The 288,358-nt window shown below is 44.8% G+C and overlaps 2 protein-coding genes across 3 annotated transcripts in view; one reads left to right on the top strand and one right to left on the bottom strand.

The window, feature by feature from the left end:
- PLEK (pleckstrin) overlaps positions 1-94,615 on the top strand; it is a 113,352-nt gene extending 18,737 nt beyond the window's left edge. The window contains exons 2-9 of one of the 2 annotated variants that reach the window (XM_033939287.1): positions 54,400-54,555; positions 60,027-60,208; positions 66,532-66,623; positions 69,000-69,184; positions 76,862-76,966; positions 81,916-81,999; positions 88,573-88,642; positions 92,364-94,615. In XM_033939287.1, the coding sequence (XP_033795178.1) occupies positions 54,400-54,555; positions 60,027-60,208; positions 66,532-66,623; positions 69,000-69,184; positions 76,862-76,966; positions 81,916-81,999; positions 88,573-88,642; positions 92,364-92,503 (1,014 nt within the window). In that variant the 3' untranslated portion in view covers positions 92,504-94,615. The remainder of the gene's footprint in view (positions 1-54,399; positions 54,556-60,026; positions 60,209-66,531; positions 66,624-68,999; positions 69,185-76,861; positions 76,967-81,915; positions 82,000-88,572; positions 88,643-92,363) is intronic. The other variant, XM_033939288.1, reaches the window with a different exon arrangement.
- A 23,583-nt stretch (positions 94,616-118,198) lies between these two features.
- On the bottom strand, positions 118,199-286,593 carry LOC117356964 (serine/threonine-protein phosphatase PP1-beta catalytic subunit-like). The gene is given in 9 exon segments (XM_033936984.1): positions 118,199-120,141; positions 129,206-129,340; positions 133,919-134,070; positions 161,106-161,177; positions 206,241-206,345; positions 225,924-226,154; positions 239,546-239,615; positions 239,617-239,678; positions 286,286-286,593. Coding segments are annotated over 9 exon segments (984 nt in total). The 5' UTR covers positions 286,338-286,593; the 3' UTR covers positions 118,199-120,036.
- Positions 286,594-288,358: the final 1,765 nt, after the last annotated feature.

Raw genomic sequence — 288,358 nt, 5'->3', positions numbered from 1 at the left:
GTGATTAATTCTCTGGCCTGGAGTGTTGATGTGGCATCCCTTTTTTTAAATGGTTGGTAGGCATCTCTAAATAGGAATGTCTTTAATTTGCTTCTGAATTTGTCAAGGGATTCTTCAAGGGGCTGTGACAGAGAAAATAGTGTCACAGGCTACAATTTGTCAGTTACAGTGCAACATTTTTCAATACAAGTTTTTATCCTAACGTGACATATACCAAGAGTTTAGTACCAATATACATTTCTTTGTGATCCATCAGTTGTGGGCAGGGGAGTTAGGTAAAGAAATGTGTGTTTTTTATTATTGCTATTTAACCTCCCTTCTAAGGCAGTGAATTCTGTTTTGATTCATTCATATATTGCTGATCTCCCCTTTCCGGCTTCCAGAAGTGTAAATTGAATCTAGCACTAGAGCTAGAGAAGTTAACACTACTTTTTTACAATGAACTTTTATGCCACCCGTGAACTAGTGTATCACTATAACTGCGCTTTCGTAATAAACGTTTAAGGTGTAAACTTTTCAGTTATAGCATAAAGAGGACATAAAATTCAAATATCCCCCAACAGTATCACCTTTCCAAATGGGCCACATTGCCTTGTCACCTATTCTGAAAAAAGCCAATCTCGACCCCTCCCTACCATCAAACTACCGTCCCATAGCAAATATCCCTCTACTTACCAAACTTCTAGAAACCATAGTTGCTACCCAGCTCTCCTCCTATCTCGAGAGATTCTCCATTCTTCACCCCTACCAACATGGCTTCAGACCCTGCTTTAGCACTGAATCCCTCCTAGTTTCCCTAATTTCAAAGGTACAACAACTACACTCACGTAACAAATTCGCTGTCCTACTACAATTCGATCTTTCCGCTGCTTTTGATGTCGTCCATCACGACATACTACTTTACCAACTTTCCGAGATTGGAATCGACTCCACCGTCCTAATGTGGTTCTCAAACTTCTTACGCTCCCGTTCCTACACCATCAACACAAATGGCACCATGTCCACTCCTTGGACTTCATCTTGCGGTGTCCCTCAAGGATCACCCTTTCCCCTATTCTCTTTAACATCTACATGTCCTCCCTGAAACTCTTTCAACTATCCCCCCTGGAAACAATCTACACTTATGCAGATGACATCCTTGTCCTCCTTGAGACTGACCAGAACCTCACCAACCTCCACGAAAACATTACAGCTTGCATAATGAGACTCCGTGCCTGGTCCCTCTTGGTACAGATGAAACTAAATGAATCTAAAACAAAACTACTCTGGCTCGGCCCAAAATTCGAACACCTGCCCACACTTTTCACACTACCCACAGGCGATACACTACAGCTCAAGTTCTCATGCAAGGTCCTTGGTATCACTATCGATTCCTCTCTCTCCCTCAATGACCACCTCAACTCCTTGGCAAAATCATGCTTTTTCAGCTTTCACATGCTGAGGAAAGCTAGATCCTACTTCAGCCAACAACACTTTGCCATCCTTGTCCAATCCATCATCCTCTCCAAACTAGATTACTGCAACGCCATCTACTTAAATCTATCAAAAAAAGTATTCTAAGACTCCAGCTAATCCAGAATACTGCAGCCAAACTGATCTTCTCAAAACGCACGTCTGACCATGCCTCCCCACTCCTTGCCAAACTTCATTGGCTCCCAATAATCTCCAGAATCCATTTCAAATGTTCCTGCCTGGCTTTCAAGATCATTCACGGAATCCTGCCTTCTCTTATCCCACTGTCTTTCAACTCCTCCAGTCCCGACTCCTCCAGAACTGCCCAAAGGCTTAAACTAGCCTTCCCCTCTCCACGCGGCATCCACTATTCAGGCAAACTGGGAAAATCCCTTCTCTTCAAAATCACAGGTCTTTGGAACGACCTCACCATCCCGCTGCGGAACCTGAGCTCCCTTCAGTTATTCCGCAAAAAACTGAAAACCTGGCTTTTCAGCAAATTGTAGCTCTATCCTTCCCCCCTTTCTCTCCCCCCTTCTACACATAAGTTCATGTAATCCTTTTTCTTCTTCTCTACCCACTATTTTAAGTTCTTGTAAACCGTGTCGAGCTCCATTCTCATGGAGATGATGCGGTATATAAACTTAAGGTTTAGATTAGATTAGATTAGATTTTGATCCTCAGAAACACCACTCTGTGTTCAATAGATTTTCACTACACAGAGCTTTATGTGTTCTGTCATAGGATCTTCATGTATTTATTTTTGTTCAATATTTCATTAACCTCCCTCTTCTACAAAACTGCGCTAGCAATTTCTAGCATGGGGAGCCGCGCTGAATGGCCTGCACTGCTCCCAATGCTCATAGAGTTCTTTTGAGCATTGGGAGCAGCGTGAGCCATTAAGCGCAGCTCCCCGCACTAGAAACTGCTGGCGCAGTTTCGTAGGAGAGGGGGGTAAGTTAAGATTACCTTTTATATATATTTAACCATACTAGTAAATTTAATGAATATTAATAAGTTATTGCTAGTACTTAGCTTTTTTTAATTGTAGTGAGAATCAGGGACAAATTATCACCACCATGTTTCGCATAACCATGCTTATTCAAGGTGAAGTCCCTAACAATAAACAATATATATTAATGACAACCAGTTAGTACTAAAATAATATAGTAAAACTACATCATTCCCATAAAAGCCACTCAGTGTCATGTTCTGTGTGCAGTGGTGTAGTATGGTTTATGGTTTATTAATCTTGATATACCGCTCGTTCATTTTACTGGTCCAAGCGGTTTACAGAATACAATAAAAATAAAATAAAAGAAATATATTTAAAAGAAAAAAAGAACTCCATTATTAGATAGGATAGACCTGGCCCATACAAATAACAAACATACTAAGAAAACTCCATTATTTGAGCAGGATAAATCTAATCTTACAAACAACAACCGTACCAAAAAAATTCCCTCCTAAATAAAATCATAAAAATACCATTAACCTTTAAAATTTCACCAGACTGCTGACCGAAGATCTAGAACATTTAGAATATGTGCGTAATATGGAGGGGGGAGGGGCACTTAACAAAATAAGATAACACTCTTTTCAGCTACAGTGGCAAATTAATGCACAGAATTTAGGAAGTTGGTTGGTTGTTTGGGCTGAGAACTTTCCAGCACCCCCTTTTAAGCTGCTTTGTGCCATTCAATCCCTATGGGCATCGGAACATTTACCTCATCAGCCTGCGCTATCAGGCTTCGTAAAAGAGGCCCTAAACAGGGCAGGATTAATTCTGCAAGGGCCCCTAGGCACACAAGTACACTGGGCCCCCTGGCCTGCCTCTCCCCTACCCTGCCCATGCCTTGCCCCCATTTATCTGTTTTCTTCTTTACTTCTTTATTTCCACTTGTATTTCTTTTTATTTTTTTTTAATTTGAAACAAAGAGTAGTATACCAGTGCACAGTTTTTCTTCTATGCAACCCCCAAACATCTCTGAACAAATCCCCCTTCCTTCCTTTCTTTCCCACCTACTTACCCAGGAATTTAACTCTGAACCCTTTCCATGCATATATGAAAGTGTTCAAATATTTGTAAAGCAGTAATACTATCCGAAATATAAGTCTATATTAATAACCAAGTTTACAATGCCTCTCAACTGCCTCACTCTACATCAACCAAATGTAACCCATATGTATGTATAAACAACCAAATCTGTAACTCCTCAAGTGCGTTCCACTACAGGGGGGAGAGGCCAGCACTGCCGATCTTTCCCGGGGGGGCCTGCGTTGCCAAAGGAAAAAAAACCCAAAAACGAGTCCTCTATTTCATCGGGCCCCCATGACAACTTCGGGCCCTAGGCACGTGCCTACTTGGCCTATTGGTTAATCCGGCTCTGGCCCTAAATGTGTGGAGTAGAGAATGACACGGGGACAAATTTTTCCCCGTCCCTGCAGGAACTCATTTTCTCGTCCCGTCCCGTCCCCATGAGTTCTTTTCCTGCCCATACCCTGTTCCTGCAAGCTCTGTCCTCATCTGCACAAGCCTCAAATACTTTAAAATCATAAGCGTTTGAGGCTTGTGCGGTTAAGACAGAGCATACAGAAATGGGGCAGGGACAGTGACAGCGACAAAATTTGTGGGGACAGGACATGGAAATTGGGGATGGGGAAAAATTTGAGTGGAGTTCTGTAAATTTCAAATAACTCAAGGATATTTTCTATTAAGCACCGAGCAGCCTTCACTTGACATTATATTTCCTGACAAGGCCATTCTTCCACCATTTGTACTGTATTTAAACTTCAGATACAGGCAGGGTGGAAGAGCAATGTTTCAACACTGCATGACTGCTTTCGAAAGGAAAAAGGAACAATGTCTCATACATATCAGGAGGTCTGTGAATGAACTTCTTGTGCTTCTCAGCTGTGTAATGAGAAGTAAAATTGAACATCACGTATATGGCACATTTTAGAGTACTAAAGACAGGGAACAGGTGAAAAAGAACAGAGAAGGCAAACTGGGGAGTATGCAGAGTTGTTCAAAGTACTTGGTAGATGTACTTAAGTAAAGTAAAAATACACATACTTAATTAAAAGTAAAAGTACAGCGAAGATCTCATTAAGAAATTTACTTAAGTAAAAATAACAAAAAGTTATTGCTTAATATATAGCTTTTTGAGTAAAAAGTAAAAGCATTGTAACTACTGTATTTTCCTGAAAATAAGACACTGTCATATTAATTTTGGGCCCAAAAAAACGCACTAGCTCTTATTTTCGAGGTAGGTCTTATTTTTTTCCATGTACAATGATCATCTCTCCCTTCTCCTCCACCCCAATTCGTCCTCTTTCCTTTATCTCCCCTACATGTGCAGCATCTTTCCTCCCGTCTCACCCATCCCCTTGTGCCTTCCCTTTGCAGTATCTTTCTATCCTTTCCTCCCTCCCTCCCATCCCTCCTCCCCCGGTACAGCAGAACCCTTGCACAGCTTCTATCCCTCCCTTCTTCCCATGCAGCATCTTTTTATCCCTCTCTCCCATCCCCCCGCTGTGCAGCCGCATCCCTGCTGACCCTTCTATTTCTCCCTCCCATCTGAACCCCACTGATTGCAAACCGACATACCTTCTTCCAAACTGCAGTGTCGGCAGCAACCTAAACAGACTGCTTCGCGGCCTTCTCCCGCCGGGGCGTTCTATGTGCCATGTTGCTGATGACATCATCAGTGATGCAGCAGAGTAATGCCCCGGCGGGAGAAGGCCGTGAAGCAGTCTGTTTAGATTGCTGCTGATGCTGCTGTTTGGAAGAAGGTATGTCGGTCTCACTGTCGGCGGGGTTCGGATGAGAGGGAGAGATAGACGGATCAGCAGGTGGGGGAAGCGCTGCTGTCGGCGAATCCAGCGCCTCAACTAGGTCCTATTTTCGGGGAAACACAGTACAATGAATGTAACTATTGTTAATGTTTTTATCCCAACAATTTTATTGCTCAATAATTCAATCCACTTTGCTTTTAGTAAAACTAAATTTTGATAATGACTGTCACCTATGTGAGTCATTCCACTGCACTAGCTGAAAGTGCAATGCTCAGTCTGACTAAAAAGTTCCTTCAAATCAACCAGGCTGCAATATTACTGATGTCTTTTGAAATTAGAAGTAGTGTGGTCTAATTCATCACTTGTATCTTTATCTTCATTATTATCATCATGTTGGCCAATTAGAGAGAAGGCTTTCACATCCGGTGGCGTACCTAGCATATGTGACACCCATGGCCCATCATTTTTTGGCACCCCCCCAATCTGTACGAAAAACATGATTTTTAGTAACAAGCCACATGTCATACATGAGTACCTAGGAAAAGGCAGCATCTTATTTATGCAGTGAGCAGTACAACATCAATACACCCATTGTAAAACTAAACAAGCCAGACTAGTACAGATCAATCCTACACCATCAATCCTAACAGAAAACCATGTCTTTCGAACACACAGAACACAGAAAACACCTTCGCCTAGTATGGAATATGTAATCACAAACTAACCCCTCCCCCTTTTACAAAGCTGTAGTATGGATTTTAGCCATGGTGATAACAGCTCTGATGCTCATAGAATTCTGAGCATCAGAGCTGCTACCACCACGGCTGGTGCTGAAAAACGCTCCACAGTTTTGTAAAAGGGGGGATAAAATAGAAATACATAGACAAAGGTTAAATTGATCCAGCAAGAAGCTGGACTCTGCATAAAATGCAACACCACAGAAACAGTGACACATGTCTCCTAAAGCAATAAATAAATAGAAAATTTTTGTTCTACCTTTGTCTTCTCTGGTTTCTGCTTTCCTCATCTTCTTGTTACTCTCTTCCTTCCGTCCACTGTCTGCCGTCTCTCTGCCCCTCCCTATATGGCATCTTCTCTCCTTCTATGCCCCTTCCAGAAACTGTATGTCTCCCCCTTCCATCTCTCCTTTCACCACCATTGGTCTGGCATCTCTCTCCTCTCCTTCCCTCTCCCACACCTCTCTTCTACAATCCCTTTCTTCCCTCATTTTCCTTTATAATTTATTTTCTGCATCCATCTAGATTACGTTCTTACTGCCCTCTCATCAATTTCCTTTTTTACTGTCTACCTACAGCTCGCCACCTCTTTCCCTCACCCCTTCCAGTATTTCCCTAACTCAATCCTTTTCCCCATCATGCGCCCTCTTTTTATTTATCCCCTCCTTCCATCCTCTGTCCTCTTCTCTCTCTCCCTTCTCTCTACTTCCATCATCTGCTCCTTATCTCTTTCCCCCACTTCCATCATCTGCCCTCTTCTTTCTCCCCCTTCTCTCCACTTCCATCATCTGCCCCTTCTCTCTCTTTCCCCCCTCCTTTCATCATCTGCCCTCTTCTGTCCCCCCACTTCCATCATCTGCCCCTTCTCCCCACTTCCATCATCTGCCCTTTCTCTCTCTTTCCCCCCACTTCCATCATCTGCCCTCTTCTCTCTCCCCCTTCTCTCCACTTCCATCATCTGCCCCTTCTCTCTCTTTCCCCCACTTCCATCATCTGTCTCCTCTCAATCTCTCCATCCACCACAGGCCCATCTTTCTTCCTCACCTTTCCGATTTTGGCAACAAGATCGGCAAGCCCCCCTCCCCCTCTCCCCGTGATGGCACTGAGCGGCATCGGCGCCCCCCCCCTCCGCAACAGCACTCAGCAGCATCGGCGCCCCCCCTGCCCCGCGACAGCACTCAAGTTCGGCCTCCTTTTCCCGGCATCAGCAGAACTTCAGATCGGCAACAGGTGTTCAATCAAAAGCTTCCCCTGACTGAACTGCCTGGGCGGAAACAGGAAGCTGAGTCAGGGGAAGCTTTTGACTGAGCACCTGTTGCCGATCTGAAGTTCTGCTGATGCCGGGAGAAGGAGGCCGAACTTGAGTGCTGTTGCGGGGCAGGGTGGGGGGCGCCAATGCCGCTGAGTGCTGTCGTGGAGAGGGGGCACCGATGCCGCTCAGTACCGTCGCAGCCCAGTAATTTTCAGGACCTGTCCGGCTGTGCACCCCCTAAGGCTGCACCCGGGGCGGAAAGCCCCCCTCCCCACCCCCCTTGGTACGCCACTGTTCACATCATTGTCTGTTGCTGTTCTAACAATTTTTCATTTGATGGCAAACTAAATATCTTTGAGAACTGATGCAAGAACATCAAATGTGTGGGAACCCTTCAGTCTTGGGACCAGACAAGCAGGCATCCTCTCTAAAGGCTATCAATCCAGTAAAATGTAAAATTGTCCTCAAGATGACCAGCTGCGGTAGACATATGTTGTTCATCATGAATTGCTACCAGCTACAATTGTATCTCCACTTCAACATGACCCAACTCATCTCTGTTCTGTTTGGCTGGAGACCAGTAACCAGTTCAACAGACATAGGCAACTCTATTGTTCTTATACTATACATATTCACTGAACAGCAAAATTTAAGTTGAAATGATACATTGTTTGCATGATGAGGTTTGGAATAGCAAAATCCTGCTCCAGATTTTTACTATTTCATTTGGTTTTCTGAGGAATCGTCACTTACATCTTGCTTCTGCTTCTACTTTTTATTTTGAACTGCAATCATCAGACGTAACTAGGTAAAGTTGTGAAAATTGGTGAAATTATTACTTCAGTAAAAGTAACAAAATTTGTATTATCCTGTACTTATTTACAAAAATTTACTTAAGTACAATAACTAGCTATGTCGACTTAGTTACTATCCAACTCTAGGAGTATGGAGAGTAGAGGGTTATATTCTACAAAGAAAGTGGCCAGAATTAAGGTCTATTGAAGAAGCAGATATAGAGACCTGTGTATGCATCAAGAAATAAGAGGCCTATAGCAAATGAAAACAGTGCAAGCAGGGTAAAGCAAAGTGGAGGCACAGCAGTTAGAGATACAGCCTTAGCACCCTGAGGTTGTGGGTTCAAATCCCATGCTGATCTGTGTGACCCTGGGCAAGTCACTTAATTGCTCATTGCCCCAGGTACATTAGATAGAGTGTGAGCCTGCTAGGACAGAGAAAAATGCTTGAATACCTGAATGTAAACCACTTAGGCTAGGGCTGCCCAAGTCCGGTCCTCGGGATCTACTGGCAGGCCAGGTTTTCAGGATATTACATTACATTACATTAGGGATTTCTATTCCGCCATTACCTTGCGGTTCAAGGCGGATTACAAAAGGTTAATTTAAAAAAACAGAGTTACAATGATTAGCTAGAGAGGTAAGTTGTAGATCTTATAAACATTTAACTGGTTGTTGAGGGTGAGGTGGTTTGTAAAAGAATTAATAGGTGGTCATAGTGGAGGTTCTTTTGTTATTATTAGTGCAGTAATGGGTAGATCAAATGTCAGTTTTAGAGTTACTAAGAGGTCGTGATGTTATTGCTGCTTCAGGAATTTCTTGAAAAGTGTGGTTTTTATTTCTTTTCTGAACGTCCTATAGTCTGGGGTGGTCATCAGAAGGTTGGAGATCTGGTTGTCCAGCCTTGCGGCTTGAGTGGCTAGGAGGCCATCGTGTAGTTTTGTTCTTTTTACTTCCTTGATTGGGGGGGGTATGAATGGGGAGTGCGTTTTTCTGTGTCTGGTAGTGGGTGCTTGGATGAGGCGATTGTTCAAGTATGATGGGCTGTCTCCGTGTAGGGTTTTAAATAATATGCAGTAGAATTTGAATTGGATTCTTTCTTGGATTGGAAGCCAATGTGAGTTGATGAAGGCTTCAGTGATGTGGTCATGTTTTCTCAATGAGTAGATGAGTCTCAAAGCTGTATTTTGGATTGTTTGGAGTTGTCTAATCGTAGTTACAGGGCAAGGAAGGAAGAGGATGTTGCAGTAGTCCAATATACCTAGTATTAGGGATTGTACTATAAGTTGGAATTGTGTTCTTTCAAAGAATTTTCGGACTTCTCTCAGATTTCTCATGACTGCGAATGATTTCTGAATTGTTTTATTTATTTGCGGTTGCATAGTGCAGCATCTGTCTATGGTCATGCCAAGTAGTTTTATGGTGGTTTGGATGGGATATTTGATTGTGTTTATTTCTAAGTTGGTTGTGGTTTGGACCTTGTCATTTTCGAGAAGGATGAATTTGGTTTTGTCTTGGTTGAGTTTAAGTTTGTGATTTTTCATCCAGGTTGTGACTGTTTCAAGTGTTTGTTGAAGTTTGTCTGTCATGGTAGGTTTAGAATGATCGTATGGGATGAGGATGGTGATGTCATCAGCATAACTATAGGTGGTTATGCCCAGATTGTCCAGATGCGTTCCTAGAGAAGCAGTGTAGAGATTGAAGAGGGTAGGGGATAGTGGAGATCCTTGTGGTACGCCGCAGGGGTTTGACCAGGATTCTGACTTTTCTTTGTTTGATTTTACACTGTAGGTTCTGAGTTTTAGGAATCCTTCAAACCAAGAGTATACTTTATCTGAGATGCCTATTGCGTCTAAGATCTGTAGAAGGATGTTGTGATCCACTAAGTCGAATGCCGCAGTTAGGTCCAGTTGTATGAGAAGCATTTTTTTCCCTGTACTAAGGTGTTGTCTGACGGTATCCATAAGGGAGCCTAGTAGTGTCTCTGTACTGAAGTTTGTTCTGAAGCCTGATTGCATGGGGTGGAGTAGGTTGTGGTCATCTATGTAATTGGTGAGGAGTTTGGCTACTAGGCCTTCTATAATTTTGACATATAGCGGAATTGAGGCTATAGGTCTAAAGTTAGATGGGTGGTTTTGTGGTGCTTTTGGGTCTTTTTGGATTGGGGTGATGACGATTTCGCTGAGGTCAGCAGGGAATGTGCCTTTTGTGAGCGTGAATTGAATCCATTGTAGAATTATGGTGCGGAATTTTACACTAGAGGTGGTAAGGAGATATGAGGGGCAATGGTTGAGGTCACAGGAGGCATGACTGTATTTTTTGTAGAATTTGTTGAGTTCTGACCATTGTATGTTGGGGAATTGAGTCCAAATTCTGTCTGCTGCAGTTGCCTCTTTTCCTGAAGGGTGGATTGTGATTGTGTTTTGATGGGATGGGTTAAGGATGAGAGTGGCTCTGGTGTTGGTAATTTTGTTCTTGAAGTGTTCTGCTAAGAGGGTGGGTGATGGTGGAGGGGTGTTCGTGAATATGCATGAGAGAGATTTGCATACCAAGAAGGCAGTGCAGGCAAATCTTTCTCATGCATATTCATTGTGGATATGCCGAAAACCTGGCCTGCCAGTAGATCTCGAGGACTTGGGCAGCCCTGGCTAAAAGTGGTATATAAATACTAACAAAAAAAACAACAAAACAACAAAAACTTGGTGGTGGTGGAGATGAGGGACAGTGGTGGTAAAATATTAAGAACAATATTAAAAGGCAGCAAGAAGAAGTCAGAACAGTAATATTATTGTAATACACCCTGGTCCAAGACTGACATGGTACAATGTCAGTCGCTAGTACAGTTGGTACCTGGTGCCTCCATCTGGAAAAGAAAGGTGTTAGTGAGTAGGATTTCCCTCTTTTCCCACTAACAAACCCAAAAGACTGCTATGAACAAAGATGGCTGAACTGAGGAAACAGTTGAATTATTTACAACTTACTTCATATGAAACCAATAAAACATGTACTTTGTGAGAAATAACTTGATAAAGCAACTAATTAAGCATTCTTGATGAAAGGTATTTGATGAGAAACATATTAAGCAACTTTTAAACAGTCTCTTTACCAATGTTACAGCTTCAAGTGTAGTAAGCCCCCGTGAATTCACGGACTCAATAATTTGCGGTATTTTCCAACCACCTGTTCCTTGTACTAAAGTCATGGTTACACTAATCAGGAGCTGCTTTGATGCACTATCTGGTGTATCAAAGCAGTTCCTGATTGGTGTAACCATGACTTTAGAGCCAGGAAGAGGCGGTCAGAAAATGTGCCTGGCTTCATAAGTACAATTTATGCACCCGCCGGCACCCCAGCTACCCTCTGCTGCCTTTGATCTGCTGAGAAACTGTATTTGTGGTTTTTCAAAATATGCAGGTGTTCCTGGAACACAACCCTCATGAATTTCAGGGGAGTACTTTATTTTTATTATTATTATTAGTTATTTATATACTGCCTATCAATGAAGGCTGACTAAGCGGTTTATATTCAGATGCTTTAGCAGTATGACCGTCCTTTTAAGGATGTTTTAATCGAATACTAGTCTAGCCCTCTGGCTAGTCCAGCCGTTCAGGCTGAACCCCCTGTCCTTTCGTTTTTTCCCTTTTTTTGTTCTTTCCTTTCAAAGAATTGTAGTTCTTCCCCTCCCTCTTGTGCCAGTCTATTTAGGTCTGTCATGTTAGTCCTGGTATTTCGTCTTTTGATGTTAAGTTCTAAGTGTATTGTAGTACCCTGTTTTCGCTTATTTTTTATGTAAAGCCGCCTTGATATTTGATAACTCGGAAACTTGGTAAACTTGGTACTCAGTCCGTCCTGGTGGGCTCACAAACTATCTAGTGTACCTGGGTAATGGAGAATTGGGTGACTTGCCCAAGATCATGGGGATCAGTGTACGGGTGCTGATTCTGAAGCTCCAACCACTAGGCCACTCCTACCTCCTACCTCCTTGTTCCTTTATTAGGCTTTTCTATCAAAGTGGCAGTGTCAACATAACCCCCTATCCTTTCACTGAGTCTGTGTCCCTATCCATCCACACTATGTCCCCAGTTCTCACCTTCTGGCTGGTGCACTCTAGAACAGTGGTTGCTGGATCTCGACTGAGGGTCTAAGACCAACTGGCTTGGCCATTTCTGGTGCTTCACTGGGCCCCGAGGACTGATTGCATTTCCAGAGGCTTATTGCCTCTGCTAGGTCCCAAACACCAATTATATTCCCAGAGACCTAAACCTCTGCTGAGCCCTGAGCACCAGTTGTGCTCCCAGGCACTGATTGTGCCCTCAAAGCCTTCAGCATTGCCCGAGGACCGCTTGTTCCTGAGCATGCTCTCAAGGGTAATGGTATATCAAATATGCAATAAACTTGGAAACTTGGCCAAGGGCCCCCTTGCCTCAAGTGTATACCCAAGGGCTAATCTGCTACTTCACCACCACCCCACCCTCTTCCTGGTGGGCCAATCTGCTTCTGTTTTTTTCAGAAAGAGACTCCATGGATCACTTCTCTGCCAGTTCTTTTGTGAATCTTGCTCTTTCTGATTCCAGCCCTCTAGAGCAGGGGTAGGGAACTCCAGTCCTCGAGAGCCGTATTCCAGTTGGGTTTTCCGGATTTCTACAATGAATATGCATTGAAAGCAGTGCATGCAAATAGATCTCATGCATATTGATTGGGGAAATCCTGAAAACCCGACTGGAATATGGCTCTTGAGGACCGGAGTTCCCTACCCCTGCTCTAGAGAGTCTGAGGCCTGCAGTATAGGTTTTTCCCTATGGAGGGAAACCTTCCCCTTTTAGCCAAAAGGCACGAGGCAGAGATCTTGTAGAGTCTCTATTAGTTCGTCTCCTGTATCAGAACCCCAGGGAGGTCCCAAATAGTGTATACTAATTGGGTTTAGATCAGGGATCTCAAAGTCCCTCCTTGAGGGCCGCAATCCAGTCGGGTTTTCAGGATTTCCCCAATCAATATGCATTGAAAGCAGTGCAGGCACATAGATCTCATGCATGTTCATTGGGGAAAACCAGAAAACCCGACTGGATTGCGGCCCTCAAGGAGGGACTTTGAGACCCCTGGTTTAGATGAAGAGTTTTCACTAACCTCCTAACTAAACGATTAACTCCATGCTGATAACTTGAGAAATACGTGTACTGTACTAATTGTAATCTGTAATTCACTGACTGTACTGTATCATCTTCTCCATTTGTATTCTATAATTCGCTGACTGTCCAGCTCTCTTCACTGTGAACCGCCTAGAAGTCGTAAGATTATGGCGGTATAGAAGAAATAAAGTTATTATTATTATTAACACTAGTCGTTAAGCCCGTTACATTAACGGGTGCTAGAATTTATGTCTGTCTGTATTTTTCTTTCTTTCTCTTTCCTCCCTCCATTTCCCTGTGTAGCGCTGTCTCTGCTTTCTTCCTCAGTCTGCACTCTCAAGCTGTAACATTACTGCTTAGCTTTTTCTCCCTGCAAACATCTATGCTCTCTTTCTCATCCCCAGTCTCTTTGCTATTTTTCTCTTCTTGCAGGGGACTCTGCTCTCCTTTCTCTATATGTTCCTGATTCCTGCAAACTTCTGTTTTCTCTGTATGCTCTTGATCCTGTGTTTCCCTGTAGGTGTCTCTTCCTTTTTTTTTTTATTCCTTCTTCACGTATGGTTGATTTATTAAAAGTTTTTATATTTTTCCTATTTGTGGCATGCCTGTCTCCTTGGCCGCTGTATGTTTCTCTTTTTTTGCTTTCTGTGTTTGTTTGTGTTTTTTTGCTGATTGTCTACTTGGTCGCTGTCAGTCTGTCTGTCTCATTGTCTGCTGTATATCTGTATGTCTTTTTTGCAGTCTAACTCCTTGGCCACTGTATGTCTGTATGTCTTTTTTTCCTGAATTTATCCTTGGGCATTGTATTTTTTATTTTTTTCTGTTTGTCTCCTTGGCTGTTTGTATTTTTTTTTTTTTTTTGCTGTCTCCTTGCCCACTGTCTCTCTGTCTGTCTACTTGGAAGCTCTATATAAGTATGTCTGTATTTTTTTTTGTTGTCTGTCTCCTTGGCTGCTGTATGTCTGTTTGTCATTTTTTTTCCTGTGTCTCTCTCTCTCCTTGTCCTCTGTATTTTATTATTTTTTCAGTCTGTCTGTTTACCCCCCTGTCCTTCTGTGAGTGTCTGTGTGTCTCTCTCTCCTTGTCCTCTGTGTTTTGTTATTTTTTTTCAATCTGTCTCTTTAGCCCCCTGTCCTTCTGTGACTGTCTGTGTGTCTCTCTCTCCTTGTCCACTGTTGTTTGTTTTTTTCAATCTCTCTTTAGCTCCTGAACCCCTCTCACTGACCCTTGCGACTGCATGTTATTCCGGCTGGATTTCCATGGCAACCCTGCTCGCGGGTCTGTGAGTGTAGGGCCGTTTTGTTATTTCCTCGTGGGAAGCTGTCCGGGTCTGGCGGCGCCGTGTAGGGCGGAAGCGGGGAAGCGGGGCCTCAGCACCGGCCGGGCGGCTCGTGCCGCCGGCCCCCAGGAGCCCAAGGCCGGCGGCGGGGGAGGCAGGGACATGCCTGGCGTGCCATGGTGCAGGAGGAACGGAGATCGGTGGCTGGCTGTGGGCGGCTTGTGGAGGCGATCGGCTGGTGACGTATAAGCGCGCATGCGCACTCCTTCGGCCACAGACCTACAGCGCACGGAACACGCAAATAGGAGTGCGCATGCGCGGCTAGCTTTTTATTATATAGGATGTTTTAGTTACCTTCATTTAAGTATGTGCTTTATTACCCCCAAAAGGGTAAATGTCTTTTTTTTATAATTTATATTCCGCATATCTTACAATTCTATGTGGATTACAAATTATTCAGGTACTCAAGCATTATTTCCTAACTGTCCTAGCAGGCTCTCACCTGGGGCAATGAGGATTAAGTGACTTGCCCAAGGTCACAAAGAGCAGTGCAGGATTTGAACCCACAACCTCAGGATGCTGAAGCTGTAGCTCTAACCACAGCACCACACACACCCAATGTTAACCATTAGTTTGCCTTTTTCAACAGTGGATTTGTAATTTACATATCTGCTATTCACCTTTCACCTAGCTCAGTGTTTCTCAACCTACGATACACGTACCCTAGGGGGTATGCGGACTGCCTGTTGGGGGTACGCAGGCTGACCACCACCCACCCCTTGCCTATCCCCTGCCGCCGCAACTCCAGGAAGGGAAGGGAAGGGCCAGGCACGTGCAGTGATTGCACGCCGCCAGCCCACAAGCCTTCCCCCGACGTACATTCTGATGTCAGAGAGAAGGTCCAGGCCAGCCAATCGCTGTGTGGCTGGCCCGGACCTTTTCTCTGACATCAGAATTGGCATCAGGGGAAGGCTTGTGGGCCAGCGGTGTGCAATCGCTGCACGCGCCTGGCCCTTCCCGGAGTTGTGGCGAGCAGAGGCGGCGGACCGGGGAGGAGGAATCGGCGGGAGGTAGGCAGGCTTTGGCGCTGCAGGGAAGGAGGGAGGCAGGCAGGCTTTGGCACAGCGGGGAGGGAGGGAGGAAGGACAAAGGCTGGAAGGCAGTGAGGGGGAGGGGGCACAAACTTGGGACATAGGAAGGAGGGAGGGAGGGAATAGAAAAGGACAATTGGGCCTGTGTGTGTGAGTGAGAGGGAAAGGAAGAGGAATGTTGGGCATAGTGATGGAGGGAGAGATGTGGCATGGTGTTGGAGAGGGGTGATAGAAGGAGAAATGGGCAGTGGTGAAAATTGATCTGGGGGATGAGAGCAAAAAAAAAGTTAGACATGGAGGGACAGAGAGATGTTGATTGGGGAATGGAATGAGGTCTGGAGGAAAGAAAGAAAGAAAGAATGGATGCACAGTCAGAAGGAAGTGCAACCAGAGACTCATGAAATCACCAGACAACAAAGATAGGAAAAATGATTTTATTTTCAATTTAGTGATCAAAATGTGTCCATTTTGAGAATTTATATCTAATCTAATCTTCCATTTGTCAGTTGCACAAACCTGTTCAAGCTCTAGGCGACTGATTGGAGATCACAAGAGGAAGGGGGAAGAGGGGAAAGGGAGGGGCAATGAAGGGAAGAGGAGGGGCAAGAGTCTATATTTTGCACTATATTTGTCTATTTCTCTATAGTTGCTACTGAGGTGACATTGCATATTTTAAAGTCATCTGCCTTGACATCTTTGAAACCTCCCCGAATATAAATGATAATTAACATTTTCTCTGCGTACAGTGTGCTTTGTGTTTTTTTAATTTTGTGGTTACCATTATGTATTAATAATATTATATTGTGTGTATATGAAAAATGGATGGAGGAAATTGCATTACAATTAGTATTATTATTATGGGGTGGAGTCAGGGGCGAAGTTTGGGCGGGTTTGGGGCAGAGTTTGGGCAGGGGGGTACTCAGTTGATATTTGTTAGGCTTAGGGGGTACTTGTTTTGAAAAGGTTGAGAAACACTGACCTAGCTTACTGATGTATCAGTCTTCAAATGGCTAGTTTACACGGGGCTGCTGTGAGCAACACAGTTATAATGGTCCCTTTTTCAATCAACAATTTACCTCAGCCAGAGAATAATGCTGCTTTCCAAAATTACTTTAGTCAGAGAATTCTTCTTTCTCCTGTTTCAAAACCTCTCCTGAGGGAGGGGGGGGGTGTTCATTATGATGCAATTGCACTATTAGAAATATATGAAGGTTTCTTACATTCTTTGAGAACAGGACAAGCAAAGTTAAAATCATTGTTCCTCATTTTAAAAGAATGTGGCACACTGTTTTAACAGGTGAACAAGTTCAACAAATGAAAGCTGTCAATTTATTTATTCATAATGTTAGATATTCTGCTCTTTTAATGAATAAAATCAGAGCAGTTTACATGAGTGTTCAGAAAAACAACAAAAACCATAATTCATAAAAATAAATTTATTCTGAGGTTAGCTATACTGTTTTGACTAAATAATAAATAAGAGAAAAATACACACAACCAATAAAACTCCATAGTTACATACAGAGCAGCCAAGAATACATAATCATCATTAGGACATCAATTGACCAATCCAAAACCAGTAAATATATTCCAACATACATTTATGCATGACACTCAATGCACCACATATCTGGAAAAGCCAAAGTTTAAAAAAAAAGACATTAAGTTCATTTTTAAAGTGGCTAAGATTCAACTTACATAAGAATAGCCTTACTGGGTCAGACCAATGGTCTATCAAGCCCAGAGGGAGACCACTTGCTGCCTCTAGGGCAGGGATCTCAAAGTCCCTCCTTGAGGGCTGCAATCCAGTCGGGTTTTCAGGATTTCCCCAATGAATATGCATTGAAAGCAGTGCATGCACATAGATCTCATGCATATTCATTGAGGAAATCCTTTAAACCCGATTGGATTGCGGCCCTCAAGGAGGGACTTTGAGACTCCTGCTCTAGGGATAGCCTTCAGTGCGGGGAGAGTTTACTTAGGAAATTGTGGAAGGAGCTTGGTTTCGAGGAAGGGGTGGGGGGATCAGATTAAGGTGAGGAATCAGATTTGGGCATTAAAAGGATTGGATTAGAGAATGACACGTTGACAAAATTCATCACTGTTCCCGTCCCCGCGGATAACCGCGGGAAATAATCCCATGTCATTTTTTACTGTCTATTTCAGCCTCGGTCCTTCTACACCAGCATTCTTCAAAGCAAAGCTTGCGGGTCAGTGGTTGTGCCCAATTATACTCTGATTCTTTCCTCTTTCCTTAAAGAATGACATGAAGATGGTTTCCCGCGGTTATCCGCGGGGACGGGAACGGTGATGAATTTTGTCACCGTGTCATTCTTTAGATTGGATCAGGGGACTTTCAGGAGGTTCAGACTTAGGGGAATCAGATCAGTGAGAGGGGGTGGGGATTCATCACTATGGAAGTGCTTTGGTTTATTTTTGAGTGGGCCTGCACAGTGCAATATGCAGGGGCAGATGGCTTGGGTGCTCCTACGCTATCTGCCACTGTATGTAATGCGCTGCTTGGGTGGTACATGTCTTCCCTGTGCAGTAAATGCAGAGCAGATCCTGGGCATGCCCTCCTCCATTTACCACGCAGTCTATATACTTAATGCATGCTAGTTTTTGCACCTAATGTAGGGTAAGCGTAAACTTTATTGCACTTTAGTAAAAAGGCTCCGTAGGCTGGTATTCAAAAGCATTTATGTGGTTGGATATGTTACCAGCCAAACAAAAGTTTTTTTAAACAGTGTATCAGACTATGACATTATTAACAGTAAGCTGGGTGTTGTTTGTTTGTTTTTTTAAATGGTAGTTTTACAGTACAAACATTTTTTAACCCTGGAGTTGGTCCCTGTCCCAGGTCCTCCTCCAGAGCTGCAATTTTAAAACTTCACGCAGCATTAGTGACGTGATCTTTCTGTTATTGGCCTGCCCCAGAAGCCTTCATTCTGCAACACTTCCTGTTCCTGCATAGGCCGGATGCTGCTGAGTAAAGGCTTTCAGGATGATGGCAGAAGGATCACTTTGCTAACGCTGCTGGCTGCCTGAAGTTTTGAAATTGCAGCACCGGAGGAGGACCTGGGACAGGGGAGACTCACAAAAGCCATACCCAACTCTGGGATGGGGAATGGACTGAAGAGAGTGAGTCCAAAACCTGGACAAATTCCCTCAAGTCCAGGAAACCGTCCAGACACCTAGACAGTCATATAAAAAGAGAACATGTCTGGGTAGATCTGGATGTCTGGTAACCCTACCCCAAAGCCTTCAGTTCTGGCTGGCTCAGGGCCTCTTTTGGCCCTGCCTCATTGTCATAATGGATAATATATATTAACATGGTACTTTCATCTCATTTGCACTAGATTTTTTTTTTTTTTTTTTTTAAATTCTGTGGAATTATTTTTAGCAAGCATGTTCATTTTAATTTGCAGTATCATAGCCAATCATTGTTGCTTTAAATAACATTGAATCCCACAGTGTCATAAAGGCTAATATGAAATGTAATGGCACAGGAAACCAAGAGGATCTGTTTCCGTGGAGATATGCTGAGCACCAAGAATAACTGGGGAGGAAAAGCTGTGCAATAATGTTCCCCTAATTTTATTCATGCTTATAAAGATACAGTAAAAGGACGACACTCTGTTCAGTTCTGTGCTTAAGATATGTTCTATAACACGGTACCCAGATAATTTCCGGAGGCTGCATTATACACTGCTATAGTATTTAGTGCTGTTATCTGGGTGTGGCCCAGTACTGAATAGCCAGATAGAGAATGACAGGAGATCAATTCTTGCCACGTCCCCAGAGGCTCTGTACCCTTCCTTGCCCTGTCCCTGCAGGCTCCGTCTTCAACCCCGCCCTGTCCCTGAAGGCTCTTTCGCTGTCCCCACCCCATCTCTGCGGACTCTATCCTCATCTGCACAAGCCTAGAACACTTGTTTTATGTTTAAATCTTTTTATTAAAGAATAAAAAGGAGCAATATTCTGTTCAACTGTTGTGTGTAAATCACAAATAGAGCCTTCCATTTTAATCTGGTTTTGATACAACTTTTCCAAAGATTCAGTTGCCTGTTGTTTTGCATCATAAGGGAAGAAAATTGGATTGTCTTTCAGACATGGGTGTAGAAGAAAATCAACATAATGTAGTGGATTAACAGTAAAATAAGTGCCTTTTAAAAGTAGTTGGTTAGTCGGCCGTGTTGGTCTCTCCCCATGAAGTTGAAGCTGCAAGATGTTTCCACTCCCGAGGAAGCATTCAGTCGCGAAACTCAAGTCGGGGGGGGGGGGGGGGGGAGACTTGTGTTTCACAGCTTCAGGAGTTTTAAGTTATTTGCACTGGCCCGGCCCATCTTCCGTGACCTGCACAAACTTGCAGATAAGTTGTTTTATGTGTCTGCTTTTCGTTTATGTGATCTATAGTGGCGGTTAGACAATGTATGTGCTGTGATGGTCTGATTGGACAGCCTATGCTTGGTTCATTTAATAGGTTGTGGGTCTGAGCACTGCATAATTATTTATATATATTATTTGGATAGTGATTTATTTTTGATTGTCCTATTAAATGTTGGACCTGCTCCTTGATGCCAACAATGATGGATGAACCTGTTACAGTAACAGTAAGATGCTTGAGCAACTGGGCATGTGACGGAAGGATGCTGCCAGTGGTAGGAATCTGATCAGTAGACAAGACGCTTGTTGCTACATCAAAGGCAGACAAGACACAAATGATGTCCTTTAACAGTAGTTCATTTAAATCCAAAAGCAGTTTCTGCATTTTTTAAATCATCGAATTCAGTTGCCAGTTGTCTAAGATGTGTTAAGTTTTTATATATCGATACTAGCATTGTATAGATGCTGTTCCATCTTGTTGGAGCAATCTGTTTAAGGCTAGTTTAGAGAATGAAACAGGGACACGGTTTGTATCCGTGACCATGGGCTCTGTCCCTGTCCATACCCCATCCCCTTGGGCTCTGTCCCCATCCCTGCCCTCTGGTTAATAGTGGGTACCCATTCCTATGACATTCTCTGTCCAGGTATAAAAAGCCTGCAATGACCAGCATTCATAAAAATGACTGCTACAAGCTGGCTTTCAACTGATATGTTTTATTGCTGTGTTTTATAATATAGGAACAGTAGTTCAGTTCAAATCTGTGCTAACCCCCTCTTTTGCCTTGCCGGCCCATCGACTCCCTGACTCTACGGCGTTTTTTGCTCTTTATGGTTTTCTTGTCTGGTCCCTGATGAAGGGGCTGCTTGCCTTGAAACCAAGCTAGGTTGGACCGAGATTGAACACTGGAAATGAATATGTCACTAATCCATTAACACGGGAATGGACTTTACATTGATAAGGAATAATTTGCTTTCTTTGGTGTTGACCTGGTTGAAGAATAAGCCAGTTAGTTAAAGATTCAAGCCTTTGGCATTCCTAGCTCTTCCTAGGTTTCTATTCCATAAATGATCTTTTTCCCACAGGCTTAAAACACTGATGGCCCTTTCTTGCAGTTGTTACGTGACTTGGCTTGTTCATTCATATTGATTCACTCAATCCACTATAATGGACTAAGCCCTCTTGATTTGCAAAACAAACTGAAATTAGGACTTATGTGAATGATAGTTGTGCAAATCCTTCTTAAAGTGCACTACTAAGCTCTTAGAGACCTGTACTGTTCAACCACATTAGTATTTGAAACAGTATATACAGGTAAATGGTTTCTTTCATCGAGCTGTAGTTAATATAAGTGCAAAAAGGCAATAGTGCAACAAGTTCTCTTAAAGTGCTGAATGCAATAAATATTGAGTAAAATAAAACTTCCACACTTATCTTTTTAGAGGTGGCTTGTGACCAGAAATTTGTAGCTGAATGGCTAAACGCCCTACGGGACCCGTTTCGCCGCAGTACAGGCTTCTTCAGGGGTCATAAAACTTTTAGCTACAAATAATCAACATATAAAAACAGTGTTACTAAATAAATATTTCTGTGTTTGTCCAAACAATCATTCTAAACGCTATAAGAAGGTACTCACCGTGTAACCTTGCTTCCGTTAACACTCAAAAAAATGGTGCTGGCAAATTTCAGACGCCACGCATGCGCGCTTTATTCTATAATCTATGATGTCATACTATCTAATGCGCATGCGTGAAACTATTAGCATTGTGTTTATAAAAATAACATAAACTTAATTCACAACAAAAATTTCAAAAGAATGAGCACCAGTCGATATTGGAATTTAAGCCCTTTGGTTTTAACGTGTCTAATCTGAAAATCCACCGCGATTCTCTTTGATGTAGTCTGCATTGTTTATCTCCCCCTCTCATGTTTTGCACCTCTTTATCAATGCAGAAGTATTTCAAATTCCAAAAAGTATGTTTCATCTGAGTAAAATGTTCTACTAAGGGAGCATTATGTTTTCCACATTTTAAACTGGACTTATGTTCACCTATCCTTGTCTTAAACGATCTGGTGTACATGCCCACATACCATTTATTACAAGGACAAAGGAACACATAAATAATGTGGTCAGTTGTGCATGTCAGAAAATGTTTGAAATGTTTGTTGTGAATTAAGTTTATGTTATTTTTATAAACACGATGCTAATAGTTTCACGCATGCGCATTAGATAGTATGACATCATAGATTATAGAATAAAACGCGCATGCATGGCGTCTGAAATTTGCCAGCGCCATTTTTTTGAGTGTTAACGGAAGCAAAGTTACACAGTGAGTACCTTCTTATAGCGTTTAGAATGATTGTTTGGACAAACACAGAAATATTTATTTAGTAACACTGTTTTTATATGTTGATTATTTGTAGCTAAAAGTTTTATGACCCCTGAATTCCTTAGTCATAAGGATAGAGTAATATACAATTCAGATCTTTCAAAGGACCTCTTTTTCCATTTCAATATACCTCTCACAAATATCTTTAAACTTCACTCATTGATTTGTTAAGAGGGCCGATAGTCTATATTTTTCATAAACTATTCCTAAACGATCTCTCATATCTCTAATTGTGGGTATATTTGGGGTACGCCATTGCTGAGCCAATGTCAGTCAGGCAGCTATAAATACCAAATCCTTAAGTTTAGATTGAGAAGATGTTAAACCCTCTATTCCTACTCCCAACAGTGCCCTTTCAGCATTCACTTTAACTGGAGTCTGGATTAACTTACTCACATAATGAAATACTTGCTCCCAATATTTCTGGACCTTTTGGCAATTCCACCACATATGATAGAATGTGCCTCTTTCACCACATCCTTTCCAACAGACAGCACTATCCTCTTTAGTATATTTGTTGATTAGAACTGGAGTAATATACCATCGTACTAAAGTTTAATAGCATTTTCCACCAATGTGGATGCTCTAACTATATGGAAAAGATGTACTACAATTGCCTCCCACTCATCTATTGACCATTCCTTCACCAGATCTTTTCCCATGCTTTCATATATGAAGTTTTCATTTCCTTATCGTAATGTATAATTTTATATGACCAAGAAACACACCCCTTTGCGACTGGGTTCTCTAACCCCTTTTCAAATTCAGATTTCTTTAAGGCTTCTTTACCCATCCCCTTCCATGTCAAAATATAATTTTTCACCTATAAATAAGGAAAGAGATCTCTCGCTTCCAATTGATATCGATCCTGAAGGTCTGCAAAGGCTTTAACCTCCCCTTCATTGATAAATTGTCCAAAACACTTCAAACCTTTTGCCTCCCACTTCTTAAAAATTCCCCCCTCTCTTCCTGGTATAAAATCTCGCACATATAACAAGGGAGAAAAAATAAATACTCCTTTCTCTCCCTAAAAGTTTTTTCCCTGTACTTTTCCAAATTCTCATAGAGCATCTACTAAAAGGATTACTTATATTTGTTAATTATTTTTCTCCCACCCATGGTAAGTATTTCAATTCTCTAATACCTTCTATCCCTTCTAGCATTTCTTGTTCTACCCTTACCCAAAATTTAAGTGGATATGAATGCCATTCAACTATTGCTCTCATCTGTGTAGCTTTATAATAATTTTCCAAAGAAGGTAAGCCTAGTCTTCCTTCCGCCTTAGACTGGTAAATAAGATGATATCTGCTAATTTTGATGACTTTCATGCTGATCTAGTGGGTAGATAGCTCTGCATTAATATGACTTCAGGAAATGATTCCCTGATGCTTTTCAATACTTATGCACCTAATACATATCAGGCAGAATTCTTTTAAAAAAAAACCTCCAAGTAATTCTTTCACTTGCTATGCCTAATTTAATTTTCTAAATTTTACTTTTTAGTGGGAAATGCTCTGTTTATATTATCGATATGAAAGAATGTTAGCAGAGCAATCAGGAATGATCAAAATTTTTAAAGAAATTTGGAGTCCATTGGATACATTTGTTAAATACCTTAAAGATTAATAATTTACCTGCCAGATTTAAATTATTTTTATTCTTATGCACACACATCTAGGATGGAGAAGGAAGGAGGGTATGGTTAATTGATCATGTTTAATGCAAGAATATAAGTGCTGTTTATTGAAATTTTGAATGTTTAAATTTTGCACTTTTTATATGCTTTATAAAATCAATAAAGAATTTAAAATAAAAAATTAAAGTTCAGGTGTCTAGGAGAACGCATATCTAAATAAAAAGTCTTAAGGTCTTTCTTAAAATTATTGAGTGAGGTTTGAAGTCTTAGATTGCTAAGAAGCAGATTCCATAATTAGGAATCCTGAATCAAAAAAATTGAATTTCGAATAGAGTCTAGAAATATTTCTCTAAGGGGTCCTTTTACGAAGGTGCGCTAAGCATTTTAGCGCACTGTCACACCCATGCTCCTGTAGACACAGTGAGCACCCGGGAACGTGACTAAAACTCAGATCTAGCGTGTCCCTTACTACCAAGGGATCCTCCAGGTCTTACTTCAGGCACGTTATCTGCCTCATAAGCATGCAAGGTAAAAGAGTTCCAGTCAGAAGTGGCAAAACAAAAATAGCTTTATTCCAGCACTGATTAAATAACTCAAAAATACAGGCTTCCACCGTGCAGTTCAGTCTAAGCTCATATGGCACGAACTTATAACAAAAGGTTTAAATAATGCATTCAAGAAGATAAAGCTTGACCAGCACTGCATTAAGTACAGTCCCCTGCTTCTGGACTTATAATCAGGTGATTAACACAGTCCTCTTCACCAGAGCAGTAATGAATTAAACAAATAATGTTTTATCAAATAGTTCCTTTCAAACCAAAAATCATTGATTCTGCTATCTCAGGAGCATGCCTACGTTTCTCCCTCTCTCTGAAACGTGGCTACAGTGATTAGGCACAGCTGTCAGAGGAGGCAACGTTCGGACTCAGCTTGGCAACAATCCAGGTAAAGCATGCACTCATACGTTTGTTCAAACTTCAATGCTTTAAAGAAAGCCGTTAAGTTTGGCTTTCAAGGAGAGCCTCTAAATTCAGGTCACACAAACTACAGTATCACTAGCAGTTCAGAGGTAAAAGCAACAGCAAAATCCAATCCTCAGACTTAATGAATTTTCATGGGCAATTGCTGGGTCTCAGTGCCTGCATGGCTTGCCTGTACCTCCATCGCTTCTTCCTCTGGCTGCTCCCAAGGTTTCCTGGTAGGAGACAACTTCTCTGCCTCTGTCATCGGCCAGTTTCCCACTCTCCTGAATGCCTCTCTCCTGTGTGCCCCTTTTCTGTTCTCAGGAGCCACGCTATATCCTGTGGGAGACCACTCCCCCTCTGAGAAGGTGGGGGAAGGGTTTTCCACACACTAGCCTGTTTCCTGCTATTACAGGCAGGTTTCTCCCTAGTCCTGGTTTTAACCGGCTGTTCAAATTGCCTCAGATTTCTGACAGTGGCAGGGGCAGGTCTACATGGAGTGTAGCTTTTTCTCCTGATCTTATCCTGCCTTGTTTCTTCTACCTCCATCTTATTATCAGAGCAGAAGTCAGCTTGCTCAATTAATTGGTTAGTCACCTGATCAGCTCTCCTGCATCTAGGTGCACTGTGCTTTCTCCAGGTCACTGGGGCAAAATCCGGGACGGATTCGTGTTTGTTATGAGAAAGACCCGAAATGGACCTGGGTTTGTCACAGCACGTACCGGATTAACGTGCACTATAGCGCGCACTAGCTGAAAATCTACTGCCTGCTCAAAAGGAGGCGGTAGCGGCTAGTGCGCGGGGCAATTTAGCGTGCGCTATTCCACATGTTAAGGCCCTAACATGCCTTTGTAAAAGGAGCCCTAAATGTTGGAACTACTAATCGATTTTGATTGAGAGATTTCAGTGTCCGGGGAGGAGTGTAAGATGTTAAAAACTTACTGAGAAATAAAGGTGTATCCGTAGAGCAGATTTTAAATACTAGTAAAAGAATTTTGCAAGTGATACAATGTGATACAGGTAACTAGTGGGCTGATTTAAGTAGCGTAGTAAAATGATCGTATTTTTAATGTCCTGTTATATGTTTTATTGCAGTGTTTTGGATCAGTTGTAGTCTTTTAAAATCCTTTATCTGTATACCTTTATATAATGAGTTTCAGTAATCTAGGCAACTAATGACAAAAGCATGGACTAGGACATTTATTGCTGAAGGATAAAGTAGAGATTTAATTGAGCGAATACATCGTAAATTATAACAGCAGTTTCAAACAACTGAGGATATCTGTATTTTAAATGATAATGCAGAGTCTACCTAATACTCATGTTACATAGAAACATAGAAACATAAAGATGATGGCAGAAAAGGGCTGGCGGCCCAACAAGTCTGCCCACTCAAGAACCCTCCCTCTCTTGAGAAACCATCTTTTAAGCATAACTCTGTAGCAACCCCACCTGCCTGTCCCATCAACTCTTGAAGTCGAGCACGCTACTGGCCTTGATCACCTGTCGTGGAAGACCATTCCATAATTCAAAATGCAGCAGCTAAATTACTTTTAGAAGGTACTCTGCTTCTGGTGAAGCTACATTGGCTGCCAGTGGAAGCAAGAGTTCACTTTAAGGTTGTGATGTTTGTATATGGCCTGGCACCAGACTACCTTCAAAGTCATATTTCACCTTACTATCCCACCAGACAGCTATGTTTCTTTTCAGTTGTGTTAATTTGAGGAACTGGAATGTCATTTAGTAGAATTGGGTGAGATAATCTAGAATTTATAGATTTCCTGAAAAAGAGAATTTTTTTATTTTGATGGGTTGATAATTAGTTTATTTTGGACAAGCCAATTTGTTAGATGTTTTAGTTTACTATTGATTTTATTAATATTGGGATTATCATTAGGATCTATAATTGATAAGATTTGGATGTCATCTGTAGATAAAAGTGGTGAAGTCTGGAGTTTGAAGAAGGGTTAATATTTTATTTATTTTATTTTATTTTAATTTATTTATTTCAGTTTTATATCCTGTCCTTCTAGGAGTCAGAACGGGTCACAGTATTACATTCACAATGTTTGGGGTACAGGAGTTGTGGTACATTTTATATTGTAGGGTAGCAACAATACAATCATAAATAGTGGAGAGAGTAATATATTTTCAAACTTCTTTATGGATTATTCGACCCATGGATTCCTTTATGTTGGAATGCATATAGATCTTGCCACGTGAGGAACACACAGAAGTATAAGTTATCATTTCCCAATGTTTTGTAGTCTAGATATTAGGATGGAATGGTCTACTAGACTGAATGCTGCAGAAAGATCTAAAGATAAAAGAAGTACTGACTTCAATTTGGCAACAGCCTATGAGTATTGGGAGTGATTGTGTGGCACACTAAATGATAATGTACATATGTTGTAATACCTGTTAGTGTAATTTTTCCTAAAACTGGATTGATTGGGATGTAAAACATTGGTTTTGTCCAAAAAATCTTGCAATTGTGCATGAACAATATTTTCAGTAATTTTTGCAATAAATGAAATGTTTGCTATTGGCTGGTAATTTGAGCATAAATTTAATGAATTTGAAGTATGCTTGAATTTAGGATGAATGGTGGCTGAATCAGGGTGAGAGAAAGTCAAAACTTCCCAGGAAAATTGAGGAAAAGTTCTCTCAGGAATGCAACCCTTTTCTAGTACTATTATATCCAAGCAACTAGTTGGCTAATTATGAAAATTAGCCTCTTATGCAAATTTAGTTTTTTATGTAGATTTAGTTCATAAGTTCACCCCGAGGCAAACAGAGTTTGACCAGAAAAAGGCTAGACACCTTTACTCAGATAAAAAAGCTGTTACTCAGGTTATAAGGATACACTGATTATCCAAACATGAAGTCTAAAGGGAAAAATTTAGTACTCTCACAGAATAGATGAAAGGTCCTCCTTCCTGCACTCCTTTTTCTCTTTGAGTTATGAGTCCTAGATTATAGAACAATTTCCATGTCCCATGATTCTCTGTTTCATTTTTTTACATGAGTACCTTATTTTCCTCACTGGGGTACTCTCATATCATTTTATCCTCATGAGAGGCTCCTGAGAAAATTAGAGTCTTGGGATAGGAAGCAATGTTTAATTGTGGATTAAGAATTGGTTATTGGACAAAAAATAAATGGCCATTTTTCTTAATGGAGGAGGGTAAATAGTAGTGTGCTGCAGGGATCTGTACTGGAACCGGTGCTATTTAACATATTTTAAAATGATCTAGAAATTGGAACTACGAATGAGGTGATTAAATTTGCAGATGACACTAAACTGTTCAAAGTTGTTAAAATGCATCTGGACTGGGAGTCACGTGATGCTGGGATAGTGAATGGACGTGTGCCTCCACAGCTCCGGGCCGCGCCACTGTAAAACCTTACACAGACCTTGTATATTTGCGTCTGCGGCCGTACTTTTGGCTTTTTCCTGCTCTTTATTACAGTGATGAGCGGCGCCTCTCCTCCTTTGAGTGTTCTCCGAGGTATGTCGGCTAAACTGCAGTGCGGGGTGAAGGACAAGCAGAGAGCCCTGGAGCCCAAGATGATGGAATCCCATGAGCCGCCGATGTTTACTTTAGAGACCGCCGCGGTGCAGGAGTTGACGCACTCTCTTACCCTGGTCATGGAGGACAAACTCGCTAAAATACATACCTTCATGGAGGATATTAAGGAGAGTTTGGACTCGCAGGCTGAAAGACTGCAATGCGCTGAAGATCATATAGCGCAACAGGAGGAGAGCGTGGCTCATTATGAAGAGTGGCTCCGCGCTTTGGAATCGACAAATCGTACCTTCTCAGAGCGCCTTGAAGATCAGGAGAACAGGGGGCGTCACAATAATCTTCGCTTCATCGGCATCCCTGCCTCCATTCGCGACGTTAACTTTCGCAGTTGGCTGGAGGGATGGTTATCCAAGGCCTTGGATCTGCAGGATCTCCTGATGCCATACTCTATCAACCGGGCCCATTGTGTAGGGCAACGGCAAGAGGAAGATCTGAGGCCTCGTCCAGTGATAGCCCGCTTTCTCAGCTATGTGGCTAAAGAAAAAATTCTCACCCAGTACCGCAAAGGCCGAGCCTTGGTCTATGAGGGCACTAAGATCCTCATTTTTCAGGACTTTTTACCCCAGGTCTCAGCGCGCCGCAGAGCCATGGCTCCTTACTGTAACGCCCTGTTCACCAGAAATATCCGCTTCTCTCTACTGTATCCAGCGAGGGCCCGTGTGGTTTTCAATAATAAAACCATCTTTTTGAACACGCCTGAGGAAATGGATCACTTCATTAAAAAATTGCCTGCAGCGCTGCCTGGGGAATCCCCTGTACAGTGATTGCGTCTGCTTCTTGAGCCCGCCAGTTTGCACGTGGAGAGGACCTCAACCCACATCTGGGGGCCCTTTGACACCTGTTCACAGTGCTTGAGCACGTAAAGGCTGTGATTTTGACTGTCTATGGCAGTGATTCCCAACCCTGTCCTGGAGGAACACCAGGCCAATCAGGTTTTCAGGCTAGCCCTAATGAATATGCATGAGAGAGATTTGCATATGATGGAAGTGATAGGCATGCAAATTTGCTTCATGCATATTCATTAGGGCTAGCCTGAAAACCCAATTGGCCTGGTGTTCCTCCAGGACAGGGTTGGGAACCACTGGTCTATGGGCATCTCAGGGTGATATTGTTGGGTTCTTGTTCTGATGGGGCTTCCCCTACCCTGCCTCATTGGGGCAGTTTCACTACTGCTTTTCCCTGCAGGTCTCCTGCCATCTGGTCCTGTGGAGGGGCAGGAGGGGTTCCCTTTGTGCTCTCCTATGGACTTTGTTATATTGTTGGGGTGCACTTTGTTCAATTGGTTGTTCTGTTTCTCTGCTGGCCTTCCCTGGGTCTCTGTTTGGGCGTGGCTTGGAGCTGCCCATTATTTTTTCTTATGACTGCTGTGTTTTTTATGTGACGATTGGGGTGTCGCATGGGGGGGAGTTGGTGTGCATGGGGGTGGGGAGTGAATGGCGGATATATGTGGATGTCTGGATCTGGATGGTGCGATGTATGCAGTGTTTTTCTTTACTGTTTCCTTTGGGTGCTTGTGAATCAAGGGGGGGATTTTGCTGGGATGTCCCACCCTCTTACCAGTGTTCTCTGCTTTTTTTGCTGTAGTTGTATCCTCTTTCTTGGTTATGGCACAATTGAATATCAGGTCACTTAATGTAGATGGGATCCATTCCCCTATAAAACGTACTAAATTACTAGCTTATCTTAGGAAAGAACATACTGACATAGCTTTCCTTCAGGAGACTCACTTGACCCATGTAGAGCATGCTAAACTTCGCAGGGAATGGGTGAGACAGGTGGGTTCTGCTTCTTTCACTGCCCGGAAATGCGGGGTAGCCATCCTCATCCACAAAAATATTCCTTTCCATTTGCATACTCAAATAGCAGACCCCAATGGGTGATATGTTATCCTGGTGAGGGAACTGTGGGGGCAATCCCTTATCCTTTGCAATATTTATGCACAAAAAGGGTTGCAGGGCAGAGGCTGTGAATTACAGACCGGTGAGTCTCACATCAATAGTGTGTAAACTCATGGAAACTTTAATTAAATGCAAATTAGACACGATCCTGTATGAGGGGAATCTACAGGATCCCAATCAACATGGATTCACCAAGGGTAGGTCCTGCCAATCCAATCTCATCAGCTTCTTTGACTGGGTGACAAGGAAGCTAGACTTGGGAGAGTCTATGGACATTGTGTACCTGGATTTCAGTAAAGCATTTGATAGCGTCCCACACCGCAGGCTGTTGAGCAAAATGAAATCGATGGGGTTAGGAGAAACACTAACTACTTGGGTCAATAATTGGCTAAGTGGAAGTCTTGTACCTGATTGTAAAACCGCTTAGATAACCTTGATAGGTGGTATATAAAATCCTAATAAAAAAACTTAAACTTCAAAGGGTAATGGTTAACGGTACCCTCTCTAAAACATCGGAGGTGACCAGTGAAGTACCGCAGGGTTCAGTCCTGGGCCCACTCCTTTTCAACATATTCATAGGGGATCTGACTCAGGGGCTTCAGGGTAAAATAACATTATTTGCCGATGACGCTAAACTATGCAATACAGTAAGTGAATGTAATTTACAGGATAGTATGGCACAGGACCTGCTTACATTGGAAAGATGGTCCTCGACCTGGCAGCTGGGCTTCAACGCTGGGAAATGTAAGGTTATGCACCTTGGTAGCGGTAATCCATGCAGAAACTACACCTTGAATGGAGAAGCTTTAACTAGTACTTCGGTGGAACGAGACCTAGGAGTAATCATCAGTGCAGACATGAAAACTGCCAATCAAGTGGAGAAGGCTTCATCTAAAGCAAGGCAGATGATGGGATGTATCAGTAGAAGCTTTGTCAGCAAGAAGCCTGAAGTCATAATGCCATTGTACAGAACCATGGTGAGACCTCATCTGGAATACTGTGTACAATTCTGGAGGCCACATTACCGTAAAGATGGGCTTAGAATCGAGTCGGTTCAACGGATGGCCACCAGGAGGATCTCGGGTCTCAAAGGTCTCTCGTACGAGGAGAGACTAAACAAACTACAGCTCTACACTCTAGAAGAACGTAGGGAGAGGGGAGACATGATTGAGACATTTAAATACATCACAGGACTTATCGAGGTGGAAGATGATATCTTCTTTCTCAGGGGACCCTCTGCCACCAGAGGGCATCCGCTCAAACTCAGGGGCGGGAAATTTCATGGCGACATCAGGAAATATTTCTTCACAGAAAGAGTGGTTGACCGTTGGAATGAGCTTCCAGCGCAGGTGATCGAGGCCAGCAGCGTGCTGGACTTTAAGAATAAATGGGATACCTATGTGGGATCCCTACGAGGGTCGAACTGGAATATCAGTCGCTAGGTATAGACTTAAGAGGATGGGTCAGCAGACTTGATGGGATGATCGAGACCTGCATCGTGTTGGACTTTAAGAATAAATGGGACTTTAAAAATAAATGGGATGCCTATAGGGGATCCCTAAGAGAGTCAATCTGAATAAATAGTCACTAGGTATAGACTTAAGAGGAAGGGACAGTAGGGTGGGCAGACTTGATGGGCTATAGCCCTTTTCTGCCGTCATCTTCTATGTTTCTATGTAACGTGTACTCTCATAGGTTTTTCTCCTCTTTGGTGGGCCTCCTCGTTCCCCTCAGCCCAGCTCCCCTTATTTTGGGCGGGGATCTTAACGTAGTAGCAGACCCAGGGATAGACTGCAAACCGGCTAAGCGTACCCCTAAGGGACACTTTTCCAGAGGGGTGCATTTTCTTGTGAGAGAACTGGGCTTAGTTGATTCTTGGCGCACCCTTCACCTGGATGAGATTGACTTCTCTTTCTATTCGTCTCCCCATGCGGTCTACTCCCATATTGATTATCTCCTTCTCTCTGCCTCGCTCTTTCCAAAGCTCCACGATGCCTCTCTGACAGCCACATGGTTATCTGATCATGCCCTGTTGGGCCTCACTTTGCAGTTCAATTCTCCCTCTAATGATCGTATCTGGAGAATGTCTCCCCATCTCTATCTCGATCCTCATTTACAGAATTACCTACAGAGCAATTGGGAAGATTACCTTTCCACGAATCCTGAGGGGGACATTAGCCCGGTCTTATACTGGGAAGCAGCTAAAACAGTTTTACGTGGGCACATCTTGGCTTACTCCGCGGCCATAAACAAGAAGCGCAATGGGGATCTACTCTTCTTGTCCAGGAACTACAGCGTTTACGTAAGACCCATATTTCGCGTTTGGATGATGATTCCTTGGCCGCCTTGGGAAAGGTGAAGCGTCAACTTCATGACCTGCTTCATCAACGGGCAACGCGAAGTATCTATTGTTATAAATACAAACTTCACCGCTGGGGAAATAAAACGGGCAAATTGTTAGCTAACTTGGTACGTACCCGAAAGCCAAACACGTCATCACAACTATTAAGGATCGACACGGCGTAGTTCACACTACTCACAAGGTCATTCTACAACAGCTTGTGAATTTCTACTCGGACCTGTACGCTGCCCCCCAGACAACGCTTTGGCGCGGGATTCGTTCTTTGCCAACCTCTTTTTGCCCCAGCTCTCTGATGATCAAAAAATTGCTTTTGAACTCTCCCATTACGGGAGAAGAGCTACAGTGGACCATACGCAGGCTTAACTTGGCCAAGACACCCGGCCCCGACGGTTTCGGTCCTGAGTTTTATAAGCTTCTACATCCGAAGGACCTTCCTCTCCTTCAGACTTACTTTATGGGACTTCATCATGAGACACCCCTAGGGGATTACCATAATCGGGCTCATGTTATTATTCTGCCTAAACCTGGTCGCCCCTTGGATGCTTTGCGATCGTATCGACCAATTTCCCTCCTTAATCAAGATATTAAGATTCTGACCAGTGTGATGGCAGCGCGTCTTAATAACTTTCTCCCCTTCCTCGTTCATGACGATCAAGTGGGTTTTGTACCAGGTAGGTATGCCTCAATGAATCTTCTCAAGGTCCTAGCTGTTTTACAATCTCACCGTTGCACCTCTGATCGTGCTCTCATCATGAGCTTGGACGTCGAAAAAGCTTTTGACATGGTATCCTGGACCCATCTCTTTTGGGTTCTGGAGCGCTATGGTATCTGTGGGGATTTTCTCCACTGGTTAGCTGCTCTTTATCATAATCCCAGGTCCCAGCTGTTGATAAATGGAGGAGTGTCGGCTTCTTTTCCTTTGGGCTGTGGTACGCGGCAGGGCTACCCCTTATCCCCTCTTCTATTTCTTTTGTTCCTTGAACCTTTAGCTATTCGCATCTGTCAGGATGCTGCTTTGGAGGGTCTGCATGTTGGCACCAGGGAGTTCCGTATCAGCATGTTTGCGGATGACATGTTACTTTATGCCAATCATGCTGATCAAACGTTGCCTATTCTTATGACTATTCTTAACTCGTACGGGCGCTTTTCTGGGTTAAAAATCAATTTCGATAAAATGGAGGCCTTATTACTTGGTGCCCCCCTTGTGGACTCAGACCCCTTGTGGGAGCAGCTGGGCATAGGAATAGCAAAGGGCAAACTGAAATATTTGGGAATTATGCTCTATCGTGATCCTAAAAAACTATACGAGGCCAACATTACCGCCACCATTGGCAAAATAAAAACACTTTGCCATAAATGGAGATCACTCCCTCTGTCCTTGATGGGCCGTGTTCCACTTGTGAAAATGGTTCTCTTTCCGAAACTGCTATATCTTCCCCAAACTGAAGGTTTGGATCTCCCCTACTGATGAACGGCTTTTTCACTCTGTCATTCACTCCTTTGTCTGGAATAGCAAGGCGGTCCGTATTAGTCTCTTTAAACTGACACAGCCTAAATCCTGTGGTCTGGGTTTGCCTAATTTGCGTCTTTACAATGTGGCCGCTCTTCTTCGTTGGATTCATGAGTCTCTGGTGTCTTCCCGACACTACTCACCTCTGCATCTTTTTCAGGATTGTTGCTTGCCTCAATCCTTTTCTTCTTCTCTCCACCGGGCCGGACGGGGCGGGCCGGGCTCTGTTTCCTGGACCTTTCCGTTTCTCTTCCCTCTCGGTCGGGCATGGCGTTGGTGGAGGGTGCGTCAGGGTCGGCTGCCCACTGTTTCCCCGTTCCTGTCTCTCATACATAGCCCTGATTTTGTGCCGGGTGTGGATGGCTTGGCAGGTCTGCGGGGGTGAGAGGACAGAGACACTACCATGGGTACCCTCCTAGATTTGGGGGGTGGTCAGTTCCCCTCTCTCACCCAGCTTCAAGCTCATTGGGGGTCTCCCACCCACCCATTCTTATACGTATTACCAACTCCAACACTACTATCGATCTTTGGTCAGGAACCATGGAGACACATGGGAATATGGTAAACTAGATCTTGCTTTTCTAGCCGCCCCAGCGTCCTCTAATAAAATTTCTACTTGGTATCGGGAGGGTGGGGGCCACCTGGGGAGAGATTGCTTGTACTATTTGGCTAGGGAGTGGTCTGCCGAGTTGCCTATGGAAGTCTCCCTCCCTGACCTCCTTCAAATGTTTCACACTTTCTACATTTACATTAAAACGATGTCCCTTCAGGAGACACAGTTCCGGCTTCTGCACCGGGTATATCTCACCCATCTTAAGGGGTTTGTCATGGAATTGTGGCTTGACGATATATGTGTTAAATGTAAGACTCAGAGAGGTACCTTTCTTCATTCATTTTTTGACTGTCCCGAGCTGATTTTCTGGTCCTCAGTACACACTTGCCTTGAGCAGACACTATCCTGTTCTTTGATTTGGAACCCCCCTGTTCTATTGTTGGGGGATGTACAGGACTTTGCCCAGCAGGGCTTAGATGAGGCTTCGAAAAAAATTTGCGCTCCATGCTGTTCTTCTGGGAGAGAAGCTCATTCTACGCTACTGGGCCTCGGAGGAGGCCCCCAACTTACCAAATGTGGCTTCCCCTGATGAGAACTCAAGCCCGATATGAATTGGATACCTACTCTGCTCGTGCTCAAGACTTATGGAAAACCTACTGTTCTTTGTGGGACAAATTTTTGTCCATTCTATCTTCAGGACTGGAAAAAATTTAGAGGTGGCTTGTGTTTATGCTTCTCTCTTTGATTTCCTGTCCTTCATAAGAACATAAGAAGTTGCCTCCGCTGAGGCAGACCAGAGGTCCATCTCGCCCAGCGGTCCGCTCTCGCAGCGGCCCATCAGGCCTATTGCCTGAGCAGTGGTCCCTGACTATCCCTATGACCTACCTCTACTCCATTTTTATTTTTATTTTTACTGTTATTCCCCATGTGGAAGGTATGCTCTGCCTTTCTCCTGCAGCTGCCGGGGACTTCCGAGTAGAAGCCTGGTGCTCTTTTTCTTTTTTTCTCCTCTCCATACCCTCTTCTTTCTTTCTTCCTTTACTTACTCTTCTTTCTTCTTTCTTCCTGTGGGGACTGTGAGTGTTCCTTGCCTGTCGCTGCTCTTCCCATGATTTCTGTTTTGCTGTCTTCTTTTTCTCTTTTTCCTTTTGTTCTTAAGCACCCAATGCATTGCACTGTTTTTTGGAGAGAGTGTGTGTTTGTGTGTGTGTTTGTGAGTTTGCCTGCGACTGCTTGGATGTTGGTATGTCTGAGTGTGCCTGCTACGTGTTTCTGGAGTGTGCATGTGTTTAGAATCGTTTGGGGATTCCATATGATTTTTTTTTTTTTTAATCATTTTTAAAAATTGGCAGTGCCAGTCGGTGGTTCAGTTTCCTGTCCAGCATTTTAAGGTTTTGCTTCAGCGGGCACTCTGTCATCTGCATGTACTTGACACATATATATTTCATTTCTCTTTTATCTCCTTACCCAGCTTTTGTGTATGTATGCCAATGTTTTGCTTGCTACTGTGTTTCAACCTTTGGACGTGTTCTGTATTATCGATTGGTTTTTGCTCCAATAAATATGATATTACAAAAAAAAAAATATGCATCTGGACTATGAAAAACTGCAGTAAGACCTTAGGAAATTGGAAGACTGGGTGTCCAAATGGCAGATGAAATTTAATGTGGACAAATGCAAAGTGCTGCACATTGGGAAAAATAATCCAACAGAAAAAAGACTTGTGGAAAAAGATGTTTATAGTATACAGTAGAGAATGACACGGTGAAAAAATTGGTCCCCGTCACCGCCCCGTCCCCGTCTCACCATCCTCTGCACCGCCCCGTCACCGCCATTCCCTTCACCGCCCCGTCACCGCCACTGCCACCCCATTCACTGCCCCGTCACCGCCACTGCAACCCCATTCACCGCCCCGTCACCGTCACCGCTGCATACATAAAAGCCTCAAACGGGTACGATTTTATATACTTTTCTTTATTTACGTATAAAGGAAACATTCTTTAAAACTTTAAAACTCTTCCTCTAGTTCAGCAGCCAAAGCTCTAATTTATAAAATGACAATTGTATAGAATATTGTTTCTTTTTATACTTGAATAAAATAAGTTCAGTATAAAACTATTTGAGGCTTGTTGAAATGGGATGAGATGGTTTGTGGGGATGGGATGGGGATAGAGCCCGAGCTCACGGAGACAGAGCTCACAGGGATGGGGACCAAGTTCGCGGACAAATATTTTCCCCGTGTCACTCTAGTTTACAGCTCAATCAAGGCTGGCTCTGATGGGCTGCAAGTCTCCCCTCCCCCCCAGCGATCACGGCAGGAGGGCACCCAACCCCTCCTGTAGACCCCCCCCAACGGCCCTCCCGACAATCGCAGCAGAAGGGTACCCAACCCCTCCTGCCGGTCCTCCCAATGGCCTCCCCTAAGATCGCCGGCAGGAGGGTACCCAACCCCTCCTGCTGGACCCCCCCCCCCAGCGAACCCTCCCACTCCGGAACCCCCTTAGTCTTACTTTCCAAGTTGGACCGGACGGCTCCTCACACGTATGGCCAGCAGGCTTGCCTCCATCCAAATGAGGCGGGCCCGCCCCTACCCTGCCCAACCCACAGGATCCTAGGGCCTGATTGGTCTAGGCACCTAAAGCCACTCCCGCTATAGGAGGGGCCTTAGGTGCTTGGGCCAATCAGGCCCTAGGATCCTGTGGGTTGGGCAGGGTAGGGGCGGGCCCGCCTCATTTGGACGGAGGCAGGCCTGCTGGCCAGACGAGCGAGGAGCTGTCCGGTCCAACTTGGAAAGTAAGACTAAGGGTGGTGTTTCGGGATGGCGGGGTTTGTTGGGGGAGGGTCCGGCAGGAGGGGTTGGGCACCCTCCTATTGGCGATCTAGGGGGCCGTTGGGGGGGCCGGCAGGAGGGGTTGGGCACCCTCCTACCAGTGATCATAGGGGGGCTGTTGGGGAGCTGGCAGGAGGGGTTGGATATCCTCCTGCTGCGATCGTCGGGGGGGCTGTTGGGGTAGGCAGGAGGGGATGGGTACCCTCCTGCCACGATCGTTGGGGAGGGCTGGTTCTGTCGGCATGAAGGGCTGAGCACCTTCCTGCCGGCGATCGTCGGGGGGGGGTGGGGCGGGTTCTATTGGCAGGAAGGGTTGATCTGACAAATGAGGAGCACGGTGAAACACAGGTAAATAGCGGTTCCTAGAAGGGGGTACATTGGCCTGCGGGGACAAATCTTTTCACCGTTTTTGCGGGCGGTGAAAACTTTTGTCCCCGTGTCTGCGGCGATTTGGCTTTGGAGTCTCCATAACCCGCAGCCAAACCGCAGCCACGCCGCAGCTCCCTGCGGGGATCGCTCCCCGTGTCATTCTCTAGTATACAGCAGTGCCCTCAGATACCTGTGCTATTAATCATGAAAGATTTCTTTTGAACAGCTTGAACAGGTGAGAGATATCATTCATTGGGTTCTGCTATTTTATAAAGTGCAAATGCTTCGTGCACACAATCCGCAGTATAAATAATATAAAGTGATCTAGTGCAATTATATGCCAAATCAAATTATATAGTGTAAAACTTACAAATCTAAAACTTATATCACGGATCTAAAGGTGCTATCATGATAGAAACTCTTATTAAAACTCTATGGCAGACTTATTGGTGTATAATGCCTTGCATAAATTTATTTAAAAGAACGAACTCCATTCTATTGTGGTGTTTAGGCCCGCCGGTTTTAGGGAGCCCAGTTTAAAAATCCAGCGGGATTCTTTCTGCAATAATAGTCTCCTTCGGTTTCCCCCCCTCTTACTCGGTATAATCTTATCAAAACAAAAGCATTTTAAATCCAGAAATTTATTCTGCATTAAATTGCAGTGTTCAACCAGGGGAGCAGTTAATCTTCCACATTTTAAATTGGATTTATGTTCACTAATCCTTATCTTAAAGGGCCTAGTAGACATGCCCATGTACCACTTGCCACAAGGGCAAATGATAGCGTAAATGATGTGGTCTGAGGAACAAGTAAGGAAGTGATGGATTTTGTAAATCTTTCCATCTTTCGGACTAGTAAATTCTTTCAAAGGTAAAGTGATTTGACAGATATTACATTTGCCACACTTAAAAAACCCCTTCGGAAGTAAACTCTGCGATCTCTAGAGGACGTACAGCAGGGGATAAGATCTCTTTTAAATTTCTATCTCTTGAAAAGGCGATTTGTATATCTATATTTTGAAATAGAGGACTAGTTCTCATAATTTTCCAGTTCTCTTTAATATCAGCAATCTCACTACCTGCAGTGGAATACTTAAGTAAACATGTCACTTTATCTATGTTTGGATCATTCAGAACCTTAACTCGTTTATCCAATAGCCATTCATGATGATAGTATTTGGCTCTCTTATAAGCCCTTTTGAGAAGATTCCTTGGGTAACCCCTAAGTTCCAATTTCTGGATTAAAAGTTTTGAATGTTTATTATAGCTTTTGTTAGTATTACAGTTACGTTTTAATCTTAAGAATTGAGAGAAAGGGAGATTCTTTTTCAAACTCACAGGATGACAGCTGTGAAAGTCCAGGAACGTATTTCTATCTGTCGGTTTCGTGTATAAATCAAACTCAAAATGGTCTACAACTTGAATCACCAACACATCTAGATAGTTCAGTTTCTCTTGGGAATACTGTGCAGTGAATTGGATATTGTTATCACAACTATTGAGCCATTTGAGAAACAAATGTAAATCTTGTTCTGTGCCCCTCCAGAGAAGAAAAACGTCATCTATAAATCTGTACCATCTTATAATACAAGAACTAGGCTTCAATGCTAAGAAATATAAGGTCATGCACCTCGGAAGCGGAAATCCATGCAGGACGTACTTCTTGAACGGAGAAACTTTAACTAGGACTTCAGCAGAACGAGATTTAGGAGTAATCATCAGTGCAGACATGAAAACTGCCAATCAAGTGGAGAAGGCTTCATCTAAGGCAAGGCAGATATTGGGTTGTATCAATAGAAGTTTCGTCAGCCAAAAGCCTGAAGTCATAATGCCGTTGTACAGGGCCATGGTGAGACCTCATCTGGAGTACTGTGTGCAATTCTGGAGGCCACATTACAGTAAAGATGTGCACAGAATTGAATCGGTTCAGCGGATGGCCACCAGGATGATCTCGGGGCTCAAGGGTCTCTCGTACGAAGAGAGACTGAACAAATTGCAGCTCTATACTCTCGAGGAACGTAGGGAGAGGGGAGACATGATCGAAACATTTAAGTACCTCACGGGACGTGTCGAAGTGGAAGATGATATTTTCTTTCTCAAGGGACCCTCGGCCACAAGAGGGCACCCGCTGAAACTCAGGGGTGGAAAATTTCATGGCGACACCAGAAAGTATTTCTTCACAGAGAGAGTGGTTGATCATTGGAACAAGCTTCCAGTGCAGGTGATCGAGGCAGATAGCGTGCCAGACTTTAAGAATAAATGGGATACCCATGTGGGATCCCTACGAGGGTCAAGATAAGGAAATTGGGTCATTAGGTCATAGATAGAGGGTGGGTAAGCAGAGTGGGCAGACTTGATGGGCTGTAGCCCTTTTCTGCCATCATCTTCTATGTTTTTATGTTTCTATGAACTGAAAGGTGAATTCTCTAACCAAACAGATTCAAAATCAGCCATGTAGAGGTTGGCTACTGAGGGGGCAAAAGTAGCACCCATGGCCACACCTTTCTTTTGTTTAAAGATTTTTCCATTGTACATAAAAAAATTTTCTTTCATGGCTAATCTTGATAGATTTGAAAGAAATTCTGATGGTATAGATAACGGTCTATCTCTTTTCTCAAACGTTTTCTTTAAAATATCTAATACCTCATCTTGGGGTATAGAGGTATAGAGAGAAGTGACATCTAATGACATGATGATAAATGGAAATAGTTCCTCCGGGATATCTTCTAGTTTAACCATCAAATCTCTAGAGTCCTGAATAAAAGATTTAATATCTTGCACTTCATTTTTAAGGAATTCGTCCACAAACATGGAAAGTGGTTCTAATAAGAGCCACGAAATGACATTATGGGCTTTCCTGGTGGGTCGTCCAATCTCTTTTGTACTTTAGGGAGCGTGTAAAAAACTGGAATCATTAGAAATTTGTTGTTTAAAAATTTGTAATCTTTATGAGTTAAGAAACCTTCTCGTAGACCCTCATTGGTCAATTTATTAATTAATCTTTGCAGTTTTTTAGTTGGATCTAGAGGTAACTTTTCATAAACCTTCTCGTCCTGCAATTGCCTCATAATCTCTGCGTCATATTTATCATAATCCATTAGTACTACTGCTCCACCTTTGTCTGCTTTCTTTATAATTAATGATTTATCTGATTTAAGAGTTTTTACCGCCTGTATTTCTTCTTTTTTTAAATTATTGTGATACTGAACGGTATTATCATACCAGTGATTGACATCTTTTAAAACACATAGTTTAAATGCATTAACAAGCGGATCTATCGGTATAGGTGGAGACCACATGCTTTTCGGGACTAATATTGTCCGTTCCTGTACAGGGGAGAAAGCATTAAAATAGATCTTCAATTGCAGTTTTCTCACAAGCTTCTCTAAGTCTATGTTAAACTGAAAAATATCAAAATGAGTAGATGGTACAAATGAAAGTCCATAAGTCAATATTTGGGTCTCTGTGGGATTCAATATGTGTTGGGACAGATTGATTACCACTGCGTTTGGGATCGGGTATTGGGCCTCGATCGTGTTGAGCCTCTTCTGCCTCTTATTCGTCCGCGTCTTGTTGTCTGTCCTCTTCTTAAAAAATTGGATTGACTATCACCACTAGTGGACATTGATGATACTGAGGTGTCCGAGGCGGTTGGATCTCTATTGTCATTATTATTGTTAGTGTTATACATCCAGGAGTAAACTTTATTATTAACATAGTCCATTTTGTCTCGTTTAAACTTACGCAACTTATTTCTTTTCAGATTTTCTCTAAACTTATCCATGTTGTCGTTCAGATTTTTGAATTTGTCTTGGAATTCCGACTCTATTGAAGTGGATTTAAGCTGACATATATCTGCATCTAGTTTCTTCTTTTGCTCATTAACAACATTTTTACTATTTTCAATAATTAAAAGCATTAGATCTAGAGCACATTTATTCAAAATTTTATTCCATGTCTCTATGAATTGATGGTCTTCTTTGAAAATTTGAGGAGCCTTTTGGATCCTAAGACCTCTAGGGATCCGTTCTTTAGAGGCAGAAGAGGCTCAACACGATCGAGGCCCAATACCCGATCCCAAACACAGAAGAACCAGTGGTAATCAATCTGTCCCAACACATATTGAATCCCACAGAGACCCAAATATTGATTTATGAAGTCTCAGTCTTGTTAACCATCCCTTTTCTAATAATCCCTAGCATCCTGTTTTGCTACATATTGGGTGGAAGGCTTCATTCAGCGTATTGTTTACGATGACACCCAGATCCTTTTCTTGAGCGCTTTATACTTACTACACTGTAAGTTTTGTATTTTAGTATACATGTCCCATAGTATAACATTACCAGTCAATATCCATATAATGTAAATAATAATAATAATAATTTTATTTCTTATATACCGCTATACCAGAAGTTCAAAGAGGTTTACAGCAAAGAAACATACAGTCAGAGAATGAAATACAAATTAGAACAAAACATTCAGTCTGATACAGGATAGAAACAAGCAAATAGGTACAAGGTAAAAACGATCAGACTGGAATACAATTACAGTTGAAAGAGTACATCAATTAGATCTAAAGTCTAAAAGTTGGAACAGTGGCATAATTAAGATGTGGACAGCTGTTGGGAATTGATAATGAGGTTAGAGGAAAATGATTGAAGTTTTAAAAACTTGTCAAACAGATGTGTCTTCAGTATTTTTCTGAAGTCAACGTAAGAAGTGGCCTCTAGTATGGGTTTTACAAGCCATACGTTCGATTTAGCTGCCTGGAATGTTAGCATTCTATCAAAAACTTCTTGTATTGATATGATTTCGAAGGGGGGGTATAATTAAATAGGTTTTTCAATAGTAGCCCCCCAAGTCTGGAATTCTCTACCCCAATATATAAGAGACAAAAAATATATTAGCCGTTTTAAAATTAATCTAAAAACCTTCCTGTTTAAAGATGCTTTTACCCTCTGAATGGAACAGTCACAGTGCAGTAGACCCTTTATCAAAAATAAAAAATAAAAAAGATACCCTTCCCAATGTTTTTTTCCCTTATTGTTTCCCTCTTTTTAAAATTATTAATATTGTAACTTTATCCCTTCATTCCTCCACATCCAGTTTTGTCTGTTGGTCTGTTGGTCTAACCCCTTTTCTGAGTTGTTATTTTTTTTTTTTTAATTTATATGTTGTATGCATATCTTGTATTTTATTGTATGCATAGTTTGGATTTTAATGTAATTCGCTTAGTAATTAATGTATAAGCGATTCATCAAATTTCTAATAAACTTGAAACTTTCTGTGGGTGCTCTTATTAGAACAGTTTAGAGAGAATTGAGAGGCAAGGTAAGCTGGGAGCATCCCAAAAACAGCTTTGTAGCTAATGCAGGCAAATTTGAAGAGGACTCTAGATTCCACAGGCAACCAGTGAAGTTTCTGAAAATTAGGGGTAATGTGTTCCCATTTTTTCAAACCAAAGATTAGGTGGACCGCAGTGTTCTGAATTAATCTCAGCTTATTAAGTGTCTTTTTATAAGCTCCTAGGTATATAATATTACAGTAATCCAAGGTACTCAAGATGGATGATTGTACTAGTAAATGAAAAGACAATTCGCCAAAGAATTTTTTGATGGTGCGAAGCTTCCATAGGACCGATATGCACAATCAAGCTGGAATCACTTGTTCTGGCACACTGTGTTCACCAGAGACCAAAATGTGCACTGCTCACAGCAGTCAGATATGGCTACTAGGGAGACTAAGCTCGATTATCCAGTTTCATCTTTCAATCCAATAAAAGTAATATAACTGCTGAATGAATTCTGCCCAGATAAAGGGCTCCTTTTACTAAGCTGCCATAGCATTTTTAGCGCGCGATAAGCCCATGCTACGCGGCTAGAACTAACACCAGCTCAATGCTGCCGTTAGTGTCTAGCGTGCGGCAATTCTGCGCGCGCTAAGCGCGCACTAAAACCATTATCGCAGCTTAGTAAAAGGAGCCCAAAGTGTTTTGTCTTCCAATATAAAAACATGGGCAATAGTCAAAACCATCTGCTGAGATCAGCTGACACATCGAAATTTGCCCTTCTCAAACACTATTGAAAGTACATGCATAGTTCACTATGCACAAACTTAACCACACTGATAAGGGATATTCCTTTGGGCAACTCAACTTCAATGCCAAAAAATGCAAAGTTATGCACCTGGGCAGCCAGAATCCATGCAAGTCTTATACCCTTAATGGCGAGATCCTAGTAAAAACGGTAGCAGAACGAGACTTGGGGGTAATCATCAGTGAGGACATGAAGTCTGCCAATCAAGTGGAGCAGGCTTCGTCCAAGGCAAGACAAATCATGGGCTGCATACGAAGGGGTTTCGTCAGTCGTAAGGCGGAAGTCATTATGCCATTGTATAGATCCATGGTGAGGCCCCACCTGGAATACTGTGTGCAATTCTGGAGGCCGCATTATCGCAAGGATGTGCTGAGACTGGAGTCGGTGCAAAGAATGGTCACCCGGATGGTCTCTGGACTCAAGGATCTACCATACGAAAAACGGCTTGACAAATTACAGCTATACTCGCTCGAGGAGCGCAGAGAGAGGGGGGACATGATCGAGACGTTCAAGTATCTTACGGGACGCATCGAGGCGGAGGAAGATATCTTCGTTTTCAAGGGTCCCACGACAACAAGAGGGCATCCGTTGAAAATCAGGGGCGGGAAACTACGAGGTGACACCAGGAAATTCATTTTCACTGAAAGAGTGGTTGATCGCTGGAATAGTCTTCCACTACAGGTGATTGAGGCCAGCAGCGTGCCTGATTTTAAGGCCAAATGGGATCGGCACATGGGATCTCTTCACAGGGCAAAGGTAAGGGAGGGACATTAAGGTGGGCAGACTAGATGGGCCGTGGGCCCTTATCTGCCGTCTATTTCTATGTTTCTATGTTTCTATGTATCTAAGTCAGAGAAGGAAACCTTGACATTAAAAAAAATATGCATGCTTGTTTTCCCTTTCTTGGCTACCCACACAAAAGACTCGATGAAAACAGTGTGGGCAGTTTAATGCCCATGTTAAAAGGAAATTACTTGTATAGTTTAAATGTATGTGGGTTATATGAAAATTGTCCCCCACAGTGCGGTGCGGAAGAAAGGAGTACAAGACTTGATCATTGTATTCCAATGAGAAAAAATGGTAGTTGCCTTAAAGTAAGAATTTTATAACGCAGATTCGCATTAATGACTGTTTTTAAGACTATTGCCAATCTGGAAAGTACAGTATAACTGTAATTTGCATGCTTTACCTTATACTTTCATAAGCTGAGGTGGCTCACTGCAGGACATATTTGAGGTCTCCTTCGCTTACTGCATGCCACGGGTTCTACTGATCAAGAGGAAGGCTTTCTTTCATAGCCCTTCGGAATCTTGATCACTTTTGGTTTCCCAATAAATAAGTGATCAAACAATAGTGTTCCAACATAAAATAACCTTTACTGAAGAATTTCTTGAATAAATATGACTTGACATCTGGCATGTTTCTTTACCTGGCATCCAAATTAAACATCCAGCATGTAAATCTCTTCTTCCTTTGGCCACTCTGGAATTTTCTGTTTCCATCTTGGATTCGAGAGCTCTTCTCAGTATAGACAATAAAATTTCTCCTTTCTCTTTAGGATTCCACTCTCTACCTGGGATTCCCAGCTTAACTTCTGTTGATTTTCTTCCTCCCTCTTTTTCTCAGTCTACCAGACAGGTACTGACAACTGTTTTCTCTAGGAGAACACCAGAGTATTCTTTGTTCTCCTTAGTGATGCTGAGTAGGCATTCATAATCATACCTCCAAAATCTTTCTGTCTAGCTAGCACCAAATCCCTTAGTCTGACAGACACAGGGGTGAACTGTCAGGTTTCCAAGACCACTAGATAACCTCCCACCTTAACAAAACAAACAAACCACAACCCCCCCTCCCCTGACTCCTAATTTCCCAAAATTCAGCTGTCTGGCTCCCTCATGAATGGGAAAAGAACCTGAAGTAATTAAGGCTTTATCTTGTTCTTGGGCACTTTCTTTTCTCATTCATTAGGAAGAAAGTGAAAAATCTTACAACAACAAAAAACCAAAACAAAAGGAAGAATTAACTCACCTTCCCCTAGCAGTAAACAGAAGAGAAGATGATTATAAAATTCTTCTCTTGAACTGTCTTAGCATTCTTCTGACTTCTAAAAAAATAAAATAAAATGAATGCTAGAGATCCCCTGCTTAAATCAAAACTTGATAAACCATTGCAGTAATCTCCAATGGTAGTGTTGTGGATCAATGGTACCTTTCTCTGGCCTACTCTGTCTAGCATAGGGTTCCTTTTATGAAGCCGCTTTAGCGGCTGTATCGCATGTAAATTTCTATTACGTGCTAACCCCTGAGCTAGCCGAAAAACTACCGCCTGCTCAAGAGGAGGCGGTAGCGGCTAGAGCGGCCGGCAGTTTAGCGTGCGCTATTACGCGCATTAAACCGCTAACGTGGCTTCGTTAAAGGAGCCCATAGTGTTACCACATGGCTCCAGAAAAAGGAGGATGGATTGAGATATCCAGGTTTTACTTCCAACAATGGAAATAAAACCTGGATGTCTCTCAGTCTGGCCTCCTTTGTCTGGAGCTGTATGGTAACCTTAGTCTAGTCTATAAGGGCACACTGCTTATTAAAGTTCTCATAAGACTTTTACATTAAAAAAGGTTTAGGTTAGAGAAACAAGATCTGTATATTTTCTTCATGTGTAATTTCTAGGTTCTAAGTTACTTCAATCCATTCTTATAATAATTACTTATATAAAAAATGTAAACTGTAACATTGAAACGATGCTATTTATGTACTTTTATTAGGATAATAAGTTGGATTCACACAACATAAATTATTTACATACGAGGGTTTGCTGAAAAGTTCTCAGCCCAACCAAGAAGAGAATGATTTGGATATGGTTCATTCAGTGATGTGGTGATTGTGAGAGGTGCCCAGGTGGTAGTGCCCCTCCTCCACACACTCCTTCCCCGCCTTCTCCTGCCGTGCACACTCGCCACTTCCCTTCCCTTCCCTGTGCCTCTGTAACATTTGTGGCATGAGCAGTAACCCCCAACCTGCTGTCGCGCCGCAATCAGCTCTTCCTCTGATGTCACTTTCTAGGTGCGGGTTCAGGAAATGACATCAGAGAAAGAGCTGATGCTGGTGCAACAGCAGGTTGGTGGCTGCCGCTCGCGCCAGAAGTGATACAGAGGTACGGGGGAAGGAAAGTGGCACGCATGTACGGCAGTGGGGGGTTGGGGGGGGGCAGAGAGGAGGACAGGTGCCTGTGTCGTCACCAAGACAATGTCAAAACATAGAATTTTGTTTCTGCAAATTAGAACTTAACGAAATAAGATAACACTCTTTTCAACTACAGTGGCAAAATAATGCTCAGAATTTAGGAAGTTAGTTGGTTGGGTTGAGAACTTTTCAGCACCCCCTCATATGTAATAAAAGTGAGCCAAATATAGGATAATCAAGCCATTGTGACATCACTGATGAGGTTGGCTCTTATTGGTGTAATGAGGCATTATGACATCACAATCTAGTTCTGGTTACCAGACACAAACTCTTCACCTAACAAGGGGGTGCTGAAACACCTAACCAAGAAGAGAATGACGTGGAAATGGTTCAATCAATGATCTGAAACAATGTCAAAACACAGAATTTTGTGTCTGCAAATTAGCACTTAACGAAATAAGATAACACTCTTTTCAACTACAGTGGCAAAATAATGCTCAGAATTTAGGAAGTTAGTTGGTTGGGCTGAGAACTTTTCAGCTCCCCCTTGTAAATATAAAAGGACTGAAATGAAAGCAAGGTGAAAAAAGGAAGTTCCATTTTCAGGAAGTTGCTTTTTAAGTGTGCCCTTTTTTTGTGGTTCCTTTCATGTGAAAATACTTTGAAAGTTTGAAGTAAGAGCATTTGTGTTGTGCTGCACAGACCATCTTTTCTTTGCGTATGAATAAAATATTGACACTTCAAATTAAATCAATATTTAGAAGCCGATATTTAAAAGCAGATAAGTGGTTGCAGCAGGTGCTGACTGCCTAAAGAGATCATTTAAAAAAAAAAAAAAATTGGTCAAAAATTAGCATAAAGGAGCAGATGAATGTGCCAAACCTTCCAACTTTGCTATTTTCAAAATGGTTTTTGTAGATGAATTTCTATGGTGGTTGTCTGCAGTGCTTTTAAATCTGGAGGGGTGTGTTGGAGGTGTGGCTTTTGGCAGGACTAGGGAGGGATTATGATTTGGCCGTTTTTCTGCAATAATCAAATATTTTAGAAAATATCCAGGGCGGGGATAGGAGGAGCTGGGCAGACCTGGGACGGGTCTAGAGGTCCGGATTTTCTGATTGGAAAATCTGGCAACCCTACCCTATGGTGCTCCACTGTTCTGCTGGGATATCTATGTGGCCAGTCTACTAAAAATGCTGACCCTTCCAATCCAACGACTTGTTTTGTGCATTTTTCTTTTAGAAAAATAGAAACATGATGGCAGATAACGGGCAAATGGCCCATCCAGTATGCCCATCCGCAGCATCCACTATCTCCTTCTTTCTTTTGAACATGGGTTTGTATGGTTTTTTGAAAATGGTTCAAAAGCATAGACGCACCGAGGACAAGCAAATCTAAGAAATGGCCAGCTTTGAAACAAAAAGATAGATGTTTTTCTATTGCAAAAAAGGTCCTGTTTGCTACCGGACTTTTGTGCATACTTCTCAAAACGCCCGAACTCGAATTTGGACGTCATATCGAAAATGTCCCTCCATGTGTTTTGAATTGAATTTCCCAGGCCAGCTATTGCTTTATAGGGCATGCTAACTAAAGCGTATTAAGTTTTTGCACTTACTGCACATTAAGAAGTAGATTCAAGACAGGGAATCTAAAGTTAGGTAATAGGATACAGCATGCTTAATGCAGATTCTATAATAGCAATTACATGCACGAATACAGGATGTCCGGGGTGGTACTTGGAGAGACCTCCTAGGAAAGAGACTTGAGAGTTCTGATCGACAAGTCGATGAAGCCGTCTGCGCAATGTGCGGCGGTGGCGAAAAGGACGAACAGAATGCTAGGAATGATTAAGAAGGGGATCATAAACAGATCGGAGAAAGTTATCATGCCGCTGAACCGGGCCATGATGCGCCCTCACCTGGAGTACTGCGTCCAGCACTGGTCACCATACATGAAGAAGGACACAGTACTACTCGAAAGGGTCCAGAGAAGAGCGACTACAATGGTTAAGGGCTGGAGGAGCTGCCATACAATGAGAGATTGGAGAAACTGGGTTTCTTCTCCCTTGGAAAGAGGAGACTGAGAGGGGACATGATTGAAACATTCAAAATACTGAAGGGAATAGACTTAGCAGATAAAGACAGGTTGTTCACCCTCTCCAAAGTAGGGAGAACGAGAGGGCACTCTCTAAAGTTGAAAGGGGATAGATTCCTTACAAACGTAAGGAAGTTCTTCTTCACCCAGAGAGTGGTAGACAACTGGAACGCTCTTCCGGAGTCTGTTAAAGGGGAAAACACCCTCCAGGGATTCAAGACAAAGTTGGACAAGTTCCTGCTAAACTGGAAAGTACGCAGGTGAGGCTGGACTCATTTAGAACACTGGTCTTTGACCTGGGGGCTGTTGCGTGAGTGGACTGCTGGGCACGATGGACCTATGGTCTGCCCAGCAGTGGCAATTCTTATGTTCTTAACTGTTGTTACAGAATGTAAGCATAAGTCCGCATACACCTGCCTAACTTTAAGCGAGAACACTTATGCCATGTCAAAGGCAGGTGTAAATGCTGGTGCCCAGCTGCAGTGACCGCCCCCAGGTGCCAGGTTGGTGGGGGCAGACCATTCCACCCCCGCCTCGTCCCACTCCCCCCGTGCCATGCGCGCCCCCCCTTCTTTTCCCCGTACCTCTAGTTGAAGTTGTTGCTCGCTGGGTCAGCATCATGCTCCTTGCGACCCGTCGTCTCTTCCACTGATGTCACTTTCGGGTGCCGCACGTAGGAAGTGACATCGGAGGGAGAGCTGACAGAGTCGCGAGGAGCACGTTGTTGACCGCCGCGAGGAACAACTTCAACTAGAGGTACCAGGGAGGAAGGGAAGGGGGAGCACATGCGGCAGGGAGGATTGGAGATGAGGGTGGGGGAGGGGCACCGCTGCCCCGGGCGCCTCTCACTCTCGCTACGCCACCTCCCAGCTATAGGCAGATAGGCGTATAAATGCTAGTATTCTATATTTTGCACGCATAACTGATAGGCATGCCTCTGACCTACCCATGCCCCCTCCCGTTGCCACATCAGCAATATGAAAGGGAGCGTGCCCTTTTAAGGCTAAACTCACAGGGGTGAAAGAGAAGGATGTGAAGTCTACTATCCAGTTTGATGATGTTCTTTTTGACTGTGACCTCCCAGGCAGGGCATCAACTATGAACTACAGCGGCTCCAATAGCCAACTTGAAATTCGCCCCAATCTAGGTTATTTCCAAACCAGCAACCTAGTCTTCTGTACATACTTTTACAATGCCGTGCTGCTTGGACCACACTTTAGCTCCAGATATTCGCTTTTGCCAATCAGTTTTACGCAATCTCTTTGAAGTATGTTTTCCACCTCCCATATGCTTTTACAGCTTGGGACTCACCATCAAGTGGGGCTGCATATCCCCTGCCTGTCTCCGGAGAAAGCAAAGTTGTTTACCTGTAATAGGTGTTCTCCGTAGACAGCAACATAAGAACATAAGAATTGCCGCCCAGCAGTCCGCTCACGCGGCGGCCCTCTGGTCGAAGACCAGCGCCCTAACTGAGACCAGCCTTACCTAAGTACATTCCAGTTCAGCAGGAACTTGTCTAACTTGGTCTTGAATCCCTGGAGGGTGATTTCCCCTATGACAGACTCCGGAAGAGCGTTCCAGTTCTCTACCACTCTCTGGGTCAAGAAGAACTTCCTTATGTTCGTACGGAATCTATCCCCTTTTAACTTTAGAGAGTGCCCTCTCCTTACCTTGGAGAGGGTGAACAACCTGTCCTTATAACTGAGTCTATTCCCTTCAGTACCTTAAATGTTTCGATCATGTCCCCTCTCAATCTCCTCTGTTCGAGGGAGAAGAGGCCCAGTTTCTCTAATCTTTTGCTGTATGGTAAATCCTCCAGCCCTTTAACCATCTTAGTCACTCTTCTCTGGACCCTTTTGAGTAGTACCATGTCCTTCTTCATGTACGGCGACCAGTGCTGGACGCAGTACTCCAGGTGAGGGCGCACCATGGCCCGGTACAGCGACATGATAACTTTCTTCGATCTGTAGGGGAATGCAGCCACATTTGCCCATCCTCCATCGCTTATTGCTAGGAATAAAATTGACAGGCAGAGGGGAGGGGCTCAAATAGGAGGACAATCCTGCACATGCTCAGTAAGCTCAAAAGCTTACTATAGCTAGGGGAGAGTACCGATGTCATTAAGCTCAGTCAGAAAAAGAATCAAATTCCTTGGTGGACTTTTGGAGGATAATTTTATGGTGAGTTTCATCCACCACAGATTAAAGTACACTCAAAACCAGGATTACATGTATACAGTTTTGGTGTAGGCATCCTCTGGGGTGCAGAGGAACAATTTATGGATGCACTTTATAAAATACATGTGGTCATGTACAGTATATTGTACATGGGTAGATTTACACCTGTCTTGAGAAGGTGTATGTGGGTTAATTTTATTTACAGTTTTTATAGTATTTAAGCTATTATTAAAGAATTAATGAATTTGGCAACATACTTAGGGATTGGGACTTGTATAATACTGTCATTTTAAATAGTTTTACAACCACATTGAAAGTGGTTTATATTCAAGTACTTCAAGCATTTTCCCTATCTGTCCCAGTGGGCTCACAATCTATCTAATATACCTGGGGTAGTGGAGGATTAAGTGACTTGCCCAGGGTCATAAGAAGCAGCATGGGGTTTGAACCCACAACTTCAGGATGCTGAGGCTGTAGCTCTAATCACTATACCACACTCTCTACTAGTCATTGTAACTGGTGCACAGAACATGACAGATGATGTTTTGTTCTTACAAACGGTAAAAATGTACGATGAGACTTACAGGTGGGATTTATTTATTAAAACAGGAGAAAAGAAAGTTCTCTAAAAAGTATAGAACTTGTACATAGTGACCAATCAGATTCCTGGTTTAATTTTCCCAGAGAATAAAAGATGGAATTTGATCACTATATAGTCAAGTGACAACTTTTCATTTGTTTATGAATAAGCCCAATTGAACTGGAAGCCCTGTCGGACTTAACATATACAGGAATACTGGAGAAATAAAAATAGAATTGCATTTCTTTTTTTATGTTAAAATTAATACAAAGTCATTTGTCTTGCCCAGTTCCCAAAGCTAACATAGTCCAATTAATAAATCCAAGTTTACAAGTTTTATTTAGAATTTGATTAATCACTTAATACATTTTTTAAACACTTTACAATTTTCAGGGGGAACAAACGCACAAACAACACTCACCGAACATGACATACATTACAAAAAGGGTAAGAAATACAATAGTTAATAGAAAATAAACAAATAAGGGGTTAAACATCAGGAGGGGATAAATAAAAATAGCAGAGTATAAAATTCAAAGGAGAAGACCAAATCTAAAAAATGAATCAGCCAAAGGCATCTTTAAAAAGAAAGCACTTTAACTTGCTCATAAATCGGTTTATAAGACGCTCTTCTCTTAAATAAATGGACAAGGAATTCCAAGTTTGTGTTGCTGTGATGCAAAAAATATACTGTCGATGTGTACTAACGATTTTAAGAGAGGGAACTATCAATAAGTGTTGATCACTAGATCTGAGCGTTTTGGCAGAGGCATAGGGAACCAACCCCCTCTTTTACAAAGGTGCACTAAGCTTTTCAGCGCGCGGTAAACACGCACTAAATGCTAACGCGTGCGTGTTATCCTACGGACGCGTTAGGGGTTAGCAAACGTGTTGATCTAGCATGCGCTAAATCTGCGCTAAAACGCTTAGCGGGTCTTTGTAAAAGAGGCCCCAAGAGTTTATCGATATATGCTGGAGCTTTAAAAAGAAGAGATTTCAAAGTTAACAGACAAGTAAAACTCTTTTCTGCTAACTCTCTTTCCAGTTGCTGATGTTCTTTACTTCTCCCTCCTTCTGTCTTGTTCCATTGCCTTGCTACACCTGTCTTTGGCATAATCATTTTTTCATTTTAATTCTCTTCCCCTTTTCCCTCTTTTCTGCTGTTCTATCCACTCAAATTTCACCCTCTTTCTCACCCTTCTTTACTTTTCACCCACATAGCAATTTTACATCTCCTTCTCTCACCCCCCCTAACTCTCCCATTTCCCTTCTCTCAAATTACTCCAACTTTTCTAATCCTCTTCCGTTATTGTAAACTTACACTTGGTGCCCACTACTGCGATCACAACTTCCACTTCCTATTTCACAGCACTCACTTCCTGTTTCTGCATGAAATAAATTTAAAGAAATCTTATTCTGGATCACAATACTTTCTCCTTGGAAAGGCCACTTCCCCCCTCTTATCTGTTGAGGTCTAACATCCCTTCTCATTATCTCTGTGCTTCCCAGGCTTTCCTTCTCTTCCTGACACCCCTTTGTGCTCTTATCTAGATATTTCCCATGCTTTATTCATCTCTTCCTCAGGTCCATCTCTTCTGAATTCACTGCCTCTCTGTACTGCATATATTTCCCTCGTTTTTTTATTTTATTTTATTGATTTTAATTACTGCCCATTGTTTTTATGTATTGTAAATCGCTTTTATTTGACTCTTTTGTTAAAAATAGCGGTATATCAATTAAAATAACTGTAACCTTACCCCTCTTTTACAAAAGCTGGCAGCGTGGGCTGGCATGGTAAATGTTCCGACGACCATAGATGGATATTGGAGCATTTGCCGCATGGCACTCGGCTGCGCAGCTTTGTTAAAGGGGGCTTCTATTCATTATGAATCCTCTTTCTCAAAGTTTAAAAAAGCTATCAAAACCCAGCTGTTTTAACTCGGGTGCAGAGAAGTGATGCTGCCTGCTTAATATTTTCTTATCTCTTTTCTCCTTTTTTGACTTATCCTCTCAGCCTAATTTTTGTGTCTGGCAGCTAGCGGATTTTTCCTTATAAACTGCCTGGATGTGCTTTTAACCCAACGGACACTGTAACAAATGTTCACAATAAATAGATGAATAAATAAATCCAACAGGAATATAATTAATCGTTTAAATTAAGGGCTCATTTGTTCTGACGTCTGTCTGGCTTGATTGCTGCTTATTGGAAAATGTGGAGTTGGCAAACTGCCCTATACAACAATCTTGACATTTGGTCTATTGTAGGGTAGCATGTTCAATACATGGAAGCCAATGTGGGTGATCCTTCAGGAAGACGGGATAGAATTTTACAAGAAGAAAAATGATAACAGTCCAAAAGGAATGATCCCTTTGAAAGGAAGCATAATTCATAGTCCCTGTCAGGATTTTGCTAAAAGGATGGTAAGTACTTTGGAGGGAATTCTATATATAGCACTGAAAGGTAGGCACCAAAATGATCCACATTGAGTCCTTATTCTATAAAGAGTGCCTGACATTAGAATACTGGCTTAGCAAACAGGTCACACCTAACTTTAGGTTCTGGACTTATGCCTCTTCAGTTAAGCGGACTCCGGCAGTTAAGCGGCAGTTAAGCGGACTCTTTTTTCATTCCTCCTATGTACTCTGTCGGCCTCTTTTACAAAGCCGAGCTAGTGGCTGCTTCGTGGCAACTGGCAACAGCCCCAAAACCCTTTAAATCTCTATGGGCTTCGGGGCCGTTAGTTTCTGGGAGGATGGGATAGAAATCGAAATAAATAAATAGAGTAGTCCAGCACCTAAAATTAGGCACAGGTCGGTACTACTCTATAGCCTGATGCCTAATGTTTGGGAATTCCCATGACCCATCTATACCCCTCCCATGGCCATATCCTCTTTTGGGCTGTGTATGGAAAAGGTTAGGTGCCTACATAGGAATCAAGTCCATCCTAATGCACAAAATGTAGCTTATTCAAAACACTGCGATAAGACTCATTTTCAGCCTGAAAAAATACAACTCAATCTGAGCCTACCTTAAACAACTTCACTGGCTACCCATCTAATCCTGAATAAAATTCAAAACATCCTGAATAAAATTGAAAACATAATATATGGCAGGGGTGTCAAGGACCATCCTTGAGGGCCGCAATCCAGTTGGGTTTTCAAGATTTCCCCAATGAATATGCATGAGATCTATTAGCAAACAATGAAAGCAGTGCATGCAAATAGATTTCCTGCATATTCATTGGGGAAATCCTGAAAACCCAACTGGATTGTGGCCCTCGAGGAGGGACTTTGACATCCCTGATCTATGGTAACTCAACCGCCCCTCTTATCAAACATTTCTGATGCATGATCCACCTCTCACAGAATTGTTAACAGGATTCAACTAAACTTCCCTCGACAAAAAATCTCAAGTACAGACAAATATTCTAATCCAGGGGTGGGTGACTCCGGTCCTCAAGGGCTGGAATCCAGTCGGTACCCAGAATGGTAGACTCCGTCACCACCTCCTCCAGGAGAGCATTCCAAGTGTCCACCACTCGCTATGTGAAACAGAACTTCCTGACATTTGTCCTAAGCCTGCTGCCCCTCAGCTTTAGTCCATGACCCCTTGTCCGTATCACTTTTGACAATGTGAACAACGGTGTTTCTTGCTCTATTTTGTCGAATCCTTTCAGTATTTTAAAAGTCTCAATCATATCCCCTCGCAGTCTCCTTTTCTCGAGAGTGAACAGTCCCAGTCTTCCGAGGCGTTCTTTGTAGCTCAAATTTTTCATACCTTTTACTAGCTTCGTGGCTCGCCTCTGCACCCTTTCCAGCAGGGTTATATCCTTTTTTAGGTATGGAGACCAGTGTTGGACACAGTACTCTAAGTATGGTCTGAAAGTACCCAAGAAAGGGACTTGGGTGTAATTGTGGACAAAACAATGAAGCCGACGGCACAGTGCGCAGCGGCCGCTAAAAGAGCGAATAGAATGCTAGGTATAATCAAGAAGGGTATTACAAACAGAACGAAAGAAGTTATCCTGCCGTTGTATCAGGCGATGGTGCATCCGCATCTGGAGTACTGTGTCCAATACTGGTCGCTGTACCTTAAGAAGGATATGGCGATACTCGAGAGGGTTCAGAGGAGAGCGACACGTTTGATATAGGGTATGGAGAACCTTTCATACACTGAGAGACTGAAGAAACTGGGGCTCTTTTCCCTGGAGAAGAGGAGAATTAGAGGGGATATGATAGAGATTTACAAGATCATGAAGGGCATAGAGAAAGTAGAGAGGGACAGATTCTTCAAACTTTCGAAAACTACAAGAACGAGAGGGCATTCAGAAAAGTTGAAAGGGGACAGATTCAAAACCAATGCTAGGAAGTTTTTCTTCACCCAACGGGTGGTGGACACCTGGAATGCGCTTCCAGAGGACGTGATAGGACAGAGCATGGTATTATGGTTCAAGAAGGGATTGGACAATTTTCTGAAGGAAAAGGGGATAGAGGGGTATAGATAGAGGACTACTACACAGGTCCTGGACCTGTTGGGCCACCGCACGAGCGGACTGCTGGGCATGATGGACCTCTGGTCTGACCCAGCAGAGGCACTCCTTATGTTCTTATTTCCCCAATGAATATGCATGAGATTTATTTGCATGCACTACTTTCTATGCATATTCATTGGGGAAATCCTGAAAATCTGACTGGAATCCGGCCCTCGTAGACCGGAGTTGCCCACCCCTGTTCTAATCCATGCTCACTTTCCAGGGAGTCAAAATTTGGAATGACCTCGCAGAGACAATTAGAACAGAACCCAACTATACCTTATTCCCCCAAAAACTGAAAACCCTACTCTTTGATAACTGATATCTACATGTACACTACATGTACCTTTCAAGTTTTTATGCTTAGTATGATTAGGTCCTTCTTCTCCCTTTTCTCTTCCTTCCCCCTTCCCTCCCCTCTATGCCCCAAGATGCCCTTTTCCCACTGCAGTTCGCCTTGAGTCTGTTTAAGGTTTGTGTGATGCACAAATATTAGATTGGTTTATAGAATAACATGCAGGGGAGATCCACACGCAACATCAATCAAGCACCAGTTAGTACCAATTGAATGTCCATTTCCTCATAAGTGGTGCATGGATCTTGGATCCACCACCCAACTTTGGGCAACCAATACAGAATCCAGGGTTTTATGTATGGGCCTGTATCTAAAATCTTGCAGACAGTATGTTAAAAAAGCTTGTCCTCAAATGAGGTCCAAGTTATATGATGTGTCAGTAATTACAAATCAAAGAAGATATAGAAGAATTAGGAAAGGTGACCAAAATAATAATGAGGTGGAATGACTTTCCTGCAAAAAAAGGCTAAAGAGGTTAGGATTTTTCAGTTCAGAGAGCAGACAGCTAAGGGGTGATATGATAGAGTTATATACAATCACTAGTCTTTAAGCCTGTTATATTAACGGGTACTAGAATAGATGTGTCTGTCTGTCTGTGTTTCTTTATCTCTCTCTCCTTGGCCGCTGTCTGTGTCCTTCTGTCTCCTCCCCCCCCCCCCGAGCAAAGCTGTCTGCCCCCAGCACACACCTCCCCCCAAAGCAGCCCCCTTTCCCTCTCCCTAACTGTCTCTCCATGGCCCTCTTCTGTCTTCCCCCCCAGAGCAAAGCTGTTTGCCCTAAGCACACTCCTCCCCCCAAAGCAGCCCCCTTTCCCTCTCCCTGTCTGTCCATGGCCCCTTCTGTCTTCCCCCCAGAGCAAAGCTGTCTGTCTCCAACACACCTCCCAACCAAAGCAGCCCCTTTCCCCTCTCCCTATCTCTCCATGGCCCCTTCTGTCTCCCCCCAGCACACCCCTCCCCCAAAGCAGCCCCCTTTCCTTCTCCCTGTCTCTCCATGGCCCCTTCTGTCTTCCCCCCAGAGTAAATCTGTCTGTCCCCAGCATACCTCTCCCCCAAAGCAGCCCCCTTTCCCTCTCCCTATTTCTCCATGGCCCCTTCTGTCTCCCCCCAGCACATCCCTCCCCCAAAGCAGCCCCCTTTCCCTCTCCCTGTCTCTCCATAGCCCCTTGTCTTCCCCCCAGAGCAAAACTGTCTGTCCCCAGCACACCTCACCCCAAAGCAGCCCCCTTTCCTTCTCCCTATCTCTCCATGGCCCCTTCTGTCTCCCCTCAGCACACCCCTCCCCCCCAAAGCAGCCCCATTTCCCTCTGGTCCCCTGAATTAATCCCCCTGCTTACCCTCCCTCCATCCCGGTGTCTTCTGGCCTGCTCCTCTTCAAAGCAGGCCGCGATTGTGGTGGCCGGCCCCAGCAAACTTCGCAGGCCGCTCCCCAACCCAGAAGCACGCTCCCTCCCCCGACGCGATCCCATGCGTCAGAGGGAACGTGCCACCGAGGCCGGAAAGCAGCCCGCTAAGCCCGCCAAAACCGGCCACGATCGCAGGCTGCCCCAAAGAGGAGGATCAGCGGTAGCGGCAGCAGCAGTGAGCGAGGGCGGGAGGTATGTTCCAGCTTGCTTCGGGTTGGCGAGGTGAGGGCGGGAGGTGTGTTGAGCTTGCTTCGGGTTGGTGAAGGCGGGAGGAGGGGAATGGCCAGAGTGATCCCTGGCCGGGTTCTAAAATGGAACACGGCCACGGATCACACACCACAGCGGCAGGAATCATGCTTTTTTAAAAGCGCATGCGCCACTAACGTTTTATTATATAGGATAAGTGGAGTAGAGCAGGTATGAGGGGCCCGCTGAAAAGTTCTCAGCCCAATCAACAAAGTTGGGACAGTCTCCATCGAGGGCTACGCACTTAGTCTAGTGATTTTCCACTTTTTTCATTCCATTGGAAAAATACAGAACAAAAAAGTGGAAAATTGCTGGACTGAGGTCCTGATTCTGCACAGGACACAGGTTCTGCAGCTGCCTTATTAGCGGCTAAGAATCGCATATCGGCATCCTATACAGAATCATGTCTACCCTGAGGGACAGACACTCAACCCCACCTAACCAGCCCAATTTTCTAATCAGTGCCCATGTCACAGGTGTTTGTTAGAAAATTGTGCCCGATCCCTTGCCATCAGCTGATTGTGACAAGGGAATCCTTATGCCGCGATCAGCTGAGCACCTGCGGCAGGGAAGCCCCCCAACCCCCGCCCTCGAGAAGTTGGCCGGCAAAAGAGATGCCCATTCCCTCCTGCCAAAACCCCTGAACCCCCACCCATGAAGTAAGCTGGGCAAGGGGTTGCTTATTTCCTCCTGCCCCAGAATCCACTCCCCCCCTGAAGTAAACCAGGCAGGAGGGATGGCCACTCCCTCCTGCACTGGAGCCACCACCTCTCCCCTCAAGGTAAGCCAGACAGGAGGAATGCCCAGTCATTCCTACCACCACCCCGCTGAACCTTAACCCCCGACACGCCCACCACCAAGGCTCAGGCCCCCCACCCTGCACCCCCAATCCAGCTGAAAATGTACATGCATTTTGGACCAAAATCCAATCCCAAATTTCAGTCTGGTTTCGATACCAAATCCAATACCAAAATTTGGTTGACCTCTAGTTGACCTCTAATTACAGGGGTATTATAATACAGTGGTGGGTTTTTTAAAGTTTTTGTCAAATTCAAGCAATCATATGGCATCTAACCTGCTTAAACCTAAGTGGTTTACATAAAAACAAACATAATCAAACACAAACATAGATAAATAGGATAAACACATCTGAAGCATTTACAATCAAAATCATAATTCATTTACAAGAATGCCTCAGTTAAAGGTTATGCAGAATTTAATGTATTTGTTGTAATTTAATCTGGCATTTCAAAGAAATGTAAATAAGTAAAGCCATTTCCTCCATTGCTTCTGTGCATAGGTTCAGTTGCCAGTGATTTGCTTCCAGTGTCATGGTATATTCATTTTGTTTTAGCTTGTCTTCAAGCTCAGCACAGCAAAACAGCAAGATCATTATTTCCAAGCATCATACCTGGAGGAGAGAGATGCCTGGGTGCGAGATATCAAAAGAGCGATTAAATGCATTGAAGGAGGTCAAAAATTTGCTCGGAAATCTACCAGGAAATCCATCAGGCTACCTGGAACAATCAACCTGGGGTGTGTATGTTTGTTTTTATTTTGTCTTTCTTTAGAAACAGATGTGTGTCAGCTGCTTGGAAAAAGCAGCCTTTGGGGTAATGCACAAAACCACAAATGGCTGTGATAATGTGCACAAAATCAGTAAAATAGAGCTTATGAACCTTATTGCACACTTTGGGAGGATGTTATCAATGTAAGCTACTGTTAAGATGGATTATTTTATCTTAAGTTGTGCTATTTTAGCACAGGGTCATTGCATAAAATGGGACTGTGCTGAAACAACCCAACTTGTGGTAAAATAACTCATCTTAACAGTAGCCCATGTTCATGACTGTTCTCTGTTTACAAGTTTCAAGTTTCAGGTTTATTAAAAGATTTGTTTGAACCGCTTATTCAGGTTTCTAAGCGGTTTACAATATAAAATTACATAAAAACACGTTAAAACAAGGGATATTAAATAACATCAAAGTCTGACTTAAAACTCTGTTAAAATGTACGGACCTACATCCAGACAATAGGGTAGTGGGGAAGAACTACAATTATTATAGGAAAGGTGCAACATAGAAGGAAATAATAGGAATGGGGTAAAATAGCAGAATGCTTTAGATTTGTCCTTAAAAGGTCAGTTGTTTATCCAAAGGTATCTTGGAATAAAAATGTTTTAAACTTTGCTTTAAATTCTTTTAAATCGGACTCGCTACGTAGGTGGTTAGGTAGTGAATTCCATAAAGTAGGGGCGGTAACAGCAAAATTATTAAAGCACAACGTATTAATTGATTTCAGGGAGGGAATAATAAGGAGATTCTGAGATACAGACCGGAGAGATTTTGATGAATTATATGGAATTAAAAGTCTATTAATGAAATCTGGTTGGCTATTTGATTTTGTAGTGAATGTTAAAAGTAGGATTTTATAACTAATTCTATGTTCAATGGGAAGCCAATGTGCATTAAACAAAAGGGGTGTAATGTGATCGTATTTTTTTTGCTCCACAAATGATCTTAATTGCTGTATTCTGAACAATTTGAAGCCGTCTAATTTCCCCTTTTTGTAATGCCCTTATAAAGGGCATTGCAATAATCTATGTAGGAAATTACTAAAGTGTGAATTAGTGTGTTCAGAGAGGCTGGTTTAAGTAACCTAGCCAGGGAACGTATCATTCTGAGTCGATAGAAACATTTCTGAACGACTGGACTAATATGCGAATGATACGAGAATTTACTGTCAAGAGTGACACCTAACAGTTTTAAAGTGGGAACAACTTTGATGGGGAAAGATTTGAGCTTCAGAGGAACCTGAAGTGTGGCTCCATCTTTAAAGGGAAAAAACATAAGTTTAGATTTATTGATATTAAGAGAAAGTTTATTTGAGTCTAACCAAGCTTCGATTTTTCCTAATTTCTGGTTGATGATGGCTATTTCTTCTGTGTTATTGAGATTGATGGGGTGAATCAGTTGCACATCGTCCGCTTAGATGAATACGGTAAAGCCAATGGATTGGCCAACTGTCAGAAGGGGCGATAAGAAAATGTTAAAGAGCAGTGGTGATAAGATGGATTAGTGTTTAGTGTTTAGTGGAAAAGGATTCGGAGGATGTGCCGTTGAAAATGACTTTAGAAGATCTATCTGTAAGATAGGAAACAAACCAGTTCATGACCTGATTGGATATGCCTATTTTGTGAAGCCGTGTTAGAAGCAGGCTATGATCTATGGTATCAAAAGCAGAGGAAAGATATAAAGAGATGAGCAGTACTGATTGATGGTGGTCTAGATCACTGTTCTTCAACCGCCGGTCCACGGTGCGATCGATGCGGCGTTACCTTTGAGCCAGCTCCCTCTTCCTAACTGATTCAGTGCACAAAGCCACGGGCAGTGGCTCCTACGGGCATCCTGCGCCTGAACCGGAAGCCTTCTCTCTGACGTTGCAACGTCAGAGGGAAGGCTTCCAGATGAGGCACAGGACGTGCAAGATGCAATTAGTACTATTATGGGGGCAGGGTCTGGGGTGGAGATTGGGTAGAGATGGGCAGGGTCTGGCCCACGACTTAGCCCAGTGTTCTTCAACCACCGGTCCACAGAATAATTCTTTTATTTCTGTCGGTCCATAGATGTAAAAAGGTTGAAAAACACTGGTCTAGATCAGTGGTTCCCAACCCTGTCCTGGAGGAACACCAGGCCAATTGGGTTTTCAGGCTAGCCCTAATGAATATGCATGAAGCAAATTTGCATGCCTATCACTTCCATCATATGCAAATCACTCTCATGCATATTTATTAGGGCTAGCCTGAAAACCCGATTGGCCTGATGTTCCTCCAGGACAGGGTTGGGAATCACTGGTCTAGATGATATAGAATTTTGGTAGTGAGTCCTAGCAAAGAAAGTTCTGTAGAGTGGCAATGATGGAAACCAGTTTGGTTAGGGTGAAGTACATTAGTTTTCTCAACAAAATCTGTGATTTGTTGGAAAACTATTTTTTCTGTAAGTTTTGCCAAGAATGGAATGTTTGCTATAGGACGATAATTGGACAAATCTTGGGTGCTAATATTGTAATCCTTAATAATAGGATAAATGATTGATTGCTTCCAAGACGTAGGTAAGGACCCAGATGACAAACTTGAATGGATCAAATCTTTAATGTATGGTCCAAAGATAGGAAAAAACCATTTTAAAAGGAAGGGGGGATGACCTCTCTACTAGTCCCTTTTAAGTTAAGCAAATTAATACACCTTTGTATTTCCTCCAAACTAGGGAGGGTGAAATGAGTACATTTAGAATAGAATGGATTAGAATGGTCATGTTTACAGAGATTAGGGAAGCTGGCAAATTGGGCAACAATATGATAATGGGTGATTTCAATTAACATGAACCTCCTTTCTGTTGGAGAGCAGGAACCAGCATCTATCTGAAATATCCAAACTAATTTAGCAGTTATTAACAATATTACCTGTTGGAGAAAAAGACCTCAGTGTACTCAGAGCTCTGTTACTGACCAGATCCACTGTATAATAATAACAGGTTCACACTAGTCATAGGTCAGGAAAAAAAACTCCACCTTTTCAAAAACTCTAATAGTATAGACCAGGGGTAGGCAATTCTGGTCCTCGAGAGCCGGAGCCAGGTCAGGTTTTCAGGAAATCCACAATAAATATGCATGAGATAGATTTGCATCTCAAGGAGGCAGTGCATGCAAATCCATCTCATACATATTCATGGTGGAGATCCTGAAAACCTGACCTGGTTCTGGCTCTCGCGGACCGGAATTGCCTACCCCTGGTATAGACAGATCCCTCCTCAACCACAGAAATATAGCAGTTTAAAAAAAAACTCCGGAGGAAGAGCAAAAATCAATAACATCAAACAAAGCATTCCAAAAAAAACTTGTCTGTGAAATGCTGAAAAAGATCCTTGCTCAAACATCCTGACATCCTGTTTCACTGAATCGCATCTTCAGGGGAATAGTCGATGGAGTTATTTCTTTCACATTACAACACAACATTTCAACCCGTCAGTGACAAAGAAAAAGACGCCAACGTCAATCAAATGCCTTCCATTCTACCATAGAATTCAATCCATTCGGCAAAACAGTTTGAAGTGAGAAATTCCAACACAGTTCACTGTCTTAGGGCTAGATTCACAAAGCAAACCGATTATGTACCGATCAGTTTGCGACCCCTTTGCAACCAGATTTCTCTCCAGCCCCATTCACTAACCTCTCTTGCGATCTGATTCAAATCCGTGCATGCAAAATAGATAGGGACACAATTCACTAACCAAATTTTCCGAACCGACTGGGCTGGCCAATCATCCCAAGAAGCGACTGCTGGGGACCAGACTCTCTGAAGCCCTGCTCTCTGCATGCCCTGCTTTCTGCTGCTCCGAATCTCTCCTGCCTGCTGCCCCAATGAGAGGTCTTCTCCAGCCTGCTCTGCCCCGATGAAAAAAGCAAAAAATAAAAACAAAAAAGTCGCAGCCCCGAAAACCTCCTGCAGCCCCGACTTTCCTGATGCCCTGGATCGCCTGCCTGCCTCGGACAACTATCTGCCCCAACTCTCCCACCCTTCCCCGCAATGCAAGCCCGTGGTTTTAACCCACGGGCTTTAAGCGGGTTAAAACCATGGGCTCCTTAAAAAAAGAAAAAAAAATCTATGCACGGGCTTGGCTCGCTTAAAACGCTACAATGGAGCTCATTGCCGCTTACAGAAAATTAGTGAGTTTTTCCGTGGGTTACATCCTGTACATGCAATACCTCCCTGCATTGCAATAATTACGTTCAAACATTTGCTTTTTTTCAGTGTACAACTCTAATTACATGTCTCTTAAAAGTAACATTGCCCATATCCCAGCACATTCCCAGCACCTGAATATGATGAGAGCTTTCTAATAAGGAAAAAAAATCTATGCCAGGCCCGGAGGTCCAGCGCATGTGCAGACCATTTACAGATGGTCTGGGAATGCGCTGGGATCGCTATCGAGCAGGCAGATGGGGGCGTTCCTCTGATTGCCCCCATCTGAATATTAGGGTTTCTAGAATTCATCAGACCTGCCCGGATCGGGCCCGATCAGGCAGGTTCATGAATCTAGCCCTTAGACGCTGGTGATAGCAATGGGCGAATGTGCAGAATAAATGCAACCCCCCCAAAACAAACAAACAAAACCCAATAACAAATCAAGCCAATGAAGTCAAGCAACCCTCCAACCGACAGCGGGAAAGATGCCCACTGTCTCCTGCCGCCAAGCAACACCTGCCCCCCCCCCGACAGTGTGAGAGATGCCCATTCTTTCCCACCGTCAAGCAACAGACACCCCGACAACCATCTCCCCAGCAGCAGGAGAGATGCCCACTCGCTCTTGCCTCCAAGCAACTGCACCCCCTGGCAGCAGGAGAGATGTCCACTCTCTTCTGCTGCCATGCAACCCTCCCCCCATTTTGAAGAAGCAGGAGTAGGCATCCCTACAGCCAGCCATCTAAGTAAGGTAAGGGAGAGAGGATGGGATTGTCAGAGGCATGGGGGTGGGGGGTGGGTGGATTGAATGGTGGTGGCAGAGATGGGCATCTCTTCCGTTGCCTTGGAGTGCAGTTTCTTGGTGGTGGGAGGGAGTGGGCATCTCTTCCACTCTGGGGTGCGGGGTTGTCAGGGTGTCTGTTACTTGGCAGTGGGAGAGAGTGGGCATCTCTCCCACTGCCAAGGGGGCGTTGGGGGGGGTGTTGCTTGGTGGCAGGAGAGTGTGAGCATCTTGCTCGTGGTGTGTGTGTGTGTGTGTGTGTGTTGGGGGGGTGTTATTAGTTTTGGCGACGTAGCAAGGGAGAGTGGGCATCTCTTCTGCCGAACTTCAATTTGGGTTGGGTTTTTTAAAATTATTATTTTAATTTGTGTGTGTGTGGCTTAACAGTGTCGGATGATTGTGCGATGTGACGGGAGAGAGTGCCCACCTCTCCTGCAAACACATAAAACAGACCCCCACACACTACCCCAGTGATCACCGACCTCCCCCCACCCCATAAAAATATTAATCACACCTTTAAAATTCAGCCTACAGACCATCATCACCTGGCCACCTGGCATAGAAAAGCCTAGTCGTCCAGCACAAAGGCGGCTGAAGTTATCTTGGGGGTGGGTTAGGGACCCATAGAGAGGAGGACCCATGCCCATAAGCCCCTGTAATCACTGCATTGATATTGAAACATGTGAACTGCCCTATACACCCCCAAAACCTTTTTTACTGGCATATAAGTGGCTCCTGCAGCCATATGGGCTATTGGGGTGGTAGATAAGTGGGTCTAGGGGATTCTGGAGGTGGTTTGGGGGGCTCACCGTGACCTATATGGGAGCTGTAGTGAGGAGAAGCCATAGCACCCTTTCTGTGAAGTTCACAGCAGTGCCCTGTAAGGTACCCCACTATTTAGATTGCATGTCTGGATGTTCAGTCCATCACTTTGCAGACCCCTGGCCATGTCCAACAGGGCTTGTTCTAGGCGTTTTTGACTTGGACAAAAAGTTGGATGGAAATGTGGTATAAAGATGGACGATTTCGCGGCTTGGATGATCAGATCGGCAGGACGTATAATTAATTGATTTTTGAAACAAAAAAAATTTTGGATGTATTTTTTGAAAATGTGTCTTATACTATTTTTTACTTTGGATGATTTGCGAGTTGGACGCAAATGGACTTAGACGTCCCTTTCAATTATGCCCCTCCACATCAGCTGGAACCGGTTTAGCAAGCACATTAAAGGCAGATTTTAGTTTTGAGAATATGCCCCTAAGAATCTTAGTGCAATATACTCCCTATACTACAGATATCTGCTTCATAAATCCAATCTTTTTTTTTTTCCATGCACAGTGCTTTATATATGAAGATGAAAGATCCTGACAATGGAATAAAAGAACTAAGGCTGGAGAAAGACAAAAGAGTGTTTAATCATTGTTTTACAGGTAATGGAAACACCTGGTTATTTGTATTCCAACTGTCCTAGTTATGAAATTTAGGTTTCATACTGTAAACTTCAGCTGTTCAGGACTTTTTTGTGTGATTATTTTATATATGTGGTATTTGTACTAATTGTGGTGTTGCTCATATGTAATGATGTTTATGCTTCAATGGAATATTCCAGAACAAAAATGAAAACACAACCCCACGTGTAACAATACTAAAACCAAGAAGAAGTGGGGAAGGGACACACTGCACATCAGCCTTGTGAACAATCAATTTATTTAAAACATATAAACCATTAAAACATATGTATAAAATAATGCAAGCCTATTAGAGAGTCTTTAATCCTTGTTATGCTGGGGTCCACGAGGCTGATGTGCAGTGTCCCTTCCCCACTTTTTCTTGGTTTCTGTATGTTTCAATGGAAACCACAGAGAATGTTGAGATTTGCAGTACAGAAGAATTTTTTATTTTTATTTTTTGGAAATCTTTATTCATTTTAAAGCCAAAAATAAGTGTAACATATTACACCTTAACAGCACTTAAATTCAATCAGAATTATAGTCTATGACAAATACATATATCATCCCCCCCTTCTACTTGTCCAAAAATTTGCACTCAAAATAATAAAAAAAAAAAATCTTCCCACCCATCCTGGACATGTATTATCAAAAGGGGAACATCAACAATCACTCCTTACAGAATTTTGTCAATGGCTCCCAAATATCCATAAACTTCTTGTAATGTCTCTGTTGTATGGCCATCATATGTTCCATTTCAAAAGTGTGGCATAGAGATTCCCACCAAAAAGTATAATTTAATCAATCCCAGTTTTTCCAGTTCGTCAAAATAAGTTGTATGGCAACCCCTGTCATTATAAAGAGAAGTATAGAAGAATTTTTAATAAATACATTAAGGCCCGGATTCTCTATACCATAGAGACAGATAGGTGCTGGAAACGTAGGCCAGGGTTTTCCAGACCTACATTTCTGGCATCAATCTATGCTGTGAATCACGATTATATAGATGCTTTATGGCGCCTAATGCCACTTCTGGCATTAGCCAAGACCATAGTGGCATTAAGTGCTGTAAAGCGTCTACATAGGCGCGATTCTAGCACCATTTTTCACTGTTTTAAATGGCGTTACTCAATTAACTTAGGCGCCGGTACCGGCACATTAGATAGAGTGTGAGCCCACCAGGACAGATAGGGAAAATGCTTGAAGGCTATAAGCAGTATATAAATAATAAAATATACAAATAAATAGCAGTATTCTGTAACATCCCTATTAATTATAACTATAATTGATGGCATTGCACTGTAGAATCAAAATCATTGGTGCCTACTGCTTCCGAGTTGAGCGCAGTCTATAGAATAGCGCTTAATGCTGGGACCTTTGCCCAATGTTGGGCACGGGCAGTGGTGTAGCTTGGAAAGGAGGTGCCTGAAGCAGTGGTGCCCAGCATCAACCATGCTTTGTGCCCCCCACACTCTTCCCCACCATGTGTCCTCTGCACTCTTCCTGGCTGCACATGCTCTTCCCCTCCCTCCCCCCCCGCATACCTCTTCAAATGTTTGCTGGCAACAAGCAGCATCTCATACAAGCTGCTTGTGTCAGCCTCAGCTCTCCCCCTGATGTCACTTCCTGGTCCTGCAACCAGAAAGTAATGGTCAGCAGGAAAGATGAGACCAATATAAGCAGCAGGTAGGAAATGCTGGGATAGGAGGCAGGAGGGATCCCTCCTTTCCTGGCTACTGCTGGACCACTAGGGATAATTAAGGTATGCGGGAGAGGCGGGAGGAGATAAAACTAATTAGAATCAGGCTGGGACAGGAGGCGGGAGGGATCCCTCCTATTCTGGCCACCGCTGGACGATCAGGTCTCATGGCCAACCCAGGTCCCAAGTACCTAGCTAGATCCCAAGGAGTAAAACAGATTTTATGCTGGTTATCCTAGGAATAAGCAGTGGATTTCCCCGAGCCATCTCAATAATGGTCTATGAACGTCTCATTTAGGAAATTATCCAAACCTTTTTAAAACCCTGCTAAGCTAACTGATTTCACCTCATTCTCTGGCAACGAATTCCAGATTTTAACTACATATACGCTGTGTGAAGAAATATTTTCTCCAGTTTGTTTTAAATCTACTACTACAGACGCAGCTTAAACTGCATGCTGCAGGACATGCTCAAGCATCCTGCAGTAATTGCCAAATTAGAGCTTGCTGAAATATATTTAACATTTTTTTTTAGGGAGAATTCCAATCGATCATCAACACTGAAAATGTTTTTTAGCAAGTGCTCATTGAATTGCCATATTGCTTTTCTGTTTTGCTTCCCATCATTGTGTGAATGAATCTGCATATTCTTGTGATTAGGTCCCTGTGTGGTGGATTGGCTACTGTCGAGCAATTCTGTCAGAAATCGCCAGGAAGGTCTTATGATAGCATCCGCTTTGCTAAATGAAGGTTATCTCCAGCCTGCAGGTGATATATCGAAGAATGCTGCCCAAGGACTGGCAGAAACCACTTTCCTTGACCTTTCGGATTCATATTATTTCTTTGTGAGTACTCACATTGATTGAGCCATTGCATTACTGTTCAATCATCAAGGTACATACATGCTTGGAACAACCCAAATAAACTAAAAGCAAGAACCACTTTTACAATACAGCTCAATTTTCAAAACTGTGCAGGCAGGTGCAGAGTTTGTGGCTACTTTGACCAACAGATTTTGCACCATTTCTCAAAGAGAAAAGAATACATGTATATTTGCATTGTAATCGTCCGAGAAAAAAACACCAACAGAGATTTGTGACTACTTTTTTGTTGTTGTTGTTGTTGGATATTTTTTCCAATGAAAACATGTAGCTTTGATAATATGAAACTAGGAATGCCAGTGCCTCCCCTGATCTAAACCCATTCCAGGAAAACCTTCAAGAAAATACATATAGCGGCAAGGCTGGCTCAAAAGACACCCCCATAATGTGGTATCTCTCTCCTTCCCACCCCCCACCTGTGATCCAGTATATCCCCCTCTCTCAAGTCTCTCCCTCCTGCTGGACCAGGCTAGGCACTGACTCAGAATACTTATAATAAAGGGTACCAAAATCCCAGTCTGGAATCTATCCTTCTAGAGTTTGAAGGTAGGTTGAACTAGGATTTGGTGCCCTTTATCACTGGCGCACTGAGCCAGGTCAACACCTGGTCTATCCAATCAATCCAATCTTTAGTCTTATATACCGGGTCATTCCCCTGAGGGACTCGAACCGGTTAACAAAAATTAACTTAAGGAAACATTAATCAACAATAGGACAGGAGAAAGTCAGTTAATATCAACATTCAGTCATCAACTAGAAAATTCTTAAACAGATACATCATCTTTCAGTTATCAATTAGAAATTTCTTAAACAGATACGTTTTCAAAATTTTTCTAAAGCAAAGAGAGTGTTCTAATATCTGAAGGGAAATCATTCCAGATTTTCACCATAGTAAATGCCAAAGAATGTGAGAGCCTACCTAAAGTTTGAATCCCTCTAATAGAAGGGAATATTAATTTGAATTTATGTATATTCCTAGTAGACCGGAGTCGATAAGAGTTAAAAGAAAGAGGAAACAGTGGGGGGGGGGAAAAATCCCATATAAACTCTTAAAAACAACATTGGCACATTTACACTGAACCCTCCAATACATCGGAAGCCAATGCAGTGCCCTCAGCAATAGAGTAACATGATCGTATTTGTCTATAAGTTGAGCCAGCCCTGGCTAGAGGTACATGCCTGGTGAAAGAAGGCATGTATTTCTAAAGGTACATCAAACACAGGAGCTGACAGTGGGTAGCACACTTAAAGCCAACAGCTGGCACTGACCTTGGATATTCAATGCCTGTACTCCACTTTAACCACTAGGATAAGCTAGGATTTTAATGTTAGGTCACCAACATGTGAGGTATGTGTCACCTAAACGGAGCCTGGCAGTCATCTTTTCCTTATACATGTTTAAAGTTAAAAAAAGAGGATACGATGCCCCGCCCTGTTCTGCCCCCAGTCACACCCACACACAAACTTTTGTTGTCTTCCCTGAGCTCAGGCCCACATCTGGAGGGCCTCGAGCATGCGCAGATGTGACACACGAGGATGTCATCACGTCGCATCCGTGTATGCTCAGAGGTCCCCCCAGATGTGGCCCCGAGCTGAGGATTTCCAAATGCCCGACAAACTGCCGGGTTTTGGAAATCTGTTCGGGCACCCGAACAGTCCTCTAAAAAGAGGTAACAAAAATCAAATACACGAATACAAGATATCTGGGGTGGTACTTGGAGAGATCACCCAGGAAAGAGTGGTCGACAAGCCGATGAAGCTATCCGCGCAATGCGTGGCGGCGAAAAGGGCAATCAGAATGCTAAGAATGATTAAGAAGGGGATCACAAACAGATCGGAGAAGGTTATCATGCAGCTGTACCGGGCCATGGTACGCCCTCACCTGGAATACTGCGTCCAGCACTGGTCGTCGTACATGAAGGACACGGTACTACTCGAAAGGGTCCAGAGAAGAGCGACTAAAATGGTTAAGGGGCTGGAGGAGTTGCTGTACAGTGAGAGATTAGAAAAACTGGGCCTCTTCTCCCTTGAAAAGAGAAGTCAGAGGGGACATGATCGAAACATTCAAGATAATGAAAGGAATAGACTTAATAGATAAAGACAGGTTGTTCACCCTCTTCAAGGTAGGGAGAACGAGAGGGCACTCTCTAAAGTTAAAAGGGGATAGATTCTGTACAAACGTAAGGAAGCTTTTCTTCACCCAGAGAGTGGTGGAAAACTGGAACGCTCTTCCGGAGGTTGTTATAGGGGTAAACACCCTCCAGGGATTCAAGACAAAGTTAGACAAGTTCCTACTGAACCAGAAAGTACGCAGGTAGGGCTGGTCTCAGGGAGGGCATGGTCTTTGACCTAGAGGCTGCCGCGGGAGCGGACTGCTAGACACGATGGACCACTGGTCTGACCCAGCTGCGGCAATTCTTGTGTTCTTATGACATGTCATGGTTTTCCCAGACATCTGGCAACCCTACAGTATGGGTACTAGTGAAATAACTAGTTCAGTATTTTCTTCATTTTGTAAGGCGGTGTTTTCCAACTTCTTCAAGTTTGCAGTGACTGGCATCAAAACTAGGTATTCTAAAAGGCCGATAACTGCTTGGTCCGATATTCAGCACTAACCTGCCGTTGGCTAGTGCATAAAGATAGGACTGGTATTTATGCTGTCTTATCTCTGCACTAACCTAAGCTGGTTAGTACTGAAAATTGGGGCCTATATTGGACCCACCCCTTAGACACCCTTGGAATACCTAGAAATTTGGTGCTAGCCAGTGATTTTCAGCTTGGATAACTGGTTAGTTCTCGCTGAAAATGACTGGTTAGCTGCCAACAAACAGTATCCTACAAAACTTCAATCATTTTTTAATTTTCTTCTTAGGTCTTCAGAAGTGCCAGTATTAGCCAAGTGTTTTCAATGGCTAAAATACTGTTTTGGCACTGGCCTCCTCATTAGATTTGTTTATATTTTTTTGTATAAAGTGTTCTTAGTGCTTTAAGTGCTTCGTGCTAAATTAAAAAAATTTTCTCTATATAAAAGCTTTTAACTTATTTTTTGTTGTTGTTTTTTGCTTTATTGGTCATATCGGGAAGGGACCTGTCACTCTGACATGTTTCGCCCGAAGGCTGTATCAAGAAAAGTCCCCCCTATAGAACATAAGAATTGACACTGTTGAGTCAGACCAGTGGTCCATCATGCCCAGCAGTCCGCTCACATGGTGGCCTTCTGGTCAAAGACCAGCACCCTATCAGCGTATGCAGTTAGGGTGCTGGTCTTTGACCAGAAGGCCACCATGTGAGCGGACTGCTGGGCATGATGGACCACTGGTCTGACTCAACAGCGTCAATTCTTATGTTCTATAGGGGGGACTTTTCTTGATACATCCTTCGGGCGAAACATGTCAGAGTGACAGGTCCCTTCCCGATATGACCAATAAAGCAAAAAACAACAACAAAAAATAAGTAAAAAGCTTTTATATAGAGAAAATTTTTTTAATTTAGCACGAAGCACTTAAAGCACTAAGAACAGCTAAGGGGGGGTGGGGGCGATCCACCCCGGGTGCAAGCTCTGAGGGGGTGCTCACGGTCCGGTTCCCCCCCTGCGCCGGGTGTCGCGTCTGGAAACAGCCTGCACAAGATCGCGATGCCAGCGATCTTTGCCTGCTTCAGCTGTTTCCTCCGCCACGGTCCCGCCCCTCCTCTGACGCCAGAGGAGGGGCGGGACCGCGGCGGAGGAAACAGCCGAAGCAGGCAAAGATCGCTGGCATCGTGATCTTGTGCAGGCTGTTTCCCCAGGGGAGGCCTTGCATTTACTTCTAATCTAAGCACTGCTCGCAGTGGCAGGCAGCGAGTCACACAAGATGGATGCAACACCTTCCTGTTTCCAGCAAGGCAGGATGTATCAGAGGGAACTTCTTCAGGAAAGTTGCAGGCAGTGTGTGTATATTGGTGCCTGCCACTGTTGGCAGTGTTAGAAGAAGAAATTGTCTCTTACCTGCTAATTTTCTGTGTTTGAGTCTCTCAGACCATTCTTGATGAGTGGATATATGACCTCCACAGCAGAGGGGGAGATTGAGAATGATTGAGTGACTTAAGCTTATCAAGGGATACAAGGAGGCAGTGGCGTACTAAAGGGGGGGGTCCACCCCGGGTGCAAGCCCTGAGGGGGTGCTCCCAGTCCGGTTCCCCCCCTGCGCCGGGTGTCGCGTCTGGAAACAGCCTGCACAAGATCGCGATACCAGCGATCTTTGCCTGCTTCGGCTGTTTCCTTTGCCGCGGTCCCGCTCATCCTCTGACGTCAGAGGAGGGGCGGGACCACGGCAGAGGAAACAGCCGAAGCAGGCAAAGATCGCTGGCATCGCGATCTTGTGCAGGCTGTTTCCCCAGGGGAGGCCGGGGGGATGAGCAGTCCGTCATGGTGGTGGTGGGGGCGAGTGGTCCTTGGGGGCGGAGCAGCAGGCCTTCATTGTGGGGCGGGCAGGCAGGCCTTGTGGGGGGAGGGAGACAGGCCTTCAGGGGGACAGGCCTTTGGGGGGGACAGGCATGCAGGCCTTCTAGGGGGAGGGCAGGCAGGCCTTCAAGTGGGGGGGGGACAGGCCTTCAAGAGGAACAGGCCGGCAGGCCTTCAAGGGGGGACAGGCCTTCGGGGGGTGCAGGTTTTCAAGGGGGGGGGACAGGCCTTCAGGGATGGGATGCAGACCTTTAAGGGGGGACAGGCCTTCAGGGGAGGGGGGCCCTGGTGTAGAAGTACACGGAGGGAAAGGGGATGGGTTCAAAGAGACGTGCATATGCCGGACTTTGGGTGGGAAGAAATAATGGGTCTGAAAATAGAGGAGAGGGAGAAAGATGATGGACCATGGGTTATAAGGAGGGAAGGAACAAAAAGGGAGAGAAGTTGGACACAAGGGATGGTGTGGAGGGGGGGATAGAGATATTGGTTAGGAGGGTAGTTAGGAAAAGAAAGGGAGAGATGGTGTACCCTGGGGTGGTAGGGAAGGAGGGAGAGCTGCTGGATGAAAGGGTAGTTAAGAAAAGGTGGATCTGTGGAGGGAGACGAAAAAAAGGAAAGATGCCAGACATCCGGGGGAGGGAAGGGAAACGGAAGGGGAGGACAGAGATGGCAGATGGATGGTTAGCACGGAGAAAGAAGAAAGAAGGAGACCCTGGCAAGCAAGTTATCAGAAGACAACCAGAGCCTTGGACCAACAAGATTTGAAAAATAACCAGACAACAAAAGGTAGAAAAACTAATTTTATTTTCTGTTTTGTGATTACAATATATCAGATTTGAAATGTGTATCCTGCCAGAGCTGGTGTTAGACTGCAAACGTGAGCTAGGATTTAACAGAGAGAGGAAAGGTCCTTTTTGTTTCTTTATTTTATTTACACCACAGCGTCAGTGTGGTTAGGAGAAGCCAAAGGGGGGTGAAAAAGCTATAAAATAAACCCACCAGGATGTTTGAAAAAAACACCCAATTGGGCAGGAAAATCGAATCAATAAACCAATTCAATAGGCTGAATCGAATCAAAATTTTTTTTCCTGAATCTGGCAGCACTAGTTTGCGCTACTGTCTTAGACTTTAGGACCTGGGATTGGGGAGAGATGGCAACCTCAGTACTTTATAATGCAAGTGAAACGAGGATTTGGTCAGACTTTTGAAGGGTCTGCAGAAGAAAAATATTGTATAGGCCGGGGACATGAGACAGCAGGAAATGGAAACTTTTCTTCCTTCTATTTTTGTGAATGGAAAGGCTGAGGATGTCAGAGAGTTCAGTTAAAATATGTGCTTTATAAGAAAATATAATAATGTGTTTTATAAAGTTTATAGCATTGCTGGCCAACTCGGTAAGGTGTTTCTAGTGGTGGTGGCGGCAGCAGCGTGTCAATGTGTTGAGAGGAAGAGGTGGTCTGGGAAATTCTGCTGAGCAAACTCCGGACCCATTTCCACCTCCCCCCCCCAGTTAGTCCACTCCACTCAACTGGTTCACATACTGAGTGGGTCTTTGGGTGTTGTTTTGGGATCTCTTTCAGTGGTTTGTCAGTATCTCCTTCTGGTCCAAGGAAGGAAACTTTGTTAACCTTAGCATTGACCTACAGAATATGTTTGTAACAGCGCTGCTTGTGTGGCATTAGACAATATAGTGATCGAAAGAAAAAACCAGACCTTTGCACTATATGGTGGGTATATGAGGAGATTCACATTTCCTGCACAGCTAAGTCCGTGTGAAGTTACCTTGTGCTGTATTTGACATCTAGCAAGGTCTCTGTTTGGAAGGAAAGATCTAAACTTAAAAATGAAGTGGCCAGAAGTTATGGTAAAAGCAGATAGTGTAGCTGGTTTTAAGAAAGATTTGGACAAATTCCTGGAGGAAAAGTCCATAATCTGTTATTAAGATATGGGGGATGTGTCTGCTTGCCCTGGATCGTTAGCATGGAATGTTGCTACTCTTTGGGTTTTGACCAGGTATTAGTGACCTGGATTGGCTACCATGAGAATGGGCTACTGGGCATGATGGACCATTGGTCTGACCCAGTTAGGCTATTCTTATGTTATGTTCTCATCTGTAGGGGCCTTTGTTTTCACTTCTTATTTTAATGTATTTTTTTTTCTGGGAACTTATCAGTGTTTTTTATAATGGGAACAAAAATGGAAGAGAATTAATGTGTGTGGAATGAGGGGGTAACTAATTTCTTCAGCTAAATAATTCAATCCACCTCAACCAGACATAGAGAACTCATGCACCATTCACACACCTTCCAACCAAAAAAGTCAAAAGAAAAAAACTGTTCGACAACCTCCTAGCCATTCGAGCTGCAACACTCGACCCCCAACTCTACAACCTATTGACCTCGACCACAGACTACAAAACCTTCAAAAAGAAATAAAAACCCTTCTATTCAAAAAACACATAAAAACGAACTAACACAATCAGAACTGTCCCAAGCATCACCTGCAACTACTCCATATGTACTTTTGATGTCATGACAATTCAGACATAAATTATGTTATGTTATGTTTGGAATAATGGTTACATATATGAGGTTCAATAAAAGAAAATTTTCACTGCCTGTTTCTATTCTGACCATTTATTTCGTTTCATGGTCATTACAAAAAATATTTTTTTACATGGGGGGGTGTCAAAAAATGATGGGCCCCGGGTGCCACATACCCTAGGTACGCCACTGAGCGATGTTCTTGTTCAGCAGGAACTTGTCTAACTTTGTCTTGAATCCCTGGAGGGTGTTTTCCCCTATAACAGCCTCTGGAAGAGTTTTCCAGATTTCTACCACTCTCTGGGTGAAGAAGAACTTCCTTACATTTGTATGGAATCTATCCCCTTTCAACTTTAGAAAGTGCCCTCTCGTTCTCCCTACCTTGGAGAGGGTGAACAACCTGTCCTTATCTACTAAGTCTATCCCCTTGGCTAATATTGGCACTTCTGAAAACCTAAAATGATTGAAGTTTTGTAGGATATTGTTTGTTGGATGGTATACTGATGAATTACAGTATTAAAAGCTTGGCTGCAGGACAATACTTGGTTAGCCACCAAGACAGTTGGTTCATGTGCAAAATGTTTTAAAAATTGCTCTGTAACATATCACAACTCTCCATGGTTTGGTAACTGTAATCAATTGCTCTTGTTTAAACAGCCAGACAGTGGATTCTTCTGTGATGGAAATTCCAGTGATGAGGAAGTAATCCTAAAAGAAGAATTCCGGGGCACAGTGGTCAAACAGGGGTGTTTGTTAAAACAGGTAAGTGAGGTTTTCTGTATGTGTGCATTTATTGAAATACTATGATACAAAATGACTATTAATAATAAATAAGTTACACTCCTCCCTGCGTATTCGTGGTTTCGGTATCTGTGATATTTTTGGCCCGGACCCCCCCTCCCCTACTGAATCGCTCCATCCCCGACCTCCCCAGACCTTACTAGGAGCGATCTTCCTAAATGGACAAGCAGCCGGAGAGCTCAGGCAGTGATCAAAGTTACAGGATGATCTGGAGGAGAAGGTGCCCTGTTCCTCACTCCAGACCTGCACCCTTCTGCCGTCTCTGCACCTTAAGCCCGATGCGAGCCAGCCCGTGATGGTGGAGGAGAGCCTGTGGACCGGTGGACACAGCTCCAGTTGCCCCCACACCTCAAGCCCCTGAACGTGCAGTTGGAGGTCCGCAACGCCACTTGCCACATCATGCTGCACGCCGACCGCCTGGCCGTGCACGGACCTTACCTGTGGTCTAGTGGTGACGCGGGGCAGGAGCAATTTTCCTATGCTCCTGTCCTGTGCAAAGCTGTCATCAAAATGGCTGCTGTGAGTTCCCGTTGTAGTCTCGAGACAATGGGAACTCACGGTAGCCATTTTGATGATGGCTTTGCACAGGGCAGGAGTGTAGGAAGATCGCTTCTGCCCCATGTCACCACTAGACTACCAGGTAAGGTCCGGGAGGAGGGGGGTGGATCAGAGTCAGCCCAAAAGTTATTCACGGGCTGGCTCTGCCCCTAATCCCCGCGAATACGGAGGGAGAAGTGTACATTCATTTAGGATTTGTCTCTAATAGCACAGGTACTTTTTTCTATGTTTTTGTTTCTGTCTATTTTGGTGTTTGTGTCTATTTTGTGTTTTAATTATTTTTAGTTATTATGTCCACGCTTGGGGCAGGTTTATTTGTTTCCAATATGCAGTTTACAATTAACTATTAATTGAAATGAAAGTCATTACATTCCACCTGGGATCATTTTAATGATTTTATGAAAGCACTGGTGTGGTTTAGTAATGCAATTGCCTACATCTAGGGGACCTTTTACAAAGCCGTGCTAGGGCCTTAACGCACGTGCTAGCTGCAACCGCCTCCTTTTGAGCAAGCGGTAGATTTTCAGCTAACCTGCGCTAATCCGGTGCGTGCGCTAAAACCGCTAGCACGGCTTTGTAAAGGAGCCCTTAGTGTTCATAACAAAGCAATAACCAATCTGTTAACACTAATGACGTTACTAGAACAAAATAATCTTTTATGACTTCTAATTTGTGGCCTCTGGTATACCCATGTGAAATGCCCTTGAAGGAAACCAGCCAGAAATATAAATCCTCGAACTGACGCTCATTGTAATGGCATCTAACATTTAATATTTGCTGGTGGCTGGGAGATTGCGGGCTGCTACAAATAATTTACTGTTTTGTTCCTGATGGCAAATGATAACATTGATAAGGAGAAAAAAAAAATTCAAAAATGCAAGAAGGAAACTAATTTGCAACATGAATGAATAAACTAAGCTTGTTGTATGCTGGAATATTGATCTTAGGTCACCAACCGGTAAACAGAGCCTACCAGTCATTTTTTTTCCGTATACATGGTACAACTATTGTTCCAGAAAGGCTACTACTGAAATAACTAGTTCAGTATTTTTTTCATTTTGTAAGGCAGTGTTTTCCAGCTTCTTCAAGCCCCTAAGTCAAACAAATTCAACCAGGCATCTCTGAACCCCAATTAGCAGATTTTACAATGGCCATTTGTTGTTAGTTAGCTAAGTGGTCAGCATGCAAAACAAATAATTTTCACTGCAACTGGCATACAGACCAAGACACAGATGGCAATGGGGCTCATTTTCAAAAGAGAAAAAAAAATCCAAAATGTGTCAAAGTACAGATGGATGTTTTTCTCACCAAGCAAAATTTTTACAGATAGGGCGTAGGGAATAGTCTCCCGGTAGATATGGTGGAGACAAAGACTGTTTCTGAATTCAAGAAAGCATGGCACAGGAACATGGGATCTCTTAGGGAGAGGAGGAGATAGTGGATGCTGCGGACGGGCAGACTGGATGGGCCAATTGGCCTTTATCTGCCATCATGTTTCTCTATATCTAATATCTCCCTTGCTGTAGCTGATGGGATCCCCCAAGCCTCACCAGCTGATGACCACCTCCTCCCTCTCCTCAGGTCCAGCAACCAGAGCTCCTCAAGTTCTGCAAATGACAGCAGTGTTTCCGAGCTGCTGCTGCCCCCCACCCCACATCTGCTTGGCTTTCATGCATGCATGGAAACCAAACATGCTTGGTGTTGGGGTGGGGGTGGGGGGCAGCAGTGACAACTCAGGGATACTGCCACTAGTTGCAGAGCTAGAGATTTCTGGCTGCCAGACTGGAGGAGAAGGTTTTCAGTTGGCAGGGCTTGGGGATTCCCACCGGCTCAGGTGTTTCTATTTTGCATTCAGGTGAGGAAAAAATTTGGTGCCTGTCCACCAAATTAGCTATTAACATATTCCAGTTAATAAATTCAAAATAAAGCATTTTTTTTCTACTTTGTCTGGACATTATGGCTCTGATTCTATAAATGGCACAATACTTGTAGGTATTGTTAAGCGCAATTGTCAATCATCCTATAGGCTCCATTGACAGAATCGCACCTAATGGCGCCTAAGTAGTCTTAGATACCGGTAGGCGTTGAAACCTTAGGCGCACTCCATTTATTCACTCTATTTCATGGCCTAAATGAGTGCGCCTAAGTTAGGCACCTAAATCAAACCCTGCTCAAAGTTCACCCAGAATTGCCCCCTAACCACACCTACTTTCTGGTAGGCGCCTCAGAGTAGATGTCTACCTCGAAATGGTAGGCGCCTACCCAGCTAACTAGTTTTTTTAATTAGTTTGGATTTATTACATTTGATATATTGCTTGTATGTGAGTGTTAAGCAGTTTACCATACTAATAAATTAGAAATGAGGGCTACAAAAACAATTACAGTGGAGCTAAAAGTTACATTTTGAACAGAACCCCTGTGAATTTTGGGGGAGTACTGTAATATTGTAAGATGGTTTCTTTAGTCACAATAAAAGTGCCCAAGCCAATTACCTATCATGATAATATCAAGACATTGCTGTGGCAAGAGATAACCATCCTGGCCTACTTCTTCTTCATCTCATCTGATCATCATCAGAATACTTCAGAGTGTCAGATCTTCAGCAACAGCTAAAGATCAAGAGTGAGCACCACCTGTGGCAAGGCAAATACCGTATCTGCTGTTCCAGTTGTCTTAAAGAAGGAAGAGATTTACATTCAATGGTGTAGAGAGGGAGGATGGCACCCAGGGCAGTGGCGTCCAGCATTGCCGCACCGTGCACTCTCCCACGCTTCCCTCCCATGCCTTGCGCCCCCCACTCTTTCCCGCCACTTGAGCGCCTTCTGCAGCCCTGCATACCTCTTGAAAAGTTCCCTAGCGCAAGCAGCATCTTCCGCCTGCTACTCGCACCAGCCTTGGCTCTCTTCTGATATCAAGTCCAGGCCCCACAACCAGGGAATGATTTCAGAAGGGAACCAAGGCCGGCTCAAGCAGCAGGTGGAAGAGGAATACGATGGGGCAGAGAGGAGAAGAGGCCCTGGCCCCTCCTGTGAAGATGGCACCTGGGGTGGTCAAGTTTCAAGTTTCATGTTTATTTATAGCTTGATATACCGACCATCACAAGTATCTGTTCAGAAAATATTTAAAATTGCTTAAAGAAAATAATAAATTGAAATTTTAAAAAAATGGAGGGATTGAGGCCAAGACAAGGACCTAATTGAGAAGGGTAGGTGACGAGAGGGAAAAGGGGGAGAGAAAGATTTTTAATTACATTACGTAAATAAAAAAAAAATAAAAGGAAGGAGAAAGGGGAGAGATAAAACAAGAGGGGAAGGGGAATGTTGCTTGTTGAAAGTGTTTCACTATTTATTAGTTTTTATTTTCCCTTTTTTTGGGTTCTTAATTGGAATTTAGATAGGCGTCTTTGAATAAAAATGTTTTAAGGTATGTTTTAAACTGCCTAGATTGTATAAGTCAAGATCTGTAATCACTAATGTTGTTGGGACACAGGGAGCAGTTGCCATAGGACAAGTGTGTTTTTATTCCAATTGATACCTGACTAGTGTTCATTTTAGCATTTAAAGAATTTTTATTATAATATATATTTTGTTCTGTTACATTCATGTCTATATTTTATCCTTGTGAATAAAGCCTTTTGGTATTAATATTAGTTGCGAGTGTTCTTGTAGTTCGGTTTATTCCAGAGTGCAATTCAATTCAGCCTTTGTCCTACACAGCCCAACACGGGTCAGTGTGATTACTGGTATTTAGAACATAAGTAGTATAGCACAGGAGAGTCAAATCCACAAACACAAAACACAAACGCTAAGGAGTGGAAAAGTCCAAAGAAGACTGGTGAACTCAGTGTGTTTCTTGAATACCCTTTATTTCTTCAATAAAACATTCAACGACTCGACAGAAGGAAGTGGTGGAGACAGAGACTGTCTGAATTCAAGAAAACCTGGGATAGGCATGTGGAATCTCTTAGAGAGAAGGATAGATAATAGTTACTGCGGATGGGCAGACTGGATGGGCCATTTGGCCTTTTTCTGCCATCATGTTTCTGTGTTTCTATGACATCGAGGAAAGGGAGCTATGAAAGGGAAGGACAGCTGCTGGACATAGTGGGGGAAGGCATGGAGCCATCTCTTGGTGGGCTTGGGGTAGGAGGGAACACAGCTGAAAGTTTGCTAAAGACTTCAGACACCATTGTGTCAGCCTTTTTTATTCCATGGCAGTTAATAGCCACAGTCAATACACACCTGAAAATTTTGAAGCCTAATGATTTGTTGCTCTTCATAGCTCTGTTTGGCTTTCTTTAGATATATACAAGAAACAAGAAAATCTGATTATCGTTTCACTTATTTTCACAGGGGCATCGGAGGAAAAATTGGAAAGTCAGAAAGTTTGTTCTGCGGGATGATCCAGCATACATGCACTACTATGATCCTGCTGGGGTAAGATTCACTGCAGAAATACATGCTCATCTAAATAGTTGCAAAGCAAAACTAAAGGCTCCTTTTACGAAGCCACATTAGCGGCAGTGGCGTACCAAGGGGGGGCGGGGGCAGATCCGCCCCGGGTGCAGCCTTAGGGGGGATGCACAGCCGGACAGGTCCCTTTACCTTCGTGGTGTTTCCCTCCGCCCGCCCGCCCGACAACAGGCCCGGTCTGACAAACCTCCCTGCCCTGTAGCCGCAAGTCTAAATTACCTTCTTACAGCAGCTGGAGTATTGAAGTTGCGTGTGGATGCCGTAAAGGTCATCTCTGACGCAACTGGAAGTTGCGTCAAAGACGACCTTTATGGCAGCCATATGCAACTACAACGCTCGGCTGCTGTAAGAAGGTAATTTAGACTCGCGACAACAGGGCAGGGAGGTTTGTCGGGCCGGGCCTGTTGTCGGTCGGTCAGGCGGGCAGGGGTGGTGGGGGTAGAAAGGGAGGAAATGTGGAGTGGAGAGGAAAAGATGCTTAAGGGAAATGGATAAAACAGAGGAGGGAGAAGGATGCTGAAAGCACATGGGGAAGACAGAGTGGAGAGAAGGACGCTGAAAGGACATGGGGAAGACAGAAGGGAGAGAAGGACGCTGACAGGACATGGGGAAGATGGGGGGAAAGGACGCTGAAAGGAAATGGGGAAGAGAGAGTGGGGAGAAGACGCTGGCAGGGAAGAAGACAGAGATGCCAGACTATGGGGGAAGCGGAAGGAAGAAGATGGGTACCAGACCAATTTGGAAGGGGGGAGAAAGAGAGAAGCACAGTAACAGAGCAAATGGAAGACGCAGAGAGAAGAGAGACAGTGGATGGAAGGAATTGAATGAGAACATGAGGAAAGCAGAAACCAGACAACAAAGGCAGAAAAAAAATTATATTTCTTTTTCTTTTTTTTTTTATGCTTCAGGATAAAGTAGTATATTAGTTGTGTTGATAAAAATTTATAAACAAAGCCCTGCCAGCGAACATCTCTTTCTCCAGTTCAGCAGCCAGAACTTTGATTTATAAGGAAGGAATAAGCTAAATATTGCAGTACTGAGGCTTGTATGGATGCTGCGGGGACGGTGACGGGGCGGTGAATGGGATGGCGGTGACTGGGCGGTGAAGGGGACGGTGCAGTGACGGGGACAGATTTTTTCCCCGTTCCATTCTCTAGTGCTCACGTCAAAAGCTTCCCTCTAACTCAGCTTCCTGTTTCCGCTTTTGACTGAGCACCACGTTGCCGATCTGAAGTTCTGTTGATGCCAGGGGTAGAAGGAGGCCTGTTGCCGATCTTAAGTGTAATCGTGGGGGGGTTTCAGATCTTGTTGCCAAAATCGGAAAGGTGAGGGAGGGAGAAAGATGGGCCTGTGGTGGATGGAGAGATTGAGAGAAGGGGGCAGATGATAGAAGTGGGGAGAAAGGGGAGAGAGAAGAGGGCTGGATGGAAGTAGGGAGAAGGGGCAGATGATGGAAGTGGGGAGCGAGAAGAGGGCAGATGATAGGGGAAAAGGATTGAGTTAGGGAAATACTGGAGGGGGTAAGGGAAAGAGGTGGTGAGCTGTAGGTAGACAGTAAAAAAAGGAAATTGATGAGAGGGTAGTAAGAACGTAATCTAGATGGATGCAGAAAATAAACTGAAAAGGAAAATGAGGGAAATAATGGATTGCAGAAGAGAGGTGTGGGAGAGGGAAGGAGAGGAGAGAGATGCCAGACCAATGGGGGTGAAAGGAGAGATGGAAGGGGGAGACATACAGTTTCTGGAAGGGGCATAGAAGGAGAGAAGATGCCATACAGGGAGGGGCAGAGAGACGGCAGACAGTGGACAGAAGGAAGAGAGTAACAAGAAGATGAGGAAAGCAGAAACCAGAGAAGACAAAGGTAGAACAAAAATTTTCTATTTATTTATTGCTTTAGGAGACATGTGTCACTGTTTCTGTGGTGTTGCATTTTATGCAGAGTCCAGCTTCTTGCTGGATCAATTTAACCTTTGTCTATGTATTTCTATTTTATCCCCCCTTTTACAAAACTGTGGAGCGTTTTTCAGCACCAGCCGTGGTGGTAGCAGCTCTGATGCTCAGAATTCTATGAGCATCAGAGCTGTTATCACCGTGGCTAAAATCCATACTACAGCTTTGTAAAAGGGGGAGGGGTTAGTTTGTGATTACATATTCCATACTAGGTGAAGGTGTTTTCTGTGTCTGTGTGTTCGAAAGACATGGTTTTCTGTTAGGATTGATGGTGTAGGATTGATCTGTACTAGTCTGGCTTGTTTAGTTTTACAATGGGTGTATTGATGTACTGCTCACTGCAATATGTAAGATGCTGCCTTTTCCTAGGTACTCATGTTTTTCATACAGATGGGGTGTGTGTGCCAAAAAATGATGGGCCCCGGGTGTCACATATGCTAGGTATGCCACTGTTTAGCGGCTTTACCGCATGGGACTTTTCATCATGTGCTAGCCCCCGCTTGCTCAAGAGGAGGCAGTATCAGCTAGCGCGGCTGGCAGTTTAGCGTGCATTATTACGCGCATTAAACCGCTAACGCAGCTTCGTAAAAGGAGCCCTAAGACTGATTAGCTAGGGGCAATCTATTAACAAAAGCACAGTAAAGAGGATTTATTCCTCTTACCCACACTGTTGAAGAACATAGAGAAGCTCTTGCTAGATACAATATGAGGGTAATTTTCAGAGACATTTATCTGTGCAAAATATGCTTTACCCAGGTAAATTGGCTATCTGAAAATGGCCCATTCTCACTGTAGCTAAAGGATGCACTTTAATTTTGCCTTAGGCGAGCTCATAGGTATCTGCAGATCCCCTTAAAACAGGACCTCATAGTCTCAACACAGAGAATATGAAATTACAGCTTCATTTATCACTTCATGATACTTTTTCATTTTGAAAACATTAATGAAACAAACCCAACACACTCAACTTCTTCCAAATGCAAAGGGATTTGCATGCTGGTGGCATTGTTGTTTTAGTACATTAAAAAAGCCCCTATGCTCTTTCCTCCCTAAATATGATGCTATTTGCAGTGCAACAATTTCTTTCATTAGATAATATCCCAGAGTCCCAGTGTAAGCAAATATGTGACTCAGCAGCATGATTCTAAGGTAGGAAAAGGCTGAAAAGTAGAACAAGAAAACAGCTGCAAAGGTCCTCCAGCCATTGAGTCAGGCCACAGTGACAGAATACATCACCGTTCCCATCCCTGCGGGAAACCATCCCATGTTATTCTTTAGTGTCTGTCTCAACCTCAGTCCTTCTACACCAGCATTTTTTAATGCAAGGCTTGAGGATCAGTGGTTGTGCCCATTCATACTCTGATTCTTCCTTCTCTCCTTAAAGAAAGACATGGAGATGGTTTGCTGCGGTTATCCGCAGGGATGGGAACAGTGATTAATTCTGCCACCGTGTCATTCTCTACCTGGAGAACAGAGGGAGGGGGAGGAAACTGTGGTCATTTCTTTAGGCTAACATCTAGTGGCCAGATGTAGGGGTCATAATTACAGGGTTCCATAATGAGCCCTGATTCATAACCCCCAGTCAGGGACTGGTTCTGTAATGATCAGAGTAGTTATGTAATAAAAGGGTGATATAAAATAGAGTTAGAAAAAAACAAAACTCCTAAATAAATGCTTATGAATGCTGCCTTGGGTCTAATTGAGCTGGAAGTGTAAAGCTTCGGGGAAAAAATTCCAAGCCCTAAAATAGCTGAGTGAGATTAAAGCATATTGAGAGCAAATTAAGAATAAAGCACTTAGTTTAAGAGGTCAAATAGATGCCTTCTTAGGTGCTATTTTAAAAAGACCTATAAGGGCCTGTATGTGTTTAGAAAAGTTATGTCTATCTTGCAGGTGTAAATATCAATGTCTAGATTAAATTCCTGCATAAATTAGTATATTTTATAATCTATGCTTATATTTGTGAATTCCACTCACTCCGTCCAAGCTCTGCCCTGTACAGACCTAATGGCAATGCATGCACCATTATGGCAATGCATATATTTTTACAATGGCCAGAATTTTGAAACAAATCATTTAAAACACACACACGAAATGTACACATGAAAATGACTTTATAAAACTGTCAAATTGTTAAAGTAGAAAACAGTCGTATATATTGGTATAATCAAAAAAGAAAAACCAAAACAAACTGTTGGTAAGTTTGGCAGGGAATCTCACTCATTCAACAAAAAATGTATATACATATTGAAATCATAAGCACAAAAATGTGGAAAAAGAACAGGCCTCATACACAGACCGCCGGGACTAACAGTACCCTAAGCAGTCTGTATCATCACTGGTCTGTAAAAATCTCCACACATATAGATGTTACAGTTTCTCATACATCCGTAAAGTTCTTATGACAAAATAAAGTGCTTTTCATATTTAAATCTGTTATATTAAACAGTGACAACAGCAGGAACAACAAAAGCGTAAGACAAGGTTTACAATAGAAACTAGCTACCGCGGAGGACCAAATTTAACATGCCACTGCAAAAAACTTGAAATAAAGATGACTACAGCTGAGTGAATAAATATTCAATTCAAATTTTTCAAAACAGTGTGAAAGAAGCATTTATCTTTATGGCATGGGACTTCCATCCTTCTCCATGTCAGTCACATATTAGGTCTCCCAACAGAGGGTACTCCTGTTTCGCAACTTCAATGGTGCTACATCAGGAGAAAAGTGAAAAATCTTCATATAACTCACATCTTCATGTTTACAAAAATCTTCCACACAAGTGCCCCCATTATGATCTCATTAGGTACTGTCACAACTCATCCTAGTTACTGAACTGCCCACTAAAAGATTTTGCCACATGGCTATGGGATATAGAGCTGTACTGAATAGCATATTTTACAATTTGGCCAAATATGAATAATGAAAAATATTATTTGGCCGAATAGAAATACCAAATATGAATAATGGGCATTGAGTTTTAACACAACAAATAATAACAGAATTAACATGAAATCAGAGATCAAGGACCCAATATTGAGACTGCGGGAGGCAGCCTGGCTACCTCCTGTGGTCTGCATTGAATCCTGATATTCAGTGCCAGGGCCATATCCGGCCACTAGCATTGAATATCTGGATCAAAATTTGGTGGCTCGGACTTAGATGGCCAAGCTGATATTCAGTGACTAACCAGCTAAGGCAAAATGGGGAAAGATAGACCTGTCTTTTACAAGCTACTAGTCTTAGCTGGCCAGCTGCTAAATATTGGTGGTAATCAGCTTTGTATATTGCACAACATAGCTGATCACTGGCCATTCTGGCAAACTGGTTATTCTATTACTACTATTTGACACTTCTATAGCACTGAAGGGCATATGCAGCGCTGTACATTCTGCATTAAATAGAGTAGACAGTCCTTGCTCAGAAGAGCTTACAATCTAACGTAGACAGACATGACATAAAGGGTTGGGGATGCAGAACCCACTGTCTCCTGTTGAATATCAGCGGATCGCCAGCTACATGGCACTTAGGCATGCAGGAGCTGTTTCTGGCCAGCTAAGTACCGCTGAATGTTGGGGAGAGGACAAGTTTTCATTTCAGTAGGATTTTGCACAGTAGAGACCCAGATTATTTGAATTTAAATCACTATTCAGCCTAATAATGTATTCAGGGCTCGATGTAGGACTGAATCAAGTCATACATGAATATTTGGTACAGCTCTAATGGGATGCCAGCAAAAACACTTGAATACACAGTAGTGATAGTGGTCTTGATACTGAGACCACATGAGGCAGTCCAGCTACTTCCTGCGATTGAATGCAATCCTAGATATTCAATGCTAGAGCTGTATCTGGCCACTGGCATTGAATATTCAGGTCAATGTTTGGCAGCTTAGATTTAGCTGGCCAAGCTGATTTTCATTGGCTGACCGACTAAGGCTAACAGCCAAAGATAGACCCGCCAAAAAAAAAAAAAAAACCAGATCTATGTGGTCATGTGCCTTAGCTGGCCAACCAATGAAAATTGGCGGTGACCAGCTATGTCATGCAGCATAGCCAGTCACAGGGCTAGCTGGCGAGCTGGATATTCTGCAGGAGATAGCCAGCTTTCTCTTGCTGAATATCAGTTAATAGCCAGCCATACAGGAATTAGCTGGCCGGGAGCCATTCCCAGCCAGCTAAATCTCACTGAATATCAGGAGGAGAGTCTTAACTTTGAGTGCATGAGGACATCAGCTAAACTGTAACATTTGGTGGTAGTGATGGTTAGAGGGATGGCATTCAGATGGAGCTGGCTATCGATCTTTTGGCCTCTCCCTAGTCTCATCCAAAAACCAGGGCAGATCACACCCCCTTGCCATATGGATGTACAGCAGTTTTAGACATCCATATTCTGATTTTATAAAATTGGTATTTGAATATCTATGTAATATGGATGTCTAAATTTTAATTTTTCAGACATCCAAAACACAAACAGAGCTTCTAAAATAAACATCTTTGTCAATAAATGTAGACCAGTCATGCTGTTATTTAGATGTTCTGGACTTTTGGACCAATCAGGATTATCTTTATTTGGGCCTCCTATAGGGAGAGGATCCACTTGGTGCCATTCACTTGCGAGGCTGTGTGGTGACTGCTATAGAAGATACACCAGATGGTAAGGGAAAGCTTTGCAAACATGATTATGGCATTTTCTATATCAAAAGGTTTGTGTCACGCTGTGTTAACATTTGACATACATTGCGCCAAACAAAAAAAAAAAAGGAGTTCTCTGAATCCACAGAGAACATAGGACATTTGCCCCAGCTATCTGCATTTCTAGGGGTGGACTGGGAAAGCCATGAATGCCTCTCTTATTCCCCCCTCCCCTATATTAAAAATCTTACCTTTGCTAACAGGGATGCCCAAGCTCCACCAGCCAAAGAGTGCTGCCTCAGCATCAAGAAAGTAAGCAGTATATTAATCTTTCCAGCCACCAACTCATTGCACATGCTCAGTTTATGCATAAACTGGGCATGTGCAAGCATTGGTGACTGGAAAGCACACCACTGACTTCACTGCTGAGGCTCCACTGGGAGAGGGAGGGAGGGTTTCATGCAACAGTCTCTTTGGCGGGTGGGGCTTGGGCATCTCTGCCAGCTATTCAAGGGTGCTACAGTTTTGGAATGGGGCATGAGCCCAAAGTGTATGATAGGGGAGGGGGGATTCTATGGCTACACCGCTGGTTCAAGTATTTTTTAAGAATGTTTTCATTTATGCCGCAATGCCATTATTAGTGTGCCGTCTTTCAGAAAGAGTGAGCACTGCTGGGAAATAGTACATACCAGTGGCATAGCCAGATAGCCAATGGGTGGGCCTCTCTCTTCCCTCCCAGCCCATGCAGCACAGCCTCTCTCTTTCCCTCCCTTCCCAACCTCACCCCCAACCTGTGCAGCATTTCAGTTTCTTTTCAGGCTGCCAGTAGCAGTTTCTACGTGTTACTGGCAGCTGACCTGGATTAGGGTTACCAGATTTGTGTCCAGAGAAACGCAGACACATAGTCCTGCCCTGTTCCACCCCCTAGCAACGCCCTGTTCTACTTCTAGCCACACTCCATTGAACCTCTAGCCCTACCCCCACAAAGCCTCAGCTTTGTTTTATGACCTCTGGGCCATGTCTGGAGGGTCTCTGAGCATATGCAGATGCGTGTGATGTCATCTGCACATGCTCAGAGGCCATCCAGATGCGGCCGGGAAGTCAGGGCTTTCCAAAACCCAAACTACCGGATTTTGGAGTCCATCCAGGCACCCAGACAGTCCTCTAAAACGAGAACATGTCCAGGTTTCCCCAGACATCTATAGGTGTGAAGAGGCAGAGAGGAAGAAGCAAGAAAAAAAGAGAAGACATGGTTTTGAAGCCTGTCTATATAGGTTTGAGTAACTTCCAGTATCTTCCTCTGTCACAAGTTGCTATCTGTTTGAAGCAATGGCTCTGAATTCCTTAAACACCTGTCCTTACATCTTTTGAAGGTCCAGGGCTTTGCAGGATACTTCCCAACACTATGTAAAACAGGGATGTCAAACTCAATCACATTAAGGGGCCGCAATCCAAAACACAGGCTAAGTCGTGGGCCAGACCCCCACCCCATCTACGTCCCAGACCCTGCCCCCATAATAATACTAATTATAACACGATTTTTTCCTTTCATTTTTCATATACACACACACACAATACAATCTTATTAACACATGATGGTAATGGTTAACCACAAAATTAAACTACACAAAACACACTACATGCTTCTCAATATTCATTCCTACCATAACACAGATAAACCCTATGCAAATACGAGACCAAAAACTAAAAGTACTAATATATTTTTTTAAAACACCCTAAGATTCAAGATTCTGCAACCCCCAGAGAAAAAGAAACAAATGTATTTTTTCCTGAGCAGTGCAAAAGATAGACAGCAGATTAAAATGGTTCAAACACTAACTTGAAAATAAAACCATTCCCCCTACCTTTGTTGTCTCCCTCCCTCCATGCTGTGCCTCCCTCTGGCAGGTGTCTAACCTTCTGGCCAGCTCCAACCTGGCCGTTTTATGCGGCCCGTGGTCTGATGCCCCCCGGTGACATCTTGTGGCCAGCTTCCTCCTCACAGCTGTAGTGTGCACGGAGCCGCATGCAGCGGCTCCTCGTGTGTCCTGCACCTGAACCGGAAGACTTCTCTCTGACATCGCAACGTCAGAGGGAATGCTTCTGGATGAGGTGTATGATGCGCGAGGAGCCGCTTCACCCGGCTCCATGCACATTACGGCTGTGAGGAGGAGGAGGGAGCTGGCCACACGGTTAAACTGGAGGCATTGGACCGCGGGCCACATAAAATGACCAGGCGGGCCAGATTTGCCCCGCGGGCCTTGAGTTTGACACCTGTGATGTAAAAGGTTCTTGTTAATCTCAAGCTCTAGTCTTTTAGGAGTCATTCTAAGTAAATGGTTCTTGTTAGATTGAATGGGCTGGGGCCATTCAGTCTATCTGCATCTGCAGACATTCCCAGGGTCAGATTTGTTTAATATAATATCCCAGAATCCTTTATTTGAATGCTGGACACAGCTAGTACATAGTAATGTAATGCTGACACCCCCTCCAACACCAGCCTTGACAAGGATGTACTGCTGCTGGGTGGGCCAAGCCTAAAAGAGGTGTGCAGGGTGCAGATAAGGTAAAAAGAAGTTGACCTGGGATTAGGCGGAGCCAGAATACCTGAGCACTTGGGAGTGAGATGGCGTGAGAAGAGAACATAAGAATAGCCATAGTGGGTCAGACCAATGGTCCATCTAATCCAGTATCCAGGTCACAAGTATCTGTCAAAAACCCAAATAGTTGCAACATTTCCATGCTACCAATCCCAGGGCAAGCAGTGGTTTCCCCTATGTCTATGTCAATAGCAGACTTATGGACTTTTCTTCCAGAACCTTGTCCAAACCTTTTTTAAAACCAGCTACATTAACCACTGTTACCACATCGTCTGACAACATGTTTCAGAGCTTAACTATTCTCTGAGTGAAAAAAAAAAAATTTCCTCATATTGGTTTTAAAAGTATTTCCCTGTAACTTCTTTATAATTTTTAATGGAGTATAACATCAGTTCAATTGCACCCATTCTATACCACTCGAGATTTTGCAGTCTTCAATCATATTTCCCCACCATCTGGATGAATTCTGAATTAACTGGTTGGTGTGTGTGTGGTTAGGGGGAGGAAGGAGGGGATGATGGAGAATGAATCCATGATGGGGAGAGGAAGGATGTGGTGGGGATAGAGAAGAGATAAAGATGGCCCAGGATCAAACATGGAAGGGAAAAAGATAATCAAAAGCTGAGAGGAGAAAGGATAAGAACAGAGATCAGATTTATGAGGAAAAAAAGAAAAGCAGGATTGAAACAAACTGAGGGAGCTAGTAGAGAAAGAGAGGAGCCCTAATGTAAACTGCATAGGCTATATGTACTGTAGAGTGACTGAATAGTGCTACTACTGTATATTGATAATCAGCAGTGGCCACTGCTCTAAACCTATAATCAGTGCTGATCTATCTGTGCTGAACATATCATATTCTTTAAACACCCCCAACTCATATGTGTACTGCCAAACCCAGGTATTCTAAATCACAATACACGGTACTTTTGCTGGGGGGATCTAACTAGGTACTTGGGACCTGGGTTTGCCACTGTTGGAATTAGGATGCTGTACTTGATGGACCCTCAGTCGTGTCCCAATATGGCAGTTCTTATAGGGTTTGCCAGACTGGATTTCTAGCTTGTAGATTAAAAATAAATAAAGTATAGATGGCTAGCAAACAAAAACTTAAATGTTCTCATTTTCTTTGTATTGTTTTTTCAGCCAGGAAATCTGAAGTAGGAGGCAACTTGTTTGAAATTATTACAGCAAGTGAAATTCACTATTACCTTCAGGCTGCTACAGCAGCTGAGCGGACAGAGTGGATCAAAGCAGTTCAACTAGTTTCTAAGACTGGTAAATAGTAACTAAATGGCTGCAAATTAGCACTTCTTCCTTTAACATAAAAGAGGAAAGTCTATAACAGGCACCAAAACTTAGGTACTGGTAGCTGCCCTACAGGCACCTAAGTTAATTGACAAACGACATTAGAAACGATGAAAACCCCCAATGTCCAAGCACCTACCGATGCCCAAATAAAAAGCACTAGAATCGCCCCTAACGCCACTGTGGGCGTGGCTAATGCCGGAAAGCACCTATGTAGGCACGATTCACAGCATAGATAGGTGCCGTAAATGGAGTCCCAGAAAACCCTGGCTTACATTTCCAGTACCTATCTTGCCCGGAGGCACAATTCTGTATACGGCGCCTTTGTGTGATTGACATGTGATCGGTGGTTGCTGATAGTGACGCCGTATACAGAATCCGGTTGATAATGCTGATCTGTATAGGAGTTATTTCCGGACCCAAGAGTCAGCTGGCAGCAATTAGCATTTTGCTGACCGCCGCCAGCATTATCTCTGGAAATTCAATGCTGGGCCATATCTGGGCTCGCGTGGCCAGTTAGCTGCTGAATATTGGTACTTCACTTGCCATGTGATGACTCTGCCTCCGGAATGCCCCTCAAAATAGCCAGTTTTGCTTTGGGTACTAACTGGACATTTTCAGCAGTTAAGTGCCACTGAATATGACCAGTTAACCCCTGCACAAGTGATCTAACTAGTTATAAGCCATTTCTGGCTGGTTAAACCACTTTAAATATTGCCCCCTTTCTTTTTCTGCACTGGAGAGAGCTAATGAAGAAAACATGAACTTGGCTGCTTTCACTTATCAGCTATTGGTTGAATTTTTTTATTCCTGCATAAGCAACGACCTGCTTACCTGCTCTACATCCTGCCTGTAAATAAAGCAACAGATAAAAGGAATCTTAAAATTAAGGCTTCTGGTTTTAGGCATTCATACTTGTAAACTGTAAATGCACGATGTGAGTTACGTGCATTCTTAGTAAAATAGGCCTCACTGAGAAAAATGGAGCTTGTGTTATTTAAAGTGCTTTAAATTACATTAAACACAAGCATAAAATATTACTCCAATGCAAATGTTGCAGTTTGGATCCGCGAATCGATAGCCTGGAGTGCTGGCGTTAAGTCCTTGATGCAGTGGTTACTGGCCACGAAACGATCGTCGGCCTGGCCTGTTTTTGTGATCAGTGGTTTTTCACACCACGAGTTATTCTTGGCTATTTTTATGCTCCCACCTGCCAATATTTAACTTTTGCGAAAGTTTTTTTGCCTATGATGTCTCGGTGGAAGAGTGTGGGTATCCCTCTCCATTAGTTTGAGGCTTTCCTTTCGCTTAAGTATTAATCTAGTTTCTGTGGCTTTTCTGGTGAGTTTGCATTGGAGTGATATTTTGTGCTTGTGTTTATTATTTTTCCCTCCATTCTTCCTTTTTTTTCCCATTATTAAATTACATTATTAACACATAGGCCTGAATTCTCTGTATGGCACCTAAAAAGCGGATGCTGATTGCATGCCAATCACATGACAGCACTCTATAGAGAATCAAATCTCCATGAAAGGCACTGGAAATGTAGGCCAGGGTTTTCTGGGCCTACATTTCCAGTGTCGTATCTTTTCCATGAATCGTGCCTATGTAGGCACTTTAGGCTGCCTAAAACCACTTCCAGCATTAGCCATACCCATAGTGGCGTTGGGCAGCCTAAAATGCCTATGTAGGCGTGATTTGGGCACTAATTTTTTAGGCGCCTTGAAACTCAATTAAAACCATTTTTTGAACTGCATTTTTAACTGAGTTTGGGTGCCTAATAAAATCAGCACCAGTTACAGAATCCGGACCATAGTGTTGCTCAAGTTATTTTGTAAAAGTAATATGTTAAACTTACCATTTACTTGTTTAATAAAAGCAATATGTTACTGTGAAAAGTAATTAGAGTTACTAGCTGTTTGTTTAATAAAAATAATCAGTTAAGTTACATTGTTAAAGTGATATATTACAGTTATGCAGGCATTAATGCTGAGCACCTGTCCTTGTTAATTCAGATAATCAGCTTGTAACGTTGAAATATGCAACACTGTCTGTAATTTAAATTAGCTGAAATAAAAAAATGCACCATATTGTTGTTTCCAAAAATGATTTCAAATAGGAGCAAAATAACTGATATCTGCGGTGATCTTAGCCTAGTCACTTAACCCACCATTGACCCAGGTACCAGGTTAGATTATGAGCCCTTCAGAGTCTGGGTAATCCCTAGAATACCTGAATGTAACTAACCTTGAGCTACTACTGAAAAAGGGATAACAGCAAAACCATATAATAAATCAGAGTATGGTTGTAATATCATTTCTGGATTTCAATATTTACATTCGTATAATAATCCTTTTACAATTACTATGTGTTATGGTTTTCTTTCTGGCTTCATGTTGGATGACCAATTCCATAGTTTTTACTTTGGTGCTTCAGAGTATGTTTTTGGAGATAAGTGAATCATAAAGATATAAATAAACCATTGACTTCAGACTTATCAATGGAAAACATGTGTAAAAGTAGCCTATATCTTAAGTCTCAAACTTTCCTGTCAATGGTCAGACAGCTAAAATACTAATGAGCATGGCAGCAATGGTGAGGAGCAGGAAGTGCTTACTCCAAAAGATTATCATAGAAAATGCCGATGAGAAAAGTTGAGATGAATAAGCACATCCTTGTAGTATTCTCACACTCTCTGTCGTTTTGTGACCAAATTACCAAAGTAAGAGAAAATTTATTCTAGGGAATATTGCACAATAAAAATTAGTTTAAAAATAATGCAATTTCATTGCACTACAAAACAAAAGTTTAAAGCTATAAACAAAATTAGTGAGAAGATAAGCTCGTGAAGTAGTCTACCTGCTAATATCTGCATCTGGGCACTGTAGAAGAAATTCTATAAAGTGCTAACATTTACAGGCCAGTAATGCGTATAATGCATATACATGTCAGACATGTACCTTTGCATTGTTTTCTAAATATGTGTGTTATCTATTGTGAAGGTCCATTTTTGAAAAAATAACCCCATCTAGGTCCGATTTGGATGGTTCCCACTAAATGCCCAAAATCAGAAACACAAAAACAGCCATTTTTGAAAGCTGAACCGCTAGATGCCAAAAAGTAATTTTTTTAAAAAGTCATCTGCTAGCCGCAAAACATCCAGACCACCAGGACATCTAACTTTATTTGCCATTTTCAGCCATAGAAACATCCACATCAACATCATTTAGACATGGGAGGGGCATTCTAATTGCCTAGCCACATAGACATGACAACAGAGCAGTGGGGCACCTTAGAGGGCACTGCTGTGAACTTCACATAAAGGGTTTCAGATCTACATCTCACCATATACTCTTTATAATTTATGGTGAGCCCTCCAAAATTCCCCTAAAACCTACCATCATAATAACCCTTCTAGCTTTGGGTGGTACCTATATAGCAGTATGGTGTGATTTTGATAGGCTTATACTTAACACCATAGATGTTATGGTTAGAATACCTTAAGAGCCTGGGTCCCTCTCTCAATGGTCCATAAGCCCATCTGTACAAAACAGGTAAATCACCTCCACAAGTCAATCACAGATGAAAAAACAAAATTTCTCACCACCGCTGAGGATTCTTCTGAGCTTCTTCATTGGAACTTTGTATAAGCTTTTCACATGTTTTGTCACATAGAGTGAGCCAAATGCCCTATTGGTGCTTCTACTGAGCATAAGACTCATGATGCAGCTGGTTGGGCCGAAACATGTACAAGTCGAGTCATTGAGCAAAATGAGTTATTGAGTGAATAATGCAGAGTCATGAGGCACACCAGCTTACTTATTTTCTTTGAACATTTCCACTGTTTGTTCGGCTGTCACAAGCCCATTCACCAGGTTGTTTAAGACACTAGGTTTCCCATATCACGTGCCGATGTCCTAGAAACAGGTATGTACTCTTTCATTCACATTTTTGGAGGGAGTTAGTGAGCAGTAGGGGGGTGGGGGGTGGGTCATACCAGAATGTATCCAGTGGTCATCTGGTCAGTTTGGGTACATTTTTGGCACTTAGATGCTTCTAAAACAGGTCTAGCTTCAAATGTCTAAGTTACAGCAAGATGTCTTGGAAAAGGTTTATCACTGTGAGACATCCAAGTTAAGCAAACCCAAAGCCCAGCCATAATATGACTCTCAACACTCTCCCCCCCCCCTAGAACTCTGGACACACAATGGGAGAAACATCTCACTAGACGTCCAGGAAAACGGTTTTGATCATAGGCACTTGGATGTTCTGGCAATTAGGACATACAAGTGCCAACATAGGTGATTTTTTGGATGTTTTAGTTATTTTATTATGCCCCTAATAGTGTGTATTATACACATGGCCATACACATAGGTTGACTCTAGCTGGAGCATGGGTGGGACACACATAACTCATAAAATATTTACACCTGTATTATCAGCACTTAGTTACACACACTTATGCCAGCTCTATGGTGCTTCTAAGCACATGCATGTATATACCTGGTTACGCCAGTGTTCTGTAAAGGAAAGTAGGTGCCCACTTTCTTTTATAGAATACACAACTAGCATGTGTCCACTAGGTTCTTATATATTGATACATTGTTTAGAATTACCTCCTATATGAATGCATAGCACTGGCACTGATCTAAGCTACAATATCTCAGCATACTGAAACTTGACACACACACAAAAAGAGTAAGGGGCTCCATTTTCAAAAGAGAAAAATGTCCAAAAACTGGCAGAGTGGCATTTGGATGTTTTTCATGCTAAAACATCCAAATCACTATTTTCAAAACCCATATTTTAGACATCTTTCTAGGCTGTTCATCCCGTTTGTCTAAATTCAAAGGGGGCATGTTGAAGGCGTATTTTGGGTGGGCTTAAGACTTGGTTGGTTTTGTGGCAATAATTCAAACATTTAACAAAACATCCATGACATCATTTATACCCTTGGGGTTAGAAATGTTTTAAAAATGAATAAGGATCAAAAAGTTTACCAGATGACCACTGGAAGGATTAAAATATAACCCTTTCTTACTCCCCCAGTGGTCACTGATCCCCTCCCACCACCCAAAGATGTGAAAGAAACCAGATTGTATTGCGGCTTCAGATGGCCACACAGACACAGCTCAGCAGAGGAGCACGCTAGGGAGTACTGCAGTGAACATCACATTAAAAAGTCCCAGTTACCTGCTTATATTGTATGGTGAGCCCTCCAAAACATACTGCACCTGTATAAAGATGACATCTGCAGGCATAAGGGCTATTGGTGTAGTGTACATGTGGGTTAGGGTTGTCCAGAAAACCTAAAGTTGGAAAAACTCTGTGACTTGGAAGTTTTCCCCATGAATTTGATTATGGTTGATCAAAAAATAATTTTAAAAAGTTTTTATAGACCATTGTAGGATCACTCAAAGCTACTGATTGCATAAAACTCTGTTTTTCTTAAAATTTACTATCTTCGCTTAATGGAGCAAATTTCTTGGTACTATAGCTATAACTTTTATATTTCACACTCAGCAATGACACGTTGATAAAGACATTTTATGCAAAAAAAACAACAAAAAAAGAGCAGTATTTTATTAAATGAACCTTCAATACCTGCACTTTTTTGTCGATAACAGAAATTTAACATCCTTCACTAATAACCAAACACAATTTGGTGTAGTCATCTACCAATGACGTTACAAACACTCAAGCATTCAGTGTCTTCTTGAGAGTCAGGATAAAGTCTACAATGCTGTTCAACTCTATGCAAGGCTTCTTGCTGCGCCATCTCCCAAATCTGACATCTCTTCCTCCCTCCCTTACCCCAACCCTGAGTCTATGGTTTCCTCCTTTCCTGAGTCCATCTCTCCCTTCTCCCACTCCCTCCTCCAAGTCCAATATCTCAATTTCTGCTTTCTACCCCTCCCCCAAATATGACATTCAGGAAGGGCTTTCTTTCTAGGGCTACCTCCCGAATCCAATATCTAGCTTCAGGCGGCACTGTTAAAGGAGTAGCATCTTGCTGCCAGCCAGCCTCCTTACTGGTCGTCTCTCTCTGCCACACGTCTTCCCAGCATCTAATCCTTTCACCTTTCTCCCCCCCCCCCCAATCGGCATTTTTCCCAATCCTCCCACCCCGCATCACATCTACCTTTAATTTGTTGTAAAAGTTGCTGGATGACGGTAGTAATTCACAGTGCTACTCTGCCACTGGTCCCAGAGTCTTCTCTCTATTGAGGCCTGCCCTCTCTAACAACTTCGTTTGTGCTGGGGCAGGCAGCAGTGGAGATAAGACTCCAGGATTGGCGACAAGGTAGCTCTGTGAATTGTTACTGCCGCCTGGCAACTTTTACAACAAATTAAAGGTAGGGGTAGGTGTGTGTGGCGAGGGGGGGGGGGGGAAGATAGGAAAAATGCCATTTGGGGGGACAAGGGTGAAATGATTAGATGCCAGGAAGGAGTGTAGCAGAGAGTGCTGACCAGCAGGTAGGCTGGCTGGGAAGCAGCAAAATGCCACTCCCTTAACAGTACTGCCTAAAGCCACTGCCTCAGTTGGCCTCGTTATAGGACAGCCCCTGCTACCAATTATGTACAAGTGCCTTGGTATCATCCCAGGCTGTGGCTTCTCAAAAGACAATTGAGGCACACTGGATATTAATAGTGTAAAACAACTTTAACCAATTCCTTGTCCCATTATAAGGAATTTGCAAAAATCTACCAATCTGAAATTAACACAAACAAGAAATGTTACTTTGCTAGCTGTACCTGATCAAATTCTAGTCTTTCATACCTCTTTGGACTTATTAAAAACCTAACAGGGGAAATTCATATTGAAAGTATATTACTACTAATCATCATTTCTATAGCACTGAAAGGCATACACAGAACTATATATTCAACAGAAGAGATAATCTAGGACAGAAGAAATGGAATAGATAGAAGTTGGAAAGAGAATGATAAGATGGACATAGATAGGTATCTTACGGTGAATAGGAGTTAGGAGTTGAAGGCAGCCTCAAAAAGTGGGCTTTTAGCTTGAAATTGAATACTGCTAGAGAAAAAGCTGTTTATATTGACTCAGGCAGTCTGTTCCAGGCATACAATCCAGCATGATAAAAGGGATGGAGTCTGAAATTGGCAAGAGAAGGGTACAGGTAAGAGGGACTTACCCGATGAACAGTGTTCATGGGGGTGGGGGAGCATGGAGGAGATAAGTAAAGAGAGATATTGAGGGTGTGCAGAGTCAATGCACTTGTAAGTCAGTAAGAGAAGTTTGAACTGTATTCAGAAATGGATGGGAAAGACAATGGGGACTTGTATACCACCTTTTTGTCGCTCTGGCATTTCAAAGCTGACATTCAAAGCGGTGGGCACAGGAGGATTAAATGACTTGCCCAGGGTCACAAGCAGCAGCACTGAGATTCGATCTCACCTCTGGTGCAGAGGCAGCTGCTCAACCAGTGAGGCACAGTCCTAAGATCGGTCTTAGGTGCCTAGGCCAATAAGGACCTTAGGCCCCTCCCCAATGCCTCAGGATGGGGAAGGCCTGCCATTTTGAAGAGGCAGTATGGAGTGAGCATCCCTCCCTTTCAGTCTTCTAAAAAAATAAAAGAAATAAATGTATGATGCGAGGTCAGAGGGGGTGGAGGGAAGCCCACTAGTCTACCAGAACTGGTAGGGGTTATCTGGGGAGGAGCTTTCTGTCAATGGGAGGGGGTACCTGGGGGGGGGAGGTCAGCCCACCAGGATTGGTGTGGTGGGAGCATGTTGGAGGGGGGTCCCCGACCCTGAGGCAGGAGGGAGTGGACATCTCTCCTAATCTTCTGCAAGGGGTGGCAGCAATAGGAGACAGCAAGAGCATGGGGCACTAGACTACCAGGCTTTATTGAGCTCCATTTAGTAGGAATCTGGTGGTGGGTCTGAGCTGCTTTATTTTCCTGTCAGTGCCTAAGTCAATCAGCGTTCAGGCACTGACAGGAAAGTAAGATTACGACAACTTAGACCCTGACGGTACATGTTGATTCCGACGCCTCGCAAATGGAGGGTTGCTCCTTTTTTGAGAATCACCTGGAAAGGTCATTTTAATATTAATGACCTCATTGTACTACATTTGCATAGTATAATAAGAAGCTGTTAGAAAGCATGGAAAAGACCATGGTAAACTGTTAATAATCAGGCGGTAAAATGCGTACATTTAATGATGGTTTAGCACCATTGTTAAATGTGCGTTAACTAGAGGATCCAGTGGCTCTCAGACCTCAAAACCATTTCCTTAGCATCTAAAGGTTATTTTTGTTGGTAGGAAATGAGTTGATTGGTTTTGACTATTTAGTCATTTTCATGATGTGGATACAACGGTCTACTGTTCTGACTTGGCTCTTGAATATCTAGTCAGTCAATCTGAATCCAGATCAGACCAGCCAGTCATGTAAACAGGTGGATCAGAAGGACCTGGTGCACTCACCTGCATGTGCTATTTGGTAATTTCTGAATGAAAAATGTAGTATTTCCCACACCATCCCTACTGATAACACACAAAGAAAGGAGAAATTAGGTCTTACCTGTTAATTTTCTTTGTCCCTCCAGACCAGCACAGATGGGTGTAGTCCCCTTGAGATCAGTCCACGAATAGCCAAGCAGGAACCACAAACTAAAACCTAATTTTTTTGTTTTTTGCTAAATATAACATCAACTGTTGCAGAAAAAAATAGAAAAGGCAACCACACTGAAAAGAACAGTTACTTACCATAACAGGCGTTATCCAGGGAAAGCAGGCACATGGGTGACATCATCCACAGAGCCCCGGTATGGACTGCTTTAAAAGTGCATTGCCACTTTAAGAACTTGAGAAAGTTTGTGAACTGTCCGCACTGCGCTTGCACGAGTGCCTTCCCACCCGATGTAGGCTCACGGTGCCTCAGTTTCATAAGCAAGCTAAGAAGGTGGATGGGTTGTGAGAATATGCTGCCTGCTGTCTTTGGATAACACCTGTAACTGTCTTTTATCCCAGGACAAGCAGGCAACATATTCTCACGTGGGACTCCCTAGCTTACTAGAATGGGTGGAGGGAATTTTGGCAATTAAGAAAACAAATTTTGTAATACTGCTTGGCCGAAGTGACCATCCCATCTGGAATAAAGAGAAATTAGGTTCTTACCTGCTAATTTACTTTCTTTTAGCTTCTCCAGACCAGTAGAGGTTAATCTTTAAGAGTGGGTTATATACCTCATCATGACCAGTAGGTGAAGACTGAAACAAACTTGTGGAATAGTACTTTCCCCTATTCCTATTAGTCTGCCGAATAGCCAAGCAGAACAAAGAACTGGTAACAGAAATAAACAATACTCTGAACAGGAGTAATAATTAACACACCCAATTTCTGTTGAAAAATGCAAAGAGACACCAGTAAGAAAATGTTCCCACAGCTCACCAGCTAAGCCACAGCCGCTGTTGTTCAATTCTCCCCAGCCCTAGATAAATACTAGAACTTGCAGCAAAAAATAAAACTGCCTGTGCAACAGCCACAACAGATAGGGTGGGAACCTCTAATGTTGTGGAGAAGCTAAAAGAAAGTAAATTAGCAGGTAAGAATCTAATTTCTCCTTCTTTAACACTTTCCAGACCAGTAGAGGTTAATCTTTATGAGTGGGACGTACCAAATCAGTCCCCATCATGGGTGGGACCCCCAAAGGGCTGACACCAGAATAGAAACATAGAAGATGACGGCAGAAAAGGGCTACAGCCCATCAAGTCTGCCCACTCTGCTTACCCACCCCCTGTCTATGCCCTAATGACCAAATTTCCTTATCTTGACCCTCGTAGGGATCCCATATGGGTATCCCATTTATTCTTAAAGTCTGGCACGCTGTCTGCCTCGATCACCTGCACTGGAAGCTTGTTCCAATGATCAACCACTCTCTCTGTGAAGAAATACTTTCTGGTGTCGCCATGAAATTTTCCGCCCCTGAGTTTGAGCGGGTGCCCTCTTGTGGCCGAGGGTCCCTTGAGAAAGAAAATATCATCTTCCACTTCGACACGTCCCGTGAGGTGCTTAAATGTTTCGATCATGTCTCCCCTCTCCCTACGTTCCTCAAGAGTGTAGAGCTGCAATTTGTTCAGTCTCTCTTCGTACGAGAGACCCTTGAGCCCCGAGATCATCCTGGTGGCCGTCCATTGAACCGATTCAATTCTGCGCACATCTTTACTGTAATGTGGCCTCCAGAATTGCACACAGTACTCCAGATGAGGTCTCACCATGGCCCTGTACAACGGCATTATGACTTCAGGCTTTCGGCTGATGAAACTTCTATTGATACAACCCAATATCTGCCTTGCTCACCAAACACCACGTCCCAACGCACCTGAACATCTACCCGGTAGTGTCTGACAAAAGAATGCAAGAAGACCAAACCTCAGCCTTACAAATGTCCACTGGAGGCACGAGCGAAGACTCAGCCCAAGAAGCTGCCTGACCCCTAGTGGAATGAGCCTAAGAATTCTGGAACAGACTTCTGCTTCAGAAGATAAGTGGAAGCAATAGTCTCCTTGATCCAGCGCACAATAGTAGTCTTAGAAGCGCCATCCCCCATACGAAGACTCACTAGAAGGACAAAGAGATGATCTGATTTCCTGATCTCCTGGGTCCTCTGCACATAAGAGCGAAGAACCCGACTGACATCTAACTTGCACAACTGCTTCTGCTCAGAAGAGCCCTCCCGACTACCCAACACCAGGAGGACCACTGCCTGATTGACATAAAAAGGAGAAAACTACCTGAGGCAGAAAGGAAGGAACAGGGCTCAAGACAACTTGCTCTCTAGAAAATTCCAAGGGAGCCGTACAAGAGAAAGCCTGCAGCTCAGAAACATGGCTAGCAGAAGTAATGGCCACCACAAAGACCGCTTTAAGAGTTAGGTCCCTCAAAGATAAGGCACTCAAAGGGAGGGCGCACTAGCACTGAAAGAACCAGATTCAGATCCCAAGATGGAACAGAGGATCGTACGGGAGGCTTGAGCAATTTGGCCGCCCCCAAGAAACGAAGCACATCAGGAATGGCAGTCAAACGCTGACCTGTCAACAACCCATGAAAGGCTGACTAGGCTGCAAGCTGAACCCTGAGAGAAGATCAAGCCAGTCTCCTATCCAGGCCATCATGTTAGGCAGGGAAGCACGAAGAGACCACTCCACACGCAGCACACCACTCCTCAAATATACGTGTAAGCTAGAAGACAAAATACACAAAATTTAAACAGTGTTAACAAACACGATTTCTTAGCTCCGCAGAAAGCTAAGAACTGAGGTACTGTGAGCCTGCTTCGAGTAGAAAGGCACTTGTTCATGTGTGGTGCGGGCAGTTTGCAAACTTTCTTAAGTTCTTAAAGTGGTGATGCACTTTTAAAGCTATCCATACCAGGGCTCCGTGGATGATGTCACCCACATGTGAGAATATGCTGCCTGCTTGTCCTGGGATAATAGGTTCTTACCCCGATAATCTTTCTAGTAGAAAGGCATACGAATCTTGAACTAGTGGATTATTCACATCTTGTTGTGAGTTGTGTTGAAGGAATCTATATATATTTTTTCTCAGCTCTTTCATATGCACCACAGGGCTGTGCTGTAGCTCCTCAGTTCATACCCAAGCAGTTGACATTTAGCAGAATAGAAGAAATAAGGAGGTGGGATACTCTCTTATTCTGCTCTGCAACAATTAAATTGCAAAAAAAAATCAATGCCAATAGAAACATACTCTCAAACAAGGTGGAACCAAACAAGTCACTTACCTGATAGTAACCAGCAGTAGCACTTATATAGCTCTCACAGGCTCTTATTTGGCCTTTGCAATAGAGAGTTAGGTTATCACTCTTCAAACTTGTTGGACAGGAGAAAATCCAGCATACAGAAATACCTACCTGTTTGAGCCAATTAGTAGGCTACATTAGCAGAGCTAAAAGAGAATCCTTCAGAAAGTGGAGAAAGGATCCAACTAAAAATAATTGTAAATAGCACAAGGAATGTCAAGTCAAATGCAAGGCACAAATAAGAAAGGCAAAGAGACCTTGAAAAGAAGATTGCGCAGGAAGCAAAAACACACAGTAAAAACTTTTTTAGGTATATTAAAAACAAAAAGCTGGGAAGAGAATCTGTTGAATCGCTAGATGATTGAGGGATAAAAGGGGCTCTCAGGGAAGAAAAGGCCAAAGCAGAGAGATTAAATTTAGATGGGGCACCTTAGAGTCAGTCAAGGTCTGGACCAACTTGTCCAAATCTTCATCAAAAAAGACCTCTGAAAGGGAGATTTTGTCAGCTTAGCCTTGGATGCCACATCCGCTGACCAAGTCTGAAGCCACAAGGACTCCAAATCTTCGCCAAAAAAGACCCCTGAAAGGGAGATTTTGTCAGCTTAGCCTTGGATGCCACATCCGCTGACCAAGTCTGAAGCCACAAGGAACGAGTGGCCACCCCAAGCGCCATGGATGCTAGCAACAGGTCATACAAAGCATCAGAGAGATAGAGGCACTCATCTCAATTTAGGCTACTTCCTGATCCACCAAGGACCAGTCATCAGACTCACAGTCAAGGACATGCTCGGTCCACTGAAAACAGGCCCAAGCCACCAGACCATCACATATTGCCTGGTGAACTGCTAAGGCAGAGACATCAAAATTCTGTTTAAGAAGAGACTCTAACCTACACTCCTCAGAGTCCTGTAAGGCTGAGCCACCCTCAATGGGCACAGTATGCCGCTTCACGATGGCGGAGACCACCGCGACACCATGGGTGACTTCAAGGTATCCCTATCCCCCTCCGGGATGGGATACAGGCGGGCCATAGAACGCGCAAAGCGAAAGGGCATCTCTGACACTTTCCACTGTGCAGGAACAATATCCCTAATATCCTGATGCATAGGAAAAGAGCGGGGATGCAGAGCAGATCCCCCTAAGCAGAGGGTCCACCACATGTGGGAGCCTCCTTCATGGCTTCTTCGAAACGCAACTGTGAGGAGACCTGAAAAATAAGCTCCAGGAGCTCTTCCCACTGAAAAATGCGCACCACGGATGCATCCTTGCCAACTAATGGAACCACAAAGCCGCCACTAACGGCATATGTCCCCCGTTTGGATCCTGGAGGTCTCCCATAAGGTCCAGGTCCTCAGCAAAAGAAAACTGCTCTTCATATGCAATTGTCCTTTTAAGGGCTAAATAACTCTCTTCCATTTTAGTCTTCCCCTGCCTATTGTTTGCCCCTTCTTTGTTTTCTTTTCTCCAAATATTGTAGTTCTTCCCCTTCTCCCTCTTGTTTATATTCATTCATGGTTTAAGTTATTTGTTGTACTAACAATCCTTAATCATGTCTTTCATTGTTAATTTTATAGCCTAGTTTTACATTTATACTTTGTATATTCTATTATTATTGTACACTGCCTAGAATTCTGATTAGACGGTATAAGAAATTTTAAATAAACTTGAAATTGTCGTTCCAAGAGACCTTCGGCCACTTGGACGAGAGAGGAAATGGGGATGCAACTGGTGCTGGGGGGGGAGGGGGGGGCCGAACCGGATGGCAGTCGAGGGAAAAATCCCGAGACGGAAGCAGGACCTCCAACCACCTGAAAATAAGCCTTACACAAGGCAAAAACAAAATCAGAGGGAAAAACCCCCTGGGACTTCCTACCACAGCAGGGGACTCAGCAGAAACCTGCCTGTCTCTCCAATACAGGGGGAAGATAACCTGAGGCTACAGACAAGGTTGAGGTGCTTCCTGCCAAAATCAGAGCCGAGCCTGCCAAAAATGGAACCCCCCCAAGGCCTATAGCAGCTGAAAGGCCTGAATCGCCCCAGCTGCTAAAGCAGGCAAGCCGGCAGCAGTGGTAAGGAAGTCCTCAGTATCATTGGCGGCAATGGAAACCTTATTTCCCTGTTGGCTAGGGGAATCCCTGTGTGGGCGGTAAGGGAAGCCCGAGCTTCAGCTGCTGGCATGTGAGGCACTCATGAAGGGAATCCACGGACGCCGGCAACCGAGGATTCCCCTTTACGGCAGCCTGCACAGGCCAACCGCGGCTGCCTCGTGTCTGGAGCACAATGAGCACTTTTTCTCTTTAAAAGTGCTCATTGCGCAATACGTGACCAGCACTGCCTCAGGATATTTTTTGTCAAAACAGACTCCATTGGCTCTCTAAGCTATATGCCTTGCTTGTATCGGTGGTAAGGCTTACAGCTGAAGCACCTCTACAAAAATATGGGGAAGTGGAGAAAAGGGAGAGGACAACTCAACTCATGACCCATTGAATGTGACACCCCTGAGGATGGACGGACCCCCAAACAGGGTGCCCCCAAGCTCAGTCCGGCACAAGAACGGGGACAAGGAGCGCTATACAAATTCTAACAGCCCTAAATAAGGGGAAACTGGCACAGTTCACCTTCACCTGCTGAGAGAATGAGCAAAGATTGGTTTCCTAAAGGGGATGCAACTATTTAGTACTACAACCAAAGTTTGGTCTCAGTCTCCACCTGCTGGTCAAAGTGAGCTATTACCCATCAGTGAAGTCTATACCTGTCTGGAGAGGTGATAAAAAAAATACGCAGTTCCAACTAGCAGCCTGATATGCAATTGTTTGAAGCAAAAATTTCTTATAAAGACATACTTGCACTGGAGGAAACACAAACAATGAAGTTATCCTTGGTGGACGGTCCACCTTAAAAAGTGTAAATTGCTCTAATAAATAACCAGGTGCCTGACCATGTTCGGCTTTGTAACAGAGTCACAAATTTAAACCAAATTCTGGCCTCAAAAGGCAACCAATGGAGTTGTCTATAATATGGAGTAACATGATTTGATTTCTTTAAATCAAAAATTAGATGCACAGCAGAATTCTGGATTTTGTGCAATCTATGTAAATTTGACTGAAGGCCTGCCAGATGAACTGTATTACAATAGTTCAGTATATTAAGTACCAAGATTGGACCAGTAGTCTGAATGCAATGGGACTGAAAAAAAGACTTAATTATGCGTAACTTCCAAAGAATGAAGAAGGATTTTTTGATCAAGGCGTTTGTAAATGGTTTCATGGTTAAATTCCTATCCAAATAAACACCTAGAATTTTAATTTCTAGATCAATGGTATAGTTTATCCCATCTATAACCAATTCCTTTTCTATAATTTTATTGGCAGGAGAGGCATAAAAAATTTTTGTTGCTTGCCTTAGCTTCAAAACCATAACAGGTTTATCCCCAATCTATCTCTCTCATCATTTCAATTTTCCAGGCACAACTTGTACACGTAGTGCCTTCTTGTTCACTTTCCCATCCTTGAAGGGCTGTATATACAAGAGATTCCTCGACAGAACATTATCATTCCAAGCAGGCAAATGGAATAAATGTTTAACCAACTTTATCTCAAATGCTTTTTCTTACCAAACTTTTATCTTTGACAAATTTCTCCGATTCCATTTCTACCATGATGTACTTTTAAAACACTTCCAAGAAAAATTTGATTAATTTTACCATGTTAATGTAATTTTGAAAGTTTTTTGTAATATCGCTGTCTGTATACAGTCTCTTCCTCTGTAAACCACTCTGAACTGTTTGTGGTATTGCGGTATATAAAAAATAAAGTTGTTATTATTATCAGTATCAAGTTTTAATTTATACTCCCTCATCCAATTATTCACTGTAAAAATAATCTCCTGAATTATATTCCTGGAAGTTGAGAGACAAGAACTGATGGGTACAGCGATGGTAATGGCATCTGCATAGCTGAATATTTTCAAGCTAAATGAGGATAGTCTCTGAGCAAAAGAGGCAAAGTAAATATTAAAAAGCACAGGAGACAATGGTGAACCTTCTGGAACCCCACATGGATTACTCCATCTATTTGAATATGAACCATTAAAATATACCTGTTATGTATGATATTTTTTTTTAAATTTTGAAACCATGAAAATACCTTCCCTGTAATCCCCATCATATCCAGACATTCTAGTAAGATATCGTGAGCTACAAGACCAAAAGCCAAACTGAGATCAAATTGCAACAGAAACACTCCAGTACCTTTACTAAACCAGGTATTATTATTTTATTTATAACATTTTACAATATTACCAAGCATATACATCTTGTACAGAAAAGTGAGATCAAACTACATATTAAACTATAATTCCAAACTTAATATTGCTACAAGGAAATACCAAACTAGCTGTTCTCACACTAGTCCTCAATGTTATTGAATCCATTATTAAGAGCAGAACTTATATACTTCAAATTAATTAAGCAAGAAAAATCCTTGTCTAACTGAAGTGCAGGGAGCTAATTTCACATAGGCGTTATTACGTTGTTATTCCTTTTTCAAGACGTTTCATTGAGAGAAAACTAATCAATTGAGATGGCTCTGTAAATATATATTTCAATGATAAATATCTCACTACACATTTACATGGATATCTCAAGAAAAAACTACCCCCTATTTGAGTCACTCCCGGTTTTAAAATTAAAAATTCTTTCCTTCTTTTTTGAGTCTCTCTGGAGACATCAGGGAAAATCTGAATATGTTGCCCCAGGAAGTCTTTAGACCTATTTTTAAAGAAAAGTTTCAATATCCAATCCTTGTCTGGAGCCAAAGCCACAGACAACAAGAGAGTAGCTGGAACCGCCAACTCTCTATCTGATTGTTCCAATATTGCTGAAATGTCCAATGACCTCTCCCGGGGTTCCTCCATGTTTTCTTCTTTGAATTGGGGCTTAGCAGGTAGGTAATACACTCTTGTAAGAGGAGGTAAGGAATTTTCAGGAATTTCCAAAATTTCCATAAAATATCTTTTCACCATTTCTCTAGGAGAAGTTGACAGGATCTTTGGAAAATTTATAAATCTCAAATTATTTATTCATACTAAACCAGGTATATAAATAATTCAAAAGTGAGATGATTAAAGTCTCAGTACTGTGAAAGGGCCAAAGACCTGATTGTGATTTATGCAGACAAGGAAACAGATTCAAGTAGTCCAATAACTGATGGTATACTATTCCCTCCATTAATTTCACAAAGACAGGTATCGAAGCCATTGGTCTGTAATTACTAACATCTGACAGGGGAATTTTTGAATTTTTAACAAGTGGAGTAATCACAATATGCCCTTTACTTTTTGGACAGTTATCTGTTGCCAAATGACAAAAGGGATGGGACAACTTCCCTATGAGGAAATGCTAAACCCGCTAGGTCTCTTCAGCTTGGAGAAGAGACGGTTCAAGGGCGATATGATAGAGGTCTATATGATAATGAGTGGAATGGAAAGGGTAGATGTGAATTGCTTGTTCACTCTTTCCAAAAATATTAGTACTAGGGGGGCATGTGATAAAGCTACTATTTAGTAGATTTAAAACAAATAAGAGAAAATATTTCTTCACACGTGTAATTAAACTCTGGAATTTGTTGCTGGATGTGGTGAAATCATTTAACTTAGTGGGGTTTAAAAACGGTTTGGATAATTTACTAAAAGAGAAGTCCATGGGCCATTATTGAGATGGCTTGGGGAAATCCACTGCTCATTCCTAGGATAAACAGCATAAAATATGCTTACTACTAGTGATCTAGCTAGGTACTTGTGACCTGGATTGGCGATGGTTAGAAACAGGATACTGGGCTTGATGGATCTTCAGTCTTTCCAAGTATGGTAATTATGTTCAGCTGGTACAGGTTCTACAGCCTGCATTTCATACGAACAAAAGAATTGCTATACTGGGACAGACCAAAGGTCCATCAAGCCCAGTATACTGTTTCCAACAGTGGCCAACCCAGGTCCCAAGTACCTAGCTAGATCCCTAGTAAAACAGATTTTATGCTGCTTATCCTAGGAATAAGTAGTGGATTTCCCCAAGCCATCTCAATAATGGTCTATGGACTTCTCTTTTAGGAAATTATCCAAATCTTTTTTAAACCCTACTAAGCTAAATTTCACCACATTCTCCAGCAACGAATTCCAGAGTTTAATTACATGTTGTGTGAAGAAATATTCTCTCCGATTTGTTTTAAATCTACTACTTAGTAGCTTCACTGCATGCACCCTAGTCCTAGTAGTTTTGGAAAGAGTTAATAAATGATTCACATCTACCCTTTCCACTTCACTGATTATTTTATAGACCTCTTATCATATCCCCAAGAACTGTCTCTTCTCCAAGCTGAAGAGACCTAGCAGCTTTAGCCTTTCCTCATAGGGAAGTCATCCCATCCCTTTTATCATTTTCGCTGCCCTTCTCTGTACCTTTATTAATTCTGCTATATCTCTTTTGAGATATGGCAACCAGAACTGCATACAGTATTTGAGGTGCAGCCATACCATAGAGCGATGCAAGGGAATTATAACATTTTCATCTTTGTTTTCCACTCCTTTCCTGATAATTCCTAACATTCTATTTACTTTTAGTAGCCTGAAGAACAACTGCCCTTTGAAATGGAGTCTGCTAAGAGTTGCTGTGGAGGTGGTATCACCAGTCCAATGCCGGATCTATAACATCCTTCAGGCAGAAATCAAGCCAACGATTTACTCATGACACGAATTATGTTGTAGAGAACATCTGCCACATAATCAACTCATGATAAAAGGAGCTGGGGCACAGGCTCATCACCCTCACGATCTAGTGTTTTCTGTCAGGTGTGGGCCACAAAGGATGCCACAGGTAACTTCCAAAAATAATACCTCAAAAAGTCTCTTGAGGACCACATCCACTCAGTGAACTTGCATATCCTTGGACACCGTGCTACCTTCACTCAGGAGAGAGGTGTGTTTTGTAACCTATTCAACCCAAGGAATCCATCTTGGGCTGAGTAAAAAGCTGATTGCACTCCTGTGCCATGGGATACATTTCAGTCATAGCTCTCTCTACCTTGAGAGACCCCTACGGAGCATCCCACTGCTGATGTCAAGATGCCATGGAAACTTAGAACTTATAATGATGTAAAATTTTTAAACTGTGTTTAATTCGGAATATTATCAACACTCCTCAATGTTCAACACCAAATCCCGAATATCGAAGAGGTAATAAACACTTTAATATTCATAAAGGCCTCAGCCCCACCACTCCGCCACTATATATAACTTGATAACAGGAAGAATTACGTGGTCTTCATCACCGGCCTATGCATATAGTTTTTATGCTTTCATTTTTTTTAGTATTTTTAATAAACTTTTATATTTAAAAATATAATAGTGTAATCTAACGCTTAAAGCCACTTATCTTTAAAGCTGACATGACTCAGGAGAGACGATCAGACATGTTTCACACTCCCGTGCTTTATCAAGGGTCTTCCGCACCCTTCCCTGTCATCAAACTCAATGTTAGTTAGTGATCTTACTCATATAGCTAACGTTGAGTCGGATGACAGGGAAGGCTGCGGGAGACCCTTGATAAAGCATGGGAGTGCAAAACATGTCAGGTCGCCTCTCCTGAGTCATGTCAGCTTTAAAGATAAGTGGCTTTAAGCATTAGATTATGCTAGTATAGTTTTAAATATAAAAGTTTATTAAAAATACTAAAAAAATGAGAGCACAAAAACATATGCATAGGCCGGTGATGAAGACCACATAATTCTTCCCATTATCAAGTTATATAATAATAACAATTTATATACCGCAATACCGTGAAGTTCTATGCGGTTTACAAAAGATTAAGCAAGGTACAAATTGATTGAACTTAAAAGGGGAGGAAGAGAGTTGGTGGGACAGGAAATCCATTTTTGAGGATAGAGAGATTAATAGGATATGGTGATCAATGAGTCCATAACGCAATAAGATTTGGAGTATTTGTTATATAGTTAGGTGTAATTACTCCATTCTGGGTCTTGAAAGGAACTCCAGATCCTGTCTGCTGGTATATCATTTCCTTGGGTGTTAGCTATTTGGTGATCACTAGGGTCGTTTGTTGAGCAGTGGTTTCTGAGGTTTTTAATTTTTGAATCAAAGTGAAGAGCTAAGTCATTTGCAGAGGGTAGTTTAGTGTTGTGTGTGGGTATGGTATAGCGAGTGGTGTCAAATAAATTCGTGATTAAGTTAAATAGCTCTTTTGTATTTATTCCTTGTGAATCATTGTAAGATGAGTTGATTTTAGTAGAGTAGAATGCTTTGCGTTTGTCTTTTATCATTTGTTTGTAGGTTTTTATATTATTTCTCCATTTGTTACGGTCTGCTAATGTTCCTGTTTTTTTCCAGATTCTTTCCAATCGTCTGGCTAGTTGTTTCGTTTTTAGAAGTTTGATGTCGAACCATTTGTTATATTTGTTTGCATTGCTTTTGCTATTACGTTTGGGGGCAATTTTATCTAAAATGGATGTGCTGGTTATTGTCCAGTGGTCTCAGAAATCTACTCCTTCTTCTATTTCCATTTGCAATTCGTGTTGTGACCAGTATTCTTCTGGATTAATATAGCCTCTTGTGTGATGTTCTCTTTTTGTCTTTGGACGTGGTTCGGATTTACGATAAGACCAGATTAAGTTGAAATAGTAAGTAAAATGGTCAGACCAGATATCTTGACTCGAGGTGCCTTTAGGTAAGGATTTCCTTTGTGGACATGGCTACCACATCTAAATGATGGCCTTTTTCATGTGTTTGTGAGGGTAACAGGAGGATGTAGTTGAGTAGGGATAGGAAGTTTTGGAACTCTTTCGCGTTTGTGTTGTCCTCTTCATCTAAGTGAATGTTTATGTCTCCTGCGATGATATTGTAAGAAGGACCAACTGAATTATGTAAGACAAATTCACAGAAGTCTTCTTTGGCATTTGGCCAGCTTTTCGGTGGAACATAGAATAGTATGCAGGATAGGGATTCTTCCAGTTGACAGTTGTTAATCCTACAGGCTAAAATTTCTAGATGGTTGATCATTTTGGAATCCAGTAATTAAAACTCAAATCCTTCTTTAAGAATAATCGCTAGTCCTCCCCCTTTTCTCCCCACACGGTTTAGCATAAGGATTTTGAAATTGTCTGGTAGGAGGTCAATTATTATTGGATCATCTTCCGATAGTAGCCATGTTTCAGTTAGAAAAAGACAAGCTATTTGTTTGCTGATGATCCAATCATTAATTAGGAAGGCTTTATTCCTGAGAGATCTAGTATTAAGTTATGCACAGGGAATAGATGCGGGCGCGATGGGTTCGGTTGAGGTAGTGGTTTTGATGGGTTTTACTTGTCTTGTTCTTTTTTTAAGGGTTTGTTGATGTCTTCTTTTATTTGAGATAGTATTAATGTGATTTGATATGTTTTCTTGTTGGTTAGTGATGTGTAAGTTTGATAGATCGGGGTATTTGATTGATATTAATTGTGGGTGAAGTGAGTTAACGTCTTTGATGTTGCCACTTAACAGACAGATCAGTAAAAACAGTAGGAGATTCATGTTTGAGGGGTAGAGTGTTTCTTCCTGACTCAGAAATGTGTAAGTTTCCCTGCTGCTTCTTGATTTGTATTTTGTATGGTTGTTAAGTGGATTGATGTACCGTATTTTCACGCATATAACGCGCGCGTTATACGCGTTTTTACCTACCGCGCACACCCCTCGCGCGTTATATGCGTGAGCGCGGTATACGAAAGTTTTCAAACATAGTTCCCACCCCGCCCGACGCCCGATTCACCCCCCCAGCAGGACCACTCGCACCCCCACCCCGAACGACCACTCGCACGCGCTCCCACCCGCACCCGCATCCACGATCGGAGCAAGAGGGAGCCCAAGCCCTCTTGCCCGGCCGACTCCCCGACGTCCGATACATCCCCCCCCCGGCAGGACCACTCGCACCCCCACCCCGAAGGACCGCCGACTTCCCGACAATATCGGGCCAGAAGGGAGCCCAAACCCTCCTGGCCACGGCGACCCCCTAACCCCACCCCGCACTACATTACGGGCAGGAGGGATCCCAGGCCCTCCTGCCCTCGACGCAAACCCCCCTCCCCCCCAACGACCGTCCCCCCCAAGAACCTCCGACCGCCCCCCCAGCCGACCCGCGACCCCCCTGGCCGACCCCCACGACCCCCCCACCCCCCTTCCCCGTACCTTTGGAAGTTGGCCGGACAGACGGGAGCCAAACCCGCCTGTCCGGCAGGCAGCCAACGAAGGAATGAGGCCGGATTGGCCCATCCGTCCTAAAGCTCCGCCTACTGGTGGGGCCTAAGGCGCGTGGGCCAATCAGAATAGGCCCTGGAGCCTTAGGTCCCACCTGGGGGCGCGGCCTGAGGCACATGGTCGGGTTGGGCCCATGTGCCTCAGGCCGCGCCCCCAGGTGGGACCTAAGGCTCCAGGGCCTATTCTGATTGGCCCACGCGCCTTAGGCCCCACCAGTAGGCGGAGCTTTAGGACGGATGGGCCAATCCGGCCTCATTCCTTCGTTGGCTGCCTGCCGGACAGGCGGGTTTGGCTCCCGTCTGTCCGGCCAACTACCAAAGGTACGGGGAAGGGGGGTGGGGGGGTCGTGGGAGTCGCCAGGGGGGTCGCGGGTCGGCTGGGGGAGCGGTCGGAGGTTCTTGGGGGGGGCGGTCGTTGGGGGGGAGGGGGGTTTGCGTCGAGGGCAGGAGGGCCTGGGATCCCTCCTGCCCGTAATGTAGTGCGGGGTGGGGTTAGGGGGTCGCCGTGGCCAGGAGGGTTTGGGCTCCCTCCTGGCCCAACTACCAAAGGTACGGGGAAGGGGGGTGGGGGGGTCGTGGGGGTCGCCAGGGGGGGGCGCGGGTCGGCTGGGGGGGCGGTCGGAGGTTCTTGGGGGGGGCGGTCGTTGGGGGGGGGGGGGGTTTGCGTCGAGGGCAGGAGGGCCTGGGATCCCTCCTGCCCGTAATGTAGTGCGGGGTGGGGTTAGGGGGTCGCCGTGGCCAGGAGGGTTTGGGCTCCCTTCTGGCCCAACTACCAAAGGAACGGGGAAGGGGGGTGGGGGGGTCGTGGGGGTCGCCAGGGGGGGCGCGGGTCGGCTGGGGGAGCGGGCGGAGGTTCTTGGGGGGGGCGGTCGTTGGGGGGGAGGGGGGTTTGCGTCGAGGGCAGGAGGGCCTGGGATCCCTCCTGCCCGTAATGTAGTGCGGGGTGGGGGTAGGGGGTCGCCGTGGCCAGGAGGGTTTGGGCTCCCTCCTGGCCCGATATTGTCGGGGAGTCGGCGGTCCTTCGGGGTGGGGGTGCGAATGGTCCTGCCGGGGGGGGGGATGAATCGGACGTCGGGGGGGGGGGTGAACGGAGAGTCGGGACAGCGCACGGAGAGGCGGGGCAGTGCACGGAAGTCAGGGGGGTGAACGGAGAGTCGGGACAGCGCACGGAAAGTCAGGGCAGTGCACGGAAGTCAGGGGGGTGAACGGAGAGTCGGGACAGCGCACGGAAAGTCAGGGCAGTGCATGGAAGTCAGGGGGGGTGAACGGAGAGTCGGGACAGCGCACGGAGAGGCGGGGCAGTGCACGGAAGTCAGGGGGGTGAACGGAGAGTCGGGACAGCGCACGGAAAGTCAGGGCAGTGCACGGAAGTCAGGGGGGTGAACGGAGAGTCGGGACAGCGCACGGAAAGTCAGGGCAGTGCATGGAAGTCAGGGGGGGGTGAACGGAGAGTCGGGACAGCGCACGGAGAGGCGGGGCAGTGCACGGAAGTCAGGGGGGGTGAACGGAGAGTCGGGACAGCGCACGGAGAGGCGGGGCAGTGCACGGAAGTCAGGGGGGTGAACGGAGAGTCGGGCAGCATGCGCGGTATAATCGTGAGCGCGTTATACCAAAGTTTTTGTGCTTATCATCGTGATTTCTGCGCGCTATACACGTGTGCGCGTTTTATACGGGTGCGTGTTATTTGCGTGAAAATACGGTAGTTCTCGAAGGTAATCCAAGTGGATATGGTTCTTAAGCAGTCGTACTGTAAATCTCTAGTAATTACACAAGCATCTATCAGTTATATATAGCGGTGGAGTGGTGGGGCTGAGGCCTTTATGAATATTAAAGTCTTTATTCGGGATTTGGTGTTGAACATTGATGGAAACTTAGAAGACAGAATTCTCACACCACTCAGAGAGGAGGAAGAAGGAACTGGCTGGGAGCTCAAATTCAGCTCTTGAAGGGATTTAGAAATGAGATCCAGTAAAGTTGTGGGTTTAAATAAGTGCAGAACTGTAGGATCATCCCTCGGATCAAGAGCCAACATGAATGCATCCTGAGAAAATAAGGGAACAGTGAGAGACTCATCATCATCTCCCATGCCCTGGCCAGCGGTAGCCTATGAAGCTGGAGCATTTTGGGAGATCTTGCCCTAACATGTAATACCTGGAGCACTTCCAGCCTGCGTTGCTCCTGAAAGGCTTTCCACATCAAATTGACAAATTCTGGGGAAAATGCTGAACCAGGCAAACCTGAGTCTCTAGACAAGAACTTCAACTTGCATCTCTTGGCACAGGCGCATCTGTGCCTTTCTGTATGGAATGGCTGCTATTTTGAGACTCAGAAAATGGTACGAACCAAGGGCTTGCCGAATGTTCTTTGGCCCAAGAGTGCAAAGGGGAGGCTGAGTCGGATACTCCTGCCTCCCCCTCCCGTGCGTCATGGCAGGTGGCAAAAGAATGCTCCTCTAGCATACAATTTATGCAATCCTGGAATTTACTAGAGATAAAAGAGCCAGAGGACTCCATGCCCACCAGTTTTGAGGCCAAACAAGAAGATTTGAAGGTAAAGGAGACTTTTGAAAAAAACAAGATTGCTAAAATTCAAGATAGCCACAGCCAGACTTTTGGCAAAAAACAAAACACACACTAAAAAATCCCCAAACATTAGCAAACTAAAAAAAAAACAACCTGCCAATTTTAGGGGGTAGGGGAACATATACAAACATGCAGAAATGTTCAAATTTGCAATTAACAGGACACCCCCCCCCCCCCCCCCCCCGATTCACCTCACAGACTGTAACAGCCTTACCCTAAGGTAGCTGAAAAAGGAGAAGAAATCACTGCCTCATCCAGAATGAATCTTCGGGCTGCCAGTCAGACTTGATATCTGACTGAATTTCACACCCCCGCAGACCAATGGATGCACAAAGCTAAAAAAACAGGAGTGGGGGTGAAAATGTAGTTGACACTCTGTGAGACATTGCGGATGCCTGACAGCCTGCACTCAAACCCCTGCCAAGCAGTAGGTGAGCAACACTAACCAGGTAGAGCTGAACCCACAAATAGGGAAGCTCTAAGCACCCAAAAACCAAAGAAAATTAAAAAATAACTTGAATAAAATAAAGAGCAGAGCAGAACAGAAACACTGTTTCAGACTCACGTGCATAAGGGAAAAACTGTAGGCGGCAGTAGAGCTCCTAGTGAAGCAGGAGGGATACAGAAAAATCAGGAGTGGATTCCTTCTGCAAAGGCTCACAGCAATGGGGAATATTACTTGTTCAGAATGACACACTTATTGCACTGGAAATATTCATTGTGGATATCCTGAAAACCAACTGGCCTAGCCTTTTGCAGGACAGGCTTGAAAACCACTGCAATTTTTAGACTGACTTATTTGACACTGAGAGTTCTAGCCTCACTGTTGCATAAACATTTGCTAGACAGATGAAAGAATTGTTTAAAAAAAGAGCTATAGATAGATGTAGAGATATATATTTTAAAAGGAAGGCTTTGAAAAGTACTCTTTGGCATTATCTTTTCCCCTATCTGCCAAAGAGAAAGAGAACCCATCACAGTGCAATACCCAATAAGTTCCAAAATAGTGATCTTATTTCAAATCAATTCGACAACCTTTATTAATGAAAAAAATACATTTAAAATATGCCTTTAAAGAAAAATGGAGTTAAAAAAAATCTGTTCTAGACACTGGTATCAGAAATCCATCTCTTGCATTATACAACTTGCTGTTTTAAAAAGTTTATATTAGCATCCTCAATTTAATATTAATTTCAAAGACAGTTTTACATCTATTAGAGTACATTTAGAATGTATTGTGAATCTTTAGTACTTGCATCCCTTGCCCAGAATCTTACAAACGTGAAAGTTAAATTTAAAAAATAAGTCACAATTGTGTGCCTTCCAATTTATATCTTTCTACAGACTTGCACCCTTATACTTTCACAGTTGCCAATATTAAATCTTTCCAAAAGAGAACAGAAAAGAATAAACTACTTTATAAATTCCTGATAATGTACAGGTATTATTGCTACTATAACATACCACAAAGCAGAGATCTACATACACTATATTAACTAAAACTCCAAAAATTTTAAGATTTGTGCCAAGCCTCACAATTACCATTTAGCACACCAACAAAATATTTTTCAACAATTTGCATCTGCCCACAGTCAGATATCCTACCAGTCACTGATTAAATATATTTATGTTCTGTTATGTCACGTAAACACACTCCTTTGTTAGTTTCCAAAAGGGAGATAGTCAGTTTTTGTGCAACTTAAAAGAATAATTGAATGCACTTGAAAAAGGCAGACGTTATCTGAAAGCTCTTCTGTACCTAAATATGGGAAGCAACTTGTCTACTGCTTAATTAAAAGTGTTGCCTCATATGTTCCTAAAGAGAAAACAGATGTTGAATAGTTCTAGCCCCTTAGGCATATTTGAGTATAATTCAGGATCATCCAAGAGACATACTGTACTTCAGAAAAAATTTACTTTTCCAATATTAGATTTCATTCTCTACAACTATGTGCAAGAGACATTCTTGGCATAGAATCACTCAGAGAAAAACGTGCAGCTGAAATGATTTCTATATGTGCTGTGCTAATTATATATTATAAACTAGAGCTAGGTGACCAAATAATAGCCAAGTGCATGAGAGCTCCTTTGTAAAATTCAGTGAAGTGCTATTACACAGAACGTCTAGAAAGCTATATTTTATAGGGTGCAATATTTTTAGTTATTAGCTTAAAAAAGTCAAATTTTTTCTTGCAAGCTCTTACACCTTTTGTTAAGGCTGCCAAACTAGCTTGCTTTCTGAAGTAACTCCTCAGAATTCTATACATTTCCTTACCACTGCCTCATATCTGAGGAATATATTTTAGTATAATGGAAAAAACAGTTGTTAATGACCTGAAATATTTTACACACTTATATATCCTTCCCATTTCTTTATTAAGAAACATTGCCAGGAAAATAATTTGCCAATAACCTAGCCAACAAGAATTTTAAATAAATATAAATCAAGCAACATAAAAAAACACACTGCACAAATGAAACGTGATGCTCTCATTTGATTTAACAATTACACCAAGATTTAACCAAGATGTAGCTCAACTTTTAAACTATGAGACAACTGAATATGTAGCGTCAATAAATGTATTTTTTGTATATGGATTTTCACTGTTATGTGGGATATTAGAATTCATAGATTACATTTGTTACAATACTGAGTTTCACATCTTTTAGCTAGAAAAAAAAGAAGATCCTTTACCCGTCTCTTTAAAGTTAAATGTATGTGACATCATCATAAAGGGTATCAAATTACTAGATTTTTTAATCTTTTTACAGTGTACACGCATTGAATAACATGGAGTTTTCTCCTGGCCGTTGATCGTGTGGTGCTCCTGTACAATTCCTTTCTTCACCTCTTCTTCGGTGGATTAGCTGTGCGAGGTGGTGTTACAGGACGTCCAGAATTCAGTCCACCATACTGGTATTTTGCTTTCTTTTCCGATGGCTTTAATATCTTAAAAAATAAATAATAATTAAAAAAATAAAAATAAAAATCTATCTATCAATCAATCAATAAATAAATATCTATATCTTGTGAGATATGAAGTCCTGACTCTTCCCATACATGTCAAATATCTTACAACCATGTAAACCTTTTAAAGAGATTTTCTTGTTAACTATTTAAGCATACCTTAGTCCCACACTAGGGACCTAAAGAGACCTTAGACCTAGCATGCCTTTCTTTGTCACCTTTATTAGTTAATTTGCTTTGCTTTATCTTTTCCTACTCTGTTCCAAGCATGTCATACACCAAGATACCTGTATTAAAGCAATAATCTAATAAGAACCATGATACTATTTCTTTAGGTCATTTATCTTTGTGAGCTTAATGTGCTATTAACAATGCTGCAGGATAGAAACCAAACAAAAACCCTCCAAAGGAATAGGTCACAGATGATAAAGCTGAATATAAGATACATATTGTCAGTACCTCTAGGCCATCAAACCAACTTCAAAATTTGGTCTCATTATTCAAATACCTATTTGAAGGTACATTTATAAGTGTGGCTGTGTAGAGGCAACTCAGAATTTGGACAACAAAATTAACTTATGGTTGAATTCTTTCACATTCTGATTTCATGTTGCCTCATTTATAGGTGCTGAAAAAAGGGAATCAGAGACGAAGAGTCTCAATCTTGGTAGACTGGATTGACTAACTCAGTGTTCTTCAATGCAAGGCCTGGGGGCCAGTGGTGAATCACGGAGATCTCTGGGATGGACCCCCATTGTCTTCCTGGCCTTTTTTTCAGCTACTCTACCTCTCTCTTTACACAGGCTCAGGACAAAGATAAAACTAGATGGGGGAAGAGCTACACGTTCGAAGGAAAGGCATCTCAGCAGACAAAAGAAAATGCATTTGGAAATACTCACAACCTCAAGAATACCCCTAATGAAGTTAGAAGGTGGGCTGGTAGGGATGGATGTCATTAACATACACTGTATAACTTTAATATCCCAGCTCTTATATTAAAAGAATTAATATAACTTATATAGTAAAGTGCTCAGACCTCATAACCCTTAGTGAGATGATAACATCAAACTGCGGTTATTGTAGGGACCATCATCGCCTTTACTGTCCCTTACCAACCATCACCAATAGAGTATACTAAAGAACTTATCTGTAACTCTGGTTGGGTTCTTCTCAATAACCACAGGTATTCAACGTGTAGTTTTGTGCAAAATCATATTCAAAGTGCTTCAGTGCATGTGAGTAAATCACCGATATAGGGGGGCCATGTATATCTATATCGGTGATTTACTCACATGCACTGAAGCACTTTGAATATGGTTTTGCACAGAACTACACGTTGAATACCTGTGGTTATTGAGAAGAACCCAACCATAGTTTACAGATAAGTTCTTTAGTATATTGGTGATGGTTGGTAAGGGACAGTAAAGGCGATGATAGTCTCTACAATAACCGCAGTTTGATGTTATCATCTCACTAAGGGTTATGAGGTCTGAGCACTTTACTATATAAGTTATATTAATTCTTTTAATATAAGAGCTGGGATATTAAAGTTATACAATTGTCAAGCCTATCGCAGCCTTTAATTTAATATCTCCCTCAATTTAGTAAAATTAACATACACTGGTCAGCAGTTATCATGGCCCCATATGGGAAGATATTTTGTAGTTCTCCTTAAACTCATCAGAATCCAAAGTGGCCCCAGCTTAAAAATTAATGAAGACCACTTGACTAACTGTTCTCTCTGCTGTAATTACTATGTTGCTATTTAAGTAATTATTATGATTGCCAACACTGCAAATAATGCTTCTGGAATAAAAGGATTAATATGCATCTCTATAGAGTTAACACTTAAAACATTTATGGCTTCTTAAAATATTATCAAGCTGGTCATCACAGAACAGAATAAATCAGCATTTGATTAAAACACTATCCACATAGAATCCAAACAAAATCAAGCATGATCACTTATTGTTTGCAAAGAGAAACTCTTAATACCCACCCATTTCTGAATTTTGATACAGTTATGAAGAAAGAGTTGAAACAAGCAAATATTTCTTTTTTGGGGGGGCAGTACTGAGTAATGCTAAATAAGCAGAAATGGTATCTAATAAAAACAGCACTGACTTTTTTGTTTAGGTAAATCTGTCATCAACTTAACGGATTCTGGAAACTATCCACTTCTGAGATCACCATCCTCCTGTTCTATAGCTTGAGTCATCTGTCCAGGATAGTGTTTCAGTCACATCATATACACAAGTGTTTCTCAACCTGGGGTATGCGGGCTGGCAGCCACCTGGGATATCTCCCTGTCTGCTCTCTTCCCCCCCCCCCCCCCCCGCTAAAGCCGCTGTCGATTCCTCCCTGTCACCCAACGCGCTCTATTCATCCCCCACCACAACTCCGGGCACGGACGGGGCAGGCATGTGACTGCATGTGGCCGGCCCACAAGCCTTCCCCCATCAATTCTGACATCGGAGAGAAGGTTCTGGGCCAGCCAATAGAAAGAAAAAAAAAAGAAAGAATATTGGATACACAGTCAGAAGGAAGTGCAACCAGAGACTCATGAAATCACCAGACAAAAGGTAGGAAAAATGATTTTATTTTCAATTTAGTGATCAAAATGTGTCAGTTTTGAAAATTTATATCTGCTGTCTATATTTTGTACTATATTTGTATATTTTTCTATAGTTGTTACTGAGGTGACATTACATATTTTAAAGCCATCTGTCTTGACATCTTTGAAAATGAGGTCTCACCAAAGTCTTATACGGGGGCATCAATACCTCCTTTTTCCTACTGGCCATACCTCTCCCTATGCAACCTAGTATCCTTCTAGTTTGGCCACCTTAAGATCACATACAATCACACTCAAATTCCACTCTTCTATCATACACATAAGTTCTTCACCCCCTAAGCTGTACTGTTCCCTCGGGTTTTTACAGCCCAAATGCATGACCTTGCATTTCTTAGCATTAAATTTTAGTCGCCAAATTTCAGACCATTCTTCAAGCTTCACCAGGTCTTTCTTCATGTTATTCAAATCATCCGGCGTGTCTACTCTATTGCAGATTTTGGTATCATCTGCAAAGAGGCAAATCCTTACCCGACAACCCTTCAGCAATATCGTTTATAAAAATGTTAAAAAGAACAGGCCCAAGAACAGAACCTTAAGGCACACCACTAATAACATCCCTTTCCTCAGAGTGATCTCCACTGATCACTACCCTCTGTCGCCTTCCGCTCAACCAGTTCTTGACCCAGCCCATCACTTTGGGAACCGTCCCGAGGGCACTCAGTTTATTTATTCGACGTCTTTGTGGAACACTGTCAAAGGGTTTGCTAAAATCTAAATACACCACATCTAGCGTACATCCTCTAACCAATTCTCTGGTCACCCAGTCAAAGAAAATGATCAGATAGTGAATCCATGTTGCCTCTGGTCCTGGAATCCACAGGATTCCAGAAACTTGACCATTCTCTGTTTTAAAAGCGTTTCCATTAATTTGCTTACCACAGAAGGCAGACTTACCGGCCTGTCATTCCTTACTTTTTCCTTACTTCCACTTTTGTGGAGAGGGACCACATCTGCCCTTCTCCAGTCCTCCGGTACCACTCCCAACTCTAGAGACTCGTTGAAAAGGTCAGTCAGCGGAGCTAGCAGAACTTCCCTAAGTTCCTTCAGCACCCTATGATGTACTCCATCCTGCCCCATTGCTTTGTCTACCTTTATTTTAGATAGCTCCTCATGAACACATCTCTCTGAAAATCAATAAGGGCCTATTACTCCTCCATCCCTATTCATGTTTGTCATCTGTGGTACCGCTCCCGGCACGCTTCAGCCATGAACCCAGAACAGAAATATTTAAGCAATTCAGCCTTTTCTTTATCAGCTTCTACATATTCTCCTCCCCTTCACCTTTGAATCTCACAATGCCATTTTTGCACTTCTTCCTATCACTAATATATCTAAAAAATGTTGTCTCCCCATTTTACCGTGTCAGCTATTTTTTTCTTCCATTTGCATCTTTGCTTTCCTGACTACATGACCAGCCTCTCTTAACTTTCCCAGATTTATGCCATCAAATATATTGTATAAGAATTCTTATCTAATGAACTAAATATTTAATCATATTCAGAAAAAACCCCTACTCTTCTTTTGTATTAGTATTCATATTGGAAAAATGGTGTTCATTCATTGCATTATTTTGTTAATGGCCCCCAGATTTCTTTAAATTTATTATAATTTCCTCTTTGTATCGCAATTGCTCTTTCCATTTTGTAAATGTGACACAATGAGTTCCACCAGAAACAATAATTGAGTCTACTCCAATTCTTCCAATTAGATATAATATGTTGTATGACAACTCCTGTCATAATTAATAAAAGTTTGTTATTATTTGATGAAATTTGGCTCTGTGTTCTCATTGACATACCAAATAGAATTGTATCATACGATAATGCCACATGATTCTCCAATAAACAATTTATTTGGCCCCAAATTGATTTCCAAAAGGTTAAAATAAAGGGACAATAGAATAACATATGATCTAGAGTCCCTACTTTGAGAGTACAATGTCAGCATCTATTAGACTAACTGGGATCCAAAAAGCTACTACTTTTGAGAACCAAAGTGGCCTTCTTTTTCTCTTAATTTTACTTACTTGCCTCACAAAAAGGTTTGTCGCCCTTACAATTGCTCCTTTCAGTTTTGCCCATCGAATTTCCACTCCTTCTAGACATTCCCATCCAGACAATAATTCATTGACGTAGCTCGCTTTAACCTCGAGGGGTGCATCTTCATCAATGCTATCCTAGCCGGAGTGAGCCGCGGCACCAGTGATACCAACACTCAATCCTCCGGTATCGGTGCAGGCCTTCAAAGAGAATCTCGATGCTCTCTTTAAGTTGGAATTTGGCGATATGTTCCAGATGCTCATCCCCATGTCAGCTCCTCCGGTACCAGTCCAACCTGAACGTCGCTCCATGCGAGATGCAGGTACCACCGATACCTCATTGGTACCACCTCAATGGTACCGATCATCGTCATAGAGCCATGCTTCTCAACACTGGTCTTCGAAACATCAGTCTTCTTCACTGAAGCGTCACTCCTCCAGGCATCGCATGCCTTCACCGAAGCGTTGCTCCTCCAGGTACCGATCAACTTCCTCGGAGCATATGCATAAGAAGCACCATTTCTCTGGGCATAGATCCAGTCGTTCAAGACATGCCCTCCATCCTCCAAGTCTGGAAAACATTCTACTAAATTTAAGCATCTTCTCCTGCATGCTCGGACAAACATAAGCAATCTGTATCACCTGCTTCTTCGACTCGGTCCCGTCCAAAACAAAGGTACCATTCTTCCATTCCTGAAGATTCAAATCTCCACCTTCAATCCATACATGAAGCTTCTCCATCTTCTATGGAGCATTCTCCTCGCTCCACTTCCCATCGAGAACCTTCACTTTCTGAGCCAGTCTCATTTACACGCTTCATCAGGCAGATAGCTAAGGACCTAGAAGTACAGTTCGAGGTGGATTCCAAGTATTCAAAGAGTATTCAAAGGAGTATATGAAAACCTTAGACATCCTAAGGAGTTATCCTCTGCATGAGTATCCTGAAGGAGACTCTTCGTAAGATTGGGACTCTCCTTATTCTGTGCCAGCAACTCCTAGAAAGTTGGATTCTCAGTATAGGATTATCCCTATCACTGGTTTCGACAAGCCTCAGCTTTCTCACCAGTTTCTGGTGGTGGAGTCCACTTTAAAGAAATCTGCCCCTTCCAAGGTCTATGCCACTGTACCTCCAGGGTGTGAGGGTAGATCAATGGATAAGTTTGGGAGACATCTCTATCAGAATGCCATGCAGGCCAATAGAGTCATCAACTACAACTTTTATTTCACTTGCTATTTGAAATACTGGATTAAGACCATGCCAACTTATTTCAAATATCTGCCATTACTTTGGAAGTCAGATTTTAAGCATATGTTCCACTCTCTCACACAGTTCCGCCAGCATCTGGTACAATCCTCCTATGATGCTTTTGAGCTGTCGTCTAGAGTCTCAGCAATCTCCATGGCCATAAGAAGACTTGCATGGCTAAGAGTAGCAGATATGAATCCTAATCTTCAAGACCAGTTGGCCAATATTTTTTGCCTCGGGGATGAACTTTTTGGGGAAAATGATAGAAGTCTTAATTCGTTGCTCAGGCCTAAATCTAAATCTTCTGCCTCCAAAACTTACAAACCATCTTCCTCGTTCCAGAGGCGTTATACCCCAAAATCTGCTTCTCTGTCTAGACCAGTGTTCTTCAACTGCCGGTCCACAGGGTCAGCACATGCATCGGGCCCCAGACAGTGCTCTTCAGTTGCCGGTCCAAGGTGTGATCGATGCAGCGTTGTCTTCGGGCCAGCTCCCTCAGTGCTGCAGTGCACAAAGTCATGGGCAGAGGCTCCTACGCACATCCTGCGCCTGAACTGGAAGCCTTCTCTTTGACTTTGCAACGTCAGAGGGAAGGCTTCCAGATGAGGCGCGGGATGTGAGAGGAGCTGCTGCCCATGGCTCTTTCACTGCAGCACTGAAGAACAGGGAGCTGGCCCAAAGATAACACTGGGGGGCAGGCCAGAAGGCAAGGCACAGTTTGGAAGGAGGGAGACAACAACGGTAGAGGGAATGATTTTATTTTTTAATTTAGTGATTGATTTACATCTGCTGTCTGTTCAGGAAGAAATGCATTCGTTTCTTTTCCTCTGGGGTTGTACTGCATGCAGAGTCTTGCACCTTAGGGTTTATTTGTTTATATTAGCACTTTTAGTTTTGGATCTAGTATTTGCATGGGGTTATCTGTGTTCTGGTAGAAATGAATATTGAGAAGCATACAGTGTGCTTTGTGTAGTTTAATTTTGTGGTTCCATTATGTGTTAATCCAATTATATTGTGTGTGTATACTGTATATGAAAAATGAATGGAAAAAAATGGTGTTACAATTAGTACTATTATGGGGGCAGGGTCTGGGGCGAAGGCTGGGTGGAGATGGGCAGGATCTGGCTGGTGCCGGCCTACAAAATAATTATTTTATTTCCGCCGGTCCATAGGTGTCAAAAGGTTGAAGAACACTGGTCTAGACCACAGCAAGAAAAGCAACTTCAGCAACGTCCTCAAAAGTATCAGACCCCTGCTGCTCCCAAGTCAAATCAGCCGTTTTAACCATCTCTTGGAGAGCATAATTTCAATCAAAATTTCTCTGTCTCTCCCTCTTCCCATCGGAGGTCATCTGCTTCACTACTATCAATAGCAACTGATCACCTCCGATCTCTGGGTTATCAATATCATTCAAGGAGGATATTCTCTTCATTTTCTACACATTTCTCTGGATCATCTTCCAAGAGAGTTTCCTTCCAACCCTCTTCAGTCTTCCCTTCTTCTCCAGGAAGTCAAAGCTCTGCTTGTTCTCAATGCCATCGAGAAGGTTCCTTTGGACCAGCAGAACACAGGATTTTACTCCCGGTATTTCCTTGTCCTGAAGAAGACAGGTGGTCTTTGGCCAATATTGGATCTCAGAGCTCTCAACAAATTTCTCGTCAAACAAAAATTTTGGATGTTGTCTTTGGCATCCTTATATCCCCTGCTGGATCACAACGATTGGTTATGCTCTCTAGATCTCAAGGAGTCTTACACTCACATTCCCATTCACTCGGCCTCTCACAAGTTTCTCAGATTTTGGGTGGGAAATCAGCATTACCAATACAAGGATCTACCTTTCGGCCTTGCATCCTCTCCCAGAGTTTTCACCAAGTGTCTGGTAGTACTAGCAGCAGCCTTGTGAAATCACAGATTCCAGGTTTTTCCATATCTGGACAATTAGCTCATCAAAAACCCTACGTCTCAAGGAGTTAAAGCAGCGACACAACAGTCTATACTGTTCTTTCAAAATTTGGGATTTGAAATCAACTTTCCCAAATGTCAACTGCAGCCTTCTCAGACTCTACAATTTATTGGAGCTCTTCTAGATACTGTGTGACTCAGAGCATTTCTTCCCCAGCAGCGTCAGGATGCTCTAGTACAACTTTTCCACCAAGAGTCCATCCTTCTCTTAGTATACCGACAAATGAGTGCAGGACAATTGCGCTCCGACAAAAGCGCCCTGATAATTGCACACAGGGACAAGTGAACATAAGAATAGCCTTACTGGTCAGACCAATGGTCCATTAAGCCTAATTGCCCGTTCTCATGGAGGCCAATCCAGGTCACTAGTACCTGGCTAAAACCCAAGGAGTAGCAAATTCCATGCTACCAATACAGGGCAAGCAGTGGCTTCCCCCAAGTCTTTCTCAATAAGACTATGGACTTTTCCTCCAGGAACTTGTCCAAACCTTTCTAAAAATCAGCTACGCTATCCGCTCTTATCACATCTTCTGGCAACGCGTTCCAGAGCTTAACTATTCTCCGAGTGAAAAAAAATTTCAGCAACGCAGCAGAGGAATGCCCAGTTGTGAGAAAGCAGTGATGGGGCCTGTGCTGCCGACGATGCGGTTTGTTATAAGGTACTGTATTTCGGTCTCGTGGTCAAGCTTTGGATGGGTGGAAGAGAAGGAAGGGTCGCGGGGGAGTGCTGCTGCCGCCGGTGACTAGCGCTTATTTTCGGGGGTAGGACTTATATTAAGGCCTACCCCGAAAATCATGCTAGAGCTTATTTTTGGGGTAGGTCTTATTTTCAGGGAAACACGGTAAGTACTCTACGTGAAAGGGGTAACCAAAAAAAAAAGTCCACCGAAGAAGTTCTACAGGAACACAACCAAGCAGAAAACAAAAAGACTAAAGTCGAGTAGAAGACTAAGCTCGTTTGGGAAGTGCACAGTATTTTGTGGCACTCCTGAATTTCCCATACTTGTGGTTTAACAGAAGAAGGCTGTCTCCACAACTGAAACACGGCCCATGTCGGGTCTATGCCACAATTTATTGAACATTTTAATTTGTTACTTTTTTTTGCACCCTATTCCAATAAAGGTGTTATCAAGATCATCAGTTCCACAGCCTTTTTGTTCTCTACCTGAAAGGAGCACATCAGTGTTTCATCTACGCTCATCATGCCACCAGCATTATCAAACTCGCCACAATAATTTGGAGCTGAAAAAAGGGTAACCAGCTGTCGTTTTGCAAAAAATTCATATCCATCTTCAACAACCTGTATAAAAAAAGTATACCCATAAGTTTATGTTAAATACATAGGAACAGACTCAAGAATGCTATCTTAAGAAAGGTTCAGAAGGGATAAAACAATTTTCTCTTAAATAAAGCAAAGATGTTTACCTGTAGCAGGTGTTCTATGAGGCAAGCATATATTCTTACATGTGGGTGATGTCATCCATGGAACCTTTTATGGTTATCATCAAATGCACATCACTTTAAATTTTTTAAGGTAGTGTGCATACCAGTGCCTTCTTGCTCAATGTCTGTTCTTGGGATCTGCAGTTCAGTAACAAAGCTAAGATGCCAACTAGAGGTAGGTGGGTTGTGAGAATATATGCCTGGTGTCCTCAGAGAATATCTGCTACAGGTAAGCATCTTTGCTTTCTCCAAGGACAAGGACAAGACATTATAGTCTCCATGTGGGACTCCCAAGCTGCCAGGATATATAACGAGACCTACAAAATCTAACCGAGTTGGCTGAAAAGTTGGCTTTAAGAAGAAAAAAAAAGATTCTGCGGGACTGCTTATCCAAACCAACCGTCTCTTCTGGAGTTATGCTCTACAGTAGTGAGAGGAAAGATATGGATTGAGGACCAAGACGCTGCTTTGCAGATGTCCTTAATAGAGGTAGAGTGGAAATGAGGTACTGAGGCAGCCATAGCTTGTACACTGTGAGATGTTACATGGCCTTGTAGCGCCAGCCTAGCCTAAGTATACACAAAGGAGATACAGTCTGCAAGCCAAGTGGCAATGTTCTCTTAGTAACAGGAACTCCAAGTCTGTTCAGATCAAAAGTCACAAAGAGCTGGGAGGGCATTTTATGAGGTTCAGTCCAGTCCAGATAGTAAGCTAAGTCTGCAGTCCAAGGAGTGAAGAGCTGCTTCTCCTGGATGAGTATGTGATTTTGGAAAGAATAGAGGCAGAACTATGGACTTGTTGAGGTGTAATTTTGAGATGACTTTGGGCAAGAATTTTGGATAAGTGCGAAGGACTACTCTTATCATGGCAGAATTTTGTATAGGGTAAATCTGACAAATGCTTGAAGTTCACTGGCATGGCGTGCAGACACGAGAGCTATGAGGAAAACAACTTTCCAAGTTAGAGGTTTGAGAGAACAAGTTTTAAGTGGCTCAAAAGGAGACTTCATAAGAGCAGAAAGAACCATGTCAAGATCCCAAGCAATAGGTGAAAGCTTGATAGTTTGTATGGTAGAGCCCTTTCATGAACCTGGATACTAAGGGCTGAACAGATTGAGGTTTCTTGTCCAAGGGAGCATGAAATGCCCTAATAGCACTGAGATAGGGGAAAAAAGGTGATCCAGGATGGATATGAGTGGACCTGTGACAAGAGAGGGAAGAGAGAGGGAAAAAAGGTAGTCCAGGATGGATATGAGTGGACCTGTGACAAGTTCAAGAGAATGTAATGCACACTAAAAAGAAAATCTGGTCCATTTGAAGTGGTAACAGAAGTGGAAGGTTTTCTGGATGTTTCAGTGACAGCAGAGACTGCAGCCAAGAGGCTGAAGGCTTGTAGTTGTTCGGTGAAAGAAACTAAGTTGTGCTAATGATCGAGAGTTTGGATGAAGGAGTGATCCGTCGTTCTGTGTTAGTAGCGTTGGGAATGGCTGCAAGGCACAGCTCTCCGGTTGAGAGCTCAAATAGTGGGAATCAAGATTGATGTGGCTAATGAGGTACTATGAGTATCAGAGTGCCCCGATCCTGGTGACATTTGAATAGAATCCTCCCAATAAAAGGTATTGGAGGAAATGTGTAGAGGAATTTGGTCCCCCAATGGATAAGGCAGGCATATGATTTCCAGGCAATTGGGCAGCAGAGCAGAAGTTTGTAGAAAATACCCAATTTTTGACATTTTTTGAAAAAAACACAAACTTTAAAATGATAAAGTAATGAAATTAGCTTATAAGTTGAAATCATATATTTGAGAACAAAACAGACAAATTTTTACGGGGATAGCTTCATTATTACAGGAGCCACAGAAGACTAAACTTTGATATTTTTTTAGCATGGTCCACTTTGAGGCTTTTTACATATGTCAGTTTCAAAAAATGAAAATCCACATTAGTTCCATTGAATAGATCACAAAACGTTGTACAAGATTGCTAAGTTTCATTTGTTTAGTTTTAATAGCCAAGAAAATATTTTGACTCAAAGTTGACAAAATTGTGTAGGGATACTGTACATGGTCGTGGTATGGTATCAAACAAAGAGCTATATCTCCATAAGTATTCTTAAACTTTACCTGAGTTTGTTTGGGTCATGTAAGTATCAGCATACAAAGTTTAATCAAAATCTGTGATTGTGATGTGGGGCATTTTCCTAAAATTAGACTACTTGACACGGAATTGCCCACAAGCAAGGTGGACCCAAACAAGCCACCTACCTGAATGCAACCAGCACTCATATTTATACATCTTGTGACAGGGTTTCCATCACCATCAGGCAGCAGGGAGTGCTAACTAGAGGGGCAAACTACAGGTCCCAGAGTGCCTTGCACTTTAGGAGCTCACTGCTGAGTCAGAGGGCGGGACTAAGGCAGGGAGAAGTACTTCTGCCCCAGACCAGAATCAGTCAGAGAGGACCCTAAGAGAAAAAGGAATTCTCATCTGCAGGGGCCCCCTAGAGCTGCCCTGCTTGACCCCCATTAAACAGAAACATGAGATGGAATGGAGGAAGGGAGAGATGCTGGATAGGGCAGTTGGGAAGAGAATGTGAGAAATGGTGGACTCAAGGGTAGTGGGGAGGGAGAGAGAAAGGGAGAGATGGTAGACCTGGGGGTGGTAGTGGGGAGGGAAGAAAGCAGAAGGAAGAGATGCTGGATGGGACAGTAGTTAAGAAGAGAAAGGGAAAGATGGTGGACCCTGAGGTGGTGGGGAAGGGAAGAGAAAGGAAGAGATGGTGGACTGGGGGTGGGTGGGAGAATAGTTGGGAATATAATGGAAGAGAGTGTGGACCCAGGGGTGGTAAAGAGGGAGAGATGCTGAATGGGAAGGTAGTTGATGCATCTTTGCCTTTTCCTGGGGCATTTCATGACCCTTCAATGCCAATGAGGTGACAGGACAAAAGCGTGCGAGACTTCAGCGCGCTGACATTGCAGTGCTGACAATTCGGCTCAAGACTTTTAAAGAGCTCAGATGGGGGGGTGTGGGGGTGGGAACCCCTCACACACTTTACTTCAGAATGTTCACTCTACCATTGTGGGGGGGGAGGGTGTGGGGGGTGCAACCCGCCACATTATAGAGAAAACTTAACTTTTTCCTAAAAAAAAAAAATCGGGAAAAAGTTAAGTTTACTCTATAATGGAGGGTTCCAACCCCCCCCAATGGCAGCGCAAAGAGTATGAAGTAAACTGGGGAGGGAGGGGTTCCCCACTCACACCCCGTGTCGGAGCTCTTTAAAAGTCACTTTTTAGGCAGTGCGCTGGTGTCTTGCGCCAAATTGTCAGCACTGCAATGTCAGCGCGCTGAAATCTCACACGCGAATGACTATGAACCGCCAATGAGGACAATGTCAAATCTAAATATGTCCTCAGTGAAGAATCTGATGCAGAAAGGCGTCAGGACCTGCTGCTACCACTGTCTGATGTCAAGGGAGCTGGTGACCTCTTTGATGCCAATGCACTCCCAGTGTCTGATGCAGCCCTGGCAGCCATCGAGGTCGATGATTTCAAAGATGACATGGCAGCCATCGAGGTCGATGATTCCAAAGATGACAAGGCAGCCATCGAGGTCGATGATTCCAAAGATGACATCAATGGACTGGATTTAAGAGACAAAGTTTCTCCTGTTGGACCTAATGTAATCTCTATGTTATTTTCTTTATTTTTAAAGAGACTACGCTTAGAAAAGAGATAGGCTCAAAGCTCTCTAAACACCAGTTGTGAGGGTCTGTGACAGAAACAACCGACTACACACTAAACTTTTGAAGCTACTGGGGGTCTTCTGGGCCAACAGGAAAAGAACCACAGCCTGATTCAAGTGGGCCTTGGAGCCATGAAAGTAAAAGGAAATTAAGGGAATAGAGAAAAAAGGCAGCAAGATATTCACATGGGAAGGCGAGAAAGTTACAGTATAAGTGCTGAGGGGAGCTCACTTGAATGTGTCCTGCTCCATGGAAAAGTGAAGACTGAAGGTCCTGCACTTGCACATTATGCAGGAAGGCACTCACACACGTGGTAGGGACGTTGCCAAAAGGCTCTGTTACATATGTTTAAGGATATACTGGGCTGCCTGTCCTTGGAGAATTTCTATTACAGTACAATAAATTAAAAGATAAATGCTACTGATTTAAGACTATTTGATGAACATACTTTTGAAATACATGGTAATTATGTTCTCTTTGAAGCACCATAAGCATCGAATTCAAAATACAGTAACAATGTGCACTCTGATAAAAGTTATGCTGGTCACATTTCTATTTTGGTAAAGTTCTACTTTCAATAAGTTCAGCAATATAAACATATATCAGTATAAGACTGAGTGAGATGGAGGACTCCTGGAAGGTCAAGATTGATAAGGAACTTCAAATTCAGTAAGTGGAACCAGAGAACTTCTTACCTGATGAGCTCGACAAATCAAGTCAAGATCATGTCTATTCAGGAACTTGCTGACCACATCAGCACCAAAAGTGAAAGAGACCCCACGATCATTCTCACCCCATCCTTGCACATCTTTATCTGGATCAGACCACAATAAGTCACAAAGTAGCCCTGTGAAGAGAAGCAGTTTCTTAGAAACTTCAATTTCATTGCATTCTTTTCTCATCTTATTAGTGATTTCAGCCTTCTATGGTAAATTGAAAATTTTATTTTATTTTTTGGTTATGAATTTTCCTTTCACTTTTCACTACTTGTCCATTTGGAAAGTTTATGCCTACAAACAATACTGATGCTAATTTCCTCTCTTTCATGCTTCATTCTGGTGCCAGAGAAGAGCGACAAAAATGGTTAAGGGGCTGGAGGAGTTGCCATACAGCGAGAGGCTAGAGATACTGGGCCTCTTCTCCCTTGAAAAGAGGAAACAGAGAGGACATGATCGAAACTTTCAAAATAATAAAAGGGAATAGACTTAGTAGAGAGAGAGAGAAAGGTGGAGAGAACGAGAGGGCACTCTCTAAAATTAAAAGAAGATAGATTCCGTACAAATGTAAGGAAGTTCTTCACCCAGAGAGTGGTAGAAATCTGGAATGCTCTTCCGGAGGCTGTTATAGGGGAAAGCACCCTCCAGGGATTGAAGACAAGGTTAGACAAGTTTCTGCTGAACCAGAACGCACGCAGGTAAGGCTAGACCAGACATGGGCAACTCCGGTCCTCGAGGGCTGGAATCCAATTGGGTTTTCAGGATTTCCCCAATGAATATGCATTGAAAGTAGTGCATGCAAATAGATCTCATGCAAATTCATTGGGGAAATCCTGAAAACCCGTTTGGATTCCAGCCCTCGAGGACCGGAGTTGCCCATGTCTGGGCTAGAATCAAATAGGGCACTGGTCTTTGGCCTAAGGGCCGCTGTGTGAGCAGACTGCTGGGCACTTTGGACACTGGTCTGACCCAGCAGCGGCAATTCTTATGTTTTTAGTATTGCCCATATCTCATTTTCTCCCAACAAGTTCTCATCCAGATTTTGTTTTCCCCCGATGCCCTTTAAAATTATAAAAACTTATAATCTATAGTTGAGCACACATATAAAGAAAATATTTCTAAATTATTTATATACTACCTATCTCCAACACTTTGTTTTGAAATAAGATTTATTTAACCACTTTTTTGAAGAAATGTATCAAAGGCAGTGTACGGCAAGAATAGGCCAAACATACACAAAAGACAATTACAGCAGTAAATATATTCAAATAATATACATTATGGTATATTACGCAACAAAATGTATCAACAAAATGTATGTGGGATGTGATAAAACACATGGATATAGAATATGTATATACTTGAATATAAATGAGTTAACATTTTTCCCTTAAAAAGGAGGGGTAAATGTTAACAAGTACCAGGCCAGAAGCGATCCCTCCTCCCTTCCCTAAGGTTCCCTGTCTGCTGGCTTGGTAGCCAGCCAGACATTCCCCCTTCCCAGTCTGGGTCCTTACTACTCTGGTGGTCCAGTGCTGCAGGGAGCCAGAGCCAGAGCCTTCTTCCCTACGGTGACTCTCACCTCAGCAACCAGACCACCCCTCCTCCCCTCCCAGTCCCACCACAACTCTATCTTAGGTTCCTGTTAGTCCAGCGGTGAGCCACGGAAGGAACAATCATTCTATGCTCCTGCCTGGCAGTCTCTGTAATAAAAAAAAAAAATAAAAAAAAGTCTGTGAGCTCCCATGGCAACTTTGCGAGACTGCTGAGTCTCGCAAGGTTATTGCAGAAATTCATTGCAGCCATCTTTTTTTTTATTAGGGACACTGGCAAGGAGACCTATTCTTTATTTAAATGTATTCAACACATGCACATAATATCGCAACAGGAATGGACTCTGTGTGCCCCCTCTTAGTTCCATAATGCTGATAACTCAAATTCAAAATTGTGCACAGAATTTCACATACAGATGTGTTAGACTTAAACTAGCCACCAGAGTAATGAGCTTAAATAAAAAGCTCTAAAGAAACTACACACAAGTTCCTCAGAATGCCACACAGTATAACGTATGGTAGCTGTCCTCATAGGAACCTTATAGTGTGTGATTTTTTTACTTTATATATTTTTTTCAATAAATTATAAGGTGCTTGTGCTTAATATTTTATAGCATGGTATCGATAGTAGCATAGTAGCAATTACTTAGCTTTTTTAGAAACTGGGTCTGGCTCAATCCCCACTGACGTGTTTCATTATTTCATCAGGGTCGGGGAAGGAGAATGCAGAGCAGTTCTATGTCTTAGCGAAATGCTAAATCCATGTTTAATGACCCCTCTTAGTTCCAGCATTCTCCAGGGTATTCCATTTTTAATTAATGTGTTTATCAAGCATGCACAATCATAATATCACGAACTATGCTAGACTCTGCAGCCCAGCTAACAGGGTTACCCCATGGCTTTTGCCATCCCAATCAACATTTAATTTTACTAAACATTGGTGGCTCAGGGGTTTAAATGGCTCTGGGACTCTCTCAGAGCCTTTGGGCTGCACCAATCACTGTGCTTAGATGCCATCACTGCCACGTATTTTACGTTCAGTTTCCTGCGGCGTTCTTCCCATTGCTTTTTTGCAATTACCCCCACAGACACTTTGCTCCAGCGACTAATTATTTGAATCAGGCATAAGTTTATTTTTGTTGCGGTTCAATTTGATACCTTTCAAATTAGGGACCTCTGATGAAGGGGTAATAACCGAAACACAGACTGTGTCGGGTCCCCTAGTTTGTAAAAAGGTGGTGATATTAACCGCAACCATAATTGTTTTAATAAACCAAGCCTGCATCTTGTACCTCTGTCTGCAGTTGTTCTTTGTTTTGTTGACACTGTTTCAGATCACGGAATGAACCACGTCAACAAAAAGTGTGGGATTTTAATGTGTGGAACTCCGATCCGTCATGAAGTTCCTATTCATGCAGAAGAAAACTGCAAAGGAAATCCATGAAGGTATGATGTAAACATTGAGTGATAGGTATTTATCATACTCCACAGTTAAAAAGTGATGTGCAAACTTTCAGCGTGGAGATTTTGAGATCGAAGATGCAGCAGCATCTGGGTGGCCTCAAACAGTGAAAACTCCTGAAATTGTTGACCATGTCCATGATCTGATTTTGGTAGATCAGCGAATATTGTCTAAAACAATTGCTGAGACACTACAGATATCTAGGAAACATGTTGGGCAGCTGGGTATAGAGAAGCTGTCAGCTAAGTGGATGCCCAAATGTTTGAATGCTGACAAGAACTTCTCATTCGCATAGAGTTTAGTTCGAGATTGCTTTTAGCCTCTAATCCACGAGCCTTCATCTCAGGACTTCCAGGGACCCTTGAAGAAGACAGCATTGTCGAAACACGGACCGTGTTGGGTCCATATTCCCCAATATTCTGGGTCCTAGATATTTTTATATGGATTATTGGATTGTATTTTTAATAAAGCCTGCATCTTGAACATCACCTTCTCCACAGAGTTTTTTGTTCTTGTCCAATTTTCATGTTTGTGGAGCACCAAGGGTCAACCTTTTGGTTTGCGCCAACTTTTTGGAACTAGTTACTGTTGATGAAACATAGTTACATCAATATGATCTTGAGACAAAACAACAGCCCATGCAATGGCAGCACTCATGTTCTCCAAGGACAAGGAAATTCAAGACCCAAAAGTCAGTAGGAAAGGTCAGGAAGGTGTTGTAATGACTATCTTCCAAGGGGGGTCACAGATCCCAAAATAGTAAAGTAGATTTTATGCTGCTTATCCTAAAAATAACCAGTAGCTTTTGGCCTTTCTTTTAGGAAATTATTCAAGTCTTTTTTAAACCCTGCTAAACTAATGAAAGATTATTAGGTTCTTACCTAGATATCTTCTTTCAGTTAATCTACTATGGATTCTGTACGTGTGGTGATTTATCCCTTCCCGCGAATTGAACTTCTAAAGTGAGAATATTTACAGCTTTGAGCATCTCTCCTATAGAGGCAGAGCCCCAGTCCACACTTCAATTAAGTCCCAAAGCAATCGAGCTCTACTGGAACAAAACACAAAAGAGGGGAACGGGGAAACTCTCCGCAAACAAGCAGCAATTCTGGTCTGTTCTGTAGCTTAAAAAACAAGAATTGGACGAACACATTAAAACAATTGAAACACAACCATAGAGAAACAACCTGCTGTGTGCATCTGGCACTAACATTAAGGGAGCCAGAGGCTGAGGAATACACTTACTCATCCTTGGTGTCTAGGTGTGTAGCCAACTGGCTGACAGAAGAAGAATTCTAGGCCTGGAACACAGAAATATCCAAGGCAAAAAAGCACAGTTACTTACCATTAACAGGTGTTATCTGGGGACAATAGGCAGATATTCTCACATGCGGGTGACATAATCCACGGAGCTTGAAATGGACAGTGACAAACTGCACAATCACTTTAAGCTTCTGAAGCTTCTAGACTGCCTGCACTGCACATGCACGGTTGCCTTCCCGCCTGATGTCGGCTCATGGATCCTCAGTTCCATAAACAAGCTAAGAAGCCAAGCAGGGGAGGTGGGAGGGATGTGAGAATATCTGCCTGCTGTCCCTGGATAACACGTTACGGTAAGTAACTGCTTTATCCTTGGACAAGCAGGCAGCATATTCTCACATGCGAGACTCCCTAGCTTTCTGAAGTGGGATGGAGGGAGCATTGGTAATTATGAAGAAAATAAATTCTGTAGTATTGCTTAGCCAAATTTACCATATTGCCTAGAAAAAATTTTCAGACAGCAGCGAGATGTAAATGTGTGAACTGAGGACCAAGTAGCTGCTTTGCAAATATTTTCAATGGGAGTAGAAAGAAAAAAGGCCACAAATGCAGACATTGTTTGGACTTTGTGTGCTGTAACACGTCCATTGAATTGAAGCCCAGCCTGCGCATAGCAGATTGAGATGCAGACCGTTAGCCATGTGGAAATAGTTTTCTTGATTACAGGGAGGCCCAATCTGTTAGGATCAAAAGAAACGAACAGTTGAGGTGAAGACCTGTGAAGATTAGTCCTTTGTAAATAATAAGCCAAGACCCACTTACAGTCCAAAGTATGCAGAGCTATTTATGCAGGATGAGAATGAGGCTTTGGAAAGAAAACTGGGAAAACAATAGAATGATTGAGGTTAAAGTCCGTGACTACTTTAGGAAGGAATTTTGGATGAGTTCCAGGTTGAAAACAAGTGCTTGAAGTTCACTCACTCAACGAGCAGAAGTGACACAGATTAAGAAGACCACTTTCCAAGTAAGAAACTTAAGATGAGAAGATGTCAGAGGTTTAAAAGGCGACTTCATGAGACTAGTTAGAACCACATTAAGATCCCAGACAATTGGAGGAGGTTTCAGTGGAGGTATGGAGTTGTAAAGTCCTTTCATAAACCAGTCAACCATTGGATAAGTGGTGAGAGGTTTATTATTGAAAGGAATATGAAAAGCACTAATAGCACTGAGGTGAACTCTAACTGAAGTTGTTTTCAGTCCAGAATTAGATAAGTGGAGAAGGTAGTCTAGAAGGAATAGATGAAGTGGACGAATCCAGTCGATAGCATTGCTGAGTGGAAGGCTTCTTGGAAGCAGCTATAATAGCTTGCACCGATTCAGAAAGGTTAAAGTTCGTTGGAGATAGGTGCAGAAATACCAAGCTGTCAGGTGGAGAGAGTGCAGATTGGGATGTAAAATATCCCTGATTTTGAGTAAGTAGAGATGGAAAAGCTGTAAGGTGATTGGATCTTTGGTACTCAGTTGAAGTAGAAGGGAAAACCATGCTTGCCTGGGCCACCGAGGAGCTATCAGGATCATACTGGCTGATTGTTGTTTGAGCTGGACTAACGTCTTTAGAATGAGATGGATTGGTGGAAAGGCATACAGGAACTTGTGATTCCAGTCCAGAAGAAATGCATCCGCCTCCAGACGATGAAGAGAGTACTGCCTGGAGCAGAATTGTGGTAACCTGTGGTTGTGGGGAAATGCAAACAGGTCTATTTGAGGAGTCCCCCAAAAGGAGAATAGGTAATGCACAACTCTGGAACAATGGCTGAAAGCTAAGTACATTTAAGCACATAAATGAAACAGTATTGAACTGAAAGTGAATGAAATAGTGAATGAATAATAACAATACAAAATATAAAATATAAAATAGATACAAAAACAAAAAACATAATTAGAATATTTACAGAGGTGCCTTCGGGTGATATGAAGAGGTAACCCTCTTAAGCTATGCTGCTTGGGGGGGCAATCTGATAACCCTCTGGACCTCTAAGTAATGAATTGCTAACTTAGTGATTAAAGTGCTTGTGGTCTTGTGTGACTTTACAAATAAAAGCAGTAATTCCAAGATGGCTCAAATGCAAGCTAATCAACAAGTATTTACATTTTCGGAAGAGAAACGGACTGAGCTTCTGAATAGACCAACCCTCATTGATGGAGGGGTATCCACCATGGGGTCACCATAATGGTTTGAACTAGAGACTCAACATAAAAAACTGGTTAGGGCAGAATTACACGTTAATACACTGGCCCAGTATGTGTCAACATCCATGATACTGCGGGGGCTGCGGATACAGAAGGGCCCCACGTTGTTTTTCAATGAAGCCCAGTTCAGAGATAAATGGTGTGCTATTTTGAATAAGTGCAGAATGGATCTCATGCTGCTCATTATTGAACATATTACCTCGTTGGAAGCTGAAATGAAAAAACCCATTGAGGATTTGAAATAGAGAATGACACGGTGGCGGTTACCCGCGGCTAGCCGCGTTTAGCCGTGGGTAACCCGCCAAAACGGGGAATGAAAAATAACAGTCGCTGCGGGGACGGGGACAAGGCCATTCACCGCCCGTGGAGCGGTGAATGGTCTTGTCTCCGCAGTGAGGCATTAAGGATCGCGCGGTCCTCGCAGCCACCGCTCGCCCGTAGCGTTTAGCCAGCTCCCTCCCTCCACCTCACCTTAAATTCTGAGTTTGCCGGCTTCCTTTTTCCTGAGCCGCACGCGTTCAAAAAGCCGTGCACGCGCGGCTGCGTGAGTCCATCAAGCTTCTCCTCTGATGCAACCGGGAAGTTGCAGGAGAGGAGAAGCTTGATGGACTCGCGCAGCCGCGCGTGAGCGTCTTTTTAAACACGTGCGGCTCAGGGAAAAAGGAAGTCGGCAAACTCAGAATGTAAGGTGAGTTGGAGGGAGGGAGCTGGCTAAACACTGCGATTGGGTAGATGGAGGCTGCTAGACTCAGCGATCACGTTTGTTCCCGGCTCATACTAGGAAGGAGGGAGTGAAAGGAAAAAAAATTCTGGGCCAAGGGGATGAAGAGGGAAAGAAAGAAACCCACAGCAGGAAAGAAAGGGGAAGACAGGCAGGTGAGCCAGATGCTGGAAGCAGGGGGGGGAGAAAGAAGGAAAGAAGCTAGATGGGGTTGAAAAGAAGACACGCTGGTATGGAAGAGGAAGATAGGGGAAATCTGGAAAGAGGAAGGTAACAGAAAGAGGGGAAATTATGTGCATGGGGCATAGGGACAGAGACATAAAGGGGACATGCCATGGGGATGGTATATGGTCACAGGGGGGGGGGCAATGGCAGATACATAGGAGAGATATTAGAAATGGGGAAAATAGGAACACAGAAGCGAGATGGTTTGTGGGAATGGGACAGGGACAGAGCTCGCAGGCTCCAGCGGTTTGCACAAATTACATTGTAACATGCCACGAAAATAAGAGAGAGGGAGGTAGATAGATAGGCCACGCGAGAGGAGCTGAAGGGTGGTAGAAAGGAACAGATGGTAAAGGAGGGAGGGAAGGGTGGTGGTAGAAAGGAATAGAACAGATATTGAAAGAGGGTAGAGAGGAACAGACCCTGAAGGGAAATGTGGAAGACAGAGTGGGAAGAAGACAGATGCCAGACTATGGGGGAGCGGAGGGAAGAAGATGGGTGCTAGACCAATTGGGGGAGGGTGAAGGGACGGCACAGTAACAGCAAATGGAAGACGCAGAGAGAAGACACACAGTGGATGGAAGGAATTGAATGAGAAGATGTGGAAAGCAGAAACCAGACAACAAAGGTAGAAAAAAAATTCTATTTATTTATTTATTTTTTGCTTTAGGATAAAGTAGTATATTAGTTGTATTGATAAAAATTTATTAACAAAGCCCTGCCAGCTGAACATCTCTTTATCTAGTTCAGCAGCAGGAACTTTGATTTATAAGAAAGGAATAAGCTAAATATTACAGTACTAAGGCTTATATGGATGCTGCGGGGACGGTGACGGGGCGGTGAATGGGATGGCAGTGGCGGTGACGAGGCGGTGATGGTGACGGGGCGGTGAAGGGAATGGCGGTGACGGGGCGGTGCAGAGGATGGTGGGCCGGGGACAGGGCGGTGACGGGGACAGATTTTTTCCCCGTGTCATTCTCTAATTTGAAACAACTGATTCGACAGTCATGCAGTAGTGAAGCAGATTTTACTATGAGAGTGATCATAATTTGAAGATCGATAACTACAGTGAGTCAATTAAACAAACGAAGATCAAGAAGTATAGGAGGGATGAGAGGGATTATGCCACCAACCAAGTGTATCTTTGGTTGTTCAAAGGCAATGTAATACAGAAACAACCTTTTGAGGATGATCAAATGTCCACGGATTCAAGTTCCACCAATAGCCAAAGTGGAGGACAGCCACCCACGGGGGGACAACGTGGACAGGGGTTTTTTTTACCAGCGAGGACCAAGAGGCAGGCATAAAAGCCCGAGGCTCGAGAAGGGTAGGATTCCAACAGCAACAGCAAGGATATCCTCAAGGTCCACAGACCAGGTCACAGCAACGAGCCAATCAGACATAATTAATTTATCTTCTCAGACCATACATCCGATACAGGAAGAAGTATTGAACCTTGGGTTAGGTTTTGTTCCTACTACAAGGTATGATGCATTCAATACTAGATTATCTGTGTACAGTTTGTTACATAAACTACATCTGAAGATGTTTTTTCAGGATCGCCAATTTAATAGAGATGGAACCCTCATAGCGAATAAGTCTGGCTGGTGTCCATCTATTCCCAACTTGATTACATTCCGGAATTTAGTGCTTGCAGACGTTGAGGAACTGGAGCGTGGTATGGCGCAAATCCCATTGAAACATAACATATCTTATGTAGAATGGCAAGCTTTGCAAGAATTACGTAATGATACATCTCTGATGTTCACCCGGGCAGACAAGGGTGGAGCCATAGTCCTGTGGTCTAAGGACCAGTATTTATGTGAAGCCCACCGCCAGTTAGATGATACATGTTATTATCAACGATTGTCCGCTGATCCGGCTGGTGAACTTAAGGTTGCTATCTCTACTTTAGTTTCCAAAGCATATAAGTTAAAAATGATTACTCCTAGGGAAGCTGCTTTTTTGAATTCCAAGTTCCATGTCACACCAATCATATATTTCCTTCCGAAAACACATAAAAGCCTAACAAATCCCCCTGGAGTCCGATATTATCCATGCGGAATTCCCCTCTGGAGCCTTTGTCAAAATTCTTAGACATCTTTTTGTGTCAGAAGGATCTTCTATTAGATCCTTTATTAAGGATACTAACCACATGCTGAGAATGATTGCTGAAGTTGAACTACTGAAGCCACATTGGATCCTGGTGACACTGGACGTCACAGCCCTGTACACCATGATCCCGGTTGATCGAGCTTTGGTACTTCTACAACAAATATTCAGTGAACAAACTATACGCCCTCATCTTTCTGTAGAGGTATTAATGGAAATGGCATCCTTGGTTCTGACCAAAAGTTATTTTTGGTTTCATAATAATTTCTATCTTCAGAAGCATGGGATAGCAATGGGGGCATCTCTTGCACCTTCATTGGCAGCACTCTACATGGCGGATATGGAGGAGCGTTATATTTATCAGATGGCTAAGTTTCAGCATGTGAAAATTTGGAAGAGGTTTCTGGATGATATCTTCTGCATATGGTCGTCCACGGAGAAAGATCTCCTCCAGTTTGTGGAAGAATTAAATGAAATTGATATGAACATCAAATTTACTGCTACTATCCGACATGATGAAATTCCGTTTTTGGATATCCTAGTTAGGAAGAGGGCAACTCGACTGTCAACTACTTTATATCGCAAACAAACAGATCGCAACAGCTTATTACGATTCCATAGCTTCCATCCAGAAGGATTGAAAAGAAGTTTACCTATTAGCCAGTTTATTAGGCTCCCAAGGATTTGTGATTCGTTAGATGCTTCCGGGCTCAAGCTAAGAGAATGAAAGACCGCTTCTATCAGCAAGGGTATCCACGAGAGGTGGTAAATAATGCCTATAAAAGAGCAAAATATGCCCACTGTGAGTGGTTGCTGCAAGATCATGATAAGGAAACGGAGTCCACTGAAGTATTGGCCTTTGTACATGATCACTCCACTCATGCCTATAATATTACTCAAATCATCTTAAAGCATTGGCATATTGTGAGATTAGCTAATCCAACTTTAGAAGATAGTCTGATATTCTCCTATAGACGGAAGAAAAATATAGGTGAATATATTAATCACAATAAATTGCAAGAATACGCCCCCATGGGCCGGGGGTGCCATTCACCATGTGGTCAATGCCAGTGGTGTGCTTACACCTTATCGGGGGAAATGTGGACCCATCCGGGCATAGGAGAGGTGTTTTCAACCAAACATAATACTACCTGTAATTCTGACCATGTGATTTATGTGGTCCAGTGCCCAAAGCTTTATGTAGGCTGCACTACCCGCCCGATACGTATTCGTTTAACTGAGCATAAATCGAGGGTATATATCCAGAATGAATCATCCCCTTTAGTCCGCCACTGGAAGAGGTGTGGGCATACCCTTCAAGATCTAAAATGGCGGGTTCTAGATCAAATTAATGTAGGGTGGGAGGGAGGAAATACTGAACGGAGGCTAAACCTATGTGAACTCAGATGGATGTCTAAATTAGATTCAATGTCCCCGAGAGGTCTGAATGAATCCTTTGATTGGTTAGCGCAGGTAGACTTGTAGTTCCTTGAGGGTTTTATTATCTTATTCATTCTGTTCTTAATTTCCTAGCGAGGTGGTCCTCTAGCGGGTTTTCCCTTCATGAGCTTTTTTTGAATTTCTCGGGTGGCCAGAAGTGACATCAGGGAGGTGGGAGTATTTCTGTCCTTTGTCAGTATGCTGCGGCCATTTCTCTGGAAAGCTAACGGCAGGATAATGTGCAAACTGATTAAATAGGTAAGAGTTGGTTTATGAATAGGTACGGGGTAAGATAGGTTTCCCCTGTATAGCAACTGTTTTTATTCGCTATTTCAATATCATAATGGGTTTGTTTTGGTTTCCAGTTTCCCCCATCGCCTTGAAAAAGAGTCCGAAACACGTTGGCGGCTGAGGGGATTTTTCACAATGGCTGAAAGCTAAGTACATTTAAGTACATAAATGAAACAGTATTGAACTGAAAGTGAATGAAATAGTGAATGATGAATAACAATACAAAATATAAAATTATAAAATAGATACAAAAACAAAAAACGTAATTAGAATATTTACAGAGGTGCCTTTGGGTGATATGAGGAGGTAACCCTCTTAAGCTATGCTGCTTGGAGGGCAATCTGATAACCCTCTGGACCTCTAAGTAATGAATTGCTGACTTAGTGATTAAAGTGCTTGTGGTCTTGTGTGACTTTACAAATAAAAGCAGTAATTCCAAGTTAGCTCTATGAAAGATAGGTCAGTGATGGAGGGAAGCTTACAACTTTCCTAGCGACTCTACCGACGGGTTTGTGAGCTGGGAGGGATGGGAAGAGAAATATTCTGCTGCTGCACCCATTTTGGGGGGAAGGGAAGAGAAATGTTGGTGCTACACCCAATTTTTTTGGGGGGAGGGAGAAGCGAAAAGCTGGTGCACCCAATGGGGGAGGGGTAGGGGAAGAAAAGTGCTGCAGCAGCACCCAATTGGGGAGTGGGGAGGGGAAGTGAAGTGCTGCTGCAGCAACACACAATTGGGGAGAGAGAGGGGAGAAGGAAGACCAGGGAAGGGAGAGGAGAGGCAAGAGACACCAAGACTATGGGAGGGAGGGAAAGGAAAGGAGCTACCAGACCATGGATGGGGGGAGAGATGTCAGCGCATATGGGGGGAGAGAAGGGAAGGAGATAGAGATGCCAGACCATGGGGTGGAGTGGGAAGGAAGGAAGGAAAGGAGAAGAGAGAGATGCCAGAGCATAGGGGAGGGGGTGAAGCTGAAATGAATCATGTACATAGGAGAGAAAGGGCACAGGATATACAGCTTATTGAAGGGACATAGAAAGAGGGAAGATACCATATGGAACAGAGAAAGGGCGGACACTGGATGGAAAGGGCAGAGAGGGTGGACAGTAGATGGAAGGGGTAGAGAGAGAGAGGGCAGAGGCTGGGTGGAAGGGGCAAAGAGAGGACAGATGTTGCATGGAAGGGAGCGAGGACAAACGCTGAATAGAAAGGAGAGAGCGAAGAGAAGATAATTAAAGCAGAAACGTGAAAAGGTAGAAAAAATTTTTTTTGTTGCTTTATGTAGAATCAAGTAGTATTTTAACTGTATTAATTAAAGTTTATAAATAGGAAATTGAAATAAGGCAGTTTTTTGGGGACTAAACCCCTTTCCTCAGATCAGGACAGGATACCATAACAGCAGGGGTGCCCAAATGGTCGATCGTGATCGACCATTATATCGCAAAGGCAATGTGAGTCGATTGCATTGCTTTTGCAATCTTTTTCTTCCTGCCTCCCCAAGCCAGGCCAGGCGCGTACAAGTGCCAGACTCACAAGACTTCACCTCTGACGGTAGTTCTGGGCCAGCCAATCGCTGCCTGGCTGGCCTGGAACTTCCTCTTCAACGTTAGAATTGATGTCAGAGGTGAAGTTTTGTGAGTCCGGAGCTTGTACGTGCCTGGCCTAGCTCAGGGAAGCAGCAGGGAGAAATCTGCGTGGTGGCTTAGGGGGTAGGGAAAGAATCAGGGAAGTGGAGAAATCGGCACGAATGGCTTGGGGGGACAGGGGGAGAGAGAAAGAAAGACAGACAGGGGGAGAGAGAGAGAAAAGGGAAGTGGAAGAAAGAAAGAAATATTGGATTTACAGTCAGAAGAAGGAAGTGCAACCAGAGACTCATGAAATCACCAGACAAAAAGGCAGGAAAAATGATTTTATTTTCAATTTAGTGATAAAAATGTGTCTGTTTTGAGAATTTATATCTGCTGTCTATATTTTGCACTATGTTTCAAGTTTCAAGTTTATTTGAAATTTGATGAATCGCTTATACATAAATACTAAGCAATGTACAATAAAATCCAAATTTGAATGTAAAATAAAATACAGAATAATGATAACAAATAAAACACTAAGCGAATTACTATAAAATCCAAATTTGAACATATATTAAAATACAAGGTAATAATAATAATAGTAACAATAAATCAAAATAAAAAGGGGGGTTTGACCTACAGACCAACAAACTCAACTGGAAGGAAGGGAAGAGGGAATCAGGTTACAATATTAATCATTTTAAAAAGAGAGAAACATTAAAGGAAAAAACAATAGGAGGGTTACTTTTTTATTTTTAAAAAGACTGGTGCTCTGCAATTATTCCAAATATGAGGTAAACGCATCTTTAAACAGAAGGGTTTTTAAATTAGTTTTGAAATGACTAATATCTTTTTCATCTCTAATATATTTGGGGAGAGAATTCCAGGTTTGAGGTGCAACTACTGAGAATATATCATATCGTTTTGTGCCAATCACTTTCAAAGAAGGGACTACCAAACGATCTTGGCTTGATGAGCGAAGGGAACGAGAAGAGTTGTATGGGATGAGTATCCTGTTTATAAATTGCGGTTCATTTGTAGATAAAGTTTTAAATACCAAAAGTAAAATTTTGAAGATGATGCGATGATTGATGGGAAGCCAATGTGAGGCAATCAGAAAGGGGGATACATGATCATATTTTTTCCCGTTGTGAATTAATTTGACGGCAAGATTTTGAATTATCTGCAGGCGTTTCTTTTCTTTTTGGGTAATATTTAGTAATAATGAGTTACAGTAGTCTAGCTTTGAGATGATGAGTGAGTGTATGAGTATATTTAGGGATTTTGGTTCCAGGAACTTGGAAATAGAACGAATTTGGCGTATGCGATAAAAGCAGGATTTAACTATGCTACTTATGTGTTCATGATAAGGGAGATTTTCATCGATAATGACCCCTTTTACTAAACCGCAATAGCGGATTTTAGCGCAGGGAGCCTATGAGCACCGAGAGCAGTGCAGGGCATTCAGCGCATCTCTCTGCGCTAAAAACCGCTATTGTGGTTTAGTAAAAAAGGAGGGGATATATTTGTCTATTTTTGTATGGTTGTTCCTGAAGCGACATTGCATAAAGTCATCTGCCTTGACCTCTTTGAAAACCCGCGGAATATAAATGATAATTAACATTTTCTCTGCGTAGTGTGCTTTGTGCTTTTTAAAATTTTATTGTTGGTAAATCATTTTGACTTGGTCATTTTAAAAGTAGCTCGCAAGCCCAAAAAGTGTGGGCACTCCTGCTATAGAGCCATTCTTGTTTGACTGGATGAGCTATATTTTATCTTTTTTTTTTCAGTTGTTTAAACTCATGCAGAAATAAATGGCTAGATTGAACCTAATAACTTCATTAACGCCTTTTTTAAACCTCTATACCACAGTTCTTCAACTGCCGGTCCGCACAGGGCCGGCGAGATCCAGTCGGCAGTTAAATTTCCTGCTGACTGCAGCAGTAGCGTACTAAGAGGGGGCAGGGGGGGGCGGTCCGGCCTTGCCGTTCAGTCCCCCCCACCCCCGAAGGACCGCTCGCCCCACTGACCTTCCTGCACCACCTATGAAGCAGCGCAGGGATCGCTGACGTCGCGATCCTGCTGCGGCTGCTTCATAGGTGGTGCGGGGAGGCCAGGGGGGGGCGAGCGGTCCTTCAGTGTGGGTCGGGGCGGGCGGGCGGGCAGGCAGGCAGGCTTTCAAGGGGGAGGGGGGTGACAGGCAGGCAGGATTTCAAGGGGGGAGGCAGGCCTTCAAGGGGGAGGGGACAGGCCTTCGGGGGGTGTGCAGACCTTCAAGGGGGTGCAGGCCTTCAAGGGGGAGGAACAGGCCTTCAAAGGGGGGGAAACAGGCCTTCAAGGGGGTGGGACAGGCCTTCGGGGGAGGGGTGCAGGCCTTCGGGGGGGGGTGCAGAACTTCAAGGGGGGGACAGGCCTTCAAGGGGGTGGGACAGGCCTTCGAGGAGGTGCAGGCCTTCAAGGGGGGGACAGGCCTTCGGGGGGGTGCAGAACTTCAAGGGGGGGACAGGCCTACAAGGGAGTGGGACAGGCCTTCAAGGGGGGACAGGCAGAGCTTTAAGGGGGGACAGGCCTTGGGGGGGACCCTGGTTTAGAAGTACACGGAGGGAAGGGGGTTTTCAAAGAGATGTGCTTATGCCAAACTTTGGGGGGGAGAAATAATGGGTCTGAAAATAGAGGAGAGGGAGAGAGATGATGGACCATGGGATTTAGGGAGGGAAGGAACAGAAAGGGAGAGAAATTGGACACAAGGGATGGTGTGGAGGATGGATAGAGATACTGGATAGGAGGGTAATTGGGAAAAGAAAGGGAGAGATGCCGGATGAAAGGGTAGTTAAGAAAAGGTGGATCTGTGGAGGGAGATGAAAAAAAGGAAAGATACCAGACTTCCTGGGGAGGGAAGGGAAATGGAAAGGGAGGACAGAGTTGGCAGATGGATGGTTAGCATGCAGAAAGAAGGAGACCCTGGCAAGCAAGTTATCAGAAGAAAACCAGAGCCTTGGACCAACAAGATTTGAAATATAACCAGACAACAAAAGGTAGAAAAATTAATTTTATTTTCTGTTTTGTGATTACAATATGTCAGATTTGAAATGTGTATCCTGCCAGAGCTGGTGTTGGACTACAAGTCCTTTTTGTTTCTTTATTTTATTTACTCCACAGCGCCAGTGTGGTTAGGAGAAGCCAAAGGGTGTGAAAAAGCTATAAAACCCACCAGGATTTTTGAAAAAAATCACCCAACTGGGCAGGAAAATCGAATTGAAAAACCAATTCAATAGGCTGAATCGAATCGAAATTTTTTTAACTGAATCTGGCAGCATTAGTTTGCGCTACTGTCTTAGACTTTAGGACCTGGGATTGGGGAGAGATGGCATCCTCAGTACTTTATAATGCAAGTGAAACGAGGATTTGGTCAGGGTCTGCAGAAAAACGAGGAAGGGTCTGCAGAAAAAAAATATTGTATAGGCCGGGGACATGAGACAGCAGGAAATGGGAACTTTTCTTCCTTCTATTTTTGTGAATGGAAAGGCTGAGGATGTCAGAGAGCTCAGTTAAAATATGTGCTTTATAAGAAAATATAATGTGTTTTATAAAGTTTATAGCATAGCTGGCCTACCCAGTGAGGTGTTCCTAGTGGTGGTGGTGGCAGCAGCGTGTCAATGTGTTGAGAGGAAGAGGTGGTCTGGGAAATTCTGCTGAGCAAACTCCGGGCCCATTTCCACCCCACAGTTAGTCCACTCCACTCAACTAGTTCACACACTGAGTGGGTCTTTGGGTGTTGTTTTGGGATCTCTTCCAGTGGTTTATCAGTATCTCCTTCTGGTCCAAGGAAGTAAACTTTGTTATTCTTAGCATTGACCTACAGAATATGTTTGTAACAGCGCTGCTTGTGTGGCATTATTCTATGTAGTGATCGAAAGAAAAAAACAGACCTTTGCACATTTTTGCACTATATGGTGGGTGTATGAGGAGATTCACATTTCCTGCACAGCTAAGTCCATGTGAAGTTACCTTGTGCTGTATTTGACATCTAGCAAGGTCTCTGTTTGAAAGGAAAGATCTAAACTTAAAAATGAAGTGGCCAGAAGTTATGGTAAAAGCAGATAGTGTAGCTGGTTTTAAGAAAGATTTGGACAAATTCCTGGAGGAAAAGTCCATAATCAGTTATTAAGACATGGGGGAAATGTCTGTTTGCCCTGGATCGGTAGCATGGAATGTTGCTACTCTTTGGGTTTTGACCAGGTATTAGTGTCCTGGATTGGCTACCATGAGAATGGGCTACTGGGCATGATGGACCATTGGTCTGACCCAGTTAGGCTATTCTTATGTTATGTTTTCATCTGTAGGGGCCTTTGTTTTCACTTCTTATTTTAATGTATTTTTTTTCTGGGAACTTATCAGTGTTTTTAATAATGGGAACAATAATGGAAGAGAATTAATGTGTGTGGGATGAGGGGGTAACTAATTTCTTCAGCTAAATAATTCAATCCACCTCAAACAGACATAGGAGAACTCACGTACCATTCACACACCCTCCAACCAAAAACGTCAAAAGAAAAAAACTGTTCGACAATCTCCTAGCCATTCGAGCTGCAATACTCGACCCCCAACTCTACAACCTATTGACCTCGACCAGACTACAAAACCTTCAAAAAGAAATAAAAACCCTTCTATTCAAAAAACACATAAAACCGAACTAACACAATCAGAACTGTCCCAAGCATCACCTGCAACTACTCCATATGTACTTCTGATGTAATGATAATTCAGACATAATTTATGTTATGTTATGTTTGGAATATAAGAAAATTTTCACTGCCTGTTTCTATTCTGACCATTTATTCCGTTTCATGGTCATTACAAAAAATATTTTTTTACATGGGGGGGGGGGGGGGGAAATAATGATGGGCCCCGGGTGCCACATACCCTAGGTATGCCACTGGACTGCGGTTCCTCCTGACTAATGTTCCTCCCAGGCTCAGGCGATCAAGACAGGCTGCCAACGTCGGGGCTTTCCCTCTCTGAGTCTCACCCGTTAGGAAACAGGAAGTTGAAACAAAATAGGCAGGACTCAGAGAGTGAAGGTCCCGATGTTGGCAGCCTGTCTTGATCACCGCCCCTGCCGAGTTGCTGAAGAGGGCCGCGGGGAAGTCGCGAGTAGAATGGAGAGAGCTGCAGATACAGGTGCAGGTGGAGGGAGATGGTCAGCGTGTGCGAGCAAGATCCTGGGGAGCCTTCAAGATCCTGAGTGGCTGTCTCCCCTCCCACCAGCTCTCCTACTTGCCAGGGCAGTGATTTACCGGCAACTTCCTGCAGGCAAGTACTGAGAGCTGCTGGAAGGGGAGGAAGCCACTGTAGGAGGCTGGGAAGCTGCTGGATAAAGAGAGAGCTGTTACTGGACTTGGAGAAAATTAGAAGGAGAGGGGAGGAGGGAAAGGGATGGGAAGAGGGAAGGGAGAAGAAGGAGAGATGCTGCTGGGAGGGGAGGAGGGAAAGGGATGGGAAGAGAGTTAATGTTGGATAGAGGGAGGAGGGAAGGGAGAATGGAAAAAAAGGAAGGAGGGAAGGGAGAAAGAAAAAAGGAAGGAAACAGCTGGCAGGGAGATTACAGGAGGGGAAGAGGGTCAGGGTGGAATGGAGAGATCAGATGAGGGAAAGGGGAGAGAGAGGAATGAGAAAGTAGAGAGACATTGATGCTGGAAAGGGGGTCAGCAGAGAAATGAGAGGGATAAAGATGCTAGATCTGGTGTAGGAGAGATAAAAATGAAGAAGGCAGTGAAGCTGGAATGAATGATGTAAAAAGGAGAGAGGAGGAACAGGCTGGATGGACAGGGAAGAGGGGCATAGAAAGAAGTCAGATACATATGGAAGGGGGAGAGGGCAGACATTGGATGGAACGGGCAGATGCTGGAAGGAAAAGAGTGAAAAGAAGATGAAAGCAGAAACCAGAGACAACAAAAGGTAGAAAAAAATAATTTTATTTCTATTTTGTCATTAGAATATATCAGATTTGAAATATATATCCTGCTAGAGACATAACTGGGGACTGCAGTATTCTGTTAGCATGATATTTCTATGTAGCATTCTATAATAACTTGGCTTGTTCAGTTTTCTTGATAGTAGAGGGGATATATGTAAAGGGGAGGGGAGACAGGGGTTTTGTTGGTCCGTGCTTTGTATATTTGTATTTATAAAATCACAATTGTTCAGAATATTGTTTCTTTTTATACTTTAATAAAATACGTTCAATATAAAATCATAATTGTGGCTTGTGCAGATGGGATCAGATGGTTTGCGGGGACCGAGCTCGCAGAGATGGGGCGTAAACGGGGTTTTTAAATTTTAGTCCTAGTAGTTTGCCAGTCCACAAAATAATTCTTTTATTTCTGCCTGTCCACGGGTGTAAAAAGGTTGAAGAACACTGCTCTATACCATTTGAAAGAGGGCAAATATCTAATTATTCCCTTCTAGCATTGGATGCCTCTTAAATTTAGTAAAAATATTCTGCCACAAGTGTCAAACCTTAAAAAAGAAAGTCATATTGAGCACTGGAAAATAATAATAATTAACTAATAAAAATAGTACACATTTAGGGTTCTTTTTACTAAGTTGCGAAAATGGTTTTAGCGTGTGCTTAGTACGCGCAGAATTACCACGCACGCTAGACGCAAATGCCATCATTGAGCTGGCGTTAGTTTTCCCACGTAGCGTGGGAGTTTGCGCATGGTAAAAATGTTAGCGCACCTTAGTAAGAGAGGGGGTTAATTTTCCCCACCACCATACTTTTTCATGCCACTCGGCTGGAAAAAATTTCTTGGGAGAACACTGATATATATAAAACCCTAAGTGCGCATGCGCACTTAGGACGGTGTGATCCCTGCCACCATGGTCTCTGGGTCTGTTCTGAATTCCATTTTCGAACACGGAGGCAGGGAACACGCCGGCGACTCCCCTCTCCCGCCCTCACTCACCAACTGCTGCTGCCGCCGCTGCTCCTCTTCAAAGTAGCCTGCTGAGGTTCGCGGCCAGCTGTAATGAACTTCGCAGGCTGCTCTGCACCTCGGTAGCACGTTCCCTCTGACGCACGGGATTGTGTCAGAGGGAACGTGCTACCGCCATGCAGAGCGGCCTGCGAGGTTCGCTACAGCCGGCCGTGAACCTCAGCAGGCTGCTTTGAAGAGGAGGGCAGACGCAAACGACCAGGAAGCCAGGTGCTGGACAGGGGGAGCAGGTGCTGCTAGACGGGGTGGGGGTGGGGGGGGGGAGGTAACAGGAAGGGAGGCCTACTGCTTGACGGGGGGGGTGGTAGCAGGAAGGGAGGCCTACTGCTGGACAGGGGGAGCAAGGAAGAGGTGCTGCTGGACAGGGGGGAGGTAAAAGGAAGGGAGAAGGACTACTGCTGGACAGGGGGAGCAGGCAAGGGGTGGTGGTGGACAGCCGAGGAAAGAGAGAGACAGAAAGACAGAGAGAAAGACACACATATACATCTATTCTAGCACCTGTTAATGTAACGGGCTTAAATACTAATATATATATATATATATATTTGGTGTGTTCTTTCAGCTATATCACTGCTCCTACTTTGGATTTTTGTTAGTTTATCAAATCTAGGACAAGATTGAATCCTGTAAAGTGAGCATTTTCCTAGGAGCAGATGGAATGGAAAGAGAAACCTCCCAGGCCTTAAAAAGAGCTTCCTTGATGAGTAAGGGTAACTTCAAGAGCTCTTTTGGAGATTCAAAGTCCACAGCCATCAGTAACTCCGCTCTAGGCTCTACGTTAGATTCAGGCTTAACTGGTAATTCTCTGCCAAGCTGTCTGGTGTACTTTGTAAATAAGAGGCCTTCTGGTGGAGAAATATGCCTTGGTGGAAGGGGAGATGGGTCTGATGGGCTTCCTTATTACTCTGGTACAAACAGTGTAGGCTCCAAGTCAGTATCTATATTATGAGGAGAAAGATCTGTATCCACCCCTTTCAACATTTCGATGCTATTCATGAGTCAGTGAAGTGAGGGATTTTCTAGAATGGTTAAGTTCGATGACTTAAAGAACAAAATTAATGACTCCTTTTATGACGTCAGTACTGGTTGGAAGAAGATGGGGAGGTGGAACAATGATGAGCGCGAAAATGTGTAGATCTATGCTTCGACAGGCGCAAAGGAGAAATGATTTCAAGTTTATTAAAAGATTTTTTAAACCGCTTAATCAGGTTTCTAAGCAGTGTACAATATAAAATTTACATAAAAACATATTAAAACTGGGGATACTAGATAAAATCTAGGTGTCTTAATAAAACACTAATAAGACATATAGACCAACTTCAAACAATAGGAAAAAAGGGGAAGAACTACAATCGTAAAAGAGAAGTGAAACAAAAAAGGGGAAACACAATAGGTTAGGGGAAAAAGTAATAATTTTAATTTTTTGTCCTTAAGAGGACAGTTGTTGTCCAAAGGCATCCTGGAACAAGAATGTTTTTAATTTTGCTTTAAATTGTTTTATTTCAGATTCACTGCAAATGGTTTGGAAACAAATTCCAGAGAGTAGGGGCAGTGACAGAAAAATTATTGGAGCGCAACGTACTGATTAATTTTAAAGAAGGTATGACGAGAAGATCTTGAGACACTGAACGAAGAGATTTTAAAGTATTATAAGGAATTAAGTCTGTTAAACTCTGGTTGATTGTTTAATTCTGTTGTAAATGTTAAAAAGTAAGATTTTGTAACTAATTCTATGTTTGACTGGTAACCAATGTGAACTGATTAGAAGAGGCGAAACATGATCATATTTCTTTGCGTCATAAATGATCTTAATAGCTGTGTTTTGTACAATTTGAAGCCGTCTAATTTCCTTTTTTGCAATGCCTTTGTACAGTGCATTACAGTAGTCTATGCAAGAAATTACTAGAGAGTGGATCAGTGTGTTCAAAGAAGCTGGTTCTAGTAACTTTGCAAGGGAACGTATCATCCTGAGTCAATAGAAGCATTTCTGAACGACAGTGCTAATGTGAAAATGATAAGAAAATTTACTGTCGCAAGTAACATCCTAACAGTTTTAGAGTAGGGACAACTTTGATGGGGAGCGATTCAAGCTTCAGGGGGGCCTGAAGTGTTATTCCTTCTTTAAAAAGAAAGACCATAAGTTTCGATTTGTTGATGTTTTGAGACAGTTTATTTGAGTCTAACCATGATTTAATTTTTCCTAGTTTATGGTTAATGGACGCCACCTCCTCTATATTGTTGAGGTCGATGGGATAGATTAATTGCACATCCTCAGCATAAGCAAACGTGGTAAAGCCAATAGATTGGCTCACCGTCAGAAGGGGCCATAAAGATATTGAAGAGCAATGGTGACAAAATGGAACCCTGTAGTATTCATGTTTGGTGGTAAACGGTTCAGACGATGTGTCATTAAAAATGACCTTAGATGATATGTCAGTAAAGTAGGAAACAAACCAGTCCATGACCAGGTCAGATAAACCAATTTCATGAAGTCACGTTAATAGCAGGCTGTGATCTATGGTATCGAAGGCAGAGGAAAGGTCTAAGGAAATAAGCAGTACTGATTGATGATGATCAAGATGGTACAGTATTTTAGTAGTAAGTCCTAACAAAGAAAGTTCTGTAGAATGGTAGTGACGGGTAGGATGAAGTACATTTGTTCTCTCAACAAATTCAGAGATTTGATGGAAAACTATTTTTTTGGTAAGTTTTGCCATAAATGGTATGTTTGCTATGGGACGGTAATTAGGCATGTCCTGAGTGCTAATATTTTGATCCTTAATGATTGGATAAATAATTGATTGTTTCCAAGTCTTGGGCAGAGATCCTGATGATAAACTGGAATTAACCAAATCTTTAAAGTAAGGGCCAAAAATGGAAAAAAATCATTTTAAAAGGAAAGGAGGGATAACCTCTGTGCTAGTCCCTTTTGTATTAAGCGAATTAATACATCTTTGAATTTCCTCCAAACTAGGAAGGGTGAAGCGAGAGCATTTTGAATAGGACAGGTTAGCTGAAGTATTAGAATCCATATAATCTGCAGAGTGGCTAGGAGTAGAGATAAGCGGGAAAGTGTCTCTAATTTTCTGTACTTTGTCGATAAAGTAAGTGGCGAGGGCTTGTGCTGATGGTGTAAGATTGGATTTGTTAATTTATTTTTTCTTTGTTGTTAAGGATTTAACTATTGTGTATAAAGTGGAGGAGTTTTTAGCCTTCTTAATTTGTTTAGTATAATATTCTTTATTGGTTCTGTTAATTTCGGATTTGTAATATGCGGCATGTTCCTTGAATTTATTAAGATTGATGAGTGTTTTATTGTGCCTCCATTTTCGTTCAAGAGAACGCAATTGTTTTTTTAATAGGTTTTGCTGAGTAACATGGATTTATTTGTTTACGGGGAGAGATCATGAAGGTGATTGCTGGAGCAATAGAATTTAAGAGTTTACCAATGGACTGGTTTCATGCTAAGATTTTATCTTCAACAGTAGAGCTGGATAATTGTTCTAAAGTAAGGCTGAAGTCAGATAAGATGTCTGCAGCTTCTAACTTGTTATAGTTTCTGATGGTAATTGTTTTAGGTTTTAAATTACCTTGGTAATTTGAGTTTAGTTGTTGAAAAGAGACTAAAAAATGATCTGACCATGGGACTTGTATAGTAGCTAATATTTGGAAGTTGTTTCTTTGGGATGCTTGGGTAAGTACCATATCTAAGATATGACCAGCGATATGGGTGGGACTAGTTATTAGTGGATACAAATCCAAGTTGTTTAAAAAAGTAAGAACTTCTGACGTAAAGGCATTGCTGGAGTCGTCAAAGTGAATATTAAAGTCATCTAGAATGACAGGATTAGCAGAGGAAACACAAAAGTCCAAGATGACAGATTGCAAATGGGTTAGTGCTGAGACATTAACAGGAGGGGGGATATACACTAGTAAATAATTTAATGAGGGGGAGGTTTTACATCTGACCTCCAGGTATTCCAAGGGGCTGCTATTATTGGAAGAAAATTCAAAATCAGCCAATATGGTAGAACGATAGATTACGGCTAGACTCCCTCCTTTTTTTACTGGACAATGATTATATTGATACATAAATCCGGAGGGACAAGAAAAAGCCAAATAACTTTCCTCGCCCTTGCCGGTGCTGAGGCAAAGGGGAAACTGGTGATCCTTGACATTTTCTTGGTTTTAGACGGAAGAGCATCGGTATCAGGCATCTTTTTTCATCAATGCTTCGATGCAGAACTGGAGTCGGTGTGTTTGGGCCTCTGTGTACTATGTTCAGACTGGGCTGGTACCGAGAGATTGAGGGAGAGCATTGGTGTCACATGTACCCGAAAAATATCCCTCATCTCCTTCAGAAAAACCTCTTGTAGCTGTTCCTGGATAACCAGCACCGGTACTGTTGGCTCAACAGCTGGTACCATTGATGCTGCAGGTCGATGAGGGGTGGGTGACCTCGATGAAGATGCTCTCCCCGTAGGTAACACTGTCTGCACTAAGAGAATCATTGGCGTTAGTGTTCGGCATGCATCGAGGTACTCGATACTGAAGATGCCTGTGACACTGATGGGGTAGTGGAAGGCTTCTTAGCCAGTCTACCTGATGCAGGAACAGCATCCGAAGCCAATGGCACCGATGAATCCCCTGAAGCTACTGCTGGTCCAAAGAGCTTCTCTTGCTGAAGCCATCAAGCCTTGAATGAGTGTTTCTGAAGGGTAGAACGACGAATACAAGCATCCACCCGGTGGTCCAGACCCAGACATTGAACGCACCAGTTATAGGGATCAGTGACCGAGATAAATCATTGGCACCGGGAACACTAAATCCACTTGTTGACTTCAACATGGATGGAAAAATTTGTGCGATGAGGTCAAAGGATTTAAATTTTTGATAAAACACAAAGGCCCGAAGGTTGTTAGAGAAAATTTTTTTTAAAAAATCTATTTTCTTTTAAGTATAACTAGAAAACAAGAGAAAAAAGTAAAATTGAGACCACAGGCCAAAAAAGACTGACGAAAAGTGTTCGAGGGGAAGGCAAGGAAGTCGGACAAAAGTCTAATCTAATTTCTTCGCTCTGTGGAGAACGAAAAAATGAGGAACCGCAAGCTGACGTCAGGCGGGAAAGGCAGTCGCGATGCGTGGCAGTCTAAAAGCTTCAAAAGCTTAAAGTGATAGTGCACTTTGGCACTGTCCGTACTAGGCTCCATGGATGATCTCACCCACATGTGAGAATATGCTGCCTGCTTGTCCAAGGATAAGCAGTTGATACTGAATAGACACAGGGTGAGCCATATGGAATTCGTATTAAATTAACTAAAAGAAGATTATCCAGGTAAGAACCTAACATTTCATGCAGTTATAGTTACTCCGGATTCCGTACATGTGGTGACGTACCAAAGCAATGGCTGACGTCTAGGGGGAGAGAGAAGCAAGAAAGCAAAAAATTTAAGCACAGCAGATCAGAACACCTCTGCACAGTTCGCTTGCAGAGAAAAAACTGAGATGTGGACTAGGGTCCTGCCTCTATACCAGAGGTGCTTAAAGCTGGAAGTTTTCTCACTCTACAAGTCCAGTTCATGGGAAGGGATAAACCAAGGGTCCCCAAAGTCTCTCCTTGAGGGCCGAATCCAGTTGGGTTTTCAGGATTTCCCCAATGAATATGCATTGAAAGCAGTGCATGCACATAGATCTCATGAATATTCATTGGGGAAATCCTGAAAACCCGACTGGATTCGGCCCTCAAGGAGGGACTTTGGGGACCCCTGGGATATACCATCATATGTACGGAATCCGGAGTAGATGTAACTGAACTGCTTTTACCATATTCACCGACAGTGAATTCCAGAATTTAATTATACATCGAGTGAAGAAATATTTTCTCTAATTTGTTTTAAATTTACTATTTAGTAGCTTCATTGTGTGTTCTCTAGTCTTTGTAATTTTAGAGAGTACAAACAAATGATTCACATCTACCCATTTCACTGCACTCAATATTTTATTGACCTCTATCATATCTCCCTTCAGCTGTCTCTTCTCCAAGCTGAAGAGCCCTAGCCACTTCAGCCTTTCCTAATAGGGACATCATCCCATCCCTTTCATCATTTTCATTGCCCTTCTCTGTAGCTTAATTCCACTATAACTTGGTTCCTTTACCTATGCTTGATGCCCGACATTGGGATACCTCAGTGCTGATGAGGAAGTTGTTGAATCCTTGCACGCTTTTGGTGTTGAGTCAGAGACTGCTCAACCTGAAAGGACACAATCAACATCTGAGCTCAAGGCAGGTGGTGACCTCCTTAGTGCTGGTGTATCCTCAGTGTACAATGGAGCATCAGGTGCCATGATTTTACCATTCTAAAAACACTTCTTAGTACCACTGCAAAACAGCTGAAGTGAAATCAAAAGGGCTCATTGATATTTTTTTTGTTAAAAAAGGGGAGGCTCTGGCCTAAGTGGACCTTGAGATGTGGAACAAGAAAAGAAACCAAAGTAGGCCATTAAAAAAAAAGAAAACAAGCCTAAAAGTACTTGAAGGGACAAAATTAAAAGTGAGAAAGGGAACCTATTCTGCAAATACTACGTAATGCAAAAAAAAAAAAAAAAAAAGTCAAAAAGACAGGGAAGGTTGCAAGAGGAAAAATTAGCTGCAACAAGGAGAGCATTGAAAATTGTCCCCTCAGCAACGTGAAAAGACGATGACTGCTGGACCAGTGCGACAGAAGCAGGCAGACACAAAAACAGTGCTGGGCAGCATCCACACCGCAGCTCTGTCAGAGATGTCATCCAATATGTGGCTTGTCCTCTTAGGTGGTCAGTAATCTCTCCCTCCATCTACTGGTTGGGAGCACAACCCATTTGTCTGAACTAGTCAAGCAGGAGCAAAAGGAATGTATAAATTTCTCCACCCAGAATCTGTTTAAGCCATTTTTCAGAACAGCTATACTAAGGGCTCCTTTTACCAAGGTGCGCTAGCGTTTTTAGCACGCACTAACCCCGCACTAAGCAGCTAGAACTAATGCAGCTTAAAGCCCTAACACAGCTTAATAAAAAGGAGCCCTAACTGCTTCAACTATTTCTCTTAGGCTTCCATGGATGGAGTCACAATTGTTGAAGCTACCCGGGTCTTGCTGTCTCTCACCAGGATAAGACCTAGACAACTGCCTAAACTAAAACCTCCAGCAGCAAATTCCACAGATTAATTGTGGGCTGACATTCTCCATATACATATTTAGCTTAGACCCAAATACCATCAAACTTGTATATCGATGATGTCTCAGTAGCTCACCTGTGTCTGGTACATCAGTTGGCCTCATAATTCTACGAATCTGTTCCATTGACTGCAGATCTGGTGACAAACCTGTAGTAGTCATAACAACAACAACAATTAAATTAAGTCTCATTTCTTAAAAGACTTTCGCATTCATAAAACAGGAATACTCTTATTATTACTGCAGAGTTATAGAACTTACAATTGTGGCGCACATTTTTCAATCAGTGCATATTCAATTAAGAAATCCAGAATAAAAACAAAACAACAAACAAACCTTACAGTTCACAATTTCCATACATATTTCAATAATTTTTCATAACAAAGACAAACTGATCAATTTTATTTTAATTTATGAAAACCTTTAATATACAATGCTAAGAAGACAACCAATCCATAATTCAGACTAAATTGGTTAAAAGCTATACTGTATCACAAGCCACTGGAATAAATCCACAGGACGCTTAGCTGTAAATTTTTTTAGTGCAAGATTCCCATTGTTCCACGCAATTAAGTGTAAACCAACCTGGTAGTGTAGGGATTGGGACTGGAACCCGGATCATAGTTCCTTAAGTCAAAGGCTGGACATTGTCACATTACTGACTCAACAAACAATTTAAACCAGGTTTTCTTTGGAACAAGTTTAATTTTGAGAGAATGGCTGCTGAGGGTTACAAGCTAGTAGACTCCTACTGGATTCTAAACATTTCTTTCTGGTTTATATAGTCTCTGAAATTCTGTTCTTTTTATCCCAAAAGACTACTAGACTTTAGCATATTCCACAAAAAGCAATGTTACTTACCGTAACAGTTGTTATCCAAGGACAGCAGGCAGCTATTCTCACTAGTGGTGATGTCATCCGACAGAGCCCCGATACGGATGTCTCACAAGCATATTTTACTTGAAGAAACTCAGAAGTTTCGAGATGCCCGCACCGCACATGCGCCAGTGCCTTCCCGCCCAATGGTCTGGGCGTGTCTCCTCAGTTCAGGTAGCTAGCAGAGAAGCCAACCCAGGGGACGTGAGAATAGCTGCCTGCTGTCCCTGGATAACAACTGTTACGGTAAATAACATTGCTTTATCCCAGGACAAGCAGGCAGGTATTCTCACTAGTGGGTGACCTCCAAGCTAACCTCAATGGGATGGTGGGAGAGTTGGCAACTTAGGAGAATAAATTTTGTAACACTGTTTGGCCAAACTGTCCATCCCTTCTGGAGAAAGTATCCAGAAAATAATGAGAGGTGAAAGTATGAACCGAGGACCAAGTGGCAGCTTTACAAATCTCCTCAATCGGTGTCGATCTGAGGAAGGCTACAGAGGCTGCCATTACTCTGACCTTATAGGGAAGGGGTAATCCAGCCTGGGCATAGCAGAAAGAGATACAAGCCGCCATCCAGTTGGAGATGGTGCGCTTCGATACAGGTCGTCCCAACTTGTTTGGATCAAAGGAGACGAAAAGTTGAGAAACAGTTCTGTGTGGTTTGGTGCGATCCAAGTAGAAAGCCAAAGCACGTTTACAGTCCAGAGTGTGAAGAGCTGATTCTCCAGGATGAGAATGAGGCTTTGGAAAAAACACAGGAAGCACAATGGATTGGTTGAGATGAAATTCAGAGACCACTTTAGGCAGGAATTTCAGATGAGTGCGGAGGACAACCTTGTCATGATGGAACACTGTGAAAGGTGGATCCGCCACTAAGGCCTGAAGCTCACTGACCCTGCGAGCAGACGTGAGGGCCACCAGAAAAAACACTTTCCAAGTGAGAAACTTCAGTGGAGCCTTGTTGAGAGGCTCAAAAGGAGGTTTCATAAGTTGAGAAAGGACCACATTAAGATCCCAAACCACTGGAGGGAGGTTTGAGAGGAGGATTGACATGGAAAAGTCCTTTCATAAATCTGGAACCACAGGATGAGCAGAGAGAGGTTTCCCTTGAAGAGGCTGATGGGAAAGCCGCAATAGCACTCAGGTGGACTCGTATAGAGGTAGACTTGAGGCCAGACTGAGACAGGTGTAGAGATAGTCCAATACAGAAGAGAGGGAGGCTCGCTGAGGCTCCTTAGAATTAGACACACACCAGGAAGAAAATCTAGGCCATTTTTGGAGAGTAGCTTTGGTCGAGTAGCAGGCTTCCGGGAAGCCTCCAATACATCCCTCACTGCCTGGGAAAACTGGTGAGGAGTTACGTTGAGAGGAACCCAAGCTGTCAGGTGGAGAGACTGCAGGTTGGGATGAAGTAGAGATCCTTGATGCTGAGTAAGCAGTGAAGGAAACACTGGGAAGAAGGAATGGCTCCCTGCTGCTGAGTTGAAGTAGAAGGGAGTACCAAGGTTGTCTGGGCCACCGGGGTGCTATTAGAATCATGGTGGCATGGTCGGACTTCAGCTTGACCAGAGTCTTTTGAATGAGAGGAAAAGGGGGAAACGCATACAGAAAGCGAGTTCCCCAATCCAGCAGAAAGGCATCTGCCTCGAGATGATGAGGAGTGTAGATCCTGGAGCAAAACTGAGGCAGTGTGAAGTTGTGGGGAGCAGCAAAGAGGTCTATCTCAGGCGTCCCCCACTGTGCAAAGATCTGATGATGGGGGCTGGAATGGAGTGACCATTCGTGAGGCTGGAGGAGACGACTTAAGTTGTCTGTCAAGACATTGTCCTTCCCCTGAATGTAGACAGCTTTGAGGAAGGCGTTGTGGCGAACCGCCCAATCCCAGACTCTGAGAGCTTCCTGGCAGAGGGAGGCCGAGCCCGTGCCCCCCTGCTTGTTGACATAATACATGGCGACCTGATTGTCTGTGCGAATGAGGACCACCATGTCGTGAAGCAGATGTTGAAAAGCTTGAAGAGCATTGAAGATGGCTCTGAGCTCCAGAAGATTGATTTGATGGAGTCGGTCTGCACTGTTCCAGAATCCCTGAGTGCGAGACCATCCAGATGAGCTCCCACGCATAGGTCGAGGAATCGGTTTGTGAGTACCTTCTGGTGGGGAGGAGTGTGAAAGAGCAAACCTCTGGATAGATTCGAAGAGGTCATCCACCAAAGCAGAGACTGCCGAAGAGCAGGAGTGACTATGATGTCGAGTCAACGGGTCCGACACTGGAGTCCATTGAGAAGTCAGGGTCCACTGAGGAATCCTGAGATGCAGTCTGGCAAAAGGCGTCACATGAACTGTAGAGGCCATGTGGCCAAGGAGAACCATCATGTGTCTCGCTGAGATGGAGTGGCGAGAAGACACCGGACTGGCAGAGATGAAGAAGAGCATCCAGGCGCTGAGGAGGAAGGAATGCTCTGAGTCGAATGGTATCCAGAACCGCCCCTATGAAGGGGAGAGACTGGGTAGGCTGTAGATGAGATTTGGGGAAGTTGATCTCGAAGCCCAAACTCTGTAGAAAGCAAATAGTGGTCAGGGTCGCCGAGATGACCTCTGGAGCGAGGGGCCTTGATGAGCCAGTCGTCGAGGTAGGGAAATACCTGAAGACCCCTGTTCCGGAGTGCAGCGGCCACTACCACCAGACACTCGTGAAGACTCTGGAGACGAGGACAGGCCGAACGGAAGCACTCGGTACTGCAGATGTAGATGTCCCACCCGAAATCTGAGGAACTTGCGAGAGGCCGGATGAATGGGAATGTGAGTATAGGCCTCCTTGAGATCCAGAGAGCATAACAGTCGTTCTGCTTGAGGAGGGGGGGTAGAGAGAAGCAAGGGTCAGCATGCGAAATCTCTCCTTGACCAAGAACTTGTTGAGGACCCTGAGGTCCAGAATAGGACGCAGGTCGCCCGTCTTCTTCGGAACGAGGAAGTACCGGGAGTAAAATCCCTAGTTGTGTTGGTCCACCGGGACCGGCTTGACGGCCTGAAGCCGGAGCAAAGCCTGAGCTTCCTGAAGAAGAAGGGCGGTCTGCGTCAAGTTGGAAGGATAACTCTCTTGGAGGGTGGTCCGGGGGGGACCCGATGGAATTGAAGAGAGTACCCTTCCTTGATGATGGTAAGGACCCAGAGGTCGGTGGTGATAGCCATCCATCGATGGAAAAAGTGATGGAGGTGACCCCCAATGGGGAAACAGTGGATTGCAGAATGAGGTTGGTTATGCTCTCCGAAGAGAGAGTCAAAAAGGCTGAGGAGCCTTGGGGACAGCAGAAGGCTGAGGTTTTTGTTGAGCCTTCTGTGGAGGTTGTCTGTTCGCCGGCTGTCTCACAGCCGGAGCCTGCCTTGGTGTATAACGGCGTTGATAAATCAAGGGTGGCCTTGAAGGACGAGACTGTTGAGGCTTAGGTTTGGGACGAAGAATGGACTGAAAAGATTTTTCATGGTCAGACAGCTTCTTCGTCACGGTCTCAATGGACTCATCAAATAAATCCGCTCCTGCACAAGGAACATTGGCAAGCTGGTCTTGGAGGTTCGGGTCCATGTCAATGGTCCGAAGCCATGCCAATCGACGCATAGCCACGGAACAGGCGGCAGCCCGCGCCGAAAGCTCGAATGCATCGTAAGATGATTGCATCAACTGGAGACGTAGCTGGGACAGCGAGGCAACTACTTCTTCCGAATTCGAAGCGAGCCTGAGACTCAATGTAAGGTGTGAACTTCCGAAGCACAGGCAGGAAGAACTCCAAATAGGTTGCAAAATGAAAAGTATAATTGAGAACTCTGGAAGCCATCATCGAGTTCTGGCATATGCGCCTCCCAAACTTATCCATTGTCCTGCCTTCGCGACCCGGAGGCACCGAGACGTACACCTGGGAAGGATGAGACCGCTTGAGGGAGGATTCGACCAGCAGGGATTGGTGAGAGAGTTGAGCGAACCCCTTGTGATGAACCGTGCGGTACCAGGCATCCAACTTGCCAGGGACCGCAGGAATAGAGAATGGAGTTTCAAAACATCTCATGAACGTTTGGTCGAGAAGTTTGTGCAGAGGCAAACGAAGAGACTCCGCAGGAGGATTAGGCAAATGTATGGTGTCGAGGTATTCCTTGGAGTACCGAGAACCAGAGTCCTGGGTAATGTCCAGGTCATCCGCCATCTGTCTGAGGAAAGAGGAGAAAGACAACTGATCTGCAAGCACAGGCCTACGAGAAGGACTGGACGACGTCGAGGCCTCGGGATCCACAGAGACCTGGGATCGACAGGGTGAATAAGAGACACACGGCTCCTCGAACTCCGGCCCCTGCGGAGGAGACACGTCTGACGAAGAATACCCCATGCACGGCAGCTTCTTCTGCGGTGATACTGTAGAGTGGCGCGAGGAGTGCCGTGAGGAATGTCTGGACCGAAGCCCCTCTTGGTATCTGGAGGGGGATCTAGAATGACGATGCTTAGAATAGTCCCCAGACGCTTCGAACGAGCAGATGGGACTCGAGGACATAAAGCGCAGAGGCGGGAGATTCGACGCCTCCCGAGATGCAGTCCAGGCTTGGTAAGGAGTGCGGAAGAACTCTTCTTGTGATTTGCGATGCCCAGGGCTTCGATTACCCGAAGAGGGATTCCACACCTCTTCGTCCGGAGGCGTAATGGGCTCTAAAGGTGGCATGTCACTAAAGGAGACCCGCCTCGAGGGACCGGCCGCCAATCGCCGCTCCTCCTCGCCAAGCAGCGAGAGCGACCGGTGAGGAGGAGGAGGAGGGGGCGGTCTGCCCCCCGGAATCGGGACCGGGAGGTCACCCTGGATCGTTGCAATCAGCTTGGGTCCCATGGTTTGCATGAGCTTGACAAACTGAGCCTCCAAAAGGGACCGCAACGAAGCCGACAAGGAGGGATCCGCACCAAAAGGGGGACCTCCTGCACGGTCTTCGCGCTCTTTCGTGGTCGAGTGCTTTTGCTTGGAAGCCTTCGGCACTTTGAGAACCACGGATGTAATGGGAGGAGGCGGTACCTGCTCCGAGGAGATGGAGGAAGGCACCGGCGCCGAAGACGGGGTCGAAACCAGGGCAAACGATGCCGGCTTCAGGAGACCCGGTGTTGCAGGAGTGGTGGAGGGTTTCGTAGATGCAGGCGAAGCGCCAGCCGAAGTCGAAGCTGAAGGTTCCTTCGCAGCTTCCATCATGAACATCGACTCCCACAAAAAACAGCGACGCTTAAAAAGCCCACGCTTGTGAGAGTGGAACAAGGCCGGCACGATTTCGGGAAATGTTCCGGACCAAGACACTGCAGGCAGCGTCGATGCGGGGTCCGTTAGCGACAATCCGCGTGCTGGCAACATGCTACACTTTTTAAAACCGGTAAATGGCCGGGACAATAGGCCGAAAAAGCTCCGCCGCAAGATCGAAGGAGGCGGGGCCCGTAGCACGCGGCCGACCCGGTCGAACGCTGGAAGAAATTTTTTTTTTTTTTAGAAAAAGAAACCAAAGAAATAAAACACACGATAAAGAGTAAAACAAACCCAAAACCGCGGCAATAGAAGGCAAAAGAACGGGAATTCAGTCAGTGCAGAATTTAAGTAAAACTTCTCAGCTCCGCGGAAAGAAAAGAACTGAGGAGACACGCCCAGACCATCGGGCGGGAAGGCACTGGCGCATACGCGGTGCGGGCATCTCGAAACTTCTGAGTTTCTTCAAGCAAAATATGCTTGTGAGACGTCCGTATCGGGGCTCTGTCGGATGACATCACCCACTAGTGAGAATACCTGCCTGCTTGTCCTGGGATAATGCTCTTTATTAAACAGAGTTAGCTCTTCCTTTTTTAGACATAGATTATAAGCAATCCTGGTTCAACAATGTATTCTTGAATTTAACTGTAATATTAAACCTAGTATTACATGTGTACATACATAGGACAACTGATTTGGTATATAAGTAGGATGATGAATTACTGGCATAACCATGCCAGTATTAATAACTCTGTAACACCACCCACAAAGCTCTGTGTATTTCAGTAGTATGAGCCCCTGCATTATAACACCTCAACCCCTTATGGTAACATCTCTACAGAAGCTATGTACATGTAGTGTAGCACCTTTGCAGAGGCTCATGTAGACCGCTCTGAACTGACTCCCCAGTCATTAGTAGCGGTATAGAAGCTAATAATCATAATCATTCTTGTTAAATAAGAGTGCTTTATCTTGCAATACCCTTCTTCAATAAATAGGGTGTTAAAGGTAAGCTCTTTTCCAAATGCTGTAAAGCAGGGGTGCCCAATATGTAGATCGTGATCGACTGGTAGATCACGAAGGCAAAGTGAGTCGATCACGGAGCCCATCCCGGGCTCCCTGATAGACTCGCGTTGCCTTCATAATCTACCAGGCCAATCAGCCTTCCTCTCCCAGACATCAATTCTGCCGTCGGAGAGGAAGTTCCGGGCCAGCCAATCGCTGCCTGGCTGGCCCGGAACTTCCTCTCCGATGGGCAAGAATTGACATAGGGGAGAGGAAAGCTGGGCGGCCCAACGCAGGGAAGCAGGGAGAGCTTGGGGTGGCGGTGGCTTTGGGAGGCCTGTATCCCCGATGCTGGCGGCAGATGCTTAGGGGAGGGGAGGGCTAGGGAGAAAGAAAGAAAGAAAGGGGGAAAGCAGGGAGACAGAAGAAAGAAGGGAAACAGAAAGAAAGAAAGGGGGCATTGAAGAGAGAAAAAAAGAAAGGGAGGAAGAAAGAAAAGAAAGGGCAGGGAGAGAGGAAGAAAAAGTTAGAGGAAGGAATGAGGTCTGGAGGAGAAGAAGCATACAGGCTGATAGAAGAAAGACTGGATGCACAGTCAGAAGAGGAAAGTGCAACCAGAGACTCATAAATCACCAGACAACAAATGTAGGAAAAATGATTTTATTTGTCAATTTAGTGATCAAAATGTGTCCGTTGAGAATTTATATCTGCTGTCTATATTTTGCACTATAGCCCCTTTTTACTAAACCGCAATAGTGGTTTTAAGCGCAGGGAGCCTATGAGCATTGAAAGTAGCGTGGGACATTCAGCGCAGCTCCCTGCGCTAAAAACTGCTATCGCGGTTTAGTAAAAAGGGAGGGGGGTATATTTGTCTATTTTTGTATGGTTGTTACTGAGGTGACAATGCATAGAGTCATCTGGTCTTGAACTCTTTGAAAAAAAACCGGAATATGCATGATAATTAAAATTTTCTCTGCGTACAGTGTGCTTTGTATTTTTTTTTAAATTTTATTGTTGGTAAATCATTTTGACATGGTCATTTTAAAAGTAGCTCACAAGCCCAAAAAGTGTGGGCACCCCTGCTGTAGAGTTAAACAGAACTCCTTTAGGCAATACAAATAAGGAATCAAAGCCTTTTCCCATTTCCTTAGGGCTTCCTACTTTCTATCACTATTACTTGTCATTTCTACTACTACTTTCTCACTTAAGAGAACTTTGTACACTTCAGCACTGATTGCTGAAGGCTTTTGTTTCCTGTGCATTTTTGCCTCAACCTACTTCTGTGTGTCAAAGCATCTCCTGATTGGTGATGCCCAACTTTAGTGCAGGAAGAGGCGGTCAGAGCACACCGCGAGTGATTTCCTTCCCTTGCCGGCGCTCCGGCTGCCCTCTCCTGCCCGGTCATTCACAGTTGGAAAATACCACAAATGACCAAGGGAGCACTGTACTACTAGTTATGGTATACCCCAGGGATCAATATTATCACCCAGCTTGTTAATAACATCTTTCTAGCCCCATTAATTACCTCAAGTCAGTCCATAGGCTTCACAACCTATGCAAATGCGGATGATATCCAACTATTACATCAAGTAGATTTAGAAAACCCAAATCAAATCATGAGTTAAATGAAAAGATGGAAAAATTTAAAAATGGCTGAGGGAAAATATGCTGGCTCTAAATATAGATAAATCTAAAATCATTTTATTTCCCTGGAAGGAAGGGATATCCCTACCATCTCCGGTTCAAATCAATGATACTCCTCTGCAAATGATCTAGAATATTAAAATCCTTAGTATGATCTTAGATCAAAAACTATCTTATTGTGAACAAATCGATAGCAAGAAATTATTTTTACAAACTTCGAATGATTAAGTCAATCGCAAAGGTCCTAGAACCGGCCGCACTTAATACCCTCATTAACTCCCTTATTTCCAATTGGATTTCTGTAATTCATTATATAAAAACATCACTCAGAAACAAGTAAGGCGATTGCAGTTAATTCAGAATGCATCTATAAAAATTAGACCACGTAACACCTCTTCTACAAAATGCTCACTAGCTGCCAATTCAATATCGCATAACATAAAATTATAGTCCTTTGTTTCAAAATCAGACAGACAGCATGGATGGTATAGTTGGAGTCGACCTTCAATTGGCTGAAAGAGAAAGAGAGAGAGAGAAAGAGAAAGAAAAACAGCGGCTATGCTCTCCATGATTGTGTCAAAAAGACTGAACAGGTTTTTGAGGAGCTGCTGGTTGAGATCTTTGGGCCACAGTTGCTTTTGCTTCTTCTGCTGAGGTGGACGGGAGACAGACAGTTTGGCTGAAAATCACCTCCGATACGAAGAAGGAGGTTTAGATGACTGTGAAGCTGAGGGAGAAAGCCCCTAAGTGGTCCGACCACTTCTTAGGGGCTTTCTGTCTCCCTATCTTCATGTCGCATCTTGGGGCTCCACCCTGCATTTCCAATTCCATTATCTTTCGCAAAAAAATTACGAGCGATCTGTTCTGGTCTAAATTTCTCAACCTATTCTCCTCTGCTCCTAAGCCTGCAGACTCAGAAGCTAATTGGCATAACTGGGTTGCTCTCTCCGAGTCCACCTACCACTCCCTCGCTCCTCTCTCCACTAAATCTATCTCCTACCCCCGCAAGGCCCCTTGGTACCTCCCATATCACAGAGAACTAAAGCAGAAATGTCGAGCCATGGAGCGCATATAGAAAAAAATCTAAATCCCCTATAGATAGACAGTTCTGGAGAGTCAATATTAAGTTGTACAATACAGCGCTAAAAAAAGCAAGAAAGAACTTCTACGGTGACAAAATCTCCAGATCCAACAACCAGAGTAGTACTCTATTCAATATCTGGCGCTCCTTAACCTCCAAAAAGACCCCACCTCGCTCCCCTCCTCTCCCTCAGCCGATGTTCTGGCAAAATTCTTCAACGAAAAGGTCTCTACCTTGAGATGCTCCTTCCCACCTTCAGTCTCCTACAACGCCCTGGTACCCACAGACTCCAATTCTACCCAAACGATCTGCAACCCTATCCCAGTCGACAGATCCTGGACTACCTTTGAGCATGTATCTGAATCCCTGGTTCTCAAACTCTGCCTCAAACTGAAATCCTGCAACTGTTCCTTGGACTCGTTCCCCTCCTACCTATACGAGAAAATTCCCGCACAGGCCATCTCTTCTATTACCAAACTCATAAACTCCACCCTACATTCGGGCCTTTTTTCCCCAGAAATGGGTCATATTGCCTTGACCCCACTACTGAAAAAAATCTGACCTAGACCCTTCCACACCATCCAGCTATCGCCCAATAGCAAATATCCCTCTCCTAACCAAGATGCTAGAGTCCATCATATCTACCCAACTCTCATCATACTTAGAGAGATTCTCTATTCTCCTTCCTTGCCAATATGGCTTTCGTCCCAACTTCAGCACCGAATCCCTATTGACCTCCTTGATCTCAAAGGTTCAACAACTTCATTCTCGAAATAAGTTTGCCGTCCTCCTACAATTCGACCTTTCTGCCGCTTTCGACGTTGTCCATCATGACATTCTCGTTTACCAACTCTCTGAGATTGGCATCAACTCCACAGTCCTAAACTGGTTCTCAAAATTCCTACCGTCCTCCTTCTTATGCTGTCAACATGAATGGCACCTCATCCTCCCCCTGGAAACCGATATGTGGAGTCCCGCAAGGCTCACCTCTATCTCCCATCCTTTTCAACATTTAGATGTCTTCCCTAAAACTCCTCCATCTATCCCCCCTTGAAACAATTTACACTTATGCTGACAACATCCTCGTCCTCCTCGAGACTGACTCGAACCTCACCAACCTTTCTGAGAACATAGCCTCCTGCATAATGAACCTCCAATCCTGGGCCCGCACTGTTCAAATGAAACTGAACGAGTCCAAAACAAGACTCCTTTGGCTCGGTCCAAAACTAGATCAACTACCCTCCTCCATCTCACTGCCCTCTGGCTCCACTCTGCAGCTTGAGTTCTCAAGCAATGTTCTGGGCATCATTATTGATTCTACATTGTCCTTCAACGACCACCTCAATTCCTTGGTAAAAAAATGCTTTTTCAGTCTTCACATGCTGAGGAAAGTTAGATCCTGCTTCCATCAAAATCACTTTACCGTCCTTGTCCAATCCATCATACTTTCCAGATTGGACTATTGCAACTCTATCTACTTAAGCCTAATTAAGAAAAACCTTCATAGACTCCAGTGGATTCAGAATGCTGCGGCCAAGCTCATCTTCGTAAAAAGTAAATTTGACCACGTCTCTCCGCTTCTGTCCAAGCCTCACTGGCTTCCGATAATCGCCAGGGTCCACTTTAAATGCGCCTGCCTAGCTTTCAAAATCCTACACGGCATCCTCCCTCCCTGTATCCCTCTTTCTTGGAACTCCTCAAACCCCAATACCACCAGATCCACCCACAAATTTAAATTATCCTTCCCCTCATTAAGAGGCATTTCCCATACAGGAAAACTAGGGACCTCCCTCCCTTTCAGAATCACCGAACTCTGGAACAACCTTTCCTCCCCTCTTCGGAACCTGAGCTCTCTCCAACTTTTCCGCAAACATCTGAAGACCTCGCTATTCTCAAAAATCTGATACCTACTCCATCTCTGGCATTCTAAGCCCTCTAAAAAAACTCTTCTTACTTGGACCTCTAACCCTCCATTGTTAGTTCCTTTCTATCCCATCTCCTGTAAACCGTGCAGAGCTCTACAAATGTGGAGATGATGCGGTATACAAACCTAAGGTTTTGTTTAGTTTAGTTTAGTAGGGAGGCTTAGACTTTGTTCCGACTAAAGAAATTCAATTCTTTTCACATTGAGTTAACTTTTCTGTAGCCACCTCAATGGAATACATAAGAACATAAGAAATGCCTTCACCGGATCAGACCGTGGTCCATCCTGTCCGGCGATCCGCACACGCGGCGGCCCATTTAGGTACTCCTTTTTGGAGACCCGGATTTCCCATATCCCTCAATGTGATTTGCAAGAAGGTGTGCATCCAACTTGCGCTTGAAACTCGGAACAGTAGTCTCCGCCACAACCTCCTCCGGGAGAGCATTCCAAGCGCCAACCACTCGCTGTGTGAAACAGAACTTCCTAACATTTGTCCTAAACCTGCTGCCACTCAGTTTCAGGCTATAACCCCTTGTCTGTGTCACCTCCGAAAATGTTAGTAATGCTGTTTCCTGGTTTATTTTATCAAATCCCTTTAATATTTTAAAAGTCTCTATCAAATCCCCTCGCAATCTTCTCTTCTCGAGGGTGAATAGTCCCAGTTTTCTGAGGTGTTCTTCGTAGCTCAAATTTTCCATACCTTTGACTAGTTTCGTGGCTCGCCTCTGCACCCTCTCCAGCAGAGTTATATCCTTCTTTAGGTATGGAGACCAGTGTTGGACACAGTATTCCAAGTGAGGTCTGACCATCGCTCTGTAAAGTGGCATTATGACCTCTTCCGATCTGCTCGTGATCCCCTTCTTAATCATGCCCAACATCCTGCTTGCTTTCTTCGCTGCCGCCGCACATTGAGCCGAAGGCTTTAGGGTTCTGTCTATCAGTACCCCCAAATCCCTTTCTTGTTCGCATTTGGCTAATGTCACCCCCAACATCTTATACTCATGTTCTTTGTTTTTCTTTCCTAGATGCATCACCTTGCATTTATCTATGTTAAAATTCATCTGCCACTTTTTCGCCCAAGTTTCCAGCTGATTTAGATCCTTCTGAAGATCCTCGCAGTCCCCTAGAGAGCCAACCACCCGACATATTTTTGTATCATCTGCAAACTTTGTTACATTGCATGTTGTTTCCTCTTCAAGGTCATTTATAAAAATATTAAACAAGATAGCCCAAGAACCGAACCCTGGGGCACGCCGCTGGTCGCTCTCTCCCAGTCCGAGAATTGCCCATTAATGCTAACCCTCTGCCTTCTGTTCTCTAGCCATTTGCCAATCCATCTGTGCACTTCTCCTCCTATTCCATGGCTCAGTAGTTTTCTCATAAGCCTTGCATGCAGAACCTTGTCAAACGCTTTCTGTAAATCCAAGTAAACTATATCCACTGGATTTCCACTATCCAATTGTTTGTTCACCTTCTCAAAGAATTGAAGTAAATTTGTCAGACATGACTTCCCCTTCCTAAAGCCGTGTTGACTAGCCCTTATTAGGTTGTGATCTTCCAAGTGTTGTACAATGTTGTCTTTAATTAGTGCTTCGATCATCTTCCCAGGAACTGATGTGAGACTCACAGGTCTGTAGTTTCCTGGTTCACCTCTTGATCCTTTTTTGAAAATTGGGATGACATTTGCTATCCTCCAGTCCTCTGGTATTTGCCCGGTTCTAATTGACATGTTAGCTAAGGATTGCAATAGTTCGCCAATTTCAACCTTAAGTTCCTTTAATACTCTCGGGTGAATTCCATCCGGTCCAGGGGATTTGTCACTTTTTAGTTTGTCAATCTGAAAGTATATCATGTCCAACTCCACATTTACTGTTTCGAGGCTTTCCTCTATGCCTCCGGTGAACATCTTCTCTGTGTCTGGCATTGTTGTAGTGTCCTCATTTGTGAAGACAGAGGCAAAGAATGCATTTAACTTATCAGCTACTTGTTTGTCTTCTTTGATTGACCCTTTCCTTCCATGGTCATCGAGAGGGCCCACTGCCTCTCTTGCTGGTTTCTTTCCCTTTATATATCTAAAAAAGGGCTTAAAGTTTTTGGTTTCTTGTGCTATCTTTTCCCAAACAGGGAATATTAGCTAGGAAGCTCATAACCACTGACATAGCAGATGCTCTAGATGACAACTCAAAGGCATCATAAGTAGATCTCGCCATATACTTTCTGGTTTGGGAGAGAGTTTGAAAGATGTGAAATTCGTGAAGATGTGCAGGAATATATTCGTCAAAGAAGGTAATTTTCGTACTAGATGTTTAAGATAACAGGACATGCAGAAATTGTAATTAAGGACTCTGTTTGTCAACATAGAATCTTGGTAAAGGCGACGTCCAAATCTGTCCATAGCCTGGCCTTCTCGCCCTGGTGGCGCTGAGGCATAGACCCTTGAAGCAAAAAACTTTTTCAAGGTTGATTCCACAAGTAATAACTGATATTTAAGTTGTGGTTTTATCAAACCCTGGAGAAGAAATGATTCAATATATAGAATCAAGTTTTCCTGGAGCTACTGTGACAGTCAAGGGTGTTTCTCAATACTTGTGAAGATTCTCTTTGAGAATACAGTATCATGCAGTGGTAATTTGAGGAGCTCTTTGGGAGGCTCATCATACTCCAAGGCTTCCAAGTATTCAGCACTGAGGCCAGAGTCAGCTTTCAGGTTGACATGCAGGTCTTTGCCTAGCTGCCTAATATATTTAGTAAAAGACAGCCTTTCTGTAGGAGATCTTGTCTTTGGAGGAATTTTCTGAGGAGACAGTTCCGAGGGGGTATCATAAGCCTCAGTTGCAGAACCAGAGATCACCTTCCGATTCAGACTGTAAATCAGAATTGTAGAGATGCTTTGGAGAAGCTGTGCATCGAGGGGCTCAATGCTTTAGACTACTTCGGTACCAATCCAAGGAAGGTAAGGAGTAGGATTGGCGAGAAGCTCTTTTGCGCTTTAAAATACGTGATGAAGATCCATGATTCTTCGACTTCAAATGTTGAGTAGAAGAAGGTCAATGTCTCAAAGTAGTGGACTGATGGAGAACTGGACCAGCGATGCATTGATCGATGTCGGGGAGTAGAAGGTCGAATTGAGGATCGATGATGACTTGATGAAGATCCATGTCGATGTTCTGAAGGATAGCTGACTGTGGTACTGTGGAGCCTCATGACAGTATGCTCAGACTTGGCCGGTACCGAGGAAGTAGATGTAAGCACTGGTAGCATGGAGTTTGAAAATATCACCAAGTTCCCTCTGGAAGAACTCATTGAGCTTCTCCCGAAATGAAAGCAACCGTACCGTTGACTTATCTGCTGGTACCATTGGTGCAGTGGCTTGTCTTGGAGAGGGTGACCTCGACAAGGATGCACACCTCTAAGGAGAAACAAGCCGCAATAGTGGAGAAAGCGGGTGTCGTTGCTTGATCTGCATCAAGTGACTAGATGCTGTTGCGACTGCGATGCTGTTTGGGAAGCTGGCGGCTTCAAAGCTGGCTTCTGTGATAGTACAAGATCTTCTGATACCGATGTTGATGCAGGCGAGGTTTTTTCAATGTCAATGGCTGCGCCAAACAACTTCTCTTGCTGAAGCAGACAGGCTTTGATAGAGTGTAGGGTGGAACACTGGGCGTAAGTCTCCACTCTGGGTTTAGGGCCTAGACCAGGGGTGGGCAACTCTGGTCCTCGAGGGCTGGAATTCAGTCAGGTTTTCAGGATTTCCCCAATGAATTTGCATGAGATCTATTTGCATGCACTGCTTTCAATGCATATTCATTGGGGAAATCCTGAAAATCCGACTGGATTCTGGCCCTCGAATACCGGAGTTGCCCACCCCTGGCCTAGACAATGTAAACACCAACTGTGAGGGAAATAAGTCTTTGACACCTAGAACACTGTTTAAAGTCTCGTTAACGGTTCCAACATGGTTGGGAATAGGGCTTCATTAAAATTAAACTCAATTTTGCCGGAGGGAAAATACCCCCGAAGGCCGAAGTAGACGAGAAAGGAAAAAAAAGAGTTAAACTTTTGATTTTTTTTTTCCCAAAGAAAGAAAAAATTGATATACTAGAAAAGTAGACAAAATTTAAGACGTGAAGCAAGAAGGCAAAACAAACTGAACAGAGTTCAGTCAAAAAATGACTTCTTCCCTCTGCGGAAAACGAAGAACTGAGGAACCGTGAGCCTACGTTGGGCTGCGGGCAGTCAAGAAGTTTCTAAAATCTTAAAGTGGTGATACATTTTTAAAGCTGTTCGTACTGGGGATCTGTGGATGACATCACCCACATGTGAGAATATACTGCGGCTTGTCCTAGGATAACTTTAGATATCTTTATTAGAGGCCCCAACATATCCCCTGAAAAAATGTCATCAATTTCTGAGATAGTCGAGGGGAGAGCTCTAGACCACTTGACAAGGAATGTCCCACAAGCAACCTTGGCTTGCTTGTCACAACTGCCAAGCAAATAGACTCGTATAGTTCCAAAGTAACAACTATACAAATATCAATGTTTTCATTTTGTATTTGTTCTTTTTAAAAGGATAAGAATGAAAATATGAAAACAAAAGATATGAACCTAATATGTAACTCAAAATCATCAATATTCTCCAAAAAGACATCATCCCTCTTCATTGTCTCTACCCTCCATTGACTCCATCAAAATGATGACAAAAATAAAGGCCAGATGTAAATGTTTGGTAAAGCCTATTAATCCAATAAAATAAAGGGACCATCAATGAAACTGGTCCATAAATTATACTACGTAACAAAATTTTTATTTACTTTTTGTTCCTGGGTAAAAATAAATTAGGTTCTTACCTTATTGATATCTTTTCTAGTAGATAGGTGTGTCATTCTGGTCAGACGGGTAATATCCTCATATTCACGAGCAATGCAGAAGGAATCCAGTTCAGCTTTTGAATCCCTTCTCCTTCACTAGAGGGCTCTGCTGTCTCCTTCAGTTTGTACCTAAGCAGGCCTTAAGATAGCCATAAAAGAAACAGAGATATGGGGAAGGAGAGGTATGGGGAAACTCCCCGAACTATAACTTTGCTCTGCTATGAAATTATAACAAACATGTTAAACAGAAACATTTATGGAGCTCAAATAATACTCCAATTTAAAGCAATAGATTATTCTTTCTACCCTTAAGGTCTGACTGACATCCAAATTTCAGTTTGGACTCAAACTTCTGATTGATACAGTAGGCAGGCGCAGGTGATAACCAACAGGGTAGGGCGCCAGAAAGCACAGTTACTTACCGTAACAGGTATTATCCAGGGACAGCAGGCAGATATTCTTAACGTATGGGTGACGTCACCGACGGAGCCCTGGTACGGACCTTTTTAACTAGAAAGTTCTAGTTGGCCGCACCGCGCATGCGCGGGTGCCTTCCCGCCCGACGGAGGAGTGCGTGGTCTCCAGTTAAGATAAGCCAGCTAAGAAGCCAACCCGGGGAGGTGGGTGGGTCGTAAGAATATCTGCCTGCTGTCCCTGGATAACACCTGTTACGGTAAGTAACTGTGCTTTATCCCAGGACAAGCAGGCAGCATATTCTTAACGTATGGGTGACCTCCAAGCTAACAGAGAGGGAGGGGGGATGGTTGGCCATTAGGAAAATAAATTTTTTAACACAGATTGGCCGAAGTGTCCATCCCGTCTGGAGAAGGTATCCAGACAGTAGTGAGTAGTGAACGTGTGAACTGAAGACCAAGTGGCCGCCTTGCAGATTTCCTCAATAGGTGTGGAACGGAGGAAAGCCACAGAAGCAGCCATAGCTCTGACCCTATGGGCCGTGACAGGTCCTTCCAGGGACAGGCCGGCCCGAGCATAACAGAACGCAATACAGGCAGCAAGCCAATTGGACAGCGTTCGTTTAGAGACAGGACGACCCAGACGGTTGGGATCGAAGGTCAGAAAAAGTTGAGGAGAGGAACGGTGAGCCCTGGTATGGTCAAGGTAGTAAGCAAGGGCACGTTTACAATCCAGTGTGTGTAACGCCTGTTCTCCAGGATGAGAATGGGGTTTTGGGAAGAAGACAGGCAAGACAATCGATTGGTTGAGGTGAAAAGCTGAAACCACCTTGGGAAGGAATTTAGGATGGGTACGCAGAACCACCTTGTCATGGTGAAAAACTGTAAATGGTGGATCGGCGACCAGTGCATGCAGTTCACTGACCCTCCTGGCAGAGGTGATGGTAATGAGGAAAAGCACCTTCCATGTGAGAAGTTTGAGCGAAGTAGTAGCAAGAGGCTCAAAGGGAGGTTTCATGAGGGCTGACAAAACCACATTTAGGTCCCAGACGACAGGAGGAGGCTGTAGAGGTGGTTTGATGTTGAAGAGGCCTCTCATGAACCGGGAAACCAGAGGGTGAGCCGTGAGAGGTTTTCCGAGGATAGGCTCATGAAAAGCAGTGATGGCACTGAGGTGGACTCTGATTGAGGTAGACTTGAGACCAGCATCGGACAGAGAGAGCAGATAGTCCAGAATGGTCTCTACCGCCAATGAGGTGGGATTGTGATGATGCAGGAGGCACCAAGAGGAAAACCGGGTCCACTTCTGATGGTAACATTGGAGCGTGGAGGGTTTCCTGGAGGCATCCAAAATGCGACGGACAGGCTGAGACAGGGTATCCGGAGAGGTCAGCCCGAGAGAAACCAAGCAGTCAGGTGGAGGGAAGACAGATTGGGGTGCAGTAGAGACTGATGCTGCTGTGTAAGCAGAGTAGGAAACACAGGAAGAGGAATGGGCTCCCTGGAGCTGAGCTGGAGCAGGAGGGAGAACCAGTGCTGTCGGGGCCACCGGGGGGCGATGAGAATCATGGTGGCCCTGTCCTTGCGGAGCTTGAACAAGGTCCGCAACATCAGAGGGAGTGGAGGAAAGGCATAGAGGAACCGATCCGTCCAGTCGAGTAGGAATGCATCTGGGGTCAGACGATGCGGAGAGAAGAGTCTGGAACAGAACTGGGGCAGCTGATGGTTGTGAGGAGCTGCAAATAGGTCCACTTGCGGGGTGCCCCAGCGAGCAAAGATGGAGTGGAGAGTAGGAGGGTCCAGGGTCCACTCGTGAGGTTGCAGGATGCGGCTGAGCTGGTCGGCCAGGGAGTTCTGTTCGCCCTGGATATAGACAGCCTTGAGGGAAAGATTGTGGGCTGTGGCCCAGGTCCAGATTCGGAGGGCCTCCTGACAAAGGGGACGAGATCCGGTGCCGCCTTGCTTGTTGATGTAGTACATGGCGACTTGGTTGTCCGTGCACAGGAGAAGAACCTGAGGGTAGAGGAGATGCTGGAAAGCCTTGAGAGCATAAAACATGGCTCTGAGCTCCAGGAAGTTGATGTGATGTTGACGCTCCTGAGGGGTCCAAAGTCCCTGGGTGCGGAGATCGCCCAAGTGGGCCCTCCATGCATAGGGGGAAGCATCCGTGGTTATGATCATGGAATGAGGGGGCGGATGGAAGAGAAGTCCCCTGGAGAGATTTGAGGAGTTCAACCACCATTGAAGAGATTGCTGAAGAGACGATGTCACAGAGATGGGATGAGAAAGAAGATTCGTGGTCTGTGACCATTGGTTGGCAAGGGTCCATTGAGGTATCCTGAGGTGGAGTCGTGCCAGAGGAGTCACATGGACTGTTGAGGCCATGTGGCCTAGAAGGACCATCATCTGGCGAGCAGGGATGGATGGATGAAGGAGCACCTGCCGACAAAGGTGAAGTAGAGTCCGGTGCCGGTCGGCAGGAAGGAACGCCCTCATCTGATTGGTATCGAGAACTGCTCCGATGAACTGCAGGCGCTGCGTAGGAAGCAGATGCGACTTGGGATAATTGATCTCGAACCCCAAGAGATGGAGGAAAGAGATGGTTTGATGAGTGGCTTGCAGCACAAGCGGAGATGTAGTCGCTTTCACCAACCAATCGTCCAAGTATGGGAACACTTGTAGGTTGTGGGACCTGAGAAAAGCCGCTACCACAATCAGGCACTTGGTGAACACCCTGGGTGATGATGCGAGACCAAAGGGCAGCACCTTGTACTGATAGTGGTGATTTTGTATCTGGAATCGGAGGTAGCGACGCGAAGCCTGATGGATTGGAATGTGAGTGTAGGCCTCCTTGAGGTCCAGGGAACATAGCCAGTCGTGTTGAGATAGAAGAGGATAAAGCGTGGCCAGGGAGAGCATTCTGAACTTTTCTTTGACCAAACACTTGTTGAGGTTCCTGAGGTCTAAGATGGGACGAAGATCTCCCGTTTTCTTGGGTACCAGGAAGTAGCGGGAGTAAAATCCCTGACCCCTTTGGTCTGGAGGAACTTCTTCGATGGCATTGAGGAGGAGGAGGGATTGGACCTCCCTGAGGAGGAGTGGAGTTTGGGAGGAGTGAGAAGCAGACTCTACGGGAGGATGGTCTAGAGGGAGAGTCTGGAACCTTAGTGAGTATCCGTGACGGATGATGTTGAGAACCCACAGGTCTGATGTGATGGCCTCCCAGCGTTGGAGAAAAATGGTGAGGCGGCCTCCGATCGGTTGAGGAAGAGGCAACGATGGTTGGAGACTGGCTATGCCCTGGAGAAAGGAGTCAAAAGGGCTGAGGAGGTTTTGTCTGAGGCGGAGGCTTGGTCGCCTGGTGAGACTGAGAACGAGCCTGAGTGTGTTGTTGTTGTTGACGAGGCCGGCGGGATTGCTGGTGAGGAGGATTCAGCGGCCTGGCAGAGAATCGACGTTGATAAGAGGACTGAGGCCTGTATGGTCGTGCAGGTGGAGTTTTCTTTTTGGGCTTAATGAGGGTGTCCCATCTGGTCTCATGAGCCGAAAGTTTTTGTGTTGTGGTATCAAGAGACTCCCCAAAAAGTTCGTCGCCAAGACAGGGCGCGTTGGCGAGACGGTCCTGGTGGTTCACATCAAGGTCAGACACCCTCAGCCAGGCTAGGCGTCGCATGGCCACAGCCAGTGCGGAGGCTCGTGAAGTAAGCTCGAAGGAATCGTAAATCGAGCGCACCATAAATTTTCTGAGCTGAAGGAGGTTGGAAATCTGCTGTTGGAAGAGCGGGACCTTACGCTCAGGTACATATTTTTCTAGAGTAGAAAGTTGTTGGACCAGGTGTTTCATATAAAATGAAAAATGAAAGGTGTAATTGTTGGCTCTGTTAGCCAGCATGGCATTCTGGTACAGGCGCTTTCCAAATTTGTCCATTGTCTTTCCCTCTCTGCCAGGAGGGGTGGAGGCATAAACGCTGGAGCCCTGAGATTTTTTGAGAGTGGACTCTACAAGGAGGCTCTCATGGGGCAATTGGGGTTTGTCAAATCCCGGAATAGGGATGACCCGGTATAAACTGTCCAGTTTTTTAGGGGCACCTGGAACAGTAAGTGGAGTCTCCAAATTTTTATAAAATGTTTCCCGTAGGATATCATGTACAGGAAGTTTAAGAAACTCCTTGGGAGGTTGGTCGAAGTCCAAAGCTTCTAAAAAGGCCTGGGACTTCTTAGAGTCGGACTCAAGGGGGATGGAGAGAGCCGCGGACATCTCCCGAAGGAACTTCGTGAAGGAGGATTGCTCGGGCTTAGAAGTGGTTTCAGCCATGGAGGGTTCCTCATCTGTAGAAGAGGCATCCTCCTCGGTACCGAGTGGGGATTGCTCCCATAGGTCTGGGTCCCTGATAGCCGGCTCAGTATGGCGGGTTTTAGAAAGGGACTTGCCAGATCGCATGGATACGGTGCCGGGGGATGAAGACCGGCATCGATCCCTGTCCCTGGAGGAATGGTGCCGATCCCGATCCCGAGACGACCGGTGTCGATCTGGGGCCTGGGAAGGGTCCTCTGCCGAGCAAGTCTGAAGTGCAGGCTGAGCAGATAAGACCGACATGGGTGTGTCCAACGGTACCGAGGGGGTGGATACCGGTGGGGCGGTGCGAGGCTCGGGCTGGACCGGTACCGGAAGGAGCGGTGCCAGTAAGGTTGGAAGGAGCTGTTGGAGTTGCTTCTGTAGCTGCTCCTGAAGCTTGTCCTGGAGGATGGCCGAGATTCGGTCCTCCAATGGGGGCACCGGTACCGCTTTAGATTTCTTCGGTACCATAGGTGCTGCTCGACGCTCCGGCGATGAGGAGGCCGATGACGAGGCACTCACCGTGATCGGAGCGGAGCGTTTACGGGATCGGCGGGACGTCGGAAGGACCGGGGTCACCGCTGTAACTGGAGGTCGCTCAAGGGAAGTGGAAGGCTTCTTAGCCGGCTTACCTGGCGCTATCGACCCCGAAGGAGGATCAGGCGGTGTCGATGTGGTCGGTGCCGATTTAGGCGGTGCCGTCGACGTCGGGGCCTGATCCATGGTAGAACCGGTACCGAAAAGAATATTTTGCTGTATTTGCCGGTTCTTAAGAGTGCGTTTCTTGAGAGTAGCACAGCGGGTGCAGGTGTCAGCCCGATGCTCTGGACCCAAACACTGAAGGCACCAGTTGTGTGGGTCAGTTAGAGAGATCGGGCGTGCACACCGCTGGCACTTCTTGAAGCCCGGTTGAGGGGGCATGAAGGGAAACACGGCCTCCGCGAAATCAAACCCGGAGGCTTGGATGATTACAACAGGCCCCGCTGGGGCCGGTTGCAAAAATAAAGAAAAAGACACGAAAAATAATTTTTTTTATTTTTTTTTAGAAGAATGAGTCGAAAGACAAAAATAGAACCAAAAGTGGATCAAAAATCGCGAGCCGGAAGGCAAAATGAGAGTTTTCAACGGCCGTTGAAAAGCACATGCGTCTTCTTCGCTCCGCGGAAACGAAGAAACTGGAGACCACGCACTCCTCCGTCGGGCGGGAAGGCACCCGCGCATGCGCGGTGCGGCCAACTAGAACTTTCTAGTTAAAAAGGTCCGTACCGGGGCTCCGTCGGTGACGTCACCCATACGTTAAGAATATGCTGCCTGCTTGTCCTGGGATAAAAAGATATTAAGTTCTATCTTTTCCAGTAGATAGGAATGGTATGCTGAACCATGAGTCTTAAATCTGCTTCCATGAGTCTGTTGCAGGAGATATTGATCACCATTTTCAAAACCTTCTCCTTTTCCCTGCTCTCTCCTACCCCCCAGTCGGCTAAAGCCCTACAGGAGAGAACAGAAGGAGAATGAGGAGACACCTCCCCCCCCCCCACAAGACCAAAAGAATAGCCTTACTGCGTCAGACCAATGGTCCATCTAGCCCAGTATCCCATCTTCAAGGAGGCCAATCCAAGTCACAAGTACCTGGTAAAACCCCAAATAGTAGCAGCATTCCATGCCACCAATCCAGGGCAAGCAGTGGCTTCCCTCATGTCTGTCTCAACAGCAGACTATGGATTTTGATCTGCTCATAAATATAAACACATAGCTCATAAACATGCCATGGAGAGGAAGGAGCAAAGTACAAACTTCATTGACAAAAGTCATCAGAAACTGTGGAACTCTGGGGAAATGCCAGGAACTATTTTCAGGCAATATATAATGTCTTCTAACATACTATAGCTGGCAGAAGATCAGAGAAGCAGCCTTCAAGTAGCCAGAGGTCCAGGCAGTGTGGTAAGCTGCCTATGCCTGTTAACAGTGTTCCTATCGCAGGGGAATACTTTGATTCCAACATGATCCATTCACCTCAAAACACACATTTCTGAATCCGAGGTTGTTCCTTCCAGAACCTCTAGAGGGAGTAGGAGTGCAAGCTTGTCTTTAGAACAGAGCACACAAGAAGTAGTGCTTTCAATTAACAAGGGGGTTGCAGAGTAGAGAATGACACGGTGACAAAATTCATCACCATTCCCGTCCCCGCAGATAACCACGGGAAACCATCTTCATGTCATTCTTTAAAAAGAGAGGGAAGAATCGGAGTATGAATGGCCACAACCACTGACCCACAAGCTTTGCTTTGAAGAATGCTGGTGTAGAAGGACTGAGGTTGAAATAGATACTAGAAAATGACATGGGATTATTTCCCACGGTTATCCGTGGGGACGGGAACGGTGATGAATTTTGTCACCGTGTCATTCTCTATTGCAGAGCTCAAAAAGGAACTCCTGCACCTGGAAGTTTGGGGCGTGGTAGTAACTTCTTAAACGCCAATGCAAACCTGTTAGAGGGAGATAATATGTCTGCAGCAGTGCAGGGAGCTCTCAAAGCTGAGAGGCCAAGCTGACAGAGCTGCCAGTATCTATGGAGCTGGAAGAAGTTGGAGAAAATGCTACAAGTACAGAGAGCTTTGTAAATCATGGAGGTAGAGCTGTACACAGACCTGCCAAGCTAGGAACAGCAGGACATGGAAATCTGCTGAAGCAAATGAGAATTAACATATTAATGTAGGGACTTTGGATCATCTGTTATATTTTTGTCCTTTGATATTTATATTTTGGAAGTCAATTTGTGGACAAATAAATCTTGTTCTTGAAACGGATATTCCATTAACATATGAAGCCATAATATGTGGAACGATACTAATGTTAAGCCCATTTTAGACAAATACAAGAGCCGTCTTTTTATGATCATGACAGGTATAGCTATCCAATTGATCACAAGTAACTGGAAAAACCATGACAGACTGAGTTACACTTTTTGGTGGGTGAATGTGTGTACTACATACAAATATGAAAGAATGAATGCGGAGTGTGGGGGATTTAGTAATTCATTTAATAAAGTGTGAAGCACATAGACTAAATTTGTGAATTTATAATGATGTTTATTTATCTTTTCTTTTCTTCTTATTTACCTTTACACATCCAGGGTAGTGCTGCCTGATTCACGATTCAAATCGATTCACCGATTCACTTTGGGTGAATCGATTTACCAGGAGAAAAGAAAAAAAAATAAAAAATTGACCTCCTGATTTGTTGACTGACCCTCCCCCCTAAAGCAGGAACGGCAGCGCTGCCTCCTGCTGGCCTGCCGCTCCTGCTTTAGAGGGCGAGTGGGGAGGGTCAGTCGGGAAGTGGCTTACCCGCTGGCCTCCCACTGCTATGCTGACTGGCTTCCCGGAATCAATTCTCCTAATTTCAGCAGCCTGCAATAAGATCGCTGGTGCTAGCGATCTTTGCAAGCTGCCATACGGCAGAAAACGACTCAATTTGTCCACCAAACAGTTTTTCGCCCCTTGGATGTAGACAGCTTTGAGGAAGGTGTTGTGGAGGATTGCCCACTTCCAAACCTTGAGAGTTTCTTGATAAAAGGAGGGCGATCCCGTCCCCCCCTGTTTGTTGACATAGTACATGGCGAATTGGTTGTCCGTCTGAGTGAGGACTACCTGGTCATGAAGAAGTTCTTGAAAAGCTTTGAGAGCACTGAAGATCGTTCTGAGTTCCAACAGATTGATGTGACACTGACGATCCGTACAGGTCCAGTGGCCTTGAGTACAGAGAACATTGAGATGACCCCCCCAAGCGTAGGTCGAGGAATCTGTTTTGAGGACCTTTTGATGAGGGGGTGTTTGAAACAGCAAGCCTCTGGAGAGATTGGAAGAGAGCATCCACCAGCAGAGAGACTGTCTCAATGAAGGAGTGACTGTAATGTGTCGAGAGAGTGGGTCGCAAGCCTGCGTCCACTGAGATGCCAGGGTCCACTGAGGAATTCTGAGTGAATTCTGGCAAAAGAAGTTACGTGTACTGTGGAGGCCAGAATGACACGGGGAAAAAATTTGTCCCCATCTGCAGAAAGAGGAAGTTGCGTCAAAGGAGACCTTTTCAGCAGCCACACGTGACGCAACTTCAAGGCTCCAGCTGCTATAGAAAGAATAGCCTTGTAGAAATTGCCACGAAGGTAAGGGGGAAGGGAGGGAGATGCCTGACGGATAGCGGGAGAGGGCAGCCGGACCGCGTGTCCTCCTTTCTTTAACTGCAGAGACAAAGCCATTCACTGCTCCACAGGGTGGTAAATGGCCTTGTTCCCATACTCAGGTTACCATTTTTTTATTGTCATCATTTCGGCGGGTTACCTGCGGCTATCCGCGGGTAACAGTCACCATGTCATTCTCTAATTTGAAACTTACCTGTTTGAAAAGGTGGTTTTTTTCTCTCTCTCTCTCTCTCTGTTAGAAAAGCTGAGCAGAGCACTGCACAACAGTGAAACCTGTTGGGATTCATAAAAGTATAAAAAGGATGGAGTCGGTCCAGAGGAAAGCTACTAAAATGGTGTGTGATCTTTCATGATAAGGCGTATGGGGACAGACTTAAAGATCTCAATCTGTATACTTTGGAGGAAAGGCGGGAGAGGGGAGATACGATAGAGTCATTTAAATACCTACATAATATAAATGTGCATGAGTCAAGCCTCTCATTTGAAAGAAAACTCCGCAATGATGAAGTTAAGAGGCGATAGACTCCGGAGTAATCTGAGGAAAATCTTTTTTACAGAAGGGTGGTAGATGCGTGGAACAGTCTCCCGAAGAGTTGGTGGAAACAGAGACTGTGTCTGAATTCAAGAGGGCCTGGCACAGGAACGTGGGATCTCTGAGAGAAAAAAAGAGATAATGATTACTGTGGATGGGCAGACAAGATGGGCCATTTTGCCTTTATATGCCGTCATGTTTCTATGTCTACTCAGACACTTCTGTTGATTTAATTTTCTGTTTTATTAAGGACCATTACTGCGAATTATGACATGGGACCATTCTGACATAAGAGTTCTTTTTCGTTTACCTTTGATAAAACTGTGTTGCTGCTAAGGAGCTAAATACTTGTTGGTTTTGAACTGTTACAATAAAGTGTGGTCCTTGCCAAGCTCCAAAAAAGGTTATCTGTCCTAGTGTTAAATTATGACTCCTTGTCTCCAAAGAACCCTGTCTAAACCGGAAGGGTTATAAAATCCAGTCAGGTGCCATTCAGATATCCACTGGCCTAGAGGTGGCTGACAGCAGGCGCATTGACAATGATGGGCAGGGGGGTTCAACATATTATCTTTATCTACCGTATTTCCACAAAAATAAGACACTATCTTATATTAATTTTGGGCCCAAAAAAGGCACTAGGTCTTATTTTCGGGGATGTCATTTTTTTTCATGTATAAAGATCATCTCTCTCTTTCTCTCCTCCACCCCAATTCTTCCTATTTCCTTTCTCTCCCCCACATGTGCATCTTTCCGTCCCTCTCACCCATCCCCTTGTGCAGTATCTTTCTATCCCTCTCTCCCTCCCTCCCCTTATAGCTTCTATCCCTTCCTCCCTACCATCCCTTGTGTAGCAGAACCCTTGCAGCTTCTATTCCTCCCTTCCTCCCATCTCCCCATGTAGCATCTTTCTATCTCCCCCATCATCTCTCCCTCCCATCAGAACCATGAGACTGAAATAAATACCTTGTAACTAACTGCAGTGTCGGCAGCAATCTAGACAGGCTGCTTTGCCGGCCTTCTATCGGCCTGGGGTTCCTCTACCGCGTTGCTGATGTAATCTGTCTCGCGGTTTCGATGGAAGTGAGAGATGAGGTGGTCGGGAGGGGGGGGGCACTGCTGCTGCCGGAGACCGGGGCTTATTTTCAGGGTAGGTCTTATTTTTGGGGAAACATGGTACTAGAAAAGATATTATCAAGGTAAGAACCTAATCTTTTTCCACTGTAATAGGGATGGCATGCTGAACCATGGGATATTATCTAAGCAGATTCCAGAAACCCCAAGCAGAAGATAGAAGTCTGCCTTAACACTGAGGCTCCAAAGGAGGAGTCCTCTTAAGCTGCTACATTCACCCTATAAAATTTGGTGGAAGTGTGAAGGGACGACCAAGTTGCTGCCCAGCAAATTTCATCCGGAGGAATCATCCTGGCTTCATTCCAGGAAGAGGCAATCCCTCTCGTGAAATGTACTCGAAGTGTGAAAGGAGCCTGCCTATCACAGATAAATGTAGCAGGGCAAAACAGTTGACCTGATCCATCTTGAAATGGTAGCCTGGAAGACGGTCTCCGTTTCTTAGTCGGATTCGTCAAAACATAAGAGGTGGTCAAGAGATATCAAAGCCATTTGTAAACCTCAAGGTAATGCCAAAATAGCCCTCCTGACATCCAGCACCTTCAGGCTAAGAAGCATGGAAGGCGAACTTCCTGGCTGATGTGAAAACACTGAAACCACCTTTGGCAAGAAAGAGGGAACGGTCCCTCAAGGAAACCCTGTGATACATAGGTAAAAGTTCCTGCATGACAAGATTTGTAGTTTGGAGACACGCCTCGCAGAACTGATGGCAGCCAGAAGCACCATCTTGATAATCAAGTCCATTGGGATGGCATCCTGTAAGGGCTCAAATGGAGCCCTCGAGAGCCCTTCCAACACAATGTTCAGATTCCAGGACAGACAGGGCTGGAAAACTGGGGGCTTCAGAGCACCCTTGAAGTACATGACAACATCCAGATGCATAGAAAGAACACCAAGCACCCTGGGACCTGAAACAGGAAATGCCACTTGAACCTCAGGGATAGAACAGCCAGCCCCATGTCCTTTCTTCAAGATAGTCTGGATAGGACAACAGATACTGAATAAGTGGCTGAATCCAACTGCTCTTTGCGGCACCAGTGTTGGATGTATACCATGCCTTGGGATATAATTGCAAAATGTGGCAGGTTTCTTGGCTTTCAAGAGCACACACAAACAGATCCAAGGAGCCTTTCCAGCTCAAAGCTGAGCGCTCAAGAAACATGCTGTGAGACCAAAGCACTCCAGATCTTGCAGGACAATCAGACCTTGAAGAGGAATCACTGGAATGGCTGAATGTCTCAGTAGTTAACCGATCTGAAGATGAACCAAGTCTGAATAACAGGGGCAGGACCACTAGGATACCTGTGCCTGATGCCTGGCCTCTCTTCTCAGGACTCTCCCTACCATTGACCAGGGAGGGAACACATATAGGATTTTGTCCATCAGCAAAGGCTGAACCAGTGCCATCAATCTTGGTGCTTCCACACTTGCATTTGTGGCTGAATAGCAGATAGCTTTCTTGTTGCTTGCCGTTGCCATGAGAATCAAATATAGGGCAGCCCCAACAGTCGGCAATGCTCTGAAACACCAAAGAGGGACCACCTCCCAGGTTCAGAGTCTGCCTGCTGAAGAAGTCTGCTAGAGTGCAAAATGTGTGGGCAATGTGAGCTGCAATGATGGCCAGAAGATAAGTCTCCGCCCAGCGAAACTGAGTTTTCATCTCCTTCTGGAGGCCAACATTCCTGGTGCTTCCTTGCCTGCTGACTTAAGTCACTGCTGTCCGCATTATTGAAAACACTGACTGCTGTGTTGGATAACCGGGGCTGAAATTGAATCGGCGCCAACCGGATGGCCAGCCTGTTGATGAGCCAATGGCGCTGCGATGCGGACCATCACCCCTGAACTGGTGATCCTTGCAGTGTGCTCTCCAGCCCAGAAGGCTAAGCATCCGCTGTCAGTATGGTCCAAGAGTCTATTCTTAGAGGCATCCCAGAGGACAATGACTGAAGGCGAAGCCACCAGGACATGCTGTTGTTGGCCTCTGTCATCCAGGGCAGGCAAACATGCATAGGATCCCTCTACAGAGACTAGCGAGAGAGAAGAGAGCTGCAGGGGGTGCATATGCGCTCTCACCCAAGAAACCACCTCTTTGTGGCCACCATTGAGCCCAGAACCTGAAGATAATCCCAGGCCAGTGAGACGGCTGCACCAGGAGAGCTGAAATTTGCTCCCAATTTCAGTTTTGTGTACCTATGGAAAAACACTCAGAGTACACTAGGGACTGGAACGCTGCAGCTGGCTCTTCTGTCAGAATTGACAATCTAACCCAGACCTTGAAGTGTCATTAAAATGGTCTGACTTCTCTCTTCCACTTCCTCCCATGAAGCACTCTGATGAGCCAGTCATCCAGGTAAGGGTGGACTAGCTTACCCAGTTTGCGGAGCGAGCTACCACTACAACCATCACCGTGGTGAGACTCCTGGGGGCTGTAGCCAGACAGAACGGAAGGGTCTTGAATTGAAAATGCTGTTCTAGGACATGAAACTGAAGTGCCGGTGTCCGGGAAGGGCAATGACCGACTGGAGAGGCTCCATATGAAAATGAGGGCACTAGAAAGCTGCTTGATGTCCTTGATGTGCAGGATGGGCCGCCAGTCCTCTGAGCCTTTCTTGGGCACAACGAAGTATATGAAAGTATTTGCCAGAGCCCAAAATCTGCATCCGAAACGGCTCAATGGCTTGAATGTCCAGCAAACATTGGAGGATCGCCTGAACCTGTGCTGTTCTTTCCGGGGGGTCTGCCCACCTGCGAGTCCATGGACCAGGGTAAAGAGGGGATGGGCAAACTCCAACTTGTAGCAGAGAATGACACAGAGACAATTTTTTCTTCCCTTTCCCGCAAGTTCTTTTCCTGTCCTTGGCCCCATTTCCATGCAAGTTCTTCCTCATCTGCACAAGCCTCAAACAATCATAAGTGTCTGAAGCTTGTGTGGTTAAGGCAGAACTTACAGGAATGGGGCAGAAAGCAGGGACATAGCTTGTGCGGAAGGGGAAAATTGAGTTCCTGTGGGTACAGGGAAAAAATTTATCCCCATGTCATTCTCTAGTTGTAGCAGTCCCTGAAGACTTCCAGCACCCATTGGTCAGTCGTGATAGTTTCCTATGCTACCAGGAAGACCTCAGTCTGCCTTCTATCATGCAAGGGTAGCAGGACACCTGGCATCACTGCACCTTTTTTGGCTGCCCCTCTCCCCCCCGTTGGGAGGTGGAGCCCTGGGATTTTCTGTTCCCAGATAATCTCTCCCTGGTCTCTGAAAGGGATATGTGCAATGAGGATCCAGGGGAGAAAAAGGACAGCAACTTGGACAGCGGTCCTGGACACTAAGCCATGAAGTCATCCAGCCCCTGCTGAACAGCATGTTGTCCCTGAAAAGAAAAGCCTGCTGAGCATGGCTTTGGATGTGGAATCTCCAGTCCAATGTCTGAGCCACAAAATTCTGCGAGCAAACAGAGAATAAGCTGAGACCTTTTGCCCACTACCCTCAGTAGATCATACAAGACATCAGACATATATTCCACTCCCACCAGCAACAGTGAGAAGGAGGATCAGATAGCACAGCAGCCTGGGGTCACGCAATCTAGAGTGGGCATGGCTCAAGCCACAAAGGAGCTGTGTGCAGGGCAGCCCTTACCACCGCCAGAGACAAGGCCTCAAACTGCCTCTTGAACAACATATCCAGTCTGTGATCCTGTTGATCCTTAAGCACTATGCCCTCCCTCACTAGGAAGGGATGTGCACTTGGTCACCTGAACCACCAGAGAGCCCACTTTAGGCATAGCAAAAAATATGCTGCAACTCCTGATCCATAGGAATAACTTGGACATTGCTTTTGCCAATTTAAGGGAGTCCTCCAGGTTCTTCCAGTGCCCTGGTCCGCAGCAGCACTCAAACACTGATCCATTTTGCCCAGTGTCTCATTGTCTCTGATCAAGGCATCTCCTTGGGATAAAGGATAAGCATCCAGACCCTCCTCCTCAAGAACCCTGTCCGACCAGTTGTTGGTATCTGGGGGAGATACGGGTCTCCATGGAGAAGCAAATGTTGGAATACAGGGAGGCTATGCAGGTGGTCACTCTTCAGCTGACCCAGAAGACACCAGAGTAAGTTCACAAAGTCAGGTGTTAAGGGCATAGAAGACCGAGAACTTCCTTCAAGAGGAGAGTTAGAGTGCTTTCTTTTCACTTTGTGGCTATCAGCAACTTTTTAACCGAGTGTTCCCCGATGTAAGACACTGTCTTATTTTTTTGGAAGGCCAAAATATGCTCTAGGGCTTATTTTCGGGGGGATGCCGTTATTTACCATGAAGAAGACTACAGTACACAGTTATTGTTGAAAAAAAAACAGAATTTTATTACCTGTATTGGATGTTCTGGCCGTGAACAAACTCCTGCAGTCTCCGTTAGGGGAGGGATGAGGGAAGCTGCCTGTGTTCCTTGCGCGGAGTCACGTGCGCGCGCTGCAGTCCTGTCACTTCCTCCTCTTCACTTCATGACGAGGCGCGGCACGCAGCCATGGAGGCAAATACGGTAGACGGAGGGACCACACGGAGTCACCCACCGTACCACCCGATTCGGGTAAGCGCAGGTATCGGTGGGTGGCTTATTTGCGGGGGGGTGCCTTATTTTACATTTTTTTCTAAAAAGGGGGGGCTGTCTTATTTGATGGCCCTGCCTTATCATCGGGGAAACATGGTATTAGGTACTGGAACCGCATCACAGGACCCCAAGAGAGTATAATCGTCCCCTATTCATCCCAACAGTCATTTAGCAGCATTAATAAGGTGGTCAGAGGCTAAACACGAGGATCTCACCTCCCCAGCATGCGCGGCAGAACGTGCGGTGCAAGGGCGCTCTTTGGGTGCCCATTCCTGGTGGTTAGAATCAAAAACAAGGCTTTTTGAATAAATTTGATAACTTAGAATTCAAACTGGGAAAAATCCAAGATGGCCTCTGCCAGGATTTCCCATTGGAAAAATGGCTGTAACTCCACCGGAGTACCGAAAAACCCAGCAATTTTAGAATTTCTGGGGTGAGGGAACAAGGCTACACAATGTTTAAACTCGGAATTCAATTTCAGAAACCCCCCGCCCCAAACTGCTCTGTGGGCTGTGACAGCCCTACTCACAGACCAAACGCTGGGAAAATGTGCTGCAGCCTGCCACAGCTCCTCTCAGGGTAGCTGGAATAAGGAGAGGACCTCTTCCACCAGGAAAAACTGCCTCTTCTGCTGCCAGTTGGGCCACAACCAGACTGAGCCTCAACCCCCGGGAATCAGGATCAAAACACTGCAAAGAAAGGGGAGGAAACTGTAGCCGACACCATGTGCGTTCCAAAGAAATGAAATTGGTGCCAGTACACTGTACTGATCAGGACTGTAGTTCAGGTTGTACAGTGTACAGCCTGAACTGCATTCCTGATCAGGTTGAGGAGTGAGCAAACAGCAGGGGAAACCCCTGAACTCCACAGTTCCAGCAGGCTGGCTTAACAGGACCCCGCAAGATCCACCTGTCAGCTGCAGACCAATGTGTGCTCCTCTCATGCAGGTTAAGCAGTCACTGGAGCTGAATAAGAATACAAAATCCCATGAAAAACTGCCAAAAATATATTAAAAAAAAAAAAAAGACTGAACAGATCAAAGTTGCTCTGTAGGCTGACTGGGGGCAACATAGAGAAGAGAGGAGGAGGAGATACTGATAAAAGTTATCAGTATCTCCTGCAATGGAGTTGCAGGAGCAGATGCAAGACCCAGTGTTCAGAATACCTATTGCACTGGAATGAAATCTATCTACTAGAAAAGATATTAGCAAGGAAAGAACCTAATCTCTTTTTCCAAGTGTAATAGATATGTCATTCGGGATGGACAGGATGTACAAAAGCAGTCGCAGAAATCTAGGGTGGGTTCATTGCAAAGGTGGAGCCTTCCTTTGCCACTACATCCACTCTGTAAAACTTGCAAAATGTATGTAGAGTGGACTAAGTTGCTGTCCTACAAATCTCCTCAAGGGAGACCATTTTTTAACATTCTATTGTAAACCGCTTAGATTTATTTTGGTTTTATATTTGCGATGTATCAAATAAATTGAACTTGAATCCAAGCTTCCGCCCACGAAACTGACACACTTTTAGTCACCTTTAAGGAGACTGTTTACCACAGACAACATATGCTGACAAAATGGCTTAATGGCTCCATCTGGAGATATTGGCGATTGAAGACAACACACCACAACTAGCCTAATGAGTACATAAAGATGGTCATATCTTGATGTAACCAACAAATTCAGGCTATCTGAGAAGCACTCTTCTCACATACAACTTTTTCAGAACCTGGTTCTTCTTAGAATCTGTGGATTGGAAGGCTGGCAATCTGACTTCTTGTTTGGCATGGAAAGCCAAAACAACCTTTAGCAAAAAAATAAAAAAGGCAGAACTGTGTGCAAAGAAACTCTGGCCTGTGTGAACTTGAGAAAAGGCTCTCTGCAACTTCCAGATTGCGGTAAGGGATTTTATACCGTGCAACAACTAATGCAATCGAGATCTGTTGTAGATGGATGGGAGGGCTCCTGCTTGGAACGGAAGAAGGCGACATGCCCGCTGGCTGCGTCAAATGAGCTGGGTCCGAATATGCTCTTCAAGGAAGTCGAATGAAATCCAGGGAAAATTCACACTCCATGGTCACTGCTGGGACCCGCTGAGGTGCTCGTGCCAAGGAGTGCCCAGACTCGGAACGCAGGTGTTTGGCACCAGGCTCTAGAATGGCTTCTGGCTGATACTTTTTCCAAAATCACAGACCCAGGCCTGCTTTCTAGCCCTGGAAGACCCAGAGGAGGTGAAGCATGAAGTTCCTGCCCCTTCCCCCAGCTTGCTGTGGCATGCGATACACAGATGCTGTTCCAGCTCCAATACAGTGCAATCCATCCCAATCGATTTGCAACAAAATTGAGGGGTTTTAAGGCAGAATTCAAGCTTTGAAAAAAAGGACTGATAAAAATCCAAGATAGCTGCTGTCAGTAAATTTGCACCCAAAATAGCAAAAATAAAGAAAATCTGAAAACAAAAAATAACAATTTGGAGTTTTGGAGAGGTGGGAGACCTGAACCCTACCCTCAAAAATTCTGAAAAATGAGTTTTACCAAGTTCCACAGACAACTCCCGAAGCTCCCATAAGAAATAATGGAGGTGTATTTAGTATCTGTGAAGTGGCTGCCTGCCAGTTCTATGTACCGTTGCTGAATGGAGGAAAAGGATTTTCTGCCTCAGAACCGCTCCAAAATGACCAGACTTGAAGATCTTCGGACTGCCAGTCGGACAGACTCCGACTGTAACCTCCATCCCACGGAACCTCTCCACATGACTGGGGGCGGGAAACGCAGCATGTGCCCTGAAACCCGGAGGGACTTACACAGGATGCATACAGTCTGCACATAAACTCCTGACCAGGTCAGCAGGCAAGCGAGCTCCTAGGGAAATGGACCCCGAATCTGAGAAAGGTGGCTCCACAGGTCCAAAGTTTCTCTGGGAAGCAGTAGTCAATTGCAATTTATTTGATATATTGCATATATAAAACCAAAGTTAAATAAAAGGGAGGGGAACAAGCACAAATGAATTAACAAATGCAACTATACAAACATATCAAGAATATGAAGGAAAAAATATGGATTGGCTACAATTAAATCTGGGGATAGGGGAGAGGAAAGGGATAAAAACATATAAAGGTGTGGGATAAAAATGTGATCATGCTCTATTTTTGCCTGTACCTATGAAATTATGTGCAAAATGCCTGCAAAAAAATAATATGCCTTTAGATGAATCCTGAATGTCAAATATGAACTCTCAGTGCAAAGTCAGAAAGTTAGAGAATTCCAAAGAGTGGGGGCTATGACAGAGAATGAAGAACTCCTGAGTATCAAGGAATAATTGTCTAAATGAAGGGACAACCAATAACTGTTGTTGAGATGATCGAAGAAGTCTTTGTGGAAAATATTGAACCAGAAAACTAAATAAAACAGAAGGAAGACCACTTGATATTTGATGGGAGAGATTATAATATTTGAAAGGAATGCGATAAGAAACAGAAGAATGTGCTCAGCCTTTAAAAGGGGTATAACACAATCAAATTTTGAACAACGCTGAAGCAACTTGACTGCAGTGTTTTGAACTAATTGTAACCTGTGTATGATATTTTGGAAGACCAATAAGGATGATCTTGCAATAATCGAGCTTAAACAATATCAAAGAATGTATAAGAATACAGAGAGCTTTGTTGAAGAAATGAACGAATGGATCAAATTTGGTGGAGAGCATAAAAGGAAGAAGATGCCACCTTAGAAATGTGCGAATAAAAACTTAAGGTATTGTCTATCACAACACCTAAAACTTTGGTTGTTGAAATTTTTAAGGTAACGCCCTTCATGCTGAAATTTAAAGATTCTGTTGATGAATTTCTAGAAGAGAAAAGCATTACCACAGTTTTTTGTGAGTTGACTAAGTTTGTTGAGTTGTAAGCCAATCTGTAATTGTATCCAATTTTGCGGAAACAGATGAGTAAGTTGATAGCAAGTGAGAGTCAAGTGGAAAAATGAGTTGAATGTCATCCGCATAAAAAATATGAACCCTAGAGCCTAAGATGAGAGTAAGGGGTGTAGGAAAAATATTGAAAAGTATTGGTCCTAAAACAGAACTCTGTGGTACACACAAATGAAGTGGATGAGAGCTTGAAAAAGTATTAGAGTGATTAACAGAATATGCACTATCAGTCAGGTACGAATGAAACCATTAAAGGCATAACCTTTAAAGTTTGTTTTTTCCAACAATCAAGAAGAATACCGTATTTTCACGTAGATAACGCGCACACGGGTATAGCACGCGAAAAACACAAATTTATGTACAGAAATTTGTATATACCGCGCACACCCGTATACCGCGCATGCAGCCCGACTCTCCTTTCGCCCGCCCTGACTCTCCTCTGGCCACCCCGACTCTCCTTTCGTCCGCCCCGACTCTCCTCTCCCTCTTGAAGTCCTGTCCCCACCCTGAAAGCCTGATGCCCCCCCGACGTCCGATTCAACCCCCCCGCAGGACCGCTCGCACCCCCACCCCGAAGGACCGCTCGCACGCACTCCCACCCACACCCGCACCCCCACCCTGAAGGACCGCTCGCACCCCCACAGCCTCCCGACCCCCCCATCATGTAGAAGCTCCTACCGGTGTCCTGCTGCTTCCTCTTGGCGGTCCCGACTCCCCAACACGATCGGGGCAAGAGGGAGCTCAAGCCCTCTTGCCCCAGCCAACCGCGGCACCCCTGACACGATCGGGGCAAGAGGGAGCTCAAGCCCTCTTGCCCCAGCCAACCGCGGCACCCCCGACACGATCGGGGCAAGATGGAGCTCAAGCCCTCTTGCCCCAGGTGGGACCTAAGGCTCCCAGGCCTATTCTGATTGGTCCAGGCGCCTTAGGCCCCACCAGTAGACGGAGCTTTGGGACGGATGGGCCAATCCGACCTCATTCTGTCGTTGGCTGCCTGCCGGACAGGCGAGTTTAACTCCCGTCTGTCCGGCCAACTACACAAAGGTACGTGGAAGGGGGGTGGGGGTGTCGTAGGGGTCAGCCAGGGGGGTCGCGGGTCGGCTGGGGGGGGCGGTCGGAGGTTCTTGGGGGGGGTCGTTGGGGGGAGGGGGGTTTGCGTCGAGGGCAGGAGGGCCAGGGATCCCTCCTGCCCGTAATGTAGTGCAGGATGTGGGTCGCCGTGGCCAGGAAGGTTTGGGCTCCCTCCTGGCCTGAACAACTAGCGGGGGGGGGGGGGTGTCGCCAGGGCCAGGAGGACTTGGGCTCCCTCCTGGCCCGATATTGTCGGGGAGTTGGGGAGTCGGGGGGGGCAAGAGGGCTTGAGCTCCCTCTTGCCCCGATCGTGTCGGGGGTGCCGCGGTTGGCTGGGGCAAGAGGGCTTGAGCTCCCTCTTGCCCCGATCGTGTCGGGTGTCGGGACCGCCAAGAGGAAGCAGCAGGACACCGGTAGGAGCTTCTACATGATGGGGGGGGGGGGTCGGGAGGCTGTGGGGGTGCGAGCGGTCCTTCAGGGTGGGGGTGCGAGTGCGTGCGAGCGGTCCTTCGGGGTGGGGGTGCGAGCGGTCCTTCGGGGTGGGGGTACGAGCGGTCCTGCGGGGGGGCGGGTGAATCGGACGTCGGGGGGGGGGAAACTATGTAAAAAAAAATTTGTACAACGCGCCCACGCTTATAACGTGCAAGGGTATGCGCGGTACGTAAAAACCACGTATAACGCGCGCGTTATATGCGAGAAAATACGGTACTGTGGCCCACCATATCGAAAACTGCAGACATATCAAGAGAAAAAAGAACAATGTCATGATTGCTATCCAATATCTGCTTCATATGATTTAAAAATCCTAGTAATGTATGTTCTGTGGAATGGGGTAGATGAAAGCCTATCTGGTGAGGGTGTAATACATTTGTTTTTGAAAAAAATAAATCTGATAGTTGAATAGCAACAAAGCAATGTTACTTACCGTAACAGTTGTTATCCAGGGACAGCAGGCAGCTATTCTCACTAGTGGGTGATGTCATCAGACAGAGCCCCGGTACGGACGTCTCACAAGCACGTGTTGCTTGTAGAAACTTAAAGTTTCTAGATGCCCGCACCGCGCATGCGCCGGTGCCTTCCTACCCGGAGATCCGGGCGTGTCTCCTCAGTTCAGGTAGCTAGCCTGAGAAGCCAACCCAGGGGAGGTGGGTGGGACGTGAGAATAGCTGCCTGCTGTCCCTGGATAACAACTGTTACGGTAAGTAACATTGCTTTATCCCAGGACAAGCAGGCAGGTATTCTCACTAGTGGGTGACCTCCAAGCTAACCTCAGTGGGATGGAGGGGGAGTTGGCGACTTAAGAGAATAAATTTTTCAATACTGTTTGGCCAAACTGTCCATCCCGTCTGGAGAGGGTATCCAGACAATAATGTGAGGTGAATGTGTGAACCGAGGACCAGGTGGCAGCCTTGCAAATTTCCTCGATTGGTGTTGATCTGAGGAATGCTACTGAGGCTGCCATTGCTCTGACCTTATGGGCTGTGACCTTACAAGGAAGTGATAATCCAGCCTGGGCATAGCAGAAAGAGATACAAGCCGCCATCCAATTAGAGATGGTGCGCTTTGATACGGGTCTTCCCAACTTGTTAGGATCGAAGGAGACAAAAAGTTGAGGAGTGGTTCTGTGTGGCTTGGTGCGATCCAGGTAGAAAGCCAAGGCACGTTTGCAGTCTAGAGTGTGAAGGGCCGATTCTCCGTGGTGAGAATGAGGCTTAGGGAAGAATACTGGAAGTACAATGGATTGGTTGAGATGAAATTCGGAGACCACCTTAGGCAGGAATTTCGGGTGAGTGCGGAGGACCACCTTGTCATGGTGGAATACTGTGAATGGTGGGTCCGCCATCAATGCCTGGAGTTCGCTGACTCTGCGAGCGGACGTAAGGGCTACAAGGAAAAGCACTTTCCAGGTGAGATACTTCAGAGGGGCCCTGTTGAGTGGTTCAAACGGGGGCTTCATGAGGTGGGAAAGGACTACATTGAGGTCCCAAACTACTGGGGGTGGTTTGAGAGGAGGGTTAACATGGAAGAGTCCTTTCATAAATCTGGCGACCACCGGATGGGCCGAGAGGGGTTTCCCTTGTAGAGGCTGGTGGAACGCCGCAATAGCGCTCAGGTGGACTCGTATGGATGTGGACTTGAGCCCAGATTGAGATAGGTGTAGGAGATAGTCCAGCACGGAGGATAAGGAAGCTCGCTGAGGTTCCTTTGACTTAGAAACGCACCATGAGGAGAATCTGGTCCATTTCTGGGAGTAGCATTGTCGAGTGGCGGGCTTCCTGGAAGCTTCCAAGACCTCCCTCACTTCTTGTGAGAATTGGTGAGGGGTTACGTTGAGAGGAACCAAGCTGTCAGGTGGAGAGACTGCAGGTTGGGATGAAGCAGTGATCCTTGATGTTGAGTAAGTAGTGAAGGAAACACTGGAAGTGGTACTGGTTCCCTGCTGCTGAGTTGAAGTAGGAGGGAGAACCAAGGTTGTCTGGGCCACCGAGGAGCTATTAGAATCATGGTGGCCCGTTCGAGTTTCAGCTTGACCAGAGTCTTCTGGATCAGCGGGAATGGTGGGAACGCATATAGAAATCGTTTCCCCCAGTTCAGTAGAAAAGCATCTGCCTCGAGGCGATGAGGAGTGTAGATCCTGGAGCAAAACTGAGGCAGTTTGGCGTTGTGGGGAGCCGCAAAGAGGTCTATCTGAGGCGTCCCCCATTGCGTGAAGATTTGGTGAAGGGGGTTGGAATGGAGAGTCCATTCGTGCGGTTGTAGCAGACGGCTTAGTTTGTCTGCTAAGACGTTGTTCTCCCCCTGGATGTATACTGCTCTGAGTAGGGCGTTGTGGCGCACCGCCCAGTCCCAGACTCGTAGAGCTTCCTGGCAAAGGAGGGCCGAGCCCGTGCCTCCTTGCTTGTTGATATAATACATGGCGGCCTGATTGTCTGTGCGAATGAGGATTACCATGTCGTGGAGTCGGTGTTGGAAAGCTTGGAGCGCATTGAAGATGGCTCTGAGTTCCAATAGATTGATTTGGTGTAGTCTTTCCGCACTGGTCCAGAATCCTTGGGTGCGGAGACCCTCCAGGTGGGCCCCCCATGCGTAATTCGACGAATCGGTTGTGAGAACTTTCTGATGGGGGGGGAGAGTGCATCAGCAAACCTCTGGATAGATTCGAAGAGGTCATCCACCAAAGTAGAGACTGCCGAAGGGCAGGTGTGACTACGATGCGTTTGGACAGTGGATCGGATGTCTGATTCCACTGTGATGCCAGGGTCCACTGGGGGATCCTGAGGTGGAGTCTGGCAAAGGGTGTCACGTGTACTGTGGAGGCCATATGGCCCAGCAGCACCATCAGTTGTCTCGCCGGTAGGGTTTGGCGAGTAGCCACCGACTGGCAGAGATGAAGAAGAGACTCCATGCGTTGCCGGGGCAGGAATGCTCGGAGTCGGGTGGTGTCCAGGACCGCTCCGATGAAGGGGAGGGACTGGGTGGGTTGTAGATGAGACTTGGAGAAGTTGATCTCGAAGCCCAAATTCTGGAGGAAGTAGGTTGTAGCCAAGGCCGCCGAAGTGACCTCTGGGGCTGACGGGGCCTTGATGAGCCAGTCGTCGAGGTATGGAAACACCTGTAGACCCCTGTCCCGGAGTGCTGCGGCCACTACCACCAGGCACTTTGTGAAGACTCTGGGGGACGAAGATAGGCCGAATGGTAGCACTCGATACTGTAGGTGCAGATTTCCCACCCGAAATCTGAGGAACTTTCGGGAGGCCGGGTGAATGGGGATGTGAGTGTAGGCCTCCTTGAGATCCAGGGAGCATAACCAGTCGTTCTGCTCGAGGAGGGGGTATAGAGAAGCCAAAGTCAACATGCGGAACTTCTCTTTGACCAGGAACTTGTTGAGGGCCCGAAGGTCTAAAATGGGTCGCAGGTCGCCCGTTTTCTTCGGGACGAGGAAGTACCGGGAGTAAAACCCTCGGTTCAATTGGTCTGACGGGACCGGCTCGACAGCCCGAAGCTGAAGTAAGGTTTGGACTTCCTGAAGAAGAAGGGCGGTCTGCGTCGAGATTGAAGGATACTCTCTTGGAGGATGGTCCGGGGGGACCCGGTGGAATTGAAGAGAGTATCCTTCTCTTATGATGGAGAGGACCCATAGGTCCGTGGTTATGGCCTCCCATCGGTGGTAAAAAAGATGGAGGCGGCCCCCTATGGGAGAGGCCGAGGTTATGCTCCCGGGAGGGGCGTCAAAAGGGCTGGGGAGCCTTAGGTACAGCCGGTGGCTGGAGTTTTTGCTGAGACTTCTGGGGAGGTTGTCTCTTCGCAGGCTGTCTCGCAGCAGGCGTTTGTCTGGGCATGTAACGCCGCTGGTAAATCAGGGGTGGCCTGGAAGGTCGAGACTGTTGAGGTTTGGGTTTGGGCCGTAGGATGGATTGAAAGGATTTTTCATGATCCGACAGCTTCTTGGTAACAGTTTCGATAGACTCATCGAACAGGTCAGCTCCAGCGCATGGTACGTTGGCGAGTCTGTCCTGTAGGTTGGGATCCATATCGATAGTACGGAGCCAGGCCAGGCGACGCATGGCTACCGTGCTTGCGGCGGCGCGTGCCGAGAGTTCGAATGCATCGAAGGAGGATTGCATCAGCTGGAGGCGTAATTGGGAGAGGGAGGCTACCACTTCCTCGAACTCGAATCGAGCTTGGTTGTCTATGAACGGAGTGAACTTGCGGAGCACCGGCAAGAAGAACTCCAGATAGGAAGAGAAAAAGAAGTTGTAGTTTAGCACCCGTGACGCCATCATGGAGTTTTGGTAGAATTTTCTACCAAATTTGTCCATCGTTCTCCCCTCTCGGCCCGGCGGTACAGAGGCGTAGACCTGGGAGGGGTGAGAGCGTTTAAGGGAGGACTCGACCAGTAGGGATTGGTGGGAGAGTTGAGGGCCCTCGAACCCTTTATGGTGCACGATGCGGTATCGAGCATCGAGTTTGCTGGGGATCGCCGGTATGGAATACGGCGTTTCGAAGCACTGCATGAAGGTCTGGTCCAGTAATTTATGCAAGGGGAGCCGAAGCGACTCCGTTGGAGGGTTAGGTAAATGCATGGTGTCCAGATACTCTTTGGAGTATCTGGAGCCCGTGTCAAGGGTCACATCCAGATCATCCGCCATTTGTCGGAGGAATGATGAGAAGGACAATTGTTCCGCCAGCGTCGGTCTGTGGGACGGGCTGGAGGAGGATGAGGCCTCCAGGTCCGTGGACATCGGGGAGTGACAAGGAGAATCGGGCACCGGTGTCTCCTCGTACTCCGGCCCCCTCGGAGGGGACACCTCTGATGAGGAGTATCCCCTACGTTGCAGTTTTTTCTGCGGTGACACCTCCGAATGGCGTGAGGAGTGCCAGGATGAGTGTCTCGATCGGTGCCCGTCTCGGTGGCGGGACGGGGATCGGGATCGTCTGTGCATCGCATGGTCTCCCGAGGCCCCCAAGTGGATAGGGCTGGAAGCGGTGGATCGTAACTGGGTTTGCGATGCGGGTTCTTGCGATGCTACCCAAGTCTGGTAAGGAGTACGGAAGAACTCTTCCTGACTATGCCCAGGGCTTCGAGTATCGATCGGAGGTCTGGTCCCATGTTGGCGCGGAGGCGTAATGGGTTCTAATGGCGGCATATCGGTAAGCGAGGCTTGCCGCGTGGGCATCGCCGCCCTCCCCCGTTCGTCCTCGTCGGTTGTCGAGGTCGAACGGTGTGGGGGAGGGGGAGGGGGCGGACCGCCCCTTTGGATCGGTACCGGGAGGTCACCCTGTATGGCAGCGATGAGCCCGGGTCCGATGGTCTGCATGAGCTCAACGAATTGAGCTTCCAGCACGGACCGTAGCGAAGCCGATAAGGAGGGATCCGCACCGAAAGGGGGTCCTCCTGCACGGACATCGCGCTCCTTCGAGGCCGAGTGCTTCTGCTTAGTAGCTTTCGGCACTTTGATGACCATTGGTGGCACTGTGGAAGGAAGAGGTACCTGAACCGAGGAGACCGGGGCAGGCACCGACGTCGAGCTCGTGGATGGTGTCGGGGCGAGCGATGCCGGTTTCACCACGCTCGATGCAGGAGGGGTCGATGCCGGTTTTGCCCGAACCGGGGAGGTATCGGATGAAGTGGAGGCTGAGGGATCCTTAGCTGCGTCCATCTTGAACATCGATTCCCACAATAGGCAACGCCGCTTGAATGAGCGTGCCGTAAGGGTAGAGCAAGGCCTGCACGATTTCGGAATGTGGTCAGGGCCCAAACACTGCAAACAGCGCCAGTGAGGGTCCGTGAGTGAAATCGCGCGTTGGCACTTGCTGCACTTTTTAAACCCGGTGATTGGCTGGGACATAGGCCGGAAAATCTCCGCCGCGAGGTCGAAGCCAGTGGGCCTGAGCCACGTGGCCGGCCCGTTCGACCCGCCGGAGGAAATAATCTTCTTTTTTTTTTTTTTTTTTTTTTTTTTTAAGAAAAGAAAAGAACTGTTAACTGTAATTAAAAGAAAGCGAAAACGCGGACAAGGAAGGCAAATTTAACTGAATTCAGCTAGCACATGATGAAGTTGAACTTCTCAGCTCCGCGGAAAAGAAAGAACTGAGGAGACACGCCCGGATCTCCGGGTAGGAAGGCACCGGCGCATGCGCGGTGCGGGCATCTAGAAACTTTAAGTTTCTACAAGCAACACGTGCTTGTGAGACGTCCGTACCGGGGCTCTGTCTGATGACATCACCCACTAGTGAGAATACCTGCCTGCTTGTCCTGGGATAACTGCTTTTTCTACAATTTTGGAGACAATGGCAAATTAGAGTTAAGTCTGTAATTGGTCACAATATTGGGATCAGAATTATGATTCTTCAGCAGAGGAGTAACTGCGTCCTTTCCTCTGGCAGAGGACACCAAAAGGGGTCTCAAGGCACTGAAACCACCTAATAAAACAAACTTTAAGAGACCAAAATAAGAAAAAGAAGCAGAGCAGATCAGAAGACTTCTGCACAGATTGCTTGCAGAAATTGAAACTGCAGGGGTTCTTAACTCTCTCTCTAAGGTAGGAGGAGCACATGCTCAGAAAAGTGTTTGGATTTCTGTAACTCCTAGATTGCAGGAAGGGATTGAAAACCGATGTTTAATTACTTAAAAGGTGTTAATATAGAACTAAACCTTTTCCAGATAAAGGAAATGGTAATAAAACTAGAGGGCACGAATTGAGGCAGACTTGGGAGTAATATTAGCAAATTCTTTTTCATGGAGAGGGTGTGGATGCCTGGAATGCCCCCCCAAGGGAGGTGATAGAGATTAAAACGGTGACTGAATTCAAAAGAGCATGGGATGAACACAAAGGATCTCTAATTTAAAAAATGAATGGTATAAAACAAACTTAAGGCTGGTAACTGGGCAATCCTTTATGGTCTGTGTCCCATATATGGTGATTTGGTTTAGGATGAGCTAGGGAGGATTTTGATGGAAGCTCTACTGTGAGGATGGTTAGGATAGGTTGGGGTGGGCTTCAATGACAACTCCAGCAATGGGAACCTGAAAACGGTATTGGGTGGATTTCTATGGTCTATTGTCCATAAATATTAAAGAAAAAAACAATTTTACCATGAATGTATAATGAGTGTGATTATTAGGCACACTGGATAGACCATTCAGGTCTTTATCTGCTGTTAGGGACGTAGCAGAACATTTTTGTTTTAATTAAAATCTTCACCCTGGGAAGAAAATTGCAAGATATAAGAAACTGTATGGTATGATGGTTATCTTGAGACATTCAAGGAAAAAATGGGAACACACACAGATGAGCAAGGTAAGCGCTTATACAAGGATATACTGGACTTTGAACACCACTACCAAGCACAATGTAATGAGAACATGATGAGAAACTACATCTGGGGGCCGATTCATGACTTACGATATAATCACAAATCTCGAAAAACTACTCGCCTTAAATCTTCTGTGGTCAGCTTTGTATTACATCACTATAAATACATGTTAATTGTGATTCATATGTTGCTTTTTATGACTTTATAAGAATGAAAAGATGAAAATTTGGCATTTTCACATTTTAAATAGGTAAACTGCAAACTTTTTATGGAAACAAACATTTTCTATACATTTTAGAAATGAACAAATAGAAAATTACACTGCCCAGGAACATGTTACATAGTGTTATATGCAACATGCTGTAATTCCCAGGGGCCATGTTATGTAAATTTTTCTCATTGTTCTAATTTTTAGGTTTCAAAATGAAATCCTGAGGTAATTTATATAAAACAAACTAATCTACACAAAGCACAAGAATTTTGCATTATAAATGACTATATCTGAGAGGGTATTTCTTATAGGTAGTAGTTGCCTACCTCCATGACAACAGAAGATTTTCTCATCCACAATGGCTGCAATAGGCAGACAGTTAAAACAGTCTGTGAAAGTCTTCCAAAGCTTTATGTTAAATCGTCGTTTGCCTGTAAAAGAAACCAATGCAAAGAGCTCCTGAATTATATAATCGAAAAGGGGTCATATACTCTCAATCATCATATATAGTAATAATAGAGGAGGAGCATTACCACCACCATAAACTTTTCAAGTTGATAGGGCATTGAAATGAAAACCAGTCTAAATATATTTTCTTCAAAGGTCTACTGTACATATATTGGAGTTTCCACATTTGCACATAATCAACTTAATTCCATATAAAGCTATTAGAAGAAGCTAACACTGCTGTCTTGAGAGGACACTTATGACAAGTAAGGTGAAATTTGTTCTTACCTGTTAATTTCCTTTCTTTGGGCCCTGCTAGATCCACTATCAGCAGATAGAGGCAGACATTTGAAAATTCTGACATCAGTATAACAGGTAGTTCACCCAGGAAACATTCCAGTGTTCTAATGCCAAATCCATTCAACAGAGACCAAAAGAGAGAGAGAAAAAAAGAAAGAGAACCAAGCTGAATCCAGAAGAGGGTGTTACTTTTGTGATAACCCGATTATACAGGCAGTCCCTGGGTTAAGAACGAGTTACGGTTTTTTAAAGTTGTTCTTAAGTCGGATTTATATGTAACTCAGAACTTGTAGATTTTAAAATTCTTTCTGCTTACCTCTGCTTCCAGCTGACAAAAGGGCCAACTGTCCCTACCAGTGTTCCCTCTAAGGCAGGAGTCCCACAAGCGGGCTGACAGCTGGGCCACAAGAGAACTGCTGGCAATGGAGACTCACTCAGTGAAGGGCTACAGCAAAATGGCAGCCCCCTTCACTGAGTACAGAACGCTAGGCATGGCCCAGCATGTCTTTTCCCTTCTCTCCATGCCAGTCCGATGTCAACCACATTTCCCGTCACACTGAAAAGTAATTCAGTAACGTTGCCTGCAGCTCCCCTTCCTGCAATTTCCTGATTCTGCCGGATGGACCAAGGCAGACGGAAAGCAGGAAGGGAAGCTGCAGGCATCTGAAGGGAAACGCATCTCCAAAAACAGAGGAAAGGACCCCTGCAATACCAAGCCCTCAGCATCCAAAAGCTGACGCGCCAATGTAATGGCGACCAGAAAAACAGTCTTCAGCATCGTCCAAGAGGGTAACATAACAAAGGAGTTCAAAAGACACCTTAGCAAGGCTAGACAATACCCAGTTAAGGTCCCATGAAGGGAAAGGGTTCTCAACTGGTGATCAGACACGAAGAGCTCCCTTCAAGAGTCTAGTGACATTAGGATGAGATGCCAAGGAAAACCGACGATTCTGAAACAGGAGAGTCCAGCCAAATGGACTTGAAGAGAAGCCACTATAAGGCCTGCATCCAAACTAGCCTGAAGAAAGGCGAGAATTAGCAAGATCGGAGCTGAATAAGGGTCTACCTGGACTTGTGCACACCAGCTGTAGAAGGCCTTCCACACATGTAGAATAAGTCTAAACCGCAGACGACTTAGTAAACTTAAGAAGCGTATGAACAACCAGGTCAGAATATTCTGTCACTCTAAGGCTGTGCGCTCATTAATTTGCTTACCAAAGAAGTCAGACTTACCGGCCTGTAATTCCCTACTTTTTCCTTACTTCCACTTTTGTGGAGAAGGACCACATCCTCCCTTCTCCAGTCCTTCGGTACCACTCCTGACTCTAGAGACTCATTGAAAAGGTCAGTCAGAAGAGCTACCAGAATTCCCTAAGTTCCTTCATAACCCTAGGATGTACACCATCCGGCTCCATCGCTTTGTCTACCTTTATTTTAGCTAGTTACTCATGGACACAACACTCTGAAAATCGAACAGGGTGTATTACTCCTCCATCCCTATTCATGTTTATGAGCGCTTCAGCTGTGAACACAGAACAGAAATATTTGTTAAGCAATTCAGCCTTTTCTTTATAAGCTTCTACATATTCCTCCCCTTCACCGTTGAGTCTCACAATGCCATTTTTGCACTTCTTCCTATCACTAATATATCTAAAAAAAATGTCTCGTCTCCCTGTTTTACTATGTCAGCTACTTTTTCTTCTATTTGAATCTTTGCTTTCCTGACTACATGACCAGCCACTCTTAACTTTTCCAGATATTTTTGCCTGTCTTCCTCTTTCTGTGATCTTTTGTAGTTTATGAAAGCTAACCTCTTATTCCTTACCTTCTCAGCTACTACTTTTAAGAACCAAAGCGGCCTTCTTTTCCTCTTACTTTTATTTACTTGCCTCACAAAAAGGTTTGTCGCCCTTACAATAATAATAACAACTTTATTTTGTATACCGCAATACCAGAAGCAGTTCAGAGCGGATTACAGAGGAAGAGACTGTACATAGATAGCGAAGTTACAGAGAATAATGTCAATTACATTGGTAGGAAGATTCAATTACATTAGTGAGTTGAGAGTGGTTAGGTAATACCGGAAATAGGTCAGTTATGCAATAAGTCTATCAGAGATACAACAAGGCAGGGAGGAGTCAGAGAAATATGTCAGAGATAGGTTTTGATTGATTTCCTGAAGGCTTAGTAGGAGGGCGTATTTGAAATGAGGGTGGTTAGACATTTATTCCATTTGCCAGCTTGGAATGACAATGTTCTATCAAGGGATCTCTTGTAGATACAGCCCTTCAGGGAGGGGAAGGCAAACAGATAGGTATTACGTAGCTGGAGGTGCCTGGAAATATAAAATGGTGCAAAAGGTAGATCAGGGATGAGCCAGTTTTGCCCACCGCATTTCCACTCCTTCCAGACATTCCCATCCAGACAATAATTCCTTGGTGTAAACTCCCATCCAAACAAAGTTAATTTTTAAAAAGTCTAGAACCTTTATAAGCCCTCTCTATACCCATCTTAATATTAAACCGTGCCAGATGATCACCCACTGTAACATAAGAAACACTTTCCACGCTTGTAAGCACTAAGTCCTGTATGGCCCCCATCCCGTGTAGGTTCCATTACCAACTGCTGGAACATTTCTCCTTGTAGAGAATCCAGAATCTCCCTAATTCTAGAACAGTGCTCTTCAACCTTTTTACACCCGTGGACCAGCAGAAATAAAACAATTATTTTGTGGACCGGCAAACTATTAAGACTGAAATTTAAAAAAACCATTTCCACCCTGTCTCCGCAAACCATCTGATCCCATCTGCACAAGCTTCAGTTATGATTTTATATTGAACGTATTTTATTAAAGTATAAAAAGAATGATATTCTGAACAATTGTGATTTTATAAATACAAATATACAGAGCACGGACCAACAAAATCCCTGTCTCCCCTCCCCTTCACATATAATAATAATTTATTTCTTATATACCGCTATACCGTGAAGTTCGAAGAGGTTTACAATAAAGATACATTTTGACAATACATGTGATACAAACGGTTTACAATAAAGATACGTTTAGTCAGTACATGGGATGAAAGTGGCTTACAATAAAGCACAGTTACTTACCGTAACAGGTGTTATCCAGGGACAGCAGGCATATATTCTCACATGTGGGCGTCGTCATCTACGGAGCCCCAGCGCAGACAGCTTTTCAAGCAAACCTGATTAAAGTTTCAAGTTTGCTATGCTGCACCACGCATGTGCATGCCTTCTTGCCCACTAGAGGGCGCATCCCCACCTCGTGGTCCTCAGTTCCATAGCCAGCAAAGAAGCCATCCCCGGGGAGGAGGGCGGGTTGTGAGAATATATGCCTGCTGTCCCTGGATAACACCTGTTACGGTAAGTAACTGTGCTTTATCCCAGGACAAGCAGGCATGATATTCTCACATGTGGGTGACCTCCAAGCCAACCAAAAAAGGGGCAGGTGGGAGGATGGCAATTTAGGAAAACAGATTTTTGCAAAACTGACTGGCCAAACCGGCCGTCCCTCCCTGGATAACGTATCCAGGCAATAGTGGGAGGTGAAAGTATGAACCGAAGACCAAGTGGCAGCCTTGCAGATGTCCTCCACCGGAGTAGACCGGAGGAAAGCAACAGAAGCTGCCATCGCTTATGTCCCGTGACCCGACCATGCAGCTCGAGACCAGCCTGAGCGTAGCAAAAAAGAAATACAAGCAGCCAACCAGTTGGACAAGGTGCGCTTGGAAACAGGACGTCCCAACCGATTAGGATCAAAGGACAAAAATAATTGAGGAACCTTCCGATGAGACTCGGTGCGTTGAAGATAAAAACCAACGCCCTCTTACAGTCAAGCGTGTGAAGCGTCGCCTCACCAGGATGAGAGTGGGGCTTCGGGAAGAACACGAAGAACAATGGACTGATTGAGTGTGGAAATCAGACACAACCTTAGGTAAAAACTTTGGATGGGTGCGAAGAACCACCTTGTCATGAATGGAACACAGTAAAAGGCAGGTCTGCACCAAAAGCCTGCAACTCACTAATCCGACGCGACGGACGTGAGTGTCAAGTAAAAAGATCACCCTTCCAAGTGAGAAACTTAAGATGAATTTGTCATAGGCTCAAAAGGAGGCTTCATCAGCTGAGCTCAAGACCACATTAAGATCCCAAACCACAGGAGGAGGTTTCAGAGGAGAATTAACATTCACTAGCCCTCATGAAACGAATCACCAGAGGAGAAGAGAGAGAGATCGACCCTCGAGATGCCGATGGAAAGCAGCAATAGCACTAAGATGCACCCGAATAGAAGTCGTCTTCAGCCCAGACTTGGACAAATGCAACAAATACTCCAGAACCGAGGACACCGGAACCGAACTCGGATCCAGATGGTGCGAAGAACACCAGGATGAAAATCTTGTCCACTTCTGGGAATAACAAAGCCGAGTCGAGACCTTGCGCGAGGGCTTCCAACACCTCCCTGACCGACTGAGAAACAGAAACCGAAGTCAAGGGGAAAGGAACCAAGCCGTCAGATGTAAGGACTGAGATTGGGATGCAACAGCGAACCCCGACTCTGAGACAGCAGAGAGGGAAAAACAGGCAGAAGTAGAGGCTCCCTGACACTGAGTTGAAAGGAGCAGGGAGAACCAGTGCTGACGAGGCCAACGAGGCGCAATGAGAATCATAGTGGCTCTGGTCGACTTGAGATGTACCACGTCTCAAGATCAGAGGGAAAGGAGGAAACGCATAAAGGAAACCTCCCTCCCCAGTTGAGAAGAAAGGCATCGGTCTCGAGACGGTCCGGGGAGTACATCCGAGAACAATAGAGGGGCAGTTTGTGAGTCTCCGGGGAGGCAAACAGATCCACCTGAAGAGTCCCCCAGCGGTCGAAGACCTCTTGCAGAACTCGGGAGTTTAGCGACCATTCGTGCGGCTGGAGAAGATGACTGAGTTTGTCGGCCAGACAATTCTTCTCTCCCTGAATGTAAACCGCCCACAGGAAGATGTTCTGGGAGACCGCCCATTCCCAAAGGCGCAGGGCTTCCCGGCACAGGGACCAAGAGCCCGTCCCCCCTTGCTTGTTTACATAATACATTGCCACTTGGTTGTCCATCCTTACGAGGACTACCTGATCGTGCAGCAGGTGGCAGAACGCTCGAGCTGCCAGAAAGATGGCACGAAGCTCCAACACATTGATGTGACAAAGACGGTCCTCCGCTGACCATAGACCTTGAGTCCGCAGACCGTCGAGATGAGCCCCCCACGCGTACTCCGAAGAGTCCGTGGTCAGGACCTTGCGATGCGGAGGGACGAGAAAGAGCAAACCTCCGGAAAGATTGGAAGAGTTGGTCCACCAACGGAGCGAGCGTCTCAAGGAAGGAGTCACCGTTACAGGAAAGGAGAGCGGGTCTCGATCCTGACGCCACTGGGAGGCCAAGGTCCACTGAGGGAGTCTCAGGTGCAATCGGGCGAATGGTGTGACATGAACCGTCGACGCCATGTGGCCAAGTAGAATCATCAGACGGTGTGCTGAGACGGAGCGCTGCAGCGAAATCTGATGGCACAGTCGAAGCAGAGCCTCCAGCCTCGGAGGGGGGAGGAACGCACGAAGGCGAACCGTGTCCAGCACGGCCCCGATAAACTGAAGGGATTGAGCAGGGCACAGCTGCGATTTGGGAAAGTTCACCTCGAACCCCAGACGTTGAAGGAAGATGATAGTCTGTTGGGTCGCTGAGATAACCCCCTCCCTGGATGACGCCTTGATCAGACGCCAGCCCGAAAGGGAGGACCCGATACTGAAGGTGCAACTCTCCCACCTGGAACCGTAAGAACTTGCGGAAGACGGGATGCACCGGAACATGAGTATACGCTTCCTTCAAGTCTAGGGAGCACATCCAGTCCCCTTCCTCCAACAGAGGGTAGAGAACCGGAAGCGACAACATACGGAACTTCTCCCGGACCAGGCACTTGTTGAGCTTCCGGAGGTCCAAAATGGGCGTAAGTCCCCGGTCTTCTTTGGGACCAAAAGTAACGGGAGTAGAACCCCCGCCCCCGTTGTTTTGGAGGGACCGGCTCTACCGCCCGAAGGCTCAACAAGGCCCTGGCTTCCGAGAGTAGAAGAGGAAGCTGGGCTCGATTACAAGGAAATGCCCCTGGCGGTTGTTCCGGTGGCGCTGCTGAGAAGTTCAGCGAGTAACCCTCGGAGATGATACGGAGTAGAGAATGACACGGGGAGCGATCCCCGCAGCGAACCGCTGCGTGGCTGCGGGTTATGGTGACCTCATTAGCAAATCGCCGCAGACGCGGGGACAAATCCTTTCACCGACCGCAAAAACGTGAATAGATTTGTCCCCGAGGCCAATGTCCCCCCCTCTAGGAACCGCAATTTACCTGTGTTTTCACCGTGCTCCTCATTTGTCAGATCAACCATTCCTGCCAATAGAACCCTCCCCCCCCCCGACGATCGCCCTCACTGGTAGGAGGGTGCCCACTCCTCCTGCCGGCCACCCCCAACGGCCCCCTATATCGCCAATAGGAGGGTGCCCAACCCCCTCCTGCCGGTCCCTCCCCTAACAAACCCCACCATCCCGAAACACCACCCTTAGTCTTACTTTCCAAGTTGGACCGGACCGCTCCTCGCTCGTCTGGCCAGCAGGCCTGCCTCCGTCCAAATGAGGCGGGCCCGCCCCTCCCCTCCCCTGCCTAACCCACAGGATCCTAGGGCCTGATTGGCCCAAGCACCTAAGGCCCTCCTATAGCGGGGAGTGGCTTTAGGTGCCTAGACCAATCAGGCCTAGGATCCTGGGGTTGGGGCAGGTAGGGGCGGGCCCGCCTCATTTGGACGGAGGACAAGCTGCTGCCATACGGTGAAGGAGGCCGTCCGGTCCAACTTGGAAAGTAAGACTAAGGGGTTCCGGGGGGGGGGGGGTTGTTGGGGGGGGGTCCAGCAGGAGGGGTTGGGTACCCTCCTGCCGCGATCTTAGGGGAGGCCATTGGGAGGACCGGCAGGAGGGGTTGGGTACCCTTCTGCTGCGATTGTCGGGAGAGGCAGTTGGGGGGGTCTACAGAGGGGTTTGGGTGCCCTCCTGCCGTGATCGCTGGGGGGAGGGGAGACTTGCAGCCGTAGCCGCGGTCACTATACTAATCACGGCAGGGAGATACTTTGCCGCGATTAGGTACAGCGGCACCGCGTCTACCATATAGGCTAACATTATAAGCATTTAAAGTACATGTCGTGTTTGTTTTTGCATTGCTAGCCCCAGGGGTGGTGGAAGATTAGTGATTGAAAAAACTGTATGAAAATAACTATTTTAAATTTAGTGATCAAAATGTGTCAGTTTTGAGAATTTTATTAATTAATTTTTTTCTCTGCGTGTTTTGTTTTTGTATAGTTATTAACTAATATTTAACTAAGTTTTAAAGTTTTAAAGAATGTTTCCTTTATACGTTAAATAAAGAAAAGTGAATGGGATTGCAGTGGCGGTGACGGGGCGGTGAATGGGAGGTGGCAGTGGCGGTGACGGGGCGGTGAAGAGGATGGTGAGACGGGGACGGGGCGGTGACGGGGATGGTGAGACGGGGACGGGGCGGTGACGGGGATGGTGAGACGGGGACCAATTTTTTCACCGTGTCATTCTCTAATACGGAGCACCCAAGCGTCTGACGTGATCATAGCCCAGGCCGAATGAAAGGCCCGCAGCCGGCCCCCGATGGGCAGGGGGTCCGGCGAGAGTGCAGAGGGGGCCCGCCCCCATCTGCGCATCACGTCAAAAAGACGGCGCCGGCTTAGACGCCCCTTGTGTCTGAGGTTTCGGCTGGGCCCCTCTGCCCTGCTGCGGGGGTCGCCGGGGCGGAGGCCTCGAGAATGCTGGTGTAGACTTTTGAGGGTATCGCCACGGTGGAGGTCTAAATGGCTTCTGTGGCGGTACCTGTGGCTTAGGACGGACCAAGGAGGCGATGGAGCGCTCATGTTCGGACAGGCGTTTGGTCGCCGCCTCCAAGGACTCATCGAACAATCCGATCCAACACATGGCAGATTGGCTAGGCGCTCCTGCAAGTTCGGGTCCATATCAACCATTCGGAGCCATGCGAGACGGCGCATCGCTACTGCAAAGGCGGAGACTCTGGAGGCCAACTCAAATGCGTCGTAAACAGCATGAAAAAGGTATAGACGCAGCTGTGACAAGTTGGCCATAAATTTACCAAAGTCCCCCTTATGGGAATCCGGCATGACCCCATGATAACGGGGTAATGCCTTCACCATCTGCCTCAGATAAGATGAAAAAGTGAAAGCATAATTAAGGACCCTAGCCGCCATCATGGAATTGGAGTAGAGGCGGCGACCAAACTTGTCCAGGGTCCGCCCTTCCCGCCCGGGAGGGACCACAGCCGAGATCCTAGAAGGCTGGGACTTCATTTAACGCCTGACTCCACCAGCAACGACTGGTGAGACAGTTGTGCCTTTCTCGAAGCCCTTGCATGGGATGGTACGGTACTTCGACTCCATTTTTGCGGAACCGCTGTGACTGTAAGAGGGGAGTCCAAGTTCCTCAAGAAGGTCTGATGGAGGACCTTATTGAGGAGGCAGACGAGGAGTCTCCCTCGGGGAAGAAGGTAAATCCTGCTCCTCCAAAAACTCCTTGGTGTATTGAGACACGGACACCAGATCAAGGTCCAAGGCCTCCCCATATCAAGCACAAATCTCGAAAATTGAGGAGGGCTTGGAAGGCAGGGAGGGAGACCGAGAGGCCGCGTCGCAAAAAGGAAGGGGAAGCCTCACGGGAATACCGAGGTTTCCTACCGTACCAGACCCAGAACCCCACGACGACGCCCCGAGCGACCTCGAGGGGGTCGGGGACCACCTATGCCCCGAGGAACCCCTTTGGGAAGTTCCCCGGGAATGAGGTACCGAGGCCTGCCCCTTCCGTTTCGGCGAGGAGTCTCTCGACAACCCTCCCTCGGAGGAACGGAAAAGCCTCGGATTATCGAGGCGGAGCTCCGAGACACGCAGCGTCTCCGCCCCGGTCGGGCGAGGAGCGGACCCGCGTCTCCGAGGAGAACCCCTAGAACGCTTGGGCTTCCTCGGCCGGCGCTTCGCCCGAGGCCGACCCGAGGGCGAGGAGCCCGGGAGGACCTCGACGAGGAAGAAGTGGAAGAGATCCTCCGAACTCGCCGCACCCTGTCCCGAGGGCCGCACACACCGCTCCGGCTGGTCGACCGAGGTCGAGGGCAAGGTCGGGGTCGAGGCCGGAGCCACTCCGGGGGCCGAAGTCGAGGGCACCGAGACCGAGGCTGCCGAAGCCGGGGCACTCGAGGCCGAAGCCGGCTGCAGATGCGCGAGGGCGCCGGGACAGCTCCGAGGCAATGAGGGCCCGGAGCAAGTCCTGAAAAACAGGAACCCCCATCATGGCCGGTAGATCCGGGGCCGGCGGGTGCTCCCTCGAGGGCGACCTCGGTCTCGAGTATTCCCGTGGGGCACCCGACTTCGACGCTCGGGGCGGGGCCGAGGACGACCCACCCGCCCCCGTCGAGGATCCTGAGGATGGCTTCTTCGAGGCTGGAACTGAAGAAGAAAGTGAGGACTTACCCCCCGTCGACTTCGAAGTCGAGGACGCAGGCTTCGACGAAGCAGGAGGTCGAGGTCGAGGGAGTCGAGGCCGAGGTCAAGGCCGGGGGCCGAAGTCGAAGTCGAGGCCAGCCCCGCCGCGGGGTCCACAGCAAAGAGCTCCGCCATTCTGGCCCGACGGCGGCGGAGAGCTCTTGGCTGAAAAGTCGAGCACCGAGGACAGGAGTCGGTGGGGTGCTCGGGACCCAGGCAAAGTAAGCACCACCGGTGGGGATTGGTGATTGAAAGCAGCCGATCGCACCGGGTGCACTTTTTAAAGCCCGTCAAAGGACGGGACATGAAATCGAAAAACAGCTGGGAACGAAACGAGGTCCCGCGGCTACCGGGAGCCCCCGGAGCCGACGAAAAGTTTTTTTTTTTTTTTTGACGATTACCGAACACACGAACGAATAAAAAAAGAAAGCAAGCACAGCGACCGAGAAAAATGACTCAGACGCGGTGTCAGAAGGCAAACACTAAAAGAGCAAAAATTCCACAGGGCTTCTGGCTCCGCGGAAAAAACTGAACTGAGGACCACGAGGTGGGCATGCGCCCTCTAGTGGGCAAGAAGGCATGCACATGCGTGGTGCAGCATAGCAAACTTGAAACTTTAATCAAGTTTGCTTGAAAAGCTGTCCGCGCTGGGGCTCCGTAGATGACGTCACCCACATGTGAGAATATCATGCCTGCTTGTCCTGGGATAAAGATACATTTTGTCAGTACATGGGATACAGGTGGGTTACAATAAAGATACATTTTGTCAGTTCATGGGTTACAATAAAGATGCATTTTGTCAGTACATGGGGTGCAGGTGGGTTACATAAAGATACAGTATGTCAGTACATGAGATTCAAGGTGGAAAGTATAAGTTAGTTTCGGACCTTGGATTGGAGGGCAAGGTGTGGAAGAGGGTCGTGGCGAGGAAGAGTTGGGTATGGGAATTTAGAATTTGTTAAACAACCGAGTTTTCAGGGATTTTCTAAAGTCTGCGTATGTAGTGGCCTCAAGTATGTGTTTTCCAAGCCATGTGTTTAGCCTAGCTGCCTGAAATGATAACATTCTATCTAGAAACTTTTTGTATTGGTAAGATTTCAAGGAAGGGTTAATTAAATAGGTTTGTTCTGCGAGTGCTCTTGTTGGACTCGTTGGGAGAGAACTGGGAGATTAGGTAGGCTGGAAGAATCCCAAAGACAGCTTTGTAACAAAAACAAACAAACTTGAAGAGGACACTGGCTTCTGCGGGTACCAGTGGAGTTTCTGATAATAAGGGGTAATGTGTTCCAATTTTTTTAAACCGTGGATTAGTAGGATCGCAGTGTTCTGAATTAATCTCAGCTTGTTGAGGTTCTTTTTATAAGCTCCTAGGTATATGATGTTACAGTAATCTAGGGTGCTTAAGATGGATGATTGTACTAGAATTTTTTAATAGTGCGAAGTTTCCATAGAACCAAAATACATTTTTTAAACAGTAGGTTTGTGTGGTTTTCCAGGGTTAGGTATTTGTCAAAGTGTTACCCCCAGAATCTTTATGGTTTGGTCAATTTTGTATTCTCGGCTCTGTAGGTGAATTGTATTTTCTTTTATCTTTTCGTTGGGTGATGCCAGGAAGAATTTGTTTTTTTCTGTGTTGAGTTTCAGTTTGAAGGCCATCATCCAGCGCTCTATTTGATTTGGTTAAGGAGTTGGTGAATTGTGACGTTAGGGCAGTTAGCGGAATCACTATAGTAATGTCGTCTGTGTAGCAGGATTCCTAATGAGCTGAGGTAGATATTAAAGAGGGTTGGGGATAGGGGGGAACCCTGAGGGAATCCGCAGTTGTTATTCCAGTTATATCCTCTCTACTATCAAGAAAACTGAACAAGCCAAGTTATTATAGTTTATAGTTATAGTTTATTCAGTTTTTGATTAAACGCTTTTTCGATTCTACAAAGCGTTGTACAAAGTAAAAACATTAACATTAAAACAAAAATAACAATTGAACATACTTTCCTATAAAAATTACAGGACTACCAACCGTACAAACTGGGTAAATATTGACCCGTAGGCCTTAGATACATGTGGGAAGGGGGGAGAAATACAATTGTAATAGAAAAAGTAAGAAACATTTAAGGGAAAAACACTTAGGAACTGGGGAACATTATAGAATTAATAGCTAAAATATAGTAGTTCAGTTAAAAGCATCTTTAAAAAGAAAGCACTTTAGACTGCTTTTAAAATTTTTTAGGTTTTTTTCCATTTTTAGATATAAAGGAAGAGCATTCCAGATTGTAGGGGCTGTTACAGAAAACGTGGAGGTGCGACGTGTGCCAATGATTTTATAGAATGCTACACAGAAATATCATGCTAACAGAATAATGCAGTCCCCATTTATGTCTCTAGCAGGATATATATTTCAAATCTGATATATTCTAATGACAAAATAGAAATAAAATGATTTTTTTCTACCTTTTGTTGCCTCTGGTTTCTGCTTTCATCTTCTTTTCACTCTTTTCCTTCCAGCGTCTGCCCTGTCTCTTCAATCCAGCATCTGCTTGTTCCATCCACTGTCTGCCCTCTCTCCCTTCCATATGTATCTGACTTCTTTCTATGCCCCTCTCCCCTGTCCATCCAGCCTGCGTCTCCTCTCTCCTTTTTACATCATTCATTTCAGCTTAACCGCTTTCTTCATTTTTATTTCTCTTACACTAGATCTAGCATCTTTATCCCTCTCTCATTTCTCTGCTGACCCCCTTTCCAGCATCAATCTCTCTCTACTTTCTCATTCCTCTCTCTCCCCTTTCCCTCATCTGATCTCTCCATTCCACCCTGACCCCCTTCTCCTCCTGTAATCTCCCTGCCAGCTGTTGCCTTCCTTTTTTCCTTCTCCCTTTCCTCCGCCCCCTATCCAACATTAACTCTCTTCCCATCCCTTTCCCTCCTCCCATCCCAGCAGCATCTCTCCTTCTACCTCCCTCCAGGTCCAGTAGCAACTCTCCCTTTATCCAGCAGCTTCCCAGCCTCCTACAGTGGCTTCCTCCCCTTCCAACAGTTCTCAGTACTTGCCTGCAGCAGTGATTTACTTAGGCAGCCTTGGGTCCGTTACCGCCTCTGAGGAAAGAGGAAGTTGCCGGTGAATCACTACCCTGGCAAGTAGGAGAGCTGCTGTGAGGGGAAACAGCCACTGTCGAAGGCTCCCCAGGATCTTGCTCCTGCACACGCTGACCATCTCCTTTGTATCTGCAGCTCTCTCCCTGCAGATCACTGACTGAACTATATTCCTGTCATTCCCTTCTTGGCTGGAGTGAGAACTTTTCAGCACCCCTTGTAGAATGAATTAAATGTATCCCAAATGGAATTATTTATAAATCCTACTTGTCAATGTATGTGTGTGTATCTGTGTTTTGGGGGGCTAGGTTTAGTTGCAGGGGGGGGGGGTAGTTTAGGGGTGGGGCAGATGGTAAAGCAAATGCAAAGAGTAGATTTGTGGGGTGATAGAGTTTGGGGTAATGGTGGTGTGGGAGAGAGGTTTGAGCTGTTAGAGGGATAGTTATGGGAGTAATGGGAAATTGCTGAGGGTGTTTTGTAGGTTGAACAATTTGGGGTAGTGGGATAGGTGCAGGATGAGTAATTTGGAAGGTTGAACAGTTTGGGGGAGTGGTGGGGCAGTTGCATTGGTAGTTTTAGGGGTGGAGCTCTTTGGATGTAGTAAGAGGGGGTAGTTGCAAAGAAGTAGTTTGGGGTGAGGATAATTTGGGAGGCTTGGGAAGTTTTAGGGATGATGGGATAGCCTCGGGCGATCAAGACAGGCTGCCGATGTCAGGACCTTCACTCTCTGAGTCCCGCCTATTTTGTTTCAATTTCCTGTTTCCGAACAGGCAAGACTCACAAAGGGAAGGCTCCGACATTGGCAGCCTGTCTTAAAAGCCCGAGGCTGGGAGGAACGGCAGTCGGCAGGAACTTGAACTGCCGACTCGATCTTGCCGGCCCTGCGCAGACCGGCAGAAATTTTTTTGCGGAGCGGCGGTTGAAGAACAGTGTTCTAGAAGACCCCACAAAAGGGATACCCCAATCAACATCCAGCATGCTAAAATCACCTATTAGCAAGACTTCCCCTTTTTTAGATATATTCTGAATGTCTACTATTAAATCTCTATCTACTTCCGTCTGTGAAGGTGGCCTGTATATCACGCCAATGTAAATATATTCACCATTCCTTCTTTCCAAATTGATCCACGGTGCCTCTTCCTTGCCTTGCAGATCCTGCAATTATGTGACTTTAATATGATCTTTAACATATAACGCTCCTCCTCCTCCTTTTCTTCCTACCCTGCCATTTCTGAACAGATTAAAGCATGGTATAACTACATCACAATCATGGTTCTCTGTGAACCACATCTCTGTGATCACCACTATATCCAACTCCTCTTCTTCCGTCACAGCTTCTAGATCCAGGATCTTGATTCCCATACTTCGAGCATTAGTATATACTGCTTTCCAGACATTGCCCTCTTTTCCCATTCAGTGATTTACTTACATGAGGGTTTATACTCACTTGGGAGCTTTGATCACCCTGCCCCATCACTTCTAGTTTAAAGCCCTCTTCAGTAGATTAGCCAGCCTGCTGACGAAGACACTTCTTCCCTTCTTTGATAGATGCACACCATCCCTGGTCAGCAGCCCTTGGAAGATCATCCCATGGTCCTGGAAGCCAAAACGCTCTCAATGACACCATCCATGTATTCATGCATTCATTTCCAGGATACAAGCTTCTCTGCCCTGGCATTTACCCTCAACAGGGAGAATGTACGAGAATACCACCTGCACACCTGACTGCTTCACCTTCTTTCCCAGAGCCACAAAGTCACTTTTGACACGTTCAAAGGGGTACCTGGCAGTATCATTAGTGCCAATGTGGATGAGCAGCATCGGATAGTAGTCATCAGGTTTCATTTCATGAGTCTCAGCAAGCTCTCCGTAACATCTTGGATTTTGGCACCAGGCAGACAGCATACCTCTCATGACATCATGTCTGGTCTGAAGATGGATGCTTCTGTACCCCTCAGAAAGGAATTGCCAACTACCACTACCTTACACCTCCTAGTGGTATACAAGGGCCGACTCACGGGTACTGAATCACAGGTTTGCTTTCTTTTACCACAGGGGGAGGTGGTGCTGCTTGGGCTGCTAGACGGCTCCAGAGCTGGAGCAGATGGGAAATGCAGTGCTTGATCTGGTCTTGGGGGGAAGGAGACCCATGTGGGAGGGGGATTGGAATTGAAGGGAAGGGAGAGGTGCTAGACTTGCAGCTGGGAGCTAGAGGAAAGGGAGAAAGATGTTGGAACCATGGGAGGGGGCTGGAGGTGCTCAATTCATGGGAGGCGTCCTGTCCAGGGATTTAAGACAAAGACGACCAAGTTCCTGCTAAACTGGAACGTACGCAAGTGAGGCTGGACTCATTTAGAGCACTGATCTTTGACCTAAGGGCAGTTGCGTGAACGGACTGCTGGGCAAGATGGACCACTGGTCTGACCCAGCAGCGGCAATTCTTATGTCTCTGGAAGACCTTCCCCCAAGGAGGTGTTGAACAGAACCCCAAGGTACTCCAGATGCTGAAAAGGAGCAATTGACTTTGGAAAGGTTGACCACCCATCCCAGCGACTGGAAAAACTTCACCACCAGAGCCGTGACTCGGGTGCCTTCCTGAAACGACTTCGCCCAAATCAACCAGTCGTTCAGGTAGGGATGCACCAGAATGCTCTCTGTCCGCAAGGCCGCCTTGCCGACCACCATAATCTTGGTTAACGTCCGGGGAGCCGTAGCCAAAAGGAAGTGCACAGAACTGATAGTGCTGACCCAAGATCGCAAAGCGAAGGAAGCGCTGATGGGAGGCCAGAAATGGAACATGCAAGTAGGTCTCCGTCAGACTGAGAGAAGTCAGATACTCCTCTGGCTGAACCATCAGAATGACAGACCGCTGTGTCTCCATGCGAAAAGAGGGAATTTTGAGAGCCCTATTGACCCCTTTGAAATCTAAGATGGGCTGAAAGGTCCCCTCCTTCTTGGGCCCCAAAAAGTAAATTGAGTACCTGCTGGTGCCACACTCCTGAGGGGGCACTGGAACAACCGCTTTGAGATCTAGCAAGAGCTGAAGGGTCTGACAAAAAGCCTGCGTCTTCCAGGCCGCCTGACACGAAGAACCTAGAAAATGATCTGGTAGAGTGGGCAAACTCCAGAGTATATCAATCCCACACCACCTCCAGGACCCACTGATCGGATGTGATCGCGACCCATTTGAGAAAAAAACTTGTGCAGCCAGGCACCCACTGGAACCAGAGGGGGCGCCGGCAAGGAGTCATTAGGCAGAACGGGCAGTGGGGGAACCAGTGGAGGGATTCCTATCCCCTCCGACAGGCCCCCTCAAAGGACTTCATGCACAGATAAAAACGACCCCAGGAAAACTCCAAAGTCAGGAAAGGAGCAGCCCCACACCTAGGGCAATATCTGCAGATCTCCTGCAGATGCCCCCAGGCAGTGTCACCCCGAGCTGCCGGGTGGGCACGGTCCTCAGGCAGGTGGGGCACTTTAGAGTCCATCAGAGTTTGAACCAACTTATCCAAATCCTCTCCATCTGTCAATCTATCGGTTTTACATCTTTCGCTTATGCCGATCCCCATTGATCCAGGAAATCCTGACGAAATTTCAATAATCAACGAGAAATTAGACTCAATAAAAAAATGGTTGAACACTAACAAATTAGCTTTAAATAACAAAAAAACAAAATCTATGCTATTCCCTTGGAAAAAGGACATTTCATTTCATTGCCTTTGTCCTAGACAACATTCCCTTAGATTCTGTTTCCTCATTAAAATTTTAGGTATCATCGTGGATGATAAGCTTTCATTTCACGATAATATAGGGAACACAGTTAAATCATGTTTCTATAAATTACGTATGATACGTTCTATATCCAAGTTTCTTAAACCTAAGTCTATAAATATATTGATCCACTCATTAATTATTTCCAAAATCAATTACTGCAATTCCCTTTTTTTCAATATACCGCAATTCCCTTTTTTTCAATATACCGCAAAAAGAAAAAAGGAGGTTACAAATCATCCAAAACACTGCAGTCAAACTAATTTATAATGCAAAAAAAATTGACCATGTCACCCCTCTGTTGATAGACTCCCACTGGCTTCCTATTGCTCATCGAATCTCGTATAAAATATTACTGCTAGTTTTTAAATCTATGATCTATAATGAACCTCAGTTCATCACTAGACTGCTCATTCCATATAACGTTTCAAGGACTCTTCGATCAGCTTCAAACAATCTGTTAACAGTTCCATCTTTAAAAATTATTGGTACTAGAAGACAAGACATGTTTTCAATTATCGCCCCTAACTTATGGAACTCTATACCTCAGTACATTAGAGACATAAAGGACCTCATTTCTTTTAAAAGAGCTTTAAAAACCTATTTTTTCAAGGAAGCTTTTAACATATGAATCTCAGATTTACAAATTATTTTTTTTTTTTTAACGCTAGATTTAATATTCCATAATTTTGCTTTTTTTCCCTTCCCTGAGTTATTTTTCCCTTAAATGTATATTTTCCTCTACAAATATATTGTAACTTTCCCCCTCTACCCTCTTGTTTCATGTGTGTTAACCCAGTATGTTTTTTTTAATTTAAAGGTCAGTGTATTTGTATTTCTATTTTACTTGAATTGTACATCGCTTAGGTATTTAATAAGCGATTTATCAAGCACTAATAAAACTTGGAAAAACTTGGAAACAAATAAAAAAGAAATTTAATGAGTTTAGTTTTGGACACGGCATCCGCCGATTAAGTGTGGCCACTCCAAAAGCCATAGACTTGGCAGACGTGCGCACCAAGACATAAAGGGCATCTGAGAGGAATGAGGCAACCATCTAAATCTTTGCCACCTCCTAATCCGTCAAGGACCAGTCATCAGACTCACGATCCAGGACATGCTCAGCCCACAGAAAAACGGCACGAGCCACCAGCCCCCCCCCCCTAAATAGCTGCCTGGACCCCAAGGTCAAGACATCAAAATTCTGTGTAAAAATGGGCTCTAATTTATGCTCCTCAGAATCCCGTAAGGCAGAACTGCCCTTAACAGGCACGGTATGCCACTTAGCAAGCACCGAGACCACCGTGTCCACCACTGGCGACTTCAAGGTATCCCTATACCCCTCCAGGATGAGATACAAACAAGCCATGGCGCGCGCTCACCGAAACGGCGCCTCCGGCGTATTCCACAGCGCCAGGACAATATCCCAAATAAATTGATGCATAGGAAGCAACACAGATCCCCCAAAAAAGAGGGTCCCCCACATGTGGGGTCTCCAGTGGCACCTCTTTGAAATGCAGCACCGAGGAGACCTGCTGAATCAGGTCTGGCAGCTCATCCCTCTGAAAAAGGTGCACCACGGACGCCTCTTCATCAGAAAGCGGGAAACCTGATGCTCTGATGCCAGCAGTTGTACCCTCGAGAGGATCCTGGAATTCCTCAAAAGGATCCAGGTCCCCAGCCAGGCTGGCACGCTTCTCTGATCACAAATCCTCATCCCAAGTCACCCTCGGGCGCTTGGACGAGGAAGGAGGAAGAGGGGATGCCAAAGGTGTAGAGGGAGACAAAGCCCCCCGTCCCCACCAAACCTCCTGAGCGCACGCGGGGATCTCCAGCCGCCTGAAAATAGGTTCTGCACAAAGCAAAAATTAAATCCTGGAAAAATCCCCCCCCCCCCAGAGTTCCATGGGACTCCCTGCCACAGCAGGGGGAAGGTCACCTGAGGTTGCAGACAAAATGGAGGGGCCCGTCTGTAAAAATGGCAAAGTTCCCGCCAAAAATAACCCCTCCAGGGCCTGTATCGGCTTGGAAGCCTGAACTGTCCCAGCCTGAACTGTCCTAGCTGCTTCCCCACTGTTCCCTGCAGACTACCCTGCAGTCACTACTCCATTACCGCACCGACCCGAACAGCTGTTTTCAGGCCTGCCTCAAGTGCCTTGCGTCTGGACCAAATTGAGCACCTCTTTCCCTGAGAAGTGCTCAAGCGCTCCATATGTGACCTAGCTAAAAGAAAAGTGCCGGTTAGTTAAAAAATACAGTGATTTACAGCATATTTAAAGAGAAAGCAACCCTTCAGACCTCAGGATTTTTTTTTACAGAACAGACTCTGCTATCTCTCAAAGCAGTATGCCTTGCTTGAATTAGGGGGCAAGGCTTACTGCTGAGGCACCTCTAAAAAAATGTTGGGGAAGTGGAGGAAAGGGAGGGAGGGACCCAGCACAAGACCTGCTGGGTTTGGCACTCCTGAGGTCGGAAGGACCCACAAACAGGGCCCACCCAAGCTCAATCCGGCACAAAAACGAGGACCAGGATCCCTAAACAAATTCCAACAGCTCTACCAAGGGAGATGGGTACAGCTCCTCATAACTGCTGACTGAAAGAAGACTGATAGGAATAGGGAAAGGCACCTATTATGTATTATTCCACAGCTTTGTTTCAGTCTCCATCTGCTGGTCATGATGAGATATATATCCGCTTGTAAGATATCTATATCGGTCTGAAGAGTTGCTAAAGAAATTACATATTACCTATGAAATCTGTAGACTTAGTCAACTTGACCAGTACTGTTTCTACTTACACTCATCATAGAAGCCATAGATCCGATTGATACTAGCGCACTCATGGTTTCCTCGTAATAGGAAAAAGTTCTCTGGATACTTTATTTTATAAGCCAGCAAGAGGCAGATGGTTTCCAAAGATTGCTTGCCCCTGTCTACGTAGTCTCCCAGGAAAAGATAATTTGCTTCAGGTGGGAAGCCTCCATACTCAAACAGTCTAAGTAGATCTGTGTATTGACCATGAATATCACCTAAAAAGTTAGAAACAAACAGGTGTTAGAATATGAATATATATACACACACACACAATCATACCAAATTTTATCAGATTGCAAGGATCTATACACATATGAAATGAATTTTGGAATAGTAGTTAACAGGCAAACTGTTGAAATAGAAGTTTCCCCAGACAATTTCATTGCCATGGAACATTTGGAGACAAGGAGACAATTTGTGACAGAATCCACATGGGAGATGAATGAATATGGGTCATGCATTTGATATATCACTTCCCTGTGATACAACCAAGGATGGATTAGGTTCTTAATTCAATAATCCTCTTTCTTGAAGAACATTGGTCTCAAACTCGTGGCCCGGTGGCCTATTTGGAGGCCCTCTGTATGTTTATCATAAATCACCAAAGTAAAATAAAACTGTTATTTATCATATGTTTCTTTAGCTATAAAGTACATTATTAAGACTCAGCCAAAATGAAAGATTTATAAACTATAAAGAGTTTTACCTCATGCAAAATTGTAATTTCTTTAATAAGACATTAACTATTTTTTTCTGAGGCCCTCCAAGTACCTACAAATCCAAAATGTAGCCCTGCAAAGGGTTTGAGTTTCAGACCACTGCTGTAGAACAGCATACGATTCCTTATGGATGGGTTAGCATCTCAACTCACAAGCTACTTGTAGAAGACATCAATCATTTTCTTCTCTTCACCCCCTTGTATCTCTGGGCAGTGCCCCCTCTCCTTAGTCCATACCAAAGCAAGAGATAACCTCTAGAACAGTGTCTCTCAAACTTTCTCGACAGGGCCTAAAGGTAGTGGCCACAGCTTGAGGCACCCAGAAGTGCGCAGACGTAGCCGTGATGACATCAAACATATGCGTGACATCACATAGATGTCCACGCATGTACAGAGGCCCTCCAGATGGGCCCCGAGATGCCAGGGCTGCCCAAATCCAGTCCTTGAGATCTATATGCATGAGAGAGATTTGCCCACACTGCCTTCTTGGTATGCAAATCTCTCTCATGCATGTTCACTGTGGATATCCTGAAAACCTGGCCTGCCAGTACATAAGAACATAAGCATTGCCTCTGCCGGGTCAGACCAGGTGTCCATCGTGCCCAACAGTCCGCTCCCACGGCGGCCCCCCCAGGTCCATGACCTGTAAGTGATCCTTTACCTAAATCGTATATTCCCTATTCATTTAGTGTCCTGTATAGTTACCCTCTATCTGTATCCTTCAATCCCCTTCACCTCCAGGAAGTCATCCAATCCCCTTTTGAAACCCAATATTGTACTCTGTCCTATCACCTCTTCTGGGAGTGCATTCCAGGTGTTCACCACCCTCTGAGTGAAGAAGAACTTCCTAGCATTTGTCTTGAATCTGTCTCCTTTCAATTTTTCTGAATGCCCTCTTGTTTTTGTTGTCCCCGCTAGTCTGAAGAATCTGTCCCTCTCCACCTTCTCTATGCCTTTCATGATTTTATAAGTCTATCATGTCCCCTTCTAAGTCTCCGCTTTTCCAGGGTAAAGAGCCCCAGCTTCTCCAGCCTTTCAGCATACAAAAGGTTTTCCATGCCCTTTATCATCCTAGTCGTTCTTCTCTGGACCCTCTCGAGTATCGCCATATCCTTCTTAAGGTATGGCGACCAGTATTGGACGCAGTACTCCAGATGCGGGCGCACCATCGCTCCATACAGTGGTAGGATAACTTCCTTCATTCTGGTAGTGATACCCTTTTCGATAATGCCCAACATTCTGTTCTCCTTCTTTGAGGCTGCTGCACATTGCGCCGCCGGCTTCATTGCTTTGTCCACCAATACCCCCAAGTCTTTTTCTAGGTTGCCTTCCCCCAGTACCCTCCCTCCCATCGTATAACTGTACATCGGGTTCCCTTTCCCTATATGCAAGACTTTACATTTCTCAACATTGAAGCTCATCTGCCATCTTTCTGCCCACTCGCTCAGTTTGTTCAGATCTCTTTGCAGATCTTTGCATTCCTCAACAGTTCTGACCCTACTGGATAGTTTTGTGTCATCGAGGACCGGACTTGGGCAGCCCTGGTCAAGACACATAGTTGGTCCGACAGGTGGAACTCATTTGTCACCTCAAGATAACTAAGAACTCTCTCGACATCAAGCAGCTTCAATATGTCTAAGCAATCAACCTGAATTTATCAATAGCCTACTCATTCCCTACTGTCCATCTAAAGCACTCAAGACCTCTTCACGATAAGACCTCTTCACGATAAGATTAAATAACTTTGCAGTGACTGCACCATCTCTTTGGAATTCTATTCTCAATTACCTTCATGAAGAATCATCTCTGCTCCATTTTAAAACACAGCTGAAAACATTTCTGTTCCAAGATGCCTTTGATACTTAACTGCCCTTGTAAGGGCCAAATACTTGCTGACTGCTGTAGGCAAACCCCCCTCCTATCATTTTCCCTTTATTTGTTCTCTTTTCTTAGAATATTGTAGTTCTTCCCCTTTTTCCACTTGTTCTCGTTCGTTTTTTTCCTGAGTTTTTCGTTCTTCTAACCTCCCTTGTCATTTTTAATTGTCAAGTTCAAACCTTGTTTTATCTGTTGGAAGCTGTATTTTTATTGTACACCGCTCAGAAGCCTGATTGAGTAGTAAAAGAAATTTTAAATAAACTTGAAACTATTTCTTCTCTCCTGTCCGCTGAGTGGAGTGCTAGGGAGGTAAAATTCCTAAATGTCATAAATGACTGCTTCTTGGAGCAACTGGTCTGGGAACCGACAAGAGGGAATGCTATTTTAGATTTGGTCCTTAGTGGATTTCAAAACATAGTATGGGAGCTAACTGTGTTGGGTCCGCTGGGAAACAGTGATCATAACGTGATCAAATTTGAGCTGATACCAGGAGTAACATCACAAAAGAAATCTACTGTAGAGGCGTTTAATTTTCAAAAGAGTGACTATGATAAAATGAGGAAAATGGTTAAAAAGAAGTTAAAAGGATCAGTTGCAAAAGATTAGGACTGTAAACCAGGCGTGGATGTTATTTAAAAATACCATCGTGGAAGCCCAGACCAGATGTATTCCACATATCAGCAAAGGTGGAAAGAATAGGAAACGAGAGCCGGCGTGGTTAAAAGGTGAAGTAAAAGAGGCTATTAGAGCCAAAAAATCATCCTTTAAAGAATGGACCAAGATAGTAAAGGGGATGGAACTCCTCTGCTAGGCTGTCCCGCCTCCGAGGAAGAAGGAAGTTGCATCATTGGAGGTGGGGCAGCCTAGCAAAATCCCCAAGGCAGCAGAAGGAAATTGACTCGCTAAAGTTACGGCAGCTGTCAGGCAAATTACAATAAGGAGAGAGCAGTGCTGCTGCTAGTCCAGGCTAGTGTTTACAAGGAAGGTTTGAAAAATCACCTGGCTTTTCGGGGGGGGGGGGGGGGGTTCTTTTTAACTTTCTTTGGCTAGAGTCGAACACAGAACTTCAGGCTGTGCCAAGTCAGGCCTGGGAATCCCCAAGCCGGTGAGAGGGGTTTTTAAAATTTGTTTGAGTGACAGTATCGGCAGCAGCAGGATTCATGATCGCAATGACAGCCGGGCGCTCACCTAAATTAGCCGGGAGGAGCACCCGGCAAAAAAACGCTAGGGAGAACACTGGATAGTCCCTATAGCCAAAATTGAGAAAGAAGGCACCGGCACCTGCATGGTTTGAGCAGTCTTGAGACTTTTGAAGAAATTTTAAATGACAGTATACTTTTGCATTGTCCTTACCAGGATTCGTGGATGACAGCACCCATCTGTAAGAATGTACCATCTGCTTGTCCTGAGATAAGCATTAGTACAGTAAACAGCTTAATGCACATGTATTTACTCTGGCATTTTTGTCATAAATTCCATCATGTTTTGTCATCTTCTTTGATGTTAATTTATTTCTGGTAATTATATTATACACAGAGTGGAGGCGTGTAGGGCAGGATTAAAGGGTAGGCCTAGTAGACAGGTGCCTCGGGCCCGAGAAGGTCAAGGGGGCCCAATGCACTGCTTTGATGAAGTCATGTCATATACTGCAGCGCCAAGTAGCTCGTCTTCCTTCTTCCCCCTCCCCCAAGCCGGCACCATCTCTCTTATCCCCCCTCCCTGATCTAGCAGCACCCATCCTATCCCCAAGGCCAGGAACACCCCTTTCTATCCCTCAACCAACCCTCCTTCCTTCTGGCTCTGAGCCAGCACCACCACTTTCATTCAGTTCGCTCACCGTCTGGATTGCTGCAGATAGTGGAAGCCCAGCTATTCATACACGCAGACTCATGACCTTTGGTTAGGCTGCACCCCGCTTCTGAGGAAATAGGAAACTGCATAGAGGAGATGGGGTGCAGCCTAGCCAAAGGTCATGAGTTTGTGTATAGGAATAGCTGTGCTTCCATTATCTGCAGTGATCCAGGATGGTGAATGTGAGCAGTGGGTGCCAGCTCGGGGGCAGAAGGAAGGAAGGTTGGTTGGAGGATAGAAAGGGGTGTTGTTGGCCCCTGAAATAGAAGACTGATGAATGCTAGTCCCAGTGATGGAGGGGATGAGACAGAAGGGTGCTTCTGAATTGGGAGAGATGCTGGCTCTGGGGACAGGAGAGGGAGGGGTACTGCTGACTCTGTGAGCAGGAGAAGAGGAAGAGGTTTTGCTGGAACTGGGAGGGGTGGTGAGAGGGAAAGATACTGTTGGCCCTAGGGACAGGAGAGGGAAGGATGCTGCTGGCCTTGGTAGGGGAGGGGGTGCTGCTAGAATTGGAGAGAAGAGTGAGGGGTGCTGCTGGACCTGGGAGTGAAGGTGAGCAGGAGAGGTGCTTCGGGATGTGCGACAGGGAGTGCTGCTAGACCTGGGGAGCAGAATGAGAGAGGGAAAGGTGCTGCTGGATCTGGGTGGGGGGATATATTATGGAGAGGTGCTGCTGAGCTGAAGAAAGGAGAGGGAGATGTACTGCTAGATCTAGGGGGAGGAAAGAGAGAAAGGGAGAGATGCTGCTTGATCTGGGGGATGGAGAAGGAAAGGTGCTGCTGAACTCTGTGTGTGTTGGGGGAGGGAGACAGAGAGAGGCTGGTTCGAGAGACAATGGAGAAGAAAAGAAAGACTGAATCAGGGTCGCAGAAGGAGAGAGACACTGGATTGCAAGACAGAGCAAGGATTCTGATTCACACTCACCTACTCTGTGCTATATCGCCCTCTGTTCATCCTCAACCTATTGCTCTCCACTGCAATCGTCCCCGATGCCTTTAAAGGGTTAAGAACATAAGAACATAAGAAGTTGCCTCCGCTGAGGCAGACCAGAGGTCCATCTCGCCCAGCGGTCCGCTCCCGCGGCGGCCCATCAGGCCTATTGCCTGAGCAGTGGTCCCTGACTATTTCTATAACTACCTCTTGCTCCTATCCCTATAACCTACCTCTACTCCTATCTGTACCCCTCAATCCCTTTGTCCTCTAGGAACCTATCCAAACCTTCTTTGAAGCACTGTAACATGCTCCTGCCTATCACAGCCTCTGGAAGCGTGTTCCATGTATCCACCACCCTCTGGGTAAAAAAGAACTTCTAGCGTTTGTTCTAAACCTGTCCCCTTTCAGTTTCTCCGAGTGCCCCCTTGTACTTGTGGTTCTCCATAATTTGAAAAATCTGTCCCTGTCTACTTTTTCTATGCCCTTCAGGATCTTGAAGGTTTCTATCATGTCTCCTCTAAGTCTCCGCTTCTCCAGGGAGAACAGCCCCAACCTTTTCAGTCTGTCAGTATATGAGAGGTTTTCCATACCCTTTATTATCTTAGTTGCTCTTCTCTATACTCCCTCAAGTACTGCCATGTCCTTCTTGAGGTGCGGTGAATCTTTGTGTTAGTGTTTTATTGATTAATTATTGGATGGGTGGGGGGATAAAATGATTGTTCATATAGGTAGGTAAGTTGAAAGTGCTTTTCTTGATTTATTTAAGTTTATATATTTATATATTGCACTGTCAATAATTTGAAAATCGATAAAGAATTAAAAAAAAAAAAAAATACTACATAACTCTGCGAGACCATTAAGAAATGGTCATATGAGGTCATCAATTCAGTAAAGACCACCAGGACACTTAAAATTATTCCAATGGTGAATCAAGATTACAGGCTTTTGTGAGAACCATGGAGGAGTTCTGAGTTTTACATGACTGTATTATGTTAGCAGGAATGAATATATTATTGGTAAGAGTGAGAGAGGTAAAAAGGAGGTGACCTAGAAATAGTCTAGAGATCATAACATGTAACTTGTTAGACAAAAACTCAGCATACTGCAGAGAAATGCAACAAAAACTCAGCATACTGCAGAGAAGTGTAACAAGTAGAACAGTAAAGCACAGTTACTTACCGTAACAGGTGTTATTCAGGGACAGCAGGCAGATATTCTCACTGATGGGTGACAGTACTGATGGAGCCCCGGTATTGACACTTCACGAATTTGAAAAAAGTTCTTGACGCCCGCACCGTGCATGCGCGAGTGCCTTCCCGCCCGACATAGGCGCGCAGTCCTTCAGTTAAGATAAGCCAGCTAAGAAGCCAACTCAGGGAGGTGGGAGGATTGTGAGAATATCTGCCTGCTGTCCCTGGATAACACCTGCTACGGTAAGTAACTGTGCTTTATCTCAGGACAAGCAGGCAGCCTATTCTCATTGATGGGTGACCTCCAAGCTAACAGAGACGGGATGGTGGGAGAGTTGGCCCAAGAAATACAATGGGAAAACAAAATGGCCGAAGCGCCCATCCTGTCTGGAGAAAAAAACAGACAACAGAGAGAAGTGAAGGAACAAAATGAGAACATTGTGACAGCTGTACAGAGTTCCTCAGAAATATAACTAGAAGGAAAACAACAAAAGCTGCCAGAACTCGAACTTAGGGACTGGGACACGATATCCCTGTGCCAGGCCAGTCTGAAGAAAGAAGAACAAGAGGGAGGCAATCAGCCAAGTGAAAATCATTCCCCTGAATATAGGATATCCAAACTAAGTTGAATCAAAAGAAAAGGTTGGGATAAAATCACTGCAGCTCCGACCTGCGTAACAAGGAGGACAAAAAAAACCACTTATAGGACAAAACATATAAAGCCAGGATCCTCGTAGGAAAAACGAGGTGCAGGAAACAACACAGACAGAAGAACTGACTGAGCTAAATGTAAAAAGTAGAAGATACTGTGGACATGAACACAGAATCACCTTGGCTTGATGAAAGACTGATAATAATGAAACTGCTAGCAGGGCAGGAACGCACCAATCCCCCCTGGAGGAGGTGAGAGACATAAGAAAAAAACATTTTACAGGTAATAAACGCAAGTGGAGCTGACGCCACTGTTACCAATGATAGCATCAACAATCAGGAAAAAAACCACAGAAATAGTCCATACGACAGAAGAAGGAATGAAGTGTGGTTACACACATGAAAAAACTCCTGTCATGAGCCTAGGAACCAGAGAAGGACTCGGAAATAGGGTGCCCTTGACAGAACAAGGGAAAAAAATGCAATAGCATTAAAAAGAAGTCTGAGAAAGCACAGTTACTTACCGTAACAGTTGTTATCCAGGGACAGCAGGCAGCTATTCTCAAATATGGGTGATGTCACCCACGGACATCATCCACGGAGCCCAGATGCACACAGCCTCGCAAGCAGACTTGCTTGTAGAAATATAGAAGTTTCAAGTCAGGCACACCGCGCATGCGCAAGTGCCTTCTTGCCCAGTGCAGGGCGAATCTCCTCAGTTCAGATAGCTAGCAGAGAAGCCAACCAGGGGAGGTAGGTGGGTTGTGAGAATAGCTGCCTGCTGTCCCTGGATAAAAACTGTTAAGGTAAGTAACAATGCTTTATCCCAGGAAAAACAGGCAGCCTATTTTCACATATGGGTGACTTCCAAGCTAACCAGAATGGGATGATGGGAGCGTTGGCAATTTAGGAGAATAAATTTTGTAATACTCTCTGGCCAAAATGGCCATCCCGTCTGGAGAAAACATCCAGACAATAGTGAGAAGTGAAAGAATGAACCGAGGACCAGATAGCAGCTTTGCAAATTTCTTCAATAGGCGTGGATCTGAGGAAAGCCACTGAAGCTGCTATTGCTTGGACTTTGTGGGCTTTGACTTGACTCTGTAGTTGTAATCCAGCCTGGGCATAGCAGAAAAAGATACCAGCAGCCATCCAGTTGGAGATGGTACGCTTAGAGATTGGATGTCCCAACTTGTTTGGATCGAAGGAGACAAAAAGTTGAGGATCAGTTCTGTGTGGTTTGGTGCATTCCAAGTAGAAGGCCAAAGCATGCTTGCAGTTGAGAGTATGAAGAGCTGATTCTCCAGGATGAGAATGAGGTCTTGGAAAAAAAACTGGAAGTACAATAGATTGGTTGAGATGAAATTCTGAAACTACTTTAGGTAAGAATTTAGGATGAGTACAGAGGACCACCTTGTCATGGATGGAAAACTGTGAAAGGTGGATCAGCAACTAATGCTTGCAGCTCACTGACTCTTGGAGCAGATGCGAGGAAATTGAGAAAACCACTTTCTAAGAAAGATACTTAAGATGAGCCGTAGACATTGGTTGAAATGGAGGCTTCATCAATTGAGCAAGAACAACATTGAGATCCCAAACGACTGCAGGTGGTTTGAGAGGAGGTTTGACACTGAAAAGTCCCTTCATAAATCTGGAAACCACCGGATGAGCAGTCCCTTCAATAGGCTGATGGAAAGCAGCAATTGCACTGAGATGGACTTGGATCGATGTAGACTTGAGGCCAGAGGTGGATAAGTGCAAAAGATAATCTAGAACAGAAGATAAGGAGGAATCTTGAGGCTCCTTATCATGAGAGATGCACCGCGTAGAAAATCTAGTCCATTTTTGGTGGTAGCATTCTCTAGTGGCAGGCTTCCTAGAAGCCTCTAAAATGTCTCTTACAGGTTGAGAAAACTGAAGGAGTTATGTTGAGAGGTACCAAGCTGTAAGGTGTAGAGATTGCAGGTTGGGATGAAGTAGAGATCCTTGACTCTGTGTAAGCAGAGATGGAAAAAATGGTAGAAGGTATGGCTCCCTGCTGCTGAGTTGAAGTAGAAGGGAGTACCAAGGTTGTCTCGGCCACCGAGGAGTAATCGGAATCATGGTGGCATGATCCTTCTTCAACTTGACAAGAGTCTTGAGAATGAGAGGGAATGGAGGGAATGCATAGAGAAAAAGATTTGTCCATTCCAGCAGAAAAGCATCTGCCTCGAGGCAATGAGGATAATATATTCTGGAGCAGAACTGGGCAGTTCGTGGTTGTGGGGTGCTGCAAAGAGATCTATCTGAGGCATTCACCACTGCGAAAAAATGTGATGAAGAGGTGAGGAATTGAGTGTCCATTCGTGAGGTTGCAGAAGACAACTCAATTTGTCCGCCAAAAATTTTTCACTCGTTGGATGTAGACAGCTTTGAGGAAGGTGTTGTGGAGGATTGTCCAGTCCCAATCCTTCAGAGCTTCTTGACAGAGTGAGGGAGATCCCGTCCCCCCGTTTGTTGACATAGTACATGGCGACTTGGTTGTCCGTCCGAATGAGGACTACCTGGTCGTGAAGAAGATGCTGAAAAGCTTTTGAAAGCATTGAAGATCGCTCTGAGTTCCAACAGACTGATGTTTCACTGACAATCCGTACATGTCCAGTGGCCTTAAGTATGGAGACCATCGAGATGAGCCCCCCCAAGTGTAGGTCGAGGAATCTGTTGTGAGGACCTTTTGATGAGGGGGCGTTTGAAACAGCAAGCCTCTGGAGAGATTGGAAGAAAGCATCCACCAGCGGAGAGACTGTATCAACGAAGAAGTGACTGTAATGTGTCGAGAGAATGGGTCGCAAGCCTGTGTCTACTGAGATGCCAGGGTCCACTGAGGAATTCTAAGGTGAAGTCTGGCAAAAGGAGTCACATGTACTGTGGAGGCCATGTGACCTAGGAGTACCATCATGTGTCTCGCTGAGATTGAAGAGCGGGAAGACACTGCATGACAGACTTGAAGAAGAGCCTCCAGACATTGTTGCGGAAGGAATGCTCTTAGTTGGATAGTATCCAGAACAACTCCGATAAACTGTAGATTCTGAGAGGGCTGAAGTTGGGATTTGGGAAAGTTGAATTCGAATCCCAAGCTTTGTAGGATCCATGTAATCCATTGGGTCACTACAATAACCCCCTGAGATGTTGAATCCTTGATGAGCCAGTCGTCTAGGTAGGGGAACACTTGAAGACCATGGTTCCTTAGAGCTGCTGCTACCACCACCAGGCACTTGGTGAACACTGGGAGATGAAGCCAGGCCAAAGGGTAGCACTCTGTATTGGTAATGCTGATTCCCCACCCGAAATCTGAGATATTGACGGGAGGCCGGATGAATGGGAATACGAGTATAAGCCTCCTTGAGATCCAGAGAACATAACCAGTCGTTCTGATCTAGAAGGGGTTAAAGGGACACCAGTGACAACATGCAAAATTTTTCTTTGAATAAAAATTTGTTGAGAGCCCTGAGATCCAGAATGGGTCACAGATCGTCCGTCTTCTTCGGAACTAGGAAGTAACGGGAGTAAAACCCCCTGTTCTGCTGTTTCAAAGGAACTGGTTCAATGGCACGGAGACAAAGCAGAGCTTAAGCTTCCTGAAGAAGGGCGGTCTAGTATGGACTGGAAGGATACTCTCTTGGAGGAAGCTCTGGAGGAACCTGAGTGAAATGAAGAGAGTATCCTTCCCTGATGATTGACAGCACCCAGAGCTCAGATATAATGGTCTCTCATCGGTGATAAAAATGATGGAGATGACCTCCTATGGGGGGGAAGAGAGAACAGAGACAAAATGATGGAGGTTATGCTCTGTTTTAAACAGTCAAAAAGGCTGCGCAGCCTTAGGTGCAGCAGAAGGCTAAGGTTTCTGTTGCTTCTGTTACTTGATTGTAAGGAGTCGCCCTCGGAGTATAACGCCTGTGGAAAATTGGAGGAGGGCATGAAGGTTTCACAGGAGCTGGTTTAGGCTTTGGTCTGACAATGGAAGGAAAAGATTTTTCATATTCAAGCGATTTCTTAGTGGCTGCCTCTATGAATTCATCAAAGAAGTCATTGCCTGCACAAGGTCTGCTAGCCAGGCGGTCCTGAAGATTAGGGTCCATGTCAATGGTGCGAAGCCAGGCCAAGCGGCGCATTGCTACAGAGAAAGCTGTGGCCCTGGCTGACAATTCAAAGGCATTTTAAGAGGACTGAAGAAGATGCAATCTGAGTTGTGACAGAGTAGCAATAACTTCTTGGAATTCGAAGTGCTTCTGTGTATCCAGGTAATTGAGAAATTTAGGAAGATCAATGAGGAATTTGAGATAAATAACAAAGTTAAAATTATAATTAAGGACTTTGGAGGACATCATAGCATTTTGATAAAGATGACGTCCAAACTTGTCCATAGTTTTCCCCTCCTTCCAGGAGGAATAGTAGCATCGACTCTGGAAGGATGGGATCTTTTTAAGGAGGACTCCACAAGAAGGGATTGGCGAGACTACTGTGAATTTTCAAATCTTTTACAAAGCAGAGTTCTATACCTGGAGTCCAATTTGCCTGGAACAGCAGGAATGATATAAGGGGTCTCCAGGCAGCGTGTGAAAGTCTGAGACAAAAGCTTGTGAAGAGGAAGCTTAAGTGACTCCGCAGGAGGTTGAGGGAGCTGCATGACCTTGAGATACTCAGAATATTTAGAACCAGCATCTAATTGAAGTTCTAGGTCATCAGCCATCTGGCGAAGAAAAGCAGAGAAAGACAGCTGATCCGCCAAGGCCTTGCCCCGATAGGGACTTGATGACCTCGAGGTGGCCTGGGTCAGAGGGGAAGCCTCTATGGAGAAACAACCATCAAAAGAATATGGAGACTTGAATGAGGCAATGGAAGCAGCTGAGTCCTCGAGGTCTGGAAGCAGAGACCTCGATCGAGAAGTTGGTGGTCTGAAAGAGCTGGAAGGTCTGGAATGAGGCCTAGACGAAGAAGGTTGCTCTTTGGAAGAAGACCTATGCCTGTACGGATGCCTTGATGAAGGCCTCGATCGATGACGAGAATGGTGTGTGGAAGCAGGTCTCGAGGATCGAGGAGACTTCGCCCTAGAGATGGAAGTAGGCAATGCTACCGGTGAATGGATAGGGCTAAAAGCAGTAGATCAAAACTCAGGAGTTTTGATGGAGAAATCTCAAAGCACTCCCAAAGACTCTGCTCCTTGTACGGAGTGTGAGGATTCCTGTTGAGGCACTCGCAAAGAATCTACTCCTTGCAAAGAGTGCGTAGATGCCAGACCAGACACTCGCAAAAACTCTGCTCCTTGCATAGAGTGTAAAGGTTCAGCTCGAGGCAGAGGCTTGACCTCACGGGAGACTGCCGATTGCCCAGGCTGGATTAGAGAAGACAGCATCGGCCCAAATTTGGTCAGTAATTGAACAAACTGCTGCTCTAACATGGTCTGGAGAGAAGCCGGCAAAGATGGATCCGCGTCTGAAACCGGACCACTTGCTGAAGCTATAGGCTCCAAGGTGGCAGTGAAGATGTGCTTCGACTTAGAAGTCTTGGAAAGCTTGAGGACCACCGCCAGAACCTTCTGCTGAGGGAAGCTCAGGGGAAGAGACAGCAGGTTTACTCGAGGTCAGAGACGTCCCAAACGAGGAAGGTCTGATGAGGCTCGAGGTCGACTATGTGTGCTGCTGCAGGGCAGGTAGGAAAAGAAGATGAGCCTAGCGGCTCGAGTTGCACCCAACTCCACAGGATCCCCGCGACCCGAGGGGGGGAACCCACGGGATCCCCGTCGTCCCTGTTCAGCTCTCTAACCCAAACTCCCTTCAGCAAAGATGACTTGGGGTTACTGAGCCAAGCTCTGGACTCAACCAGGTAAGGCCCTGCACTGCTAAGAGGCAGGCCAGAGACTAGGAACAACCCACCACATGCTGGAGGTATACAAAAATGCTAGAAATTTCCATAGAGAACCAGTAATATCTCTGAAAAAGTCCGTTTCTGAACCTCTATCATGCTGCTAGGTGAGAAATACAACCCGCTAGGCGCATGCTCAAGGCCCAGCACAGGAGGCAGATCTTCGGGCACCGGCACCAAAGCACAGACATGCTGGTGCCGTGCGGAGGCTACACTAAAGTAAGGAGAGGGTTCGGGTGGGATTGGGGGACCTCAGGTCGCGGCGGGGGTGCATGATGGCGTGGCGGGGGATGCCGGTTGCGGGGGGGATGCTCGCAAATCGAGGCGTGCTCGGTTTCTGAGGGCGCCGATTTTGTCGAATGTTTTGCTCATCGTTGCAGAACATTTGCAAAATCGGTGCACTCGTAAACCGAGGTACCACTGTATATATCTATTTTGAGTGTTTTGTTGTTTTATTGTATTAATACATAATTTTACCTACCACAAATTTTCAGAGGTGCCTCCAGTTCCAAAAGGATGGGCTGACTAAGGAAAATTTCTCGAGACTTTATAACACAAGCCCCGAACTTCTGCTTCTGTCATCTGTACAATCTTCCCAGGACGACATCCTCGCACTGAAATAAAGTTGTAGATTTATTTTCTGAACAGTAACCAAAAATATAAGAACATTAACATATTGCAAGTGAAAAGTCTTATCTATTCATGCATCAAGGAACAAATCTTGCCTTAAACAGAACTTTCTCCTGTTCTGCATACCACTTATTAACCAAATCAGTTTATAGCTATACAAGTGAATCACAAACTGTGTGCCATGGCAAGATTCCGGGTGCGATGCCAGGGACTGGGTCACTTCCAGCATCAGCAACTCTCTTCCTCTTCATCCCCACATGAACCTTCTCATTTTCCCTGAGCTCGGGGCTGTGTCTAGAGAGTCTCCGAGCATGCGCAGACGTTGATATGATATTTCATGTGCATACGTGCGACATCATCATCCGCGCATGCTCAGAGGCCTTCCAGACAGGGCACCGAGCTTAAGGAAAACGAGATGAGGTTTATATGAGGCGGGACTGTGGGTGAGCCACAGAAAAACATTTGCTCTGTTAGTGTGCCAGAGCAAAAAAAATGTTTGCGGGACACTGAGCTATACTAATGCCTCCAACGTGTGTTTAAGTTGTCAGAAGGACATTCCACTTAATACACAAAACCTGCAAATAATTGAAACAGCAAATCTAGAATGTCAGTTTCACAATGTGATATTCTGCAGTGGTTAAAACTAAGGCTGCAGGAAAATAAAAAATTTAATTGCGATTAATCATGACTACATAAGAACATAAGAATTGCCGCTGATGGGTCAGACCAGTGGTCCATTGTGCCTAGTAGTCCGCTCCCAGGGCAGCCCTTAGGTCAAAGACCAGTGCCCTAACTGAGACTAGTCCGTACCTGTGTACGTTCATTGTCAAGCAGGAACTTGTCCAACTTTGTCTTGAATCCCTGGAGGGTGTTTTCCCCTATAACAGCCTCTGGAAGAGCGTTCCAGTTTTCTACCACCCTCTGGGTAAAGAAGAACTTCCTTACGTTTGTACAGAATCTATCTCCTTTTAACTTTAGAGAGTGCCTTCTCATTCTCTCTACCTTGGAGAGGGTGAACAACCTTTCTTTATCTACTAAGTCTGTCATCTCTCTTTCTCTTCCCCCTCTCCCCCTGTGGTGTGTCATCTCTCTCTCATCTCCCTTCTCCCTCCCCCCCCAGGTGCTCTGTCGTCTTTATCTCTCTCACCTTTCCCTTCCTCCCCTAAGAAAGCAGTCCATTATTGGACATTTTATTTATTTATTTTCATATAATCTGCCTTGTTGCTATCCAATGGCTTAGTTGTTCTTAAAATTATGCAAATTTAGGGCCAGTGTGTCAAAATACTGAAAATGTTCAGCGGTGTTAAATTGCTTTTTGTAAGAATTTTACATACTTTATTAGAAGGTTTTAATTCAATTTATTATCAATCTACTCTGCTTTCACTATTTTATGAAAGGTTTCGTGTAGACATTTTAGATTAGTGAATTGACCACCTTGACATGATGTTTTTTACCTAATTCCTTCAAGCCTGTAACTCTGTATTACTTTTGTATTATCCACAATGTATTATGCTGTTGAGCAGTTTGTCTGCTACAATGTATCCAGCCTAGATTATAAACAATGTATCATACTGTTTTCAATAGCTTTCCTGTTAGTATTTTTCCACAAACACTGTGATTGTAACACAATTCATCCTCAGTGTTCTCCCCAGAAATTTTTTCCAGCCGGGTGGCATGAAAAAGTAGCCATTGGGGCGGGACGGGGAAATTTGGTGTGTGGGGAAAAATTAAGGGCTCCTTTTACTAAGCTGCAATAGCGTTTTTAGCATGTGCAGAATTGCTGCGCTACACGGCTAGAACTAACGCCAGCTCAATTGCGGCAATTCTGCACGAGCTAAGCGCATGGTAAAATTGCTAGCGCAGCTTAGTAAAAGGAGCCCTAAATGTGTACTATTTGTATTAGTTAATTATTATTAGTTATTTTCCAATGCTCAATATGGCAGCCTTTCTTAAGGTTTGACACTTGTTCCATAATTTTTTATTAAATTTAAGAAGTATCCAATTCTAGAAGTGAATAATTAGATATCTGCCCTCTTTCAAATGGTATAGAGCAGCGTCTCTCAAACTTTTTTAACTCCGGCAAACTAAACGGAGCAAATGTTTTTTGTGGCACACTAAATGCAGCAAATAGTTTTCATGGCTGGAAAAAATTTCTGGGAGAACACTGTTGCCGTTAGTTTTCAAGGTCCAATCACGTCAAAGACTGATGCTTATCTGGGCAGTTGTATAATAAAAAGAATGGATAAGATAACATGAGAAGTGAAATTGTCATGAATCAGAGGGATACATACCCTGTAGGTCCTAAAAGCAGGCTTGTGGATTAGATATAAACTATGAAGGCTGTGGTGTACTTAGCATATGTGACACCCGAGGCCCATCATTTTTTTACACCCCCCCCCATCTGTATGAAAAACATGATTTTTATAACAATCCACACATCACACAAGAGTGTACCTAGGAAAAGGCAGCATCTTACATACTGCAGTGAGCAGTACAAAATCAATACACCCATTGTAAAACTAAACAAGCTAGTCTAGTACAGATCAATCCTACACAGTCAATCCTAACTGAAAACCATGTCTTTCGAACACACAGCACACAGAAAACACCTTCGCCTAGTATGGAATATGTAATCACAAACTAACCTCTCTCCCTTTTACAAAACTGTAATGTGGTTTTTAGCCTTGGTGGTAACAGTTCAGACTCTCAAAGAATTCTGAGCAATTACCACCATGGCCGGTGCTAAAAAAAAAAAACGCTCTACAGTTTTGTAAAAGGGGTGATAAAATAGAAAAACGTAGACAAAGGTTAAATTGAACCACCAAGAAGCTGGACTCTGCATACAATGACAACACCACAGAAACAGCAATGCATCTCCCCTAAAGCAAAAAAAATAAATAAATATAATTTTTTTCTACATTGTCTTCTCTGGTTACTGCTTTCTTCATAGTCTTGACACTCTCTTCCTTTCATCCACTCTCTACCTTCTCTCTGCCCCTTCTATATGGCATCTTCTCTCCTTGTATTCCCCTTCCATCTCTCCCTTCACCCCTATTATTCTGGCATCCATCTTCTTCCCTTCCCTCCTCCAATGGTCTGGCATCTCTCTCCTGTTCTTCCCTTCCCTCTGCCACACGCCCATGGTCTGGCATTTCACTCTTTCCTCTCCCTCTCCCCACTTCCATCAGCATCTGCCCCCTTTCTTTCCCTCCAACCCAATTCCATCCAGTATCCTTCCCCTTATGTCTCTCTCTCCTTTCCCTGCACACCAATTCCATCAGCATCTGCCCCTTTTCCTCTCCCTACACCACCATTCCATACCACTCTGACCCCCTTTTCTCCCTCTACCCACCCTTCTATGCTCCTCTCTCCCTCCAAACCAGCAAGGTCCCATGATGACTGCTTCTGTTGCCTCTACCTCTGGAAGATGTTGGAGGGGATGGGCCGGCAGACGCAGGGAGTTGTGGCAAGGTTCCGCAATGACTGCAGCTACCAGTCCACCTCTTCCGACGCCACTTATGTCTTCTGGAGGCAGAGACGGCAAATGCAGTCATCGCAGGACCTTCCTGCACTTCAGCGTGGCTGCCAACTCTGCTTCGGAATAAGTACGGCAGCCGCGCTGAGGTGCAGGTGCCATTTAGAGCAGCTCGGAAGGTTCTGGATCCAGCCGGCTGTGTACCCCACTAAGGCTGGCACCCGGGGCGGGCTGCCACTGTATGAGAGGACAAAAAATAATAAAAAGAATGGATAACTTGACCGATTTAGACATGTCATACAATTATAACCACAAAAATATGTCATAAAATGTAATTCTAAACTCAAAAGACTCCAGACGAAAAGCAGACTATAGAAAGGAAACCAGAAAAGACTGGGTAGATGAAAAGTGAAACCTGGGAAAGATCTAAATTATTGTTCAAATGAGCTTCTATTAAAACCAAAGAATAAAACCACAGCACTTGGGAAAGTAAAAAAGGGAGAGTAAAATGGACTTAACGAAAAGGTCTCTGCACTGATGAGATAAACTCGTACGCAGAATAAATGTGAACACGCGATAGTGGGGCTATGATATTTGATCTGTTGAAAGAGGCACCAAAAAAGTGTTGGCAGTGGATTGAATGCACACTGATAGGGGAGAGGCATGGGGCTGTTAAAAAAGGCTGCTTTAATAAATAAATGAAAATACTGGTGAAAAACTAAATAAAAAAACCAAAACCATGATAAAATGCCGAACCTGACTGCAAGTGGTAGTGAAAGTAGCATAGGGCACCCGTAGTACTGTTAGTGCCAGAGCTGCTTAGAATAAAGAACCGCGCTGTACATGAGGAGAAAAAAAGAAAGAATGAGGTGATAAGATCTAAAGTGCTGGCCCCTCACTGCACCACTTGATAAAACTAAGGAGCGATGTTCTAGAGCAGGGGTGCCCACACTTTTTGGGCTTGCGAGCTACTTTTAAAATGACCAAGTCAAAATGATCTACCAACAATAAAATTTTAAAAAAACACAAAGCACACTGTACGCATAGAAAATGTTAATTATCATTCCTATTCCAGGGTTTTTCAAAGAGGTCAAAGCAGATGACTCTATGCACTGTCACCTCAGTAACAACCATACAAAAATAGACAAATATACCCCGCTCCCTTTTTACTAAACCACGATAGCAGTTTTTAGCGCAGGGAGCTGCGCTGAATGCCCAGCGCTGCTCTCGACGCTCATAGGCTCCCTGAGCTAAAAACCTCTATTGCGGTTTATTAAAAGGGGACCTTAGTGTAAAATATAGACAGCAAATATAAATTCAGATACTAAATTTAAAATAAAATCATTTTTCCTACCTTGTCTGGTGATTTCATTTGTCTCTGGTTGCACTTTCTTCTTCTGACTGTGCATCCAATCTTTCTTCCCTTCTTTTAGCCTGTATGCTTCCTCTCCTCAAGACCTCATTCCCTCCCCCAACTTTTCCTTCCTCTCTCCCTGCCCTTTCTTTCTCTCTGCCTCCCTTTCTTTTTTTTTCTATTTCTCTTCTTTCCTTCTGTCTCCCTGCCTGCCCTTTTTCTTTCTTTCTCCCTGCCCTCTCCCAAGCCACTGCCACTGCCATCAGGGACCAGGACCCAAACCGCCACCAATAACAGGCCTGAAAGCCGACGCCGCCCCAAGCTCTCACTGTTTCGGCCGACCAGCATTCCTCTCCCCGACATCAATTCTGCCATCGGGGAGAGGAAGGCTGATCGGCCCAAGATCGCGATCGACCTATTGGGGGAAATGCTGCTGGGTCCTGCCTTCGTGGAAACAGAAAGTAAGCAGGAGCCGGCAGCAAGAAGAGCAAATGCTTCACTAACCTGTCTCTCGCCTTAGCCTGTAGCGAATGCTTGCTTCAGGGCTCTCAACATGTGCGTGCCGGCTTCTTTTCTCCCCCCCCCCCCGGGACATAAATTCCGGTTTCGGAGGGAAGAGAAAGGAAGCCGGCACGCATATGTTAGAGCCCCGGAGCATAAGTTCGCTACGGGCTGAAATCTCTAAGACGGGGTTTTTTGGGTTTTTTAAATGTTCAGCAGCAGCGGCAGCAGCAGATGATAGCTGGGCGCTCGTCTAAATTAGCTGGGCGAACCGCCCAACTAAAAGGCCCTAGGGAGAACACTGATCCTGATAAGCTGTTAGTATATTTCAACAATAACTTGGCTGTAACTTGTGTTGTTATAAGCTCATATTTACAGCCAATGTAAAAATAGTCTGATATACATTCCTCAGCAACAGCAGCAGATGAATCCAGAGACTAGTGGGATAGCACACATCTACCAGCAGGCGGAGATAGAAAACTGATTAACAGGTGGTCCTATTGGTTGGCACTAGAGAATGACACGGTGGCGGTTTACCCGCGGCTACCGTGTTTAGCCGCGGGTAACCCGCCAAAACGGGGAATGAAAAATAGCAGCCTTTGCGGGGATGGGGACAAGGCCATTCACCGCCCCGTGGAGCTGTGAAAGGTCTTGTCACCACAGTGAGGCATCAAGGATCGCGCGGTCCCCGCAGCCCCCACCCGCCCACCAGCACGCCGGCTCAATTGTTTAACCAGCTTCCTCTCCCCACCTCACTTTAGTTTGCCGGCTTTCTTTTTCGGCAACCGGTACGCTTTCAAAGAACCGCGCATGCGCAGCTGCTCAGTATTCAATCTTCTGCTCTGACCCAATCGGAAACAGGAAGTTGCAGCAGAGAAGATTAAACTTTGAGCAGCCACGCATGCGCGGCTCTTTGAAAGCGTGCCGGTCGCCGAAAAAGAAAGCCGGTAAACTAAGGTGAGGTGGAGAGAGGAAGCTGGTTAAACGATCGAGCCAGCGTGCGGGTGGGGGCTGCGGGGACCGCGTGTTCCCGGCTCACACAAGGAAGGAGGGAGTGAAAGGGAAAAAAGTTTCTCTTCCTTGGAAATAGATTCTGAAGTGACCTCATCAAAGAAGACCAGCACCAAATGTACAAGAAATCCCTTAAACAATGTCAAAAGAGCCCAAAAGAGAAAACTGCTACTGCCGTGAGACTCCATTATTGAAGGAATCAACTTGAAATCACAGTTCAAGAGACAGGAAAAGGTTAAATGCCTCATGGAATCCTCAGCCACAACACAAATCAAATTATGAATGAAATCAGAGCAGACAGTAAGAATTATAAAATTGATGTCTAATGCTGAGGCATTAGAAATAATGCCTCAGCAATACAATTTTCAGAAGTTCTATTTGCTCATGGTAAGGGAGAAGAGAGACAGCTAGTGATGGTGGGGGGGACTGATAGAAGATATGAAAGAAGGGTGGTAAAGGGTAAAGGAGGGAGGGAAGGGTAGTGGTGGAAAGGAATAGAACAGACATTGAAAGAGGGTAGAGAGGAACAGACCCTGAAGGGAAATGTGGAAGGCAGAGTGGGGAGAAGACGCTGGAAGGGAAGAAGACAGATGCCAGACTATGGGGGAGCAGAGGGAAGAAGATGGGTGCTAGACCAATTGTGGGAGGGGGTGAAGGGAGAGGCACAGTAACAGCAAATGGAAGACGCAGAGAGAAGACACACAGTGGATGGAAGGAATTGAATGAGAAGATGTGGAAAGCAGAAACCAGACAACAAAAGTAGAAAAAAAATTATATTTATTTATTTTTTGCTTTAGGATAAAGTAGTATATTAGTTGTGTTGATAAAAATTTATAAACAAAGCCCTGCCAGCTGAACATCTCTTTCTCTAGTTCAGCAGCCAGAACTTTGATTTATAAGAAAGGAATAAGCTAAATATTGCAGTACTAAGGCATATATGGATGCTGCGGGGACGGTGACGCGGCGGTGAATGGGCGGTGAAGGGAACGGCGGTGACAGGGCGGTGCAGAGGATGGTGGGCCGGGGACGGTGCAGTGACGGGGACAGATTTTTTCCCCGTGTCATTCTCTAGTTGGCACTCTCCCTGTAACTTTAGTATTCTCTATCTCCCAGTAGGTGATGGTCGCTTTTCCACTAGCTCCTGAATTCTGACTGAAATATTATTTCTTCTTCTGTTGAGAATTTTCTCTTCAGGTAGATAGGGATGTTTGGCTGAGCGGTGCCAACTTTGGGAGGTACACCTGGGCCCTCCTAGGTCCCTACTCCACCTTCCTCTCCATTGGAATGAGGTTACTTCTGGTTCTTTATTTTTTCTTCTTTAACTTAAAAAAAAAAAAAAAAAAAAAGAAGAAGAAGGATTGGGACCAGAATGCAGCAGCTGGATGGTACTTTCCTGTCCATTCCAGTCTGCAACTACCAGTCTTAACAAAGGTGAACTCGGGTAAGAGAAATTTTATTTTCCAGTTCTCTTTCTGCTTGCTTGTTTGGTTTGCCGGTTTGGTTACTGGGGTGTCACTGAATGCGGTTTTGTTTTGTTGGCTGCCGGTTTTGGGTTGCTCAGTGGTTAGTTTTCTGAGGAATGGCGGCAGAGGCGGTTAAAAGGTGTTCCCGCTGTGGGAAGTGGCAAGCACCATCGGGCCTCTGTTCGGCGGGTTGCGCAGACGCAGTGGGTGAAGAAACTCAGATCGCACCTGAGGGATCGGTTGTTTCCCGCACGGTTGAAGTCCGGCCTACTTCTCCTGCATGTGCGGCTGCTTCCGTTCCGCTTCAGTGCACGTCAGCGGCTGGGCAGGAGTCAGCTGTTTTTCTTCTTCTGCTTCCATTGTGGGGCAGGTTTCTGGGCAGGAACCGCTTTCTTCAATGCAGGCTCCAGCAAATTCAGTGGCCTTTTTTCCCCGCAGTTTGTTATGTTGATGCATAAAGCATTTTTGATGCAGAGCTCTCAGTCTGCATAGCAACGGGTAGGTGTTGTGGACCAGGTTCCCATGCTTCATGCCAATAGACCTCCTCTGGAGTCTCAGGCGGCAAAAAGGCGCAGGGTGGCACCTATGGATGGAGGGGACCCTCCATCCAACTCCACCTTCTCTCTTGCTCTTCCAGATTCTCTGGAGGATGGTGAGGTGGTGGATTTGGAGTTTGAGGATTCACTGGCTAGGGAGGTGGATGATCCTACGGTGCTCTGTCTTTTTCATAAGGATGAACTGCCATCTTTTATTACCAAGGCGCTACAGGGCCTTAATATCTCTCAGCATAATCCACATGCGCAAGGGTCAGCTAATCCTCTTATGGCGGGCACGAGAAAACCGGCTAAAATGTTTCCAGTTCATGAGGCGATGCAAGAACTTATTTCAGCTCAATGGAACATGCCAGAGGCTGGTCTCTGTGTCATAAAGGCTATGTGCCAGTTGTATCCGGTTTCTTAGGACGAGCTGGACAAATTTAAGAACCCCATGGTGGACGCTTTGGTGGCTGCGGTTACCAAGAAGACTACCTTGCCGGTTGAGGGAGATATAGCACTCAAATACATTCAGAATAGGAAGATTGAGTCTTCGCTTAAGCTGTCTTTTGAAGTAGTGGCGGTTACCTTGCAAGCGGCTGTGTGCAGTTCATATGTGGCACGAGCTTGTCTGCAATGGGCTCAACGTATGGCAGATCAAATGATGGAGTCAGGGATCTCTGTCCCATCCGACTTTCCAGATATGGAGACGGGTCTAGCATATTTGGCAGACACCCTCTATGATATTATTCACGCTTCGGCGAAACAAATGTCTCTTTCTGTTGTTTCTCACAGATCGTGGCTTTGGCACTGGGCGGCAGATGCGGCTTCCAAGCTTAGACTCGCGAGACTTCCTTTTAAGGGTCGTATGTTGTTGAGGGGAGACACAAAAAGGTCTGAGGAGTCCCCCACAGAGAGAAGATGTGATGAAGATGCGACAAATTGAGTCCATTCGAGAGGTTGTAGAAGGCGACTCAATTTGTCCGCCAGACAATTGTTCTTCCCTTGAATGTAGACAGCTTTCAGGAAGATGTTGTGAGACACAGCCCAAGTCCAAAGCTGCAGAGCTTCCTGGCAAACAGGGAGAGAACCTGTGCTTCCCTGCTTGTTGACATAGTACATAGCGACTTGATTGTCCGTTCGAATGAAAATGACTTTGTTGTGTAGATGTTAAAAAGCTTTTAGAGCATTGAAGATCGCTCTGAGTTCCAACAGATTGATGTTCCAACAGATCAATGTTCCAACAGATCGACATTGACGATCTGTGTTGGACCAAGGGCTTGAGTACGGAGACTGTCTAGATGTGCCCCCCAGGCGTAGGTTGAGGAATCTGCCGTGAGAACCTTCTGATGAGGGGGTGTTTGGGACAGCAATCCTCTGGAAAGATTGGAAGAGAGCATCCACCAGTAGAGAGTGCCTCAAAGAAGGAGTCACTATGATGCGCTAGGACAGTGGGTCGCAAGCCTGCGCCCACTGAGAGGCCAGGGTCCACTGAGGATTTCCGAGGTGAAGTCTGGCAAAAAAAGTCACATGAACTGTAGAAGCCATGTGAATGAGTAATACCATCATGTGTCTTGCTGAGAGTGAAGGAAGGGAAGACACCTAGTGGCAAAGTTGAAGGACAGCATCCAAACGTTGCTGAGAAAGGAATGCTCTGAGTTGTACAGTGTCCAGAGCAGCTCCAATGAACAATAGGTTCTAAGAGGGATGGAGGTGGGATTTGGGAAAGTTGATTTCAAACCCCAAATTTTGTAGGAACCAGGTAGTCTGTTGGGTCACTACAATAACCCCCTGAGATGTTGACTCATTGATGAGCCAGTCATCGAGGTACAGGGACACCTGAAGACCATGGTTCCGCAGAGCTACTGCAACCACCACTAGGCTGGTGAACACTCTTGGAGATGATGCCAGGCCGAAGGGTAGCACTCTATACTGGAAATGCAGATTTCCCACACAAAATCTGAGGAACTGATGGGAGGTCAGAAGAATGAGAATAAGAGTGTAAGCCTCCTTGAGATCTAGAGAAAACAACCAATCTTTCTGATCTAGAAGGGGATAAAGGGATGCCAGGGACAACATGCAAAATTTTTATTTGACTAAAAATTTGTTGAGAGCCCCGAGATCCAATATAGACTGCAGATCGACCTTCTTCTTCGGAACTAGGAAGTAACAGGAGTAAAACCCCCTGCTCTGTTGTTCCAAGGGAACTTCCTCGATGGCATGGAGATGAAGCAGAGCTTGAGCTTCCTGAAGAAGAAGTGCGGTCTGGGAAAGATACTCTCTTGGAAGAAGTTCCGGTGGAATCTGAATGAAATGAAGAGAGTATTCTTCCTTGATGACGAACAACACCCGGAGGTCTGATGTAATGGTCTCCCATCGATGGTAAAAATGATGGAGACGACCTCCTATGGGAAGAGGAGAAGACAGAGGCAGAACGATGGAGGTTATGCTCTATTTGAGACAGTCAAAAAGGCTGAGAACCTTGGGTGCAGCAAAAGGCTGAGGTTTCTGTTGCTTCTGTTGCTGTTTCTTGTGTAAGGAGCTCGAGTGTAAGGAGCTGCTCTTGGAAGATAATGCCTCCGATAGGATGGAAGAGGTCGAGAAGGCTTGGAAGGAGCTGGCTTAGGCTTTGGTCTGACTATGGAAGCAAAAGATTTCTCATGCTCAGACAACTTCTTGGTGGCGGCCTCTATGGATTCATCAAAGAGGTCATTGCCCTCACAAAGAATATTGTCCAGACAATCCTCAATGTTGGGGTCCATATCAATAGTGCGAAGCCAGGTAAGGCGGTGGATTGCTACCGAGAAAGCAGTGACCCTCGAGGAAAGCTCAAAGGCATCATAAGATGACTGAAGAAGATGTAACCTGAGTTGTGACAGAGTAGCTATGACTTGCTGGAACTCCAAAAGCCTGGGCTGAGAAAGATCTTTAGCAAAGCCAGGTAATATTTCAATAAAATATTTGAAATAAATAGTAAAGATGAAATTATAATTCAAAACTCTGGAGGCCATCATTGAATTTTTATAAAGACGACGGCCAAACTTCTCCATGGACCTGCCCTCTCTGCCAGGAGGTACGGTAGCATAGACCCTGGAAGGAAGACTCCTCTTCAAGGAAGATTCCACAAGAAGAGAATGATGAGATAGTTGAGAGTTCTCAAAGCCCTTGCAATGTACAGTTCTATACCTCGATTCCAACTTGCCTGGAACAGCAGGAATGGAATGAGTCACCAGATTTCATTTGAAAGTCTGAGAAAGAAGCCTGTTAAGAGGGAGTTTGGGAGACTCTGCAGGAGGTTGAGGCAAACCGATTTCCTCTAAATACTCCTTAGAGTACTTAGAACCAGAGTCCAATTTAAGATCCAGGTCCTTAGCCATTTGATGAAGGAAGGAGGAAAAGGACAATTGATCCGCAAGTGGATGGCCTTGAGAGGGACTCGATGACCTCGAGGCGCCTCGAGTGGAAAACGAAGGCAAGGCCTCTTTGGAGTATTGATATCCCAGCAAATAAGCAGTCTTGGACGAGGCACTGGGGGAAGTGGAACCCTCAGGCTCTGCTATCGGTGTCCTCAATCGAGGGGTTGCAGGCCTCAAAGAGCTGGAACGCCTGGATGAGGAAGGCTTCTCTTTTGAAGAGAACCTGCGCCTTGATGAGTGCCTCGACAGGTGATGAGAGTGCTGCCTGGAAGCAGGTCATGTGCGAGGTCGAGGAGACTTCACCCTATGCCTCGAAATGGGCAATGCCATATGTGAGGATAAAGGGCTGGAAGCTGTAGATTGAAGACGAGACTCCCCATAGACTCAGTGGTTTGGATCGAGGTATCTCGAAGCACTCCCAAAGACTCGGCTCCTTGTATGGAGTGTGAAGATTCCAGATGAAACACTCGCAAAGACTCAACTCCTTGCATAGAGTGTGAAGATTCCAGACCAGACACTCGCAAAAACTGGACTCCTTGCATAGTGTGTGTCGATTCAGCTCGAGGCACAGGCAAGGACTTGACCTCTTGTGAGACTGCTGAGTGCCCAGGCTGGACTGCAGGAAGCAGAATCGAGGCAGGACTATATTTGGTCAGTAACTGAACAAATTCCCGCTCTAAAATGGTCTGGATGGTAGCCTGCAATTGTGGATCCGAGTCTGAAACTTTCTGAGGCTAAAGGCTCTGAGGATGAAGAATGCTTCAACTTGGAGGAGTGATGCTTGGGCAGCTTGAGAACCACCGCTGGAACCGTCTGCTGAGGTATCTGACCTGAGGGAAGCTCAGGAGAAGACATGGCAGATTTACTCGAGGTCGAGGACATTCCAAATAAGGAAGGTCCAATGAGAGTCGAGGTTGAGGAAGCAGGATACCCCATGGCAGGCTTGACTGAGTCAGAGGCCGAGGCCGGAGTGGGGGGGTTTCCATACCGAAAATCTTCTCTGCTTGCACTCTGTGACGTTTGAGGGCTCGAGGTTGAAGGGTAGCACAGCTAACGCACGACTCCAGGCAGTGGTCAGGCTCCGGTCCCAAACACTGAAGGACCAACGGTGTGGGTCAGTGAGAGAGATCGCATGCTGGCACTGGCTACACTTCTTGAAGCCTGTGACTGGCCTGGACATAGAAGGCAAAATAGCCGCCACAAAGTCGAAGCTCGCAGGCTGAGGGCGCGTGACTTTTTTTTTTTTTTAAACAATGAAAGAAAAGAAACACAGCGGCACGGTAATAAAGAAATAAAACATGAGCCATGGTGAGAGAAGGCACAAAGCGAACTAAGTTCAGCGCAGAGCGTCAAAGACAGACTTCTCGGCTCCGTGGAAAACTGAGAACTGAGGAGGCGCACCCTGTGCTGGGCAGGAAGGCACTTGCACATGCAAAGTGCGGCAGACTCAAAACTTCTGAGTTTCTTCAAGCAAGTCTGCTTGCGAGGCTGTCTGCATCCAGGCTCCATGGATGACGTCACCCACATGTGAGAATAGGCTGCCTGCTTGTCCTGGGATAACACACCATAGTACAGACCCGCTTTAAACCCGTGGGTTAAAACCATGGGCTCGCATTACAGGGAAGGGTGGCAGAGAGCAGGAGAGTCGGCGCAGCAGGAGAGTCATGGCGGCAAGAGCAGGAGAGTCAGGGCAGCAAGAGATTCAGATATAAGAGTTGCTTTCCTTCCCACTTTGCTCCACTATTTTCAGGGTGTAGGAGACAAACTGCTTCTTATGAGGGGCAGGAAAGTTGGCAGGGACGTGAGCGATTGGTCCTCAGAAGTCGTTTCTTTTCTGATCAGCCCAGTTGGTGTTCCTGAAATTGTTTAGTGAGTCGCTGCCTTCCTACATTTGCATGCCATTTCCCTCATTTGCATGCGCAGATCAGATTGAGAGGAAGGTTAGTGAACTGGGTTGGGGGTCGCAAAGTGGTCGGGAAACAGGGCCATACTGTTTTATTAACAGCTGAAAATAGGCTGACTGGTGACTTAATATCATTGTTCCACAGAAAGGAAAGCACAATTACTTACCGTAACAGGTGTTATCCAGGGACAGCAGGCAGCTATTCTCACATATGGATGACGTCATCAACGGAGCCCGGATGCGGAAGCCTCGCAAGCAGACTTGCTTGTAGAAACTAGAAGTTTTGAGTCGACAGCACCGCGCATGCGTGAGTGCCTTCCCACCCAGCGTAGGGCGCGTCTCCTCAGTTCAGATAGCTAGCAGAGAAGCTAACCAGGGGAGGTGGGTGGGCTGTGAGAATAGCTGCCTGCTGTCCCTGGATAACACCTGTTATGGTAGGTAACTGTGCTTTATCCCAGGACAAGCAGGCAGCCTATTCTCACAAATGGATGACCTCCAAGCTAACCAAAACGGGATGGTGGGAGCGTTGGCAACTTAGGAGAATAAATTTTGTAATACTCTCTGGCCAAAATGGCCATCCCGTCTGGAGAAAACATCCAGACAATAGTGAGAAGTGAAAGTATGTACCGAGGAACAAGTAGCAGCTTTGCAAATTTCCTCAATAGGCGTGGATCTGAGGAAAGCCACTGAAGCTGCTATTGCTCTGACTTTATGTGCTGTGACTCTACTCTGTAGATGGGCATAGCACAATGAGATACAAGCAGCCATCCAGTTGAAGATGGTACGCTTAGAGACTGGATGTCCCAAATTGTTTGGATCGAAGGAGACAAAAAGTTGAGGAGCAGTTCTGTGTGGTTTGGTGCGTTCCAAATAGAAGGCCAAAGCACATTTACAGTCCAGAGTATGAAGAGCTGATTCTCCAGGATGAGAATGAGGTTTTGGAAAGAACACTGGAAGAACAATGGATTGGTTGAGATGAAAATTCCGAAACACTTTAGGGAGGAATTTAGGATGAGTACCGAGGACCACCTTGTCATAATGGAAGACAGTGAAAGGAGGATCAGCAACTAAGGCTTGCAGCTCACTGACTCTTCGAGCAGAAGTGAGGAGAAACATCACTTTCCAAGTGAGATACTTCAGATGAGCCGTAGACATTGGTTCAAATGGAGGCTTCATCAATTAAGCAAGAACAACATTGAGGTCCCAAACCACTGGAGGCAGTTTGAGAGGAGGTTTGACATTGAAAAGTCCTTTCATGAATCTGGAAACCACCGGATGAGCAGAGAGGGGTTTCCCTTCAATCGGCTGATGGAAAGGAGCAATTGCACTGAGATGGACTTGGATCAATGTAGACTTGAGGCCAGAGGCGGATAAGTGCAAAAGGTAATCTAAAACAGAAGATAAGGAGGAATGTTGAGGCTCTTTATTGTGAGAAAAGCACCACGTAGAAAATCTTGCCCATTTTTGGTGATAGCATTGTCTAGTGGTAGGCTTCCTAGAAGCCTCTAAAATGTCTTTTAGAGGTTGAGAAAACTGAAGAGGAGTTATGTTGAGAGGTACTAAGCTATCAGGTGTAGAGACTGCAGGTTGGGATGAAGCAGAGATCCCCAACTGTGTAAGATGGAAAAACTGGTAGAAGAAATGGCTCCCTGCTGCTGAGTTGAAGTAGAAGGGAGTACCAAGGTTGTCTCGGCCACCGAGGAGCAATCAGAATCATGGTGGCATGATTGTTCTTCAACTTGACAAGAGTCTTGAGAATGAGAGTGAATGGAGGGAATGCGTACAGGAAGAGATTTGTCCATTCCAGAAGAAAAGCATCTGCCTCGAGGTGATGAGGAGAATATATCCTGGAGCAAAACTGAGGCAGTTTGTGGTTGTGGGGAGCTGCAAAGAGATCTATCTGAGGTGTTTCCCACTGTGAAAAAATGTGATGAAGAGGAGAGGAATGGAGTGTCTATTTGTGAGGTTGCAGAAGACGACTCAAGTTGTCCCTCATGCAATTTTTGCCCCTTGGATGTAGAGAGCTTTGAGGAAGGTGTTGTGGCGGATTGCCCAGTCCCAAACCTTCAGAGCTTCTTGACAAAGGGAGGAAGATCCCGTCCCTCCCTGTTTGTTGACATAGTACGTGGCAACTTGGCTGTCCGTCTGAATGAGGACTACCTGATCTTGAAGAAGATGTTGAAAAGCTTTGAGAGCCTTGAAAATCGCTCTGAATTCCAACAGATTGATGTAACACTGACAATCCGTACTGGTCCAGTGGCCTTGAGTACGGAGACCATCGAGATGAGCGCCTCAAGCGTAGGTCGAGAAATCTGTTGTGAGGACCTTCTGATGAGGGGGGCGTTTCAAACAGCAAGCCTCTGGAGAGAATGGAAGAGAGCATCCACCAGCGGAGAGACTGTCTCATTGAAGGAGTGGCTGCAATGTGTCGAGAAAGTGGGTCCCAAACCTGCGTCCATTGAGATGCCAGGGTCCACTGAGGATTTCTGAGGTGAAGTCTGGCAAAAGGAGTCACGTGTACTGTGCCCCAGGAGTACCATCATGTGTCTCGCTGATATGGAGGAGCGGGAAGACACTGTATGATAGAGTTGAAGGAGAGTTTCCAGACGTTGTTGCAGGAGGAATGCTCTGAATTGGATAGTATCCAGAACAGCTCCAATGAATTGTAGATTCTGAGAGGGTTGAAGTTGGGATTTGGGAAAGTTGATTTCGAATCCCAAACTCTTTAGGAACCACGTAGTCCGTTGGGTCGCTACTATAACCCCTTGAGATGTTGAATCTACTTTACGGAGAGGGTGGTGGATGCCTGGAATGCGCTCCCGAGAGAGGTGGTGGAGAGTAAAACTGTGACTGAGTTCAAAGAAGCGTGGGATGAACACAGAAGATTTAGAATCAGAAAATAATATTAAAGATTGAATTAGGCCAGTTACTGGGCAGACTTGTACGGTCTGCGTCTATGTATGGCCGTTTGGAGGAGGATGGGCAGGGGAGGGCTTCAATGACTGGGAGGGTGTAGATGGGCTGGAGTAAGTCTTAACAGAGATTTTGGCAGTTGGAACCCAAGCACAGTACCGGGTAAAGCTTTGGATTCTCGCCCAGAAATAGCTAAGAAGAAAAAAAAAAAAAAAATTTAAATTGAATCAGGTTGGGCAGACTGGATGGACCATTCGGGTCTTTATCTGCCGTCATCTACTATGTTACTAATCTTTGATGAGCCAGTCATCCAGGTAGGGAAATACCCGAAGATCATGGTTTCCGAGAGCTGCGTCTAGCACTACCAAGCACTTGGTGAACACTCTGGGAGATGAAGCCAGGCCAAAGGGCAGCACTCTGTAATGATAATGCAGATTCCCCACCCGAAATCTGAGATATTGGCGGGAGGCCAGATGAATGGGAATATGAGTATAAGCCTCCTTGAGACCAGAGAGTATAACCAGTTGTTCTGATCTAGGAGGGGATAAAGGGATGCCAGGGATAACATGCAAAATTTTTCTTTGACTAAAAATTTGTTGAGAGCCCTGAGATCCAGAATGGGCCGCAGATTGTCCATCTTCTTCGGAACAAGGAAGTAACGGTAGTAAAACCCCCTGTTCTGCTGTTCCAAAGGAACTGGTTGGTGGCATGGAGACGAAGCAGAGCTTGAGCTTCCTGAAGAAGAGGGGCGGTCTGGAATGGACTTGAAGGATACTCTCTTTGAGGAAGCTCTGGTGGAACCTGAGTGAAATGAAGAGAGTATCCTTCTCTGATGATTGACAGCACCCAGAGGTCAGATGTGATTGTTTCCCATCGGTGATAAAAAAAAGATGGAGACGACCTCCAATAGGGGGAAGATTGTTCAGAGACAGAACGGTGGAGGTACAGATAGTGGCATACCAGGGTGGGGGGGGCGGTCTGCCCCACCCCGGGTTTACGTCCCAAGGGGGTGCACAGCTGGCCACCCTCCAGTGTTGTCCCTAGGCCGGCAAACTGCGGCTCTTTAGCCACTTGAGTGCCACCGCCGCCATCAGGAACAGGCCGGCGCCAAGTTCCCCCTGCTTTTCCCTGTGGGGCCGGCCAACTCTCGCCACTCGCGTCAATTCTGACGTCGGAGAGGACGTTCTGGGCCAACCAATCGCTGCCTGGCTGGCCTAGAACGTCCTCTCCGACGTTAGAATTGACGCGAGTGGCGAGAGTTGGTCGGCCCCACGGGGAAGAGAAGCAGGGAGAACTTGGCGCCGGCCTGTTCCCGATGGCGGCGGTGGCACTCAAGTGAATTACTTTATATATAGTCAATATAGGCACAGAGTTAAATTTTTTAATATTTTCTAATGGTGGTGTGCCTCGTGATTTTTTTCATGAAACAAGTGTGCCTTTGCCCAAAAAAGGTTGAAAAACACTGATCTAAATAACTGAGAAATTTAGGCAAAAGAACAATGAGAAACTCAAAATAAGTGATAAAATGGAAATTGTAATTAAGGACTTTAGAGGACATCATAGCATTTTGATAGATATAACGTCTGAATTTGTCCATAGTTTTCCCTTCCCTTCCAGGAGGAACAGTAGCATAAACCTTGGAAGGATGGGACCTTTTCAAAGATGACTCCACAAGTAGGGATTGGTGAGATAACTGTGAATTCTCAAATCCTTTGCAATGGAGAGTTTTATATCTGGAGTCTAATTTGCCTAGAACAGCTGAAATTGCATAAGGAGTCTCCAGGCATCTGGTAAAAGTCTGAGACAAAAGCTTGTGAAGAAGAAGCTTAAGTGACTCTGCCGGAGGTTGAGGAAGATGCATGACTTTGAGATACTCCTTAAGAGTATTTGGAACCAGCATCCAATTGAAGGTCCAAGTCAATAGCCATCTGATGAAGAAATGAAGAGAAAGATAGCTGATCCACCAATGCCTTGTCTCGAGAAGGACTCGAGGCAGCCTGGGTCGAAGATGAAGCTTCAGCAGGAAAAAACACATTAAAAGAATAGGGAGACTTGGACGAAGCAATCGAAACCGCTGAGTCCTCGAGGTGTGGAAGTGGAGACTTCGATCGAGGAGTCGATGGTCTAGTAGAACTAGGTGTAGATCAAGGCTTAGTTGAAGACGGATGCTCTTTGGAAGAAGAGCCATGCCTGGATGTATGCCTCGGAGAAGGCCTCGATCGTCGGTGAGAATGGTGCTTGGAAGCAGGTCTCGAAGATCGAGGAGACTTCGCCCCGGAGATGGAAGCAGTTGATGCCACCAAGGAATGGATAGGGCTGGAAGCTGTAGATCGAAGCTCCAAAGGCTTGATGGAGGAACCTCGATGTACTTCCAAAGACTCTGCTCCTTGTATAGAGTGTGAGGATTCCTGTCGAGGCACTTGCATAGAATCTGCTCCTTGCTTCACATGCATAGATGCCAGACCAGACACTCGTAGAGACTCTGCTCCCCGCATAGTGTGTGTTGGTTCAGACTGAGGCATAGGAAGAGGCTCAACATCGCAGGAGTCTGCAGAATGCCCAGGCTGGATTAGAGTAACAAGCTACAGTCCCATATTAGTGAGGAACTGAATGAATTGCTTCTCTAAGATGGTCTGGAAAGAAGCCAGCAAGGATGGATCCGTGTCTGAAACCGGACCACTTGCTTTGGCTGGAGGTTCCACAGAGGCAATGGAAATGTGCTTCGACTTGGAAGTCTTAGGCACCTTAAGCACCACCGCTGGAACTTTCTGCTGAGCTATCTGACCTGAGGATACAGGGGAAGATACAGCAGACGTCGTCGAGGAAAGAGGCGCTGTAAATTAAGAAAGTCTGATGAGGCTCGAGGTCGAAGCAGCGGAGGCAGGAGGACCCTCGGTCGAAGGTGAGACCGAGGTCGGCTTCAAAGTCGAAAAAGTGGTCAAATCCATCCAGAAGAGCTTCTCCACTGAAAGTAGATGACGTTTAAGGGCTGGAGGTTGAAGACTAGCACAGTGCTCGCACGACTTCGATGATGATCTGACCCAAGGCACTTGAGGCACTTACTGTGTGGGTCCGTGAGAGAAATCGCACATTCACACTGGCTACACTTCTTGAAGCCTGTTGCTGGCCGGGATATAGGAGGAAAAACAGCGGCCGCAAAGTCGAAGCCCCTGGGCTGCGGCATGCCCCGGCAGCCGAACGGAAGAAATAAAAAAAATTTTTAAACTAATAAAAGAAATACAGCAATTCGTGAAGAAAAAGAACACAAACCGTGGTGAGAGAAGGCACGACGTAAGTAAGTTAAACGCAGAGTCAAAGAGGGACTTCTCGGCTCTGCGGAAAACTGAGAACTGAGGAGACACGCCCTCTGCTGGGAGGGAAGGTACTCGCGCATGCGCGGTGAGGCTGACTCAAAACTTCAAGCAAGTCTGCTTGCGAGGCTTCCGCATCCATATGTGAGAATAGGCTGCCTGCTTGTCCTGGGATAATAAAAGCAATATATTGTACTGTCTTGAAGAAAGATTTGGTCTCTGAAAGCTAATCACTATCAATTAAAAAATGGATTAGTCCAATAAAATAGTATTTTCTTATTATTTGTTTTATTTCTATTTGTTAATTTGTAAAGTGGTGATTTATGTAGCAGTTTTTTCAAATTTACATCTACTGTCTTTATATTTTGCGCAGTATTAGGGGATGTGTCACTGTTTCTGTGGTGTTGCATTATATGCATAGTCTGGTTTCTTGGTTCAGTTTAACTTTTGTCTACATATTTCTATTTTTAGTTTGTGATTATTCCATACTGGGTGAGGGTGTTTCTGTGTTGTGTGTATGAAAAGGACATGGTTTTCTGTTAGCATCAACTCTACAGGATCAATAGACTGTGCAGGATCTGGCTTGTTTAGTTTTACAATGCGTGTGTTGGTGTTCCAGTACTCACTGCAGTGTTTAAGATGCTGTCTTTTCCTAGGTGCACCCTTGTTGTGTGACTCATGGATTATTACTAAAAATATCTTTTTTATATAGAGGAGGGGGTTAAAAAAATGATCAGCACTGGCTGTCATATATATACTAGGTACGGCACTGGATTTAATGATCCTAGTATAACTACCAAATTCCCCCGTCCCGCACCACCCCACCTGGCTATTTTATCATGCCACATGGCTGGAAAAAATTTCTGGGGAGAACACTTCTGTTCTATATTATAGTCCAGTCCGTTCACATGTATCATTGTTTCTTTGATCTTATCGTTAGGAATTGCAAGAAAAAAATTTAGTTTTTTCCGCTCTGTGTGTGACAAGTGCGTACGTGCTGAGCTCACTATGACTGTTCCTGTTGCAGCGCTGGATCCGGACCGGTCATGAAATAGAGCATTAGGTAGGCCTCAAGAACCCCGGTTCCATCCCCATAGGAGTCCTGTGGATTTCGGGGGGATTCCCGTGGGAGTCCCGTATAGCCGGGGGGGGGGGGTTCCCCGCAGGTAGCCACGGGATTCCCGCAATCCCCGTTCCCGTGCAGACCTCTACATTATTCCTGAACCTTCAGGTAGTCATTCTATTCCCAAGAGAATTCTTGTAAATAGCCTTATTAGCATTCTTTTGTTCCACCTCCCATCTCCCTCTGGGCTGTCCTCCAATTCCTCAGTTCATACCAAAACTGATGGTCAGCCCTAGAGAGGAAACAGAATAAGGAAGGGTATAGGGACTCTCCCCGAGAAACATGTCTTTTCTGTTATCATTAACAGATGAAACAAAACTGAGCCATTTGCAATTATAACAAGGGGTAAACAATCAGATTGCAACCTGAACTGAGTGTGGGAGATTCGTCAGATACCCACTAGATTCTTCAAAGCGGCAGTCACATCCTCTATCCTTGTCAATGTTAAATAAAAGGAAAGAAACAAGTTTCATTTGTTTAGCTTCAATGGCCAAGTTGCCAAAATTGTGCAGGGATATAAAATAATTATTTTGTGGACCGGCAAACTACTAGGACCAGTGGCGTACCAAAGGGGGGGCGGGAGGGGCGGTCCGCCCCGGGTACCAAGCCCTGAGGGGGTGCTCCCGGTCCGGTCCAGTTCCCCCCCCCCTGCGCCGGGTGTCGCGTCTGGAAACAGCCTGCAGCAAGATCGCGATGCCAGAGATCTTTGCCTGCTTCGACTGTTTCCTCCGCCACGGTCCTGCCCCTCCTCTGATGTCAGAGGAGGGGCGGGACCGCGGCGGAGGAAACAGCCGAAGCAGGCAAAGATCTCTGGCATCGCGCGATCTTGTTGCAGGCTGTTTCCCCAGGGCAGTAGCGTACCAAGGGGGGCGAGGGGGAGGTCCATCCCGGGTGCCGCCTTAGGGGGGGGGGTGCACAGCTGGCCCGGTCCCTATCGCGCTCCTACCCTCCCAGCGAAAGCAGCATCGGCGCCATTATCGAAAAAGGTAATGGCGCCAGGCCTTGGAGCACCAAGGCAGACCGCTTCTCCCCCCTCCCAGCCGAAACCCCGCTGACCATCCTATCTCTCCTCCCCCAAGTGAACCTTTCCGACCCTCCCAGCGAAAGCAGCAAACCTCCCTCCAGTAGCGTCGGCTTTATCCTCCCTCTGCCGCATCACTGATGACGTCATCAGTAACGCGGCAGAGGGAGGAGAAAGCCGCGAAGGAGGTTTGCTGCTCTCGCTGGGAAGGTCGGAAAGGTTCACGGGGGGGGGGGGAGATAGGAGGGTCAGCGGGGGTTCGGCTGGGAGGGGGGAGAAGCGGACTGCCTCGGTGCTCCATTACCTTCTTCGGGCAGCAGCAGCGTTTACAATTCGCTGCTGTTGCCGGCTTCAGGCCTTGTTCTCTGCCTGGTCCTGCCTACTTCCAGTTTTCATGAAGACAGGACCCGACAGAGAGGAAGGCCTGAAGCGGGCAACAGCAGTGAATTGTGAATGCTGCTGCTGCCCGATGAAGTTCAGGACATCAGGACATCGGGGAAGGAGCAGGAAGAAATCGGCTGCTGGCTTGGGGGTGAGGGTAGGGAAAGAATCGTGGAAGTGGAGAAATCGGCACGATGGCTTTGTGCGGGCTAGGGGGAGAGAGAAAGAAAGGAAAAAATAAAGAGGGGGGGCCAGGGGGAGAGAGAAAGAAAGGCAGAAATAAAGAGGGGTCAGGGGGAGAGAGAAAGAAAGAGGGGGACCAAGGGGAGAGAAAGAAAGGCAGAAATAAAGAGGGGGTCAAGGGGGAGAGAAAGAAAGGCAGAAAGAAAGAGGAGGGCCAGGGGGAGAGAGAAAGAAAGGCAGAAAGAAAGAGGGGGACCAAGGGGAGAGAAAGAAAGGCAGAAATAAAGAGGGGAGCCAGGGGGAGAGAGAAAGAAGAAGGACCAGAAGAAGGACCAGAGAATCATGAAATCACCAGACAAAAAAGTAGGAAAAATGATTTTATTTTCAACTTAGTGATCAAAATGTGTCCGTTTTGAAAATTTATATCTGCTGTCTATATTTTGCACTATGGCCCCCTTTTACTAAACCGCAATAGAGTTTTTTAGCGCAGGGAGCCTATGAGCGTCGAGAGCAGCGTGGGGCATTCAGCGCAGCTCCCTACGCTAAAAACCGCTATCGCAGTTTAGTAAAAAGGGAGGGGGAATATTTGTCTATTTTTGTATAGTTGTTACTGAGGTGACATTGCATAAAGTCATCTGCCTTGACCTCTTTGAAAACCCGCGGAATATAAATGATAATTAACATTTTCTCTGCGTACAGCGTGCTTTGTGTTTTTAAAATTTTATTGTTGGTAGATCATTTTGACTTGGCCACAAAGGTAAGGGGGAGGGTGGGAGGGGAACTGCTGAAAGACATCTAGTAATCCTTGCAGGCTTGACTGCAGGGAATTATTTTTGTAAAATCATGTTTTGTTATGTGACTGGCATTATCTAGACTTTAATTTCTATGAATGAATAGAATGAAAATGATATAAAATTACTTGCTTGTTTTTATGTGCGTGCGCTGAAGGAAAGTGGAGAGAGAGTGGGCTGAGGATGCTGAAGGGAAATGGGGAAGAGAGTGGGGAGAAGACGCTGATTTATAAATTGACAATTGTACAGAATATTGTTTCTTTTTATACTTTAATATAAACAATTCAAGGCTTGTGTGGATGGAATCAGGTGGTTTGCGGGGATGGGGACCGAGCTTACGGGGATTAGTCCAATAAAATGGTATTTTTTTATTTCTCATTATTTGTTTTATTTTTATTTGTTAATTTATAAAGTGGTGATTGTTATGTATCAGGTTTTTCAAATTTACATCTACTGTCTTTATATTTTGCACTGTATTAGAGGACATGTGTTACTGTTTTTTGTGGTGTTGCATTGTATCCAGGGTCTGGTTTCTTGGCGGATCAGTTTAACTTTTGTCTACATATTTCTATTTTTAGTTTGTGATTATTCCATTTTGGGCGAGGGTGTATCTCTGTTCTGTGTGTTCTGAAAAAGACATAGTTTTCAGTTGGCATTGACTACAGGACCAATTGACTGTGCGGGATCTGGCTTGTTTAGTTTTACAATGTATGTGTTGGTGTTCTAGTGCTCACTGCAATGTTTAAGATGCAGCCTTTTCCTAGGTACACTCTTGTGGTGCGATATGTAGATTGGTACTAAAAATCATATTTTTCATATAGATGGGGGGGGGGGTGTCAAAAAATGATGGGCCCCGGGTGCCACATACCCTAGGTACGCCACTGACTAGGACTGAAATTTTAAAACCCCGTTTCCACCCCGTCTCCGTAAGCTCGGTCCCCACAAATCATCTGATCCCATCCACACAAGCCTCAGTTATGATTTTATATTGAATGCATTTTATTAAAGTATAAAAAAGAAACAATATTATTTACAATTGTCATTTTATAAATAGAAATAATACAGAGCAAGGATCAACAAAACACCTGTCTCCCCTCCCCTTCACATATATCCCCTCTACTATCAAGAAAACTTAATAAGCCAAATTATTACAGAATGCTACACAGAATTATCATGCTAACAGAATACCGCAGTTACACATGACAGGAATAGTGTTAGGGGAGTTCAACTAGGGCAACTGCCCCCTGGCCAGAGAGAACTCTAAGCCAGCTGGAAGCTAAAGAAGCACTGCCTGGGCTTTGTCTAACACCAGCTCTAGAAGGATATATATTTCAAATCTGATATATTCTAATCACAAAATAAAAATAAAATTATTTTTTCTACCTTTTGTTGTCTCTGGTTTCTATTTTCATCTTCTTTTCACTCTCTTCCTTCCAGTGTCTACCCTCTCTCTCTTCAATCCAGCATCTGCCCCTTCCATCCACTGTCTGCCCTCTCCCCCTTCAATATGGTATCTGTCTTCTTTCTATGGCCCTCTCCATCCAGCCTGTGCCCCCTCTCTCCTTTTTACATTATTCAATCCAGCTTCACTGCTCTCTTCATTTTTCTCTCTCCTACACCAGATCTAGCATCTACTTTCTCATGCCTGTCTCTCCCCTCCCCCTCCTCTAATCTCCCTGCCAGCTGTTTCCTTCCTTTTTTCCTTCTCCCTTTCCTCCTCCTCCTGACCAGCAGTAACTCTTTTCCCTTCCCTCCTCCCCTCCCAGCAGCATCTCTCCTTCTCCTTCCCTCCAGGTCTAATAGCAGCTGTCCCTTTTTTTCCCCTTGTCCAGCAGCTTCTCAGACTCCTTTCCCTCCCAGCAGCATTCTCGCCTTCTCCTTCCCTCCAGGTCCAGTAGCAGCTGTCCCTTTTTTTTCCCTTGCCCAGCAGCTTCCCAGCCTCCAACAGTGGCTTTCTCCCCTCCCAGCAGCTTTCCTTACTTGCCAGCGCAGCGATTCACTAAGGCAGCCTCGGGTCCTTTGATGGGTTGCGCCGCCTCTGAGGAAAAAGGAAGTTGCATCATCAGAGGCGGCCGTGACTCAGCAAAAGCCCCAAGGCTGCCTTAGTGAATCGCTGCGCTGGTAAGTAAGAAGAGCTGCTGGGAGGGGAGAAAGCCACTGTCGGAGGCTCCCCTTAATCTTATTGGCCCTGCGTGGACCAGATGGAAATTACATCTCGATCTCGCCGGCCCTGTGCAGACCGGCAGAAATTTCCTGCGGACCGGCGGTTGATGTACATGGTCGTGGTATGGTATCAAACAAAGAGCTATATCTCCACAAGTATTCCACTGGCAGATCTTAAAGTTTACCAGAGTTTGTTTGGGTCATGTAAGATTCAGCATACAAACTTTCATCAAAATCCGTGTTGTGAGGTGGGACACTTTTCTAAAATTAGACCACTTGACACGGAATGACCCTCTTGGGAGCTGCCGCAGAACGGGATTGTGAAAATTGGGGGCACCAGGCTCCTCCGAATCTTTGCTCGAGCTTTGAAATGATCTCTGACCTGAAGAGCTCCCATGAACTGGAAAAAACTGGCATCTTTTTCTGAGTCACAGATCCCTTTAAGACTGATGAAAGCTATGGACCCCCTTCACCAGAAATATTCACATAAATACAACCTCTTAAACTTCATCCTAGGCCCGCTCATTCAGGAGCTTCCTTTCAAATGAGACACACTCACCTCATGTGCATTTATACCACATAGCTATTTAAATATCTCTTATCATATCTCCCCTATCCCACCTTTCCTCCAAAGTATACACATTGAGATCTTTAATCTGTCCCCATAGACCTTATAACAACCAACCACCGACAATTTTAGTAGCCTTCCTCTGGACCAACTGCATCCTGCATCCTGTTTATATACTTTTGAAAGTGAGGTCTCCAGAATTGTACACAATATTCTAAATGAAATCTCACCAGAGTCTTATTATAGGGCCATACCTCTCCTTATGCATCCTTCTAGCTTTCACCTTTTCAACCTGTTAGGCCACCTTAATATTATCACATACTATCATACCCAAATCCGGCATCTCTTTGATGCACAAAAGTTCTTCACCCCCTAAACCAGGGGTGCACAAAAGGTCAATCGCAATCGACCGGTAGATCACGAAGGCAACATGAGTCGATCGTGTTGCCTTCGCGTTCTACTTGCTTCCTGATTCAGAAGCACCGAGCCGACCAACTTCCCCCACCCGACATCAATTCTGACTCTGGAGAGGAAGTTCTGAGCTAGCCAATTGCTGCCTGGCTGGCCCAGAACTTCCTCTCCAACTTCAGAAATGGCGTTGGGAAGAGGAAAACTGGTCGGCCCGACGCTTCTGTGTGGGGAAGCAGGGAGAGCTTGTGGTTTGGAGGTCTGTTCCCCGATGGCAGCGGCAGTGGCTTTGGAACAGGCAGGGAGACTGAAAGAAAGAAGGGAAAAAGAAAGAAAGAAAGGGGGGACAGAAAGTCAGAAAGAAAGGGGTCATGGAGAGAGAAAGAAAGAAAGGGGGGCAGGGAGACAGAAAGAAAGACAAGGGGGGCAGGGAGAGAGGAAGAGAAAGTTGTCAGAGATAATGAGGTCTGGAAGCATACAGCAGGTTGAAAGAAGGGAAAAAATATTGGATGCACAGTCAGAAGAATAAAGTGCAACCAGAGACTCATGAAATCACCAGACAACAAAGGTAGGAAAAATGATTTTATTTTCAATTTAGTGATCAAAATGTGTCCGTTTTGAGAATGTATATATCTGCTGTCTATATTTTGCACTATGGCCCCCTTTTAGCAATAGCAGTTTTTAAGCGCAGGGAACCTATAAGCATCGAGAGCAGCGCAGGGCATTCAGCGCAGCTCCCAGCGCTAAAAACCGCTATCGCAGTTTAGTATAAAGGGAGGGGTATATTTGTCTATTTTTGTATAGTTGTTACTGAGATGACATTGCATATCTCTTACCTCATTTCATGCTATATAGTCCTACTAAGATAACCAGAAATTGTAACTTATTTACCTACCCAAGGATCACTGGTTGTAAATACAAGTCCTTTTTGGATAGAACATTCATGTTTCAAGCAAGTAAACAGCAGTCTTGGTTAGACAACTACATCAATGGAGCTAGGTTGACATATGGCGCTTTTCGGAAAGAAATTAAGGCTGCATTGTTTGATAGATTTAGATTTATTTCCTAAATAAAAGTCATTAAATTTAATAATTTTATATTGACTATCCTTGAGAAATGTTGTACTTTTATTATTTGTATTTTGTAAATCGCTGATTGTCCAGTTCTCTTCAGTGTAAACCGCCTAGAAGTCGTATGATTGTGGCGGTATAGAAGAATAAAGTTATGTTATCTTTGAAAACCCGCGGAATATAAATGATAATTAACATTTTCTCTGCGTACAGTGTGCTTTGTGTTTTTAAAAAATTTTATTGTTGGTAGATCATTTTGACTTGGTCATTTTAAAAGTAGCTCGCAAGCCCAAAAAGTGTGGGCACCCCTGCCGTACACCGTACCATTCCCTCAAGTTTTTGCAGCTCAAATGCATAAACATTGATTTTTATCTCATTCTCTGTACTGAAATTTATCTAGTTTTAGGAAAAAAGGTGTGGTAAAATGAGATATTTTACCACACCTTCTTGCTGATTCCTGTGGCAAAAGACTAATGCTGCTTGCTCCTGGCTGTCTCTCTTAAAGGGGGCTGGCATAATGGACATAGGCCACCTATCATCCAGTTGAAGTTTCTTCTAGTGACCAGCTTCCACCCAGAAGTTAGCTGCCCCAACTGGAAGATCATCCCTTTCCAAGGCTTATTTTATGCATAAATCTTTGGTGTCTGGTGGCTGTCCAATTCCTTGCCATAGTTTCATGGTAGTAGTTCTGGTCTGATGCAGCAAGTCAAAAATACAATGTGGAGACAACGATGTCCAAGATGCAGGTCTTTATTAAAAATACAGTCAATTAATCATAAGAACATAAGAATAGCCACAATGTCAAGGACCAAAAATAATGTGGACTAAGGACCCAACAAGGTCCATGTTTCGAAGACCCTGTCTTCCTCAGGGGTCCTATGGATAATAAAATGAGTCCTCAAATAGTGTGTGGTTTATTTGCAATGAAGCATACTGTAGAACGTGTTTAGCGAACCAAAAGAGACTGGTGCCAAAAATGTGGGCTTTTTAAGACGTAGCAAATGAGTTATAAAATAAGTGTGAATGTGCAAATGTGGAAGAGTGTCTCTAAGTGACCGAATCATAACTGCGAGTACTGCATTCTAAAAATGTGAACTTGCATAAAATAATATGAGAGTGGCGTATGAAGTGGTATAAGTGAATAAAGGTGAATCTGAAGAGATAACTGATAGATGCCTTAATACATACAGTATGCCTAAAAGAGTCAGAATAAAGCAGAATCCATAGAAAAATTATCCTGAAAGTCCTAATGCAAAAACATGGATCTAAGCTGTGTTAAGCACTAATGTCTGCTTCGCACAGGAATAAAGGCCTAGTGCAGGACAGACTAAAGTGTTCTGTATTAGTTTTCTCATTTGCACACACTTGGAGAATGTTCTGAAATTTTAAATCTAAGATGTAATGCTAAGAAATGCAAGGTTCCTAGTTCCCTCTATTCAAGATTAGCAAGATCATCAACTACCAATAGATGTTATAGAACCTGGGGTGCCCAAAATGTCGATCGCGATCAACCAGTAGATCGTGAAGGCAACGCGAGTCAATCGTAGAGCCCATCCTGGGCTCCATGATGGAAAAATTATGTTCTTACCTGTTAATTTTCTTTCCCTTAGACGCAGCAGATGAATCCAGAGACCAATGGGATAGCTCACATCTACCAGCAGGCGGAGATAGAGAAACTGATTAACAGGTGGTCCTATTGGCTGGCACTCCTCCTGTCTCATCAGTATAGCTCCTTGCCCAAGCACACGTAACCAGCAATAGGCATAGCATGTAAAAAACTTCTTTCCCATAACAAATCTCAAAATGCAATAGTACAGAAAACAACCTGCCATAATAACAAACTGCGAAAGTTGCAAAAGAAAAAAATCGAGAGACAATATCCAGAAAGGGTGGGGCTCTGGATTCATCTGCTGTGTCTAAAGAAAGAAAATTAACAGGTAAGAACATAATTTTTCCTTACTTAGCAACAGCAGCAGATGAATCCAGAGACTAATGGGATGGGAAGCAAACGCCGCCTCCGCAACAACCGAAGCACAAAACGCCCCTACCGCATGCGCCCCCACATCCAAGCAGATATGGGGAGAGAAAGCACGCTCGGAAGACTAATTAGCCGCGAGACAAATCTCCTCCAAGGAAAAAACCTCTGGGCCGAGCCCAAGAAGTAGCCATCGCTCCAGTGGAATGGTCATAAAGTTCTTTCGCCAACTGCTTCCCTGCCAGCAAGCAAGCATAAAGAATGTCCTCCTGGACCCATTGAGCGATGGAGGCTTTGGACGCCACCAAACGTTTGAGGCGTCCCTTGAAGAATGCAAAAAAGGAGATATAAACAACTAAAAGTCGTAAGAAACCGAGCTCACAGAGAACGCTACGTACATATCAAAAAATGCAGTGAATAAAAGCACTGCTCCCAATTTCCTCTCCCAGGAAGAAGGAAGGAAAAGCGAGCATGACATAAAAGAAAGGATGACACCCCCCTAGAAAGAAATAATGGTACCATCCGAACTGATACCCCATATTTCGGAAATCAGAAATAGGAATCCCCGTTGAACAAGGCCTGCAACATAGAAAACTGCAGAGCTGAAGCCATGGCCACAAGAAACCCCATGTTCAACGGCACAGCTCTTTAGAGTCCCAAAAGACAAGGATGAAATGAAGCCTTCGATATACTGAGAAGAAGTACGTGAAGATTGTACTCCAAACCGGGCTTTCTAAGAGGCGCATGAATATACCGCACTCTGTTTAGGACCTGAACTACATGAAGCTGAGAAGTAAGCGAAGAGCAATATACCTAGCCCTTGTAACAAGCAAGAATGGCACTAGAAGCTGAAGGGAATTGAACGCTAAGCCCTCGGCAATACACCTGTGCCAAAAAGGAACTCTGGAGTGGTTCAAACGTTAAGAAGCACCCAAGAAAGGAAAAACCTCCAAAAGGAAGCAGAAGCCACAGGAGAAGACGTCCGTAGCACCTGGATAAGAGAAGAAACAACCTGCTTCGCATAATCCTTACACGTCAGCCAAGATTTTTCAAAAAACTAGGTCGTAATACTAAAGTAGTACAAATATCCATGTTGAACGGACCCTAGGCGAGCAAAGCCGGAGATACCAGGAAACTTCTTAGTCCGGCTGTCGAAAGACTCATCAAATCCGCAAAGTAAGGATGGCGCTGCCAATCCAGAGATTCTACAAATACTGTGCCCGGAAAGCGAGCTCGACGTGGCAAATCCAAGCCATCATCAGCCAGTGGAAAACACTGAAAAAGAGAAGGCAGAAGCGAGAAAGGAGCCATGCAGCTACCCCCTCTAACTCCCACTCCCTGGGCCCGCCAAAGAAGCTAGGAAGCTTAGAATTGAGAGACGAGGCCATGAGGTCTAGGTCAAGCAGATCTCACTTCCATAAAAAGAGCTAGAACGCTTGAGCCACAAATCTCAATATCCAGGATGCAGAAGATTACACTATTACTAAATGCACACTTTCCAGAGCGTACACAGCACTGTACACTGTAACATACAAGAAATGGGTCATGCTCAGATTCCGCGGAGAGAAAGTCTATCCAAACTCTTATCCTGATCCATAAAAGGATCTGCCAACAGAAGACGAAGATGAGAGTCCACCCATCGAAGCAGAACAACTTCACCTGCCAATGAGTACAACACTTACTGCCCAAGCAGTAGAGAAATACCCCCATCCTAATACTGACCAAAAGGACCCTCAGCGGCAATCCGGAAGAATGATCTGAAGCTCCAGAAAGGTAGCCTGACCCTGCTCAAGAGCAGAAGAATGAACAAGTACTGAGTCGCCTCTGAAGACCAGACTCCAGGAGCTGAGGATGGAAGCCACGGAGCCCCCCAACCCGACAGCCCGGGATGGTCGGTGGTCATGAGATAGTCCAGCAAAAGAAAAGAGAAATCGCGCTGAGCCACCAAATCATACAGAGTGATGCAGGAGGAGCATACCAAATAATTGGTGCCCTGAGATACCAGGAACCACCGGAACAAAAGCGACTGCTGTAGCGTAAGAAGGGGAAAGCAAGCCGAAGTCCCCAGTGGAGTCAGCAATATGGATCCCAGAAACTGTACAGAATCCCATACTCTTGGTCATGGTAAGCGAAGAAGAATACCAATCTGAGACCGAGACCCCACGCCCAAGTCTCCGGAAAGAAACACATGTCTCTCCTATATGAATAAAAACATCACCCCGATATACCTATAAATAGTACAGGAGAAAAGAGTGCTGTGCAAATTAAAAGATGCACGTGTAAAGAACTGAGGAAAAGATATCACCCTTTTCGTGTCAGTCAAAAGGTCAGATTGGAAGTCGTCCGAATCAAGCAGGCAGTCAAGAAGAAATTAGATGAATCGCCTGGTAGCGCCAAAACGGTACCACCGCCCACATCACCTAAAACGTTCGTGAAGCCTTGGGTAGGCAAAATGGCATGTGCCAAAACCGAAAGCGCCGCTCCAAGAGAGGCAGGCAAACCAAGTGCCGATTCAGAGTCCATAGAGAAAATGTAAATATACTCCCAGGTTGTCTGCAGAAATGTGTAACCCCGAGAAACTAATTTAGCAGAATGGGATCCAGCCTGCCCAATGCCCCCTATCTCGGGCACCATGCAGTAAGTGGAACAACGTCCCTTAGTTCCCGAAGAACTACAAGAACCGTCCTGAGGACCAGTAACACTGAAAAGGGAAACACAAAACATAGAGACTCCAAGAACGAACTGGAAAACCTGAGGAGAATGTAAAGATGCAAGCATCCTGAAAAATCTTCACAGCCCTCTGACCTGACATTATAGTATCTTCTCCCTCATGAGAAAGCCTGAAGAGTCATTGGAAGAAGTCAAGATCCCCTCAGAATGAAGTGCAGAAGGTCAGGGAATGGCAGAATGAGACTGTAGGATCTGCAAGAAGATTCTCCTAGGAAAAATCAAGGTTCACAATGTAAAGAGGAATATACTGGAACCATGAAAACAGTACTAACCCCATGCAACATGAGCGAAATACGTATGTCCTTTAAAGTGAATACGTCCTAGACTCAATCAAGATGCTGCAGCTACCGCCCCGTGGAAAACAACAGCATCCTTACAGGTATCAGACAAAGCTCACATCGTTAATGAGAGCTTCAGGGATGAGGCTAACAGCCACATAGTGCGTGATCCTCCGTGGGTTTGATAGAATAGGTAACTGGCTCCTGGTTAAAAGGAGCTGTACAGCCCTTTCTGTCTGGTCGGGGGGGGCCCGTCTAGCATGTGTCATGAGAAAATGGTGACAGGAGAAACCAGCGTGATAAGCATGGAAATCTGAAGTCCAGGCCCCCTCAGAAATAGAGAAGAGAGTCCTGGCCGCAGGAATATGCGCAGTGTCATTATGCCCATAGAGACAGCCCGAACTTGGAAACTGCTTGTACTACCTTTAGGCATAAATATCCTGTGCCACTACTAGACACATGCAGCTCAGCACAGAGGCCCAAATAAGGACAGTTACCAATAGACAAAGGCTCAATCTGCAGGGACCCCAAGAGAGACAATGAGATACCTGTGTGAAATACAGGGCACTATCTTACTGCTGATCTCACTGTGCCGTGAGTTGCCGTATGTCGCCCCAGTCTGGAGACAAACCGAGACTGGGTGACCTAGCACAGGTCAGAGTCTCTCTGGTAAACCCCTTGAGTGCTAACCCCAGAGTCCGATTAAACAAGCAGCTTCCTTCAAGGGAGTACAGCAGGAACACAGACATAGACATATAAAGCTGCCCAAACTTGTCCTAAAGCTGGTGAAACATATACAACTTGTCTGAACCGGAAAGGAGAGAAGCCCCGGCATACCCTGACCAAAGTCAGCTGGAAACAAACTACCGGAACGCTGCAGCTCTCCCGCCATCGCCGGAGACCCATGCGCACGCCTGATTCTCGCTGACACGTGGCCGCTGCATCAACGCTCCTAGAAACCTAGTCGGATTCGAGCCCTGCAAAATCAGACTCGGGGAATAACCAGAAGAACGGCCCCCAGCGCCGGAAAACACATATCTCATCTCATGCGCGCTGCTATAAACCGGCACCTGCACAATCAGCTGCACATGGCTGTGACAAACACTGATGAAAGAGAGCCTCAGAATAAACAGGACTACTGCTGCACTGAAACCCAACAATGAGAACAAGTACGAGCATGAAATCGCATCGCTACTGCTGCGCTGTAACCAACAAGGAAACAAAGCGCGTGCAAAGGGCGGGAAGTCCCGGCTCCCTCCATGGATTTCTAGTCATAAAACTTAGCCTCAATAAAATATCCATATCTTAAATGTATGATGACCGAACCCACAGTACTAAGACTCCCAAACAGAACCTGAAGTTCAAACAACCGTTATAGCCAGACATACTCACAAACTAGTTGTTAGGGCCAGTTGAAGCCAGTTTGCAGCAAAAGCATGGCAGAATGTAACAACTGTGGTCTCTCTTTTTTTTTTTTACAGAGAAGGGAAAGAAGAAAAAAATTGAGACCCAGTCAGACCCTCTAGCAATGGAGGGAGGGTGAGGCAGGGACAAGGGGGGGGGGGCCCAAGTGTAACCTCTAAAGCCGGCATCGTTCAGCCGGACACCCCTGTCTCACTGAAGAGAAAATCTCAACAGGAGAAATAGCACTGCCAGCTCACTGAAGAGAAAATCTCAACAGGAGAAACAGAATGGCAGTCTCACTGAAGAGAAATCTCAACAGGAGAAACAGAATGGCAGTCTCACTGAAGAGAAACCTCAACAGGAGAAAATAAAGTTCCAGCCACAGCCAGAATTCAGGAGCTAGTTGAATAGCAACCTTTTCCTGCTGGGAGATAGAGATTACTGATGAGACAGGAGGAGTGCCAGCCAATAGGACCACCTGTTAATCAGTTTCTCTATCTCCGCCTGCTGGTAGATGTGAGCTATCCCATTGGTCTCTGGATTCATCTGCTGCTGTTGCTAGGGAAATTCACGTTGCCTTCCATTCTACCTGCTTCCCGACCCTGTAAAAGGATGCTGAAGCACCAGGTCGACCAACCTTCCCCATTCGACATCAGTTCTGACACCAGAGAGGAAGTTCCAGGCCAGCCAATCGCTGCATGGCTGGCCCGGAACTTCCTCTCCGACCTTAGAATTGACATTGGGTAAGGGAGGTTGGTCGGCCCAGCGCTTCAGTGTCCTCTATACGGCAGCGACCTGTTCCCTAATGGCGGCGGCGGTGACTTGGGGGAGGGCAGGGAGACAGACAGGGAGACAGACAGAAAGGGGGCATGGAGAAAGTCAGGGAGACAGAAAGAAAGAAAGAAAGAAAGAAAGGGGGCATAGAGAGAGAAAGACAGATACAGAAATAAAGGGGGCAGGAAGACAGAAAGAAAGACGGAGAGAAAGAAAGAAAGGGGAGGAGGGCAGGGAGAGAGGAAGAAAAATTTGGGGAGGGAATGAGGTTTGGAGGAGAAGAAGCATAAAGGAGGTTGAAAGAAGGGAAGAAATATTGGATGCACAGTCAGAAGAAGGAGGAAAAATTATGTTCTTACCTGTTAGTTTTCTTTCCTTTAGACGCAGCAGACGAATCCAGAGACCAATGGGATAGCACACATCTACCAGCAGGTGGAGATAGAGAAACTAATTAACAGGTGGTCCTATTGGCTGGCACACCTCCTGCATCTTCAGTATTGCTCCTTGCCCAAGCAACCATAACCATCAATATGCTTAGCATGTAAAAAACTTCTTTCCCATAACAAATTTCAAAAGGTAATAATACAGAATACAACTATCAAGAATAACAGACTTTGAAAGTTGGAAAAGAAAAAAACGACAGTCAATATCCAGAAAGGGTGGGGCTCTAGATCCATCTGCTGTGTCTAAAGAAAGAAAATTAACAGGTAAGAACATAATTTTTCCTTACTTAGCAACAGCAGCAGATGAATCCAGAGACTAATGGGATGTAGCAAAGCAATCCTCAATCTGGGTGGGAAGCAAATGCTGCCTCTGCAACAACCAAGTACTAAACACTGCCTCCACATGCGCCCCCACATCCAACCGGTAATGCTGAGATAAAGTATTCTTGGAAGACCAAGTAGCAGCATGACAAAACTCCTCCAAGGAAAAAACCTGTGGACTATGACCAAGTAACCACCATTACTCTGGCTGAATGGTCATGAAGTTCTTCCACCAAGTAAGCGTAAAGAATGTCCTCCTTGACCCTTCAAGCGATAGAGGCTTTGGACGCTGCCATACATTTGTCACATCCCTTGAAAAAGAGGCGATCTAAATGACTAAAAGTCATTAGAAATCTACAGATTGCGGAGAATGCTATGTACTTTTAAAAAATACAGTGATGAAAAGCTTGCCTCCCCATTCCTCCTCCCAGGAAGGAAGGAAAAGTGAGAGCGGCATAAAAGAAAGGATGACACCACCTTAGAAAGAAATTGTGGCACTGTCCGAACTGATACCCCAGAATTTGTAAATCAGAAATAAGAATCCCTGCCGTACAAGGCCTGCAACTCAGAAAACTGCCGAGCTGAAGCCATGGCCACAAGAAACACCGTGTTCAACGTCACAGCCTTTTAGAGTCTCAAAAGACAAGGTTGAAACGAAGCCTTCTGCAAACTGCGAAGAAGTACCTTAAGACTGTACTCCGGACAGGGCTTCTTAAGAGGTGTACGAATATACTGTACTCCTTTTAGGAACTTAACTACATGAAGCTGAGAAGTAAACAAAGAGCGATATACCTAGCCCTTGTAACAAGCTAAGATTGTCACTTGAAGCTGAAGGGAATTGAATTCTAAGCCTTTGGCAATATGCTTGTGCCAAAAAAGAAAGAATATAAAATCATAGAACTCTGGAAGGGTGCCAATGTTGAGAAGTACCCAAAAAAGGAAAAGCCTCCAAAAGGAAGCATAAGCCACAGGTGAAGACGTCTGTATCGCCTGGAGAAGAGAAGAAATAACCTGCTTCGCATAACTCTTACACGTCAGCCATGACTTTTCAAAAGCTAGGTCGTAATATAAAAGTAGGATGAATATCCATGTTGATTGGACCCTAGGTGAGTAAATCCGGAGATACCAGGAATCTCAACAGTTCGGCCGTCGAAAGTCTCATCAGATCCGCACAGCAAGGATGGTGCAGCCAATCTGGAGATTCTCTACTGCGCCCTGAAAGCGAGCTTGAGATGGCAGATCCATCCAACCATCAGCCAGGGGAAAACACTTAAAAAGAGAAAACAGGCGAGAAAGAAGCAACGCTGCTAGCCCCTCTGACTGTCACTCCCTGTGTCTGCTGAAGAAGCTAGGAAGCTTTGAATTTCGAGACAAGGCCATGAGGTCTAGTTCTAGGAGATCTCACCTATATACAAAGAGCTGGAACGCCTGAGCAAATAGTTCCCAATTTCCAGGATGTAGAAGATTTTACTACTACTACAATTTATTATTTCTAAAGCGCTGCAAGGCGTACACAGCGCTGTACCTTTTAACATACAGTAGATCAGTGGTCTCAAACTCAAACCCATTGCAGGGCCACATTTTGGATTTGTAGGTACTTGGAGGGCCTCAGAAAAAAAATAGTTAATGTCTTATTAAAGAAATGACAATTTTGCATGAGGTAAAACTCTTTATAGTTTATAAATCTTTCCTTTTGGCTAAGTCTTAATAATAATATTGTCATTTATAGCTAAAGAGACATTATCAAGAAACTGTTTTATTTTACATTTGTGATTATGATAAGCATACCAAGGGCCTCAAAATAGTAGCTGGTGGGCCGCATGTGGCCCCCAGGCCGCGAGTTTGAGACCACTGCAATAGATGGTCCATGCTGAGATTTTGTGGTGAGAAAGTCTATCTAAACCCTTTTCCTGTCCTGTAAAATGATGTGCTGACAGAAGAGGAAGATGACATTCCACCCATTGAAGTAGAACCATTATGTTACTCGCCAACTAAGTACATCACGTATTTTCCTGGCTATAGAGAAATATCACAGTCATAACACTGTCCTAAAAGACCTTTATCGTCATTCCGGAAGAATGGTCTGAAACTCCTGAAATGGTAACCTGATTGTGCTTCAGTCCAGAAGAATGAACAAGTACTGACTCCTTGCACTGAGGATGGAAGGCACTGAGTCCTCCAACCGACAGCCTGGGATGATTGGCGACTTTGAGCCAGTCCAGCAAAGACTGAGGCATGCCTTTGAAAAGATTAATCTCACTGAGCCACCAAAATATATTGAGCGATGCTTGAGGAGCCTACTAGATACTACAATTGGAGCCTTGAGACACTGGGAACCACTGGAACAAAAGCGACTGCTGTAGCGTTCTCATGTGAAAGGGAGCCGAAGTTCCCAGTGGAGTCACCACCATAGATCCTAGAACCTGTACAGAATCCCATACTCTTGCTCTTGGTGACTGAGGAAGGCAAACCTGAGACTGTAACCTGTCGCCCCAGTCTCTGGGAAGAAGCACATTCCTCTCCTACGTGAACAACATCCCCTGATATTCCAATAATTAGTACAGGAGAAAAGAGCTCTTTGGAAATTTGAAGATTCACATCCAAAAAATTGAAGAAAAGAAGTTCAAATAAAAGAAATCACCCGTTTGTGTCTGACAAATTGACCTGGCTGGAAGACATCCGAATCAAGCAGTCGTCTAAGAAAGAAAAGTACCTGAATCTCCTGTTTGACCCAAAACACCACTACTGCCCTCATTTTCTAAAATGTTCATGGAGCCAAATGGCATCTGCCAAAACTGATAACGCTGCTCGATGAGAGCTAAGCGAAGATAGTGCAAATTCAGTGTCCATAGGGAAATTGTAAATATTCTCAGTTTTTCTCTGGAAATGTCTAACTCTGAGAAACTAATTTACCAGAATGAGATCCAGCCCCCGTCTGACCAATTCCCCCATCTTAGGCACTATGAAGTAAATGGAATAACTTCCCTTAGTTCTGGAAGAACTAAAACTACTGCCCTGAGTACCAGTAACACTTAAAAGGGGTCTCGTACAAATGAACGTAACCTTTGGAAGCTCAATACATGGTGACTCCAAGAAAGAATCTGAAATGGGAGGAGGATCCAAAGTTGCAAGCATCCTGAAAAATGCCCAAAGCCCCCTGACCTGACATCATAGTGTCTCCCCCCTCAAGAGAAAGCATAAAGAGTTACCAGAGGAATGAAGAGCAGACAGTCGGGGAATGGCTGGACTAGAGCTGTAAATTCTGGAAGAAGAAAGGAACTTTCCCAGAAAAAAAATCCAGCTTTGTGATGTAAGATGGAGTATGTTGGAATTCTGAAAACAGTACTAACTCCATGTAATGTTAGCCAAAAACTTACTACGTGAAGACGTACTGGACATAATCTAGAAGCTGCATTGACCGCTCCATGGGAAACAATCTGCAACCTAATTGTTATCAGATAAAGCTTACATCCCTAAAGAGAGCTTCAGGGATGATTCCAACAGCCACATAGCATTTGCTACTCTGTGGGTTTGGGAGAATAGGTAACTTGTTCCTGGTTAGAAGGAGCCACACAGCTCTTCCTGCCAGTTTGAGGGACTGACTAGCAGGTGCCATGAGAAGATGGCGACCTGAGAAATCTGTGCGAGAAGCTTTGAAACTTGCAGTCCCTGGCACACTAGAAATAGAAAAGACAGTTCAGGAAATCAATTCTATAGTGCTACCAGACATACACAGCGCTTTAGTGCTATCAGACACACACAGCGCTGCACAGAGGCACAAAGAATAAGAAAACATCTAAATCTACATAGACTCAGCCTTCAGGGGCACCGAGAGAGAGAAGAAGATACCCATATGAAACACAGGGTACTCTCATGCCGCTGCCATCACTGTGCAGAAATTTGCCTTCTGCCGACCCATAACAGCAAAAAAAACGAGATTGGGCGGCTGAGCACAGGGCAGAATCTCTTTCTTAAGCACCGTGAGTCATAACAGTACAGTCGCAATTAAAGTAGTTAAGTCTTTTCAAGCAGAGAGTGGGGAAACACACACATAAGGTGTATCACCGCAACAGTGGCAAAAGCTGTTGAAACACTCCTGATTCATAGAACCCCGAAAACAGGGAAGCCGCAGGATAGTGACCTAAGTCAGCTGCAAAATAAACTCCGTGAACACTGCCGGAGACCCAAGCGCGTGCCTGTTTCATGCTGAAATGAGCTGGCTCTATCAACAATGCATTAAAAACCTACCCGGAGCCAACCATTAAAATATTTTTCCCACTATCATGGTATAAAATGCTTAAAATAAACATTGGAGAGAAATAAAGGAATGCTGCTTCGTTCTCAACTTAGGAAAATAAGCACACGCCTCTTGCGCTCAGTCAGGAACCAGCTATGGGAAGAACACACCCGGAGCCGTCCAAATATTTACCTCCACCTGGCTGCGGGAACTGCCAAGGAAAGTCCGCCTCGGGGAGAAATCCCACTACCGCTGTGGCGCTGCAGCCATAGTATGAAAACAAGTGCACACCTACAACACGCGGGAAGGCACTAGTTCTGTCAACAGAGCTTCTCTATCCATACATCCGAAGCCCTTTACTGAATAAACTTCATACAAATGTAAAGTCACTAAACCATTTCCACAACTCTACAAAATATAGCATTTGATAAAAAACATATTCCTTCTGTAGACTCACACCGAACCCGCAGCTCCACCACAACCAGAAACCAGAAAAGAAGTGCAAATAAAACATATACTCACAACTTTGTTCAGTGCCAGGAGATGCTGGTTGCTCAGCACTATGAGGGAAAGAAGAAAAATCGAGACACAGTCAGACCTCTATTATTGGAGGGAGGGTGAGGCAGGGAGGGCCCAGGTGTAACCCCTAAAGCCGGCACCGTTCAGCCGGACACCCCTGTCTCACTGAAGAGAAACCTCAACAGGAGAATAAAATTGCCATTTCATTGAAGAGAAACCTCAACAGGAGAATAAAATTGCCATCTCACTGAAGAGAAACCTAAACAGGAGAAAATAATTTTCCAGTCACAGCCAGAATCCAGGAGCTAGTTGAATAGCGACCATCACCTGCTGGGAGATAGAGCAGTGTTCTCCCTAGGGCCTTTCAGCTGGGCGGTCTACCCAGGTAAGTTAGATGACCGCCCAGCTATATTTTGCTGCCGCCGCTGCTGCTCAACATTTAAAAAAAAAAAAAAAAGCCAGCTTGAAGATTTCACCTTAGCCCGTAGCGAACTTATGCTCCGGGGCTCTAACGTGTGCATGCCGGCTTCCCTTCTCTTCCCTCCGAAACCGGAAGTTATGTCCAGGGGGAGGGAAGAGAAGGGAAGCCGGCACGCACATGTTAGATCCCCGAAGCATAAGTTCGCTATGGGCTAAGGCAGGAGACAGGTCAGTGAAACTTTCCATTTGCTCTTCTTGCTGCCGGGTCCTGCCTACTTTCAGTTTCAGCGAAGGCAGAACCCGGCAGCATTTCTCCCAATCGATTGTGATCTTGGGCCGATCAGCCTTCTTCTCCAACGGCAGAATTGACATCAGGGAGAGGAATGCTGGTCAGCCCGAAGTAGGAAGAGCTTGGGGGGGGGCATGTTCCCCGATGGCGGTGACACTGGCAGTGGCTTGGGGGAGGGCAAGGAGAAATAAAGTAAGAGGGAAGGAAGAGAAACAGAAAATAAGAAAGGGGGCATGAAGAGAGAAAGAAAGAGGGAATGAAGAGAGAAAGAAAGAGCAGGAAGAGAGGAAAGAAAAGTTGGGGGTGGGAGGGGGAATGAGGTCAGGAGGAGAGGAAGCATACAGGCTGAAAAAAGGGAAGAAAGATTGGATGCACACAATCAGAAGAAGAAAGTGCAACCAGAGACTCATGAAATCACCAGACAATAAGGTAGGAAAAATGATTTGATTTTAAATTTACTGATCAAAATGTGTCTGAATTTATATCTGCTGTCTATATTTTACACTATGGTCCCCTTTTACTAAACCGCAATAGCGGTTTTTAGCGCAGGGAGCCTATGAGCGTCAAGAGCAGCGCTGGGCATTCAGCGCAGCTCCCTGCGCTAAAAACTGCTATCGTGGTTTAGTAAAAAGGGAGGGGGGGTATGGTTGTTACTGAGGTGACAGTGCATAGAGTCATCTACTTTGACCTCTTTGAAAAAAACCCAGAATAGGAATGATTATTAACATTTTCTCTGCGTACAGTGTGCTTTGTGGTTTTTAAAAAAATTTTTATTGTTGGTAGATCATTTTGACTTGGTCATTTTAAAAGTAGCTCGCAAGCCCAAAAAGTGTGGGCACCCCTGCTCTAGAACATCACTCCTTAGTTTTATCAAGTGGTGCAGTGAGGGGGGGGGGGTTAACTTCTTTTAGCATGTTGTTTCATTAATTCTGAGTTTGGTGTTACAATATGTTGCTCTTGGTTTTTAGTTTACACATTATTTATTTTTTTCTATGACATGTTCTTATTGCAATTTTATTCAAAAGTATAAATAGGTAACCATATTCAAGTTGCATCACAGTGCTCTGGTTTTGGCTCCAGTATTTGTCACTTCCGTCCACCAGGTCTGGCTATCCGTTACTGTCTCATATTTTAAAGACTCACTCGTTATAATTAGCAGTGATCCACACGTCTCTTCGTAATGGACATGTCCGATTTTAGCATTTGGATCTTAGTACTATGGGTTTGGACTTTTCTGGTTTCCTTTCTATAGTCTGCTTTTTATCTGGAGTCTTTTGAGTTTAGAATTATATTTTATGACATTTTTGTGGTTATAATTGTATGACATGTCTAAATCAGTCAAGTTATCCATTCTTTCTATTATTTTTTGTCCCCTCATTCAGTGGCAGACCGCCACGGGTGCCAGCCCTAGGGGGGTACACAGCCACCTGGATCCAGAACCTTCCAAGCTGCTCTAAATGGCTCCTGCACCTCAGCACGGCTGCCGTACTTATTCTGAAGCAGAGTCAGCAGCCGCACTGAAGTGCAGGAAGGTCCCGCGATGATTGCATTTGCCGCCTCTGCCTCCGGAAGACGTTAAGTGACGTCGGAAGGGGAGAACCGGCAGCTGCAGTCATTGCGGAACCTTGCTGCAACTCCCTGTGTCTGCCGGCCCACCCCCTCCATCGTCACTTACATCTTCCAGAGGCAGAGGAAACAGAAGCAGTCATCATGGGACCTTGCTGGTTTGGAGTGAGAGAGGAGTATAGAAGGGTGGTGGAGGGAGAAAAAGGAGGTCACGGTGGTATGGAATGGTGGTGGAGGGAGAGAAAGGGGGCAGATGCTGATGGAATTGGTGTGCAGGGAAAGGAGAGAGAGACATAAGGGGGAAGGATACTGGATGGAATTGGGTTGGAGGGAAAAAAAAAGGGGCAGATGCTGATGGAAGTGAGAGGAAAGAGTGAAATGCCAGACCATGGGGGTGTGGGAGAGGGAAAGGAAGAAGAGGAGAGAGATGCCAGACCATTGAAGGAGGGAAGGCAAGAAGATAGATGCCAGAATAATAGGGGTGAAGGGAGAGATGGAAGGGGAATACAAGGAGAGAAGATGCCATATAGAAGGGGCAGAGAGAGGGTAGACAGTGGATGAAAAGAAGAGAGTGTCAAGACTATGAAGAAAGCAGAAACCAGAGAAGACAATGTAGAAAAAAATTATATTTATTTTTTTGCTTTAGGGGAGATGCATTGCTGTTTCCGTGGTGTTGCATTGTATGCAGAGTCCAGCTTCTTGGTGGTTCAATTTAACCTTTGTCTACATTTTTCTATTTTATCACCCCTTTTACAAAACTGTAGAGCGTTTTTTTTTTAGCACCGGCCATGGTGGCAATTGCTCAGAATTCTTTGAGAGTCTGAACTGTTACCACCATGGCTAAAAACCACATTACAGTTTTGTAAAAGGGAGAGGGGTTAGTTTGTGATTACATATTCCATACTAGGCGAAGGTGTGTTCGAAAGACATGGTTTTCAGCTAGGATTGACTGTGTAGGATTGATCTGTACTAGTCTGGCTTGTTTAGTTTTACAATGGGTGTATTGATGTACTGCTCACTGCAATATGTAAGATGATGCCTTTTCCTAGGTACACTCTTGTGTAATGTGTGGATTGTTAGTAAAAATCATGTTTTTCATACAGATGGTGGGGTGTCAAAAAATTATGGGCCTCGGTTGGCACATATGCTAGGTATGCCACTGCCTTCATAGTTTATATCTAATCCACAAGCCTGCTTTTAGGACCTACAGGGTATGTATCCCTCTGATTCATGACAATTTCACTTCTCTTGTTATCTTATCCATTCTTTTTATTATACAACTACCCAGATAAGCATCATTATTTGACGTGATTGGACCTTGAAAACTAACGGCATCAGTGTTCTCCCCAGAAATTTTTTCCAGCCATGAAAAACATTTGCTGCATTTAGTGTGCCGGAATAAAAAAAGCTTGAGAGTTCCCTGTCCCGCCCCACCCGGCTACTTTTTCATGCCACCCGGCTGGAAAAAATTTCTGGGGAGAACACTATAGAGCATACTGAAGATGCAGGAGGCGTGCCAGCCAATAGGACCACCTGTTAATCAGTTTCTCTATCTCCACCTGCTGGTAGATGTGTGCTATCCCATTGGTCTCTGTGTTCATCTGCTGCTGTTGCTAAGGAAATACCAGTTGTTCCCTTTATCAAAGCAATCAAAATACTTCTCTTTTATAATTGATTTTTTACTTGTTAAAAATACCTAAGCATTTGATGTTTTAAAAATATCAACCTCAAAATACTGTATAAAAGCATATAAGGCTGAGGAAATCAATTAGTATCTCAGAAATATCAATTTTGAACATATTTAATAGGTAGAGAATACCACAAAATAATGAATTAAAAATTGATCACCAATAAAAATCTTCACTTTTAAATGAGTAATTTAATAAGTTTAAACAGACAATGCAAAGATTCTCAGCTCATCAAAAACACCTATTTAACAACATGATGCAAAACTTAGGGCTCCTTTTACGAAGGCGCATTAGCGGTTTAACGCACGCTAAACCGCCGGACGCGCAAGCCGCTACCACCTCCTCCTCAGCAGGCGGTAGTTTTTCAGCTAGCGCAGGGGTTAGCGGGCATGATTAAAAGTCGTGCGCGCTAAAGCCGCTAACACGGCTTCGTAAAAGGAGCCCTTACTTGATTATATACTACAGCAAAGTAGATAAGCAAGTAAGATGCAGTAGAATTCTAGAAGTCATATTGTTTTAACAGTAATTGCTGATAGCTAAACTTGCATGTATTCCTTGATGGGGATATCAAACTTCAGTTCTGGAATTGATCTGAAGAAAAGGTTTCTGTGTGTCAGGACTAAAATTCTTCATGACTCCATCAATTGCTTTTAGATATACAGAATAAAAGACCAACAAATAATTATAGGTGACATCTTTTTACTGAACTACAGCAATACCTTTCTGACTAGCATCTCAAAGCTACATTTACTTTAGATAATAATAAAATGACTCAGAATCATGGCCCATAATTTACTTGTATATAGAGAAGAAAACATCCTCCGCATTACTAACTCACTTTTTTTTTTTACTAGATGAAAGTTAGCTCTAGAAAGCTAATCGAAATATATTTCCCTAGTAAAAAACGAAACGTATTTTTAACTACAATATCTACGTTTACATCGCTTAACAAAACCATAAGTACATATTGTTGCAGGGTGGCAATTAAGAATGCTACTCACACATCATGTCACAGCAAAAGGCAACAACTATGGAACAGAAACATATAGATTTTCCTTGCATCAAGTCATGTTTTATATAGGAGAATTAACCACCAAGTGATATAAAAACGCAGATACTGTAGTAAACAAAGTTTCAACTTCTCATTTTCATAAAAAAAAAAAAAAAAGAAAGAAAATTAAAGCCAAGGGCAACTTGTAAAAACTTCCCTAGAAAAACACATTTTCTACAGTCTGACTCCTCTCAGAAATGGCCATATATAGAAGTTTGCTCCTAGGACCATTTATTTATGTACGTACACTCACTCACGCTTTTCCAAAATAGAAGTGCTCAAAGCACGGTATATTAAAAAAACAAACAAACAGAAAACTAATTATAACAGAATAAATCACTACAGAATTGATCTGCTAAGATTAACCTTAGCCGGGTGTGTGGGTGTGTGTGTGGGGGGGGGGGGTAATTTGCCCAGAAAATCAACTACTGTATGCAGTTTACGCCTACAGCCGCAAATTAAAAAGTGTGCACGGTAAAGAATGAAAGAGGTACAGAAATCAGACTGCAAAACCAGATAAAGTACCAATACGGAAAACCATGCAGAGCAAGAAACTACATTAAGAACAAGGAAAACATGATAGATCTAAAAAAGAAAACAAACAAACTTAAATGAGGAGGCCCCGCCCACAAACCACACCATCATTCTAAAACCTTTGCAATAAAAAAAAAAAATGAAAGACAAGACTGACAGTGGTCACTTTCCACGGCACAGCCACCATGTTCCTTTCACGGCCGGCGGCAAGAATGCCAAACATGTATGACAAAAGACAGGACTCCATCTTCGGGTTTCAACCGAGTTTCCGCCATTAGAGGGGACAATACCCCTCCCCACACACACACACCCCCAAGAAACATTTACAAGAGGGGCGCGTACTGAGGTACTGTAGTCGTGAAATCTAAAAACGTTATTCCCTAAGGGAAACCGTACTGGAATAGCCGCCCAAATAATTTCCCCCGGTAAGGTCCTTTGCTAAATGGGACAGTAGAGAGAATGGCATAGGACCTTCGTATCCCTATATTCTACATTGAAGTTACAGCAGCGTATTACAATATGTCACCTCACTTAATCTGCCGGGACTGCAGATGTTATTCCCCCCCCCCCCCCAATTACGGCGCCATTCTCCACAACGCAGGGCCCCACGTCGACTGCCTGCCTCCCTCTTCTCCGCCTGGTTTACCCTCGGTTTCTCTTCGTCATCGCTTCCTCGCCCTACCAGGATTTTCCTGACCATTATCCTGAGAGAGAGAAAAGGCGCCTCACTCCTTACACACAACCCCATTAAACGTATCCCTGACGGCGACTCACCTTCGAGCAGCCTGGTAATAAGGCTGTCAACGTTCAGCTCTCCATCCGCCATTTTGCACCGAATAAAACACCCTGGCAGGCTTATTAAAAAAAATAAATAAAAAAGAAAAACTCCAGCTGCGAAGAAAGAGAGGCGGCGCTCCGAGCGCCTACGCCGCAACCAGCCGGCGAGCAATCCCCTCCTCTCCCCCGCCTTCCCGCTGCCACACAGCGGCGCACCAAAAATAATCCACGGCCACCTCCGCTCCGAGCCTGGCAGCGCAAACCGCCTCTCCGCCACTGCAGGCACGGCGCATGCGCAAGAGCTGCTTCCACCTCACGCAAAAAGAGTACCGCCCTGGTCATACTCCAAATAACTCTACAGCGGTCTGCTCCTCGCACGGGTACTACTGTACCACCTAAGGCCGCTCACGCATCAGATAATCCTGTACTAATTCCCTCCTCGTGCAACTAACTGTTCAACCCCGCTCATATTTCACATAATTCTACAATAAATTGCCTCCTTATCAGGGCCAGCTCCACAATTAGGTAGATTAAGCAAGGGGTGTTGGTGGTTCAGCAGGAGCAGCTTCGCTGAAAGCAAAACAATAGCTCCTTACATCTTACTTTTTACTTCCAGGAAGAATAGGTAATTCTCAGCTAGTCCATTTGCCTTTGTAAGTGGTTTGTAAACTTAATTTTTGAAAGTAAAGGTGTAGGAGAGGGATGGGACTTGATATACCGCTTTTTCTGTGGTTTGCACAATCAAAGATGTTTGTATATTTTACACTGGTACTTATTTTGTACCTGGGGCAAAGTGTTAAGTGACCCAGAGTGCCAAGGAGCTGCAGTGGGAATTAAACTCACAACCTCTGTGCTGAGGCAGCTGCTCTAACAAGTAGACCACACTTAATGGGGAGCAGAGTGCCCTGGGGCAGGGCCGGATTAATGGGTAGGCCCATTAGGCACGTGTTTAGGGCCCAAACCATTCAGGGGGGCCCGCTGAAGAAACAACAGACGACTCCGCCTTTTTTTGTTTTCAAACGGGCCCCTGGGAAAATCGACATCAGCGGCAACCATTCTGTTGCAAGCGGTGCTCAGCCAAAAGCTTCCCTTCTTATGCAGCTTCCTATTTCCGCCTGGGCGCAGAGCCCTTAAACCAGGGGTGTCCAATGTCGGTCCTCGAGTGCCGCAATCCAGTCGGGTTTTCAGGATTTCCCCAATGAATATGCATTGAAAGCAGTGCATGCACATAGATCTCATGCATATTCATTGGGGAAATCCTGAAAACCCGACTGGATTGCGGCCCTCGAGGACCGACATTGGACACCCCTGCCTTAAACCAACGGCACCACCAGCAGGGTTGCGGTGGCAACAGAGGAGTTGAAAGACCAGATCACCCAGGTGGGAGAGGAAGAGACTAGATTGCCTGAGGGGTGGGGTTCTTATGCCCACCCACTTGGATTTCTGGCTACCCAAAATTGGGTGTCAGGGAGAGGGGAGAAGAGAGAGGCGGGCAGATGCTAGGTTGGATAAAGAGAGAGAGAGAGAGAAAGGGAGAAATTCTGCATATGGATATGAGGGGAAATGTACATGGAAGGAAGGGAGAAAGTTTGCATATAGAGGGGGAGGAAAGAGAGGGAGCAAGGAAGAGGGGAGATGTACTGCACATGAAGGAAAGGGAAGAAGAAAAGGTAAACAGATTTGAGAAGGAGGCAGAAAAATTGAAGAAAGCGGAATGTGAAAGATCCATTCCCACCTTTTGTTTGTCTGTCTGGCACTGAAGAAGAAAGGAGGTGAGAAAATAAATAGCAGATGGAAAGGAGGCCTAGGGGAAGAGAGAAGCCAAGATCATGGGAGGGATAGGAAGGAAAAAAAGGAGATACCAGACCATGGAGAGGCAGAGAAGAAGATGCTAGGGAATGGGGGGAGGGAAGGAAAGGAGATAGAGATGCCAGACCAGAAAAATGGAGAGTGGGGTGAAGCTGAGATGAATCATGTACAAAGGAGAGAAGGGGCACAGGATAGACAGTTTATTGAAGGGAAATAGAAAGAGGGAAGATGTCATATGGAAGAGAGAGAGGACAGACACTG

This window comes from Geotrypetes seraphini, chromosome 3 (genome assembly GCF_902459505.1).
Source record: "Geotrypetes seraphini chromosome 3, aGeoSer1.1, whole genome shotgun sequence".
Lineage (NCBI taxonomy): Eukaryota > Metazoa > Chordata > Amphibia > Gymnophiona > Dermophiidae > Geotrypetes > Geotrypetes seraphini.
The sequence above is the reverse complement of the archived record's forward strand: the minus strand, read 5'-3'. Positions and strand labels throughout refer to the sequence as shown.